This window comes from Geotrypetes seraphini, chromosome 2, assembly GCF_902459505.1.
Source record: "Geotrypetes seraphini chromosome 2, aGeoSer1.1, whole genome shotgun sequence".
NCBI lineage: Eukaryota > Metazoa > Chordata > Amphibia > Gymnophiona > Dermophiidae > Geotrypetes > Geotrypetes seraphini.
In genome coordinates, this window is record NC_047085.1 from 334,990,551 (window position 1) to 335,278,908 (window position 288,358).

Below are 288,358 nucleotides of genomic sequence, written 5' to 3' on the forward strand. Positions count from 1 at the left end.
GGCTTTAAGGTACTGTCAATCAGTACCCCCAAAACTTTAGTAAGGGCAGTTTCCATGGAATGCAGCAGGCGAAAGCCTGACGGAAGCGGATCAAGAATATCATGGGATGAGAGGAAGTCTAGGCAACAGTGATGAACAAGCACATTTAAGTAATTTGGATAAGAAAGGGAGGAGGGAGATGGGGTGATAGTTGGAGGGACAAATAGAGTCCAGTGAGGGTTTCTTGAGGAGGGGTGTGACAATGGTATGTTTGAAGGCATCAGGAACAGTTGCAGTAGAGAGCGATAGGTTGAGGATGTGACAGATAGGAGGGATGATAGAGGGTGAGATAGCACCGAGTAGATGAGTATGAATCAGATTGGAGGAGCAGGTAGTGGATATGAAGGATGAAAGAAGATGTGTGGTTTCTTCGTCAGTAATCTCAGAGAAAGAGGAGAAGGTGGCAGGTGTTGAGGGGAGGTTAGTAGAAGGGGTAGATGGAGGGAGGGGAGGGGGAAGCAGCCTGGTTGAGAGTTCAAGGTGAATCTTCTGAATCCTATTGTAGAAGAACTCTACCATTGGCTGGGGAGAAATTGAAGGAGGGAATAGGCGGCGATGGTGGTTTGAGTAAGGAGTTTAGTGTGGTAAAGAGACAGCAAGGATTGGAGCTAAGAGAAGTGGTTAAGTGGATCCAATATTCTTGTTTGGCCAGCGTGAGGGTAGACTGGAATGATGTCAGCATGAATTTGAAGTGTATGAAGTTGGTGAGTGCATGGAATTTAAGCCAGAGATGTTCCACATAACGGGCATGAATGCAGGTAATGGATGTGGGGGGTGAGTCAGGGTTGGGGTTTGGCATGCCTAACAGGACATGCCATTGGAGAAGCAAGGGTATCTAAAGCAGAGGAGATAATGGTATTATAAGAGAGGACGGCTTCATTGACAGTCTTGTGTGATATAGTAGATTCAGAAGTAATCGCAGAAAATACTTTTTCACTGAAAGGGTGGTGAATGCTTGGAAAAGCCTCCCATTGGAGGTGGTGGAGACAAAAGGTGTGTCTGAATTCAAGAAAGCTTGGAACAACTACACTGGATCTCTAAAGGAGAAGAGGGGATAGTAGATGGCATAGTTAGGAAGAGTAGATAGGCTATACAGTCTGTTTCTGTTTCCATACCATTCATAGAGTGGTTACTTGGCTCTGACACATCTATTGTCATGCCTCGTGCACTGTTCCTACTGTAAATGCTGTACAAAGTCTTTGTTAGCCACATTGAATCCTTGTTGAAAAATTGCAGGATATAAGACTTGTATAGTATAGTACTGTAATTCTTATGTTTTCTCCTTCACCACTATGTCTGGTTTTTGTTGTATCATCTAAGGTGAAACTGTTAGTTCACCCTTTCTCCCTTGTATCCAAAGGAAAGTGTAACGTTTGTTTTCAGACCCTCAGAGACGCCACCAGAAGATCACATTATCATATCCTCTGGCTTTACGCACCTGATCCTCATCGGGTCAATATATAGTGTGTGTCCATCTCTAATTTTTATCTATTTTTGACTTTTTTTTAATTTTAATTCATTCTAAAACAATAAATAGTTTTAAAGAATATTGTTATGTAGATTAAATACTTAGCTTCACTGGTGGTTGTTGGTTAGCAAGGGATTACAGAGCCAACATGTTTCACCCGTAGAGGGGGTTTCTTCAGGGCTACTATCCCTGCAATAAGAAATCCTCACTTTAATCGGAGAAACGCCAAGTATATACATCAACACCATGCACACTATAATAAATAGCCATACATGCCTACCTTTTTAGTATCAATTCTTTATCCACGATATGACCACCTAAACTGAGTCTTTTAACATGGCCGCGGCGTGGTACAGATCTCCCTTATATCCCCCTAAACCCGGAAGTGAGATGTAAAGGGGAGGGGCTAATCGCCCGATCCCTTGCATCACCCCTAGACCTAAGGGATACTTTTTCTAGTATTAATCAATATTTACCTCTCCCAGTAACATTTGTGGGGGGGATATCATAAGGCTCCCAATGAGAATCACAGAAGGGATGACCATTCTAATTCAAGGTTTAACCCATGGGGAACCACAGTATCCAGGCGGTATATCCACCTTTGCTCCAGGTAATTTAATTTAGCCTCCAAATCTCCCTCCATTCCTTGGGTGTTCAGGGTTTCAAGCACCCTCCACCTAATATGGGTGACCTCATGTTTCTTGGACTGCCAATGATGGACCAGGGGAGCTGTCAGATTACCCGTAACTATTCTGGATTTATGTTCGTTGAGCCTCAAATGTATCGCGCGTTTGGTCCGGCCCACGTATACCAGAGGGCAAGGGCAGACTATAATATATACAACCCAAGTACTTTTGCAAGATGTCTGCATTCTAGCTTGGATCACCTTCCCCGTACGTGGGTCGCACCAATCACTACCCACTATGGCTTTATCACACCATTGACATTGATGACAAGGAGCATGGGTGCCCCGAGGTTTTTGGATAGGTGTACTTCGTTTCAATAACTGACCTATGGTAGTGCCTTTTATGTATGTGAATAGGGGCAGATCAACCAAACCCCTAAGTTCCTTCAATATGGGCCAATGTTGTTTAATAATTCTAACCATGGTCATTACTACATCCGAATAAGGTAATACACATACCAAGTTTACCCCCTCCCTGACTTGTTTGGTTTCCCTATCAGAGTGTTCTAATAAAAGATCTTGGTGAGAGAAACGAGCTCTCACATATGCTTGGTGAATGCACTTTTCTGGGTAACCTCGGTTCCGGAACCTCTGGCTAATGTCTTTTGCCACCCTCTGGAATTCAGTGAGGTTGGAGCACACCCTTCTAGCCCTCAGGAACTGGCTTATAGGCAGGCTGGTTTTGAGTCTATAGGGGTGGAAGCTAGCAAAGTGTAACAGATTATTCCTCACCACTGGTTTTCTATATAGGGTGGTTTCAAAAGTATCACCCACCCTATATATAGTAATATCCAAAAATTCCATGTGTAAACTGTTATGAATGGCTGTAAATTGTAAGTTTTGATCCACAGTGTTAATCCACTGAATGAAGCTGTTCAATTCCTTCTCAGATCCAGTCCACAAAATGAATATGTCATCCAAAAACCTGAGCCATAGTCTTATATTGGCATTATAATACACTGATGGATAAATGAACTGTTCCTCGAAATGTCCCACATATAAAGTAGCCACCGAAGGGGCAAATGTGGACCCCATTGCCACACCTTGGGTTTGTTTATAATAGATGTTATCATATGTAAAATAATTTTCCTCGGTGACCCATCTAGCCAAAGTCATTAAAAAGTCCGTAGGAATTCTTTGTGGCTCTTGTCTCGCTTCCAACACCTCCTTAATAATATCCAAAGCCCCATTCTGGGGGATCTTCGTATAAAGAGACACTATATCCATCGTAACCATCCAACAATTGGAGGGGAGATGGGTCACTTCTCCAAGCTTTTTCAGGAGGTGGGAGGAGTCTTTAAGATATGATCGAACCTGCGTGGCTGCTTGTTTAAGGAAAATATCCAAAAACTTTGAGAGTGGCTCCAGTATACTGTCTCTCGTATTGACTATGGGTCTCCCCGGTGGGTGCTGGAGATTTTTATGTATCTTCGGGACAAATCGAATGTTAGGTGTTCTAGGAAATTTTTTTAACAAAATTTTATATTCATTTTTGGTGATAATTTTTTCCTCATAGGCTTTGGTAACATAATCAAAGATCCTTTATATGTGGGACATTTCGAGGAACAGTTCATTTATCCATCAGTGTATTATAATGCCAATATAAGACTATGGCTCAGGTTTTTGGATGACATATTCATTTTGTGGACTGGATCTGAGAAGGAATTGAACAGCTTCATTCAGTGGATTAACACTGTGGATCAAAACTTACAATTTACAGCCATTCATAACAGTTTACACATGGAATTTTTGGATATTACTATATATAGGGTGGGTGATACTTTTGAAACCACCCTATATAGAAAACCAGTGGTGAGGAATAATCTGTTACACTTTGCTAGCTTCCACCCCTATAGACTCAAAACCAGCCTGCCTATAAGCCAGTTCCTGAGGGCTAGAAGGGTGTGCTCCAACCTCACTGAATTCCAGAGGGTGGCAAAAGACATTAGCCAGAGGTTCCGGAACCGAGGTTACCCAGAAAAGTGCATTCACCAAGCATATGTGAGAGCTCGTTTCTCTCACCGAGATCTTTTATTAGAACACTCTGATAGGGAAACCAAACAAGTCAGGGAGGGGGTAAACTTGGTATGTGTATTACCTTATTCGGATGTAGTAATGACCATGGTTAGAATTATTAAACAACATTGGCCCATATTGAAGGAACTTAGGGGTTTGGTTGATCTGCCCCTATTCACATACACAAAAGGCACTACCATAGGTCAGTTATTGAAACGAAGTACACCTATCCAAAAACCTCGGGGCACCCATGCTCCTTGTCATCAATGTCAATGGTGTGATAAAGCCATAGTGGGTAGTGATTGGTGCGACCCACGTACGGGGAAGGTGATCCAAGCTAGAATGCAGACATCTTGCAAAAGTACTTGGGTTGTATATATTATAGTCTGCCCTTGCCCTCTGGTATACGTGGGCCGGACCAAACGCGCGATACATTTGAGGCTCAACGAACATAAATCCAGAATAGTTACGGGTAATCTGACAGCTCCCCTGGTCCATCATTGGCAGTCCAAGAAACATGAGGTCACCCATATTAGGTGGAGGGTGCTTGAAACCCTGAACACCCAAGGAATGGAGGGAGATTTGGAGGCTAAATTAAATTACCTGGAGCAAAGGTGGATATACCGCCTGGATACTGTGGTTCCCCATGGGTTAAACCTTGAATTAGAATGGTCATCCCTTCTGTGATTCTCATTGGGAGCCTTATGATATCCCCCCCACAAATGTTACTGGGAGAGGTAAATATTGATTAATACTAGAAAAAGTATCCCTTAGGTCTAGGGGTGATGCAAGGGATCGGGCGATTAGCCCCTCCCCTTTACATCTCACTTCCGGGTTTAGGGGGATATAAGGGAGATCTGTACCACGCCGCGGCCATGTTAAAAGACTCAGTTTAGGTGGTCATATCGTGGATAAAGAATTGATACTAAAAAGGTAGGCATGTATGGCTATTTATTATAGTGTGCATGGTGTTGATGTATATACTTGGCGTTTCTCCGATTAAAGTGAGGATTTCTTATTGCAGGGATAGTAGCCCTGAAGAAACCCCCTCTACGGGTGAAACATGTTGGCTCTGTAATCCCTTGCTAACCAACAACCACCAGTGAAGCTAAGTATTTAATCTACATAACAATATTCTTTAAAACTATTTATTGTTTTAGAATGAACTAAAATTAAAAAAAAGTCAAAAATAGATAAAAATTAGAGATGGACACACACTATATATTGACCCGATGAGGATCAGGTGCGTAAAGCCAGAGGATATGATAATGTGATCTTCTGGTGGCGTCTCTGAGGGTCTGAAAACAAACGTTACACTTTCCTTTGGATACAAGGGAGAAAGGGTGAACTAACAGTTTCACCTTAGATGATTCAGTGATATTTCCTTGTAAAAATAACAGATTTGTATACTAGCCAGATATATCAATTGGTTTTTGTTGTAGCCAGCTTTTTAATCAGTCAGACTTGGAATGCCCCAGGTCATCATAACCTGCTTTAGGTCATGATCCCAGTGCTTTTCTGGTACAGCAAAGGTGTACTGTTTGCAATGGATGTAACATGCCACCTTGCTGTGATTTTCTGTATAGAAATTTTCTGCCATCAGAACTTTGCGGCCATCTGTGAGATGCATAACTGTCTGCAATCCCTTCTTACAGAATCTACCGATGTCTGTTGTACCAGTTATTTCTATGCTTACTGTGAACCATCTTGTCCTTAATTCACTGTCCTGAAATGCAGATATCAATCGCTGACCCTTAGGTTTCAATAGAAGTGAAGGGGTAGCCTAATGGTTTGTGCAGTAGGCTGAAAACCTGGGTTCAGTTCCCACTTTAGCTCCTTGTGACCCTGGGCATGTCACTAAAGCCTCTACTGCCCCCCCCCCCCTCCCCCAGTGCAAAACTCAAGTTGTGAGCCCAACAGGGACAGAATAAGTACCTGCAAATAATAAATGTAAAGTCACTTTGATTGTATGACAGAAGGGTGGTATATCAAATCCTTTACCTTTCAATTCACCTCTCCTTGACCGTTCATGGGTCCAGTTTTGATCAAAGAACGGCTCCTGGAGTACCACTTCAGTTTTGTGTTTGTGATGCAAATGGTAGAAAAGCAAAAATGAGGAGATATTGAAATACTATGAGAGTAAGTCTGTAACTTGGCATCTCCAGGTAGGAACACCAATGCTACACACTGAGATCCTGATTTAGGTGTAGTTTGGATATCCTCATAGTCGCGATTCTGCAAAACTTAGACATCCTTTAGAGAATTGCGCTCAGTGCCGCTCATCATCAGATAGATGTACATATTTTTAGATGTCCTTTAGAGAATTGTTTTTTTTTAGGCAGGAGTTAGGCATCCTTTACAGAATCAGGTCCTGAGTGTCAATTCTATAAGGACATCTATGCCCCATGATGCCATTATAAACGCACTTAAATTGGCATATTTAAATTTAGGTGTAGCTATTTATGCCAGGTCAATGGCATGTGTAAATGAGCACACCTAAGAGCTCCATGCAGCATGCATACATAACTTATAGTGTTCTATAAGTTAGTGTGTATATTGGAGACACACCCCTCTCATGCTCCGCCCATATATTTGCCTCCATGCACTTATATGCTAAGGCATTTAAATGTGCTTCATTATAGAATAACGCATTGTTTTTTGACCCCACTTTTTCATTCTTTATCCCTTTTCTTTTTCACGTTAGGAATTATATACATTTTAAAAACAGTCCTTTTCTAGGTTTAGGTTTCAGCCTTCACAAAACCACATCAGCAAAAAGTAAAAAAGGGCAGCTTCATTAATGGAGAAAGTGAAGTTAGTATAGCCTTGACAGTTTTAACAACATGACAGAATTTATGAACCTCCACGGTGAAAGAATGCAGTTACCCGCAGTCTATTCACATAATAAGCCCACTTGGGGCCCTGGTCCTATTCCCCTCGAATGTTTTCTTTTGCTGGTCTTTTTCCCCTTGTTGGTGTGGAATGCTGCATTGGAGGATACACTCTCATCATCCTTGGTCTCTTCTTGCTTTAGATAATTTTCTGACATAATATTAATTCCCTTATTTCAGTCAACAATGTGTTGGATCCCAAAGCAGAAGAAATAAAGCTGGGTGCTGTGCTTAGATATCAGGTTCTTTCATTTTAATCACATGACCCTGGCTTTGTTAAATATCTGTATTTATGCATGTTGTATCAGGCAAATCCTGATCCCTCCAAATGCAGACATGGCTTTTCATCACAGTAGATCTTCGCACTCCTCCTGACTCAGAAAGGATAGCTTTACACTTCTAAAAAGGGGGGAAAGAACTTTTTAATTTCAAAGTCTTTTGCTTGACTTTCTGCAAGTTTTCCTTTCTTTTCAGGGTGGTAAAATGAACGACTGGTTAAGTGAAACCATTTTGAAAGCTTTTTCTTACCAGTCCTTTAGAAAATCAGTAAAGACCTATCTTTTTAATAAATTTGTATCTTCATAATCATGCCACTGTATTTTCTATATCATTTGTAACTTCGCTGTTTGTCAGTTGTCTCTTTATTGTGAACCGCTTAGAACTGTTATGGTATTTCGGTATACAAAAATAAAGTTATTACTATTAGTATTTGAACTGGACCCTTAGCAATCTGTATCACACCCACTACAGGAAAACTAAACGAATATCTTGTGGCTGACTAAATGTGATAAGGGAGTGAGATGGCAGCACACAGTCCCTCTTAATCACTCACGCAGGGGCTGCTCAGGGATCTTATTTGTTGATGTTCCTTGGCTCTCAAGTTTCCTCCCAATTTCTTACACAGGTGCTATCGCCTATAAATGACTCTCTGAATGGGCTCATTCTCCTAGGGTCTGGATAATTTCTGACTCGCATTCAACTGGGCTGGTCTTTCATCTGGCTCTGGTATCACTCTCATGGGTTCATTTCACATCTCAGACCGACTCTTGCTGAGTAGATATGGTCTCTTCGTCAACCCTGGTCTCTCATTAGATCTGGGCTTGTATTTACAGTGGTATCTCTCCCTCCATTGGCTCTGGCCACTTCATAAGATCATAAGAAAAGCCATACTGGGTCATACCAAGGTTCATTGAGCCTATCATCTAGTGATGATCTGGATCTTGAGTACCCAGCAGATCCCAAAAAGTAGATCTTACTCTATTAGTTAATTTCCAGAGATGAGCAATGGCTCATCCAAGACTTACCTTACTAATAATTTTATATGAAACTATACAACACCCTTATATCTAAATAACACACTCCGTAGATGATGAAATGAACCAGAGTCTAGTATAATTATCTCAGACAGTGCAATGCTCAAAGACGTGTCAAACACCCAGGATTAAGGAAAAAAGCCTCAAAACCCTCCTGCACCAACCTTAATAGGACAAAGTGTGGGAAATCAACCGGTTGAGTTACCTCATCGGCATAATGACTGGGGAGTCTTTATTAAGGTTGGTGTGGAAAGGATTCTGAGGCTTTTTCCTTCATCCTGGGTATTTGACACGTCTTTAAGCATTGCACTGTCTAAGATCATTTTACTAGACTCTGGTTCATATCACCATCTAAGGAGTGTGTTATTTAAATATAAGAGTGTTGTATAGTTTGATATTTACTAACCTTTTAAACTTGAGTTTGTTGGTCCAATATTTTTATATGAACATTTCCTCCAGAAACTTGTCTAATCCTTTTCTGAATCTTGTCATGTTGGTTGCCTTTGCCACATCCTTCAGCAACAGGTTCCACAACTTAATTATGCATTGCATGAAACAAAAAGCTTTCTATGATTGCTTAAATCTGATGGCTATTAGTTTCATGATGTGTCCTCTTGTTTTACTGGTTAAACAACTGTCCCCTATTTAACAATTCTGTCCCACTCATGATTTTAAAGATTTCTATCACATCCCTTCTCAGTTGTCTTATGTCCAAACTGAAGAGCCCTAAACTGTCTAGCCTGTCTTCATAAGGGAGGTATTCTATTGCCTTTATCATTTGGTTGCCTTTCTCTAAATCTTTTCTAGATCCATTATAACCTTTTTGAGATGGGGCAACCAGAAGTGCCAAATGTATTCTAAAAATCCAAACACACATTAGGAACAATTCTATAAAGGGCATTAAAAATTATCAGCCAAAATATGCCATTCTGAGCACAAATTCTTTAACTGCATCTGGGCACCCAGATTCCATTACAGAATTCTAGCAGCAACAATTTGATGCATCTACTTATACCATGTCTATGGCAGGCATAAATGCATGCACCTAAATGGAGTATTTTAGTGCGCAAGTGACTTTATTCTATAACCTACTTATGTAACAGTTTAAGATGCCCATGTCCTCCTCATTCACCTCTCCCAGTGTATACTACCTTATAGTTACATACCATGTGGTTAGAGCTGTGGCCTGAGCACCCTGAAGTTGTTGGCTCAATCCCAGTGCTGCTCCTTGTGACCCAGGGCAAGTCACCAAACCCACCAGCTCTTCACTTCATCCTATGCCCTCTCATTCCAGAGCTTCCTTTCAAATGAAAGAGACTCGACTCATGCGCATTTACAGCATGTAGGTATTTAAACATCTCTATCATATCTCCCCTCTCCCTCCTTTCCTCCAAAGTATACAGATTGAGATCTTTAAGTCTGTCCTTATACGCCTTATGACTCCATCCTTTTTATATTTTTTTGAAGATGCGGTCTCCAGAATTGTACACAATATTCTAAATGAGGTCTCACCAGAGTCTTATATAGGGGCATCAATATCTCCTTTTTCTTACTGGCCATACCTCTTCCTATGCACCCTAGCATCTTTCTAGCTTTCACCATCACCTTTTCAACCTGTTTGGCCACCTTAAGGTCATCACATACAATCTCACCCAAGTCCCACTCTTCTGTCGAGAACATAATTTCTTTGCCCTCTGAATCACTTCTGGAGCCCTTTTTAAAAGCTGGCATTACATTGGCTGTTACCAGTCCTCTGATATGGGAGCCATTTTTAATGGTAGACTATGTAACTAGTAACACATTAGCAATTGCATGTTTGATCTCTTTTGGGACTCTGGAATGTCATCCTGTCCTGGTAAACTGTTGTTCCTGAGTTTATCAATTTAATCAGTTTCATGTTCTAGATTTACAATGATGCAGTTTAGTTGCTCTGAATTTTCACTAACAAAGAAAGTTTCTAATGTAGGTATGACCCCCAGCATTCTCTTCAATAAACACTGATGTAAAGAAATAATTTGGGTTTTCTAATATTACCCTATCATTCTCCATTTATCCCCTGGTCATTCAATGGTATGGTTGAAAATGCCATAAAAAAAAAAAAAAGAAAAAAGTATTTAAAAGGAAAAATGTAGGCGCCTTAAAAAATGTTGCCTGCATCGCAATTATGGAGGTGTTTTAGAATGCTTAATGCCACTGTAATGCCTAATGTCACCATAGTGGCATTAGGCATCATAAAGCGCCTCCATAGCCATGATTCACATATAATGTAGGTGCTGGAAATGTAGGCCTTGAAAACCCTGACCTATATTTCTGGCATCTGCCTTTTCCAGAGATACCATTCTAAAAACGACACAGTCTCATGACTGACACACACAATCGGCAGCTATTTATAAGGCAGCGGCCGACAACAACACCATTTATAGAATCTGGGCCTATGTTCCTAAATTGCAACTCTGCCCAAACTCTGACCCCAGAATCCCCACAAACGTCAAGCTGCATTTTGTATATAAAACGTGCTTTACAGCAGTATTATATACTAACTAAGTAAATGTAATTTATTACTGTACTTAAGTAACGTAACGGTTTTGTTACTTGTACTTGTAACATTCATTACTTTTACTGAAGTATTAATTTCACCAATTTTCACTACTTTTATCTAGTTACATCTGATGCTTGCAGTTAAAAATAAAAATGTAAAAGCCGAAGCAAGATGTAAATGAAAATTCCTCAGTAAACTAAAAGAAACAGCAAAACCTATGAGAACAGTGGAGTTGCCTATATTTGTTGAACTGGTTACTGTTCTCCAACCAGAACAATGATAGGTTGGGTCACTTTGAAGTGAAGATGAAGCTGAAGCTGGTTGCAATTCTTGGTGAGAATAACAAGAAGAGGCACTGGAAATGTCACTGCCAACTGATGGTCACAAATCTTTTATTCAAAATAAAAACATCTAAAATATATAAAAACAAACAAAGTCCCGACTAGGATCCAAGTTTCGGCGACAACGTCACCTTCCTCAGGGGACAATAGTAAACGTGAAGTAGAGACACCGACACGTTTACTATTGTCCCCTGAGGAAGGTGATGTCGTCGCCGAAACTTGGATCCCAGTCGGGACTTTATTTTTATATATTATAGACGTTTTATTTTGAATAAAAGATTCGTGACATCTCCAGTGCTGCCTCTTGTTCTCTTCATTGCAGTCCAAGGCTTGGTTTCTTCTTTTTTTCTCTCCCGCAATTGTTGATGAACAGTGTTTGGTCTTTACCACGACAGACTGCTGGTCAACCAATGGGAAATTTTACATTGGGGTGACTATCCACTAGATTAGATAGTCTTTTGAGAGGAAGTCTGCTTGTCCAACCCAAGACTGAACAGTTCTCCACATCTGACCTTTTTGCATCAGTTCTCAAAGATATTCAAACAGAGTTTACCATCAGATGAAAAAAATTGTTAGAACAATAGAAATGATTCCAACTTTGTGAAAAACCATTTTTGTACATGGCCAGCAAAATGATGATAATGAAGATGAAGATGCAAGTGATGAATTAAACTGTACTTGTACATAATAATAATGAGGTTAATAAAGTATTCTTTGCTATACAGAAGTCAATATCTGCAGATTCATTCAAAAGACATCAGTAATAATGCAGCCTGGTCTGATTTGAATGAACTTTTAAATCAGGCAGAGCAATCCACTTTCTGCTAGTGCAGTTGTTGGATGCCTTTTTAGTTCTGCTGGTTTAATAATGGCTCACAAACTCGCATACGTGACAGTCGTTTTCAAAATTTAGTTTTCCTAAAAATCAGAGTGGAATGAACTGTAAAGCAATAAAGTTGCTGGGATAAAAATGTTAACAATAGTTGCATTCACTGTAGTTACAATACTTTTACTTTCACTTAAGCAAATTTTTTTAATGTGCTCTTCACTGTACAGTGGTACCTTGTTTACGAGCATAATTCATTCCAAAAGCATGCTCGTAATCCAAAGTACTCGTATATCAAAGCACATGTCCCCATAGACCACAATGTAAACTGAAACAATTCGTTCTACAACAAAAGTTTACTATGGTGACCCAGGGGTGGGTGGGTACCTGTCTGTGGGTGCTGCAGCCCTTGCAGCGTGGTGGTTTCCATTCCCCAGGGTCCCCCGTGCGGCTCTTCTCACTCTTCGGCGATGCCTTTGCCTTAACCAGCGCCTCCCGGCTTCCGATTCAAGCCGGCCATCCTCCAGACACATGGGCAGGACCTCTGCACTCCCCCATCAAGCCGGGTGGTGCGAGTGTTGTTGGGGACCCCGGGGAAAGGAAACCACCACGCTGCAAGGGCTGCAGCACCACCCCTGGGCCACCCTAGTGAGTGCTCGTTGATCGGGGCAGTGCTCGGTTTGCGAGTCAAAAGTTTGCTGAGTGTTTTGCTCGTCTTGCAAAACACTCGCAAACCGGGTTACTCGCAAACCGAGGTTCCACTGTACTTTTATTTAAGTATTAAAAAATACATTTAGTTTTACTTTTCTTTATTTATTCAATTTTCTATACCGTTCTCCCAGGGGAGCTCAGAACGGTTTTACATGCATTTATTCAGGTACTCAAGCAGTTTTCCCTCTCTGTCCCGGCGGACTCACAATCTATCTAAGTACCTTGGGCAATGGGGGGATTAAGTGACTTGCCCAGGGTTACAAGGAGCAGCCGGGGTTTGAACCCACAACCTCAGGATGCTGAGGCTGTAGCTTTGACCACTGCACCACACTCTCCCCTTAAGTACTTTGACCAACACTGCTTTACAGACAGAAAACAACTTATAAAATGATCCCCAATCGGGGCCTAGATAAAGGATTTATTTAAAATTTGCCCACCCTCCCTGCAGATAAAAATGCACGCATACTGATGGCTCTTAATTTGTGACTGTTATGTTTCCGTGACTGCAGTTGCTCTTTGCCACTCTCTGGAAGCTGTCACCTAAAGCAACTTCCTGCTCAGCCTAATGGTTAACAGTCTGCTAATGGCCAGGAACTGAGTTGCGCATTTAAAACAGAAATATGCAAATCTTCAAAAACCAATTCGGGACAGCAAGTTGCCGCTAACACCTTTCTGTTCTCGAACATCTAATGACGAGAAAGACAGTGGCTATGTACGAGTGTGAATACTTTTACCAAAACAGGACTTCAATGATAGAATTCAAGATTATGGCACACATTTGCTAGATTACTCTTATTCATGATACAGTTCTGATTGCAGTTGTTAGATGCAGCAGGATCGGTATATGGGTCTTTCTATTTACACATACATTATAGCTATGTAAAGAAGAGCACGCTACAGGGGACAGAATCTTAAGCTAGGTTAGAAAATAGGACGGATAAGCATGAAGTGCCATGCTCAGCAGGGACAAAATGAAATACAAGAGCTTTCTGTGTCTGGAAAGGACATACATATCATATACCTCATCCCAAATTGCTCAGTGTTATGAGACCATTACACAAATATCACTATCCTGCATCTTTTAGTATCAAAATTGCTCTTCTGGACAGTTTCAGTGTAAAGTCCCTCTCTAAACCATCAGAATATACAGGGTCATATCTATAATTTTGTTTTAGGAGGCAAAAGAAAGCTTTATTGTGTGTCTCTCTATTTAGGGAAAGCATGTATGCGTGGAAGGGAGAGTAAGAGGTCAAATTAATAGGCCTACAGATTTAAAGTTGGGCAGTAAATAATTCAGGAAGAAAGGTGCTTTTTTTCTTTGGAATTCAGGCTATTTAATGCCTCCCCCTTCCTGGAGATTATAACTGTATATTGAAGCTGTGTTTCATGAGAATTTTTTTTTTTAATCTTTATTCATTTTAAAGCCAAAAATAAGTGCATCATATTATACAGACATTTTACATTTTAACAGCACTTAAATTCAATCAAAATTATATTCTATGACAAATACATATATCATCCCCCCCCCCTTCTACATATCCAAAAAATGCACTCAAATTAAAAGTATCTTCCCACCCACCCTGGACGTATATGATCAAAGGGCAAAATCAACAGTCATTCCTTACAGAATTTTGTCAATGGCTCCCAAATATCCATAAACTTTCTATAATATCCCTGCTGTATAGCAACCATATGTTCCATTTTAAACGTGTGGCATAGAGATTCTCACCAGAAAGTATAATTTAACAGATCCCAACTTTTCCAGTTTCTCATACTAAGTTGTACGGCAACCCCTGTCATAATAAAGAAAAGTTTATTATTCTGGGAAGATATTTGGCTTTTAGCCCTCATTAACGTGCCAAATAGCACGGTATCGTATGACAATGCCACTGGATTTTCCAACATTCTATTCACTTGACCCCAAATGGATCTCCAAAACCCAAGTATCAAGGGACAATAGTACAGTAAATGATCCAAAGTCCCTACCTCAAGATGACAGTGCCAGCATCCTTTAGACTTAGAACTATCTACTTTCTGTAAACGAACAGGGGTCCAAAAAGATCTATGTCACAAAAATAAAACCCCACGTTTGTCTCCTAGATGCATGAGGTTCATGAGATTTAATGAGGAAATCTTTCAATCTCAAGACTGTTGGGTGCTTAGGCAGGAAACATTAATTTGATGTTGATTCCTTAGGTTTTGTGATTGTACTTATCATTAGATGAAATTTAAAAGGCTTTCAAGATTTTACAAGGAAATTTAACACCTAAAATCAAGTACATTTGTTCAGCCATACACATTAGGCCACCAGGTATACTTAGCGGTGTAACCCCACTCATTTATCCTGTCCAAATATGCAAAGAAGTGTCAAAGTATGAAGGCAAGCATCCAAAATCAGTTTCCCTCCTTGAACTTGGACAAGCATTCTAGTGAATAGAAGGAATGAGTGAGAATCCATCAGCATACCAGAGAAAGATGCAACAGAATTTGTGAAACAAGAGCAAATATTCTGTAAAGACTCAGACCAACACACACACAAAAAAAGTATTATCTATCCCAGTGGTTCCCAACCCTGTCCTGGAGGAACACCAGGCCAATCGGGTTTTCAGGCTAGCCCTAATGAATATGCATGAAGCAAATTTGCATGCCTATCACTTCCATCATATGCAAATCTCTCTCATGCATATTCATTAGGGCTAGCCTGAAAACCCGATTGGCCTGGTGTTCCTCCAGGACAGGGTTGGGAATCACTGATCTATCCCATTCTTTTGCCATGTTCATCTCAATACCATTTGAAACTCTTGATTTAGCATCTCAGCGCCGTTCTAGAATTCCCTCCTCCTTCATCTCTTTAGAGAACTCCTTCACCAAGGTCTCCTTTTATCAAGCCACGCTAGCAGTTTAACACGCGTAATAGTGCGCGTTAAACCGCCGGCCGCGCTAACCGCTACCGCCTCCCTTGGGCAGGCGGTAGTTTTTTGGCCAGCGCAGGGGGGTTAGCGCGTGATGAAACATCGCACGCGTTAACCCCGCGAGCACGGCTTGATAAAAGGAGCCCCAAATTTAAAACTTTGCTTTAAGCTTCCTGTTGTCTGCAGCACTCCAGACTGCCTGGCAGAAAAGATTTGTTTCCCTCACTGATTTCCTTCTCGTTCTAGAACGCCCTGCATTTCCCAGCTGGATGAAAGATATCTTACCACCGCCTTATTCTAATCTTTCCCTGTCATCCCTTCTTGGAATATGCCGTAATTTCTTCCTCCCCTTATTCTCCCATTTTATTGCCATTTTGTTTTACTTTTGTGTTTTGCATTGTCCATCCCATCCCCTTATTATTTTATCATGATATTGTAAGCCACTTACCACCCCCTTCCCCCCACCCTCTTTTACAAAGCTGCATTATTAACCAGCAGCAAAGGCTGCCTCCTGCTTCAAGTTGATTTGCTAGGGCTGTTACATGGCAAAATTACATGCCCTGATGTATTTCCTTCTGCCCACATCTGTGGGTATAGTTTTATTCTCTATCTCATTGGAATTTAAAACATAAATGAATGTGTTGCAAGGGGTGGGGGGGAGTTTAATCTAAAATTGGCGTGCAGTATTTATGTATGGTTATATTCATAGTCTAAATTTTAAGGATCGCTTAAAATGAATATATTTAGCTATACACCAAAAAGATCTTTGCGTTCTGAGGATTTAGCTTTACTGAGGACGTCTGTGAATCCAAGACTCGTTGAGACTGTAAAATGACTTTCTGTTGTGTAGGAGTTAAGTTATGGAACTCCTTGGTGGGTCAGATACAAAATTGCTGTGAAAAATGCAGGTTTAGAAAACTACTTAAGACGCAGTTATTTGTAGATGCCTTTTTCTAGCTCTAGTAAAATTGATGAACTATCCCTGATCTTTAGCATACAAATTATGATATCTTTCTGAGGATTGTTTGCATGTTTATTTTATCACATGTCTATTTATCATGTATTTGTTTTATCATGTGTTTATTTTTATATTATGTATGTAAATGATGTAAACCGTTTAGTTTTAAACAGTATATAAATTTTTTAAATACATAAATTATGTAATATGTAGTCAAGTTTTGTATGTGTACTTTTGTTAATTCTATTCTATTCTACAGCATTTATAGCCCACAGTAATCTCAAATTAGATTTTAGGAGGATAACAACACTTAAAACGTTACATCTAAATTTATTCAGTTCACATATTAAAAATTAAGGCCCCCCCTTTTATCAAACTGCATTAGGATTTTTAAAAAATCAAACCCTAAAGTGGCTTGATTTTAAAAAGGGGGCCTAAATCAATTAAGAATAGTGAATTTTTAAGATTATATGAAATATATAATTTGAAGAAATTTTCCTCATTTCAGTTGGAAGACCATTCCAAAGCTTAATGCCCATATACTCAAAAGATTTATTAAAGACTTCAAGAGAATATGTTTGATTGATAGATAATCATGCTTCAGAGACTGCTGAAAATGAGAAGCAGCCTGACTTGCTGGAAAAGATAGATAACAAATCCTCTGGTCTCATACATACCATATAGTAATTTGTATATTAATACAACCTTCTTTAAATTAACTCTTCAATCGTCAGCCAATGCAATTGATATTCAATAAATTCATTGTTAGAAGGTATGGCCAAGGACCCTCTTCAACCTGAATATGTGGTTCTACTGCATGTGGATCACAAGACATCCTGGTCTCTACAAGTGTACTCAGGCAGGGGTTTCATATCGGGGGGCCATCTTTGGCGTAGCCTGTACAACCAGTGAGTAAGTACCACTTTTATGAGTATTTATATGGCTATTGCCAAATGGGAATGCATGTGTTGGGTGTGGTTGCTGTATTCATTTCATGTACGTGGATCTAACTGATTGGTTGCATGGTCCCATTAGTTGATTGATGTTGTACAATCCTTGATGCACCCACGGCATGATCAGAGTTAATTGCTTATTATGGGCCTCATACAAAGCCGCACAAGCGAGTGCCATGTGGCAAATGCTGTGAAGCCCATTAATTCTCTTTGGGCTTTGGCACATTTACCACCCCAGCCCACAGCAATCGGCTTTGTAAAAGAGGCCCTGTGTTTGAACCATGCCCAAGTTCCCCATCTTTATTTTAGTTATGATATACCGCTCATTACATAATTGAGCGGTGTACAATTTAAAAAAGGAGTTGCTGTAGGTGAAGCGAAGGTTGTCAACAAGTCTTTCAGTATTAAGCGCAGTCTTTTGGGTATTTTATATCGCCCACTTTCCATTTCCTCTTTTCAAAAGGACCCAGTGGTACTGTTTATTGTCTTGTAGAATTTTATTTTTCTGCAGTACTTTTGTGAATCGTTGCATCTCACAGGGGTAATGATTCCAAATAGGTTCATTTTGCACATGCCATGACAGTAATGAGCCTCAATTCTAAGCCAGGATATGTGGCGTATGGCCTCAGTCTCTCATCTGTACTGCTAACGCTCGCCATAGTGTTTGTATCATGCCAAACAACTTCCTTCTGGAGGTCATAAGATGTAATGGATATAGGCAACCCTTTCCCAGATGTACTTGAAAATTCCTTTTATTCAAGTCTGTGGTACCCAAAATGATGAGAAATATGTCTGTATCTTTCTACCACATATTCTTGGTCTCTAGCTGCAATTCTTGATGTTTAAGGATCTTCTTCCTTGCCTTCCAATTAACAGAATAATTGCTTAGAATTGACAATCAGTGCTGATCTGGTGCTTTTCTCCTTTACTGCTTTGTCTGCTTTTTATTGGGTTGAATTATAATGTCCCAGCTGTACTATTTCTTTCATAGCTCTTCCTTGGTTTTGCCTGCTTTCTCTTGTAATTTATGGACATGGTGTGAAAGATAGGTATGTACGTGGTTAGATATGGTTTAAAGAAGGACTCATATAATTGCTATTTAATACATTGTGTTTTTTTTCTTAACAGATCCACAAGAAAATGGTATACTTCTAGATGCAGAAGCAGTGCCTGCAGGAGGAGGAGTAAGATGAATGCAGGAGTCACACAGGAGTTCCACAAATAACACAGGTTTGAGAAGGGGAAAAAGATTCAGTCACACTACAAAGATAAGTACCTTGGATTTATATACATACAAGATGGTGATAATAACAGTGGAATAGTGTGACATGGAATAGGTGGTTGGGACATTGATGTGGCAATGATGATCCCATGGTAACCCTTACCTATCCTGTGGCATATTGGTTATAGGTCTTATCATATCATATTTATTAAAAAAAATATTTAAAATATATTTTTGAAGAAGTTTTCTCACAATTTAAATTGGATTTTTTTTTGTGAGAATTGATGCTGTACACAAGTTTTTACCTTTAAGTGCACTCCTAGTGTGAATGGCATGAATATGCATGACAGTGTATCTTTTCCACCATTAGAATACCCTTATGCATACAAAGACTTTGAGTCAGTTTAAAGGATCCTCAGCGGCACCACTTGGAGCTCAATAACATTTCATTGCTCCAAGCTTTATGTGTCTACTCGTCATCGGGTCCTGTTGTTCTATCCAATTTTAACATACTATTCTTCACTCTTGCATTTTATCAAAACGTATTTAGAATTAAAATATTTTTTGATCAATATTTAAAAGCTGTCATTTAGCTTTTTCGTGTGGTCTCTGGCAAGGGGAATGTCATACCGACATGTTTCGCTGTAAGTAGCTTTTTCAAGGAATATCCCCTATGAAAACAGCAAAAGTTACATTAACATACCTCACTACTGCTCCCCAAGTAATCCATATCCTTTAAAAATCACCCAGACAGCAAACTTCTTACCCCAATAGTAAGCCGCCAGCACATATACCGTATTTTCACGCAAATAACACGCACCCGTATAAAACGCGCACACGAATATAGCACGCAGAAATCACGATGATTTGCACAAAAACTTTGATATACCGCGCTCACGGGTATACCGCGCATGCTGCCCGACGCTCCTTTCGCCCGCCCTGACTTTCCGTGCGCTGTCCCGACTCTCCGTTCACCCCCCCCCTGACTTCCGTGCACTGTCCCCCCTTGAAGGTCTGTCCCCATCCTGAAAGCCTGATGCCCCCCCCCCGACATCCGATACATCCCTCCCCCCCCCCGAAGGACCGCCGACTCCCCAACAATATCGGGCCAGGAGGGAGCCCAAATCCTCCTGGCCACGGCGACCCCCTAACCCCACCCCGCACTACATTACGGGCAGGAGGGATCCCAGGCCCTCCTGCCCTCGACGCAACCCCCCCTCCCCCCCAAGAACCTCCGACCGCCCCCCAGCCGACCCGCGATCCCCCTGGCGACCCCCACGACCCCCCCACCCCCCTTCCCCGTACCTTTGGTAGTTGGGCCAGAAGGGAGCCCAAACCCTCCTGGCCACGGCGACCCCCTAACCCCACCCCGCACTACATTACGGGCAGGAGGGATCCCAGGCCCTCCTGCCCTCGACGCAAACCCCCCTCCCCCCCAAGAACCTCCGACCGCCCCCCAGCCGACCCGCGATCCCCCTGGCGACCCCCACGACCCCCCCACCCCCCTTCCCCGTACCTTTAGTAGTTGGCCGGACAGACGGGAGCCAAACCCGCCTGTCCGGCAGGCAGCCAACGAAGGAATGAGGCCGGATTGGCCCATCCATCCTAAAGCTCCGCCTACTGGTGGGGCCTAAGGCGCGTGGGCCAATCAGAATAGGCCCTGGAGCCTTAGGTCCCACCTGGGGGCGCGGCCTGAGGCACATGGTCGGGTTGGGCCCATGTGCCTCAGGCCGCGCCCCCAGGTGGGACCTAAGGCTCCAGGGCCTATTCTGATTGGCCCACGCGCCTTAGGCCCCACCAGTAGGCGGAGCTTTAGGATGGATGGGCCAATCCGGCCTCATTCCTTCGTTGGCTGCCTGCCGGACAGGCGGGTTTGGCTCCCGTCTGTCCGGCCAACTACTAAAGGTACGGGGAAGGGGGGTGGGGGGGTCGTGGGGGTCGCCAGGGGGATCGCGGGTCGGCTGGGGGGCGGTCGGAGGTTCTTGGGGGGGAGGGGGGTTTGCGTCGAGGGCAGGAGGGCCTGGGATCCCTCCTGCCCGTAATGTAGTGCGGGGTGGGGTTAGGGGGTCGCCGTGGCCAGGAGGGTTTGGGCTCCCTTCTGGCCCGATATTGCCGGGAAGTCGGCGGTCGTTCGGGGTGGGGGTGCGAGTGGTCCTGCCGGGGGGGGGGATGTATCGGACGTCGGGGAGTCGGCCGGGCAAGAGGGCTTGGGCTCCCTCTTGCTCCGATCGTGGATGCGGGTGTGGGTGGGAGCGCGTGCGAGCGGTCGTTCGGGGTGGGGGTGCGAGTGGTCCTGCCGGGGGGGGGGGATGTATCGGACGTCGGGGAGTCGGCCGGGCAAGAGGGCTTGGGCTCCCTCTTGCTCCGATCGTGGATGCGGGTGCGGGTGGGAGCGCGTGCGAGCGGTCGTTCGGGGTGGGGGTGCGAGCGGTCCTGCTGGGGGGGTGAATCGGGCGTCGGGCGGGGTGGGAACTATGTTTTAAAACTTTGGTATACCGCGCTCACGCATATAACGCGCGAGGGGTATGCGCGGTAGGTAAAAACGCGTATAACGCGCGCGTTATATGCGTGAAAATACGGTAACCACTCAGTCCTTAGAGATGGCGGCGGCGTCTTCTGCAAACATTATATACCGTCGGACCCGGGAGCACTGTACTCACGTCCCGTGATGCTGATGCCACGTATACACGTGAGTACAGTGCTCCCGGGTCCGACGGTATATAATGTTTGCAGAAGACGCCGCCGCCATCTCTAAGGACTGAGTGGTTATATGTGCTGGCGGCTTACTAATGGGGTAAGAAGTTTGCTGTCTGGGTGATTTTTAAAGGATATGGATTACTTGGGGAGCAGTAGTGAGGTATATTAATGTAACTTTTGCTGTTTTCATAGGGGATATTCCTTGAAAAAGCTACTTACAGCGAAACATGTCGGTATGACATTCCCCTTGCCAGAGACCAAACGAAAAAGCTAAATGACAGCTTTTAAATATTGATCAAAAAATATCTTAATTCTAAATACGTTTTGATAAAATGCAAGAGTGAAGAATAGTATGTTAAAATTGGATAGAACAACAGGACCCGATGACGAGTAGACACATAAAGCTTGGAGCAATGAAATGTTATTGAGCTCCAAGTGGTGCCGCTGAGGATCCTTTAAACTGACTCAAAGTCTTTGTATGCATAAGGGTATTCTAATGGTGGAAAAGATACACTGCCATTTGAGATATAGCTTCGATTGAGGACCCTTGTGGAATAATTAGATTGTGTTATTGCAGAATGAATATGCATGAGACATATTTGCATGCTGGTCTCCTCCATTATATAGAAACATAGAAACTTGATGGCAGATAAAGGCCAAATGGCCCATCCAGTCTGCCCATCCGCAGTAACCATTACCTCCTCTTCTCTCTAAGAGATCCCATATGCCTAATCCAGGCTTTCTTGATTTCAGACGCAGACTCTGCCTCTACCACCTCTTATGGGAGACTGTTCCACACATCTATCACCTTTTCTGTAAAAAACGTATTTCCTTAGTTTACTTCTGAGCCTTAACTTCTTAACTTCATTTTATGTCCTCTCATTCAGAGCTTCCTTTTAAATGAAAGAGACTCGACTTATGTGCATTTACGCCTTGTAGGTATTTAAACATCTCTATCATATCTCCCCCCCCCTCCCGCCTTTCCTCCAAAGTATAGAGATTGAGATTTTTAAGTCTGTTCCCATATGCTTTATGATGAAGACCACGCACCTTTTTAGTAGCCTTCCTCTGGATCGACTCCATCCTTTTTATATCTTTGTGAAGGTGCGGCCTCCAGAATTGTACACAATATTCTAAATGAGGTCTCACCAGTCTTATATAGGGGCGTCAGTTCCTCCTTTTTCCTACCGGCCATACCTCTCTCTATGCAACCTAGCATCCTTCTAGCTTTCACCATCACCTTTTTGAACCTGTTTGGCCTCCTTAAGATCATCACATACAATCACACCCAAGTCCCGCTCTTCTGACGTGCACATAAGTTCTTCGGCCCCTAAACTGTACCATTCCCTTTGGTTTTTGTAGCCAAATGCATGACCTTGCACTTCTTAGCATTAAATTTTAGCTACCAAATTTCAGACTATTCTTCAAGCTTCACCAGGTCTTTCATGTTATTCACACCATCCGGGGTATCTACTCTATTGCAGGTTTTGGTATCATCCGCAAAGAGGAAAATGCAGATCTATCTCATGCATATTTGTTAAATATCTTAAAACACAAAAAGCTAATATGCCAATGCAATCTCTTTTATTAATACAGATTCAAAAATTAATTATATAACTTATCATATTGCATCACATTACAAACATATATGAATCAAACAAACGGAGCCATCCAGTTCATTAAAGTCAGTTAAAATATCTCTTGTTACAGTTCATTGAAATGTTCACCCATATCTCCATGTATTAGCAGTAAAAGTTGCACTTATTGTTTCTTATTGCAGTTGTTCTTTGGTTGATTCAATTTTTCACACAACTCATTCCATGATGTCACCAATATTTGGAAATCATGAACAATAATCATGCTCGACATGCTTCTGTGTTTCGCCTCAAGGGCATCCTCAGGAGCTTCACTGATTATAGGAGGATATATGTTAGCATAAGTATTGGATTTTATGTATGTTTCAAGGAGCACAGCTGTAACCAGTGAAGTTCCTGAGGACACTCTTGAAGCGAAATACAGCTTCTACAGAACAGTTTATTTCCGACTGACATTTTTATCCAAGCATCTTTACCATAGGACTTCATAGGGACCTCTGAAGAAGACATTCTGTCAAAACACGGACTGTGTTGGGTCCAGGGTCCAAAGCTTTTCAGCGGACGGCGTCCTAGAAGTTTTTATGTGGTTTGCCAAATTTTAATATTATTTTAATATTAATAAAGTCCAACTGAGGAACATCATTTCTCCACATTGTTCTTTGTTTCTTCTTGTATGTGGTGTGAATGAAGATTGTGAGTGGAATACATCAGTATGTATCTTACAAATGTGTTGTAGTAGTCAGTGGCGTAGCGAGGATGAGAGACGCTTGTCCCTCGCTTCTAGCCCCCACTCCTTCCCTGCTCTCCCCTGTTGCGCGCGCACCCCCTTCCCTTCCCCCATACCTCTAGTTGTTCACTTCCATGAGTAACACTTCATTGTGCTTCTGGCAACCCCAGCAGCTCTCCCTTTGACGTCACTTCCTATGTGCGGAACCCGGAAGTGATGTTAGCGGGAGAGCTGACATGGTCACGAGGAACACGTTGAAAAGGAGGAGGGGTGCTGCAAAGTTTACAGTTCCTCAAACTAAGTTAAATTCAAACCAATGTTGAAACTAGTTTATTTAAAAGATCTCCTCAGCCTGAGTTCTTTATTTATATTTTTTTTCTATAGACTCATATGGGCAGCTTACAGATACTGTGTATACAGTATATTGTTGAGTATAAGGTTTGTTTTTTAATTCAGTGGGTCCTTTTGTACATGTCCTCAAATGTTTTTCTAGAAAAGCTGCTAATGTCACAAATTTACTGCTGCATAGTACAACATAGTGGAAATGTGGCAAATCCCTTCATATGTCTTTTGTGCTCATGCCTTTGACTTTATATGCTTTCTTTGGCATTGTTCTACCCTGGCATATATACACTATCATTTTGGGTCATTATTATTATTCTTAATTTTATGGTCACTCTTTATATCTTTAAAGGGTCTTACTACCTCATATTTCACTTGCTATATCTTTGGCATTTATATTTGTTCTACGGTATTTATGCGTTATTATTACTCACTTCTTTTGTGGCCTATTATCAGTGATAACACAGGCCAACAAAAGCAATTTTTTTTTTGTGCCTTGAGTTTTTGGCTTATTCCTGGGGTTATTTGTGGCTCTGATTCAGAAAATTGCATTGGATAGACCACATCAGTTCTAGTTTCTTAGATATGATAATGGGATAGTAGATATGCCTTTGGGATAGTACAGCCAAACATGAACACTGGGCAAAAAAAGATTGGTCTCCGAGGGAATATATGGTCATTGGAGGACAAAAAAGTAATCAATGAACCTTTGGTAGCACGAGATAGAATCATTCTGCCACCACTACATATAGAGCTAGGCCTGATGAAACAATTTGTAAAGACTTTGAATAAAGACGGTTTGTGCATTGAATACATAGCGCATATGTTACCTGGACTTACCATGGAAAAACTGAAGGCAGGAATTTTTGATGGTCCACAGATCAGACAACTTATAAATGATCCATATTTCATAGCATCAATGAATGAAATCAGATCATGTGCCTGGTCTTCATTTGTTCTTATGGTGAAAAGCATTCTTGGCAACAAAAAGGCAGACAACTACACACAAGTAGTAGAAAATATTCTCTTTCATTTCAACAGGCTTGGCTGTAACATGAGTGTTAAAGCCCATTATCTGCACTGTCACTTAGATCGCTTTCCAGAGAACCTTGGTGACTTAAGCAAAGAGCAAAGTGAAAGATTTCACCAAGACATAGAAACAGTGGAATCCAGATAGCAAGGAAGATGGGATGTACACATGATGGCAGACTATTGTTGGAATCTTATGTGGAATTGTCCTGGTAGATCCCACTCTCGGAAATCTTGCAAAAGGAGCTTCTCGTGTGTTAAACGACTGGAAAGTTTATATCATAAAGTTGTGCTTTTGGTTTGAAATAAGATTTTCTTGTGCACTTTTCTTTTAATTTTAATATGTTTCCTTCATGCTTAAAAGATATTAATTTAAACACCACATTAAAATATCCTGATTGTTTAATGGGCGAGCAGAGTAAAGAGTGGCATATGACACATGTTCTGTATCTCAAAATCTAGAGCTGATAGGAGAAAACTGGTGTCATTTTTGGAATCAGGTCAAATATACCAGAAACAGGTCTAACATTTGTGACACCAAAATAGTGTTAGCCAGTGTAATTTATCACTCGCTCTTATTTTGTGCACACTATTGAAATACAATTATTGCCCATCTTTTTCTTCACTATTCATATCACCATGCACATTTCTCTTGCGACCTGTATATTATATATAATGTAAATGAATTGTTTTGTTTAATATTATCCATTCCATGAACATTTGCTGGAGTGACGCTGCGCCGTTAGAAACGCACAAAATTTGTCATGACTAAATCTCCCATAAATTCATGGCCAAAAGTATATTATGAGTAGTGCGCTATTGGTGATATGACATCCCAAAACAATAAGCAAACAAACAAGAAATCCAGAAACCGAACAATTGAAATGAGAAGTAACATTGTACAGTGCACACTCCTAGGAAAACCAAAACCCAAAGAGATGCATTCATTGGCACATTTATTCTAATGATGATGGTAATGTCTAATGGACTTTATACTAAATATGAGGAACAAGTGTTCATATTAATTTTGTGTCAAAGTCCTTGTTCTCTTTAGTGCTGAGTTAGTTGTAGCTCATCAGATTTGTAATGTAGCATGTTCTGGATCACAATGGAATTGCCTGGATGATAAAGTGCCCTTTTGCATTATCAATGACATTATCAAGTAACATTTTACAGTGCACACTCCTAGGAAAACCAAAACCCGAAGAGATGCATTCATTGGCACATTTATTCTAATGATGATGGTAATCTTGCATTATCAATGAATTTGTATAAAAGTTTGTCCTGAGCAGACTCCACTTGTAAGGTTGCTATAAGGACAGGCCTAAATTTACAATTTCATTTTTACAAGTGGGCCCTGTGCATCAAAAAGTGGTAACCTTACACTGGTTTTATTTCAACGGAAGATGCATGGCTTTACCAGTAACAGATGGAACACTAGTTGTAATGATGATAGCCTGCACAAGAAGTGTTTTCCACAGCTCTTGACTGCCCAGGACTGCATCACTTTTCATTTACTCAAATGGTTTATAGATTACTGCTAATTAAATTTGCCTGTCTTCCTTATGTTGTGTTAGCTGAAACGAATTGCTCTGCAACTAAACTCATAATTAGCTCAAACTTTAATGTCTAATGGACTTTATACTAAATATGAGGAACAAGTGTTCATATTAATTTTGTGTCAAAGTCCTTGTTCTCTTTAGTGCTGAGTTAGTTGTAGCTCATCAGATTTGTAATGTAGCATGTTCTGGATCACAATGGAATTGCCTGGATGATAAAGTGCCCTTTTCATCCCCCATCCCTCATTCTGCACATCCAGTATTGATGATTTTATTGTGCCTGGTTGGTGCTTATTTTGTAGATGTTCCCACTTTTGGTTAGCCTTTCTGTCTCTGCTTTTTCCCTCCTGAAGTGATGAATTCAAACAACAGACAGTGTTCTGTGTATTCCATTGTCTACTGTGTGAGATGTAATGAATGGTAAAGTGCAGGAATCGTCCGTGTCTTCTACCCCCACCCCCCCTCCCCAACAAGTGTGGTGCAACACAGTCATTCTAAAAAAATAAGGCCTTGGAAAGAGAACTAGAAGCCCTGAACTTCTGAGTTTTAGTCCTGCTCTGTGAAGTGGCCATCCAGTTGACCTTTGGCCGCTGTTATAGATTGCCCATTTGCAATTGTGTGATGATGACGGCATTAATTATTGCTTCCTGTGACTGTGCAATTATTATGCAAATAGCTTCTTGTATGTTCCTAAAGCTTTATTTGCCTAATATATTATCCTGCACTAGTGGTAATGCAAACATTAACACATGCTAAGTAGTTTTTTTGCAAGAAGTCAACACATGCTAAGAGTTATTGAAATGCATAAACTAACTAATCAGGTAATACAAGGATGATTTATGTGAAAAAATTCATTACTTATTAGTGGAGTGAAACATTGCAAGCATTAAAATGTGCAAAATGTTACACAGAAGCAACAAGGAAAATCCCAAAGAGGTGGAGTAAAGTTTTGTTCATCTCTCTCTCTATAAAGTGGTTAGCATTTTGTCACCAGTGCTAAACCCCCCAATTCAATGCTGGACTATGTCCAGGCACCAGCTTTGAATTTCCGGGTTTACGTAGCCAGCTAATGCAAAGCTATTTAGGTGTGATAATCAGCCTGTATGATGGTAAAGCTGACTGAATCCCATTTTGCCAAAATTCACTATATATGCAAATCGATTACTGCTATTTTATATTTAAAAAGTTAAAATGAAAAGGTGAACTAGGCCTAGTGGTTGGAGCTGCTGCCTCGACACCCTGAGGTTGCAAGTTCGTTCCCGACCTGCTCCTTGTGACTCTGGGCAAGTCACTTAACACTCCTTTGCCTTAGGTCAGTGGTTTCCAACCCTGTCCTGGAGGAACACCAGGCCAATTGGGTTTTCAGGCTAGCCCTAATGAATATGCATGAAGCAAATTTGCATGCCTATCACTTCCATCATATGCAAATCTCTCTCATGCATATTCATTAGGGCTAGCCTGAAAACCCGATTGGCCTGGTGTTCCTCCAGGACAGGGTTGGGAATCACTGCCTTAGGTCACCACAGTTAGAGTGTGAGCCTGGCAGGGCAGTCAGGGAAAATACTTAAGAGTACCAGATTACAATTCAATGTATTGTATAGTAAACCGCTTTGGGTGAATCTCTTTATGAAAAGGCAGTTAACAAATCCCAATAAATTCTACTACTATTAATCATTTCTATAGTGCTGCTAGGCGTACACAGCACTGTACACGTTATATGCAGGTACTATCTCTGTCTCTTGTGGACTCACAATCTTAATATTTTCTACCTGGGGTAATGGAGTGTCAAGCGACCTGCCCAGGGTCACAAGGAGTCTACAGTGAGTTCCTGAAGGCGAGGGGGTTATGTGTTAAAAGCAACCTCGAAAGGGTGGGCTTTTAGTCCAGAATTGAACGCTCCCAGGAACGGGGCTTGACCTACCGACTCAGGCAGTCTGTTCCAGGCATGCGGTACAGCGAGCGAGAACGGACCTCAAGCATATCCCCCACCTCCCTCAGCTTTCTCTTTTTCAAATAAATATTGATTTCATGTAGATCCTAGTACATTGTACGGTTGGTTTAAATCGGTGGTCTCAAACATGTGGCCCGCCAGGTCGTATTTTGAGGCCCTCGGTATATTTATCATAATCACAAAAGTAAAATAAAACAGTTTCTTGCTCAAATGTCTCTTTAGCTATAAATTGCAATATTATTATTAAGACTTAGCCAAAAGGAAATATGTATAAACTATAAAGAGTTTTACCTCATGCAAAATTATCATTTCTTTAATAAGACATTAACTATTTTTTCTGAGGCCCTCTAAGTACCTACAAATCCAAAATGTGGCCCTGCAAAGGGTTTGAGTTTGAGACCACTGGTTTAAATGTTGGGATGAAAGAGCTAACACCAACGTGTTGACACCTATTTGGTTTCCTCCTTTATTTATTTTTATTTTAGCTACCTCATCCCTGAATTCACAGCTACAGCAACTTCAGCATCTTCAGCAGCTCCAACATCAACAGCAGCAGCAGCAGCAAGGACAACAGCAGCAGCACACGGGCCAGCATCAGCTGCAAACTCCGCAGCCACAACAGCAGCCGCCGCAAAACCAAACGCAGAGTCAGAGCCAACAGTCGCCAACTCAGCCGCCTTCCAACTCTCCTCAGAAAACAAACCAGTCACCGGGACATAGCCTTCCATCTCCACTTACACCACCAAATCCACTCCAGGTAAGGTCATTTATTGGCTGAAAACGCAGGGGAGAATAATGTACTGCGCACTAGCATCGGGAGACTTGATCAAGTCCCTTCTGTGAAACATGCACTGAACAAATCTATCAGGAAAGAAATCCTTACAATAAATCCTCCTAAAGCAGGGGTAGGGAACTCCGGTCCTTGAGAGCCGTATTCCAGTCGGGTTTTCAGGATTTCCCCAATGAATCTGCATGAGATCTATTTGCATGCACTGCTTTCAATGCATATTCATTGGGGAAATCCTGAAAACCCGACTGGAATACGGCTCTCGAGGCCCGGAGTTCCCTACCCCTGTAAGTGTCTCAGGGGATAGATTCAAGAAAGAGCTCCAATCTTGTGGCACTGAGGTGATGTGCACAGATGCCCAAATTCTATATATGTCACAAAATTACCAATGATCGGGATGGTGTGGAGCTAAAGCAGAAGGGGGGACTTTTTCTTGCTCCAGCCTTTGGGGGAAAATGTCGGAATGAAAGGTCCCTTCCCGATAACTACTGACAAAGGGAAAACTGAAAAAAAGATAAGTTGAAAGATTAAGTATTTATTTATTTATTCATGCACTGAAGTATAGAAGCACTAATGCACTAAAACACTAAAGCACTTTATATAAAACATAACCGTCTGATGAGGAGGCTAATGCCACATATTATTTGGCCACTCAAACCAATTGGCTAATACTGGCACTTCTGAAGACCAGTGAATAAGTAAAAATTAAAAATGAACATGCTATGAAGTACTGTTTGTGGAGAACACGAGTGATAATATAGCAGTACAAAGGACTGCTATACACATTACTTATTCAAATTCTATATATGGCATCCTAAGTTGTGTACACAAATTGGTGCACATAGCCGATTTGTAAATGCAACTTGATTGTTTAACAAGCCAATTGGCACCAATAATTGGCAGCTAATAACTAATAATTGGCACTAATTAGAAATTACGCACACAACTTTCTAAGTGTAGTCTATAAAGTGATGCATGTTACTTTTAGTACATGAATCTCAAAAGGGGGTGTGGGCAGAGGGGGATCATGGGCATTCCTAAAAGTTAAGCACATTGTTAGAGAATACACCCGATCCACGCACAGCATAGACACAGGTATGTAGGCCTGGTTTTCCTTGGCCTAAATGATAATCATGCACAAGGGCATTAAGCATGATTCTATAAAATGTGCATAACTTTGGAAGCGTTTTATAGAATCGCATTAAGGGCCGTCCTTTTCGGATCCAATTTTTAAGCATCATATAGAGAATAAGGCCCTAAGTGTGAATTATATAAGAGTTTCGGAATTGCTGTTCTAGAATCCTAGCGTAAGTCAGCAGGTTCACGCCTAACTTTAGGTACGAGCACATATGCCATGTCAAAGGCTGGTGGAAGTGGTTGCACCTAACGGTTAACAGTTAGGCAATAACCTTTAATTATTTTATAACCTCCTTATCTAACTCCTAGACATGTCCCTGATCTGTTCATGCCTCTGCCTGTGCAATTACGCACAGCAGATATTGAATGATCAACTTCTAGAATAACGACTAAGGATGACAAGGAAAATGGAATTCTGGATACACATCAGTATGGATTTAGGAAAGGTCATGGGGTGGAAACTTTACCACTGTTGACCTTTGATACCCTTTGGAGAGGTATGGATAAGGGTATAACATTTTGTGTCTTCTCATTAGACATCTCTTCAGCTTTCGATACAGTTGAGCCTTTGGTCTTGTTGAGTAAGTTGTAGAGAAGTGTTGTTGGAGGTACAGTGTTACAATGGTTCCTATCACTGTTAACAGATAGTAGGTTTGTGATGAAGAATGGTGAGAAAACATCTGCAACATTTCCAGCACAGAGAGGTGTGCCGCAAGGTTCGGCACTATCAGCTCTGCTGTTTAATGCATCTTTGGGGAAAGTTTTGACAGAACTGGATGTTCAATACTGTATCTATGCAGACGATATCTGCTTCTTCTTTCCTGCAGAATCAGGAGTTGATTTGTACAAAAAAAATTGACAGAATGTATGGCTAAAATAATGGAATGGATGCATGATGTTTTTAAGTTAAATATTTAAAAAACTGAACTGATGTTTATTGCAAATGACAAAAATTTATTGAGGGTGAAAAATGGGGAATTACGAGATACAAAATTGGTTGTAACTTCTGCGATGAGATTATTAGGCATGTACCTTGATAGTCCCCTCTCGATGGAGAATTATATACTTCATGTAATTAAGGGAGCTTTTATGCAAATGAGGGTCCTATCCAGAGTCAGACCTAGGTTATCAATGTTAGATTTTCAGATTTTAGTCCAAAGTAGAGAGCTGCACGGGAACGGGGACGACGGGAATCGCGCGGGACCCACGGGGATCCCGCAGGTTCCCCCTTCAGGTCAAGGCGATCCCATGGGGACGCCTCCTAGGGTCGCGGGGATCCTGCGGGGTTCAATACAACTCGAGCTGCGAGGCTTGTCTTCTTTTTCCTACCTGCCCTGCCACGCACACATAGCCGACCGGAAGTCTTCCCCGATGTCAGTGCTGACATCAGAGGGAGGGCTTAAGCAAAGCCCTCCCTCCCTCCGATGTCAGCCCTGACATTGGGAAGACTTCCGGTCGGCTAAGTGTGCTGGAGCAGTGCAGGCAGGAAATAGAAGACGAGCCTCGTGGCTCGAGCTCCATTTGGCTGAGAAAATTGCTGGTAATTTGCTTGCAGATGAGGGCTAGGAGGCTGACAGCTTGGGGGTTCTCATCAGCTGAGTATTTATATTTTATATTTACATTAGAGGATCTGGTAGAAACCCATTTACAAAGTATGTATTCTTCCCAATTAATATTTCCAAATTAATAAAGTCTCTTTGCTTATTTGTAAATGGGTCTCTACCAGAGCCTTTAATTCAGTAGCATAATTAAATGAAATAACTATTTCTGAAGTTTATAGGGACGGGCAGGGACGGAGGAGATTCCTCGCGGGGACGAGTGGGGAAGGAGGGGATTCCTCACGGGGGCGCCAGCACCCCTCCATCTCTTCCCACTCCTCCACACGTCACGTGCACGCACCCCTTCCTCTGTACCTCTAGTTTTTCGCCACTGAGAGCAACAAATTTAACGTGTTCTTTGCGACCGTGTCAGCTCTCCCGCAGACGTCACTTCTGAGTGCCACGCTTTGGAAGTGTCGTCAGAGGGAGCGCCGCTGGGGTCGCGAGGAGCGTGTTGAAGTTGTTACTCGTGGCGGTGAACAACTAGAGACACAGGGGAAAGGAAGGGGAAGCATGCGCAGCAGGGGGGATTGGGGAAGGATCAGGGGGCAGAGATGAGGGCAGGTGAGGGGCGCCTCTCACCCTCACTACACCACTGGTGAGTGAGTGCCATTTTCAGAATGATTTGCCCAGGTATATCCTTACTATGTAGACAATCATAACTGGGCAACGTCTCCAGTTTTTGGTGGTGTTTTAGATATTGTAACCATGCTTGGATATAAGACATGGGGCATGGACTGGGTGTTGGATTAGGAATGGGATCCTTTATAGTCAGGAGTGGGGAAGGGAAGGAGTAGAGAACTGAAGTGGAGAAAGATGTACAAGAAGAGAAATTTGTTGGCTAAAGTAAATTATTGTTGTGCAGTCTCGTATGTCTATATGTTTTAGGTAGACTTTTGTTGCCTAATTTGCTGGTTCAGTACATGGACTTACTGTATCTTGACAAAGGGCAGTCTATCAAATATATAAATTAAATAACAATTTGAAATATGCAAATTTTTTTTAAAAAAATTTATTTTAATAAACTAGGGTACAGCAGATGGTTCCCTGCCCCAGAGGGCTTACATTCCAATGGTTCATTTGCCAAGCAGTGAAGAGTGACGTAGCTTGTACAAGGTCACAAGCATCAGTGGGAGATGAGGGATTTGTTGGGTTTTTTAAAATTTTTATTCATTTTCAAATTTACAATAAGTGTAACAATTTAGCCAAACAAATTAACAATAAATATAACACTTAATAATTATCAATGGTACAAATAATATGCTCTTATCTCCCACCCTTCCCACCCTTTCTTATCATATAATCAATTTGAATGTTGACTTCCTTACTGCTGTAACCACGAGGCAAGTCTCCATTAAAAATATATTAAAAGTCAATAAATAATTATGAAATAAATTTATCTTTAATATAACATGGATTTGCAATAAAAGATGCGTATCACATTGAGACTAAACTCAAACTTGTATAGAGCTAGAAAGGTTCTGCTCATTCTGATACAGCCGGGTATATTTTAGCTAACCAAACAGCAGGAAACCAAATTAAGAAGATATTCTAGCCTCCAAGGTAATGATCTTTATGAGCTGGAATGAAATGGGTTTGTTTTGGTGGAATATTAAGGGAATAAAGATCAATTGAGTTGCAATTTGACAGGCTAAATTTCATTTCTGAATTCTTGAATTTTTTTTCTGCGGGTTTTAGCCTCTTACATTATTCAGAATCTGTCTAAGAGATATTAGTTTAGAACAATGCACCACAGGAAGATAGTCATGGCAGGCCAGTAATTCAGGGGGATGATTGCGTTTTGTTTCAAAAACTCTGAAAGATAACAACAATTATTTCCAGGAGCGTTCAGATGCTGTCATGTCTTCAGAAGGAAAATTAAATGAAGGTGACTTGCCTGAATGTGCCTAGGTGATGTTATTTCTAGAGATGAACAAAAATTAATAACATTGCTACAATAAACTCTATACCGGATTACAAATCCTCCAATGTTTCATGTCAAATTTTTCTGTAATATTGCACAGTAATTTTATAGCTATCCTTGCTCAGTTCAACAGATTGAATTTCATTTGCAAAATTGTTACGAGGTGCGTTCTTTTTTTTTTTTCGCGTGCTTTCTCTAGCTAGAGTTAGAGTACTGTGCTGTTATAGAGGGGATGTCTGGTTTACAGTAGATTTTATTGTTTGGCTAGATGATACAGGATGGCCATGTTACAAATTCTTGTCCCCAGTTTCCCTAGAGGGTTCAGTTTGTGTCTCTGCAGCTTCTGTGCTCCTTAGCTTAGCTGTCAATGTAGAAACCAATAAAAACATCTAATATTGGCAGCATGATTCTAGGCCATTTGGAAGAAAACCTAGAAATTCTGCATCTTGAGCCCTTCTGCAAACAGAAGACCTCATTCTAAAAGCATGGGGTTTTTTTTCTCTTGTGTCTATAGAATAAAATTTATATTGAATGAGACTCAAATCATGCTCACTATTAAAGGGTGACAGGTGATTGTAAGATACTCACTGATTTCAGTGTATCATCCTGCTACATTTTAATGGTCAGCTCGGGCTCTCTCTCAGTGCACTTAGATTTACTCCCCCCCCCAAAAAAAAAAAAAATTACTAAACCACGATAGTGGTTATTAGCACAGGGAGCCCCGCTGAATGCTCCATGCTGCTCCCAACACTCATAGAAACTCTATGAGCATCGGGAACAGCAAGGAGCATTTAGCGTGGTTCCCTGCGCTAATAACCGCTTTCACAGTTTAGTATAGGGGGGAGTTAATGCATAATAAATAACTTTTTTATTTTTGTGTTTCATATGAATATGCTAATAATCAGCTTAATATCTTTCATAAATAGGTATGTTATGGGTAATTTTCAAATCTTTGTATTAGGTGGAAGAGGCCTCCAAAAACTACTCTCCAGTGGGGGGTAATTTTATTTTGGTTTGCTCAGGTTGGAAGATCAAGTAGGCATCTATTTGTAAGCTAATTTATAAAGGCACAGAGATATCTATGTGTCTTTATTGTTTATTAAAAGCTTCTATAACGCTACCAATGACTCAGGAGGAGTCAATTTAGAACAGTTTACATGAGCTTCTGTAAAAGTGTTACAATACAGAGTTAGCGTTTTCTGAGATGGTTTTCATGAGCTTCTGTAAAGGTGTTACAATGCAGTTTTGATTTTATTTTTTTTTTTTAAAGGCTTCACAAAACCAGCAGAATTACAGCTAAAATATAGTCATTTTGACCTGTACAGTACCTGTATGTGACTTTGTACACTATCTACCCAAACTTCTTCTAAGGGATTTAAGTACACAGAGTTATAGAACAGGGCACAGGCAGATGCACACAGTCTTTAACTTTTGACAGTTAACTGCAATAATTGATTGTTATTTGGCTTGTAAGCCAATTAATTTGCATGTAGATCTTTGATCCGTACACAAATTTCAATGCTTAAATTCCATCACCATATACAGAATCCAGGGGAATATGCTTCTAGCCCCTAGGTATGTTAGGATCAGGGGAGGAGGAGGAATGTTGTACATATAGACTGTGGACCCAATATTCAAAGGACTTATACTCCTAACTTTGAAAATTTGTTAGGGCTGAGCACCTATATTTATATTTAAAATTTCTCTAGACTGTCAAATTTAGGAGGATAAAATTGGCTAGCAAGGGGGCAAATCTAGGGTAGGAAAAAGAAGTTAATAGCACTGATTTTCAGCACTATGTTTATAAATTAGGTTCATAAATTTAGGTAAATGAATGGCAGACCTAAATTTATAAATATAAGTTAAGTTTCCAAATAAAGATAAATGTTTAGTTGAAAACATAAGGGTCAATATTCAGCTCACAGTGGGCTGAACTAACATTGGATATTCAATCCCAGCATTAAATATCCAGGTATGTATGCTGACTTAGAGGGTAATTGAGCACTGGTTGACTTTCAGACTGGTACCCACTACTCAGTGGTGTAGTAATGGGGGGAGGGGTGTCAGGAGGCGGATCTTTCTGGGCACCATTTTGGTTGGGTGCCAGCACATCTCCTCCTTTCTGCCCTCCATGCCTCCTTGACTCTTTGCTGGCATGAGCAGCACCTCCAACCCACTGCTTTCGCCAACCTTGGCTCTCCCTCTCAAGTCACTTCCTGGTTGCAGGACCAGGAAGTGACATCAGAGGGATAGCTGAGGCTGGTGTGAGCTGCGGGGTGGAGATGCTGCTCATGCCGGTGAAGAGTTAAAGAGGTCTGAAGGGGGAAAGGGAAGGTGTGCGCTGGTGGGTGGGGGGCGGAGAAGAGGGCGGGTGAATGCCACTGCACCGGGTGCTTCCTACCCTCACTGTGCTATTGCTGGTGCTCACTTAACTTGGTGCATAGCCTTTTTGATGTCCTAACTTTTTACACTTATATAGACAATTAGTGGACTTTTAATGTGAACCGTTTTGGCCTGCTGGTTAGTAAAATCAGCATATGAAATAAGCATAAATGTCACAACTAACCTGCTAAGTCCTTGCTCTACCCTTGGATCACCTCTAGCCTGGCTAGTTATGTAAAAGTCAATTCGAGAAGATATTCCGGGACACTACTTGTTTAGGTGTTGCTGAATATTGGTGACCAGCCAGTTTAGCAGGATATAACCAGGTAGAGGCCTTTCCTGTCTAGTTAAGCCGCTTTGACTATTGGCCCTTAGCCAACTAAATTTGACTGAAAATAGGGCACAAATTCAGGAGCATTGCCTTATCCGGTTAAACATAACTAGTGAAGTTACTGGGCTTTCTCCAACTCTGCAAGGAAATAATTGAATATCTGGTTAATTTTTGTGCCTGCTGTTTGCATGATCCTGCTGAACCAGCTATCTTAAACCAGATCGTACTGAATAGTTGTACTGGATTTTGCTTTATTACTGAAACATATTGTACAGCAATTCCGTTCACAAAGAGCTGAGCCCATCATCTGTTCATTTATTGCAATTATTATAGGATATGGTAGCTAGACTTCTCCCAGGCACCAGTCAATTTGACCCCAATATTGAGCAGTCTCAATTGGCTACCAATTGAGAATATACTTTAAGATCTGATTGTTAGTTCAAGAAGGAATTCAAGTATATCTCTCTAATTTACTAATACCCCCTTATTCCTCTTGTCTGGTGTGCTCCCAACATAGAAATCAACTGGAACTTCCACCCGCTTCTAGTCATCTTGATACATGTCATTCTTCCCTTACATTGGAATTCTCTCCCACATAACCTAAGAGGGAAACTTTTTTTTTTTTTAATTTATTTAGTTTTTAATGCCAACAAAAAGTGCAATACAATTTACATACAAATAATAATAATCAAATAAGCACTTATAAACAATCGGAATCTATACAAAAGATAAAAATTCCCTCCCCCATCCATCATTACAATCAGGAATAATACCAAAACAAAAGATATACCCCCCTCCAGCTCCAACCCCCCCTGGATGTGTGGGTGCAATACAATGGAAAATAAAGATAAAGGGCAACTATAAGAAATCTACAAAAGATGTCAATGGACCCCAAACCAATTTGAATATCTTATTATGCCCCAGCAAGTCAGCATTAATTTTCTCATACTTATAATAATAATAATAATAACTTTATTCTTGTATACCGCCATACCCAGGGAGTTCTAGGCGGTTCACAGCAATTTATCAAAGTTATAAACATATCAGAGATTACAAATAGTGCACAAACAATAATGAACAATTGACAAAGAATGATGTCATTAAGGTTAGCTGGAGGAGGGAAGTATAGGTTATTGAGGGTAGTGGGAAGGGATATTACAGTAAGAAGAAGAAAGAGGGGGGATTTCAGTGCATTGAAGAGGGGGGGGAGTAGTGAGGGACGGGGTATCAGGGGTTGTGTCCGTGGAATAGGTGAGTTTTGAGTAGCTTTCTGAAGTCTAGGTAGGTGGGGGCCTCGAGCACTGTTAAGCATAAGCTTGCCCACCAGAAAAGAAAACTAAGGCGATCACAATTCTTCCAATTGCAAGTAATCATTTGCATGGCTATCCCGGTCATAATTAGGAAAAGACAGCATTTATAGCGGTCCGTTTCTAGGCATCTTGATACATGTCATTCTTCCCTCATATCTTTTACATTGGAATTCTCTCCCTCACGACCAAAGAGGGGAACTTTTAAATTACCGTTTGGAGAATCATAAGGGATTTGCCACGGGGGATTAAGGGATAGCTACAACATTATCCATTTCTTTCTTTACTTAACCTACTGCAGTTTCTTGCTCCTTTCTTTAAGCTGCTTTGGACTATCTCTTGTAAACCGCTTCAATGTGTCCTTGACAAGACTGAAAGGCAGAATATCAAATGATCAAATAAACTATCCAGTTAGACTATATCCCTGCCCCTAGCACACCTCCGATTCATCTTACTATTATCCAGTTAATGTTTGGCAGGACATTGAGTTGTTCACTTAAAAACACAGCCAGCCAGTTGGTCCAGTGGTTTCCAAATTCAAAGGTTTGTTTGTGTAACCCCCTGCAAATATGCAGAGACAACTTCAGAATATTGACTGCTACTTTTTCAACTTTACCCCTATTATTTTAGAAGGAAAAATATCCCCAATACATAAAAAGTAGGTATAAATGTTTGCAGGTATTTTACAACCACAGCAAAATTAAAAGTGAAAGAACACATGTACTTGCTCTAAGTTGGTGTATAAAAAGCAGCGTGTTGGAGGAGGTGGGGTCACTTGTACTCTTGCTTGTGTTGGACATTTATGGCTATGCAATTTGATTTGTACCTCACTTCAGATGAAGAGCTGAGTAATCAAGTGAAATAAAAAATAATAAGCCCATAGGCTTTGTCCTAGGATGCAGAACTAGAAAATTGCTGCACTGAGTCCGCCTGAAACTCTTCTGAACTGTGCATTTAAAGGAGATTCACTAGATTAGAAAATTACCTGACTCAGTGCCTTCCACTATACTTCTCCTTTCTGTGCAGGGGCAAATTGGATATACTGAGAGCTAAAAACAGGAAGAACCCATTTTATTTTCAGCAGCATCTGTACCAGCAGGACACAAATAATGATAGCTAACTAGCATTAGTAGCATCACTGGCTGTACTGTGCTGTTCTGTGATTATTGCGGTGCTGCTGCACTGTTTGCTATCATCAGCAATAGCTTGGAAGGTTCATGGTTTGGGTCTTTCATGTGGACATTTCTGCTCCATATTTATATTTCATGCTAGATATGGATACTGTGGCAGGGAAGACCCTGTGAGTTTTGGGAAATTGAGAGAGAACAGTAACAGAGGGTCCTACTGAAGGTTTAACATACATTTCTGTACTGCAACAACAGAAAAACACACATAAGCCTGTGCCAAAGAGGGAAAAAGTGACCAGTCACTGCATACCCTAGGGTTAAACCGGCAGGTACCTGTTTGTCACTTCCCAGGTCTAAAAGCAAGCCTGTCACTACTGAACTAAAACTCCCTAGGGAAACACTGCAGAAAGAGTTAATTCCTAAGGCTCAAACTGTTGTACCTATTGCTAGACAGAGAACTGCTTTAGACCCTGTCAGAGTTGTGGAGATCCTCCAGCCAATCAGAGAGAGGGACACAGCTGGGGCTGGTAGTAATTATGTAACTCCTGGAAGAAAAAAGGGTGGTTCTTTTCCTACTAGGGGAGAACAGCAGAAACGACCAGTAGCCAAGCCCAGAGTGGAAACTCAGCTACAGAGCAGCAGCAGAACCCAGCTGTACTGGAACCACAGGTATGTCCATTTGATGAAGAAATGCAGTAGGAACAGTGGTCTATGGGTTTTGAACCTGCAGAATTCATGGAAGTGCAGGAAGATAGGGGTTGGTCTGCAGGCAGTGACAATGATGTAAGCATTACTGAAATGAACATTGCCTGAAGGTGCTCCAGTGTAATGCTCTGCCAACTGAAATGAAACAGAGGCTATGTGGAGACCTTGTGCTAGGAGAAGCTAAGCTCTAGGAATCTGTGAAGGAAAATGTTTTATAGTTTGCCTTAATAAACTTACACTGGTAAAGGCTGTTGCCAAACAAGCAGAGCTGTGCAAAGCAATTAACTAATAGTCAGAGACAGGTCTGTTTTCTGGCTGAAGACAGAATAAGGTGTGAAGCTGAACTTCTGGCAATAGCCAAACTGACTGAGTGAAGTAATTCACTGCTGTAAAGATTTAATGGGATAATAAAATATATCGTGGGAGGGATCTACAAGCAGATCAAAGGGCAGAATGATCCCATATGGTGGTTTAAATCGGTGTTTAAACTAGTGGAGTGCTTCATATGTATGGTAAAAGTTATGTGAGCCAGCAGGTCTTTTGAGCTGAAGCAATGTGCCAGTGAGCTTGAAAATAAGCCTCCTTGATTCTGAGCAAGTTTTGGTGAACTGTGTTACATCATTCAATCAACTTTACTCTTTGAACAGGTCCATAGAGTGATTTTTTCTATCTGAGCTAAAGCAAGTGGCATAGCTCTGGCAAGAACTTGTTGTGGACAGGTCCAAGAAACTGTTCTTGTGAAAAGAAGTGTTTTTCTGATTTGGGTGAAGTTTAAACACCGCTGTGCTATGTTATGAACTGTGCTGAAGCACAAGTTTGCTTGAGGAAAAGTTCCTGTATTTTTGTTTGTTGCCTTGCAATACTTCTGATAAGCCATTTTGAATATTTGCAAAAGAGAGAAAATGAATAAAACTGTTTTTGTTTATTCATTTTGAGTACCTGCATCTTTCTGAGAGCCAGTTCCACCAACTCCATTACTGAACATACCACACAGTCAAGAATCAGTGACCGGGTCAACTCCGTTAGGTACATGCTAAGGGCTAACACCCGGCCCCAATACCTCATGTAAAAATGGAAATTAATATCTTCATTAGAATGACAGTAATTTTATAACAGGCCACCTAGATTGAGTGGCAAGAAGGTACCTATTTGGAACCTATTTTAATCTAATCTGGAATTTATGAGTCACTCTATGTCTAAATAGATTCAAGGCAACTTACAGTACAATTTAAAAGATACAATTTAGTACAGAACAAGGATGCTACAGAAGATACAAAACAGTTTGAGAGATGGTACCATAGCATACATTTTTCTTCTAAATCAGAAATTTCAGCTAGGATTCAATGCGGTTTACAAAAATGTTAAGAACTGAGGACATGAACATTGAATGAAGGATAGGAGGTAGGCTCCTGAGATTTCATTATAGGTCCAAGGAGAAAAGGTGGGCCTTAAGTTTCTTCCTGAAGATGTAATACTGGCATGGTTGAGAAGTACAATACAAGAAGATAAAAACTAGTACTGTTTTGAAGAGTGGTGCTGTGAGGTAGAAGGTGGAGGTAAGTTATAATTAAAATCATGTGGATGTTGGTGTGTGTAGTATCATAGAGGTTGCAAGGTGCTTGGTAGGCTCAAGGGTCGGTTTTCTGTGGTGCATATGGTGTCGATGAAATGTCTTTAGTTTCTTTTGGAATTTGAGGTAGTTCAGATCTGATGGTTGTTGGGAGGTTGTTCCTTATTTTTGTGCCGATATACGTAAACTTAGTGTTGAAAATACGTTTGTATCTGAGGCCTTTTGTTGAGAGGTAGCTTATCGGAAGCTTACTGAGATTTCTGGTCGAGGTGGACCATGCGAAAGTGATTATGTTTATGAATAGCATGGCAGAGTTGCAGTGTAGGATGTGGAAAAGGAGATTTTGAAGTTTGTTTGAGTAGTGATCGATAGCCAATGTAACTGTTTGAGATAGGTGGAGATTGGGTAATGTTTTTTTAGCTTGAAAATAAATCTAACTGTAGTGTTTTGGATTAGTTGAAGTTTGCAGGTTAGTATTGTGTTGATGCCTGCATAGAGGGAGTCCAGGCAGTAATCAAGCTACAACAAAATTAGCATTTGTACAAGTATGTGAAAGTAGAACTTGTACAAGTTTATAAAAGTAGGGCCTTATGAGTCTCAGCTTTCTCATGGAAAATGTTTTTTCCAGAGATTTGTGGTGCAAGGAATAGTGTGGAGTCCAGTATAACGCCCAGTATCTTGTAGGATTCTTCTATGTCTAGCTTAGTTCCAGACGGCAGGACAATGCAATTGGGAGCTATTTGTTGGGTGCGTGGAACCAGAGGATTTTGGTTTTGTGTTTTTATAAAGTACCAGCACAAATACTGCAGAAAGTGTACCTAAAATGAAACCATGGACATTTATGCCAGTTCAGAAATAAATCTTTATGCTTAAAAGTATGCAAGAATGTACAGTACATTATATAAAGTATGTATACAAATTGTACTCTACCAAACTCCACCCCACTACATGCCTGCATTAAGATCACATACAAGTATGTGTGTGTTCTTATTATTATATGTACCTCTATGTACTTCACAGGATCATTCCATAAAAGGCATCTTACATTTGTGTCCCATCATATACTCATGAGAATGCCTTCATAAAATTACACTCAATGTGATTGTGGTCATCAGGAAGACACCTGCTTTATAAGTGCAAAATTGCTCAAGGCCAGACTCTTGATTTAATGTATGCTAACCTAGGAATTAATGAGTTTTAAGTCAATCAGTATACTTTGAAAAGTTATAATATGTTATAGTGTTTGTTTTTTAATTAAAACAACTGTGTGGAACAAACTAGATAAGATCTAGAAATTGGGAAGAGCCTAAGGCCTCCTTTTATGAAACTGCGATAGCAGTTTCTAGCGTAGGCAGTCGCACTAAATGGCCCGCGCTGCTCCCAATGCTCATTGAGTTCCTATGAGCGACGGGAGCAGCGCGGGCCATTCAGCACGGCTCCCCATGCTAGAAACTGCTATTGCAGTTTCGTAAAAGGGGGGGGGGTAAATGTATTTATTTATTTATTTTAATCCCTTTCTTCCCAACAAGCTCAGAACGGGTAACATATGATGCAGTAATGCCTGGTTACATATTACCATATACAGTATACAATAGAATGTGGTTATCCTAACTAACCTATACAGAGAATTTTGTTCCAATAGGCAATAGGCAGAGGATTAGGTGAAGAGGTAAGTTTTTATTGCTTTTTTTAAAGTTCTGGAGTCCTTCCAGGGATTTGATCTGTGTGTAGGGGGGGTGGGGAGGAGGAGAGTAGCTGATTCCAGTAGCTTGGCATGAAATGGGAGTAGGATTGTCATCTGGCAGTCTGTAATTGAAGGACACAACCAGGGAGTGTTTGGAGGCATGATTTCTCCTGGGAGCGGAGTGATACGTTTGGCATGTATGGAGGAAGCTTAGCTGGAATGTAGTTTGGCGCCATGTTGTATGCCAGCATCAAGGCCTTATAAACGAAAAATCTACTGAAAACGTTACCTAATGCACATCCCTCTCAGATTGGCAGCAGCAGTATTTTATTCTGTGGTTGTTGACTGTGTTTATGGTTATTAGCATGAGTATATCTTTACTGTTTTAAATTGGAGTTCTTTTCCTTTCTTTTTTTCTTGTAATGCTTTTAGAATTGTGAATTGTCATGATTGATTAAGATTGTCTACAAAAACCTAAAGTTGGGGAAACTGTGCAAACTGAAGTTTTTCCCATGAATTTGATTGTGCTTGATCAGAAAATAATTTTTTTTAAAAACCCACCACATCCTGGGATCTCTCAAAACGACTATTTTACATAAAGCTCTGTTTTTCTTTAAAATTTGCTATTTTTGTGTAATGGAGCAAATTTATTGATATTTTAGCTATAACTTTTATGTTTTCACATTCTGTAATTATACATTGATAAAAAGACATTTTATGTCATCTGTTTTATTGAAAAAGAGCAATAAATCAGTACAGAAATAACACTACAGAGTTTCCAATATGTTTATTGTACAAGCGGGATTGGATTCCTTAGAACCCCACTAATATAGTGTTACAACCACAAATGTATTGGAAAACATTCTTCTGGCATCAAATAATGATAAAAAGACATTTTATGCAAAACACCTAGCAATATTTTATTAAATGAACCTTCACGAACGGAGGCAGGTTGAGAGTTGTCCTCGGAAGATGTGGTACATTAAGCAGCCAGCAAGTGCCAGAAGGACTGTTAAAGTTGCATGGAACGTGAGAAAAAAATAAAAATAAAAAAAGAAGGCTAAGTTATTGATTTTTAGGACTGGTCTACTAATGAATTGTATGAATGTGGGTAGCTATTATGAATTTACTAAGAATAATATGTACAGTTTCTCTTTATTGTATTTACAGTTTCTCTTTATTGTAAACCACTTCTCTTTATTGTAAACCGCCTAGAAGTCACAAGATTGTTGGCGGTATATAAGAATAAAGTTATTATTATTATTATTTTTATAATACCAGGTTTATATTTAAGGAAAGGAAGCATTTTTACAGTGTAAATTAGAAATAAGTTTTATTTGCTGTTATTTATATTAGATTATATATATATATATATATATGTTCCAATATATTTTGGGATATATTTCATAGTGTGTTAATTATATTTTATATACCAAAATATATGATTTCAGGTATAAATGTTATGTTAACTTAATGGGAGAGGTGTTTATCATTCCTCCGGCAATTTTCTTTTAGCTTAATGTAATACTATTCAAATGTTAACCCTATTTATTTATTGAGTGGGAGGCAAATTATTATTAATACTATATGATTAATAGGTAATGAATTGGGAGGTTTTCTTACTGGTTGCTTTAATCTGGTATTTGCTTATGAATACATAATTATTGTTATTGTGATAATTTTATTCTTAATAAATTGAAATAATATGACAATTTTTAATGAATGTATCAAATATGATAGGGTATATCGGGACATAGTTCTAGCAATATTAATTGATTTTTAGGCTAGAAGAGAATCTAGGGTTTTGTTGTAGTTATTAAAGGGTTTAAATAAACTATGGGTAAGGTAGCTCAGGATGATGTATAATTTATACAAGTACAAGTAATTTGAATACATTAAATACATTTAAATGAATGCATTAAATAAGTGATAACTTGTTTTTAAATGTTATTTTATGGGAAAAATCCTTATTATGAAAATCAAAGAAATGTGTGAGCATTGGAATCCATTACATCTTTCTTGGTGGGGGAGAGTCCGCCTGTGGTGTGTTACCAAATGAGTATGTTACCAGTTTATTTTCAAAGTTTCTTTTATAAAAAAAAAAACCTGAATGCTATCCTCTGCGTTCTGGTTTTCAGCTTCCCTCCTAGTATCCAGAACTGGTCCTTCAGTCCTTCCCTGCTGCAGTTTTTGTTGCTCACGTTGTTTGTCCCCCTGTGGATCATCACCGCCGTGTCTTCCTCTTCCATGCTGTCAATGATCCTGTCAATGTGGCTCACTATATCTTCTACCTTGGCTCCCGGTAGGCAGGTCACCAGCCAATCATGTCTTCCTCCCGCTATGTGGCTGTTGACTTGTCTGATGATGGAGTCCCCCATGACGATTGCTCGCCTCTATCTTCTCTTGCCTCTCATGCCGCAGGTCCGTATCCCTGGTGTATAGCCATCTTTCCAGCCATAGGTCTGTGTCCTTTGTGCACTTCCATCTTCCCGCAGGTCCGTATCCCTGGTGTATAGCCATCTCTCCAGCCATAGGTCCGTGTCCTTTGTGCACTTCCATCTTCCCACATCCTGGCGTTGGCTTACACCGGACTCATCTTCCTTGTGGTTGTCCTCCAGGTGCTCCTCACTCACTGTAGGTATATCCTGGTCCTCGCTCACTGTGGGTGTATCTTGATAGCTCCACTGTTGTTGGTGATTTTCCACGGCCTCCCTGTATGCCTGTTCGATGAACTTCTCTAACTCCCTGACTTCTTCCTCAACGGTTTCCTCTGTCATGAAGTTTTCTACCTCACTGTCCTCCTCTTCCACTGCTTGAAGTGCTTCTAGTTCCAGTATTCTGCCCTCCAGAAGTATGACTTGCTTCTTCAGGCCCTCCAGTTCCTCGCATCGAGTGCATACATAAGACCGGGGAGGTAGTCATGCATATGGCAAACGCTGCCAAAAACTGGGTAGCTTAACATCCTACTTCTGTCTGCTGCATCCATTGCTGTCCGCTTGCTGTGAAAACATAAAAGTTACAGCTATGATTGTGGGATCCAAGATGGCGACGGTATAGGAACGCTGTGCGCCAGCTCCTGAGAGTTTTCTCAATTAGATACTTTTTTCGAATTATATTGATTTCCTACCTTCGACATGCCTAAGCGGAGAGGGAAAAGCGCCGCTGGGGCCTCGCGGCGCTCAGAGTCCTCCGTATTCGGCAACATTGATGAAATCATCAGGCGCATGCAGGGAACGTCGGCAGGATCAGGGCTACCCCCGCTGGAGACACTGCAGGAGAACGGCGAGCAGCAATCCTCCTTGGGGCTGGAAACCACCTTTAGCCCTGACAACCGAGCACCTCCCCCGCATCCACGAACGGCTAGTTCCCCGAGGGAGGGGGAACTTCCGGGAATCGGAGTGTTTCCTACTCTAGAGGCAGTAGAGATCAGTCCGGGGGACAGAGAATCGGTTCTCCAGATTTCTCTGGGAAACCTGAACAAGGAACTCGAGGACAGGACATCTACGGGGGAAGGAATAGCCCAGTCCGGACAGATATTGGAAGACTTGCCAGTGGGTGAGCATAAGACTTTACATTTTCAATTTCCCCAGATAACTAAACCCCAGGAGGTTACATTGGATGCTCTGTGGGACCTGGTAGTTACTATTCCTAAAACTATAGCATCCCAATTAAATCAAGTGGAGGAACGGTTTAAAGTGTATGATAAAGATATCCTGGAAATACGGAAAACAACCACTGAAAATAAATTACAGATTGAAAATCAACAACAGAATATTAATTCCCAAAAAGTTATACAGGAGGCTTTAATTAAAGATAACACCAATTTAAGAAGGAAATTAGAGTCACTTGAAAATTCCACAAGAAGTAATAATCTTAGATTAATTAATTTTCCTAAGATTATAACAGTGACTCCTAGAGAAATGATTACTCGTTACTTGACGGAAATATTGGGAATTTCTGAATCTTCTATACCACCTCTAACTCAGGTGTACTACCTTCCTGTTAAGGATGTTAAAGAAGTTAATCAAGAGCCCTTGGATGTTACAGCTTTATTGGAATCCTCAGATAGGGAAGTAGCTACGCCGGCAACATTGCTTCTTTCAGTAGCTCTCACAATGGACAAGATATGGTTATTGAAATTATACTTCAAAAATAAATATAAAGAATTTTTGGGACTAAAAGTTCAAATGTTTCCTGATTTGGCCAGAGACACACAGAAGCGGAGAAAAGAATTTCTTCTGATGAGACCAGCAGTAATAGCCCTGGGAGCTACTTTTTTTCTTCGTTATCCTTGTAAATGTATAGTCCATTATAAATTGCATAAATTTGTTTTCTTTGAACCATCTCAACTGACAACATTCCTATCACTGTCAAGATTGGAGAAAGAGCCAGCTCAGGATGGATAAGAAAGATAGTAGACGACTGTTAGCACAGTATTAACTATAACTGTTTTTCTTCTTTAATTGATTACTTAAATTCCGTTTATTTTGAATCTTGGATCCTAAATAGAGGACTTGAGTGAGATTTAAGATACAATTATTTCTTGTTTTGTATTATGTTGTATTATTTTTTTGCTTCTTCAATTTTGCTTTTCTGTACAAGTTTATACTTGATTGTTATATTGAAAATTCATAAATAAATAATAAAAAAAAAAAAAAAAAAAAAAGTTACAGCTATAATACAAAGAAATTTGCTCCATTAAGCAAAATAATAAGTTTTAACAAAAAACAGAGCTTTATATAATCTGTGACTTTGAGAGGCCACAGGATGGAATTTAAAAATATTATTTTCTGATCAAGCACAATCAAATTCATGGGAAAAATTTCAATTTGCACAGTTTTTCCAACTTTAGGTTTTCTGGACAACTCTTATCAGGTGGTATAGAAAGTGTAATAACTACAAACTATTAACTTACCTCACCCTCCCCTTTCTAAGAGTGTCAGAGCAGCGTTGGAGCATTTAGCACCCCAGGCCACAGTAGAAACCTCTAAAGTGGCTTAGTAAAAGAGGACCTAAACTATTCAGAAGTAATTCTAGACCTTGTCGTCTTTGCCATCATGTTTTTTTGTTTCTCTGATTCTTTTAACTGACTGAAGCTGACTAGAAAAAAGTATATTGCAGACTGCATAGATTCCAATTAATAGTTTCAGCTCGGTGAGATAATGGTAGAATAATTATTTTTGCTTTGAACAGGGCCATTCTTATTTTAGAAGTCAGGACAATTTTTAAGGATCATTTAAAAACAGTTCTCATACAAAGCATCTACTCGGCTGCAGGCTTGCCAAGCTACGATGAGCACAAAAATATGATGGAAGGATTTTTTTTCTTTGCATGGATATTCTGAAAGAGTGACTAAAATGTCCAAAGAGATTATGAAATTTGCTTAGGTGTTAATGGGTTGATTGCGGAGTGAGAGCCCGGCACATTTTCTCTGCCTTGATTGATTAGTACCACAGGTCTTCACACTTGACGCTCAGCTTTGACTTGGAAATTCTGCCAAGTCTTTTACTCTGAAATTTATCTTAATTAGATCTGAAAGACCTGCCACAGCAGAATAGTCACACCGATTAAAATGAAAAACAGGAGAAATTACTGATCAAATTAATCATAATGTCGGGTTACAGCTGTAGGTCTGATGTAATTTGCCACTCCAGTGAGTTACATCAGCCTAGGCAGAGGAAAGGGAGCTGGTTTCACGTTGATCCGTAACAGCCTGCTTTGGGCAGCCCATCACAGGATGCTTATTTCATTTGTTCTCTTGGCTTATTTCGACCTTAGTGCTGCAACTAGAAGCAAGGAAATAAAAAAACAACAACAAAAAAAACCCAACAAATCTTCTTCTATCCAAGTGGTTGCACTAGAAATATTAAGTGGCAACAATTTTGCTTGTTCATTTTCTCCCCTCTAGTTTTATTTGTAACACTGGGCAACAGGGCAATGTGCACAGCACTAAGAAGAGCATCAGGTGGAAAGTGTTCTCCACTGGAAGGAGGAGGACCTGGGTTTGATTCCTCTGCCAGGCTTCTGTTCCTCAAGCTGGTGGCAAGTGTGGATGTTGTGGTGGCAGAAGGCATTACTAAGTGAAACATCAAGAGGGAAATTCTATAAAAAGTGCCTAAGTTAGGCACCTAAAGTAATTAGTATATTGGCTTCAATTATGAGCTTTTAATAAGCTCATAATTGAAAAAACCAAAAATGAATTGGGTGATGGGCACCTCTCCTCTTAGGCACGATTCTACATAAGATAGGTGCCTATCTTATGGCGCCTAACAGCGCATAACTCCAAAGTAGGCATGTTTAGGGATGGAGAAGGACTTAGGCACCATTAGGCGTGATTCTCTAAGACGCCTATAATGTAGGTCTTTAAAACCCTGGCCTACATTGTAGGCGCCTAAGTTTTAATTAGGCACAATTCTGTAATGGGCGCCTAAGTGTGATTGATATGAAATAAGAGCCTAACTTTAGCCACCTATTTTTTTAGGCACCCAGTTACAGAATCTGTCTCCTAGTGTCCAGACTTGGAGTCCCTGCCTATAGAGACTGGTTCTGACTGTGCTAGAAGCCTGGAATAACAAGAAATTTCTAAGACAAAAAAAGAAAAGCAGCATGTTATAGGAAAAAAAAATACCAAAAAAGATCATTATTATTGTTATACATGGCACCGAAGCCCCCCCCTTAAAAGGGGAGGGGCCAATGGAGCGGAGTTAATCAGAGCTTGGGCAGGCAAGCAAGAGAGAAGAAGCAGTTGAAGAAAGAAGAATAGGGAGAGAGAAGCAAAAGGAGAGAAAAGCGCATGAGAGGGGAAGAAGAGGCAGGAGACTATAAGGGGAATCGGCGAGAGTTAGCTCTGCTCATCCCCCCCCCCCCCGATATCGACCACCAAAGCTCCCCCTTAAAAGGAGAGGGGCCAATGGCGCTCAGCTGTTCAGCGCGCATCAAAGGTGAGCGTTAAAGGTGCTCACCTTAGCGAGAGCACCTTTGCGAAGGGCCTTGAGAAGGGACGAGCCACTGCTAAAGGAAAGCAGAAGGAGACCACAGCAGATGCAGAGGACACACAACCAGGCAGACACAGAGGACACAGCAGGTACAGAGGACACACAACCAGGCAGGTGCAGAGGACAGCCACAGCGGGCACAGAAGACACAGCATGAGCAGAGGACACATAGCCAGGCAGACAGAGAACACAGCAGGCACAGAGGACAGCCACAGAAGACATCCACAGCAAACCAGCAAGCGGGCAAGAATGGAAGCAGCAGACAGAAGCAGGTTGTTGAGCTACCCAGTTTTCTGCACCGTCTGCCATATATATGACTACCTCCCCTCTTGGAGGCAGTCTTACGTATGTGCTCAATGCGAAGAACTGGAGAGTCTGAAGAAACAAGTCATACTCCTGGAGGGCAAAATACTGGAAATGGAGGCACTTCAAGCAGTGGAGGAGGAAGACAGAGATGCAGAGAACTTCAAGCAGTGGAAGAGGAAGACTGATGCAGAGAACATCAAGACAGAGGATGCAGAGAACATCAAGACAGAGGACACCATTGAGGTAGAAGTCAGAGAGCTGGAGAAGTTCATAGAGGAGGCATACAGGGAGGCCATGGAAAATCACCAGCAACAGTGGAATTGCCAAGATACACCTACAGAGAGTGTGGATCACCCGACGGACAACCACCAGGAAGAAATGGGTGACACAGAAGCGAGATCTGGAAACAGCAGAGGGAACCCAGAAGAAGACGAGTCCGGTGCAAGCCAACGCCAGGATGAGAGAAAATGGATGGGAATAAAGGACACGGACCTATGGCTGGAGACATGGACATACACCAGGGACATGGACCTGTGGCTGGAGAATCAAGAGAACATAGAGAGGACAGCAATCATCGTGGGGGACTCCATCATCAGACAAGTCGACAGCCATATAGCGGGAGGAAGACTGGATTGGCTGGTGAGCTGCCTACTGGAAGCCAAGGTAGAAGACATAGTAAGCCGCATCGACAGTGTGGAAGAAGAAGATGTGGCGGTGGTGGTCCATGTGGGGATGAACAACGTGAGCAACAGGAACTACAACAGGGAAGTACTGAAGGACCAGTTCCGGATGCTAGGAAGGAAGCTGAAGACCAGAACGCAGAGGATAGCATTCTCGGAGATCCTGCCGGTACCCAGGGCCGACAAGAAGAGGCAGATGGAGCTGCAAGCAGTCAATGCGTGGATTCGGTGCTGGTGTAAGGAAGAAGGATTCCACTTCGTGCACAACTGGACGATATTCTGGGGTAAGAGCAAGCTATTCTGGAAGGACGGACTCCACCTCAGCAGAGATGGAACGAGGCTACTTACAAGCAACCAGGCCAGCTTTTAATTGAACACGGGGGTTGTTTAGAGCATTTACATCTGTTTGAATTAAATGAAATGATTTCAACGTTTGCACCACCGCTGCTGATCTGCCTCCAATCCTGAGTTTATTCTGCTTTGATCAGATAAGTAAAGCAAGCAAAGTTTTTAAAGATTTATTACAGCATATAGTATATTTATTGCTCTTTGGATGGCAGCAAGAGGGACTCTGTAGTGCGATGATGGTTCCTCATTACAACCAGCGCTGGTACATTTGATGGTACTACTGCACTTTTTGGTTGGTGACTGAGCACTTTATAATATTGATATAGCACTTTGAAAGCACTTGGTGCACTTTAGTAGGATTTTTTGTAGGTTTATTTATTTAATTTATGGTATAAAAGTAAACTTGTGGAGTTATTTTTTTGATTTATTTATTCTAACACAAGTTATTGTAATTGCTCCTTGAGTTTTTTTAGTACTTACAAGCAACATCAAGAGAGAAGTTGAGAAATTTTTAAACTAGAAAGAAGGGGAAAGCCAACAGTCGACCGAGAGAGAGAGTCGATGGTTTGGGAACCGGTATACCCAGAGGATACCATGCGGGAAAATAGAAGGGAAGACTCACCGGATCACAGGCAAGATAGATCGAAAGGGACACAAGAGGGAAGGAAATGCAAGAAAGGAACAGTCCGCAAACTCAAGTGTATGTACACAAACGCAAGAAGCCTTAGGAATAAGATGGGTGAATTAGAAGCTATGGTACAAAAAGATAATGTGGACATCATTGGCATCACAGAAACATGGTGGACTGAGGAAAATGTCTGGGACACTGTGCTACCGGGATACAAACTATACCGCAGAGACAGAGTGACTCAAAAAGGTGGGGGCATTGCCATATATGTCAAAGAGGGAATTGAACCTACTGGAGAGAACACGCCACAACCGATGGATAAGTTAGTCTCTATGGGTCAAAATTACGGGAACAAATGGACTGGAAACGAAGATCGGCATCTACTACCGACCCCAGGACAGTCCAAAGAAATGATGGGACGAGATTAAACGCAACTGCAAGGGAGGCAACGGAGTTATCATGGGTGACTTTAACTATCCGTGGATAGACTGGAACCTAGGCACCTCGCTGTGCTAGGGAGACCAAGTTCCTGGATGCTGTAAGCGATTGCTTCCTGGAACAACTTCTCAAGGAAAATACAAGAGGAAATGCAATTCTGGACTTACTTTTAAAAGGACTGCGAGGACTGGCACAGGCGTAGAAGTAGAAGGGACGCTGGGAAACAGTGATCACAATATGATCCACTTTGACCTGGATGCAGGGGCAAAACATCAGTCCAGAACGATAGCCAGGGCACTGAACTTCCAAAAAGGGAATTACGAAGGGATGAGACTCATGGTGGAGAAGAAGATTAAGAAGAGGATAAGCACTGTAAAAATGCTAGAGCAAGCTTTGTCCCTTTTTAAGGACACAGTCACCGAGGTGCAAAATCTATATATACCACATACCAACAAGGGATCCAAGAGGAAATAATACAAAGAACCAGCGTGGCTCACTGTAGATGTCAAGGAAACGATCAAAAACGGACAAAAACTGGAATAAGCACAAACAACATCAATGCAGGCGCCATAAGAGGAAAAAATAGCCAAGGAGGCAAAAAACTTCAAGCCGTTCTTTTGATATATTAAGGGGAAACGACCCGCAAAGGAAGGGGTGGGACCGTTGGATGACCATGGAATAAAGGGAGTGCTAAAGGAGGACAATGCAATCGCCAACAAACTGAACACATTTTTTGCATCTGTATTTACTGAAGAGGAAATACACAGCATACCAGAACCCATCAAGTTATATGCTGGAAACAAAGACGGAAAACTGACAGGATTTCGGTCAGTCCAGAAGAGGTACGCAGGCAGATTGATAGGCTTAAGAGTGATAAATCCCCGGGATCGGATGGCATCCATCCGAGGTCTTCAAGGAACTGAAAGGGACTATAGCTGAACTGCTTCAACTAATAATCAATCTGTCGATCAAATCGGGAAAGATTCCGGAAGACTGGAAGGTGGCGAATGTTACGCCGATCTTCAAAATAAGTTTGAGGGGAGATCCGGGAAACTACAGACTGGTGAGTCTGACCTCAGTACCGGGAAAGATGGTAGAGGCGCTGAAAAAGGTCTGCATTATTGATTACCTTGACGGACACGGTCTGATGAGGATCAGCCAGCATGGGTTCAGCAAAGGCAGATCTTGTTTGACAAATTTGCTGCACTTCTTTGAGGGAGTAAACAGGCAGATAGACAAGGGTGACCCTAATGAATATACATGGAGCAGATTTGCATGCCTGGCACCTCCATTATATGCACATCTCTCTCATGCATATTCATTAGGACTATCCTGAAAACCCGACTGGCCTGGGGGTCCTCCAGGACAGGTTTGGGAACCACTGCCCTACACCATAAGTCCGTTTGCCCCGACAGGATCCTCTGTGTCAATTCTTGAGTGCGCTGTTTCTCTTCCCATCAGGCTGCAAACTGTGCGGGATCCATCCTGCAAAGTCAAATAAACTAAACAAAAGAAAAGTAGAAGAAATTAGCATTAATTAAATTGAAAGAACTGTTACCAGTGGCGTAGTGAGGGTGAGAGTCACAGAGGGTGGTGGTGCCCCTCCCCTGCCCTCATCTCTGCCCCTCCCATTCATTACCCAATTCCGCCTGCCACGTGCGCCCCCTGCTCCTTTCCCGATCCCACCTGCTCCTTCCCTGACCCCGCACGCCACGCGCACCTCTCCACTCCTTCCCTGATCCTGCCACTCATGCCCTCCACTTCCTCTCCTTTCCCCTGTACCTCTAGTTGAAGTTGTTGCTCACAGTGGTCAACAACGTGCTCCTCGCGACCCCGTCGGTGCTCACTCTGACATCACTTCCTATGCATGGCACCTGGAAGTAACATCAGCAGGAGAGCCAACAAGGTCGCAAAGAGCATGTTGTTAACTGTTGCAAACAACTTCAATTAGAGGTATGCGGAATGAGAATGAGGAGGGCGCGCAGGTGGAAGGGAGGAATGGGAAGAGGCAAGGCAGAGAGGAAGAGGGGTGTCAGTGCCCCCATCAACATGGCATCCAGAGCGGACTGCCCTACTTACCCCCCTTACTACGTCACTGAGTGTTACACAAGATGAAAGATCATTATTCTACATTTCAATATCTACCAATAGCCTCACCTCCTGCAAGCTCTCCTGTGTCTGTGTGACTACTACCAAACATAGATTTTGCTACCAAGAACAGCTATGTCAAATCGTAGCTTTTTCCTTTTAGCAACCTAAGGAGAACTAGTCAACTTAGAGCAGTGGTCTCCAAAGGGCCAGAGGGTGAATATGAGAATGCTTTGAAGGCCACTAAAAGATTTCATGTTTATACAAACTGCTAATTTTGTAAACCGCCTTAACCTACTTGTTCAGAATGGGTAATAAACATTAAAATTTAATATCACCATATATACTCAAATATAAGCTGAGGTTGCCCTTCCCCCCCACCAAAAAAGAGGAAAAAGGGTTGACTCTAATATAAGCCAGAGGGTTAATATCCAAGTGCCCTGCCCCGAGCCCCCCTCCTTTTCTGCCCTGCTAGGTTCTGCACCTTTTCTCCCCTCCCTCTCTCCCTCCCTGCCCTATAACCTCTCCCTCCCTCCTGATGCCTTGAAGGCCTCCACCAGGCCTGCTATAAGTCCTGGTGGGGCCAGGACAGGAGGGATCCCTCTCACCTCCTGTCCACGCCAACTCTAAAAACTTTTACTTCCTTCTCATATCTTTTGAATTCCCTGGGGTCTCACGGTGGGCCCTCCCGCCTCCTATCCTGGCCGACTGTGATGACTTCTATCTCCCTCCTGCGTCCCCCACATACCTTTCAATTTCCTGGTGGTCCAGTTGTGAACCAAGCTACTGCTCAGCGAAGAGAAGCTAGCTGAATGATTACCGTGAGTCCTGACCTGTTGCCGACATGCATCTGCTTCAGGGCATGGTCTTATATAAGTTACTTCAAAAATATCTTCTTAAATTCATTGGCTCTGCAACAATTTAAGATTTTTTTTGAAGGCAGAGAGTATGTGTGTTCTATGCTAATTGGGTAATGCAACTACATCACTTTGTGCTAACTGATTAGCATGTAAGTAAGTGCTCATGGCCATGTGTTAATAATAATAATCAAACCGTCAGTTCATGGTGGTTTACATAGTGATATTACACTAGGGAATAGCAATACAAAGTCATAAAACAATTATTAAAATAAAAGAAAACACAATTCAGAATAAAAGCACTAGGCAAAAGATACAACCTTTTAAAACTTGTAGAAGATAGTGATTACACAGTACTATTAATTACAATATAGTAAATAGAAATTACACAATACAGTTGATTGTACGAATAATCATAAATTGATTGGAAGCTTAATACCTTAATAAATTTAAAAAATAAAATCAATTTTGTATTTCATATTTTTTGACTAGATAAGTTTTAAGATCTTTCCGGAATTGATAATAGGTGAGGGATGGAGAGATGAGCGTTCAAACATGAATTCATTACTCCTGCCTGGAATGCCAAGGTCCTATCCAAGAATTTTTTATAACGGCATGCTTTAACTGAGGGGAAAGAGAACCAACCTGAGCTTTGGGTATTTTTCTTAATAGTATAAAATTTAAAATGGGAAGAGAGATAAGTTGGTGCTAAACCAAATAAAATTTTAAAACGCATACAACCAAATTTGAATAACACTCTGGCTTCAAACAGCAACCAGTGAAGCTTTTGATAATATAAACTGAAATGATCGTTTGATTTTTAATTTTAAAAAACATGAATTGCTGTATTTTGTATTATTCTCAATCTACTGTTTGTTTTTTTGTAGGAACTTAATTAATGATATTACAGTAATCTAATATGGAAAGAATTGATGATTGAATAAAAATTTTAAAGGATATAAAATCAAAATATTTCCTAATGTTACGCAACTTCCAAAGGGTAGTAAAGCATCTCTTGACTAGTAAATCTGTGCGAGCTTTAAAAAATAAAGAACGGTCTAATATAACACCTAATACTTTTAAGGTAGAAACTATGGGATAATTTTGACCATTTAAGAAGAGCATTGTTTCAGTAAGTTTGTCATTTGGGCTAGCAAGGAAAAACTTTGTTTTGCCCAGGTTGAGTTTCAGTTTAAATGTGGAAGTCCAGTTTTCCACTTGTGTATGAATGAAAGCAATTTCATTCAACACTTCTGTTGTAAAAGCAGTTAAAGGAATGAGTATAGTGCTCCCCTGCGAATTCACAGTCCCGTTCATTCACGGTATTTTCCAATCGCGAATGACCAGGCAGGAGAGAGCAGCTGGAGCGCCGGCGAGTGAAAGAAATCACTTGTGGTATGCTCCAACCACCTCTTCCTGTACTAAAGTCGGGCCTCACCAATCAGGAGCTGCTTTGACACGCAGCTTCTGATTGGTGAGGCCCGACTTTAGTGCAGGAAGAGGCAGTCGGAGCATACTGCGAGTGATTTTCTTCACTCGCCGGTGCTCTGCCTGCCCTCTCCTGTCTCCCCTGCTAAAAACCATATTCGTGGTTTTTCAACATTCATGGGGGAGTACCGTATTTTCACGCATATAACGCGTGCATAACCTTGCGCGTTATATGCGTGAGCGCGTTTTACAAATTTTTTTTTACATAGTTCCCCCCCGATGTCCGATTCACACCCCTCCCCCCCCCCACAGGACCGCTCGCACCCCCACCCCGAAGGACTGCTCACACGCACCCGCATCCGCACTCCCACCCGCACCGTACCCCCACCCTGAAGGACCGCTCGCACCCCCACAGCCTCCCGACCCCCCCCCCTCATCATGTAGAAGCTCCTACCGGTGTCCTGCTGCTTCCTCTTGGCGGTCCCGGCCCTTCTGTGAGCCCTGCGTCTGCGCTGATTCGTCTTCCGGCGGTCCCGCCCTTTCTCTGACTTCAAGGGGGAGAGGAGAGTAGGGGCAGGCGAAAGGAGAGTCGGGGTGGCCAGAGGAGAGTCGGGGTAGGCGAAAGGAGAGTCGGGGTGGCCAGAGGAGAGTCGGGGCGGACGAAAGGAGAGTCGGGCGGCGACGGGAGAGTCGGGGCAGCATGCACGGTATATGGGTGTGCGCGATATATAAAAAATTTTTTACATATATTTCGGTTTCCCGTGCGCTATACCCATGTGCGCGTTTTACACGGGTGCGTGTTATCTACGTGAAAATACGGTACTGTATTGTTATATCATCTGTGTAAATGTAAAATTTTACTTGGAAACAGTATAATAAATAACCCAATGATGCTAAATAAACATTGAATAGAGTTGATGAGAGTGGTGAACCCTGAGGGACACCTCTTTCATTTGCCCACTTAGTGGAATATTTTCCAGCACTAACTATCTGGTATGACCTATTTTTCAGGAGAAATTAGCACATGGCAATTAATGGGAATAATGAAAATGGGACCATTTTACCACTGTGCTAAAAGTAGCTTTAGAGCATGGGATAATAAAAGCCACATTTTAGAGTTGCTTTATTTTTTAGCAAATTTAGTAAAAGGACCCCAAAGAACAGAAATCTCTCTGCAAAGATTTTCTCCTTTGAAAAATATTCTACTGTTCTTGTGAACATGCATTTGCAGTGGTGACTGGTACAGGCAGAGTTAAGCACCAGATATACAGGGAGTTTGCCTTTACCTCAGCTGGTGATTAACCTGCTATCAAATACACTAATGAAAATTTCCTGGTTAATATCCCTGTTCAGAATAGAATTACCAAATTTAAGTGCTTGAAAAATTCTATCCATACTAAGGTGAATCAGCTGCTTAATCCTAAAATTAAAGGCTATGGCATGCAAGAGAAAATAATTACATGCTCAAAGTATGGAAAAAATAAGGATTTTTTATATGTAGGTGTTTGTATAATTAAAGACTAATCAAGCATAAATGCTGCTGACTAAACCAGAAAATGAGATTGTTGGCAAGCAATATTGTAATTTAAATGCTATTTTTGTTTAATCATTAAACCACTGGAAAAAAATATCCTGAACAGATTAAAAGCAAGGAGCATTAATAATAAATATTTATCTGATTTCATAATGATGTGATTTGGGTGTTTCAGAAATAAGATATTTTATGGTTTCCTATTTGTGGACAATTTCAAAGTTTACTCCCTGGCAAAACTTTCTTCTTTGAAATTAAAATCAAGGCCATTCTCTTTATTATTCACATGGTGGCCCTTTTATTAAGCTTTGCTAAAAAGTAGCCTGCACTATTTTTAGTATATGGGTTACCTGCTGTGACAAATAGCATGGGCGCCTGAGCTATCCTTTGTACTGCAGTTAATGTGGCACTGAGCGATATACTGTACATACTCGAATATAAGTCGAGACCCCCCATTTTCCCCCAAAAAGGAGGAAAAGTGGTTGACTCAAATATAAGATGGAGGCTTAATATTCAAGTGCCATGCCCTGCCAGGATCTGCACCCAGCCCCCCTCACTCCCTGCCAGACTCTGCACCCAGCCCTCTTCCCTCTCTGCCCTCCCCCCCTCCCCCTCATTTCCTGCCAAGCTCTCCACCCAGCCCTCTTCCCTCCCAGGCTCTGTACCCAGCCCCCCTCACTCCATGCCAGGCTTTCCACCCTGCCTCATCTTCCTACCCTGTACCCCTTCTGGTGGTCTAGTGGTAGGCTAGGATAGGAGGGATGCCTCCTGTCTCCCGTCCCAACTGATTAACATTTCCTATGCCTGCTCTTGACATTTAGATACAAACTGGTTGTCACTACTATTTGCTATCAGATGCATTTTGGTTTTCTTTTTATTCTTTGCTGAGTAAGAGGAAATTTGTTTTGAGTTATGAGTTAAGCACCCCTAATCATTTTCAAAAGTTGGCACCTATGCTGGTTAGTGGTGTGAATATTGCCACTAACTGGTTAAGCAGCAAAGATTTATCAAATGTATTCACCACAAACAGATAAAAGCATAAAACACTCTAAAAGTCCAATAAGGCCATGTTCTCCCTTTCAAGGGCTGTGTCAGGGGCTGAATAAAAACTGTAGAATAAATACATGAGTATCAATATACATAATACCATGTTTCCCCGTAAATAAGACAGTGTCATATTAATTTTAGACACAAAAAATGCACTAGGTCTTATTTTCCGGGGTATGTACCTGGTCATCTCCACCTTCCTCTCCTTCACCCCAATTCTTTCTCTTTCCTTTCCCCCACATGTGCAGCATCTTTCGTCCCCTACCTCCCATCCCTCATGCAGCAGAACCCTTGAGCACCCGCCCCCACAGCGCAGCCGAACCCCCCTGACCCTCCATCCTTCCCTCCCATCCGACTGCGAGTGAGCCCTATATACCTTCATCCAAAGCAGTGTCAGGGTGACTGCACTCTAAACAGGCTGTTTCGGCCTTGTCTGCCAAGGAATTCCCTCTGCCGCATTACTGATGACATTATCAGTAACGCGGTAGACTGAATTCCCCACTGGAGAAGGCCGAAGCAGCCTGTTTAGAGTGCTGTTGGCCCAACGCTGCTTTGGATGAAGGAATATAGGGCTCGCTCATGGTTGACGGGGATCGGATCGGAGGGAAGGATGGAGGGTCAGGGGGGTTCGGTTGTGCTGTGGGGGGTGAGTGCTCAAGGATTCTGCTGCACGAGGGATGGGAGGGAAGGAAGGATAGACGCTGGGCAAGGGTTCAGCTGCACAGGGGGATGGGAGGGAGGAGGAGGGGGAAGGTCGAAGAGTTGATGCTGGTGAATCCCGGACTAGGGCTTACTTTTGGGGTAAGGCTTATTTTAAGTCCTACCCTGAAAATCATGCTAGGGGAAACACGGTACATACTTAAAACTACATACTTCTGTATTATACAGACCTCTAAGATCCATCATCAAGCTACAAGGGAAAATTAGGTACTTGCCTTGATAATTTTCATTCTAGTCAATGGCATACCGAGGGTGAGTGACGCCTGGGGCAGTGGTGCCCCTTCCCTGCATCCTCTTCCCCCCCTCCCACCGTGCCCGTGCCCCCTTCCCTTCCTCGTACCTCTTTAATTCTCCCAGTGCGAGCAGCATTATGAACTTGCTGCCTGCATCATGTCAGCTCTCCCTTTGACGTCGCTTCCTTAGGCGCAGAACCTGGAAGTGACATCAGAGAGAGCCAACACCAACGTGAGCAACAAGTTCGTGATACTGCTTGCACTGGGAAAATTAAAGAGGTACGAGGGAAGGGAAGGGGCGCATGTGCGCAGCAGAGAAGCTCGGGAAGGAGCGGGGGTGGAAAGAAGGACCGATGCCGGCGCCCCCACCAAGACGATGCCCAGGGTGAACCACACCCCTCCCCTTACTATGCCACTGTTTCTAGTAGATAGGAACATCGGTCTTGAACCTGTGTTTTGTGTACCTCTGATCGTGAACTCTGGTGTAGAGCCTTATTTACATTTTTCTGCTCTATCTCCCCTCACTCTGGGCTGTCCTGTAATTCCTCAGTTCATATCAAAACAAATGGCCAACCCTAGAGAAGGTGTACTGGTCACTTTTGTGAGATAAGTTGATTTAATGCTTTAACTCTATTTTGCACCGCACAGAGCCAGTTTTGACATTTCAGGGGTGTTTTTTTTTTTGTGCCAAATGAGGTTTAGCCTGAACACCTTAATCCCATCTGTGGATAGTGGGAGGGTTTGTTGTCTGAGTTATTTTCTTCCCCTGATATATTAGTTTTGGCCTATGTATAAACACTGTCCTTTTGCCTTGCATGGAAAGAAACAAGATATCTGAGACAGCAAGCTGGCTAATGTACATCTGACAGGCCGGCTTCAAGACTGATATTCCTATCTACTAGAAAGAAGATTATCAAGGTAAGTACCTAATTTTCCCTTCTAGTGGATTAGGAACATCAGTCTTGAACCTGTGGAACATACCAAAGCAGTCCCCAAAAGCATGACAGATGAGCCTACTAAAAATACTGAAGATATGAGCGTGGTATCCAATTTGACCCCAATATATACACCCTATACAACTTTGTGAAAGTATGAAGGGAGGACCATGTGGCCACTCTACAAATTTCTTCAGGGGAAACTGCTCTAGACTATACCCAGGAAGATGCTACGCTCCTAGTGGAATGTGCCTGTATGAATACAGGAAGTTACTTTCTGCTGCCAATATAAGCTGAAGAAATGTCCATACGAATCTATCTAGAAATGCTCGCTTTTTAAGCCAATCTGCCCCAGTAGACAGTACCCACCAGCACAAAGAGATGATTCAATAATCGAAACTCATTTGTCACTTCCAGATAGCGAAGCAACACTCTGCGAACATCCACCAATTTCAGAACTTTGTCACTCTTCTTAGACCTCCGAGGGTGTGAAAGCCGGCAACCGTACTTTCTGGTTGATGTGAAAACTAGAGACTACTTTTGGCAAGAAAGAGGGGACTGTATGCAGTAATACCCCAGTCTCCGAAAATCTAGATAAGAAAAGGTTTTCCACAGGTTAAAGCCTGTAGTTCATACACCCGATGTGCTGATGTTAACCATCACTAAAACGCTGTTTTAACTATCAGGTCCATCAATGACATCTTCTCCGAAGACTCATATGGAGTTAAAGCCTGTAGTTCATACACCCGATGTGCTGATGTTAACCATCACTAAAACGCTGTTTTAACTATCAGGTCCATCAATGACATCTTCTCCGAAGGCTCATATGGAGAACCCGCAGAATGAGATTAAGACTCCACGTTGGAAAAGGTAGATGTACAGGAGGATGCAGACATAATGCTCCCTTCAAAAATCTAGAAACAACTGGGTGAGTCCAATGTCCCTTTTATTAGTCTGGGATCTGAAGCAAGAGAAATTTGCTATCTGTACTTTGAGGGAGCCAATCGATAGGCCTTTTTCAAGCCCCTCTTGAAGGAATGCTAGAATCAAAGAAATTGGTGCCGTGACTGGATCCTAACTCTTCTGTGCACACCAGCCCTGGAAGCACTTCCAGGCCTTCGCATAGGTAGTCAATGCCTGTTTCTTGGACTTTAGGAGATCGGCTATCACCTGCTGAATAGTCTTTGCGTGCTTAGGTTATGCGCTCAAGAGCCATGCCATAAGACCAAAGTGTTCTAGATGACAGGATAGTCTGAGACCCTAGTCCCTCTTTAGATGGACCAGATCTGCATACCATAGAACTACCAGCCCCAGGTGCAACATTATTCCTCACAGGACTCTGCCTATCATGGACCATGCCTGAGAAACTCCTTAATCCCCTACTTGCCCTATTTCTCTGGTTAGATACTAAGCTCTGTTGAGCAGGGACTATCAATTGGATGTTTTAAAGTACAACGCTGCACTAGCAGCACTATAGAGATAAGTAATAGTAGTATTAGTAGATATCCATTTCAGACTTAACGTGACTTAATTTTTGCTATTAATACCTGTTAAGTGTGAGACCTTAAACAGTTTAGTAAATACAGCAGGCCCCACAGAAATTAATGGGACAAACAGAAGCCCTGCCTGTGGCCACGGCTGCACCAGGGCATCCAAGCCAGCGCTTCCTGGCTTGTATCTTCAATTTTAAAAAATGAGCTGTTTTCTTGTTAGTTGCTGATGCCAGCAGGTCGAGCATTGGGCACCCCTAACGACTCAATGCTGTCAAACACTTCCTGAAATAGAGCCCATTCTCTGGTATCCAGAGTTTGCTGCCTGAGGAAATTCACTTGCACATTGGCCACTTCTGCTACATGTGCCACCAAGAGAGACAACAGGTGGATCTCCACCCACTGAAACCACATTTGGACCTCCAACTGGAGCACTCTTGGTGTCTCCCTGCCAATTGACATAGGCTACCTCCGTTGCATTGTCTGAGAACTCATACCACTTTTTCCTGCAGTGAGCTTCTGATCACCCACAGCACCAGACAGATAGCTCTCAGCTCCAACTGGTTGATCAACCACTTTCTCTGTGAGGGAGACCAGTGTCCCTGCACCGGGTGGCCCTCGCAATGAGCTCCCCAGCCATAAAGGCTGGCTTCCGTAAGCAGGATCACCCATGTAGAGATGTGAAGCAACACTCCTCGGGATAGAGACTGTGGCCCCAGCCACCAATTCAGACTGCAACGCGCTTCTGTTGTCCACGGTAGGGGCATCTGCAACACATCGATTTGCGGGGACCTGTAGGATAGAGCACTTCCTGGAGAGGACATAAATGTGCCCTCATCCAGGCAATCACATCTATAGCTACCATTGACCCTAGCAACTGCAAGTAATGCCAAGCTGTCAGTGCTGACCTGTCCCAAAACTCTGCAGGTTTCTGGGAGAAACACATTGTTGTCCTACGTGTCCCATCCCAGCAAGTTTTTTTCCTATTCCTGCCCCATTCCTGCAAGCTCTGTCCTCATCTGTACAAGCCTCAAACACTTTAAAATCATATGTGTTCGAGGTTTGTGTGGTTAAAGCAGAGCTTACATGAATGGGACAGGGACAGCAATGAAACTCAAGGGGATGGACGGGGAAATTGAGTTCCTGCGGGGACAGGGAAAAATTTGTCCCCTTGTCATTCTCTAGGTGTGTAGCGCTGTGGCCAGCCCAAACAGAAGGGCCGAAAACTGGATGTGCTGCTTCAAAACATGGAACCCTCAAGAGCTTCCTGTAATCCAGAAAAATGAGATAGGCCTCTGTCATATCCAGAGAGGTGAGAAATTCCACTGGTGTCACGGAGGTAATAACCAACCTCACTGTTTCCATCTGGAAGTGCGGTATCTTGAGGGCAACATTGACCAACTTAGGATGCAAAATCGGCCTCCAGTTTTCTGAGTCTCTTTTGAGCATGATAAAGTATATAGAGTATTTTCCTAAACCCGACTCTGCATCTGAGATGGCTTCTATGGCTGCTAGATCTATTAACCTCTTTACTCTGACCGCTTTCTCTGGTTTTCCTGCTGGAGAATCCACAAAGAGGTCCAGAAGGGGATGAAAGAACTAGAGCTTGTACCCTTCCTGAATAAATTCCAGTACCCAGCAGTCTGAGATGATTTTCGCCCATACCTCCCAATAAAATGACAAACTTCCTCCTAACTTTGGAGGTGTGGCTCCTGACCTGGCATCATAACTATTTCTTGGAAGTTGCAGCTGTAAATGTCGGCTGCATTAATACATGCTGAACGACATCAAATCATTAATTTCCCAATTCGCAGTGTCCGAAAAAGAATCGTAAACAAAATTCGAGTCCTATATTGTTGTGACAAAAATCAATTTTCATTGAACACTCCAACGTCACAAATTGGGAAATTAATGATTTGACGTCATTCAGCAAATATTAATACAGCTGACATTTACAGCAGCACTATGAATTCTTACAAGATAAGTGTTTTCTGCATTTGAACTTATTTGTAGTTTGTTTAGCATTATCTCACTGGGACAGCACTTTATGAAGAGCTAATTTTATCTCACGTTATATTCTTGGAATTAGCACACTATTGTATGCCTATGATGGTGTACAATATAAGGACTCTGCCAGCATGGGATCCAGCTCAATGGGTGCAGTGGGTGCTGAGCACTCTTGATATTGAGCTGGATAATCCATTTTGTCTAGTGAGGGTGTGTAATGAGTTTGGCACCCGCAATCATTTTGAAATTTGCTGCAAGGAACTGTGACCTGTACTAGAAACTGTTGGAAACAGGATACTGTGCTAGATAGAGACTTGCAGGGAAATTCTATAACCAGCACCTAAACTTAGGTGTCAGCAGGCGCCCTGCCGATGCATAAGTTAATTGAAAAATGCCATCAGAAATGGCAAAAATGGCAGTGTTGAAGCGCCTACTGATGCCTAAATAAAAGGCGGCTGGCATCGCAGCTAGGTAGCCACTTTAGGCCGTGGAACGCCAAAGTAGGCATGGCCAATGCCAGATGCAGCGGGCTAAAGTAGCCAATGCCAGAAGTTAAGCAGGCTAAAGCAGCTACCTAGCCACGATTCACGGCAAGATAGGTAGCTGAAATGTAGGCTTGGAAAACTCTGGCCTACATTTTAGCTGCCTATCTATGCCACCGCAAGATCCTAAAGTCAGGCCGCAGCAGCCATAAGCTTATTGTGGCAGGGGAAGTTATCCGTGATCAGCTGAGCCAGCAGTGATCCCTGAAGTGAATCCTGCCGGCTCAGCTGATTGGGAGGGAAATATCCCTGCCACATTCAACTGAGCAGCTGCAGCAGGGGATCCCGGACATCAGCAGAAGGGATGCCCACTCCCTCCTGCTGGAACCCCCAACCCCCCCCCTCCTTTGAAGTCCCACAGCAGCAGAGATGCCCACTCCCTCCTGCCTGCAAGTCCTCCTAAACCCATGATCTGCCCCAACTGCTGATACCCCCAAACCCTCACCCTGACATCCCGCCAAACTCCAACCCCCACCCCCATACCTTTTGCTGTAAGGCCAGCCAGAGGGATGCATACATCCTCTAGCCAGTAGGCACGCCTCTTCACAATGGCAGGCTTTCCTCTTCCCAGTGCATCCTGGGATGCACCAGGGAGGGGCCTAAGACCCTAATTGGCCCAGGCATCTAAGACCCCTCCCATAGGCACCTAGACCAATCAGAGTCTTAGGCTTCTTTTATAGTGCATTCAGAAATGCACTAGGAGTGGCCTAAGACTCCAATTGGCCAGATACCTAAAGCCCCTCCTTACTTTGAACTTTCTGGTTCTTCCTCAGACTTCCTCCAGCCACAAGCAATTCAGCGCCTTCCCCTCACCACACCACTAAAGGCTCTAGCATACTGTTGCATTTCATTGGTAAATGCAACTGACACTACTACCATCATGGCTGCCTCAGCAGTGCAACTTGCATCTGTTGCATCTTCACACAGTCCAGTCATTGGCACATATAGGCATATTACGGTCATAAATGCTAGTATTCTATACATTTAGAAACATAGAAACATAGAAACATAGAAACACAGAAACATAGAAAGATGACGGCAGAAAAGGGCTACAGCCCATCAAGTCTGCCCACTCTTCTGACCCACCCCATCAAGTCTGAGTGCTAATGACCCAGATCCTTAGCTCGACCCCCACAGGGATCCCACGTGGATGTCCCATTTATTCTTAAAGTCTAGCACGCTGGTGGCCTTGACCACCTGCACTGGAAGTTTGTTCCAGTGATCTACAACCCTTTCTGTGAAGAAATACTTCCTGGTGTCACCATTAAATTTCCCTCCTCTGAGTTTGAGCGGGTGCCCCCTTGTGACCGAGGGTCCCCTGGGGAAGAATATATCGTTTTCCGCCTCGACACGACCTGTGATGTGCTTAAATGTCTCAATCATGTCTCCCCTTTCTCTACGTTCCTCAAGAGTGTATAGCTGTAGTTTGCCCAGTCTTTCTTCGTATGAGAGACTCTTGAGTCCGGAGACCATTCTAGTGGCCATTCGCTGGACAGATTCAGCTCGAAGCACATCTTTTTGGTAGTGTGGTCTCCAAAATTGCACACAGTATTCCAGGTGAGGTCTCACCATGGTTCTGTAAAGCGGCATTATGACTTCAGGTTTGCGGCTGATGAATCCTCTATTGATACATCCCAACATTTGCCTTGCCTTGGATGAGGCCTGCTCCACTTGTTTGGCAGCCTTCATATCTGCACTGACGATTACTCCCAAGTCCCGTTCTTCTGAAGTCCTAGCTAGTGTTTCCCCATTTAAGGTGTAAGTTTTGCATGGATTTCCACAGCCGAGATGCATGACCTTACATTTCTTAGCGTTGAAGCCTAGCTGCCATGTCGAGGACCAGTTTTCCAACGTGATCAAATCCTGCGTCATATTATCCTTGAGATTGCTTTCACTTACTATATTACACAGTTTGGCGTCGTCGGCGAACAGTGTTACTTTACCCTGAAGCCCTCGGGTCAAGTCCCTTATGAATATGTTGAAAAGGGATGGTCCCAGGACCGAGCCCTGCGGCACTCCGCTAGTCACTTCCGATGTCTCAGAGAGGGTGCCGTTGACCACCACCCTCTGAAGTCTTCCACTCAGCCAATCGTTGACCCATGCAGTTAGTTTCTCACCTAACCCCATCGACTTCATCTTGTGCAATAGTCTGCGGTGTGGGACACTGTCAAAAGCTTTACTGAAATCCAAGTACACTATGTCCAGAGACTCTCCCGAGTCTAACTTTCCCGTCACCCAATCAAAGAAGCTGATTAGATTAGATTGGCATGACCTACCCCTAGTGAATCCATGTTGACAGGGATCCCTTAGGCTCCCCTCGTCCAAAATCGTGTCTAGTTTACCTTTAAGTAAAGTTTCCATGAGTTTACATACTACTGATGTGAGACTTACTGGTCTGTAATTTGCAGCCTCTGCTCTGCAACCTTTTTTGTGCAGAGGAATGACGTTGGCTGTTTTCCAGTCCAGGGGGACTCTCCCCGTACTTAGGGAGAGATTGAAGAGTACTGCTAACGGTTTCGCCAGAACATCGCTTAGCTCTCTGAGCACTCTTTAAATGTGAGTGCCTAGTCTATAGAATTATCCTTCACTTAAATATAATTTTCCTGATATGGAATAAATTTATAGCTCTAGGAAAAACAAATCAGTATAAATAAAAAAATTAAAAGCTGATGTTTTATTGTATTTATACTGTCATGAATTATAGCATGTTATTCATGTGATTATTATTGAAATTACGCATCATGCCAAGCGGATATAATCTGATTTTTATGTCTGTAAAACAGAAAACAATTTTTTTTTTTTTTTTTTTTTGAAACTTGACAACATTTATATCTTAAGTGTCCATAATAAACTGAAAACCTTGCCCAGTAACACTATATACAGTATTTATGAGATTAGTTTCTCTCATTAAATATTTGATGGTAGACTTCAGTGAAACTGAAACAATGGTCACATATAAATACATAAATAAAATTCAAAAGATAAATTAACTAGGTTAACAGAAAAAAAATGTCTTGAACAGAATTCAAAAATAATTTCCTTTGACCAGATCTTTTCTAATTATATTTTTAAAAAAAGTATAACTTCTAGTACAACTATGCTAGAAAAAAAATGAAGATTGAGAACAATTGTCTTACACAAGATGTAAAAATACAATTTATAAAAGTATTTAAAGCATCCATGCTCTTCACAGAGTTACAGTATAGCTCACTATGTAAGATGTCAATTCCTGAAATTTAAAAAAATACAACTGGTAAAAGTTTATAAAAAATACTAAACTGACTAGACTTTTATAGGAAAAAATATACGTACTTTTAAGAAAACAGTAAGAAATCTAAATGCTACATGTCAAGTACTATAGAAAAAGCACAGCTTAAGCATGATGGAAAAGATAATTTAAAAAAATATATATAAAGAGAAAATAACCCTGCCATTGCCAATATGGAAGATGAAGTGACTAGAGAAGTTTTATTCTTCCGATACGGAGGGAACTCAGATGTACGTTGTCTATTTGGACATTAGGGAAGATTACTTATGTCAATAAGATTAAACTGGGAGAAATGGCCTAGAACAGTTTGCAAAAAAAAAAAAAAAAAGGGAGGTTTAATACTTTGAATCAGCTCTTTTGTCACTACCTTAAAGCAGTCAATGCAAACATCTGAGCTTGACAAGTTGGGCATATGAATGCAAAACTAGTTTGCTTGGTACTTGTTACCAAACCAAGAAAAAAAAAATATATACATAGTTGTATTTTAATGAAGAAAACATTTTTAAAACAGAACTGGAATAACTTTAAGGATTAAACAATATCTGGCAAAATGAAGTGCTTTGCACACAATTATATTTCTAGTTTTTGGAATACCAGTACTTAAGGACATTTGTTCATATGTTCTTGAATTTTTGCCAATCACAGATGTTTCAAGATTCAACAAGGATCTCCACAATATGATCAATCTCATTAAGTTCTGTTTTACAGTTAGAACTGGAATTTGTTGTTGCTTGAGATGAAAAGCTTTCTAGTACTTCACAGTGTCCAATTCTAATTTGGTTATTATAATAACATAGCAATACAAACTGTGTGCATGGTTGTAGTCTCAATGAAAAGCAGCTCCTTTTCATGAGTAAAGACAAAGTTTTGCTTGCTGATTGATGCAGTAAAACGACAACAACCAAATCTTTATAGAATATGAAATGCTGAAATGCCTCTAGATAATATTGCGCAAACAAATGAGTGAAGGTTAACATTGTAGAGAGCAGCATCCCTGCATTTCAATCACAAGTCCAATACAAATTGGACTAACTTTTGTATAGACCTTTATTTCAAAATAACCCACTTCTGAGAAGAATGTAAAGAGGAGTAATTATAGATTCTGAAAATAAAAAGATTTAGCCATATTGCTTTGATAAAGATGTGCTATCCATGACCCTTTAAATATTGGATTTAGACTATAAAAATATCACATACTATTGATCTAATGGTTATTAAAGTCAGTCAAAAGCTGAACTTATATGTCAAACACTTGTAATATTTCCTGTAAATAATGGAACAAAGAAGGAAGATGATAATACCTTTGTGAGAAGACACATTTGATTTGTTCAGCTTTTCATCACTGAGAAATAATAAAACTGTCAACAAGGATTTCACAGTTTGTATGAAGCATTTCTTATCAAGATACTGAGTGTACTGTATGTATGTATATATATATATATGTGTGTGTGTGTGTAATGTTTTATATATATATATATATATATATAGCCTACCTCCTCATATTGGAGCCCTTAAAGAACTTAACTTTGGAAAAGCTGTCAAAAACCTATCTTTCTGTCTAGTCACTCCCTCAACCCTTCAACAGTAAGTACTCTTATATGAAGATATATTGCAGCACATTGTATGTAAACCCTATATTGTAACACTGTGAATGTAAACTGTAACCCGTTCTGAGCTCTTTGGGGAGGATGGGATATAAATCTAAATATATATATATATATATATATATATATACTGTATGTGTGTGTATGTATGTATATATGTACTGATAATTAGGAATGCAGCACATAGCACTTGTTAATCTTCAGTCAGTCACCATTTATAGAATTACACCTAGCAGTGCTAAAATTAGACTTAGGCACCAATAGGCATCAAAATCTTAGGTTCCCCCTATTTATGCCAGGATTTTCGTGGCCTAAATACCGGTGCCTAAGACCAGTTTAGGTGCCTAGATGCAAAACATATCCAAGATCCGCTCCTAACCGTGCTTCCTTTATGGCAGGTGCATTGGGCTAGGTGCCTACCCGAAAGCGATAGGTGCCTACTGAGTTACGTGCCTATCACCCAATTAATTTTCATTTTTTCCAATTATGAGCTCATTATTGCTTATTAATGGCACTAAATAAAAAATGAATATAGAATTTTATAGAGATAATTTTTTGGACCCCAGTTAATTTACAAAAGTTGGACAGTTCAAAGTCTAATAGATGCTGGCATTGTCATCTTGAAGTAGGGACACTGGACCATTTGTTGTTGTATTGTCCCTTGATACTCAATTTTTGGAAATCAATATAGGGGAAAATTAGTATAGTGCTCGGCATATCTATACCACTATCTTATGATGTGATTCTTTTTGGGGCATTGTTAAACCCTAAGGGGCTCATAATCAAAAGAGAAAAACATCCAAAAACTAGCCTAAGTCGGCACTTGGACGAACATTGTCAAAATACGTCCAAGTGCCGATAATAAAAATGGGTTTTGGATGTATTTCTAAATGACCTAGGCCTTCATAGTGCCGCTGAATGACCATCACTAAACGGGGCATTTCAGGAGAAGTATCGAGGGCGGGAGTTGGGCGGGAAAGTAATACAGCACAGGATCGACGGAACTTGGACATTGTGACTTAGACCATTTAAAATATAGTTTAAGTCACAAATACCCACCTAAAGTGACCAAATAAGCACTGCAAACACATAATACAGACCCCCACACACTACCCCAGTGATCGCCGACCCCTCCCCCACCCCTATAAAAATATTAATCACAACTTGAAAATTGTGCCTCCAGAACATCATCACCTGGCAGCCTGGCATAGGAAAGCCTAGTCATGCTGCACAGAGGCGTCTTAAACCGTCTTGGGGGTGGGTTAGGGACCCATAGAGAGGTGGACCCATGCCCATAAGCCCCTGCATTGATATTGAAACATGTGCACTCCCCTATACACCCCCAAAACCCTCTTTTACTAGCATATAAGTGACTCCTGCAGCCATAAGGGCTATTGGGGTGGTAGATAAGTGGGTCTAGGGGATTCTGGAGGTAATTTGGGGGGCTCACCATGCCCTATAAGGGAGCTGTAGTGAGATGAAGACATGGCACCCTTTTTGTGAAGTTCACAGCAGTGCCCTGTAAGGTACCCCACTATTTAGGTGCCATGTCTGGGTGTTGCAGACTCCTCCCACGTCTAACAGGGCTTGTTCTAGGCGTTTTGGACTTGGATGGAAAGTTGGACAAAAATGTAGTATAAAAATGGACGATTTAGCGGCTTGGATGATCAGATCAACAGAACGTATAGTTAGACAATTTTTAAAACAAAAAATATTTTGGACGTATTTTTCAAAAATGTGTCCTAAGCTATTTTTTACTTTGGACGACTTGCGACTTGGACGAAAACGGACTTATACGTTCCTTTCGATTATGCCCCTCCACGAGTCCACTTGATATACATTTTTTTGGGTGGTGAACAGGAGTGTTTATTTTGAAGAAGTGGAGATTTTTGCCAGATGAAGCAGAACTGAGGCTTTTTCTCCACTTCTTTTTTCTTTTTGTTTTCCTGCTGTTCTGTGCTGTGTGATTGTTGTATGTGTTTAAGGCCTTTTAGTGTTGCAGAGTGGGTGTCTGTTTCCATATGGGGTTCTGATTAGAGTAGAACAGTGAATTTACTGACCCTGGTCCCGAGGTGAAGTGTTTAGTGTTTGAACCCACAACCCCAGGGTGCTGAGGCTGTAGCTTTTAATCATTGTGCCACACACTCCCCAATCTAGGGGCCTGATTTCATACTCCATTTGTTGAATCAGGTCCTAAACACTCAGTATGTATTTTTTTTGTAAATTTTTAAGAAGGCATGTCGGATGGAGAAACAGATGTAGAAGCATTAATCAGAGCAAGCACATTAGCACATGTTAACTGGTTACCACAGGGTTAACAGGGGAGCTCTTACCACCTCTTAAATAGGAGGCGATAAGGGCTCCTGAATTAATTTTTTTTTTAAAGCCACATGCTAATGTTGACATTGGTGCATGGCCATAAATGAAGCAAATTAAAAAAAGGTCACATCCATGCAAGAAATGGTCTTAGCATGTAGGAAAGGACCCTAAGAGAGTTGGTCATGGGACACTCTGATAAGTGTAGAAGATATTCAAGGACTTTTGGTGTAGGACAGAAAAATAGGTCTAGGTCCTCCCCCCTAACACAAGGCAAACCTCTTCCATTTAAGACTATAGGACTTTCTAGTGGAAACTCTTCTGAAAGCTAATAATATAGAAATGATGGGTTTTGACGGACTGTTGGATATGTGAAGAAAAGGAAAGAGATGAATCAAAGATGACCCCGAGATTGTGAGCTGACGAGACAGGGAGGATGAGAGCATTATCCACAGAAATAGAGAATGGAGGAAGAAGAGAGGTGAGTTTAGGAGGAAAGATAAGGAACTCTGTGTTATCTGCTGCATTAACAGTTAGTGCTTGGTAATGATACAAGTATTAAATGTAAGACACATACTCCACCCATCTGTAGCCTGAAATGGTGTTTTCTACATTGTCTTTTTAGATTGTGAATTAGTGCAGGCCTGTATTGTTAATGTGTGGCATTTTCCACGTGAAACAGCTAGCATGATTCAGAAAATAGGATCCTAAGTGTCAAAGGCTAGTTTTGAAGATCTATCTATTTATCATAGAGGTAATACATACAAATTTATCTCATGCATATTCATTATGGATATTCTAGTTCAAGTTCAATTTATTTGATATACCGTCAACATAAAACCAAAGTTGAAATCTAAGCAGTTTACAATAAAAATTGGGTAAGTGGATTAAAGACACAAACTAAAAAAAAAAAAAAACTGGCTAAAAACAAACAAGACTGGAAACATAAGGGACAAGGTAAAGGGTAAAATTGCAAGATTTTATAAAAGAAAAAAGGGATGGTAAAAAACATAAAGGTTACAGGATAATAAATGATCTCGATAAAAAAAAAAAAAATAAGCTATGTATTAAAGGTCTGTGAGAAATGGTAGGCTTTTAGTTGCTAACTCCAGACTCCATCCCTTCTTTCATGCGATGCAATATGCCTGGAACAGGTTGCCTGAATCAATACGTCATGCTCCGTCCCTGACAGTGTTCAAATCCAAGCTAAAGGCCCACTTTTATGAATCTGCTTTCAACTCTTAACTCCCCCTCACTGTTGTCAGATACCTATACCCACTATAATCTCCCCAACCCTGCTGCTTTCAGATACCTATACCCACTATAACTTCCCCAACCCTGAAATGGCCTGTCTAAATTAGATTGTAAGATCTTCTGAGCAGGGTCTGTCTATTGTATGTTAAAATGTACAGCGCTGCATACGCCTTTTAGTGCTATAGAAATAATAAATAGTAGTAGTAGTAGTAGAAAAAGACCTTTCCTTACGAAGATATAAGGGAAGGGAATTCCAAAGAGTAGGAGCCATTATTGAAAAGGCAGAGTTTCTATGAACATCCAAGAATAACTGCCTAAATGAAGGAACAGTCAATAGTGATTGAGATGAAGAGCAAAGGATTCTCTGGGGAGAATATTTAGCTAAGTAACCGAATAAAAAAAGAGGGCAGTCCACTGAAAAGAATTTGAAAAGTAAGAATATTGTATTTAAATGAAATCCGATAAGAAACAGGAAGAATGTGTTCAGCCTTTAAGAGAGGAGTAACATGATCAAATTTTGAACAGTGATAGAGTAACCGAACTGTAGTATTTTGAACTAACTATGACCGATGAAGTTGATAGTATGGTACACCTATTAAAATAGAATTACAATAATCAAGCTTTGAAAGAACTAAAGAATGAATAAGAATACGAATAGAACAAGGTTGGAGAAGTGAGCGAATTGAACAAATTTGATGAAGAGCTAAAAAAGAAGAAATGTGAGCACCCTGAGGTTGTGGGTTCAAACCCACGCTGTTCCTTGTGACCTTGGGCAAGTCATTTAGGGCTCCTTTTACGAAGATGCGTTAGGGCCTTAACGCGCAGAATAGCGAGCGCTAAAATGCCGTAGGTGGTAGTTTTTCAGCTAGCGCACGCTAATCCGGTATATATGCTAAAAACGTTAGCGCACCCCTTCGTAAAAGGAGCCCTTAATCCCCCTCCCCCCCATTATCCTAGATACATTAGATAAAATTGTGAGTCGCCGGGACAGATAGGGAAAAATGCTTGAGTATCTGAATAAATTCATGTAAACCGTTCTGAATTCCCCTGGGAGAACAGTATAGAAAATTGAATAAATAAATAAATCTAGGTGTATGTATATGGGTATATATAGATACACAAGTCAGTATATATTGCTTTTAATCCCATTCCAGAGTACTTACAAGAGAGGTCAACGAAGAGATCCCTGGATTCCCTTACTTCTCCCCAAGACGCCTTTCCATAACCAAATGCTTTCAAATGTGCAATTGAAAGAAACCTTTAGTCAACCACTAGGGAGTATTTACAGGCAGACTTCGATTGGAATCTAAGTGCAGGCCTGTGAGCAGGAGGTGTTTGTAAGCATTTCTAATGGCATTTTGATGTACATGCACAAAATTGATGTCGGAAGGATCATTGTAAAGTCCCGAAGAGTGGAATATTGAGGATGTTTTCAGGTGGCAGTCAGATTCTGGCTGGGTGAGCCCAGTATATTTTCTCATGTCACAGCTGATTAGGTTCACAGGGAAGTGGAAAGAGTAAAAAATTCTCTTATTACTGCCGCTTGCCGTATCAGCCTCTTTTCCCTTTGAATGCAACATTAGTTTTTGTCCAGAAGTCTAACTGCTTTCTACAGTTTGGGGAATTGTAAAGCAGAAACAATTTTCCCAGCAAGGCTGACCTTCAGAGTAATGAGAAATGACTGGAATTTCTCTCTCTTTATCTCAGATTTAAAAAGGGGTGGGTGAATGTGAGTGTGTGGATGGGAGGAATATGCTTGTTTTACTTGATATTATGTATTGGGTGTCTATGTGGGAGTTTGAGTCTTTCCTTTTTTCTTTTTTTTTAACCATTCAGAGGATTATATAGACTGTTGCACCAAGTGTCCCAATAACCAGATCACAAGTGTAGTGAGACCTGAGAGTAATGTACTTCAAATCTTTTCTTATCTCAATAATGATGGTATTTTGCCAATGCTGGACAAAAATTCTTCTTCTTTCTATGTTGATATTGATGGTTCTGAAGAGAGTGACAGAGGGACATTTGCCAGCGCTCTTGAAATAGCTGCGTGCGAAACAGGGCTGCTGTCGAGGCTGGCTGATATTTGTTTATGAATGTTTATGAATGTTTTCTCCTATTTTTTGAATTGACTACTCTTGAACCAGTTGTTGTGAATTACTGTGAATGATTCTAGTCCGGAAGTGCTCCTGTGTTTAAGATTATACTGTACATGTTGGTAGACATTATTATGACTAATTTTTGTGGCGTTTTTTGAGAGACCTATGACTATGCTTAATCCCACTTCTGCATGACTACATTGTGCTGAAATATGTGGATATACTTATTCTGAGGTCTCTTTCTCCACATTTTGAGGTGGTGTAGATATCATACGGGTCTACACTGTAGAGAATGACACGGTGACAAAATTCATCACCGTTCCCGTCCCTGCAGATAACTGCGGGAAATAATCCCATATCATTTTCTAGTGTCTATTTCAACCTCAGTCCTTCTACACCAGCATTCTTCAAAGCAAAACTTACGGGTCAATGGCTGTGCCCAATTATACTGATTCTTCCCTCTCTCCTTAAAGAATGACATGAAGATGGTTTCCCGCGGTTATCCGCGGGGACGGGAACGGTGATGAATTTTGTCACCGTGTCATTCTCTACTACACTGTTTAAAATGTTTTTGCTTGATTTTTATTATTTATATACAGTATAAGTTCTTGTGATGCTCTTGGGTATTTTGCTTCTGCCCATTAAAGGAATACATGTGTTTCTTATTTTCATTTCTTTTCTAGCATTGATTGAAGTGATGAATAGTAATGTCAGGAAGTTGAGAATTCATTAAAAGTTTAGGAAAACACATTCTCACAAATACATAAAGCTAGATAAAGCACCCATGCCTGAGAAACTCCTTAATCCCCCACTTGCTCCGTTTCTCTGGTTAGATACTAAGCTCAGTTCAGCAGGGACTGTCTCTTGAATGTTTTAAAGTACAATGCTGCACTAGCAGCACTATAGATAAGTAATAGTAGTAGCAGATATCCATTTCAGACTTAACGTGACTTAGGGCTCCTTTTACAAAGCCGCGCTAGCGGGGTTAACACGCGCGACTTTTCATCACGCGCTGGCCAAAAACTACCGCCTGCTCAAGAGGAGGCGGTAGCGGCTAGCGCATCCGGCGGTTTAGCGCACGCTATAACGCGCATTAAACCGCTAGCGCGCCTTTGTGAAAGGAGCCCTTAATTTTTGCCATTAATGCCTGTTAAGTGTGAGACCTTAAAACAGTTTAGTAAATACAACAGGCCGCACAGAAATTAATGGGACCCATTTGACAAAATAGAAGTAAGGTTGATATATATTCATGCACATTAACTTGGCATACATTTAGGAGATAATTTTTATAAACCATTTTTGTGCAGAAAACTGAATTATATGTGTAAATGGACACATAAGATTAGGTCAGACCTAAAAGTACTCATAGTACAAATACAGTAGATACATTTTTGTAGTGCAGGCATGCTCAGTGGAGGAGTTTGGGTAGAGTATGGGCGGAGTCATAATTTATACCCATATGTTGTACACACTTATTTTACATGCTAACATTTAGACCTAATCCAGAGCCGGTATGACGACTGCATCCACAATCTAGGTGCTGTTTCTATAAGATTTGTGCTAGATTTCTAATCTGAATGTCGACACTGAATATCCAGATCTTCGTTGAGCACCAGAATTACCTGCTGCTCTTCCAATTTCTGTAGTCGTATAGCTGCTGAGGATGTGGTAACAGGGTCAGCAAAATAAACTTAACCCAGATAATTACTGCTAATAAAGCTAGGAAAATGTTTAAGACAAATGTGTGTCAAATCCAAATAATCAGATATAATTAGGGGCAGATTCTCTATAGCAGTGTTTTTCAACCGCTGTTCTGCGGCACACTAGTGTGCCGCGAGATGTTGCCTGGTGTGCCGTACGGTGCAGACACTGATTAGGCCTCAGGCCGGGTCCCGCACGCGCTCCCATGAGACTCCCCCGGTCCCCGCTGCTGTTCAGTTTCGATCTTCTGCTCTGACGCAACCGGAAACAGGAAGTTGCAGCAGAGCAGAAGATTGAACACTGAACAGCCGTGCGTGCGCGGCTCTTTGGGAAAGTGTGTATGTCGCCGAAAAACAAAACCTACAAACTAAGGTGAGGCGAAGGGAGAGAGCTGGCTAAACAGTAGGATCGATTGGGCAGGCGAGTGGTGGCTGCGGGGACCGTGCGATCGCTTGTGTTCCCGGCTCAAATTGGAAGGAGGGAGTGAAAGGGAAAAGGATTCTGGGCCAAGGGGATGAAGACGGAAAGAAAAACCCACAGCAGGAAAGAAAGGGAAGGACAGGCAGGTGAGCCAGATGCTAGAAGCAGGGGGGGGGGGGGGAAGAAAGAGGGAAAAAAGCTAGATGGGGTTGAAAAGAAGAGACACACTGGTATGGAAGAGGAAGATAGGGGAAATCTGGACACAGGAAGGTAACAGAAAGAGGGGAAATTATGTGCATGGGGCATAGGGACAGAGACATAAAGGGGACATGCCATGGGGATAGTATATGGACACAGGGGGGGGGGCAATGAAAGATACATAGGGGAGATATCAGAAATGGAGAAAATAGGAGCACAGAAGCGAGATGGTTTGTGGGGATGGGACAGGGACCGAGCTCGCAGGCTTCAGTGGCTTGCACAAATTACATTGTAACGTGCCATGAAAATAAGAGGGAGAAAGGTAGATAGATAAGCCACATGAGAGGAGCTGAAGGGTAGTAGAAAGGAACAGATGGTAAAGGAGGGAGGGAAGGGTGGTGGTGGAAAGGAATAGGACAGACATTGAAGGAGGGTGGAGAGGAACAGACCCCGAAGGGAAATGTGGAAGACAGAGTGGGAAGAAGACAGATGCCAGACTATGGGGGAGCGGAGGGAAGAAGATGGGTGCTAGACCAATTGGGGGGGGGGTGAAGGGAGAGGCACAGTAACAGCAAATGGAAGACGTAGAGAGAAGACACACAGTGGATGGAAGGAATTGAATGAGAAGATGTGGAAAGCAGAAACCAGACAACAAAGGTAGAAAAAAAAAATTATATTTATTTATTTATTTTTTGCTTTAGGATAAAATAGTATATTAGTTGTGTTGATAAAAATTTATAAACAAAGCCCTGCCAGCTGAACATCTCTTTCTCTAGTTCAGCAGCAGGAACTTTGATTTATAAGAAAGGAATAAGCTAAATATTACAGTACTAAGGCTTATATGGATGCAGCGGGGACGGTGACGGGGCGGTGAATGGGATGGCAGTGGCGGTGACAGGGCGGTGAAAGGGATGGCGGTGACGGTGACGGGGCGGTGAAGGGAACGGCTGTTGACGAAGAGCTACGTGTGTGTCTTTCTTCGCTTCCAGCCAGAATATCAGCTTTGTGTTCAGCCAAACAGGCCCAGGTTTCGCACTGAATAAAGTATTTTATAATTTTTCACTATTCTGTTTACTTAATATTTCATAATAAAGTAATTATAAAATACTTTCTTTGTGTTTATTTGATTCCTATTCAAGAGAATTACTTTATATATAGTCAATATAGGCACAGAGTTAAATTTTTTAACATTTTCTAATGGTGGTGTGCCTCGTGATTTTTTTCATGAAACAAGTGTGCCTTTGCCCAAAAAAGGTTGAAAAACACTGCTCTATAGGACGTTGGTCTCAGCAGCCACCTAAGAAGTGGCTGAGAATTGCACACCAGCATCCTATACAGAATCACGTCTACCCTAATGGATAGACACCTACCCTCCCCCCCCCAATTCTCTAACCAGCACCCATGTCACAGGCGCTGGTTTAAAAATAGTGCCTTAATACTAGACACATCCGGACAAACTGAACGCGGCTGCCGCCTTAGCTCATCAGAAGGAAAATACCCCTGCTGCAATCAGCAGAGCGGCTGTGGCAGGGGACCCCTTGCAAAATCCCCCAGCAGTAAGGATTCCAACTCCCTAATGCAAAAACCCCTAAACCCCCCTTTGAAGTCCCCCACCCAGCATGAGGGTTGCCCATTCCCTCCTGCCAGAACCCCCCTCCCCGAATTTCCAACCCCCTTATCTGGTGACACCCCTCTCCAGACCCCCCCCACCCCAAAACTCCTGCCAGGCCCCCAATCCCATCCCCAAAAGCTCCCAAAACACCTCACCCCCATCCCCAAGCCTTTTTGGAGAAAGTCTGGCCAGAGGGCTGCTTCCTCCCTCCAGCTGGCTTCAAAATGGCAGGCCTTTCCCTTCCTGGTGTATCCTGGGATGTACCAGGGATGGGCTTAAGGCTTTGATTGGCTCTGATGTTTAAGGCCCCTTCCATAGGATCCTGGGATACAATGAGCACGGCCTAAGACTCCAATTGCAATCCATTCTCGTAACCATTTTCTAGAAAAATACATATTTTTGAAACAGATAAGTTTTACTAGTACTCTGAAAATGTTGACAATCAATTGACTTCATCAACAATTCCAAGATCTTCTTATCCAGCCACTTGATAGGCCATTAAACCCTCCACTATCTTCATTCTCCTTTCCCTATTTTCATTCTCCTTTCCCTGAAAAAGTATTTTCTGAGGTGTGTTTATCCCCTTTCGCCTTCATCCTAAAGCCACATAGGAATTTAAATGTCCATGTCCCCTCTTTTGTTTCCTCCAAAGTATACATACTGAGATCTTGAAGTCTGTCTCTATATGCTTTATGATGAAAACCACTGGCCATTTTAGTAGCCATACCTCTGGAATGACTCCATTCTTTTTATATCTTTTTGAAGGTGTGGTTTCCAGAATTGTATACAATATTCTAAATGAGGTCTCATTGGAGGCTTATAGAGGGGCATCATTACCTCCTTTTTCCTACTGGCCATTCCTCTCTCTGTGCTCCCAAGGATGCTTCTAGCTTTCACTGATGCCTTAAACTTTGGCAGGGAGAACTCTAGGCAGGAGTATATGGGAGTGAGTTCCATAAAAATGGAGCAAGGATATAGATGTCAGAATCTCTAGTGGAGTTCTAATGAGGCTGGAATTACCAGTAACTTGTCATTATAGGAATCGAGGTGCTGAGGAGAAGAAAGTGGAATAAGTACATTGAAAACATATTCTGGTAAGCCAGTCTGCATAGCCTTAAAAGCATGCAGAAGCCAGAGATATTCTAAGAATAGCAGCGAGACATAGTCATTGAGGCAAGCATAGTTGAGAAGATGAATAGCTGTGTTTTGCATTAGTTGTAGTCATTGCAGGCTGATTGTTATATACCATTGAACAATGAATTAAACTAATTGAGTCAGCTGGTAAGAAGTGCCATAGTCAAATCTCCCACCTCCACAAATTGCCGAAGAGTGCACAGTAACGGTTCTAGGGTAATAATAAAAATCAAGGGAGAGAGAGGGCACCCCTGTCTCAATCCACATCTAATGGGGAAATGAATGACTTTACAAGTTACATTACATTACAGATTTCTATTCCGCCATTAGCTTTCAGTTCCAGAACTGTGAAAACAATACAAAATTTGGCAGGTAATCAGTGGAGTTTCCTGCACATGGGTTTGAAATTCATGCTCTAGGCATCTCAAATACATTTGCTCAAATGTACTTGAAGTAATTCATAGAAACATAAAATAAGGAAGACAAAGACCCATATGAGTATATCCTGTTCAGTCTGCCCATCCATGCCATCTGCTCTCCCTATCACTTCCTTAGAGATCCTATGTACTTGTCTCAAGCTTTCTTGAATTCAGATGCTGTTTTCATTTAAACTTCTCTATCATATCTTTCTTCTCCTACCTTTCTTCCAAATTATACATATTGAGATCTTTAAATCTATCCTCATATGCTGTATACTATAATTAAGGCCACTGATCAGTTTAGTAACTGCCCTCTGGGGGAGTGTGTAGTGCAATGGTTAGAGTTATAGTCTTAGCACCCTGAGGTTGTGGGTTCAAATCCCTCACTTATGATCCTGGCAAGTCATATAATAATAATAACTTTATTTTTTTCTATACCGCCACAATCTTGCGACTTCTAGGCGATTTACAGTGAAGAGAGCTGGACAATCAGCAAATTACAGAATACAAATAGAGAAGATGTCACTGAGCAGTCAGTGATTACAGAGTACAATTAGTGAGAAACATAATATCAACATGTTACAGTGAAGAGGGCTGGACAACCAGCAAATTTCAGAGTACAAATGGCGAAGATGTCACTGAATAGTTGGTGAATACAGAATACAATTAGTGAGAATTCGCAATATCAACATGTTGAATAAAAGTTTTTTAAAAAAGGTGGGGGGGTGGTATCTGACTAGGAGATAAATCTATCGAACAGAGCTGTCTTAATTTCTTTCCGAAAGGCGCCGTAAGTCAACCTGGCTCTATTGATGTACCGTAATTGCCTAGCCAGGTCTGCTGTTTGCTAGCTTGAAACTTAAAGGTTCTGTTCAGAAAGAACCTATATTTGCAATCAGTGATCTATGGATAGGCAAAGAGATTGCGATTTCTGGTTGTCCTCGTGGGGATGTATAGTTCGAAGTGTGGTAAGAGATAGGTAGGGGCCATTCCCCACACCAGTTTATAGCAAAAGCAAGAGAATTTGAATATTATTCGTGCCTCCATTGGCAACCAATGTAGCAGTTTTTAGTAGGGACTAATGTGTTCGTTTTTCTTTAGTCCGAATATTAAGCCGATGGCCTTGTTTCGCACTATTCTTAATTTTCTCACGTTTTTTTTTTTTTTTTTTAGGTATACCCAAATAAATGATGTTGCAGTAGTCTAGGGTAGATAGAATCAAAGACTGTACCAGTAGTCTGAAAGATAGAGGGTCGAAATATTTTTTGATGGTTTTTAATTTCCAAAGTGTAAAGAAGCACTTTTTTGTCATCAAGTTCGTGTGTTCGATCAAGGTCAAGTGGGTGTCTAAGGTGACTCCTAATATTTTTATGTTTTTTTTTTTATATTGGGTGATCGTGACCGTTTAGGTGTATTGATGTTATAGTAATGTTGTCCTTTGGGCTTGCCAAGAAAAATTTTGTCTTTTCTGTGTTTAATTTCAATTTAAAATTGATAGTCCATTGTTCAGTTTCAGTCATGATAATGTCATTGATTTGTCATTGCCCCAAGTACACTAGATAGAGTTTGAGCCCGCTGGTACAGATAGGGAAATATGATAAAGTACCTGAATGTAAAACCACTTAGGATATAAGTGGTATATAAATAAAATAAATAAATTTTACCTAATGCAGCTTACCTCTCTTCCTCCCCCAGTATTTCCCTTTCCTCCCCCCTCAATCCAATGTACTTCCTTTCCTCCGGCTTTTCCTTCCCCTCTCGGTACTCTCCTGTAATTGAAACTGATTAGCATTATACTTGACAATTCTCTGTATCTTCGCTGTGTATGTACAGTCTCTTGCATTGTGAACCGCTCTGAACTGTTTGTGGTATTGCGGTATACAAAAATAAAGTTATTATTATTATTATTATTAAAATGGCATACCACAGGCATCCTGCAGTAAGTACCAAATGTGGGCACACTTAACTGTGCTCTAAAAAATGTAAAAAATAAAGTTTTGAGGGGCGTTTCTAGGATGAGGAGAGGGACATTCCTGTAAAAATCCGTACACTAGCTGGTTAGCACAGAAATAGTATGTGATTTCTTATTTCCTCTAAAATGGGTGCCAGTAGGGAGATGATTCTATAAAAAGAACCTAAATGGGTCGACACTTAGAAAAATGACAGTGGCCGCATGTCAGTCACACATGGGTACACACTACTTGGGAGTAAATTAATATTATTCTGTGATGAAAAAACTTTATTAACTTAAATCACAGCTCTTGTTATAATTTTATTAACTTGATCATATTAAAATATTCCAACCAATTGTCCAATGATTCAGACCATATCACACAACTGGGAAATTTTCTGGGACCTTTATATCTTCTGTGTCCCTTTGCTACTCCTGCCAACACAAAACCAATGGCTGGAGAATTCAGAGTTTATAATCCCGTTGCGTTTAAAGTGCTGTGCTTAACGTGCAAAACTGTGCAATGTGCAAATGGTGCATTTTAGTGCCTAAGACCTGGCCAGGCAATGAACTAGCATGGTCTTAGGCACTAAAATGCACCATTTGCACATCGCACAGTTTTGCATGTTAAGCAAACACTTTAAACGCAACGGGATTATAAACTCTGAATTCTCCAGCCATTGGTTGTGTGTTGGCAGGAGTAGCAAAGGGACACAGAAGATATAAAGGTCCCAGAAAATTTCCCAGTTGTGTGATATGGTCTGAATCATTGGACAATTGGTTGGAATATTTTAATATGATCAAGTTAATAAAATTATAACAAGAGCTGTGATTTAAGTTAATAAAGTCACACATGGGTGCCATTTACAGAATCATAGCTAGTGGTGCCTATGTAAAAACTTAGATGCCTGAAATGTAGGCCAGGGTTTTAAAGGCCTACATTTCAGGCTCCTAAGTTTTTGAAGAATCAGTTAGTAGCGCCTAAGACATGCTCCACCCATAGAAACGCTAAGCACCAGACAAAAGGCGCCTATCTTTTATACAATCAGATAGTGCCTATCGTCCAATTAAATTATTTTATATACCAATTATTGAGGGTATTAAGAGTATTTTGCCAATTAAGTTAGGTGCCCTTTATAGAATCGGCCTCTAACTGTACATACACATTTTTTTAAATTGGTGAACACTAATGGCAACATAAATACAAAAAGGTCATTCTTCTGGCTGCAGTAAAAATGACCTTAGAGTAAGGAAAAACTCACACAGGAGTACACTGAGGCTATTTTATACCACAGCTTAGTCAAAGGACTCCACATAAAGCTAACTTGCCAAAGTTAGGGTTGCTTTTTGCTATGTGGAAACCAGCACTGAATATCATCTGTGCCCACATAAGTACTACATTGTGCCTGGTCCACCCTGGCCCTAATCTATGAGGGACCGCTGAAAAGTCCTGAGCCCAACCAAGAAGAGAATGATATGGAGCCATGAAACTTTCAAGTTATTCCACACTCTTCTTGACACTTTTCATTTCAATGAGGCAAATGCATCTAGTAAATAGGCACAAGTATAGGGAAACCAAACCATTGTGGCATCACTGATGAAATTGGCTCTTAGGCATTGGTGGAATGAGTCATTATGACATCGCAATACAAGGAGCCACTGAAAAGTTCACAGACCAACCAAGAAGAGAATAATGTGGAGCCATGAAACTTACAAGTTATTCCACAGTTTTCATTTAAATGAGGCAAATGCATCTAGTAACTAGGCACAAGTATAGGGAAACCAAACCATTGTGACTCTTAGGCATTGGTGGAATGAGGCATTATGACATCACAATATGAGGAGCCACTGAAAAATTCTCAGCCCAAACAAGACGAGAATGATGTGGAGTCATGAAACTGACAAGTTATTCCATACTTTTCTTGACACTTTTCATTTCAATGATATGAAATGAAATGAAACGTGTCAAGAAGAGTGTGGAATAATTGTAAGTTTCATGGCTCCACATCATTCTCTTGGCTGGGCTGAGAAATTTTCAGCAACTTCTCGTAAAAGTACTTACAAAAGTCAGAGCCAATATTCAGCAGCACTACTAGCAGCTCCTGGTGGTACCTTGGAGCCAATAATAGCTCTTCATGAGAGTCTGCAGAATAATGCAAAATACAGATAAGCATTTAGGCTTCATTCAGATTTTTCTTTGAGAGAAGGCACTCTTAAAGGGATAGTTCAGAATACATCACCCTGGATGATGCACATGGATTCTATGACATCACAACTGCCATTATTGAATACTAGTATTTGTGTCTAACTTCAGGTGCAAGCACTTATGCCAACACCCGTAAGCAGTTAGGCATGTAAATGCTAGTATTTGGGCAAGTCACTTAAGGGCAAATTCTATAAGAAGCGCCCACAAGTTAGGCGCCATTCAGTGCGATTCAAGTAAAATTGGGTGCTGTTTAGTGAATCACGCTGAGCGGCACCTATTTTGGAGGCGCCCATTAAATAGGCCAGCTCTAGGCACAGCTAAAAGTAAGGCGCCCATGCGAGCGCTTAAACACGCTTAAGAGCAGTGATTCTGTAAGAAGGCGCCTAACATGTAGCCATGCCCACGCCTAACATGCATAGCGCCTGGTTTTTTTTGAAGGCCGCCTAAATTTTTAGAGGCGCCTTGTTACAGAATCGCGCTTTCTTGATAGGCACCTATGTTTCAATCAGTGCTGATTAAAAAGCTTAATTGAGCTTGTTGTTCAATTTAGATAGGCGCCTGTCTAGTTGGGCGCCTCTGAAATAGGTGCCTAACTTTAGGCGCTGGTTGCAGAATTTGGGCCTTAATCTTCCCATTGCCCCAGGCACATTAGATAGATTGTGAGCCCACCAGGACAGACAGGGATAAATGCTTGATTACCTGAATAAATTCAAGTGGGAGTGTGTGGTGCAGTAGTTTAAGCTCAGCACACTGAGGTTGTGGATTCAAACCCATGCTGATCCTTGTGACCCTGGACAAGTCACTTAAACTCCCCATTGCCCCAGATGCATCAGATAAATTGTGAGCCTACCAAGATAGATAGTGGAAAATGCTTGAGAACCTGAATAAATTCATGTAAACCATTCTGAGTTTCAAGTTTATTAAGATTTGTTATCTACGCAATATCATATATTTCATTGCGTATAACAATTTAAAAAATAAAAATAAAAAAAGGGAGAGGACAAAACAAGACTTTCTAATACAAACTGGTGATTGAGGCAGACAGCGTGCCAGACTTTAAGAATAAATGGGATACCCATGTGGGATCCCTACGAGGGTCAAGATAAGGAAATTGGGTCATTAGGGCATAGACAGGGGGTGGGTAAGCAGAGTGGGCAGACTTGTTGGGCTGTAGCCCTTTTCTGCCGTCATCTTCTATGTTTCTATGTTTCTAACTGGTACAAAAGGCAAGGGGGATGAACTACAATCTTTAAAGAAAGAAAAAGAAACATTTAGGGAAGAACACACATGGTAGAAGCACATAAAAAGAAAATAAAGTAAAACAAAGAATAATTTGGCGACCTACTCATAAGATTCATTAAGGTCTAAAGATTTAGTACTTGGTAAGTTATGCTGTCTATGTTTTGAATGTGTCCTTGTACAGAAAGCTTTTTCTAAGGAAGGTTCATTACGTAGATATAATGGTAAATTGTTCCAAAGCTGGGGTGCTATGACCAAGAAAATAGTAGATCTCCTGGTCCCTATTATTTTTAGAGAAGGAATAGTTAATAAATGTTGCTGTGTTGATCTGAGTGCCCTAAATGAAGAATACGGTATCAAAAGACAATCCAAAAATATCGGCACATGTGATTATTGAATTTTAAAAGTTAACAGTAAGATTTTTAAAGATATTCTATGTGTGATTGGTAGCTAATGTGCAGCTTGTAAAAGTGGTGTAACGTGTCATATTTTTTTGAATTTGTAATCATTTTTATTGCTGTATTTTGTATTATCTGTAGCCTTCTTATTTCTTTATTGGGTTATGCCATGGTATAAAGTATTGCAATAATCTAGCCTAGAAATGATTGCGTGGATTAGAATATTGAGAGCTTCAGGTTTTAAAACTTTTGATAATGATCTGATGAGACGTAACTTATAAAAGCAATTTTTAACTACAGAACTAATTTGGTTATGATAAGAAAGTTCCTGATCTAATGTTACTCCCAATATTTTTGTTGTAGTTACTATTTGGAGAGGGATGTTATTTAGGAGTATCTGTGATGAAAATTTAAGATCCTTTTTCCATGGGAAGAACATTACAGAAGATTTTTTTTGCGTTTAAGGCCAACATATTGTCTTTAAACCATTGGCTTATTTGTTTTAACTTGTTATTTATAGCTATTATCTCCTTTGGGTCTGCTGAGTTTAAAGGGTACAGAAGTTGGATGTCATCCGCATAAGCAAATGAGGAAAATCCAATAGACTGACTGAGGGTAAGGAGAGGTGATAAGAAGATATTAAATAAAAGTGGGGAAAGAATTGAACCTTGCGGAATCCCAAAGGAATTAGTGAAGTTGTTAGATGATGAATTATTAAAGATGACTTTAGCTGAACAATCTTGAAAGTATGATTTAAACCAATTTAATACTTGGTCGGAAATGCCAATTGAAGATAGTCTTTTGATGAGTAGATGATGGTCTATGGTATCAAATGAGCTCCTCTGGGAGAACAGTATAGAAAGTTAAATATTAAATGAATAAATATTCTAGAACCAAGTGTCTAACTACCAGGTCTACAACTCTGGAATTTGAGCATGCAACTTATAGAAAAACAGCTGACAGTTATGTGCATACTTTGACAATTAATGTCAATTAATTCCAAGCCAATAATTAGTAATAGATTAATTAGTTACTAATTGACCTTAAATTATGTGCACAATGACCTTACTCTATGGGCTCCTTGTACGAAGGTGCATTAGGGCCTTAACACGTGGAATAGCATGCGCGCTAGCTGCTACCGCCTCCTCTTCAGCAGGTGGTAGTTTTTCGGCTAGCGCATATTAGCGTACCTCCGTAAAAGGAGCCCTATATGTTGCAAATGCAAAGTTGCACACTAGTTGGAAATTTAGGTGCACAGCTTTCTTAAATTAGAGGATATGTCCTTTCATATGATATTTTTGGCAGTTTAGCAGAAAGTACACTCGTGCTATCAAATTCTCCTAAAGAAACCAGACACACTTGGATACTTCTTAAGTATTCCTCAAACAGGCTCAGCTTCTCACAAAACTCAGGCCTTATCCTAGCTCTCTTGGTGCTTCTTTGCCCTACACCAAGCAGATTTGGGATCTTCTAAGTAGGGTCAGAAAAGAAGCACTTGTTTTTGCTTGATCAGTATGAGGATCTAGGGTCAAACCTATGACCCTTGGGAATGGAGGCTAGAGAGTTGCAATTGAAGCCATGATAGTTGTACATGAAAATTAGAAGTTATTGAAAGTTATTCTCTGGGCAACAAAAGGTGAAACAAAGCATTGGAAGAATCTATAGGACCAGCATTTGTTCTTTAATCAAGGACAAACCTGATGGTGGACAATGGGCTCCTTTGTGATTGTGTCTTGCCTTCTGCTGCTTAGAAGATATCTTAGTGGATGCTGCAGATGGGCAAACTGGATGGGCCATTTGGCCTTCATCTGTCATGTTTCTATGTTTCAGGCTTTAATGTGCAGCTCCTATAGCTTCAGACTTCTCCAAGTCTCTGGTCTTGAGGAGCACAGACTCAACTCCTGGTAAACCAGACACTGGAACAAAGTAGAGCCATCTTGGGAAGAGGCATGGAAAAAAAAACAGGAGTCACTTGACCTAACATCTTGAAACTTTGTGATAAGCAAAGAGATCTATCCCAGCCTCACTTGCAAATCCCATGGCTGATGGTATGATCATGAATCCAAGACCAAAACCATTTCCTTGCAATACCTCTCTTACATTTCAGGGGAAGAGAATCTTTGTTAAAAAGTTACTAAGGGAAACAGGGCAAAAGTGATCTAGCTAGAAGACAGCACAGAACAGAGATGAATCAAAGCCTGGTAGCATAATGTCGCAACTCTGTGCTCTGAGAACTCAGTTATACTGCCAGCTTAATTGAACATTGAATTACATTAATTAATACAATAATTGGCATATAATAATAACCTCAAAAAGTAGTGCTCAGGAAACCTTACACACTCCAATGGGAATTCAGATTCCACTGTACTCAGAACAAGTCAGTGGTGTTGGAATTCTTCACCATTCCCTTTACATGGAGAGTGAAAAATATTTTTTGTGGAGATACATTTTTGTTCTTTTTTTCTCTTTATTACATCCTTGTATATTCTACATCCCAATAACTTATAATAGCTTGAAAAGCATATATATCGAAAAGGAATTAAAAGTGTATCACTTAGCTTAAGATCCTTATCGGTTCCCCTTCCCGACGCGTTTCGGATCTTTTTCAAGGTCGGGGGAACTGAAAAATAACACACATAGCATAAGTAGAAGCACCTTAATAACATTAAAAAAAACAAAGATCATTCTAAATCTGCCACTCACCAAAAGATAAGGTTAGTCCTTAACCATACATTTTCTGCCACTGGCTTATCCAACAAGATGGCCGCGGCGTTCATTGAGGGAAATATATAGTCCCTCCCCCCTCCGTATCCTAGCAACCCAGCCGAATCAGGGGAAAATTCACCACAAAAGTCCCTACTTATTCACCTCAGCAGTCCACTTGGGCCATCCAATCCGAGGCTTCATTTAGCCCGGATGGAGCCATAGTTTGAAGTTGGAACATCCAGCGCAACTCCCGCAGATTTAAAGTGCGCTCAATGTTCCCTCCCTCCCACCCCACAGTGATCTTATCTAATATTCTCCATTTCAGGTCCTTCAAACTATGTTTACAGATTTTCCAATGTCTAACTAGAGGAGAAATTTCACAGCTAGTATTCACTCTAGATTTGTGTTCTGTAAGGCGAATCTTAATGGCCCTAGTGGTCCGGCCCACATACAGTTTGGGACATGGACACTGGATTAAATATATAACATAGTCTGAATTGCAGTTGGTGTTATGTCTAGCATTATATTTAGTTCCTAAAATGGGATGAATCCACGTCTCCCCTGCCATTGTAAACGGGCACCACTGGCATTGACCACAGGGTTCGTGACTACCCCTACTTATAAGTGGAGAGTCTCTAAGAATATAATGCCCTAAACTTTCCCCTATATTTTTCCCTCGGCGATACGAACAAATTGGATATTCAACCAAGGTGGGGATGGCAAGTTGAACTATATGCCAGTGGCTCCGTACCATACGGGCAATATCAGGAGCAAGGGTGGAGAAATTCTGGACAAATGTTACAATTTCAGAATCTTCAGTGGACTTCTTAATAGAAGGTTTTAGCAACAATTCTCTCTGAGCAAATTTGGCACGTTTGTAAGCCTTTTGGACCACATCAACAGGGTAGCCCCTTTCATAGAAACGTTGTTTCATTGCTCTAGCCTGTAGCCTAAACTCATCTAAAGAGTAACAAATTCGTCTCAATCGGAGGAACTGGCTAATAGGGAGACCCTGTCTCAAACCTATAGGGTGGAAACTGTGGAATCTCAAAAGGCTGTTCCGATCAGTTATTTTTCGGTAAATGGTGGTGAGTAATTCACTATTCCATTTCATGATGTTGAGATCAAGAAAATTAATTTGATTCTGATTGATGGACATCGTGAACTGAATATTCCTATCCACTTGATTTAGCCAGTCTAGAAACTCATTTAAATCCTCCAAAGAGGAAGACCACAGGCAGAGGATATCATCCAAGTAGCGTTTCCAAATCCGCACATGTTCAAAGAATGGACTTTTATAGATATATTCTTCTTCCAACTTTGCCATGTACAGAGATGCCAAAGACGGGGCTAATGAAGCACCCATTGCTATCCCATGCGTTTGGAGAAAGAATTGCTGGCGAAACCAAAAATAGCTCTTGGTTAGAACTAGATTGGCTAATTCCATTAAAAATGAGGCCGTGATGTTAGATCTTATATTTTGACGTTCGAACACCCCCTGAAGCAATACCAAAGCCCCCTCAGTGGGTATACTTGTGTATAAAGCTGTTACATCGAGGGTAACGAACCACCATGAGGGCTCCACCCCCTTAATCTCAGATAGTATGTCAAGCATATGGGTAGTGTCCTTGACCCGTGATTTAATTTCCAGAACCTCCTTTTGTAGGAAAATATCCAAAAACTTCGATAGAGGTTCAAGAGGGGAGTCCCTCATGGAAACGATAGGTCGACCCGGAGGGGCTTCCAATCTTTTGTGTATTTTAGGGAGGAAGTAGATTTTCGGAGTAACATGAAATTTGGGATTCAGGCATGTGTGAGAATTGGAAAATATAGTTTACTTATGATGGCAAAATAAAAGACAGGAAAACTGCCATATGTGTTATTCATGGTCATTTTAATTCTAAGAACTCTTGGCTGAAGAGACACAGCTGAATAAGTGGACTGCAGGGAGAAGAGACAGAGAGGAATGGACAAGAAGCATTTCTGTATTTTCTACACAACAAATAAGAAATCAGTAAGAAAGAGATGCTGTCAAGAGATGAGACATAAAAAAAAAAATTCTGAAACTTTCAGGGCATCTAGATGAGAATTAATATCTGATAAATTGGTTGCTGTAGTGTAGAGAAAAGCAGATTAACACAATTCCCCCTAAAATTATCAAGTTGTTGGGTCTGAAACTGAGCCAACTCCAGCTTCAGCCTCATAACAGAGCTCTGGCTGCATCTCCCTCAGCACTCATTGCTCATTTTGGCACTAGGTTTCTGGCACAGAATCAGATAGCAGAAGTAGTTAGAAGAAGGTTCTCTGTGGAGGCATTTTCTGTTTGGTTCTAATATAGCAGTAACTATTTCACATCTGTGCTTTCTGACAGTGGAATAGAGTAGAGCCATCTTGAAAAGGGACAAATACAAAAGTAAAGGGCTTCACTACAAAAAACACAACATAAGCATAGCCTTACTGGGTCATACCAATGGTCCATCTAGCTCAGTATGCCATCTTCACAGTGGCCAATTTATTTATTTTTATTTTCTACATTTCTATTCTGCACTATCCAAACTTCTTGATGGATTATATAAGACATACACATCATTAAATGAAACAATAGACAATGAACTGTTAGGAATAATTAACAAAAACACCGAACCAAGACAGTTAGGCAGTGGGTACACTCATGAAGACCCATAAGCACCAAGGAAAAGAATAGTCTGGAGCTTTTTCTTGAAAAATCCAAAGCTGGACAATGTACATCACAAGTACCTGGCAAAAAACTAAATAGTAGCAATATTCCATGCTACTGATCCAGGGCAAGCAGTTGCTTCCCTCATGTCTGTCTTAATAGCAAACTATGAACTTTTCCTCCAGGAACTTGTCCAAACCTTTTTTAAAGGATCTGGGTGTCATTGTAGACAATACGATGAAACCTTCTGGCAGCCAAAAGAGCAAACAAAATGCTAGGAATTATTAAAAAGGGATCGTTAACAAGGCTAAGAATGTTATAATGCCTCTGTATCACTCAATGGTGCAACCTCACCTTGAGTATTGTGTTCAGTTCTGGTCTCCTTATCTCAAAAAAGATATAGCAGCACTAGAAATGGTTCAAAGACGAGCGATCAAGATGATAAAGGGAATGGAGCTCCTCTTGTATGAGGAAAGACTCTTCAGCTTGGAAAAGAGAAGGCTGAGGGGAGATATGATTGACGTCTACAAAATCCTGAGTTGTGTAGAATGGGTACATGTGGATCAGTTTTTTTACTTAATCAAGATTTAAACAGACGAGGGGACACTTGATGAAGTTACAGAGAAATAATTTTAAAAAACAATAGGAGGAAATATTTTTTCACTCGGAGAATAGTTAAGATCTGGAATGCATTGCCAGAGGTTGTGGTAAGAGCGGATAGTTTAGCTGGTTTTAAGAAAGGTTTGGACAACTTCCTGGAGGAAAAGTCCATAGTCTGTTATTGAGATAGACATGGGGAAGCATAGAATGTTGCTATTCTTTGGGTTTTGGCCAGGTACTAGTGACCTGAATTGGCCACCATGAGAAAGGGCTACTGGACTTGATGGGACCATTGGTGTGACCCAGTAGGCTATTCTTATGTTCTTATGTGCTAGCATATGAGAAGAACACATTTTACAATAAATGTTGAAGAAATGTGACATATGAACAATATCAAGCTTTAGTACAGTTAGCAAGGAAAGATGATATAGTGATTTTGAAGGATGACAAAAGAGGGACTATAGTGATTCAAAATAGATCACAATATGAGGGTGAAACCTTGAAACAACAGACAGATGCAAAGGCATATAGAAAGTTTAATATAGGTCCTTCGATGACTTTAATGAGAGAAATATCTGAATGGGTGTCTTTATATTACAAACAAGGAATGATTATGTTGAAAGAATATCAGTTTCTTTTAGAGAAACATCCTAAAACACCTCAAATATATTTTGTTCCTAAAGTACATAAAGATCTGAAAGCCCCATCGGGAAGACCAAATGTGAATTCACAAAATTCAGTTTTAGAACCATTATCTAAGTTTTGGGATAAATTTATGCGTAGAGAAGTAGTTAAAGTATGTTCTTATTTGAAAGATTCATCTCGTATGTTAAATATTCTAGATCAAGATTGTTAAATAACTGCAGAGATGCGGTTAGTAACAATGGATGTGGTTTCCCTATATACTCAAATACTCAAAGAAGGGGCTGCATCTATCATTAAAGGGGTATTGGATTCCAGGAAGGGTCACCAGAGAATATCCACAGAATTTTTGATACAACTGGCTAAATGCATGATTGAAAATAATTAGTTTGAATATGGAGAGGATTATTATCAACAAATTCAAGGATGGTTATGAGGGCCACATTGGCTCCCTCATTTGCAACATTATATGTAAATCAATTTGAGTCTATTTATATATCAGAATATTATAAACAGATAATTCTGTAGAAAAGATTCTTGGACAATATATTTTTCCTCTGGAAGGAGACGGAGGAAGAATTTAATCAGTTTGGTAGTTGGTTGAATGAGATAGATTCCCGTTTACAGTTACATATAATAAACATAAAATAGAGTTCATGGACATTGAGATAAGAAAGAAGGGCTAGAAATCCAAACGGCACTCTATAGGAAGCCGGTGGCTCGAATACTTTGTTACATTTTTCAAGTTTCCATCCTTATAAGCTTAAGTTTAACCTTCCAGTAAGTCAATTTTTGAGGGCGAGAACAATTTGTTCATCAATACAAAATTTTAAAAAAATCAGCTAAAGATTTGGAAAATCGATTTTTAGATAGAGGTACCCAAAGAAATCAGTTAGACAGGCTTATTTATGAGCACGATTTGCTCATAGACAATTATTATTACAAGAAAATTCTTAAACAATCTGAAGATTATAGATTGATATATGTGGTACCTTATTCAACTGAGGTTAATTCATCTCTCTGATAAAAGAACACTGGCATATCATCCTCCAACTGCATGATGTGTTCTCCCAAGTTCCTATATTGCTTTTAAACTAGGGATAACAATTGGGCAGATGTTCACCCATCAGAAATTGGGATTTTAAGAATAGGGCTGAAAGGGGGAACCACAGTAGATGTGGGAGGTGCCAATGGTATGCTCAAACAACAGAAGGAAATCAGTGGCAGGATCCCCAGAGAGGAAGAATAAGAGCAAGGACTAATACTAACTGCACAACTACACATGTAATTATATATTTTTATTTGTCCATGATTTGGTATATGTTGGACAGACAATGACTGAATTAATATAAATCCAGGAATATTGGATAGAGAAGGGACATGAAAGGTAGACTGAGGCCTTTCACTGTTTTGTAATAACCACACAACGACACACCGATGACTGTATCAAATATATATTTTTAATAGTAATAAATCAATAATCAGCTTACATGATTGGCATCAAAAAGATAGATACACAGCAATTGCCCCAAAAGGGAGGGGACAACCAGATGCTAGCAAATCTGTGGAGTACCAGTCCATTCTGGCTCTAATGGCTTGGTCTTGATCTTTTATAGAGTATTACAGAGCTACTATGATTGGTGGATACGGAGTCATTCTGATTGACTGTTATACTTTTAGCTGATATGATTGGTGGTCTTAAAGGTAACTTTGGGTCATTACAAAGCTTCGGGTGTTGACAAAAAAAACTTCCCTATCTGCCCTGACAGTGTGTTCTTGGTATTGAGGTCAAGACCCTTTAGGCATGGACCCCTCCCTCTCCCAGTTGTCTCTTCTTCTGCTTCTGGGGGATTGTGGTTATCAGTGGCTCCAGGGTACTGTGTGCCTTAGGACACTTGAGTTATTCTTAGCCACCACCCTACAGGACATGTCATGTTGACTTGTTACAGTGGCTTATCTTGTGACCCATAACTTCTTCATGGAAATTTCCTTAGTATCTTGCTGGTAGCTGTCAGCATCTAGGTCAAAAATGAAGATGAAGTATTTTGCAGAAGTATTCTTTTGCAGAATCCATTTTCATGTGTGGCCTGTTTTTATTGCATGCCTTGTTCTGTTAGCACTGTGTCTCTGGGGTCTCATGAGGGGTCTTCTCTCAGACACACTATAGATTAATTGAGATGGAGGATCATAGATAATATTGAAGTTGGGAGGGAGGGTGGAAATTTAGAAGAAAGGTTGAATTTTAAAAAACAAAGGTGAATATATTGGCTACATACGGTGACTGCATGGTCTTAATATGGAGATAGAATGGCTTTCGTTTATCTGAAATGTTCTGTGATGAGAAGGGAGATAGTAAGATATATCTGACGTGGGCATCAGCAATGATTGAATGAAGAATGATGTGTGAATCAGCTGATGCTTGGTGCCGGATATTTAAATCATAGTAAAAACGCCGTTGCCACCTTAGTTTGAAAGGTGGTCAAGCAGGATGGTGTTAAAACTACTGGTAGGTTGGATTTCTAAATATTAAATAGTTCTAATTAGTTAATATTAACACAAAGGGTTTTATTTATATGCTAATATATTTATTGTGTTTTTGTAGGAGAATGGCCTTGAAAAAGCGATAGGCGAAACATGTCGTCTAGTATTTCCCTGATTTTGAGACCACTAAGTTAAGTAAAGATATTTATATAACTAAATTTGAAAATTAAGCAAAATAGTAAAAATATTAAGAAAAATCCAATAATGGACACATAAAGCTTGAGGCAATGAAATTCTTGAGCCTTGAGTGATGTCGCTGAGGTTCGGGAGAGGTATTAATACTTGGGGAAAAATATTAAACTGGTGATTGAAGTGCCTCAAGTTTAGAACTGTGCCTGAAGTGATATGATCTTTAACATATAACGCTACTCCCCCCTCTTTTTCTTCCTACCCTGTCTTTCCTGAACAGATTATAGCCTGGTGTAACTACATCCCAGTCATGGTTCTCCGTGAACCACTTCTCCATGATCGCCACTATATCCAACTCATCTTCTTCCATCACAGCTTCTAGATCCAGAATCTTGTTTCCTATACTTCGAGCATTAGTATATATTGCTTTCCAGACATTGCCCCCTTTTCCCATTCGTGTAGAGGTATTCAGTGACTTACTTGCCTGAGGGCTTATACTGTCCCAAAGAGTAGCTACTGCCTAAGTGAAACATACCTAAACACAAAGATTAAGAAAATGACCCCTTGATCTTTCAATTTTTTAATGAGTTCTTGTGTTAACTCCAGCTATGACTGGGGTCAGATTGACAGCATTTCAGCTTCAGATTTAGAATTTGGGTTAGAATGAATCTCTTCTGTGTTTTTTGTTATCTTTCCTAGCATTCTTTTCAACTATGCTTTTATATTTTGATTATATATCGCTTTGATTTATATATTATGGAAAATTATTCATCAAATTTTAATAAACATATAAAGCCTTTACTAAAACAAGCACTTTTATGAAACCTATGTATATCTCAGAGGTTGTGGGAAAGCTGGCAGAAAAATGTATTTCCATTGTACATTGGGAAATACATGTATAAATTCTCAGTCCACCAAACCATGCCCCCTTAAAATTGCTGCATTCTGGTGCATCTGCTCAAGTAAATAGTGGTATTCTTAAATTGCCTTTTACACATGGATGCAACCTACACATGCAAATTGCACAGCAACTTAAACAGAGCTGCCAAGTTCCTAGAGGGAGATTTTAGACCAGTAGTAGCTTCCTATCATGCCTATCATGATGCATTATGGGCCCAGCAGTATGGGTTTCAAAGACCAGAATCAGGAACTATAAAGCCCACATCGCTTAGGGGTGTAAGTTCAAAATCAGAATTGGCCATAATTCTACCTCCTGGAACTGGATAACATTAGCTCTGCATTATACAGTTTTCTTATGAAGTATTTCCAGTGGTTATTGGCAAAATGCCCATATGCCCACAAAAGTGACCCAGGTGTAGGCTTTATTTGCCTGTTTGTCAAATGCTGGCTGATGTCAAATCTCCCTGATGGATGAGAACTCTCCGTGTTTGTGCAATACGAAAGGCATTTCAATTACCATTATCTTCAGGTTTGGGGGTGCCCTTACCTGCTCCAAAGATGCCTAAATATGTGAATTCAAGCTATGTTTCAAAGACTCCAGCTTCTAGTGTTCGCTTTGTTTCATTGCAATGGGGTTGAAAGCAAAGGGGGATTGCTCTTGCTCTGATCCCCAGTAAATGCCAGAAGGGATCAGTTGCCTCTTTAGTGTGGGGTATGGAGTGATACATTGCCTAGTGGAGGTCAATGGGGGATCAGGGATCGGTTAGGTTGGGGTTACCATATGACTCCAGAAAAAGGAGTATGGACTGAGACGTCAGGGTCTTACTTCCATTGCTTTCATTGGAAGTAAAACCCGGGTGTCTCAATCCGTTCTCCTTTTTCTGGAGCCATATGGTAATTCTAGGTTAGGTGATACTCAGGGGGGTTGGGTTGTCATTCTGGGTCTGGGTTGTAATCAATAGGGCTGTTTGTGGTTTGGCTGTTGATTTTTTTTGTTTGGGCAACAGCTGCAGCCACCTTTTAATTAACAAAATTGCCTTGAAATAAAAATGTATAAACACAAAACAAAAAATGTATAAAAACTTGCAAATGGCACAGGAAACTAATTTTTTGTTTGCCTGCAGACTCTTAGTTTTATACACCCAGACCTAAATGTTCATTTTTGTTCCTAGGCAACCTATACAAAATAATCCTCTCCATAGCATCTAAAAACATGCAATCAATTGCAATCCTGTATGCAATTTTCAAAATCATATGAATAAATGGATTGCTGCTCCGTGAAGTGGTCATTTATTTCATCTAGGAACTTTGCCACCTTTGAGTGTCCTGATCCAACAAATTGCTAAGGCCTGTCACTTCTATCTCTACATCACCAAACTTTGCCCCGTCCTCTCTGAGCACACTACCCGGACCCTTGTCCACACTCGCATAACCTCATGCTTTGATCACTGCAATCTACTTCTAACTGGTCTCCCACAGTGCCGCCTCTCCGCCCTGCAATCTGTGTAAAACTCTACTGAACGACTCATCTTCTACCAGCTTCACTACACTCATGTCACCCATCTCCTCAAATCACTTACCTGGCACCCTATCTGCCTTCGCATACAGTTCAAGCTCCTATTCAAGCTCCATTCTGCTGCCCCCTCAATATCTCTCCTCTCTTCTCTTTCCTTATATACCTCCAAGAGGACTTTGTTCCTCCGATCAGCTGCTCTTAGCTGTACCCTTCCCCTCCACTGCCAATTTCAGACTTCGTTCCTTTCGTCTAACTGTTCCCTATGCCTGGAATGAATTTGTCTTCTTTAAGAGCAGAATGCAAACCCACCTTTTTGATATAGCCTTCAATCCATAACCCTACTCCTTCAATCCATAACCCTACAATCCAGCCAGCAGATTAACCGTTCCCATAACTGTATTCTTGACATCCTGTTTGTCTGTTTAGACTGTAAGCTCTTTCAAGCAGGGACAGTCTTCTTTGTGACTCTGTACAGCGCTGCATAGGACTAATTAATAATATAGTAAATAGTATAGTAAGTTACATTTATATAGTCAATATTGAGGTAATTGAATTCAACTAACCCTTCTCCCCCCTCAAAAAAAAAAAAAAAAAAAGGAAAATAAGCAGTATAACACAGGATATGTCACAGAGAACACCTATTCAATCACATTTGTTGTCGGGTCTCCCATTCACTTGCAAAAAGGCAATACCATATACTCAGAGCATTTACTGTAAACAAGAGTGGAGAAAAAAGCCTCAAAACATCAGTACCACCAACCTGTTAGTTTCCAATTATCAGTCAAAGAAAAAAAAAAACCCCACCATTGAAAGATCTGTTTAACCGCAAAGAAATGTATATAATTCAGATGTGAGAGAGTAAAAAACCCCAAAACATAAAACATTGACAAAGGCAAGTGTTGACTCCCATTCAGTTTTATAACTCACAGCAATTGTAACAATAAATAATCATTAACCAGTTGATCTTGAAAGTGGTTTAAGTGAGCAAGGGAGGCTCCTGCCTGCTTAAATCACTTCGAGCCAGCAAACCGCCAATATTCATTAGTATATAACCCAACAGTGTTGCTGAATATTAGCATAAAACAATCATTTTGGAGCAGGCTGCACGGGGGCATTACAAAGGCGGAGTTGGGGAAGAGCCAGGAATTATGCAGCTGGCAGCAATATTCAAGGCCAGTATAACAAACTGGGCATGTAGTACTGCATATAAAGTAGTCCTAAATTCACCCAGTTAGCTATATGGGTGCCAGCACTGTATATGAGCCAGTGTGGGAGTGTGTGGTGCATTGGTTAAAGTTACAGCCTCAGCACCCTGAGGTTGTGGGTTCAAACCCATGCTGCTCCTTGTGACCCTGAGCAAGTCACTTAATTCCCCCATTACCCCAGGTACTTTAAATAGAGTGTGAGCCCAGAGCAGGGTTAATTCGTCGAGGGCCCCTAGGCACCCAAGTACACTGGGCCCCCCTGCCCCGCCCCACCCCTCCATGTGCCCAGGCGGAAACAGGAAGCTGCGTCTGAGGGAAGCTTTGGACAAGCAGCACCGCTTGCACAATTACAGTTCCCGTTGCCTTTCTTACCCGCGTTGCTTGCTTGTCTTACTTTCCGTCGATGGGGGGGGTGCCCGCGTTGCCGATCGATGCTGGAGGGGCCCATCGCCATTTGGAAAAAACAATGTTGATGCCTTCCATCGGTCCCCCCCTGCCCATTTCGGACCCTAAGCATGTGCCTACTTGGCCTATTGGTTAATCCTGCCCTGTGTGAGCCTGCTGGGACAGACAGGGAAAATGCTTGAGTTCCTGATTAAATTCATGTAAAACATTCTGAGCTCCCTTTGGAAAACAGTATAGAAAATTGAACAAATAAAGAAATCTGTATACCCTCCAGTACCGGCCAGCACGCTTCCAGTGTTTTCCAACCTTCCACCCCCCCTCCCCCTTCCCTCTCCCTCACCCCTCCACACACACACCTCCCAAATCTCCTGGTGAGGTCGAGACCCTTTTCCAACCCTCAGACCTGGCAAGGTCTACTGTAGGCTCCCCACCCATCCAACCTAGTTCACAGAGGTCCAGACCCTACTTCCATCCATCTCCCCCTTTAGTGAGGTCTAGACCCCTATGCTAGATATTGTGGCAGTCATTTTCTAGAGACAGCAGCTAGGGACAGAAGCAAGTGGGTTTCCAGGAAGTTTAGTAGGCCTGGGGGAGGGCTATCCTGACTGTGGGAGTTGGAAGGGGAGTCTATGTCTGGAGGGGGGGGGTTCCTGTGGATGTAGTATTGCCTTGTTGGGGGAGTAGAAGTTGGGTTTGGACCTTAGTTGGGGGAGCGGGAAATAGCAATGGCATCAGAGTATGGGGGGGATTTGAGAGGCTGAGGCACCTCTGTTATGCTATACGGGTTTCCACTGATATGCAGCCTCACACTATTACCACTAGGGTCATGTTTCCTTATACAGAAACATGATCCCTAGTGGAAGTAGCATGAGACTATCAATATGGGTGCCATTTTGGAGATGGTGTCAGCAGAAAAGGAGTGACTAACAATCACTTCTTCTCTAGGACTTACTGGGTGCCACATACTGGGCCAGAAGGCCCACAATGATAGAGAGGGGTCATTTGGGGTGGGAGAATGTGATGGGAATGTGAAATGTAATGGGAGGGGGGAGGGTTGTGATTAGGGGAAAGTGTGATGGGAGTATTAGTTCAGGGTTGGCTAGATAGCACCAGAACCTGTTGTTAAGCTCTAGATCAGCAGTATCAGGCCCAATGTTCCAGGAAAGGCATGGCTGGTTTTATTTTACTATCATTTTATGGCTAGAACACAACTTGCAGTGTGTTCTTGGAGGAGAGTGTGTCGTAGTAGTTAGAGCTACAGTCTCAGCACCCTGAGGTTGTGGTTCAAACCTGGCACTGCTCCTTGTGACCATGGGCAAGTCACTGCCCCAGGACAGATTGGGAGAAAAGCTTGAGTATAAACTGCGTAATAAACCTTGTCAAAGCGGTATATCACATCTCAATCCCTAATCCCTACTTGTTCACTGCATGTTGTTAGAGTTTTCCATGGTAATAAGCTACTTTACAAGCATTTGCAGGTTCTGCATATCTTTACTGTATAACCCATGATGACCCCAACTTGCATTAGATCTCTGTAAGTCAAGTTAAGGGGCTAATGATGTGGGTTCTTGCCCTAATGCAATTTGTTAGCTTTCCCTTAGTGATAGGAGAAAGCAGAAAAGTGGCATTGTCAGACTCAGGAGTTTAAGGGGACGGATATTTAGAAGCTGATGAGGATAAAACTGAATGGGATGATATTTTTTTTTTTTTTAATTTTCTGTTCACAAGTCCAGAAGTAATACTGCAGAAAACAAACACAATTAGGAATGGAGTGCGGTAGATTTCAAATGAGTTTCAGAAGACTGTGGACTCCTTTTACTAAGCTGCAATGCGGTTTTAGCGCGTGCTTAGCACGCGCAGAATTGCCGCACGCACTAGACGATAGCGCCAGCATTGAGCTGGCATTAGTTCTAGCCACGTAGCGCGGGTTGAGCACGCGCAAAAATTCTGCACGCACTAAAAACGCTACCGCAGCTTAGTAAAAGGAGCCCTGTGTTTATGAGGAGATAGCTAAACTAAACATAGAGAAAGTGATGGAGTGGACGGGATGTACAGTATCTGAGGGTATTAAAGGAATTTAGGAAAGTTCTGGGAACTCTTGCTGCCTGGTTGTTTCAATGCCTCTTAGAGTGTCCCAAGTCACACAAAGTGGAACAAGTTCCTGGAGGACCAGGAGATAAATGATTAAATGTTTATAAAAATCAAATTATATAAAATACAACCGTCTGTGTCAAGAAATACACATGGTCACAAGTTGTCTTAAGTACTAACAAACTGAAAACCTGACCCTGCACAGGCCATATTTTGACAATAAATTGCCTTCCTCAGGGGTCCTTGAGGAGAAATGAAAGAAATATAAGTTGTATAAAACGTGTAATAAAAATTGTTTGTAGTAAAAATTATTTAAAATAGGCGTGCTAATACAGAAAGATAATAAAAATAGTCTAGAATATTAAATCTTAATTATATCCTGAAGCATGTTATTTTGTAATGTACATCTTGAATAACTGTATTGAAATTTGGATATCATTTATATAATCATATGTCCACACAATATGCTTTATGTAGGCAAAGCCAAAAGAAAAATACGTACATGTATAATCGAACATAGAAGCTGTATTTTGAGACAAGTAAGTTCAGCACCATTGGTGAATCATTGGATGACCTTTAACATCAAATTAAAGATTTGAAAATCTTTGTTTTCAAAACTTTGAGACCCAAATGGAGAGGAGGTAATCAAGATCTTATACTGTTACGGACAGAACAGAGAATCATTTTCGAACTCGATACAATGAGCCCACATGGGTTACATCAAGATTTAGAATTGGCATCCTTTTAATAACAATTTCATATATGCATACATTCCTTATTAATAGTATACTCAATTTATCAAATCAAATTCAATATGAGGAATACCAAGTTCAATATAATGGAATATCGTCAATTTGAATGTGAGCAATTAGTAACCAAATGGTGCCACATAAACATCACCCCAGAATTCCCATATAATGTAATGTAATTTATTTCTTATATAAGTAATGTTGAGCCCCCAAAACCTACTATACCCAACTGTCTACTCCAATAGCCCTTATGGCTGCAGGTGGCACCTATTTGGCAGTACAGTAGGGTTTGGGGAGATTTTGGTGGGCTTACATTTTCCACCATGAATGTAGTGGTTAGAGTGGCTTATGGGCCTGGGTCCTCCTCTCTATGGTTCACTAGCCCACCTCCCAGGCTAATTAAGAGACCTCTGTGTAGCTCTACTAGGCTTTCCTATAGCAGGTGCTGATGTTCCAGAGACAGGTATGTACGTTTTTATTCCAATTTTTATGGCGGTGTGAGGGGGGGGTCAGTGATCACTGGTGGAATGTGTGGGGGTCTGTACTTTGTGTCTGCAGTAGTTATTAGGTCACTTTGGATACCTTCTGGGCACGTAGACCTGGTTTTAGATTGCCTAAGTCACAACATATAAGTTCCATCCAGGCAGCCTTGTTAAACTTTTCATTATCCCTACAGTATGACTAAGTATAGGTCGGCGCACATCCCGCCCAAATTCCACCCACACTACTCCTCCAAAAATGCCCCTTTCAGCCATTTCAATTATCGTCACTTGGACAACCTGTCTTTTAAGTCATCCAAGTGCCGACTTGGGTGGGTTTTTAGACATATTTATGTTTTGATTTTGGCTGCTCAGGAGGCTAAGATTATACAACAAAAAAATATACTGGGAATAATAACTTATAGATCCTAGCGTATTGAACTCTAAGCAGATACCACATAAAATACACCAGGTTTATTATGAACCTACATCACTGTCAGAAGTCACTTATTGTACTCAGAGAACTGCTTTTAAATAGAGACCATACGGAGAGCAAGACTAGCCTACCACCTAAATGCCTCATTTCTCAATCATTGCACAAATGCGCCTTTATTTTGATGTTAATATCTGGGCTTCTTTGTCACACACAGTGCTTAAACACTTTAATGGCTTTAAAAAAGAGAGACTTAACTTGGTGAAGACTTTGGTGAAACTATATGCATGCATCTGGGGTCCTGACGCGTTTTGCTAACCGCTGCGTCAGAGAACCCTAACTGGCACTGGCACTCTAGCTCTTGCCCACACCGTTTCTAAAACAGAAAAATAAGAAATAAATAAGTGTATATTAACCATCCCTTTGAAAAAATAATGCTATCTAATACAATACTTATGACACACACTGCAAACTACCTGATTTTGCTCATTTTGTCGGTCTAGCCCATTATATGCAAATTTTAAATAGTATGTCTAAATTTATGTTTATTATTATTTTATTGTAATTTGCTTAGTAAATTTTGAATAAGCGATTCATCAAATCAAAATAAAACATGAAACTTCAATGAAGATGCCGACTGGCTAAAACCCTCCTCTCTTTATACCGCACTACGGCTAATGACGTACGTCTCCTACACCCTCCCATACACAAAATGCTGTGTTCTGACTGGATAATGCGTGCTGCTCAAATTTAAACGTCCCAAAGATCTATTAACTCAGCCCAACACCCACGACTTAGTGACAAAGCATTACATTATACTATTGTGAAGAACCCACTCCCATCGGAAGGCTCCCACTATCAGGACACTCTTTCTCCCTAATTATTCATTAATTTCATAACCTAAAAAAAGTTTGCCATTCCACCTCCTAGTTAAGACCCAAAGGAGTAACTGTCTCCCACCAAAATATCAACTCCTGTCCCCTCCTTTATAATCTACCTGCCACAGTACCCTTTTGTGGAAACAGGAAGTTGCATCAGAGGAGAAGCTTCCAGGCAGCCACGTGCAACTAGTGAGAATGGGTACTACGTCAAGACCCCTCTGAGAGAAAAAACTTTGGTTTAGAAAAACGTCCACGAAGGTGAGGGGAAAGGAGGGAGATGGTCTGACAAAGAGAAGAGCTTGAATGGCGCTTTATCAAGTTTCAAGTTTATTTAAAATATTTGATATAATCGCAAAATCCAAATCCAATGCAATTTACATTTAGTTAAAAATTAGGTGAAAATAAAAATCAATCAAAAAACAGGACAATTAGTACTAATTATAATAAAATAATATGTTTGAGAAAGGGAGGCGAAAAAAAAGTGGCTTAAATATAATTCAAAAACAAATAAAAAGGTGGAGAAAGGAGGGGACAGACACTGGATGGAAGTGGGGGTGGGGTAAGAGAGATGAGCAGATGCTGGAAGGAAGTGGGGAGGAGAGAGAGGAGCAGGCATTGGAAGAAAGTGGGGAGGGGAGAGAGTGGCACAGACACTGAATGTAAGTGGTGAAGAGAGAGAAAAAGGGGCACATGCTGGATGGGAGTGGGGAGGAGAAAGAGGGGGAGCAGACACTGGATGGAAGTGGGGAGGAGAGAGAAAAAAGGGCACATACTGGATTGGGGGAAGAGGATAGAGTTAGATACTGGAAGGGGTGAGGGAAAGAGGTGGCAGGCTGTAGATAAACAAATTAAAAGAGGGAATTTGAGGACTGTATAGTAAGATAGAATTTAAATTGAGAAGGAAGGCCAGGGAAGAAAAGGAAGGGGAAGGGAGAGGAGAGAGAGAGATGCCAGAGCAAGGGGGGTGGAAAGGGAGGAGACAGATACCAGATCTGGGGGGAGGAAAGGAGGAAGGAGACAGATACCAGATCTGGAGGAGGAAGGGAGAGATGGAAGGGTAGGAGACAGATGCCTTACCATGGGGGGAGCGGAGGGAAGAAGATGAATGGCAGACCAATGGGGGGGGAGAGAGAGAGAAACAGAAGGGAGAGGCAGACAGTTTCTGGAAGAGACATAGAAAGAGAGCACAAGGACAGGTCAGTGGATGAAAGGAAAAGAATGATGAGAAGATGAGGAAAGCAGAAACCAGACAGCAAAGGTAGAAAAAAATTTCTATTTCTTTTTTGCTTTAGGATAAAGTAGTATTGTAGCTGTGTTGATAATTTTTATAAATAGAAAATTGAAATAAGGTCCTTTTTATTTGACTAATTTTAATACATTTTTGACCAGAGACCAAAAACCCCTTCCTCAGGTTAGGACAGCGATACTGTAACAGCAGTATACTTTACTGACCTGAAGAAAGAGGTTTTGACCTCTGAAAGCTAATTGAGAAATGTATTAGTCCAATAAAATGGTGGGCATTAAATTTTCTTCCCGCCATGCCCCATGCCTCCTACCCAAATGCAAAATATAAATGCCTAAGTTGGTGTGCTTCCCAAAGCCATGCCAACTAAAGATCTCTTCCTCTAGTTTGGAGTCCAGAACTCTTCAAGCTCTGCAGCTGGTGGCAGCCCAGATACACTGCTGCTAGCTGCAAAACTTGGAGATTACTGGCTGCCAGACTGGAAGGGTTTGGGGATGCCCACCAGCCACAGCAAGAGAAATGGTTAATTTGGGGTTGACCTGGGCCTGGGATCCCTGTGTGTTCAGTACAGAAAGAAAGTGCATATCTGTTTTATTTCTCCAGTGTTGTAATACTTGCTAGTTAAATTTCTTAGGGCTCCCAGTTCAATTTCTAGTTGTGATCATTTGGTAAAGGTCTGACTGTGTTTTGGGTGTAAAGAAGTCATTTAAAGCAGTTTCATGTGTGGTAGTAATGGAAGGTGGGGCTATGGGGATGTGTGGGTTATATGTGGTAGTAATGGGAGGGAGGATATTGGGGGGGAGGTGGAGAGGTGATCAGGAGCCCCCTCCTTAATTTCTGCCTTGGGCCCTAGCATGTCTAAAACCAGCCCTGTCTATAGTACACTCCATCAACCATTAGGCTACTGCTTGCTGCTGTAATAGGACTAGCCATAACATCTGAAGCTGTCATACAAGCTGGTATGTACTGTTTCTTTCAGGGGGGAATGGGTAGGAGGGGGTCATGCCTTTCTCCCTCCAATGATAATCTAGTTAATTTGGGTACCTTTTTAGCACTTATTCATTATTGAAACAGATCTAAACTCAAGCATCCAATTGTTGTCCTTGACATTTTCTACGAAGTTTCATTATTGCAGAAAAATGTCCAAATCATAGGCCCACTCTCATCTTAGCTAAACCACAGCCCCAACATGCCCCCCTTGTGATTTAGGCGCATTGCAGATAAACTGCATAGAAAAGCATCTAAAATACAGGTTTTGAAAATAGTGATTTGGAAGTTTTAGCAAGAAAAATGTCCAAATGCCACTCTCCGCCATTTTTTGGACATTTTTCTCTTTTGAAAGTGAACCCCGTTGTAAAATCTACATGTGCTATTTTTATGTTTTCATTTGTACTTACAGAATACAATGCCCTGTGTTTACCCTTAACATTGTTAAATTTCTCTTTTGCTTTCTTTTCAGCTGGTAAATAATCCTTTGGCCAGTCAAGCAGCTGCTGCCGCAGCGGCGGCAGCCATGGGCTCAATAGCAAGCTCTCAGGCCTTTGGGACAGCGCTCTCAAGTCTTCAGGGAGTTACAGGCCAACTAGTTACTAATGCACAAGGACAGGTCAGTTGCAGATGACAAGATAAAATGGATTTGTTTGGCAAATTTATCTATGGAAAGAAACTCAATTTCTGTTGCTCAAAAAGAGATTCGATAACTACAAACAGGGACATCTTTTTGTGAGCTGTGTTTAACATCAGGCCGGAATTCAGCAGGGGCATTAGCCATAATTTTAGTGCCCTAGTTGTAAAAGTCTCAAAATAAACCGCAACAAAAAATAAACGTGAGCCTGCTCAAGACCCACTCCTATCCGGATTTCCGAAAAATACTCAAAACTCATTTATTCCACGCTCAAAATCCCTAATCCCCTCTCTTCCACTTCTCTCACCCCTCCCTCAAACGACCCAACTCTCCCGGTCCCCCCCCCCCCTTTTTTGATTCCCCCCATCTCACTACCTCCAATGACCTGTACAATCCCCCCCCCTCTCATGCTCACCTTAACCATCTCATTGCTTGTAATTATGATCAATTGTAAGTTCTTGTTAAATTTTGTTTATCTGTTGTGAAAACTCCCCTCCTCATGCTCACCTGAATATCTACATTACTTGTAATTCTAGTTTATTGTAATTTCTTATTAAACTTTGTTTAATTGATGTGAACCGCTTAGAACTCCCTGGGTATGGCGGTATACAAGAATAAAGTTATTATTATTATTATAACACCAAAGTAAATCGCCAAACAAGTCTCTCTGTAGATTTTTTGTTATTTTGAGACCTTTACAACTAGGGACCCCTGATGAAAGAGTGTTAACTGAAACACAGACCGTGTCGGGTCCCTTGGTTTGTATAAATGTGGTGATATTAGCCGCAATATATATTTGATTTAATAAACCCAGCCTGCATCTTGTGCTCTTGTCTGCAGTTTTTTCTTTGTTTGTTTTGATTGCAGACCCTTTTGGATTGTATTTCTATTTTAATGAAATTAACACAGCAAAAGATCAAAGCCCTTTTTTCACTTTGGAAATCCATTACAACTGAAAAGGAATGACGTACTAATACTCAAATGCCTTCTGTTGATAAATTGGCAACCTTTTTCAATGACAAAATCTTAACAATAATATCTTCATTTACTAATAGTTCAGATTCATTTGTTCTCCCATTTTCCGAAATATCTCTAGATAATATTCCAGTAAATAGATATTGGTGTGCTTTTGATTTGATGACAGAAAGTCAATTACAGAATCTCTGTGCAAAATTTTGAAAAAAGAAATGTTTACTTGATTCTTTACCAGCCTATATCTTTTGCAACATTCCCTCTTATGCTATTTCATGGTTTACAGTTCTAATAAACCATTTACTCTCCAATGCCCATTTTTCAGCTGACATGGGACATATTGTACTTTCTCCATTGTTGAAAAATACAGATTTAGATCCGACTGTTCCTGCTAGTTATCGACCCATAGAAAATATACCAATAGTGACTAAATTAATTGAATCTATTGTTTCCAAACAGTTTTCAGAATATCTGGATGCTGCTCCCTTTTCAGCATGGGTTTCGCACAAATTATAATACAGAAACACTGCTGATTTCACTGGTAGCGAAAATTCAGGGTTTATTGTCTTAGGGTTGCTATGTAATTTTGTTGCAATTTGACTTATCAGCGGCTTTTGATGTCGTTAACCATAATATTTTGATTCAATTATTAGCCAATATTGGGCTCGATGGAAAAGTATTAGACTGGTTTAAAGGATTTTTGATGTTAAGATCATATCGAGTTCATAATGAGGGCAAGTTCTCACCTATTTGGACCTTTGCTTGTGGGGTGCCGCAGGGCTCACCAATGTCTCCTATTTTGTTTAATATTTACATGACTACTTTACCTGAAACTACTTCCAACTGATACAATTTATAATTATACAGATGACATTTTCATATTGCTAGAAGTTGATCTTTCTTTGAATAGTTTGAGATCAGATATTAATTCCTGCATCTTAAGAATCCAAGATTGAGCATCTTCAAGGTGCATAAAGTTAAACACCACTAAGACAAAATTATTATGGTTTGGGCCAAAAATTGAACAGTTGCCTAGTTCAGTTTTGATAGCCTCTGGTGATTCACAGAAAATTGATTTCTCATCTAAAATTCAGAGTTTTATTCTAGATTCTTCACTCTTATTACCTACTCAACTTAAAAATGTAACAAAAAAAATGCTTTTTTAGTCTAAAGATGCTTCAAGGAATATGTCATCTTTTTTTCAGCATCCCACTGTTATCACAGCTCTAATAAAACTTAATTGTTAATTTTAAGTATAGAGCTCAGATCCTTCAACCAAACTGTTTAGTGATGTCACTATACTATGGCTGCCGTTGGGACCATCACTGCCTTTACTGTACCTATGCCTACCCTCTTTTGCCACACAGATATTCAAGGTGGACTAAAACAAGATAAGAAAAGCTGGAACAAACATCTTAGACGTTATTGGGGAGGCTTGTTGATTGCACTTTCGGCGGCCATTGATGAAAACGCGTGTATGTGCTAGTGCTCATAAGTGAATGCAACAAAAAGACATTTGAGTAAAATGCCCCCTCTCCTACCCCCCCCCCCCGACTCGAGTTTCGTACTCTTCCTCAGGAGGGATCACTGTCAGTTGAATACAAATACAAAAACTATACTAAATAATCATGTTCTCCTTATATTTCACTCACTAAAACAGTTGCTAACTCATACTGCTTTAAACTACCTTAACGTAAATTTGATTATCAATCAATAACTCACATGCCTACTCTTGGCGATTTCTGACTTAGAGGACAAGGAAGAATGAGCTGCGTGTGAGCGCCTGCTTTTACCCCACCCTTTTATCTCTCTCTAACGGACTGAATCTTTTTTTCAGCAACATTTTGCAGTCCTAGTTCAGGCCATCATTCCATCTCAGTTGGACTATGGTAACTCGCGTTATATTTGTTTAAGTAAATGCAATTTGAAGACACTACAACTTATCCAGAATACAGCGGCCAAACTGATATAAGGTAAACATAAATATGATCCTGTTACACCTTTATTGAGATCCCTTCACTGGCTTTCTGTTTATTGGAGGATCCAATTTAAATGTGCAACTGTCATTTTCAAAATCCTATATGGTATTTTCTCTCCTTTGGTCTCTGTTTCATTTAATTCACAAGAAATCTCTAATGCTAGGAGTTCTCAGAAATTTAAACTTGGCTTTCCCACTGTTAAGAGAATAAATCTATGGCCAATTTCTGTCAGTCATTTTCTTGTTTGTTTGTAAAAATTTGGAATGGCCTTCCTTCTATAGTTAGAGTTCTCCCTAATTTATCCATTTTTCATAAAGCACTGAAAACATACTTATTTCAGAAATTTACTAATGATTTTCTCTTCTAATAAATGACTATAAAAGATAAAAAAATTATCGTATGAAAGATACAGTTTTTGCTCTAAGGTGCGCTAGCATTTTTAGCGCGCGCTGAATTGCCACGCGCACTATACCTGCGCTAGGTGGCTAGAACTAACGCCAGCTCAATGCTGGCATTAGCGTCTAGCGTGCGTGGCAATTCAGCATGCGCTAAGCGCGCGCCAAAACCGCTCTCACAGCTTAGTAAAAGGAGCCCTATATTTCATTAATATTTTGTTAACCGAGTCGAGCCCTCTTGTAGGGATAAATCAGTATATATAATCAAAGATTAGATTAGATTAGTATATGTTCACTCTCAGACTATTTGTTTTGACCATATGCTGATATTTATAAGGTAGTGTATAAGTGCAAAGGATACCACATAGATGCCATTGTCAGGTAATGGTCACATACATTTATACACCATCTCCTCTCAAAGGCAAGCCCTCACCCCCCAGTAGGTTAATGTACACATCTCCTTGACATAAAAGAATTGTCGCTGCCTCCGTCCCAATGGATAACCATGGGAAACCATCCCCATGTCATTCTTTAAGGAGAGAGGGAAGAATCAGAGTACGAACGGGCACAGCCACTAACCCTCGAGCCTTGCATTGAAGAATGCCGGTGTAGAAGGACTGAGGTTGAGACAGACACTAAAGAATGACATGGGATGGTTTCCTGTTATCCACGGGGACAGAGATGGTGATATATTAAAACTTAACCCTGACAAAACAAATTTCATTCTACTTGAAAATGACAAAACTCCAACGTTAACTAATCTTGTAAGAAATTCATTTTCATATCCAATACAACCTACTTTAAAATTGCTTGGAATCACGATTGACAGAAGCTGTAACATGCAACCCCAAATTAGCAAAATAATAAAGACATCATTCATGACCATGAGAAATCTGAGAAAAATCCGATCATTCTTCGAAAAGAAGCAATTCCTACTACTGGTACAATCTCTAATCCTTGGGATAAGAACATAAGCAATGCCTCCGCTGGGTCAGACCCGAGGTCCATCGTGCCCAGCAGTCCGCTCACGCGGTGGCCCAACAGGTCCAGGACCTGTGCAGTAATCCTCTATTTATACCCTTCTATCCCCTTTTCCAGGAGAAAACTGTCCAATCCTTTCTTAAACCCCAGTACCGTACTCTGCCCTATTACGTCCTCTGGAAGCGCATTCCAGGTGTCCACCACACGTTGGGTAAAGAAGAACTTCCTAGCATTCGTTTTGAATCTGTCCCCTTTCAACTTTTCCGAATGCCCTCTTGTTCTTTTATTTTTTGAAAGTTTGAAGAATCTGTCCCTCTCTACTCTCTCTATGCCCTTTATGATCTTATAAGTCTCTATCATATTCCCTCTAAGTCTCCTCTTCTCCAGGGAAAAGAGACCCAGTTTCTCCAATCTCTCAGCGTATGAAAGGTTTTCCATCCCTTTTATCAGACGCGTCGCTCTCCTCTGAACCCTCTCGAGTAACGCCATATCCTTCTTAAGGTACAGCGACCAATATTGGACGCAGTATTCCAGATGCGGGCGCACCATCGCCCGATACAACGGCAGGATAACTTCTTTCGTCCTGGTTGTAATACCCTTCTTGATTATACCTAGCATTCTATTCGCTTTCTTAGCGGCCGCTGCGCACTGTGCCGTCGGCTTCATTGTCATATCCACCATTACCCCCAAGTCCCTTTCTTGGGTACTCTGTCAATAACATCCCTCCCATCGTATAGTTGTACCTCGGATTTCTGCTTCCCACATGCAATACTTTACATTTCTCAACGTTGAACTTCATCTGCCATCTCGTCGTCCATTCCCCTAGTTTGTTCAGGTCCCTTTGCAATTCTTCGCAGTCATCTTTAGTCCGAGCTCCACTAAATAATTTGGTGTCGTCCGCAAATTTTATTATCTCACACGTCGTCCCTGTTTCTAGATCATTTATGAATATATTAAATAGTAGCGGCCCGAGCACCGAGCCCTGCGGAACACCACTTGCGACCCTCCTCCAGTCTGAGTAGTGGCCCTTCACCCCTACCCTCTGTTTCCTACCCGCCAACCAGTTTCTGATCCATCTATGTATGTCTCCGTCCACCCCATGGTTCTTCAGTTTCCGAAGTAGACGCTCGTGAGGCACCTTCTCAAAGGCTTTTTGAAAATCAAGATATATGATGTCTATGGGGTCTCCTTTGTCCATCCGTTTGTTGATTCCTTCGAAGAACTGCAATAAATTAGTTAAGCACGATCTCCCCCTGCAGAAACCATGTTGGCTTGGTATCAGAAGTTTGTTTCTTTCCAAATGCTTATCGATGTTTTCTTTTATCAGTGCTTCCGCCATTTTCCCCGGAACTGAGGTCAGACTCACTGGTCTGTAGTTTCCCGGGTCACCTCTTCTTCCCTTTTTAAAGATGGGCGTGATGTTGGCTATCTTCCAATCCTCCGGTATCACGCCTGTTTTCAGGAATAGGTTGCAAACTTGCTGCAATAGTTCCGCTATCTCCTCCTTTAATTCCTTCAGAACCCTTGGATGGATTCCATCCGGACCCAGGGATTTGTCAGTTTTTAGTTTTTCTATCTGCCTGTGCACATCTTCAAGGCTCACTTCCATGGATGTTAATTTTTCTGCTTGATTTCCATTGAAGAATTGCTCAGGTTCCGGTATGTTGGTTGTGTCTTCGTTCGTAAATACAGACGAAAAGAACATGTTAAGTCTTTCCGCGACTTCTTTCTCCTCCTTCACTACTCCCTTCCTGTCTCCGTCGTCCAGCGGTCCCACCTCCTCCCTAGCTGGCTGTTTCCCTTTGACATATCTGAAGAAAGGTTTGAAATTTCGTGCCTCCCTGGCTAGCCTGTCTTCATACTCTCTTTTGGCTTTTCGAACAACACGGTGACATTCTTTTTGATACTTCCTGTGCTCCTTCCAGTTCCCCTCAGTTTTGTCTTTTTCCATTTCCTGAATGAATTTTTCTTATTGCCTATCGCTTCCTTCACTATTTTAGTCAGCCATACCGGGTCTTTTGCTCGACTCTTTTTACTTCCCTTTCTGAATCTGGGGATGTACAGATTTTGCGCCCCGCTCACCGTGTCCTTGAAAAAAAGACCAGGCATGGTTTACCGTTTGCCATTTCTTGGAAGTGTTCCTAAGTTTTTTCCTTACCATTTCCCTCATTGCTTCGTAGTTTCCTTTCCTGAAGTTGAAGGTTGTCGCTATGGTTCTCTTTCCTTTTAGTATTCCTACTTCAACTTTGAACTTGATCATATTATGATCGCTGTTACCCAATGGTCCCACTACTTCCACTTCCTTTGCAGGGCCCATTAACCCATTTAGAATTAGATCCAGAGTGGCATTTCCTCTCGTCGGTTCTCTAACAAGCTGCTCCATGAAGCAATCTTGTGTAGCCTCCAGGAATTCTGTCTCCCTAGCGCATCTTGAGCTTCCAAGATTCCAGTCTATCCCCGGGGTAGTTGAAGTCTCCCACAATAACTGCATAACCGCTTTTGCATTCTCGCTTCATCTCGGCTTCCATTTCTCTATCGATATCTCTGGATTGCCCGGGTGGACTACTGCAACATACTATACCTACCATGTCCCATGACCATGATGAAGCAATTGCAGATGGTGCAGAATACAGCCCTGAGACTTGTCTATTCACTAAAAAAATATGACCATATCACAGAGGCATACCATGACTCGCATTGGCTTCCAATAGAAGCGAGAGTGAACTTCAAATTCTACTGCTTACTTTACAAGGCTATCAACAGAGAAAGTCCAACTTACTGGAATAACAGACTAAATCATTCCTCCTCAATCAGACACAGAAGAACACTATTCACTATTCTATTACCCACCATCCAAAAATGTCAAACGAAAAAAACTTTATGACAACCTAATAGCCTCCAAAGCAGCTAAGTTGGACAAACAACTCACCACTCTGTTATCTTCATCCACAGATTGCAAAACCTTCAAGAAAGAAATTAAAACCATACTCTTCAAAAAACACGTTAAATCTATCCAGCACAACAATCCTAACCCAACATCTAACACTCTATAAACCCTTAGTACTCTCTAATTTTTCTAGTTACCAAACATTATCTAAAACCCATAATTATCCCTTAAAATTTTATCTCATCGTTTAATCTATTACTTCAAGTTGAAATGTAATTCTTGTTTTAGTTTGGATGTAATCTGCCTTGAACCGCAAGGTAATGGCGGAATAGAAATCACTAATGTAATGTAATGTAATATTCTGTCACCGTGTCATTCTCTAATGAGAAGTATTTAACAAGTGAGCATTCCCTACCCACCACCACCACCACCACCACCTCAACAGATATAAGAAGTTCCTTGCAGGTGCTTAAGTATGTGAGGTCAGCCGGCTCCTTCTTTGAAACTGACCGAGATTGGGCTGCCTCTTGTTCTGTTCATTTCCAGACCAGCTTTGGCAGGTTGGTGGGATGCTGATGACAAGAGGGGAAAGAGCTTGAGCAATTCAGCCATAAGGGCCTTATTCAACCATTCTAGGGGCAAGAGAAAAGCCCTCCAAAGCTTTTCAGTTCTATTTAGCAGGAAGAGGAGTGCCGGAATCATCCTAATGGATGCGTCTTACCACTGTCCAGGGGCCATATCAGGTTTTCTATTACCTGCAAGAGCTACACTAATCACATAACTAACAGAGAAACTTAACTATACCTCAGTGGGTATATTACTACAAATGTCCCACAAAAAATAATTCAAATACTAACAAACTTAACTACAAAACTTGAAAACCACAATGTTACTAGCCAGCGGTGGGATTACCACAGAGAGAGACACATTTATTACTAACAGTTGATAATAAATGTGTCTCTCTCTTGTGGTAATCCCACCGCTGGCAAGTAACATTGTGGTTTTCAATTTTTATATTAATACAAATCCCTTAACTTAATGTGATTTACACTAACCCATATTAATGCCAATGGCTTTCTTTGCATACATTGGCATGCAGTGTGCCTCACTTAAAATATGTCTTAAGTAAAAGCCAACAATTTAAAGTACGTTAAGCTTAATCTGTGCAGGAAGACATTAATGCTTTGTAGCAAATAGGCCCTATAGCCAGGAAAATGCACTCTGTTTACTAGATCCGCTGTGAGAGAAAATTGTACTAAATACAATACATCAGTTGTTTACTTTGTTTTCTGTCAGGCATGAAAGTGACGGATAACAGGCTGAAGAATATGCGAAAACAATTGAGAAAAAGGCAAAAAGACACTGAAATTTACGTGGAATATACAGGAACCAGTTATTTACAATCAGATTGCTACAGGGCCATTTTACTAAGCTGTAATAAGTACTAACATGTGCGCAGTACAGATTAAAAAGGTTCTTTTTTTAATGTTTTATCAATTTTATAAGATTAGTGAACAAAATGTACAAATATTAAGTAAAACAAGAAACAAATCATATGTACAAAACAATAAATACAAATATTAAATAAGACAAGAAATAGATCCTATGTACAAATCATTGTGTGTATATAAATCTATATATATAATTACATGAAATGTAAATAGCACTTATATTGTCGGAATATGGTATGCAGCAATCATATTAAAATATAGTGAAACTTTCAAGAGGCATCACCAGTTAAATAAGTTGAGGATAGCAATATATTCTGAAACTCTAAAAAGGTTCTACCGTGAGACAAGGTCTGGCGTCCTGTGATAGTTCAAAGACTGGCGTGCACTACCCACAGGGGACATGTTTGGAGGCGGAGAATAGGCTTGCCTTGTGGTAATCAGCATGTGGGCATTGCCACCTGCTGATTAGCACAGGATTAGCGTTGGAGCCCCTAAAACCTACAACATGGGCGGCAGTCAAGGCTCACACAATAATGGTTATCCGTTAACAGAAATTGTGGCCATTTTAAAGCTGTGCTAGAAGTGGCCTCACTGAAGGGGAAACCCAAGTGCTAAAAATAGTGCAGCTTAGAGAAAGGGCCCTTAACATTTAAGAGGTATCCATCAGACTTCAAGGTTATTTTGCTGCATTGTAAAGTATCATTTTCATAAAGTCCTATTATAATTCACACTAATGATAAAAAAGATATTAGAACTAGTTCATCTTCCCAGTGTCTAACACTTATATGTGGTTTTGAAAAAGAAACAAAGGAATGAATCAAATATCTATACTGTGGTGGCTCCCTGGCTGTGGCTGATCAGCGTGTGAGTCCTCATTTCTCGATATCTGTTTCAAAGGTGTTCAAAAAGTCTCGACATCCCATAAAAACAAGACGTGCTTGAGGGGTTTATTTTTGGGGGGGGTGAGGGGGACTTGTTGTTTTGGACCTGGAGACAGGTGGACATTCCGCTCTGTATGTCATGATCTTTTTTCCTATAATAAAGTGACAGTTATTCTTTCTCCTCCCCAATTTCCCATGCTCCTTTGAAGTTTAAAGGCACATAAGTTACCACACGTGTTGTGTTAACCTAAAGCTGACTTACAATGGGTTTTACTAAACGTTGCTAGAGGTTTTTAGCACGGGCCAGCGAGATAAATGCGCTGATGCTCATAGGAATTCTATGAGCGTTGGAGCATTTACCTCGCCGGCCCACGCTAAAAAACTCTAACGCCGTTTAGTAAAAGGAGCCCCTAGTTTAAAAAATGAAAATGCCATTTAATGGAAATGGAAATTTACTTTCTATTTCTCTTATTAGTACACATTGTACAGAAATAATTGACAAAGTAAAAAAATTGTTTAAAAAAAGACTCCTACTACAATGTAATTTATACTCACACCCTCATATTCTATAAAGTCTACCTAAAGTTAGGCACCTACATCTGCAAGCCTAGACGATGTAGGTGCCTAACTTAATTGACTACTAGGTTTAATTGGTGTTCATATTTGGTAATTAACACCTCCTAATTGGCATTCATTGGAGTTCATTGAAAGTTAAGCAACTAATGTGGTAAGCGCCTAGCACAGAGTTGTATGTGCCTAGTTAAAGCGCATAGTTACAAGTGGGGGTGGATAGGTGGCAGATTGTGTGTGAGGGGTTGAGTTATGAGCCTGTTTTTGACTTGGGCACTGTTGTGCGTGCAATTTAGGTGCAGGCATTTAGGGCAAGAAAACTCTGGCATAAATATGGTGCGCCTACAAGTTGGGACACTTAACGTCACCTAACGCCGTTTTGGCGGTGCTAAGCATGATTCTGTCCATCACACTACTTGGAGCCGATTTTTTAGGCAACATATAATCTGGCCCACAGTTTTCTCGTACCGTGTGAAAGGAATCAGGAAAGAGTAATCGCACTGTGACAGAGAAGAGTCTGTCACTAGAACAAACCCTGAATGAAACCTTGCAATGCTCAAAACTGACCCTGCTTCTAAAGAAAAGAACAGAGCTATGAAGCCACTTGTTAAAGCTAATAACAGACAGGAAACACAGCTAATAGAGCATAGCACAGAGAAGTTTAGTAATCCTCCCATGCTGCCCTATTATTCTTTTTATGAGGAATCCTCAGACAGTACTGCTTGACAGAGAAAGGGTTAATGAAAGAAGCAGGCCATGGAGAGCTGGTATGTTTAGTTCTCAACTTGTTGCTAGGGGAGACAGGGTAGAACAGCAGCTGTCAGGATAAATTAGCCACAACTGAAGACATTAGCAGGAAGCCCAGAACCATGGAACAGATAAACTTGAGGTATACCTAATGTGACCATTTATTTTTTTCATCAAAAGGGGACATCTATTAATTATCAGTCCCGCCCCCAATCCCGCCTTAGCTCCACCCCCAATCCCACCCCCAATTTCTTCCATTCATTTTTCATATACACATAATATCTTATTAATTCATAATGGTAACCATAAAATTGTAAAAACTACAAAGCACACTATATGCAGAGAAAATGTTAATTATCATTTATATTTGGGGGGTTTCAAAGATGTCAAGGCAGATGACTTTAAAATATGCAATGTCACCTCAGTAACTTAGCTTCATGGTAGTTACCAGGATTTCTTATGGGTAGTGAGGTACAGGCGTGATTCTTGGTCTTTCATGCCTCTGCAAAATGGTGATGTCAGTCCCTAGCCAGTAGAATTACTTTTCTACTGCTAGGGATTATAACTAAAGAAGCAGCTCTGTTGTGAAAGAGAAAAGTGTGGAAATTCAAAACAAAGATGAATTCCCTTCACAAATAAATTCTGGAATACCCTTAGACTTTGCCATTTGAGAAACACACAAATATATAAGTTAGCCTTCCCTTCCTTTAAGGGAATTAAATCTGCTGGGAAGCTCAGTCGATCTTTTATTTTCAAGTTTGTAGAGATCTGGAATGAACTTCCTGACTCCATTAGGCTTTTAGGCCAGCTGCAATTATTTCGTAAATTCCTGAAAACTTTGTTCTCACAATTTTTAAATGGTTTAACTACAGCCTCAACGAAATGGTAATATTACAGTTATATTTCTTATATTTTTCTTATGTACTTTAGTTTTTAATTAGTTCTTCCTTCTCCTATGTTTTCTGCTATGTACTCTAGTCTTAATTATATGTGAACCGAGTCGAGCTCCACTGGGAGATGACCGGGTATATAAACCAAAGATTAGATTAGATTAGATTCACAAATAAATTCTGAACATGCTTTAGGATCAGATGAAAGACATCCAAGAATCAGAGGTTCTGCAGAAAGCACTTGTGGAGAAGGTGAAGGAGAAATCCCAGCAGGAGGATGCTGAAAATGCTGTTGAGACTACTGCAAAAATAAATAATTAAAAAGCTATTATTATTATTATTAAAAGACTCATACACTGAATTTAATAAAATATTAAAGCATTTTGAAACCACAGATAAACACCACGAAACAAGACAAAATCAACACTTAAAAAAACATACATCAGGAAAGTTACAATCCTCATAAAACATAAAACACATTAAAAAGGGTCCAAACAGGGGTTTCATTTTAGGGCTCCTTTTACAAAGGTGCGCTAGCGGTTTTAGCGTGCACGCTAGCTGCTACTGCTTCTTCCTGAGCAGGCGGTAGTTTCCTTTGTAAAAGGAGCCCATAGTTCCTTTCCTCATTACTGTTTCTTCCACCCTCTTGACTCCTTCTCTCAATATGAATCACCCCATGTTTTATTTTGCTGATACTGTCTCTTGTACTCTTTATTGTTGATCCACAGTCCGTCTGTTTTAATGTTCCCCCATCTCATCCCATCTTTTTGCATTTATGCAACATGCTGCTAGACTCATACCCCTAGATTCTATAAATGGTGCACAAATTTATGCGTACACAAGTAGATTTTCTAATGATCTACAGTAATAAGTGCCAATGACTGGATGTTAACAATCAATTGTTGGTATTAATTCACAACAATTTGGATTTGTGAACACTTTTTGCTAAGCACTAAAGATCCACGGGCAAATTTTATAGCACACAACTCAAAGGGGGCTATAGCCATGGGAGGGACATGGATAAATCAGGAGCATTCACTTAATCCCCCCATTGCCCCAATACATTAGATAGTTTGTGAATCTACTGGGACAGAAAGGGAAAAATGCTTGAGTACCTGAATAAGTTCATGTAAACCGTTCTAAGCTCCCCTGGGAGAACGGTCTAGAAAATTTGAATAAATAAATCAATTCACTAAAGATGCGCACAGTGTTACTGAATACTGAGGATTCATGCACTTTTCATTTCAAAGATATAAAATGAACAAAAAGTGTCAAGAAAAGTATGGAATAACTTGTAAGTTTCATGGCTCCACATCATTCTCTTCTTGGCTGGGCTGAGAACTTTTCAGCGGCCCCTAGTTCATGGATTTTTTTTCAACATCCAAATTTGGGCCCCATTTACTAAATCTAGTCCATGGCTTCTTGAGCTCCTAAAGATCTTCACATGGTCAGATAGACTGTACAGTACATGACACACAGTACACTTCCCCCTCCGTATTCGCGAATTCCGTATCTATGGATTCGCTTATTTGCGGTTTTTTTAATATTTGCAGCCCAGCTCTGCCCCTAACCCCCGCGAATACGGGGGGAAGTGTATTTGTAATTTTCACCCATTCACTCATTGGCTTGGTAGATGCAGTTAAGTTTTCTCTTTTATCAACTGCATGTTTAATCAAAGACTTGGGAAGGATTTCACAATAGGAAAGATAAATGTATGCTAAGCGTTCATATTTCTTTTCAAACCCAGCAGTTTCAACTTTTCTAAGGCCCCAGTCAAGGAGGGGCATCCAGAAGTTTCCAGTGAGGTGTAGGGCAATGTTTCAGCATGCAAATATCAATGTGGCTCTGTCATTTTCAAAAGAGCACATATGATTGCCAACATTTTCCTCACAGTTGTCAGCCTTGGGGCTGAGGAACAGTTGTACAGTTCTCCTCACTGTGTATGCTGAATTTTAGACAGTCTGAAAACAGTCTCTGTACGAAGTGATTCAGACGTGTGCTCCTATCCATTTCCATTTCATGAAGTTTTTATTGAAATTTATTTTTTATACATTTCATAAAGTACAGAACATAAAAATAAAAAAATATTATATCTTAATACACAAATAACAATACGGACAATTGTTTTAAGAACTGATGAGAGTAAACACTCTGTTGGGTAAGTTAATTGTAGTGAACAGCCAATTTTGTTTGGCTAGATTTTGTTAAAGTTTGTGTATTTTAATATGTTTGTTTTAGATGTAATCTGTTTAGGATTGAAGTGGAATAATTTTTTTTTATAAAAGTTTTTAATAAATAAATGCAGGGAAACTTACATTAAAATATGTGTAACAATATGAGAGCCATAATCATATGATATTGAATTCAAGATATAAGTAAATAGTGATCATCGAAAAAGTCTGCACAAGAAAAGCACAGGCAGTGAAGGAGTGTATTAGCAAAAAAATAGCTACTGAAGTCAGCTGCCTTGAAGGGACCCACCACAGCATTAAATAAATTAAACATCAATACCAACATATCAAGTGTGTCCTCCAGCGCAAGGCTGCCAAAATGTAGGCGCTTCAACACAAGCTATTGCTACATTCAGCTGACAGCGCAGGAGAAACATTTAGCCACATCCATGGATTTCGTGTCTTAGGCCTTCTCACTGAGTCATCTCAGGCACTATCCACAGCACAGCAATGGCAAACTGGTGAGTTACCTAAATTACAAAACCACCCATTAGAATGCACACTAAGCATTTGCCAGTCTACCAATGGTGACCTTTAACACAGTACAGCTCTCCCTCCATATCTGTGGTTTTTGGGATTCAGGAATTCTTGACACTTTTCATTTCAATGAGGCAAATGCATCTAGTAAATGGGCACACGTACAGGGAAACCAAGCCATTGTGACATCACTGATGAAGTTGGCTCTTAGGCATTGGTGGAGTGAGGCATTATGACATCACAATACGAGGAGCCACTGAAAAGTTCTCAGCCCAACCAAGAAGAGAATGATGTGGAGCCTTAAAACTTATGTTATTCTATACTTTTCTTGACACATTTTGGGATTCGTGAATTCAGTTATTTGTGGGTCTCAAAACAAGCAGCTTCCCTCTCGCCTCTACAGCTTACCTTTAAAGTCCCAGTGGTGAAGTGGGGCAGTAGCAATGTTCCTATGCTCCTGCCCCTGCTATCAAAAATGGCTGCCTCAAGTTCCCAAATCAGTCTCGTGAGTTCCTGCGTTCTCGTGAGATTGATGTGGGAACTTGAGGCAGCCTCGCTTCACCACTACACCAACAGGGTTTTAAAGGTAAGCTGTGGAGGGGTCCAGCAAGGAGTCAGGGTGGAGGCCCTAAAGTTATTTGTGATTTTTCTGTATTCATGAGGGGGCTGTGCCTCTAATCCTCGTGAATATGAAAGGAGACCTACTTATAACAGTGTTCCTTATTTTATATAGGTGACATAGGCACTTGTGTGCCTTTGGGCAAGACTAATCCTTCAAAACTACACAAAGTTATACCTGCTCCAAGATAGGAATACTTGTTTGTCCATAGGAGGAGAGTATGGCGTAGTGATTAAAGCTTTAGCCTCAGCATCCTGAGGTTGTGAGTTCAACCCCACGCTGCTCCTTGTGACCCTGGACAAGTCACTTAATCTTCCACTGCCCCAGGTATATTACATAAACTGTGAGCCCATATGGAAAATGCTTGAGTACCCAATTTGTAACCCGTTCGGAGCTCCTTTGCGAGGACAAGCTAAAAAATCAATAAATAAAAGAATAAACATATATGTGCTGATAAGAGTCAGGATTATGCATGCACTTTATATAATATACACACATAAGTACCAATCTCAGCCCTGCTCTGCTCATTCTTTGCCCCCAGGAATGCTCATGGGAATATTGCATAAAATTAGATGCTTTATCCTGGTATCTTGTCATATTTCATGTCCTCCCCACCTCCTGCACCTTATGTTTTTTTCAGCCTCCCTCCCCTTAGTTTTGCAGAATGTAACTTAGGCCCCCCCCCCCTTAAGTACTCTCTTTCCTTTCAACCCACCCCCTTTTATTTATATTTTATTGTAAACCATTTAGATATTTTATCTAATTTGCAGTATTGCAAATAAAATTGAACTATGATCGACATTTATTTTATGCATGTGTGCCTCAGGTTTTATGAGAGCCCACGTGTACATGTAAAATACTTTTCTATATGCTCAATTTGCTTACAAAATTACCCTCTTGCAGATCTAAGGAGGTGCAAAAGCGGTGGAATGCTTCGGGGATCTAACTAATTGGGTGCAGACAGAAGGGCAAAGGAAATCCTGCTCCTCTAACATGATTCTTGGGGAATGGAGAGTAGGGGCGTTTGCTGTGAAAGAGCTACATCTGTGCAATGGAAGTTCACATTGAATGTGTGTGCTCCAACTGGATTACTCATTCTTCTGCTTATCTTTCATAGATCCAGGTAGCTGGTGGGGGATCCCTAACAATGGCATCTCTCACCAGACTGGTTCCTGATAAGCCCACAATTCACAGTGATCCAAAAGCCTTCAATTCCATTGAAAAAGTGAACATGAGCAGAAGTCCTCCGCCTTATGGTTTTGCCAATGGGGGAGGGGATTGTTTTATTGTCATATTTTCAATAGTGAGGGACAGGCAAGCTCTGCAGGACTCCAAGGAATCTGCCTGTCTCTATGTTTGAAAACACAGGGCAAGATTCTCAAAACTTTAACGCCGTCGCTAAACTGTTTTCCAGCAGTTTAGCCTGCACGCATTTTAGCAGCGGATCAAAACAGATTATCTTTGTCTTTAGCGAGGTTTATAGCAATGGCATGCAAATGTACTCTCTAATATTGAAATGAGCCCTCTGGTGTATTCTTAAAAATTGCCGAGGCATTTTCAAAGAGCGGCGTCAGCTTTTGGTGACAAAAAGCAGCGACTGGTTCAGGCGTGCTGTTACAGTGCCAGCACTTGTGTTTTGACTGTGGCTAATGAAAAAAAAATGTGTATCTAATATATTTTAAAGTGGAGGGTAGTAAAATCACGCTTCTTTTGAGTTGTTGGGAGAGATTTGCATGTTTCATGTGTGCTTGTTAAAAGCCAACGTTTCTTCTTAAGCGTGTATATGATACCCTTGTCTTGTGTGTTTCTGGCTGTGGGTCTTGATAAATTTTACATTAAACACAAATTACAAGATTTACCTGAAATATAATAGTTATTTTGGAGAGAAAGGCATGTTTTATTCGCGATTGATAAAAGTTTCTCCTGCTGCCAGTGGGAGAGTGTTTTGGGGGGTTTTTACGGCATTTTTTCTGTGCATGTGTCCATCAGCGATGGGCACATGCAAATTTAGGAAATCTTTGCTACTATCTGCCGATCTTATTTGCATGTGCAATTTTTTAAGGATGGCTCGGGTTTTTGGATTCGGTATAAAAACGGCTGCGTTAGCAGACCAGCGCTTTTTAACGCAGGTTTCTGAGAATCCTGGCCACAGTATTGAAACAGCACCCCAGCAGGCAGCACTGCAGTTGGAGGACTCCCGCTTGGCTTAGAGCAGTGGTCTCAAACTGAAATCCTTTGCAGGGCCTCATTTTGGATTTGTAGGTACTTGGAGGGCCTCAGAAAAAATAGATAATGTCTTATTAAAGAAATGACAACTTTGCACGAGGTAAAACCCTTTATAGTTTATAAATCTTTCCTTTTGGCTAAGTCTTAATAATAATATTGTCATTTATAGCTAAAGAGACATAGGATCAAGAAACTGTTTTATTTTACTTTTTTGATTATGCTAAACATACCGAGGGCCTCAAAATAGTACCTGATGGGCCGCAGGTGGCCCCCGGGCTGCAAGTTTGAGGCCACTGGCTTAGAGGGAACAAAGATGTCAGAGCCCCTGACCCCCGGCCAAGAAATTCTGCAGAGAGAATTACCAGTCTCAGCAGAGACTCCATGTTATCTGGGGCTCCGGAGCCATGATAAGCTGAGCTGGCAAGGGGAGAGCAGTGGCAGAAAGGGACCCTGGAGTCCGTGCTGACATTTTTTTTTAAGAACGCAGCTGTTGTGCATGTGTTGTATGAGTGTGTGTCCCAAGCATAGGCCCAGGACATACACTCAAACAACACATGCACAGCTACCAGCGGCTCCAGACCGTACGGTAAATTTTGGCTTTAAGAGGTAGGTGTTCCCTTATGAGCATTACAAGGAGTGCTCATTTAAATACTAATAAGCTCCTTGTAATGCATTTGCATAGGGTTCTCGGTGACTGCTACAGAGATTGGTAAAAGCCCCATAGAACCCTTTTGAGCATTGGAGGCTGAGCTTCCTTGCAAGTTAGACTGGCTTTAATAAGTCTTGCTCACACGGAAAGCTTTTGAGCATTGGGGCCTCAATCCTCCATTGCCTCAATAGAAATTTAGATTGTGAGTCCCCTAGGGACCTTTTCACTGGCAGGTCATCAACCAGTTTTCTAACCGTGCAAATAAATGTGTATTTATGTACAAAATGCTGAAGTGTGTATGTGAAAGCCTCGTCTGCTTTCACCAATTCCCTCTCTCTCTCTTTGATTTTCCTTCTTTTCGATTACTGGTCCAATCTCTGATCTTAAGTATCTTGGACTACTGTAATATAATCTACTTGAGATCTTTTAAGTAAACCATTAAGAGACTGAGAATCGTCCAGAATGCTGCAGTTCGACATATTTATGGTCTTGAGAAATCGGATCATATAAGCCCGTATTACAAAAAAACTATATTGGTTGTCTGTAGAAGCAAGGGTTATTTTTAAATTTGCTTGCCTCTGCTTTAAAACTTTAACAGGTTCATCTCTGATTTATCTATTACGTCATTTTACATTTTCAGCCATAACCTGCACACGTAGTGCTCACTTGTTTGCTTTCCCATCCTTGAAAGGATGTATTTACAAGAAATTTCTCGATAGAACATTATCATTCCAGGCTGGCAAATGGAATGAATGCTTAACCAAATTCATTCCAAATGCATTTTCTTATAAAACTTTTAGAAAGTCAATTAAAACTTACCTTTTCGATAAATTTATCTGACTCCATTTCCATTTTGATGTATCTTTAAACACTAAGCTAAATTTGATTAATCTCAATTTGCTGATGTAATTTTGGAAGCTTTCTGTAATATTGCTGTCTGTATACAGTCTCTTTTTCTGGAAACCGCATTGAACTATTTGTGGTATTGCTGTATAGAAAAATAAAGTTATTATTATTATTATTCTCTCTGGCATTCTCTCGCTCACCTAGGTATAACTACTTTCCTGGTAGGGCAAAGAATGCCCTTCTATAAGAATTGTGTCCTGTGCAACCTGTACTTTATGAGGTGGAAGAGGAGAGTTCGGAGAAGAACTATTAGCAAAAGTTCCTGGAGGAAAAGTCCATAGTCTGTTATTGAGAAAGACATGGGGGAAGCCACTGCTTGCCCTGTATCAGTAGCATGGAATATTGCTACACCTTGGGTTTTGGCCAGGTACTAGTGATCTGGATTGGCCATCATGAGAATGGGCTACTGGCCTTGATGGACCATTGGTCTGACCCAGTAAGGCTATTCTTATGTTCTTAACGTAGAGAGAGCTTCCTGCTTGGGAAGCCCCTTCTTATGTGACTGATCAGGGGCAAGGGATGCATCTTCCCAAATAAAGCCATTCAGGATCAAGCCTCTGCACTTTTCTACAGCAGCAGCAATGGTAATGGCAGATATGCCAAGATCTTCACAATTAAGTCTCTGATCTCCTTGCACTGACCAACAGCAGCAGTACCAGTTATGATTCAGAGAATCATGCAGTGACCTTGGAATCCGGTATTTTTAAAAGGATTCTAAACATTTAAAATTTTTACATTATGAAGTGTTCAGCAGTGATTTATAGAGAATGATACGGGAACAAATTTGTCCCCATTCCTACGGGATCTCAATATTCCCATCCACTCTCCACGTGTTCTGTCCCTGTCTCATTCCTGCAAGGTCTGCCTTAACAGCATACTTTTCGAACACTTATAATATTAAAGCGTTCGAAGCTTGTGAAGATGAGAACAGAGCTTGCAGGAATGGGACAGGGACAGGGTCAAAGCTCGCAGGGACAGGTCGGAGATAAACAGATCCTGTGGGGACATGTAACATTTGTCCCTGTGTCATTCTCTCCTGTGATGTATTCTCTTCCTTTTAAGACTTAATATTGAAAAAATAGATAGACAGATAGACTCTGAGGCCCTGATTCTGTAAAGTGCGTCTACATTTAGGTGTGGTTTGGACGTCCTCATAGGCGTGATTCTGTAGAGAATTAATTGCGCTCAGCGTCAGATAGACATCCATATTTTTAGATGTCCTTAGAAAATTGTGTTTTTTTAGACGGGAGTTAGACGTCCAACCAATGCCATTAACTTTATAATGTTTTTTTATGATGATGTTATTAGAATGGTGATTTTATGCTGTTTTTCATTATAATTGTGAAATACTGGCATCACAATATTTTTTTAACTGTTTAATGTTGTTATTTATTTTTATTCTGTGATAGGGAGTGAATGTTAGGGTAGAAGGCTGTAGATCTTAGCGGTGTGCTACAGAGTTAGTTAGCAAACTACATAGCAATTGTGAAACTAGGTGTTATAGGCATTGTAAGGAGGTCTACTTTGAGTGCGGTTTGGGCAATAGACATGAGTTCTGTGGACGGAACTAGGCAGGCTTTGGACGTCTCCAATGCGATCTGCTAAATAGGTTTCTAGGTTTTTATTTTTGCTTTATTAAGCTCAAAATACATTTAATAATGCAGTGAATAGGGCACATGAATACAAAGATATTGCATGCAAAACCTTCTATTTTTGTGGGCAAACAGCAATGGTTATTTGCTAATTATGGAAAAAGATCCATGAACTAAAGCATAGCACATGAAAAAGATAGCTTTATAAGTCTTGCTAAAAAAAACTACCCTTTTTCAGAGTACAGAGTGCTGCAATGAGCTCATTCTTGAAAGAGGTGCATTAAGCAAGCAAAGCACTTGAAAAAAATATATATTGCATAGATTACTTCATTTGTAAAAGGTTAAAAATAGAAAAAAGAGATACACACCTCCTCAGCATGGCTTGTAGTTCATTGCAAATGGATGTATCCAGCTGCACAATGGTGACCTCATTGTGAGATCATCAAGATGCACCGGGAAGGTAGAATGCCACAATTAAAATAGGACTATGTGTTTGGGGAACTGGTCAGGATTCCCATCTTCCCATTTGGAAGATGGGAATAAGGCTTTTACCCATTGAGCCACAGCAGCTTCCAGTCAGGTGTTTCTTCCTCACATGTGATATGATACCTTAGGGATCTGCTTACAGGTATGATCTCCTCAGGTATGATATCAGAGTCATCTGAAAGAAAGCAGCTGTAGCTCAGTGGTTTAAAGCAATGCTTTCATTTTCCAAAGGTCATGGGTTTGAATCCCAACCAGCTCCCCAGCACATATTCCTATTTTAATTGTGCTGGGACCTCTCCTGTTCAACATATTTATCAACGACCTGGAGACGGGGACGAAATGTGAGGTTATCAAATTTGCTGATGACACCAAACTCTGCAGCAGGGTTAGAAGCACGGAAGACTGTGAAGACCTGCAAAGGGACCTAACGAGACTGGAAGAATGGGCAAAAAAGTGGCAAATGAGTTTTAACGTAGAAAAATGCAAGGCCATGCATGTAGGGAAAAAGAACCCGATGTTCAGCTACAAAATGAGGGGAATATTGCTAGGGGTGAGCAACCTTGAAAGAGACCTGGGGGTGATGGTGGACACAACATTGAAACCTTCGGCGCAGTGTGCGACAGCCTCAAAGAAAGCAAAAAGAATGCTGGGCATCATCAAAAAGGGTATCACAACCTGGACGAAGGAAGTCATCATGCCGCTGTATCGCGCAATGGTGAGCCCGCACCTGGAGTACTGTGTCCAGTACTGGTCGCCGTACCTCAAGAAGGACATGGCGGTACTCGAGGGAGTCCAGAGAAGAGCGACTAAACTGATAAGAGGTATGGAAAATTTTGCATACGCTGACAGGTTAAAAATGCTGGGGCTGTTCTCCCTGGAGAAGAGGAGACTTAGAGGGGACATGATAGAAACCTTCAAAATCCTAAAGGGCGTTGAGAAAGTGAATAAGGACAGATTCTTCAAATTGTGGGGACCCACAACCACTAGGGGTCACTCGGAGAAATTGAAAGGGGACAGGTTTAGAACAAATGCTAGGAAGTTCTTTTTTACCCAGAGGGTGGTGGATACATGGAACACGCTTCCGGAGGATGTGATAGGCCAGAGCACTTTACAGGGGTTCAAGGAAGGTTTGGATAGGTTCCTTGAGGATAAGGGGATTGAGGGGTACAGATAGAACTAGAGGTAGGTTATAGAAGTGGTCAGAAACCACTTCACAGGTCATAGACCTGATGGGCCGCCGCGGGAGCGGACCGCTGGGCAAGATGGACCTCTGGTCTGACCCAGTGGAGGCAACTTCTTATGTTTGCGCATTTGTGCGACCCCAGAATCATTTTTTTTCAGCCAATGCAGTCCAGGGAAGCCAAAAGGTTGGACACCCCTACCCTATAGCATGCAGCTGCAAGGAGGCATGCACATGGAAGGGGCACTAAGGACCCCTTTTACAAAGCCCTGGTAGTGATGCTAATTTTTCTGATCATTTTCATTTCATAATGACATGCAATGACACAGGATATGTCATTGACTTTTCCTGTACCCTTAGTTCTAGAGCTATTTTTCTGCATTCCTATAAGATTATAAAAAGTGTCATATTAGAAAGAAAATCTGTGCTTGCATTTACAAGTATCTCTGCATGCGATATAAGATTTTAATTTTGGTTTTTTGTGTTTATGATATTTTAAACTAATAAGATTTAGTTTATAACATTTAATTTTTTTTTTACTTTTTTATATATTTTATAATTTTATTTTTTGTTATTTTGATTTGTTATGTCCTAACATGGTGGATTTCATATATGTGTGGTTGGAATACTCCTAGGAATTAGATGAAATATAAACAATTGAATTATAATAATGAAAAAAAGATTCTAGATGATAGTGCTGGGGTCAGTGTTCCTACAAGAGACTAACTACTATAAATATGAGCAAAACAACTGCTTTTGTGTATGTAGCAAAGATAATTCAGCCAGTTAGTTTGTCCTGCTACTCTGGTATAACTTAAGGCTGTTGCTGTGTACTATATTGCCCCAATAAATCTTTATGTGATTAATAAAAGTGATACTAGCACTGCGAGGCTTCACTGGCAATGTCTTAGTATCAAACGACAGATGCTTGATGGGCTGGTGCAAATCGAACCATCGATTATTTGAACTGTTATTTTTCCAACATGCAAAACTCAACACTGAAAAGCAGGCAAAGTTCTTCTATTACATGTCTTCCCAATTTTTACCAAGTGGCTACATTTTATGCTCCAGGAAGAAAACAATATGATTCTTCAGTGTGTTTTTCTTGTTCCTTTATTTATTTATTTATTTATTTTTGGCTGTCTTCCATTTTTGTTTTGCTTTCTTTTTTTTTCACACGGGCAGTAATAAAAGTTACATCCCGATTTTTATGGCTCCCCCCTCCTTGCACCCCAGAAAAATGCTGACCTTGTCATATTTACTGGGTGGTGTAGAATTGTTCCATCACTGCCCTGAGGGGTTGAACGATGGAGCTTGTCAAAGTGAGCCCATATCTAATGAATCATCTTATCGCAGGTGCACACCACACATATTAAAGGGGGATTGTATGAACAATGTGCCCTCCACAATAACCTTTCAATGTCTGCTTTAACCCTTCTTTCAATCCTTTTTCATCAAGGAATCATTTCATGTAGTAAGCCTTTACTAGAAGCTCACAAAAGCTTATTAAGAATTTGAGAGGGATGGGAAAAGTTTGTTACAGCATCTATAACTCACAGCCATATGAGCTGTGTATACAAAGTACATTTGCTTATGTGCAGGGATCTCAAAGTCCCTCCTTGAGGGCCACAATCCAGTCGGGTTTTCAGGATTTCCCCAATGAATATGCATTGAAAGCAGTGCATGCACATAGATCTCATGCATATTCATTGGGGAAATCCTGAAAACCCGACTGGATTGTGGCCCTCAAGGAGGGACTTTGAGACCCCTGCTTATGTGGGTCTTTGACGTAGCCTATTCTTGCTTCACAGGAGGCCCTGGAATGTGGGATTATGGCTGAAAGTCAGAAAAGTGAACTCATTCCTGAAGATGGATTGGTTGTTTCCAGTTTTTATTTTACGGTGCATTTTAAAAATCTGTAATGACTTCAGACAGACATGCCTACTTTCATTACTGCTGAAAAGAAAGTCTCTCTCATGCCAAATGTCACAGCTGTAGTTAGTACCTGCATAACAGAATGGGGATGGGTAGAACTGGGTGGGTCTAGGGGTCTGGATTTTCCATTTGGAAAATCTGATAACCCTAATTATGGCAGATAAAGGACCTGCATGATCCATCCAGTCTGTCCAATAGTCATATACATTATCAATTCATAATTAACCTAACAATCCAACAGTTTACTTGCTAAATTCAACTTCATGATGTCCTCCTCCCCCCACCCACCCCCCCAACTAAGTTACACAGCACTCGCACTCATAGCATATAATATAAATGTGATGTAAAATACGAGGGGGTGCTGAAAAGTTCTCAACCCAACCAAGAAGAGATTGACATGGATATGGTTCAATCAATGATCTGAAACAGCATCAAAACATAGAATTTTGTTTCTGCAAACTGGCACTTAACACTCTTTTCAACTACAGTGGCAACATAATGCTCAGAATTTAGGAAGTTGATTGGTTGGGCTGAGAACTTTTCAACATCCCCTTGTATGAACAGGCCTTACTTCTCCTCTGGAGGACTTGCCCATAACAGGAGTTATAAAGATGCCCAAGAGGAGAAAACACAGTAAGTCTTTCTAAAAATCAAACATACCTTCCCCCTCACTGGCTTCAGAGCCTCAGGAAGTCAGGGTATATGATCTTACTCCTTTTATCCCCAACCTACCTCAGCCCTCACTTCTACCTGAGTTGCAACACTAAGAACTCCCGCAGAATTCATCTGTTCGCCTTCCCCCCTCTAAAACTCTGTCACCTCAAAAGGTTCTTCGACAAAACCTTCGCCTTTCAAGCGGCTAAACTGAACCCATGGCTAGCCCAAATGGTGCTCGAGGCCCCCACCTACCTCAACTTCAGAAAGCTACTCAAAACTCACCTTTTCCACGGACACAACCCCTGACACCCATTCTACAATGCACTGAATCTCCCCTCTCTACTATGCACTGAAATCCCCTCTCTCTCCTTCTTACTGTAATATCCCTCCCCCCTACCCTCAACCTTTTCTTCCCTTCTCCAGCTAACCTTAACGACATCATTCTACGTCAATTGTTCTTTATTGTTGTTATCTGTAAACTCTGATATGTTCATAATTTGATAAATCGCTGTGAACCGCCTAGAACTCCCTGGGTATGGCGGTATACAAGAATAAAGTTATTATTATTATTATTATTTTATTCTGTTACACCTATATCAGAGAGCACTTTTATACAATGTATTTTTGAATTAGGGATTTTTACATTTTAAGATGTCTCTTGCTGTGAGACTGAATGATCAAATATAAATATTTTGATGGAGACTGAGCATCCATTGTGTAAACCATATTGTTATAGTCCCAGGAACTGCAGGATAACTAGATTAATAAACCATAATCATAAATCAATGATTTCACTCAAGCTTTTGGCGCAGATATTCTAGCTTTCCCCTTTAAGAGAACATAAGACAGTTCCCTTTCTTGGGGGGAAAATGTGTTCTCTCATTTTCTTCCTTTCTGAAGGTTAGTTTAAGAGTGGGTCAGGAATTGGTTGAGTGGAAGGCAACAGTTGGTAGTGGTCAATGGAGATCGCTCTGAGGAAAGGGATGTTGCTAGTGGTGCACCTCAAGGTTCAGTTCTTGGGCTTGTTTTTTTGAACATTTTTGTAGGCAATATTGCTAAAGGGCTGGCAGGTAAGATTTGCCTCTTTGCAGATGATACCAAAATCTGCAATAGAGTAGACACCCGTGATGGTGTGAATAACATGGGGAAGGACCTAGCAAAACTTGAAGAATGGTCTGAAATTTGGCAGCTAAGATATAATGCTAAGAAATGTAAGGTCATGTATTTGGGCTGTACAAACCCAAAGGAATGGTGAACTTAAGTTGGTCAAATGGGTCAAAAAGGTGATGGCAAACGCTAGAAGGATGATAGGGTGCATAGGGTCAGTAGGAAAAATGAGGCATTGATGCCGCTGTATAACACTCTGGTGAAACCTCATTTACAATACTCTGTACAATTCTGGAGACCACACATTCAAAAAGATATAAACAGGGTGGAGTCAGCCAGAAGAAGGCTACTAAAATGGGCAATTGTCATAAAGTGTATGGGGACAGACAGGCAAGATCTCAATCTGCATACTTTGGAGGAAAGGCAGAAGAGGGGAGATATGATAGAAATGTTTAAATACCTACGTGGCATAAATGCACATGTGGTGAGTCTCTTTCATTTCAATGGAAGCTCCGGAATGAGAGGGTATAGGATGAAGTTAAAAGGTTATAGGCTCAGGAGTAATCTAAGAAAATACTTTTTTATAGAAAGGGTGGTAGATTTGTAGAATAGTCTCCCGTAAAGGTGGTGGAGACAAAGCCTCTGTCTAAGGTCAAGAAAGCATAGGACAGGCACGTGGGATCTCTTAGAGAGAGGAGGAGATAGTGAATGCTATGGATGGGCAGACTGGATGGGCCTTTGGCCTTTATCTGCCATCATATTACTATGTTTCTGTTTTTCTATGTTCACAGTGCTTGCACCAAAAGTGGAGAGAACATGCAGTGGCAGCAATTGTGAGAATTGTTATCAATTTTTTAGAGCAGATTTAAAGGCATGTTGTCCCTTGAGAAAGCTATTGCTTATAGAAACCATGAAAAAGAAAAGATTATCCTGGGTCAATAAATATTCATCCTAGGATGCAGAAGACTGGGCTAAGGTAATTTTAGCTAAATAAATTTTAAAATCTTTTTACAGCTTCAGAACCACTTCCTTTTGAATAAATACTTAATTTTAAAACTTTTATTATTATGTTGTATCATTATTGTATTTGTACAGGCTGTCTTTTTGGATAAGAGCACAATGCAAATCCTTGATAATCGTGCTTAACTAGTGCATAGATGCCCTGGAGAGAAGTTCCATAAAGACTGTGTAGTTCACTTTCTGTGATGGTGCGGGGAGCAATTAGTATAAATGACTGAAACTGGTTGTTGAGAGGATCATGTGGCAGGACTAGTATCAGAAGGTTCTCGAAACATGGCTACTTCCCCAAATAGAAGCTTGGTATAGTGAAAACCTTGAAGAAAGAAGTCATCTTTGAACTAGGCAAGGCTCACTGCTAAGAATATTAAGAACATTTTGGCCCCAAAACAATTTAAAAACTTATCACCCACAAATTAGCTCTGTAGTAAAAAATTGTTTCATTAGACTAAGGATGATCCGTTCTCTTGCAAACATTCTAGACCCTCAGTCTCTCAATATTCTAATACATTCTCTTGTTATATCTAAGCTCGATTACTGTAATGCATTGTTTAAGGGTATCTACCAAAAATATATCCGACAACTACAATTGATACAAAACATGACCAAAAAAATTATTACAAACAAAAAAAATTCGACCATATCACTCCACTACTGAAAACAGCTCACTGGTTGCCAATATCACATCCTATCAAATATAAAATAGCTATCCTTTCTTTCAAGGCTCAAACCACCAAAGAACCGGCCTTTATCCATAAACTTCTTATTCCACATGAACCTATAAGAACTTTAAGATCTTCTTATGAGTATCTACTTCATATACCATCTTTGAAAATTATTAGCACACGTCGGGCTACCTTGCTCGCAATAATGGCCCCCTACAATATGGAATTCCTTACTTCTTTATATTAGGGCAGAAAACAACTTAGATAAATTCAAGGGAAATCTAAAGACCTACCTTTTTCAAGATGCATTTGACTGTTAAATAGATTTGGTTTACAGCCAGAGTCATTCTTTATTCTTTGCTCCCTAGCATCCCCATTGTAGTTTACCTTCTTTGTATTTTTTACTTTTAATTTGTACTTCTCTCCATTTTCCTATTGTTTCTAGTTGGTTATGTGTTGTTTTGTATTTATTCATTTAGGCCCTGATTCTGCAAAGTGCTCCCGATTGTAGGCAGCTGTGGGCGTCCTACAGCTGTCTAGTCAGCCAATCGGGAGGCACTTTTTCTAAAAAAAAAAAAAAAATGCTCCCCAGGCAGGCCGCCTATATTGAAGGCACCTCCAGGGAGCCTAGAGAGACCCGCAAGCCGCCTAAGCTCGCCTAAGGCTAGGCAGTAGTCTTAAGCGAACCTAGGTGGCCCTACGTGTTTCCCTAGCAGAACGGGAGACGCTTACAATGTAGGCTAGCAAAATGCTGGTCTACATGGTAAGTAGACGCGGCCGCTGTACCTAATCACGGCAAGGATTCCCTGCCGTGATTAATATAGTGGCCGCGGGTACTGCCGCAAAAGTCTCCCCTCCTCCCAGCGATCGCGGCAGGAGGGTGCCCAACCCCTCATGCCAACTCCCCCCAATGGTCTTCCTGAAGATCGTGGCAGGAGAGTACCCAACCCCTCCTGCCGGCCCCCAATGGCCCCCTTTGATCATCGGCAGGAGAGTGCCCAACCCCTCCTGCCGGACCCTCCCAACGACCCCCCACCCCCACCCAGAACCCCCCCTTGGTTCTACCTTTAAGTTGGACCGGACGGCTCCTTGCATGTCTAGCCAGCAGGCCCGCCTCCATCTAAATGAGGCGGGCCTGCCCCTCCTCTGCCCAACCCACAGGATTCTAGGGCCTGATTGGCCCAAGCGCCTAAGGCCCCTCCTATAGACTTAATCAAATGTTTTATGAGACTGCCTAGGCGAAACTTATACATTGTGAGTTTGATGATGTAAAGACAGGTATAAGGGACCAAAAGGTATCGATAGTGACCAGATAACCACTGCAGAGACAAAGTAAAGATCTTCATACATTCCCCCTGTTGCACCTCCCAAAAGTTCAGAATAAAAGCGTACATACCTGAACATAACACAAGAATAGCCTTACTGGGTCAGAACAATGAACCATCAAGCCCAGTAGCCCCTTTCTCACGGTGGCCAATCCAGGTCACTAGTATCTAGCCAAAACCCATGGAGAAGCAATATTCCATGCTACAGATATAGGGCAATCAGTGGCTTCCCTCATGTCTTTCTCAATAACAGACTACGGACTTTTCCTCCAGGAACTTTTGCTAATAGTTCTTCTCCAAACTCTCCTCTCTCACCTCATAAAGTACAAAGGACAGGTTGTACAGGACACCATTCTTATAGAAGGGCATTCTTTGCCCTACCAGGAAAGTAGTCATACGGAGGTGAGCGAGAGAATGCCAGAATGCTTCCCCCATGTCTTTCTCAATAACAGATTATGGACTTTTCCTCCAGGAACTTCTCCAAACCTTTCTTAAAACCAGCTACGCTATCCGCTCTTACCACATCCTCTGGCAATGCATTCTAGAGCTTAACTATTCTCTGAGTGAAAAAAATTTTTCCTCCTATCAGTTTTAAAAGTATTTCCCTGTAATTTCATCGATCCAGTTGTATCTGTTCTACTCCACTCAGGATTTTGAAGACTTTAATCATATCTCCCCTCAGCCATCTCTTTTCCAAGCTGAAGAGCCCTAACCGTTGTAGTCTTTCCTCATACGAGAGGAGTTCCATCCCCTTTACCATCTTGGTTGCTCTTCTTTGAACACAATACTCCAGATGAGATCGCACCATGGAGTGATACAGGGGCATTATAACATTCTTAGTCTTGTTAACTATCCCTTTTTTAATAATTTCTAGCATCCTGTTTGCTTTTTTGGCCACCACCACACATTAGGCGGAAGGCTTCATCGTATTGTCTACAATGAAACCCAGATCATTTTCTTGGGCGCTAATCCCCAAGTTGAACTCTAGCATCCGGTAACTGTGATTCAGGTTATTCTTCTCAATGTGCATCACTTTCCATTTCTCCACATTAAATTTCATCTTCCATTTTGGTGCCCAGACTTCCAATTTCCTAAGGTCCGCCTGCAGTTTTTCACAATCCGCATGCATTTTAACAACTTTGAACAGTTTAGTGTCATCTGCAAATTTAATTACCTCACTTGTTCCAATTTCCAGATCATTTATAAATAAGTTAAATAGCACTGGCCCCAGTACAGAGTAGACCCCTGTGGCACTCCACTATTTACTCTCCTCCATTGAGAAAAATGACCAGTTAACCCTACCCTCTGTTTTCTATCTGATAACCAATTCCTAATCCACAACTGAACTTTGCCATGACTCTTTTTCTCAGGAGCCCCTCATGAAGAACTTTAGTAAAAGTTTTCTGAAAATCTAGATCCACATGTTTATTCACACCTTCAAAGAAGTCAAGCAAATTGGTGAGGCAAGATCTCCCTCAGCTGAACCCATGCTGACTCCGTCTCATTAAATCATGTTTGTCTACATGTTCCATAATTTTATTTTTTATAATTGCTGCTATCATTTTGCCCGGCACTGAAGTAAGGCTTACGAGTCTATAATTTCCCGGATCTCCCCAGGAGCCCTTTTTTAAAATCTGCGTAACATTGGCCACCCTCCAATCTTCAGGTACTACAGATGATTTTAGCGACAGGTTACAGATCACTAACAGCAGGTCAGCAATTTCATGTTTGAGTTCTTTTAGTACCCTGGCGATTTATCACTTATTAACTTGTTGATTTGGCTTAGTACATCTTCCAGATTCACCGAGATTTCTTTCAGTTCCTCCGCATCATCACCCTTTGAAAATCATTTCCGGTTCAGGTAGATATCTTACATCTTCTTCCGTAAAGATTGAAGCAAAGAATTCATTAAGTCTTTCCACTATGGCCTTATCCTCCCTGAGCGCCCCTTTTGCTCTTTGATCATCCAACGGTCCCACAGATTCCCTCACAGGTTTTCTGCTTCTGATGTACCTAAAAAAATTGCTATGAGTTTTTGCCTCTTTTGCAAGTCTCCGGAACATCAGCACCTGGCATAAGAAAGCCTATTAGAGCTGCACACAGGTGGCTTAAGTAGTCTGGGGGGGGGGCTGGTGAACCATAGAGAGGAGGACCCAGGCCCATAAGCCACTCTTATACGCGAATACAGGATGTCCGGTGCAGTATTTGAAGAGACTCCCCCAGGAAAGAGACTTGGGAGTATTGGTCGACAAGTCAATGAAGCCATCTGCGCAATGTGCAGTGGCGGCGAAAAGGGTGAACAGAATGCTAGGAATGATTAAGAAGGGGATCACAAACAGATTGGAGAAGGTTATAATGCCACTGTACTGGGCCATGGTATGCCCCCACCTGGAATACTGCGTCCAGCACTTGTCGCCATACATGAAAAAGGACATGGTATTACTCGAGAGGGTCCAGAGAAGAGCATCTAAAATGGTTAAGGGACTGGAGAAGTTGCCGTACAGTGAGAGATTAGAGAAACTGGATCTCTTCTCCCTTGAAAAGAGGAGACTGAGAGGGGACATGATCGAAACATTCAAGATAATGAAGGGAAAAGACTTAGTAGATAGACAGGTTGTTCACCCTCTCCAAGGTAGAGAGAACGGGAGGGCACTCTCTAAAGTTGAAAGGGGATAGATTCCATACAAACATAAGGAAGTTCTTCTTCACCCAGAGAGTGCTAGAGAACTGGAACGCTCTTCTGGAGGCTGTTATAGGAGAAAACACCCTCCAGGATTCAAGACAAAGTTAGACAAGTTCCTGCTGAACCAGAACGTACACAGGTAAGGCTAGACTCAGAGCACTGGTCTTTGACCTGGGGGCCGCCGCGTGAGCGGACTGCTTGGCATGATGGACCACTAGTTTGACTCAGCAGCGGCAATTCTTATCTTCTTATGTTTATGGGGCGCCCTTTTTGTGAAGTTCACAGTAGGGCCTGTAAGGTGCCCCACTGGCAATAGAGCAGTGGGGCACCTTACAGGCCCTACTGTGAACTTCACAAAAAGGGCGCCCCATAAACATAAGAAGATAAGAATTGCCGCTGCTGAGTCAAACCAGTGGTCCATCATGCCCATCATAATACTTACTGGCTCCTCCCACGTCCAAAATGTCTTTTTCTGGGTGTTTGGGACTTGGTCAGATTTTTGGTTGAGAATGTGGTATAAAGATAGATGTAGTGGCAGTCTGGACAATCAAATGCCTGGACTTATAGATAGATGACTACGTCCAAATTGGACTTGAACATTTCTTTTGATTATGGCTCTCAAAGTTTCTGTGTGTAATTTAACCCAGAAAATGTTATGCATCCCATACAGAAGGTGCCAATGTAAGTGCTTAGCTGTCCTGGGGTAACTTCTGAAACAGAAATATGTACTGCATGTGCATTCTTTTTACCCCTGCATGCAGTTAGGCCTATATATATACATGTATATTAAATCAGTACATCAAAAAACTGTTTTGCTTAGGTGAGTGTTTCTGGAAATTCGGCCCTGCGGAATAGCTATAATTTTTAAGTGTTGTTATCCGCCTAGAATCTATTTTTAAGATTAAAGCAGGTTATAAATTTTATATAATATAGTCTAGTACTCATCTGTGGGCTCCTCAGCACAAGTGACCAGGTCAGAGAACATTTGTATCAAAGAAACTAGTTTAGCTGGTCCTGGTTTTGCTTTACTCATAATTATAATTTCCTTAGGAAAAGCAAGACAACAAGTTCTTAGATGCTGTGAAGTACAATTAAGAACAACTTAGCCTTTTCCTTATGGTATTGAACTATCTGGTTACCTTATTTTCTTGTCTACTTAATGGAATCACTTCTGTATATATATTCCTTCTCTTGCCAGTGATCTTTTTTCCTTCTTGCGTACTGCTGAATGTTGTCCATTTATACTCGTAGAGCTAGTTGTTTTCCATCACAAAAGAACAGCGCAAGAAGAGATTTTATTGATCTACTTGACAAAACCGATGTCCACTGATTGATCTGAGCAGGTCTGGATTTATGCACAGGCCAGTTAGTTCTATGTCTGGGCCTGTAGCATTTTGGAAGTAGAATACTGTTTGCTACTCACTACCTTGCAGATCACTAATACTGCCCTGGACCTTCAAAGCCAGAAATTAACAGGAGTAAATGTGTGTGTATACATTTTCCGAGGTAATTTCAAAGGAAAAATTTTTGCCATACGAAGGGGTGCTGAAAAGTTCTCAGCCCAACCAACCAACTTCCTAAATTCTGAGCGTTATTTTGCCAAAGCAGCTGAAAAGTGTTCTCTTATTTCGTTAAGTGCCAATTTGCAGAAACAAAATTCTGTGTTATGACATTGTTTCAGATCATTGATTAAACCATATCCATGGGTCATTCTCTTCTTGATTGAGCTGAGAATTTTCCAGCGACCCCTCGTACTTTGGAAAATCTGCCTCAATCCAAGTGTAAAAGTGTGTATGTATTCTTCACCCATGTAGGCTATTGTAAACTTACTACCTATTTTCTTTTTTTTGTTGGAGAAAATAGAACTGTTATTACATGTACCTGCCATGGGTACATTGTAGCTGAGGGATTAAGATCTCAACTCCAATTAAACAGCCAAAGAAATCCACAAAGACCATCTTTTTTCTAGTTTTTATATTCTAATCCTTTTCTTCTCAGGGTGAAATACAAATCCACATTAAAACTACCTCTGTCAAGTTGAAAATAGCTGTCAAAATGCCTCAGAATATTTCTCAGTCCTTAAGAGCACCAGTGTCTCTTTTCTCTCAGAAAGAAGAACAAAAAAGGCAGATTGGAATTGAACAGCACAAATGTAAATTAGCTTCTCTAGCTACCACAGGCTCTAGCAATTAAGATTCTAACAGTTCTAATGAACCAACCTTTCTGTTCCTCCCTAACCCATGAATTATTATAGTCGCTTAGGTTTTCCAGCATAACATTCAGTAATTTTCCTCTCACACTTCTTTATGCAGTGGAACAAAGCTGGCTTTCTCACCAATGGTTTTTGTCCCTGGAAATACCCCTCTTTAAGAAAAGAGGGTTCCACTTCTTAAGAGTTTCATTGTATCCAAAACTTGAATTACATGTGATTTCGAAAACATTTCTACCTTCTACTTGCAAGACTTTCTGTATCAACTTGTTCCTCAGCTTATCCAGATAAAGATAGTCCTTCCTCTTTAATTTAGTTCAGGGGAGTTCTTATGGCTACATGGGAACTATCCCCTCTTGTCCTCCTACCCTACAACTGGAGCCTTTTAAAAGTAGGGCAGGCCCTGGGATTCTATCTAATGTCAATCTGTGACCCTTCTTGAATGGCCTCTCCCCCCCTTTTTGGCTTTCTGCCTTCTAAAATTGCCTCACCCCTTATGGTATATCACTTTTTCCATCATATTTCTCCAGCTGCAGGCTCTTACATGAGGCCTAAGAATTTAAAGGACATTTTATCACCCTCTGCACTCCCCGTCCCTTGTAAAAAGGATGTTACATAGAGCTAGATTTTCAAAAAAACTGTGTAAAAAACCGATGGGTTGCTATCGCAGCCGTTATAGTAGCGATTTTTAAAAAGCAAGTCATTCTCCCAAAAATGCTCATGCATATGAGATTGGTGGACAGTAATGAAGACTCGCTAAATTTGCAAGTGCCCTTCGCTGGTTATAGTGATGGGCACATGCGCAGAATAAACAAAACAATGGGAGAGATGCCCAATCTCTTCTGCTGTCAATCAACACATACCCCTGTCAGTGGGAGAGATGCCAAATGTCTCCTGCCACCAACTGATACACTTCCCCAGCAGCGGGAGTGATGCCCAATCTCTGCCACCCAACTGACACTTCCCCCTCCCCCCCCCCCGGCAACGGGAGAGATGCCAAATGTCTCCAACTGCCAACCAACACCCCCAACTCCCCTCAGCAGCAGTTGCCCACACTTTCCCACTGCTACGCTACCCCTCTCTGTACCTCTGACAACCCCCACGCTCTCCCCCTTACCTTATTTTCAGATGGCTGGCCATAGGGATGCCTACAGCTGGCTCACCTCTTCAAAATGGTAGGCTTTCTCCTCCCCAGTGCATCCTAGGAAATGCCTGAGGCTCTGATTGACCCAGGTTGTTCTAGGCCCCGCCTATGAGCGGGGTCTTATATATTTGGGCCAATCAGAGCCTTAGATCCCTCCCCGGATGCATCCAGATGGCAGTGGGAGAGACTGGGCATCTCTCCCGCTGTGAAAGGGGGGCTATAATACACGTGCTCAAAAAGTGTGCTTTTACTACTCCCACAAAAAAATAAAATAGACGACAGTTTATGATTCTTCATGTATTTTTTTATTTTTTTCACTAAGCCACAGTCAAAACACACGCCACAAGATGCACTTTTAACAGTGTTGTCACTGTGCCGGCACCCTCAGACCAGTCGCTAATTTTTGATGCCAAAAGCCGATGCCGTTCTTGGAGAATGGTTCAGCGACATTTACGAATCTACCATAGTGCTCATTTCATTATCGAAGAGCCCATTTTCATGGCAGTGTCAAAGACTGTTAGAAAGCTCACTAAAGACCGAGATAAGCTGTTTTTATAATCTGCCACTAAAATGCATGCAGGCTAAACCATATGGAAACCGCATTAAGGTTTTAAGAATCTGGGTCTTAGTGACATTTTCCTTGTTCGCACTGTTCAGTCTGTCATTTTAATCTCAGAACCAAAGTTTTTGTTCATCCTACATTAGGTGATAGATATAAGCGTAGACAATATTCCAACTATCAAAGTACACTTATCTAGTACGTAGTTGTTTGCCTATGTAACACCCCCCCTTTTTTTTTTTTTTTTTTTTTTACAAAGCAGCAGTAGCGGCTGCTATGCGGCAAATGCCCCAATGCCCATTAAATCCTTTTAGGCTTCGGAGTGATTACTGCAGCACAGAGAATGATACAGCGACAGAATTTGTCACCGTCCCTGAACCCGCGGATAACCGTGGAAAACCATCCCCATGTCATTCTTTAAGAAGAGAGGGAAGAATCAGAGTATGAATGGGCACAGCCACTGACCCTCAAGCCTTGCACTGAAAACTGCTAGTGTAGAAGGATTGAGGTTGACATAGACACTAGAGAATGACACGGGATCATTTCCCACAGTTATCCACGGGTCAGGAATAGTGACAAATTCAGTCACCATGTCATTCTTTACGAGCAGCCACTACCATGGCTTTGTAGAAGGAGCCCTATATTACTGTATATAGGGAGAACTAAAAGAGCCTATTTACTAAACTGTGTTAAGTGCTAAAGCAGCTTAACACGGGAGAAAAGGCTAACCACAGTGCATTCATTTTATTTCTTGGTTGGAATCTGGATTCTTATTTCCTACAGCACCCCAGCAACTATCTCTCTCTATTTCTCCACCAGCTGTTTTCCTCCATTCCCCAATTTTCCTAATTACAGTCACCTGGCTTCCCAAATTAGATTTCTTTAAAGCTTTATTTCAAGCAAACTCTGTCCAGCAAGCTTCCTTCTAGAGCACTAATGTCCAACTGTCCAAATGTGTTCCCTTGCATTCCGACACTGTTACCATCGTTCTTGTTAATCCTGCTTTCTTTTACTTTCCTGTAGCATTTCTAACTTCCAGTTCTTTCATATGAACTTATGTCAGTCTGGGACAGAAAAGGAAGCACACTGGAGTAGGAAGGCTTTTACAAAGAAGAGAATGAAACTGTGATCATTTTTAATCCATATTTCCTTGAAGAGGTAAAGATGGAAGGACAGAGAATCTTGAGATAAAGTTCTTTATTCCCCCCTTCAGTAGTAGCAACAATAAAGAACCATCACTGCTTGCCCAATCGCATCACAGGCAACATAGCAAAAGAGAATATTATCCAGTGACACCAAAGCTGTACTTATTATACTTGTGAGAACTGACCTGCATAAAGCAAAAGGGGGACCTTACAAAGCAACCCTCTCATTAGCCAATATATGTCTCTCTCTCTCGTAGAGGTATATAGTCTACAATTAGCTGGCATGACTAAGTAGCATGAGCAGAGTTTTTGAATCTATTAGGTAGAAATCGGGATACTTGAGGGCTCATTATTCAATAAGAGGGATGCACATTTCCTCTCTGAGCCTCTTCATATTAAATGGTGCTAATGAGGCCTGATGGATTCTGTGCTCCTCAAAGGGCCCTCAGCAATGAGACTGATTACAGCGGAGATAAATTGGATGGGATGAACTAGCTTTTGTAGTGTCTCAGCTGCTGACACTCTGGGACATAATTAGGTCACAGAGCCAGTCTTGCTTGTCATCAAGAGCCCCATCTTAGTCTCTCACTGTTAAAGTGCATTACTCAGACCCAGGCTCAGGCCCTCCACAACACAGCTGTTCTTAAACATCAGTTCTCAAATACAAAGCCTAATGTTATCAAGCAGTGCATCAGTTAGTAAATTAAAGGAAAAGTCAAAAGTAAAAGGAAGCAATGGATGGAAATTAAACTAAGATAGTAACATAGTAAATGACAACAGATGCTTGTATGGTTCATCCAGTCTGTCCATGTCACATTCATTATCAAAAGATTATATTGAACCAACAATCCGATAGTAGTATTATAATATTTTATTCACTAACTGGAAAATTCTATAAATGTCTCCTTTAGGAGCCGATTATGGAGGCGGCTGCCGTGAAAGGTGCCTCTATTAATTGACTAACAAGGATAATTAGTGCCATTAATAAGGGATAATTGAAAACTAGGCGTCCATCAATAAAATGTGATTCTCTAAGAGGCTGCCTAGAAAGTTACAAGCATCCTAAGAAAAAAGAAGTGCCTATTGAGATAGACGTGGGTGTGGTTTCTAGTTATTCAGCGAATCAATGCTGTCAGGCGTTGCTAGGCACTGTTATCGACATCTATATTTTAGCCTTGCCAAAAGCTGGCCCACATTTTAGACAACTTCTGATGATTCATTATACTGCGCCTCTTTAATTATGTTTTTCTTATCTTTTGGTAATTTTTACATTTTCTATACACAGTATAATTTTTTTCATTTATTTTCTTATGAGGTGTTTCTTAATACCCGCTGGTTCTTCTACTGGTCTGGCCTACATGTTGGCCTCCAGCTTGAACCTTAAGCTTAGGTTGGAGGCCATGAATATTCCAAACAGATGAGAAGAATATGTTTCATCATACAGCTCATTCCCAACTCCCAGGAAAAGAATGCGATAACATTCACATTAGCTATTGATCAGAGGAAGTAGACATTTTTTATGCAGATCACTAACATCATCAATATAGAAACATAGAAACATAGAAGATGACGGCAGAAAAGGGCCACAGCCCATCAAGTCTGCCCACTCCAACAACCCTACCCCCTTGAATTTACCCCCCTAGAGATCCCACATGTGTATCCCATTTCCTTTTAAAATCCTTCACGCTGCTGGCCTGAATCACCTGAGGTGGAAGTTCATTCCAACGATCGACCACCCTTTCGGTGAAGAAGAACTTCCTGGTGTCGCCATGAAATTTCCCACCCCTGATTTTCAGCGGATGGCCTCTTGTGGCAGAGGGGCCTTTAAAAAAGAAGATATCATCCTCCACCTCAATACGGCCGGTGATATATTTAAACGTCTCTATCATGTCTCCTCTCTCTCTACGTTCTTCAAGTGAATATAGCTGCAATTTATTCAGCCTTTCTTCATACCGGAGGTCTTTGAGTCCCGAGACCCAGGTAGCAGATTGTAGAGTTACCAGACATCCAGGGAAAACCTGGACATGTCCTCTTTTTAGAAGACTATCTGGGTGCCCAGACAGACTTTCCAAAACCTGGTAGTATGTCCGTGTTTTGGAAAGCTTTGACCTCCCGGTCATGTTTGGAGGGCCTCTGAACATGCGCAGATGACGTCGCACGCATCTGCATATGCTCGGAGACCATCCAGATGTGACCTGCAGGTTGGAAAACAAAGACGAGGCTTTGCAGGGACGGGGGTTAGAGGTGAAATGGGGCGTGGATAGAGGTGGAATGGGTGGGGCTGGAAGCTGAATGGGATGGGGCCATGTGTCCAGGTTTCTCCAGACAAAAATCTGGTAACCCTACAGATTGCCACTGAAAAAAAAGGCAGCTTTTAGCAGCCAAGGATGTATACTGGGGGTTCTGACCATATCTTTGTTTCCTGTGGATTTGACTCCATCATCTGGGGAAGACAGAGCAAGCAAAAAAACTATACAGGATATAGAGAGATTAATCTAAATACATCCCTTTCTAGTGCAGTTGCATAGTTAACATACTGGCGACACACAGGGATCTGAGGCCCCGTTCCCTCATAAAACGTGTTTAGATTTCAAGAATTTAAACTTCAGAGATAAGTTTAATAGAACAGCTTTTACCACTGTTTCTGTTCATAAAAAGCACTAAAAGTTATACAAGAGACAGAGCAAGACACCTTTAACTACTGAGCCAGGTCAAATGTATATGCTACATGGTCCCTTTTTCCAATCTATAATCCCTCATATAGTTTCACAACCTTTTTTTTTGCAACATGGCTATAAACCAGCTGAATGTGTCTCGGTGGTTAAAGGTGATTGCTCTGTTCAGATACATATGCTACATAATCCACCTTTTGTGAACAGATGTCTAACAGTCATCAAGAAGACTTTGCCATTTGCATCAGCACTGTTCAGTTTCCTTTGTCTAGAGTGGAAATTATTTTAACACAGATGGCTATGGTCTCCATCATTCCACGTGTTAGACAGCACAGACTATAAACCAGCTGGCCTAGCTCAGGGGGTAAGGCTGCTTATTCCATCTTCACCAGGTGGTGGGTTCATGTCTACTGGAAACTCGGAGACATGTGATACCTGATGTACTTTCAAAACCTCTTCTTTGACACATAAAATTGGGGGTTGTGGACAGGTGTCTAACAGTCATCAAGAGGACTTTGTTGCTTGTGTCTGCATCATGCAGTTTTGTTTTTTTTTTTTTTGGGGGGGGGGGTTTGTCCAGAGGGGAAATCATTTTTACACAGAGATGGCTATGGTCTCCTAAGGAATAATTCCACATATCAGGGAGCCCTGACTATAAACCAGCTGCCATGGCCGCTTGCTCCATTTTCACCAGATGATGAGTTCAAGTCCACAGGAAGCAAAGATGTGGTCAGAAACCCTAGCATACATCCTACACTACCAAATGTAGCCTTTTTTTCCTGTGGCAGTTTGATACCTGGGTGCACATTGATGATGTCAATTTTGTGCATCAAAAAAATCTACTTCTTCTAAGTGTTGTCTCTGTTATTCTTTTCCTGAGAGTTGGGAATGAGCTACATTTTGAAACATATTATTCTTTTATTTATTTAGTTTTTTATACTGTTCTCCCTGGGGAGCTCAGAATGGTTTACATGAATTTATTCAGGTACTCAAGCATTTTTCCATGTCTGTCCTGGTGAACTCACAATCTATCTAATGTATCTGGAGCAATGGGGGGGGGGGGGGTTTAAGTGACTTGCTCAGGATCACAAGGCACAGTGGGGGGGTTGAGGCCACAATCTTTAATCACTGTGCCATACTCTTCCCCCTTCTCATTTGATTTGGTGTATTCATGGCATTGATAACAGATTCATATTGCTGTACTCTCTTCTACCTCATCTTTGTCTGTCTCTCAGTTTCTTTATAAGAACATAAGAATTGCCGCTGCGTTTTTTAACGTTGGCTGTTACCACCATGGCTAAAAACCACACTACAGTTTTGTAAAAGGGGGAGGGGTTAGTTTGTGATTACATACTAAGCAAAGGTGTTTTCTGTGTTCGAAAAGACATGGTTTTCTGTTAGGATTGACTGTGTAGGATTGATCTGTACTAGTCTGGCTTGTTTAGTTTTACAATGGGTGTACTTGACGTACTGCTCACTGCAGTATGTAAGATGCTGCCTTTTCCTAGGTACACTCTTGTGTGACGTGTGGATTGTTATTAAAAATCATGTTTTTCATACAAAAGATGATGGGTCCCGGATGTCACCTATGCTAGGTACGCCACTGGGTTAGTGAACCCTGTAAATAGCCTGCCTATACCCAAAGTACCCCATTAATAAGGGGGACTCACAAGGGTTCCCATACGACTCCAGAAAAAGCAGGATGGATTGACACATCCCGGTTTTACTTCCATTGAAAGCAAAGGAAGTAAAACCAGGATGTCTCAATCTGTCCTCTGTTTTTCTGGAGCCATATGGGAACCCTGCCTGCGAGTAAAACACGTTTGTAATTGTCTTAAGTTGTTAGAATATATGTCAAACTTGAGCTATGTATCCTGCTTGAGCTGGTGTTAAGACATAGCTGCAAAACAAAAAAGAACTGCAGACATGTGTTTAAAGGTGGTCTGCTAGTGCACAACAATTTATGTGTTTGTTAAAAAAAAAAAAAAAAAAAAACCATTGCCTGCATCTTGAACAGGTGTCTGCAGTCTCTTTTTGTTTTGTATCCACTGTGCCCTCCCTGCAGACCTGTTGGATTCTGTTTTTTGTTAGACATGGCTGGCCAATATATTTTAGAAGTGTTCATAAAGAAGACTACTATGTTGTACCTAGATCAGTTTCCAGCAGGCTTGCCCATCTCTTAGGCCAGGGGTCCAAGGGTAATAGTGCTAGTTGGACACCCCCCCTAACACCATAACCTATCTATATTTTGCACAATGTAGGAAGATGCACATCTCTTTCAACTTTTCTGGTGTTGTGCTTAGGGTTACCATATTTGGAGCCTCACAAACCTGTACGCATGGCCCTGCCCCATTCTACTCCCATCCCCGCCAAGTTCCACCTCAAGTCCCGCCCCATTCTGCCCCCTTAAAACCTCAACTTCCTTCCCGAAGAGCTCCGACTGTGTCTGGAGGGCTTCGAGCATGAGCGGATGTGTGTGATGTCATCCACGCCTGCTCAGAGGCCCTACAGATGTGGCTGGAGCTCAGAGCTTTCCAAAACCCGGACAAACTGCCAGGTTTTGGAAAGTCTGTCCTGGAAGAGGACATGTTCAGGTTTTCCTGGACATCTGGTAACCCTAGTTGTACTACATGCAAGGGCTGGCTCTTTGAGGTTTCCATTACATGTCGGTGTATAGTTTGTGGTAATGTTAATTCTGTATGTAGCATTTTTCTTCTCTCTGTGTCACTGAGGTATTATGTTAGCTAGATTTTGCAAGGTAGTATTCTGTAGTTATTTGCACTGTTCTATATTTAAAATCTGTATAAGCTAAAGAGAAAACTGAAGGCCTTGTTTTGGAATGAGTGCTGACATTGTAAATTAGCTCAATGTTCTGACAGACTTTATGTTGTCTAGATGTAGGGTTACTATATAGCCCCATAAAAAAGAGTATACTTTTTACAAAAAAAACTCAAGCAAGGATGCTAATAAATAGTCACTCAATAACAAAACACATCCAGTGTTATTCACAGCACTATGTACTATATCCAAATGGCAAAAACCTTTGAGAAAATACCTCAGTGTCTAATAGGAATTTGAAGTGAACCAATCTTTCCACATAGACTTTCCTGCTTCAATATTACACAAATTTTGAAGCAGGGAGACACATCCTTGGTCTGAAAAACTCCAAAGGGCAACTGTCTAAGCAAAACATTTAATCAGATAAAGTGTGTGGAGGGGCATAATCAAAAAAACCGTCTAAGTCCCTTTTTGGCCTAAGGCCTTAAACGTTGAAAGCAGAAGCAGGGAAAGTGTCCATAACCAAAACAAACGTCCTTGTTTTGATAATGGCCTGCCTCTACATTCAGCTGTTTAAACGCCCAGACCACCACTACATCTACACTTGTACCCAAACGACATCTACACTTATACCCCATAATGAACCAAAAAAACGCCTAAGCCCAAAACGTCCAACACAAGGGCTTTTAGGCAAAGGAGGAGCCAGTCCTTCGCCTAAAAGCTGGAGTCTGTAACCGGTGTCTGTCAAAAACAACACCGGTTACAGAATCCACCCCAACCCCCCTCCCCCATGACATCAGGGCAGGAGGGAGCCCAAGACTTCCTGCCCCAGGCACCCCCGACCTCCCCGATGACATCGGGGCAGGAGGGAGCCCAAGCCCTCCTGCCCCGCCAGCCGCGGCACCCTGCGACAACATCAGACCAGGAGAGAGCCCAAGCCCTCCTGGCCCCAGCGATCGCCGACCCCCCCTCCCCAGCCGATTACATTCAGGGCAAGAGGGAGCCCAAGCCCTCCTTACCTCTCGCCCCCCACCCCCTACACGATCGGGCAGGAGGGAGCCCAACCCCTCCTCCCCAGGTAGACCCCCCTATCCCCCACTCCCACTACAATATGGGCAGGAGGGATCCCAGGCCCTCCTGCCCTCGACACAACCCTCCTCCCCCCAACATCCACCCCCCCAAACCCCCGGTCGCCCCCCCGGTAACCCCATGAACCCCCCCTACCCCCACCCCCCTTCCCCGTACCTGAAATCGTTGGCTGGACAGAAGGGTGCCAAGTCCGCCCGTCCAGCAGGCCAGCCGGGTCCAGAATGGGGCCGGACTGGCCCAGGCGGCTGAAACCCCACCCACAGGTGGGGCCTGAGGCGCCTGGGCCAATCAGAATAGGCCCGGGAGCCTTAGGCTCCTCCTGTAGGCGGGGCCTCAAGCACATGGGCCCAACCCGGTGGGTAAGTTACCGGGCCGCTGAACTGATCGCGCCAGCAGCCATCAGGTCAGCGGCCCCTTTTTCGGCACTTAGACCTGTTTTGACTTCGTCAGCCCACCTCCCGCCCACCGCCTGCCCTTTCCCCTCCTCTAAACACGCCTCTTTTCTCTTTGTGCATTTAGAGGCAGGGGAAAGACCTAAGCTGGTTTTAGATACGTCTAAAAACCAGCTTTGGTTATGGGTACTTGGACGATCAGGCTTTTTGATCGTCCAAGTAGCCATTTAGGACACTTTTTTTTTTTATTATGAACCCCATATTTCATAGTCTCATAAAGTGCCTAAAGTGCAGTTTTCCACAATAAATTATGACAGATGCCCCCCAAAATTGCCACTTATCTTTTAGAAGTTTTCTAGTACTAGACTTGTTTTGAAGCAGAAAAAAATCGTCCAAACGAAGCCAATGCTTAATATAGAAAAGCGGTTAAACCAGAACCGTCCATGGACATTTGAGAAGACACTGCAGTTCTGATTTAACCGCTCTTGGTGATATTTTGAGAATTTGCTGTCCAAGACCTTCATGGGCCTATACAAGGAGTTCTTGGTGGCAGATCCTACACTAAATCAGGGTGAGAGGTACAGTGCATTGGTGATGCTTTGTAACCTTGGGTGTGTGTTCTGACCTTACTCCATACATACTGTATATCCTTCACTTTACTCTTCTTGTTTTTGCTGCTTACTTCCCTCTTGCCTATACAGTCGAACCTCGGTTTGCGAGTAACGCGGTTTGTGAGTGTTTTGCAAGATGAGCAAAACATTTTCGCAAATCTTGACTCAATATGCGAGGATTCACCTCCGAGAACTGGCATCACAAACACACACCCGCAAACCGGTGATGTCAGACATCATTGCCATCTTGAAATGCAGCAAAAGTTAGTTTGGATGCTGATAGCGGCTGTTGAGATAAGTACATGCTGCTATCATAATTGTTATTATAATGAAGATGGAATCGCATATTGAAAATAGTTTTTGAGAATATTGAGAAATGCTCACAATTTAAATGAAAAAATATGGACCTATGAGGATTTGTTATGAGATCCATAAAGCTCTGTGATTGGATCAAAAATATATATTGTCATCTGGTGGTCTCAGAGATTAAAAGGATTTAGCATTGAACTATCTTGTTTACTGTGCATTAATTTTGCCATTAGCACATAACCATTTTTAAAACTTGCCATAGGAGCATCGCCACCTGTTTTCTAGTTATTGCTTACTACGCAATTACCACACAGACATTCCAAAATGAACATGTGATACTTTAGCATGCTCTGTGTTAGGCCATTTATGCGGCTTTAGGCACGCATTAGTGCCTAACGCAGCTTAGTAAAAGGATATCTTTTGCAAATGCAGTCAATTCTTATTGTGCATCAAGGGTTCTTTATTAAACTGAATGTGTGAAATGAACTAAAAAAAAAATACCTGAAAATCAAGAAAATTTCTGAAAATCCCAAAAGTCAAATATTATTTTCTTCTGCACATCGTTTCACTGTGATCTACCTGATAGAAATGAATAAAATCATTGAAGAACAAGTTCCTTTATGCCCAGTTCATGAAACCATTCTAATGTAATGACATGATTCGATGTACAGCTGGTGATGATAAATCTGAAAGTATTACCAAGACAGCGCCTCTTTTATCTACATCCTGTCATAGATAATTTAATAGACTAATGTTGTTTCAGTGCCATGGCAATGAATGAATCAAACCTGGAAGGGGTCTAGCAAATTCAAATCTTGTTATCTGTAAAAACCTGTTATCATTTCTCTGTGTTTGTGAAAATTCCAAGGTATGACATACATATATTTTGGAAGCCTAAACATTTAGATTCTTCAAACTAGTAACTAAAATTTATGCAATATATGGCATAGGCACCATTTTATTAAACAACATAAAGCATAATAAATATTATCATGGGCCTGCACTACATTCTCCTGCAGTATAGGAGGGCCCATAAGACCACCAATTCTACCCCAAGGTAGATCCAGGGGGTTGGGGTAGGGTTACTATATTTTACATTGAAAAATCCTGGATGCATGGCCATGCCCCATTCTGCCCCAAACTCGCCTTTTTCCACCCAGCCCCGCCCAATTCTTCCTCCAGCCACGCCCTGTTCTACCTCTAGCCTCGCCCACTCCTTCCCCAGCCCTGCTGTCAGGAAGCTTCGTCTTTTCATTCCTGACCTCCAAGCCGCATCCGAGGGCCTCCAAATCTTGTGACATCATCCGTGCATGCTCAGAGGTCCTCCAGACGCGGCCAGAGCTTTCTAAAACCCGGACAAACTGCTGGGTTTTGGAAAGTCCGTCAAGCACCCAGACAGTCTTCTAAAAGAAGGACATGTCTGGGTCTAGGTTGGAGGGGGTGAAGAAGGAAAGTAGTGCTCAATCTTTGGTGTATACAAGTTGGGTTGTTGATTCAGGAGCTTGATATGGTTTGGAGTGTTGAGATAGGGGGATTCTGACCTGGAAGGGGTTGTCAGGAGAATCAGAGTTTTAGGGGTTTGGATTGGGGAGAGAGGAAGGAGTGCTAATCAGGGACCATGTGTTACTATACTGTATAGTAACACACAGCCACTGTGTTACAATCCAGGACCAATATATAGGCCAGGCATGTAGGGCATTGATAGTGTGTTAACTCTATGTCATGTGCAGTAAATGCATAGTAGATACATGGCATGCCCCCAGCATTTCCCACAAAACTTTTACACATATTACACATTAATTTTTGCTTTACATGTGCAAAACTTACTGCATTTTAGTAAAAGGGAGCCATGAGAAATTTAATTATCCTATGGATAATGCCTCAATAATTAATTTGGGCTTTCCTTTCAATTTTCTTATCTTGCCACCCTTCAATTGTGAGCCATGTCATTGATTAATTTACCTATATTGTATCACTCATTAGGCTATCATTTATGAATTCTTGTTTCTGTATATACTGTATTAATTATGTGCTTGGAAAAAGCCAAGAAACAGGGATATAAAACAGCAAGCCAGCAGCTATTTGTTTATACATCTTTGTTTAGGCCTGGATGGTGGAAGTGGGTTAAAAGAATGCTGATCTTACCTTGCTGTGGAGCACCATTCCATCTTTGAGGATTGAGCAGCACCCCATTTTGGCCTGTAGGATGCGCTGCTGTCTCTGTCTCTCTGACTTGGCTGTCCTTCTAGGGATGGAACACCATCTTTAGTTCTTGAGATGCACTTCTTCTCCAAGTGTAGAGCACAATGGTGTCCTTGGAGTGGAGTGTTTCTTCATTTTTGGCAACAGAGTGAGCGCACTGACATATCGGGCTCTCAAATGTGCTGTCATCTCTGGATCTAGGGCCTAGCTCCACTTCTGGATGTAGAGTGAGCTTGTTGCTATCTCTAGCCTTAGAGCACGATTCCATCTCTCGATGCAGAGCTGTATAAGGCTTTATCTGACCACATTTACAATGTGGTGTTCAGTTTTGGACACATATCATCAGAAAGGACATCCAAATGTTAGAACAGGTAAAAAGACAGGTCACTAGACTAATAATATAGGCATAGAAGCATATATATTCTTAAAAATTATCCTAGGTAGGACTATTGTCATTAGAAAAGGAGATTGAACAAAGATTCAATTGTACTATGCTTGCATATCATAAGAACATAAGAATAGCCTTACTGGGTTGGAACAACGGTCCATCAAGCTCAGTAGCCTGTTCTCATGGTGACCAATCCAGCTCACTTGTGCCTAGCCAAAACCCAAAGAGTAGCAACATCCCATACTGCCGATCCAGAGCAAGCAGTGGTTTCCCCCATGTCTGTCTCAATAACAGACTATGGACTTTTCCTCCAGGAAATTGTCCAGACCTTTCTACGCTACGCTGGCAATGCGTTCTAGAGCTTAACTATTCTCTGAGTGAAAAATATTTCGTCCTATTGGTCCTGTAACTTTGAGTGTCCCCTAGTCTCTGTAATTTTTGACGGAATGAAAAATCGATCCGCTTGTACCCGTTCTACTCCAGTCAGGATTTTGTAGACTTCGATAATATCTCTCCTCAGCCGTCTCTTTTCCAAGCTTAAGAGCATAAAACCTTCCTAACCTTTTTAGTCTTTCCTCATATGAGAGGAGTTTCATTCCCTTTATCATCATGGTCGCTCTTCTTTGATCCTTTTCTAGAGCCGCTATATCTTTCTTGAGATAAGGAGAACGCAGTACTCCAGGTGAGATTGCACCATGGAGCGATACAGAGGCATTACAACAGTCTTGTTAACCATCCCTTTTTTAATAATTCCTAGCATCGTATTTGCTTTATTGGCCGCCATCACACTTTGGGCGGAAGGTTTCATCGTATTGTCTACAATGACACCCAAATCCTTTTCTTGGGCGTTAATCCACATGGTAGACCCTAGTATCTGGTAACTGTGATTTGGATTATTCTTCCCAATGTGCATCACTTTGCAGTTGTCCACATTAAATTTCATCTGCCACTTGGACGCCCAGTCTTCCAATTTCCTAAGGCCTGCCTGCAATTTTTCACAATCTGCATGCATTTTAGCAGCTTTGAACAGTTTAGTGTCATCTGCAAATTTAATCACTTTACTCCACTGTTTACTCTCCACCATTGAGAAAAATTACCATTTAACCTTACCCTCTGTTTTCTATCCGATAACCAATTCCTAATCCACAACTGAGCTTTGCCACCTATCCCATGACTCTAATTTTCTCAGGAGCTTCTCATGAGGAACTTTATCAAAAGCTTTCTGACAATCTAGATACACTATATCAACCAGCTCACCTTTATCCACATATTTATTCACACTTTCAAAGAAGTCAATCAAATTGGTGAAGCAAGATCAGCCTCGGCAGAACCCATGCTGACTCTTTCTCATTACATTATGTTTGTCTACGTGTTCCACAATTTTATTTTTTTTTAATAATTGTTTCCACCATTTTGCCCTGCTCTGAAGTCAGACTTACTGATCTGTAATTTCCCAGATCTCCCCTGGAACCCTTTTTAAAAATTGGCATAATGTTGACCATTCTCCAAACTTCAGGTACTATAGACTATTTTAGCGACAGGTTATAGATCACTAACAATAGGTCAGCAATTTCATGTTTGAGTTCTTTTAGTACCCTAGGATTTATAACATCCGGTCCATTGAGAAGAGAACATAAGAACATAAGAAATGCCTCTGCTGGGTCAGACCCGAGTTCCATCGTGTCCAGCAGTCCGCTCACGCAGTGGCCCAACAGGTCCAGGACCTGCGCAGTAATCTTCTATCTATACCCCTCTATCCCCTTTTCCAGTAGGAATTTGTCTAATCCTTTCTTGAACCCCAGTACAGTACTCTGACCAATTACGTCCTCTGGAAGCACATTCCAGGTGTCCACCACACGTTGGGTAAAAAAGAACTTCCTAGTATTTGTTTTGAATCTGTCTCCTATCAACTTTTCTGAGTGCCCTCTTGTTCTTTTATTTTTCGAAAGTTTGAAGAATCTGTCCCTCTCTACTCTCTCTATGCCCTTCATGATCTTATAAGTCTCTATCATATCCCCTCTAAGTCTTCTCTTCTCCAGGGAAAATAGACCCAGCTTCTCCAATCTCTCCACATATGACAGGTTTTCCATACCTTTTATCAGACGTGTCGCTCTCCTCTGAACCCTCTCGACTATCGCCATATCCTTCTTAAGGTACAGCGACCAATATTGGACGCAGTACTCCAAATGCGGGCGCACCATCGCACGATAAAACGGCAGGATAACTTCTTTCATTCTGGCTGTAATACCCTTTTTGATTATACCAAGCATTCTATTCACTCTCTTAGCGGCCGCTGCACACTGTGCCGTCGGCTTCATTGTCATGTCCACCAATACCCCCAAGTCCCTTTCCTGGATACTCTTATTCAATAATATCCCTCCCATTGTATAGTTGTACCTCGAGTTTCTGCTTCCCACATGTAATACCTTACATTTCTCAACGTTAAACTTCATCTGCCATCTCATCGCCCATTCTTCTAGTTTGTTCAAGTCCCTTTGCAATTCTTCGCATTCCTCTGAAGTCCGAGCTCCATTAAATAATAATATTCTCTTACCAGGTCTTGCAGAGTAATTCATGGGTTAATTTTTTTATATAGCATCTAGACTACAGCAAGGCATGTATAAAAGGAAGGAAAAAAGAAAATTTCATGCTGACCAGATGTTACCCAGGATAAACAGGTACACATCCCTTGTCTCAGATCTTCTTAAGGTGAGTTGTGTAACCATGTCCAGCTCTTCCTTACAGAATCTACATATATTAATTTTCCCAGTTTTTCTCTATGCTTACTGTGAACCATCTCATACATAATCCATATGTCCTAAATTGCACTTATCAGTGTCGCATCCAGTGGTTATAGTTCATTTCTCCATAACCCTTCGTGTGTCTGGGTTTGATCGACATAAATTTCCTGGAGTAATATTTTGTATTTTCCCCTTTATTTGCATTTTTGCCACTTGTTTTTTCCTTGTTTAGTGAACTACTTCTTTAAAAAGTTTTTTTTTCTCTTGTTTCATAAATCCAACTGTTTTCCTTCTCTGGATATACAGTTGAACTCTCTCTCACTCCTTCTACTCATCAGAATGCTTTAGTAGGTTTAATGACAGAGATGAATTCTGGACTATTACTTTTATACTTCAGCATTTTTCATACATTTAGACCTGTTAGATCTGTCTCAAGCTGAAGGAGGCCTTATATGAGATAGATTATATATAATCTGTAGGCCTATAATAACAGCTCAGTATGTATAGAGCTGTTATCATAGGCCTCCAGATCTATGATAACAGATCTAATAGGTCCAAATGTATGAAAAATATTGAAGTATAAAAATAACAGTTCAGAATCCGTCTGTCATTAAACCTACGACAAGCATTCTGGTGAGTAGAAAGAATGAGTACACTGACACTGGCGTTGTAAGGAGAATGCAGGGGGAGGTCCACCACGGGTGCAATCTTTGTAAAGGGTGCAGGCACCCGAGCTCCTCTTCACCCCCCTTCTTTCCGACCCCTCCCCACACTGCAGGTGCACCCCCTTCCCTTGTACCTACTTAATTTTCCCTGTGCGAGCAGCATTACAAACTTGCTGCCAATGTCAGTGTTGCCTCTCTCTGACATCACTTCCAGGCCCCATGCCTAGGAAGTGACATCATATGGACAGCCGACATGACACAGGCAGCAAGTTTGTGCTGTTGCTCTTGCTTAGAAAATTTTAAAGATACAGGGGCACACGTGCAGCAGGGGAGGGCAGAGAAGAGGTCAGGGGAGGGGCACGACTGCCCCAGGCGCCACTCACCCTCGCTATGCCACTGTACACTGATTCTTATAAGTGACCTTGTGGACATGGAGGAGTTTTCTTGTTCACACATCCAGTTTTTCAAGATCTTTAAGAGGCCCATCTACAATTCCAAAGTTGTACGAGGGGCAGCTAAAAAGTTCTCAGCCCAACTAAGAAGAAAATAATGTGGCGCCATGAAACTTACAAGTTATTCCACACTTTTATCGACACTTTTGTTTCATTTTATATCATTGAAACAAAAAGTGTGGAATAACTTGTAAATTTCATGTCTCCACATCATATAAGATTGTGACTCTTTGGGTTTTTGCAGAAGTTGCAGTGTTTTATCCATCGTGCCTCCAAGATCTTTTTGGAGATGACTCCTGAGCATTGCACCTGTAGTTGGGAAATATACTCTCTGGATTAGAACCTAGGGAGGGATTCCTGGATACAGCTTTTATATTTTATTTTTATACTCATATATATATATATATTTTTTTTCTTTTATATTACATTATATTAGTGATTTCTATTCCGCCAATACCTTGCGGTTCAAGGCGGATTACATAAAAGTTTGCAGAAATAGCATAAGAGATGTCATACGAGTTACATAAGAATTACCAAAGAGTTGTTGAGATCTTAAGGTGGTAAGTGTTGGGTAAATAGAGGAATTTTAGCATTAATTGGATAGTTAGAAGCATATTAGAGTATATTAAGGGTATAGAGTGGGTAGGTGGGGATTAGATAGAAACTGGTCATATTAGATAGGTTTTATGTATTTTTTGAAGAGTAGGGTTTTAGTATCTTTCTTGAAGGTTTTAGTCTGTAGTCGATGACAACAGAATGGTGATTTGTCTGTCCAGTTTAGCTGCTTTGGTGGCTATTAGGTTGTCATATAGTTTTTTTCGTTTGACATTTTTTAATGGTGGGTGTGTGAAAAGTGAGTGGGTTCTCCCGTGACTGGATGAGGAGGATTGAGTTAGTCGGTTATTCCAGTAGGTTGGGCTTTCTCCGTTAATAGCTTTGAATAGTAGGCAGTAGAATTTGAAGTGTACTCTTGCTTGTATTGGAAGCCAGTGTGAGTCATGATATGCTTCTGTGATGTGGTCATATTTTTTCAATGAGTAGATGAGTCTTAGGGCTGTATTTTGTATAGTTTGTAATTATTTTATCATGGTCGCTGTATATGGGAGGTATAGTATATTGCAGTAGTCTATTAGTCCAAGGATAAGGGATTGTACCAAAAGTAGGAATTGTTTCCTATCGAAGAATTTTCGGATTTGTAATAGATTTCTCATGGTCACGAATGATGCTTTTATTACTTTGTTGATTTGTGGTTGCATGGCACAGCCTCTGTCAATTAGTACTTGTGATAATGGAGTTCTTTTTTGTTATTGTTGTTTTTAATTCTTGTAAACCGCTTTGATGTTATAGTGAAGAGCGATCTATAAATACAAATAAACATCAACACTCTGTTCCTTTCTTGAGATAATTTATGAATATGTTAAACAGCATAGGTCCCAGTAGAAACCTAAGGGGTATTGCATTACAGGCCAGTTTTCATTTGGAAAACTGACCATTTAGTCCTACTCTGTTCCCTCTCCTTTAGCCGGTTTATAATCCACAGCAGGGCACTGCTTTTTATCCCACAATTTCCTAATTTCCCTAGAGTCTCTTAAAAGGGATTTGTCAAATGCCTTTAGAAAATCCAAGTATACCACATGAATGGACAGATACAAAGAAGCTTACAGCAAAATTTAAGATGGCTAGCTATAATTAGATCACCTCCTAAAGATAAAAAGGAGATTATGTACTGCTGCAAGATACCATACCACACTCTTGAATAACAAATTGCTGTTGCATTTACAAAATGAATCCTTTATCGATTGAGTACGCCTTGCTCACTATGAAATTTGTCAAACTATACTCCATCTGAATTATAAAGATGGACAGTATGTCATTTCTAATATTAAGATCCAACAGGAATATTTCAGGGAGTTTCTGATGAGTGGTCTTACTAACTATTAAACTATAGTTTTAGCCTTAAAATGCCAGAGACAACACTGACCTTTGACCTCTGAATAACACTGCCCCTTACATTTATGGATTACTGTATCTGAATTTGTACAGCCTTTGTGATCCTTATTTACTGAAACAAGTTTGAGTAGTAAGTAATTCCTCAGATGACACATGCTAAAGCAATCTTCTTTAATGGAAAACTAAACAGAAATGAAAAAATTTCTCTATGAAGGCTTGAGCAAAAAGACATATATAAATACAGTAGATAAGGTAGATAAAGTACAACTACCCTTACTAAGGTTACTAGACGTCTGGATTTACCCGGACACGTCCTCTTTTTTTTATTATTATTTATTTATTCAATTTAATTAATACAAACAAGCAATAAACATACTTGTACACAGATTACAAAGAGTATTAAAAGAAAAATCTATAACCCCAAATCCACTTAATACAGTGTTTTGGTTACTCAATAATAATTCAAATTATTTAGTCCACAACTTTTTGAGAGAGACTTAAGAAAAAGAAAAAAAAAAAAAAAGACACGTCCTCTTTTTAAAGAACTCTCTAGGCATCCGGACGGCTTTTCAAAACCCGACACTTGGTTCGGGGTTTTGAAAAGCATTGAGATAAGGGCCATATAGAGATGGCATCTGCGCAATGCTATGATGTCACATGCATGTGATGTTACCGCTTCGCATATGCAGAGATGCCCTCCAGACACGGCCCTGAAGAGACGGTTTATGCGGAACCGGGGTTGGAGGACAGAACGAGTCAGGGCCGTGAGCGGAACGGGGCCAGGCCAGGGTGCAGAACAGGGCTGGGCCACACGTCTTCTTTTTATGAGGCAAAATCTGGTAACCCTAACCCTTACCAATTTCCAGCAGGGGAGAGCCGACGGAGGAGGGCTGCAGTCCGGCCATCGGACCAACGGTTGGCTCGGGGGCCCGTTCAAGCTGTACTTCAGTTTTGACTATTTTGATTTTATTTTCACTTCTTTTTAGTTTATGATATATTTTTTAATCTCACTTATTGTTTTACCACTTATTTTGTTTTATTTTATCATTCAAATTTCATTTAAATTTCCCCAGAATTCTATTGCTTCAACGGTTCTCCCTCTGTATCTATTCCTATCTCCCCTCTTTTTAACCTTTCAAATTCCTTTGATCATTGTAATCTTATTAGAATGTTTATTTTCTTATTTTTCTCCTCTATCTCTATTTTTCTTTCTTTATTACTCTTCTAATTGTTATTTTTCCTGGTACTTTAGTTAGATTGTGAGCCTTCGGGAAAGTAAGGGAATTTCTAAGTACCTATCTTACTTATAATTTTAATGCACCAATATATTCATTGTAACCCGTTCTGGGCTCTTTTGGGAGGACGGGCTAAAAAATCGAATAAATAAATAAATAAATTTAACAGTATGGAATAAGAAAAACTACCAATCAACTTGTAGCCCTATATTCTCATACAGCTTTGAAATGGAGATTAGCCTCTTAACTTGAAAAAATGGTTAGAAAAACAAGAAATCTCTTCCATGCCTACCAGGTAGTATATAAGAATGAATGTATGCAGAGATTATAAATTCCAAGAGCAGATGTCCTTAGAAGGACAGTCAAGGTTCAAAAGCGTCCTTAAAAAGGAATGTTTTTCAAGTTGGATTTTTAAAAATCTAGAGACGTAGCCTCTCTTAATTGGTTTGGTGCCGAGTTCCAGAGAGAGGGAGCAGTAATGGAGAATATCATAGTTCTCATGGAATTAATGTGCCATAATAATGGGATAGAGAGCAAGTTTTGATTAGAAGATCGGAGTGACATTGTGTCGAGTGAGGGATTAGGAGTTTGTTGATAAATTCAGGCTCACCTGCAGCTATGGTTTTATATGTTAACAGCATTATTTTAGAAGTAATTCGATGTTCGATGGGTAGCCAGTGTCCGTTATACAGAAGGGGAGTGACATGATCATATTTTCTTGCGTTATTAATAACTTTTATAGCAGAATTTTGAACAGTTTGTAGATGCTTTATTTCTTCTTTTTTTTTTTTATTCCTTTGTAGAGGGCGTTACTATAATCCAGATGACTAGAGAATGGATGAGTATGTTTAGTGCAGGAGGATCAAGCAGTTTGGCAAGTGAATGGATTATTTGGAGTCGGTAGAAGTATGTATGAACCACAGAGTTTATTTGATCATGGAAAGTTAATTTCCCGTCAAGGATGATCCCCTAATGTTTGATAGTGTGGACAGATTGCATCGGAATAGATCTAAGTTCAATGGGGAGGAGAGAGTAAGGCCTTCCTTAATTGGGAAAATCATGATTTTTTATTTATTAATATTGATTTATTAATATTGAGTGATTAATTGTACGAATATCATCCGAGCAGTCAAGGTGGGTTAATACGTGAATACGCTGAAGCCGATAGATTGGCCTAGTATAACTAGTGGGGCTAGGAAAATGTTAACTAGGAGAAAGTATCTATCCTTGAGGTATACCAAAGTCATTAGGTATCGTTTTTAATGAAGAGCCATTAAATGAAACTTTTAAGGCGTGATCTTTGAAGTATGAAATGAACCAGCTGGGGCCCACATAAGATTGTAAGACCCGCATAACTTTGTTTTGTTCTTTTAAGCTCCCTATTCCCCCTCACAGATCCTGAAAAAAGCCCCTTCTTTCCTTCACCTACCCCCACAAAATATAATTCCCTCCCCCTAAAGATAGGCCCCTCAAACCGCAACCTCTCACTGAATAAGATAGCCCCTACACCCCACACCACACTATCATGGACCTATATAATATCCCTAGTAGTCCAAGTGGAGGTAATGGGGCAGGAGCAAAGCCCACCAAAACAAGAAGATGTGTGTTTTGTTGCTGCTGCAAGGGTGTATAATAAGCCATCCATTTAGCATGTGGGTGAATCAGTTAATTTTGTTTGAAAAGTTGTATTCTCATTTTCATTCTCTGTTGTTCATGAACTACATTTATTTTTTGTTTTAAGAGACTCTATGTTAATTTGATTCGGTTATATGTTTTTAATACTTCTGTTTCTTTTGTACCCACCTAGAAAGTAACAGATTGGCAGAAAATAAATATTGCAAATTAATGAATAACAATAAGTGAAAGATAAGTAAAATCAATAGGTTGTCATTACTCTTATCTAGCTCGAAAAGTAAATCTTTGGAAAGTTCCAGTAAGTCTCACAGTAATTCCAAAAGGGCTCCACAGTAGGGACATTCAGATTGAAGGTTCGAACAAAGGTCTTCTCTGATGTCATTAGTTTTCAGGCTAGTTTTTGTGCTGTTACTCTTTCTGAATATTGACGTTAAATTCACTACACTGACAGGCTGGACAAGCTGGGGCTCTTCTCCCTGGAAAAGAGGAGGCTTAGGGGTGACATGATAGAAACTTTCAAGATCATGAAGGGCATGGAGAAGATAGACAAGGATAGATTCTTCAAACTACGGGGGACCACAAACACAAGAGGGCACTCGTAGAAACTGGAAGGGGACAAGTTTAGAACCAACGCCAGGAGGTTCTTCTTCACACAGAGTGTTGTGGACACATGGAACGCGCTCCCGGAGGAAGTGGTCGGGCAAAGTACGCTACGGGATTCAAAGAAGGATTGGATGGATTCCTGAAGGATAGGAGGATTGAGGGATACAGATAGGGGTAGATATCAGCATGGAAAGAGTATAGATAAAAGCAAGGGGGTTATAGGGATAAATCATGATAACCTGACAGGTCATGGACCTGATGGGCTGCCGCGGGTGCGGACTGCTGGGCGCGATGGATCTTTCGTCTGACCCAGCGGAGGCAAATTCTTATGTTCTTATTAAATCCAATGCAAGAATACTACAGCTTTCTTTCCCAACTTTCCCATATCAAGAACATTATCAGCTGGTCTATAATAATTATAATTATTAAGGTCTGCATTTACTTTTTTCAACAAAGGACAAAGTGCCTCAGATTTTAACTGTTCACTAATATATAGTAGTAAGAACTATATTTATTCCAGATCTTTAATAATAATAATAATAATAACTTTATTTTTGTATACCGCAATACCACAAAACAGTTCAGAGCAGTTTACAAGAGAAGAGACTGTACATATACAGCGAAGATACAGAGAGTTAGTTATCAAGTGTATAGTATAACCAGTAGCAATTATAAAATGATCCAATAACAGTTACAAGGGGGTGCAGAAAGGGGAAGGAAAGACCGGGGGAGATGAGGTAAAAAGGTGAGCTTCACTGGACAGTCTTTATCATAGAATTTCACTGAAACTACCTCAGGTTTTGTATTGAAAGCAGGAACTCCTCAAAATGGCCAAGCACTGTTTCAGTTAATCCTTTCTTCTGTAACCTTATACCCCCTTTTATTAAACTGTGATAGTAGTTTTTAGTGCAGGGATCAGATGTGCACGATGCTCATGGAGTTCCTATAAGCGTTGGGCGCAGCGTGAGGCATTCAGCGCGGCTCCCAGCACTAAAAACTGCTAGCACAGTTTAATAAAAGGAGACCTTAGTGTTATCAGCCAGACTCAGTAGTTTCTAAAAAACTTTCTTTAATAACTTGAAGTAAAGAATAAACACTCACAATTTGAAGATTTCAAGGCAGTCCATCTGATACAGAATCTTCTTACTGTACCTGCATATCCTATTCAAAGGGAAGCTGGAAGTGTGTCCACACACCTTGTGGGAAATAACACTGTGCTCCAGACTTAGATATTGAACCTAAGCTGTATTAGGCTAGCGAAAATAAAGGGTGATCCAAGTTTTCATGCAGCCATGCGGTCATACAAACAGGGCAGGATTAATTCATCGAGGGCCTCTAGGCACACAAGTCCATGGGCCCCCTTCCCCACCCCACCCCACCCCACCATGCCCTATCCCTTCCCCACCATGCTCCGCCCCCTTCCCCACCCCCTTTTATTTACCCATTTTCTTATTTACTTCTTTATTTCTTTTATTTTAAAACTCAAAACAAACAACAAAGATTACCATACCAGTTCCATGTTGTTTTTCTTCTACACAACCTCCAAACATCTCTGACCAAATCCCCCCTTCCTTCCTTCCTAGAGGAAGAGATCTTCAGCTGGCAGGGCTTTGGGAAGCCTACCAATTTATATATTGCATTTGGGTGGAAGGCATGGGGCATGGCGGGAAGAAAATTTACTGCCTGCCATTTTATTGGACTGATACATTTCTCAATTAGCTTTCAGAGGTTAAAACCTATTTCTTCAGGTCAGTAAACTATACTGCTATTACAGTAACTCTATCCTGACCTGAGGAAGGGAGTTATGGTCTCTGAATAAGTAAAAAAAAGTATTAAAATTAGTCCAAAAAACAGTATCACCTTATTTCCATTTTCTATTAATAAACAATTATCAACACAACTACAGTAATACTTTATCCTAAAGCAAAAATAAATAAATAAAACAAATAGAAATTTTTTTCTACCTTTGTTGTCTGGTTTCCTCATCTTCTCATCATTCTTTTACTTCCATCCACTGCCTGCCCTCTCCATCCAGTGTCCACCCTCTCTCTCTTCCATATGGTATCTTCCCTCTTTCTATTTCCCTTCAATAAACTGTTTATCCTGTGCCCCTTCTCTCCTTTGTACATGATTCATCTCAGCTTCACCCCCCTCTCCATTTTTCTAGTCTGGCATCTCTATCTCCTTTCCTTCCCTCCCCCCCATGCCCAAGCATCTCTCTCCTCTCCTTATTTTCTATCTCTCCCTCCCCCTCCATGTTCTGGCACAGGCGGGCAGGGGGGCCGCCATCATCCATCGGGCCCCCCTGACAATGTCGGACCCTAGGCACGTGCCTACTAGGCCTATCCTTTAATCCGGCCCTGCATACAAAATAGATACTGTTCTCTCCCAGAAGTTAAGAAGTGCAGGCTTAAGCTCTCTGGTTGTAGCCTGGCTGTCTGGGAGAGCAAAGCCTTCTGGAGATTTGAGTCCACAGAGCATACTTTGCTTACACTCGTATACTTAATTTATAGAAGAACAGAGAAAATGCCCACATAAAATGGGGGCAGGACAACTTGGGACAAGGATCTTGTGGCCTGGTAGATGTATTAATAGATGTCATAAAAGGGGTATAGCAATATGCAATGTCACACTAATTCTTTGCCAGACCAAGTAGACACTAATGACTTTGTTCAGAAGGGACAAGAATGGGAGGGAAGAGATTTGGGTTATCTTGGATGATCAAGGTTCCCAGTGGTGTACCAAGGAGGGGCGGGGGGGATGTCCGCCCCGGGTGCAGCCTTAGGGGGGGTGCACAGCCAGACAGGTCCGGAAAATTTCTGGGCTGCAACGGCACTCAGCGGCATCGGCGCCCCCCCTGCCCCGCGACAGCATTCAAGTTCGGCCTCCTTCTCCCGGCATCAGCAGAACTTCAGATCGGCAACAGATGCTCAGTCAAAAGCTTTCCCTGACTCAGCTTCCTGTTTCTGCCCAGGCAGTTCAGTCAGGGGAAGCTTTTGACTGAGCACCTGTTGCTGATCTGAAGTTCTGCTGATGCCGGGAGAAGGAGGCTGAACTTGAGTGCTGTCACAGGGCAGGGGGGGCGCCGATGCCGCTGAGTGCCGTCACGGAGGGGGGTGCCGATGCCACTGAGTGCTGTCGCGGGGGGGGGGCTTGCCAATCTTGTTGCCAAAATCAGGGAGAAAGATGGGTCTATGGTGGATGGAGAGATTGAGAGAAGGGGACAGATGATGGAAGTGGGGGAAAGAGAGAGGAGGGGCAGATGATGGAAGTGGAGAGAAGGGGGAGAGAGAAGAGGGCAGATGATGGAAGTGGGGGGAAAGAGAAAGAGGGGGCAGATGATGGAAGTGGAGAAAAGGGAGAGAGAGAAGAGGGCAGATGATGAAAGTGGGGGGAAAGAGAGAGAAGGGGCAGATGATGGAAGTGGGGAGAAGGGGCAGATGATGAAAGTGGGGAGAAGGGGCAGATGATGAAAGTGGGGAGAAGGGGCAGATGATGGAAGTGGGGGGGAGAGAAGAGGGCAGATGATGAAAGGAGGGGGAAAGAGAGAGAAGGGGCAAATGATGGAAGTGGAGAGAAGGGGGAGGGAGAAGAGGGCATGATGGAAGGGGGGGAAATAGAGAGAAGGGGCAGATGATGGAAGTGGGGAGAAGGGGCAGATGATGGAAGTGGGGGGGGAGAAGAGGGCAGATGATGAAAGGAGGGGGAAAGAGAGAGAAGGGGCAAATGATGGAAGTGGAGAGAAGGGGGAGGGAGAAGAGGGCATATGATGGAAGTGGGGGGAAAGAGAGAGAAGGGGCAGATGATGGAAGTGGAGAGAAGAGGGAGAGAGAAGAGGGCAGATGATGGAAGTGGAGGAAAGAGAGAGAAGGGGCAGATGATGGAAGTGGGGAGAAGGGGCAGATGATGGAAGTGGGGGCTAGAAGAGGGAAGATGATGGAAGTGGGGGAAAGAGAGAAGGGGCAGATGATGGAAGTGGAGAGAAGGGAGAGAGAGAAGAGGGCAGAGGATGGAAGGAGGGGATAAATAAAAGGAGGGCACATGATGGGGGAAAAGGATTGAGTTAGGGAAATACTGGAGGGGGTGAGGGAAAGAGGTGGCGAGCTGTAGGTAGACAGTAAAAAAGGAAATTGATGAGAGGGTAGTAAGAACTTAATCTAGATGGATGCAGAAAATAAATTGAAAAGAAAAATGAGGGAAGAAAGGGATTGCAGAAGAGAGGGAAGGAGAGGAGAGAGATGCCAGACCAATGGGGGTGAAAGGAGAGATGGAAGGGGGAGGCATACAGTTTCTGGAAGGGGCATAGGAGAGAAGATGCCATATAGGGGCAGAGAGATGGCAGAGTGGATGGAAGGAAGAGAGTAACAAGAAGATGAGGAAAGCAGAAACCAGAGAATATAAAGGTAGAACAATAATTTTCTATTTATTTGTTGTTTTAGGAGACATGTGTCACTGTTTCTGTGGTGTTGCATTGCAGAGTCCAGCTTCTTGCTGGTTCAATTTAATCTTTGTCTATGTATTTCTATTTTATCCCCCTTTTACAAAACTGTGGAGCGTTTTTTAGCGCCAGCCGTGGTGGTAGCAGCTCTGATGCTCAGAATTCTATGAGCATTAGAGCTGTTACCACCGTGGCTAAAATCCACACTACAGTTTTGTAAAAGAGGGAGGGGTTAGTTTGTAATGACATATTCCATACTAGGTGAAGGTATTTTCTCTGTTCTGTGTGTTCGAAAGACATGGTTTTCTGTTAGGATTGACGGTGTAGGATTGATCTGTACTAGTCTGGTTTGTTTAGTTTTACAATGGGTGTATTGATGTTGTACTGCTCACTGCATATGTAAGATGCTGCCTTTTCCTAGGTACTCATGTGTGACGTGTGGCTTGTTACTAAAAATCATGTTTTTCGTATAGATGGGGGGGTGCCATAAAATGATGGGTCCCGGGTGTCACATATGCTAGGTATGCCACTGAAGGTTCCTACAATGCTATAATGGTTAAGGGGACTGTTGTAAATTCAAGCAATTAAGTCATTAAGTGGAAAATAGGATTTATTCTTACCTGACTTGAACGCTCTGGGGTTAAACAAGACATAAATGTTCTATTAAGTTAAATGAATTCAATTAAACAGTGAAATGTTTAAGCAGCACATGGAAGTCATGCATGTAACATTTACATTCTGTATATTTTTCTCATTTTTAAACAGCCACACTGACATGAATGTCCAAAAACACAGCTTGATATATCAAGGTATCAACTGCTCCAACATGAGTTGTCCTTGATCTCTGTGCCCCCTGTGAAGTATTAATTAAAATGCCATGTTTCATGGAAGTTTGCAATTTCACTGCTATACTCCTCACAGTTAAAGACCTGCTACAGACAGAAAATGGCTATGAAATGTGGGTAGCTTTGTACAGAAGGCTTTTGATGCGTCAGAAGCATTGAGTTCACTGAAACTGAAAACCATTATGGAATATAAGAGGGTTAGATCATTAAATATGAGGCTTACGACAAGTGAATATGTTTGATGACAAACAACAGATATTTCTTGCCACAAGCTACTAAGCTACTTTGATTAACCTTCTCAAACTGCACATTTATGTATGAAGAAACCTCTCTCCTTTTTCCACATTTACAAAAAAATTTTCTGAGTTTTTAGGCTTGCACAAAATTACTGGCATTTCTTCAGACAAAAAAAAAAAAGCCCAGCAAAGATGCTTGCAATGAAACTAGAAATCAAAAAGAGAAATACATCTTCTTTATGTTTGTGTTTTCTGGTAGATTATTGGGACGATCCCACTGATGCCTAATGCAGTGTCATCTGGTCAAGCTGCAACAAGTGGAGCTCAGGGTCTTCAAGTGCAACCAATCACTCCACAGTTATTGACCAATGCCCAGGGGCAGATCATTGCCACAGTAATAGGAAACCAAATCCTTCCGGTGATCAACACCCAGGGAATAACACTGTCACCACTCAAACCAGGCCAGCAGGTAAATCATCTCTTCCAAAGGTTCATTTTGAGAGGTAAAAAAAATGTTTAAAAACTGCAAAATATGAATCTTGCAGGAACTTAATCAACTCATTTTTCACATCTTAGAAAGGTCTCTTTATTTTGATTCTGCTTCAATCAGTTAAATGAACCTTTTTGTTTAAGTTAACACTTTCTTTTTTTTTTTAAGTCTTAGTTTATTTATTGAAAAAAAAATTTTATAACACCAATTAAGCAACAAACTGTGAAAGCAGAAATACATTTCAGGATATACAAATCATGAAGGATCAATAATATAAATTTTGCTGTGTACTAGAAACATGTTGTATCATGCACGGATCAGAACTCATCAGCAAATAATCCTTAAGAGCAGAGCATTTCTTCAAGGAGGACAGAGAGGCAGTGGCGGAGCAGTGTCTCTTAACAGAATAACATTAGTAACTGTGGGTGAGATATAATGAGTTCCACCAGTGTGTATGAGAGGCTTTCGACAGATCTTTCCAGTGAGTACACATCCTTTTCACAGCCGTACCTAATAAGGTATCGGCGTGAGGAGTCTTTTTTTTTTTTTAGAAATATGCTAAAAGTTCTCTCAAGAAACACCAAAAAGAAGACCTATTGGAGCTGACAGTTAGACCACATGAGTTAGCTGGGCGGGACTCCCGTGGTCAGTGGTGAGTCTGGATATTCAATGCCGACCCATTTCCAGTGACTGGCGTTGGATATCTAGTTTATTTTGGGGCTGCACAAATAGCTGGTCTGTTTTTAGCCACTATAAACGTGGCTAGCTAAGTCGATATGCAGTGCTTGCCCGCTAAGTTTATAGTGGTCAAAAACAGGCCAGCTATTTACGCAGCTCAATTTGGCCACTAAAGTAGCCTGCTAGAGCTTTAAAATTCAAGTGACATAGCCACTAAGGGGCAAATTGTAGAAATGGTGCCCTACCGGTGCCTAGATTGATTAACCAGTGCTGTTTAAAACAGCAAAAAAAAAACTGCACCGTTAAAGTGTCTACCAGCACCTAAATAATACACACCAGAATTGCACCTATATATATTAGGCGCTGTGGGCCGCCTAATGTCACAATAGGCATGACTAACACCGTAAGTAGCGTTTGGTGGCCTAAACTAAGTGCCTACGTAGGTGCAATTCAAGACATAGATAGGTGCCAGAAATGTAGGCCTCGAAAACCCTGGCCTACTTTGCTGGTGATTCTCTAGAAAGTGCTGTTGTATGATTGACATGCAATCGGCAGCCCCTTTATAGGCGGCCGCCAGTATGATTTTTTAAAGAGAATCCAAGCCTGAATGCTAATATTCAGCTGCCATCTTGCGCTGAATATTAGCACTTAGCTAGCTAACTGCTGTTTAGGAGCCGTTCCTGACCAGTTAAATAGTGCTGAATATTGGGTGGGTTGTCTTTTTTAAAACCGTGGCGAAGATATCTTTCTTATAAAAATACTTGCTCTAGAATTTGTGAATGGAAGTATGAAGAGGCTGAAAATGACTCACTGGCTGAAGAGGAAGGTTTGTGGCTCACGAGAGATTGTGAGATCAAATTCTGGGGCTGCTCCTTGTGACTCTGGGCAAGTTACTCAACCCTCCAATGCCCACTGCTTTGAATGTCAGCTTTAAAATGCCAAAGCAATAAAAAGGCAGTAAACAAGTCCCCATTCCCTTTCCCTTATTGGCTTTGGTTGTGAACTCATCTGTAATTTTGCTAGTAACCTTATGCACAAACGGCCTGACTCTATAAATGGCGCCTAACCACACCCGACTTGTAGGCATTGGTCTGCGCGGTTGTAGGCATCCTTTATAGAATCATGCCTAGCAGCGCCTAGGCATTCTTAAGAGTCGATAAGCATCATTGAGAAAGACACTGGTATAAAAGGCCAAGATTTACCTGGCCTAATTTACTGGCAGTTAACTTGCACTCCTAATGATGCCTAAATTTGCCGTGTCTATTCTGTGCCCAAAACCATGCCTACTTCTCAGGCCTACTTTCAAGGAGCACAAGCCAAAACTCGCAAAAGCTTCAGCACAATCAAGATCACAAGACCTGCCTTAACTGTAGCTGGCAGGTTCCGGCTCCAAAGAGCTGACTGGAGAAGAATTGCTGAATTCACTATCAAGCTTTGCTTCTCAAAAAGCAACCCACAAAAAATCCCAACCCAAGATATGCAGTGAATTCCCCAAATAGTTCCAAACCTCTCACTGTGACTTGTGCTAGCAATTACAACATCAAAGAAAAGAAAAAACACCGAAACAGTCCCAAGCAATTAGGGTGTGGTGAGGCCTTCTCAGCCTTGCCTCACAGCTAGGTTCTTCTGGTACACAAGCCCAGAAGCTTTTTCTGTACCGCACAAAAACAAACCCTTTCAAAAGAATTGGTCATTTAAGCAAGCCCTTTTCCAAAGCAGGAAAAACAAAACAAGCAAGCAAGCCATCGCTGGCAGGACATGGTTAAATTCACTTCCATAGGTTCAGGTACCTGAGCTGTAGTCCTACTATTGCATTGCTACCAGTAGGGGGTGATGCTTCAATATGTGTTTTCAATCACTAGGGCCAGGCAGGTTCTCTAGAACAGTTTGTCTGCCAAGTCCCTTCCCTTGTTTAAAAGTAGACTTAAAACCCACCTTTTTGATATAACCTTCAATCCATTGCCCTATTCCCCACTGCCCACTAACCCAGCCAGCTGATTAACTGTTCCTCTTAACTATATCCATGACATCCTATTTGTCTGTCTTGTCTGTTTAGATTGTAAGCTCTTTCGAACAGGGACTGGTAGCGCTATAGAAATAATTAATAATAGTAGTAGTAGTAGTAGCAGTGGTCCCCACCATCCAGTCACGATAGCCCTAATGAATATGCATGGACCAGATTTGCATGCCTGACACCTCCATTATATGCAAATCTCTCTCATGCATATTCATTAGGGCTATCCCAGAAACCCGACTGGCTGGCAGTCCTCCAGGACAGGGTTGGGGACCATTGCTCTAGAGCAGTGTCTCGCAAACTTTCCGGCCAGCAGCACACTAAAGCCAATGCCCCGGCCAGAAGGCACCCAGAAGTGCATGGGCATCGACACGATGTCTGCACATGCGTGGAGGCTCATCTGGCCGCAACCTGATTTGGTGGAGGGATCCGGGAAGAGGGTAAGTGCGGGGAGAGGAGGACAGACGCCAGCAAGGAGGAGAGTCAGCCGGTGTGGATGACTCTCCTCCTCACCACGGCACACCTAAAATCTCAGGAGGCACACTGGTGTGCCATGGCACACAGTTTGCAATAGGGCAGAGCTTGCTATCATTCACTGTTGAAAATGCGATAGTGAAACGCACCCTTCCCCCCACCCCACCCCACTGACAGAACTGGAGGTGGAGGACTCCACTAGGAGTAGAGACAACAGTGACTCTAGGTTTTAAATATTGACCCAATAGAATTTGTCAATAAACCTGCAAGCTCTCTTCTCTCTCAAGCTTTATTTCCCCAACTTTTCCAGAAAAGCTTTGTCAGCTTTCAGCAGCGCTTCAACAGTACACAAATTTATACCTTCACTAAAGAAGTTGTAAATATGTGCATGTACTCTATAAGTGCACATGTGTATTTTATAAAGTACACCCCTAGGAATGCCTATGCACAGATCACATAAAAGTAGACTTTGTTTTGCTGACTGCCTTCCTTGTCCAGGTGAATAGTCTCACACAATTTTATAGGAGCCATTTCCACACATAAAGCATGCTTTATACCAAGGAGAAGCTTTATAAAATTACCCCCATAAAAGAAATGCAACAGCTGAACAAAAAGAAGCCATCTCTAGTGCAGTAAACTAACTATAAATAGCAAAGAACCTGGAAGTGAAAACCTCTCTGTTTTATCTCACACTAGAAGAGAGAGGAGACAATTGAAACAAAATAAGAGAACTAATGCCTTGTTACCCTCAAAGAAGAGAGCTTTGATCAGAAAAAAGAAAAATCAGGAAAATGCGAGCCAATTCAGAAGTACAAGACCAAATAATAGACACATATGAAGTTAAGTCACAGCTGCCCTATATCTAGGGCTCAAATGAAATATTAGTATGGGCAGAGGGCACTTCTGGTGATGTCACAGATTTATTTCTCAGAAAAAAATTTCATTTGAAAAGAATCATAAAATACACATCTACCTGCTTGGCTCTTTATACAATATTTACAAGGAAGTCTCAACATAAACTATGCACCAAGAGTAACAGCATCTTGGTGTAACAGAAGAAGTTCTTTAGCTCTTGGGTAACTGGATATTTCTTAAAACTAATGGAAACCTAGGGAAACTCTTCTGTCAAGAATTAGAAGAGTGCATATCGGGTTACAAGCTTAATCTATCTAAAACCGAAATAATGCCTCTCCACTGTCCTGATGTTAAAGAGGACCTTGCTAAATACGGCTTCTCATGGTCCTCTAATAAGATTAGATATTTGGAAATTTACTTTGGACCGTCACTAGAGGATACAATATCGTACAATCTAGACTTTCTGATTACCAAACTTAAACGGCTTACGTCCTATTGGTCACCACTCAAGCTTACATGGTGGGGTCGTTTGGATACTATAAAAATGATGTTAGTTCCGGTAATTAACTACATTCTTTCCATGCTTCCATGCCTGCTCCCGATATCGGAATACAAGAAAATTGAGCACATTTTAGTTTCCTTTCTTTGGAATGCTAAAACCCCTCGAATTAGTTTACAAAAACTTAAATGTACTAAACGGAATGGTGGGGTTAACTTTCCTAGTGTATACGACTGTCATTTAGCTTTCCTTTTACGTCAAAGCATGCTATGGAATGATCCATCCCAACTTACATACATCCCGCTGTGGGCCACTTTAGAATCGATGGGAGACCCCTTATATTTAAAACATGCCGCTCTTATGGAGGGACTTGAAGAGTTAGACTTACATCCGGTAGCAAAATCCACTATTACCGCTGTTAGATCAATAGACCGCTTGATGGAGATTCCTTGGTCCTTATCAATATTTGCCCCAATCTGGAATAATCCTGTATTTAGAATCCAGAACAAATTGATCTCCTGGAAATTGTGGCAGACACATGGTATTTGGAATATCTCCAATCTATTTGATGGATATACCTGGTTTACATTTGAAGATATTTGCAGGAAACATAACTTGCCTCCGTCACAATTTTTTAGGTGGCTTCAGTTGACTCACTGTATTAAAAAGATTCTAAAAACTAATACTTACAAGTTGGACATGCCTTCATATTTCACAGCATGTATCACTATATCAGACTCTGGAAAGGCTGCCTCTAAATGGTACAAACTTCTCCAAGGTTATAAATTTGCTTCTGTGAGTTCCATTAGGGAAATATGGCATAAAGAGCTCTCCTTAGACCTAGACGAACCTACTTGGGGTCACTTATGGGTCTCTGCTAGTAAAGCTCTCCACTCTTCCTCCATACTCCAATCAGCATTCTTTTTATTGCATAGGGCATACTGGACCCCTTGTAGGCTAGTTAAGATAGACCCCTCTGCATCGAAATTGTGTTGGTCTTGTAAAATGCACGAAGGTTCCTTAAGACACATGATTTTTGATTGTCCAATGTTGGCTCACTTCTGGAAATCAGTTTGGTAAAATATCTGTAAAATACTCTGTATACATGAAAACTTATCATATGCTATTATCATTACTGGTATGCATGCATTGTCAACTCCTATTACGGAAGTTGAAGGTATCTTACTAAGAGGCCTCCTTTTGTTGGCATTACGGTCCATTTCTTCTAACTGGAAAACTCTGGATACGGTTACACCTTCCCTATGGTGGTCCAACATTAATATAGTCGTTAAATATGAACTGCTTTATGCTCGTAAAATGGGCTCTTTACGCCGATTCCATGATATATGGGACCCTGTATTGAATTATTGCTCCCAATGTGTGTAACATAACCAATATATAAGGTTTCTTTCTGATATTTGACTGTCAGGAACTGTCTTCTGAATACACTCATATACCTGACTCTCATTCCATATGAAATGCTGTATATATATATATGTATATTGATGCACATCTATGTAACGAATCTTACATTTATGGATCTGTCTTTTCATTTTCATATTCTTCTGTGACACAGATGATGAATGTCATGATCTTTATACTTCTTGATTGCTGTTTGCTTTTATTTAGTTTTGTTTTATGTTACATATAAACTCAATAAAACTTATTGAACTCAAAAAAGAAGAGTGCATAGGATGAAGGTAAAAGGAAAGATAGACTCAAGGGTAATCTAAAAATATAGTTCTCTATGGAAAGGGATTTATAGGGTAAGGAGTGCCAGAGCCAGAGCCAGTGCCTCTCCATCCCCCATGTACCTCTTGAAATGTTTGCCAGCACAAGCAGTACCCTCCAACTACTGCTTGCATCGGCCACAACCAGGAAGTGACATCAGAAGAGAGATGAGGCCGGCATGAGCAGCAAGTGGAAGATGCTGCTTGTGCTGGTGAAATTTAAAGAGGTACATGGGGGATGGAGAGGCACTGGCTCTGGCACTCCCTGAAAAGATGGCGCTCTGGCAGACGCCCCCTCCCCCCCCCACACACACCCCCTTACTACACCATTGAATGCAGGGCTATTTGCTGATATTCAGTGGCACTTAACTGGTTAGTGCCACTGAATATCACTACTGATCAATAAACGCAAAGCTGGCTATTTTGTGGGCGATCCTGCACTGAGCCAGCACTTATGCGATTAAGTGCCAGTATTCAGCATTTAATTCCTCTAAGTCAGAGACCCGTACTTCCAGTTCCAGTTAATAATGTCAGGTAGCAGACTAGGGACCATTGTCAATAGTTCTGCGAGTGACGCCAAACGCAGCTCTAAGGCTCGCACAACCGCCTCCGTTATCTCATCTTTTAGCAACAGTCTTGGTGAGGCTTGCGTGGAAGAAAGCAAGTCTGCCATTTTATTGGCTTGCGACTTACTGCTGGTCTTGTCATGTTTGTGAAAACTGTTCAACATGAAATCTGAAGATTTTACCACAGACTTGTCCATAAAGATTTCCTTAAAGAGTGTTAATGCACAGTTAATCAGTTAATAAATATAGCCCTAAGCCTTTGGAAAGGAGGAGAGGAGAGGCTTCCTGCTGTTTTGGTGGCAAATTTTCTAGCTATGATACCTCTCAATAGTGCTCTCTTCCGCTCTTTCTTACTCTCAAAAATGATCCAGTAAAGTAGTTTGACAATTACTTTGAACACAATTCATACCCAATGAATGATGAACTGCCATGGGTTAAAAAGTGGTTAAATTTATTTTTCAATGTATTTATCTGTAAACACAAGTACAGAGTATACATAGATTGTGTAAAGATCTCCTTGTTATAAAGGCAATAGAACTATGCACAGAATGAACATACAGGGGTCAACATTCAGCGACAGTTATGCAGTTATAAATAACTTTATCCAGATCTTTATATAGCCAGTTAAAGATATCCAAATATCGTTATCAAGATATTCTAGTTGAGATATCTGGATAAAGGCAATTAAATAACAGTGGAAAATCAGACTTTATAATAAATATTCACTCAATAGAATGACAATGTTAGTGGTTACTTAGGCCCAAATTCTCAAAAGTTAGGCAGCAGTAGGCATCCTACCGCCACCTAACTTAAGTGGTTTAATTGGTGATATATGATGTGGTAATTGACCACTTAGTTTAAAACCAATTAAAATCAAATTTTTTTTAAAAAAATGCAGGCAGGCGCTTGTAAGTGCCTACAAACAACAGCAGCCAACTCTCATCCACCGAGGCACCTACCAGCGCCTATGGCTAAAATAGGCATGGTTTACACCAGAGGTTGACGTAGGTGACAGTAGGTGCCTCTATGAGGCGATTCTCATCAAAAGTAGGCACCGGAAATGTAGGCCTGTAAAATCCTGGCTTACATTTCTGGCACCTTTTGACGGAGCCATGATTCTCTAAATGGTACCATCGCATGACTGATATGCGATAGGCGCTGCTTTTTAGAGAATCCAACTTTTTTAGATACCTTATCTTACATTACAGATATAATTTTATGTAACATGTATAACTCTATGCAGCATATATGATTCTATGTAGTGATATGCTGCTTGTAACCTGCCTAGAATGCCGATTTGTAAGGATTCAGTGGAATACAAGATTGCACATAACATAACATTACTATCTGGGTAACTTTTTCAAATATCCCTAGACCACTTTTTAAAAAAAATAAAATTTATTTATTTCAGTATTTATATACCACTTATAGCGTAAGTGGTTTACATTCAGGTACTCAAGCATATTTTCTTATCTGTCCTGGTGAGCTCACACTCTATCTAATGTACCTGGGGCAATGGGGGAATTAAGTGACTTGCCTAGGATCCCAAGGAGCAGTGTGAGATTTAAACCCACAACCTCGGGGTGCTGAAGCTGTAGCTCTAACCACTGCACCACACACTCCCACACACCAGCTCTTGCTCTTCCTTTTATTTATCCACTTAACATTTGTGCGAACAATTTATTTATAAGAATGTATTCATCGTCTTTTTGAGGGAATTTCATTCAAGGTGATGTACAGCAAGAATAAGTCAAACAAGCGATAGACAATTACAGCAGTAAAAATATTCAAATAATAATACAAGGTATGGCATGATATTCCATATTATAATGTCAACCCAATACATAATAAAACATTTTAATAGACAGCATAGGTTGTAAGCAAAGGTACAGAGAAGGGCGACAAAAATGATAAAAGGGATGGGATGAGGAGAGGCAAAAGCGGCTAGGGCTTTTTAACCTGGAATAGAGATGACTCAGAGGAGATATGATAGAGGTTGAACAGGTAGATGTGAATCACTTGTTTACACTCTCCAAAAATACTAGGACTAGGGGGCATGCGATAAAGCTACTACATAGTAGATTTAAAACAAATTGAAGAAAATATTTCTTCACTCATTGTGTAATTAGACTCAGGAGTTCATTGCCAGAGAATGTAGTGAAAAAAGTTAGCTTAACAGGGTTTAAAAAAGGTTTGGATAATTTTCTAAAACAAAAGTCCATAAGCCATTATTAAGATGGGCTTGGGGAAATCTACTGCTTATTCCTAGGATAAGCATCATAAAATTGGTTTTATTCCTTCAAATCTTGCCAGGTACTTGTGACCTGGGTTGGCCACTGTTGGAAACAGGATACTGGGTTTCATCGACCAGTAAAGCAACTCTTATGTAGAATAACAGGTCTTAAATAATAAGGAGATTAATTTAAAGAAAGTATATTATTGTTATTTGTATAGCTTTGCCAAGCCTATACATAAGACATATGAAACAGTTCCTGCTCCTTGAAGCTTATAATCAAATCAAGACACACATATAAAATAAATCAGAGACTTAGGGGGGAAGTTATCAATTGGATGTTTGACCAAAAATTATCCATTTAGTGGCCCAGGATTTTTGATTAAACAATGAACATATCCAGATAACTCCTGAAGTCCTTCTGAAGACATTTTGTAGCAAAAAAGTATAGAATATGTCTGTTATTTCCATAAAACTTTGCACTTTTGGCCAGGATAATCAAATCAGATAATTTGCCCATTTAAAACATGAAAATGCCACTTTTACCTTTTCATTCTTAAAATGTCATAAAAAGCAACATATGAATCACAATTAATATGTATTTATATTGAAGTCCGGTATATCCTGGTGGAAGCACTCACTTGCACCTCTGAGAATGCTCCCATGTTCTCCTTGAATGTCTCAAGATGAGCAATATGGACTTTGAAAGACATCCTATAGCTCATTTTACTGTAGTTATGTACCAGATTCTCAACCAGATCCACACAGTTTTTGGCCTTGGGGTTGCCCAGGACATAGATGTAAGATCGGGGGGGACCGCAGGGGCCATGGCCTCCTCAAAAATTAGCAGTTGGAAGTATGGCTCTCCCGACTCCTCCACCTACCACCTCCCCACTGCTGTAATTTAAAATCTTCGGGCAGCAGACAGCCCAAGGAAGCAAGCCTCCCGCCGTCAGCCTGCCCTGAAAGTGTTCTTTTTGCAGCATCCTGCCTAGGCAGGAAGAGGAAGGCTGAAGAAAGAACACTTCTGGGGCAAGCCAATGGCAGGAGACTGGCTTTGTTGGACCACCAGCTACCCAAAGATTTTAAATTTCAGTGGTGGGGAGGTGGTAGGTAGGGGAGTCAGGAACTGGGGAGAGGTTGTACCACATAGAATCCATCTTGGGAGGGGGGGGCTTGGGTTGGGAATGAGGGAAGGACAGATGCTTCTTAGGCTGCAGGGGGAGGGGGGTTGGGAAAGAAAGGAAGATATTGCATGGACTGGGAGGGGTTTGGGAAGGACAGATGCTGAACGGGCTGGGGATTAGGAAGGGAGGGAAAGAGAGATGCTGCCGGTAGGTTAGGGAAGAAAAAAAGAGAATTGATGGACATAGGTGTGTGGAGTGAGAGGGAAATAGAGATGGTATACTATACATGGGGAAAGGAAGAAAGAAGGAGAATTGTTGGACATGATAGTGGTGGAGAGGAGAGAGGGAGAAATGGAAAGAGGGAGAAGTCAGATTCTGGAGAAGAGTGATGGAAGGAGGGAAGAGCGAGATATCAGACCACTGGAATGGGAAGCAGAGAGAGATGCCAGACCATGGAATAGAAGGGAAAGAGGGGATAGAGATGCCAGACTGTGGGAAGGAGAGGAGAGAGATGCCAGACCATGGAGAGGAGAGAAGAAGAGAGATGTTAGACCACAGGAAGAGGGAGGGAAGGAAGGAGAGATGCCAGACCATGGGAGAGGAGAGAAATTCCAGGCTATGAGAAGGAGAGGAGAAAGATGCCAGACCATAGGAGGGGGAAGGGGAAAGACAGAGATGTCTGACCACGGGAAAGGGATGGTGCACAGGGATGGAGGGGAAGGGGAGACAGAGGGAGGAGATGGTCACAGCAATAGGTGCAGCAGGGAAGAGATAAGAAGAAATGCTTATTATGGATAGATGGAAATAGGGGAGACAAAAGAGGGAGGAGATGGTATACATGGATAGATGGGAAGGGAAGACATGGAAAAGTTGATAGATTTTGAGTTGAAAGCAGAAAAACAGAAGAAAGTTGAATGTTAAAAGTGAATGCTAAAGATAGATGTAGGACAGAAAACGAAGCGAGAGAAAAACAGCAAATGGATAAGAAGACCCTGGAAACATAGTTAAGAGCACAGACAGAAGGAAATGTAGCCAGAGACTGAGAAAAGATAGTTAGAAAAATAAAATCACAAGACAACAAAGTTTGGGGAAATTATTTTATTTTAAATTTACTGATTGAAAATGTGTCAGTTTTGAGAATTTACATCTGCTGTCTATATTTTGCACTGTTCTAGGAAAAATGCATTTGTTTCTAATTCTCTGGGGTTATACTGCATGCAGTCTTACCTCTTAGAGTTTTGTTTGTGTATATTAGGACTTTTAGTTTGTAGTCCTGTAGTTGCATAGGGGTCACCTGTGTTCTGCATGTGTGATCAAGGCCAGGTGTTCTGGAGGAATATATGTTGAGAAATATATAGTGTGATTTGTGTAGTTTAACTTTTTGGTTAACCATTACGTGTTGTTAACAAGATTTATATTGTGTGTATGTATGAAAAATGAATAGAAAAAATTGTATTACAATTAGTACTATTATTATGGGGTTGGAGTTTGGGCAGGGTCTGGGGTGGAGCTTTTGCCCTCCCCTAACAAAGATGTGTTCCACTGCCTATGGCCCAGGAAGCCCCAAACCACTGCGATAAAGCTATTTCAAGCCACTTTCTCCTTCCTAGTTAACTTATTGGGAAATTCCTTGCTCTCCATATCTTCTTTATCTGTGATCCAGAGAAGACACCAGTTTTGACCTTTGCCTCAGAGAGATTAGGGAAGATGTCTTGAAGGTACTTGAAGGCTTCCAACTCCTTATCTAGAGCTCTGATTAATTTTAATTAGGTCCAATTTATTTCTTTATTTATATAAAACTTTTTTTATACAGTTTACCAAAAAATGAAACAGTTTACATCAGTTAAAATGTACATAAGATGTTCAGTGGTGGCATCAGCACTTTCCGGGTGTCCACCAATGATTCCCATTTGATGATGTTTCTCCCCACAGAGAACTTGGTCCACTGTGGCCAGTCCCACCTTTGGTAATGCACCTTTATGTCCCTGTTGTCCCAAAGGCAGAGAAAGCAGGGAAACTTGAAAAAAAACCACCTTGGAGATCCATTAGGAATAGTACCATTTTGAAATTTTCGATGACCTCCCTTGTCATACCCAACATCAAATGCGAACCACTGGTGGAACCCCAAAAGGTACTGATTCAATCATTAAATTGAAAATAAAATCACATCAAATTGAGCCTAATTAAACAATTTGGTCATCTTTGTATAACGTCAATAAAATACATGTTAATTGTGAGTCACATGCTGCTTATGACTTTATAAGAATGAAAAGATGAAAATTTGGCATTTTTGACATTGTTTTAAATAGGTAAATTGCAAAATTTGACTATCCTGGTCACAAAAGCAAAGTTTTATGCACATAACAGATATTTTCTATACTTTTTAGGCATGAGCAATTAGGAAATTATACTTATGTACTGCCCAGGAACAAAAATCATGTTACATAGTGATACCAACCCTGAAATGTGTTTAAAACATGTCAAATAATAATATCCATAGAGTATAAACCTATTGGGGGAATCCTCTGATATTGCAACTGCCCTAAAGTATGAGCAGTTGAGCCCCAGTTGAGCTTTAAATATAATTATTGATTTTCATGGTCACTGGGTTTATTAATATATATGGCATTTTTGTATCATATTCCTTCTGCCCCACTTTTGTGTTTGTATACACAGGAAAGCCACTGTTTAAAGTTTTTACCTGATATGTCTATAAAATGTTTTTGCATGACTTTTAAATGCAAAGTGAACTCAGGGATTGCATGGTGACCCCCATCACCACAAATTTGCTTTGTAACCCAGGCCCATCTCCTCCTCATTACCATAGGAAAGCTTGGTGTATATCAATTAATTAATTTCAGTGATAAATAAAAAGATATTACAATGAGTACAATTACTAGAATATTTAGTAAATGTATATTTTGACATTTTAATATTTAGCTTCATCAGCCCTCCCAGACGCAGGTGGGCCAAGCAGCATCACAAGCCAGCCTTCTGCATTTGGCTCACAGTCAAGCATCTATGTCTCAAAGCCCAGTCCGCCAGCCTTCTTCTTCTTCCTCCTCCTCCTCTTCCTCTTCAGCTCTGAGTGTTGGCCAATTAGTGAGCAGTAAGTATTCTCTCCTTTCCTGTTGATCTCTCTTATTCTGTGCCTGTCTGTTGCATGCAATATAGTATCATTGCTTCTTGCTTTGCTCTACAACTTGGTTAATCGTATAACCACTTATATTTTAAAAAATTATTTTTAAAATAAAGCACAGTACAAGTGATAAGGTCCTGTACAGTGAAATCATGACAAAGGAAAATTTGCACTTCACAAAATACAGCAACATATATTTGAATCAAGTGGATTGTACTTGAAGCATGTTAAGATGCAACTTTTTTTTTAAATGACTGAGTTTGAAATATATGTAGAGACTACAGCAGGGGAGAGTGTGGCGCAGTGGTTAAAGCTACAGCCTCAGCACCGTGAGGTTGTGGGTTCAAACCCACACTGTTCCTTGTGACCCTGGGCAAGTCACTTAATCCCCCCATTGCCCCAGGTACATTAGGTAAATTGTGAGCCTGCCAGGACAGAAAGGGAAAAATGCTCAAGTACCAGAATAAATTGATGTTAGCCATTCTGAGCTCCCCTGGGAGAACAGTATAGAAAATTGAATAAATAATTATTTCAACATACTTTCAGTGGCATACCAAGGGGGGGGGGGTGCGCCCCGGGTGCCAGCCCTAAGGGGGTGCTCCCGGCCTTGTCGTTCAGTCCCCCCCACCCCCGAAGGACCGCTTGCCCCACTGACCTTCCTGCACCACCTGTGAAGCAGCCCGCAGCAGGATCGCGAAGTCAGCGTCAGCGATCCCTGCGCTGCTTAGGCGCTGCTTCCTGCGCCGCGATCCCGCCCCTCCTCTGACGTCAGTGTTTTTTATAATGGGAACAAAAATGGAAGAGAATTAATGTGTGTGGGATGAGGGGGTAACAATTTCTTCAGCTAAATAATTCAATCCACTTCAAACAGACATAGGAGAACTCACGCACCATTCACACACCCTCCAACCAAAAACGTCAAAAGAAAAAAACTGTTTGACAACCTCCTAGCCATTCGAGCTGCAACACTCGACCCCCAACTCTACAACCAATTGACATTGACCACAGACTGCAAAACCTTCAAAAAGAAATAAAAACCCTTCTATTCAAAAAACACATAAAACCGAACTAACACAATCAGAACTGTCCCAAGCATCACCTGCAACTACTCCATATGTACTTCTGATGTCATGACAATTCAGACATAATTTATGTTATGTTATGTTATGTTTGGAATATAAGAAAATTTTCACTGCCTGTTTCTATTTTGACCATTTATTCTGTTTCATGGTCATTACAAAAAATATTTTTTTACATGGGGGGGGTGTCAAAAAATGATGGGCCCCGGGTGCCACATACCCTAGGTACGCCACTGCATACTTTATAAAATAATTATGCTTCACATCCTTAATCCTATCAAATACTCCATCCTTTTCTCCCTATGTTCCCCCTTACCCTTTTGTCTCACTACCCCTGATGTGAGCTGCTGGCTAGTAGCTCATAGTTCATTCATAGTTCCCCAGATATGCACAAATAGCCCCCTCAGATACACAAAGATCAGATAGAATACTTAACTTTATTACATGCTAAATATAGGTCAGTTAAAGCAGATAATCATGGCAATTAGGTACAGCTGTCAGGAATCAGATAAAACCCAGTGATAGCAGGTTGTAATCCTAGTATGCACACCTTCAGAAGCTGGTCAGAGCAAACTTAAGGGAGAGGACACTTGCACTGAGGTCATAAAACCTCTTTTCAAAGGAGCAGGTGTCCTTCCTTGTATGTGAACAAGCATCTCACCAAATAGCAAAAATACAGTAGATATATCCTCCGAGTTTAGGAGGTGATGGTAGCCATAGCCAATGGAAAAATGTATAACTACTATATATATAGTAGTTATACATTTTTCCATATATATATTTTTAGTATTTTTTTAAACATGATTGCTCTGTATTTCCTAGCAGCTGCACTAAGGAGGGATGTTATCAATGTGTGCCACCATTAATATGGGTTATTTGACCACAATTCATATAATTTTAACACAGGTCCCATTTTATGCAATAAGAACCAGGACAGATCAAATCACTAGTCTCATACGGTTGAACATTTCCAAAATGACATTTTTATCATATGGAGAATCCAAACAAAAGACAAAAACTGTGGAGTCGATGTTCTTGATTTAAAAAAAAAAAAAGTTTAAAAGTTTATTAATTTCCTGTTATGATTCAATTGACTTTTAAAGTTACTCATCAGGTTTTTCAGTGTAAGCCTTGAATAATTTTTTAATTAGACTGTTGTTACCTCACATTGGACCCCGACGAAAGCTTTTTTAGCCGAAACACAGACCATGTCGAGTCCTCCCTACAGGGTCTACAACTTACATTAATTGAGTCTGTTGTCTTCTCATTATTTACATTGCCTGCACAAGGATTGGAACGAAGCCCCTCTGTTGGTATTTTAACATATGTATTAATAAACTTTTTAACTTTTTAAAATCAAAAACATCAAGTCCACAGTTTTTGTCTTTTCTTTGCGTTTTCCTTCTTACCTGTGGAACTGCTGGGTGCTCCCTTGTTTTTGATTTTTATCATATGGCCCACACCTTGGGACATTAGGTATACCTTATTCCTATCTTATGTTCTATGCAATGGGCCCTGAAAGCAAGCCACTGAATGTGCACACTGCTAAAAACATATGAGGGGCTGCTGAAAAGTTCTCAGCCCAACCAAGAGGAAAATGATGTGGAGCCATGATGCTTACAAGTTATTCCACACTTTTCTTGACACTTTTCGTTTCAATGATATGAAATGAAACGAAAAGTTATCAAGAAAAGTGTGGAATAACTTGTAAGCATCATGGCTCCACATCATTTTCCTCTTGGTTGGGCTGAGAACTTTTCAGCAGCCCCTCATATGTTTTTAGCACTGTGCACATTCAGTGGCTTGCTTTCAGGGCCCATTGCATAGAACATAAGATAGGAATAAGGTATACCTAATGTCCCAAGGTGTGGGCCATATGATAAAAATCAAAAACAAGGGAGCACCCAGCAGTTCCACAGGTAAGAAGGAAAACGCAAAGAAAAGACAAAAACTGTGGACTTGATGTTTTTGATTTTAAAAAGTTAAAAAGTTTATCAATACATATGTTAAAATACCAACAGAGGGGCTTCGTTCCAATCCTTGTGCAGGCAATGTAAATAATGAGAAGACAACAGACTCAATTAATGTAAGTTGTAGACCCTGTAGGGAGGACTCGACATGGTCTGTGTTTCGGCTAAAAAAGCTTTCGTCGGGGTCCAATGTGAGGTAACAACAGTCTAATTAAAAAATTATTCAAGGCTTACACTGAAAAACCTGATGAGTAACTTTAAAAGTCAACCGACCAGGTTACCCACTCCCTGACACCACATCCTCAACCGACCAAAAAAAAACAAAAAAAAAAAAACCTAATTCTTCCTACCGATTTATTACCTACCAACGCCTGGAAAAAGATTTGATATGTAATGTAATATAACTGCTCTCATCCAATGTTACCAAGTCTATACTCATTCTGTAACTATGTCTTACCCTAAATGTCACGTACCCTCCTGGAAATGTCCAGCTTCTTCTTATGTAATCCGCTTTGAACCGCAAGGTACAAGCGGAATAGAAATCACTAATGTAATGTAATGTAATGTAAGCATCATGGCTCCACATCATTTTCCTTTTGTTTGGGCTGAGAACTTTTCAGCAGCCCCTCATATGTTTTTAGCAGTGTGCATATTCAGGAGCTCACAAAAGCCCCTTTGAGACCACAGAAAAGAGCACTGATAGGCTTGATCTCTTGTTATATGGTTATCATAAGATATTTTTTTAAAACGTTTGAATTTGGGAACGTCCTTTGGGAAGTTCATCTTTCTTACCTGAACTACCTATTCTTTTGTGTGACACAGTGTTTAAAGCTACAGCCTCAGCACTCTGAGGTTGTGGGTTCAAACCATGCTGCTCCTTGTGATCCTGGGGAAGTCACTTAATCCCCCCACTGCCCAGGTACATTAGATACATTGTGAACCCACTGGGACAGACAGGGAAAAATGCTCAAGTACCTGATTAAATTCATGTAAACCATTCTGAGCTCTCCTGAGAGAACGTTATAGAAAATTGAATAAATCTATCATAATAAAACTCTTAGTGCACATGCACACTTTAATCTCCGTGCATCGTGCTTCCATGTCGTACATGCGCAGTACAATAATTCACCTGCCGCCGATCACCCGTGCCTGCCTCAGCTGATTTCCTGTCTCCTGCCCTGATCTCCGATGCTGGCTGACTTCCTGCCTTCTGCCTAAACTGCCAGGACACCTCTTCTTCTCACCCCCTGACCAGCAGCGGCAGCAGCCACGGTTTCATCAAGCAGCCTCGGGGCCTTTGCTAGGCCGGCCCACTTGGATATTGCTAGGCGGGCCGACCTAGCAAAAGCCCCGAGGCAGCCTGGATTAACAGATGCTGGAGAGGGGGAGCAGGGAAGGGAGAAGGGGTACTACTGGACAGGGGGAGGTAAAATGAAGGGAGAAGGGCTACTGCTGAACAGGGGAACAGGGAAGGGGTATTGCTGGACAGGGGGGAGGGAAAAGGGCTACTGCTGGACAGGGGGAGCAGGGAAGGGATGCTGCTGGACAGGGGGGAGCTAAAAGGAAGGGAGAAGAGCTGCTGCTGGACAGGGGGAGCAGGGAAGGGTACTGTTGGACAGGGGAGAGGTAAAAGGAAGGGAGAAGGGCTACTGCTGGACAGGGGAAGCAGGGAAGGGGTGCTGTTGGATGGGGGAGGTAAAAGGAAGGGAGAAGGGCTACTGCTGGACAGGGGAAGCAGGGAAGAGGTGCTGCTGGACGGGGGAGGTAAAGGGAAGGGGGAAGGGGTACTGCTGGACAGGGGGGAGTAATAGGAAGGGAGAAGGGCTACTGCTGGACAGAGGGAGCATGGAAGGGGTGCTGCTGGACAGGAGGGAGTAAACAGGAAGGGAGAAGGGCTACTGCTGGACAGGGGCAGCAGGAAGCAAAGAAAGAAAGGCCTCAGCGCCCCATTGTGCTAAACATTTACATATCTATTCTAGCACCCATTAATGTAACAGGCTTAAACACTAGTAAATAAATAAAACATTTTCTATAAGCCAATTGGCTGATGAAAGTACATCAGGTATAGGGACCTGTACTAAAGCGCATCAAGCAGTTCCCAAGTGTATTAGCATGTAGTAACAGGTGCCTCATGTCCATAACATTTACTGTTTGCTAATTCATGTAGCAACAGTTTGCAAGGGGTAGAAAAGATGTGTAGAATGTATATTTTACTGCAATTTTAACATATCTCACAAGAGAACTCTTGCTTAGGAAAAACATAAAGAAACATCATAAAAAGAAATTTGCAAAATTGAACAATCTGAAATATTGAAGTATTCAACTATATTTTCCTTAGACCACAGTAACTAAAAGGAAGGGAGGGGGGGTGTCACGATAGATTGAAGAGAAACTCAAATACAGATATTACATATCAGGAATAGATTTAACAGCTGAGTTCCTTATTCCCAAATGCTATTCTATACTAACTAAAATGTGTACAATGGGTGTGCTATGGGCACAGCAAAATAAAAGACGGCCTAAGCACACAACAAGAAGCCAGAAAAAAGTAGTGGCAAGGGGCTGTCAAGCCTGAGATAATTGAAAATCCTTTATTCAATGAACCTGACACCGGCCGTGTTTCAGTGTGCAAAAACACCTGCATCATGGGTCTAGTGATATGTTTTGTGTAAAAGCGTAGAGTTGGCTTGTGACGTGGCTACCTTTCACTTTGCACTGGTTTCTTGGAATTACGATTTGGCATTTTTTCATAACAACTCACCACTGGGTTATTTGTATTTTTTTTTAATCATATTTCACTAGACCCCTGACAGAGGCGTCTTTACACACCGAAACACGAACCGTGTCAGGTTCATTGAAAAAAAAAGATTTTTGACAATCCCAAGCTTGATGGCCCTTGTTGCAACTTTTTCTGCCTTATGAACACAGACAGCAGTTACAGCTACAGATAGCATGGATGCGCTTATCACCTCCTGAAGAGGAGGCTGTAAGTGTGCTACCTACAGTTCATCTGGTGATTGGTGATTCCTGCATGAACAACCCCCCTCCCCCATCAACACTCAACAGCTCCTGGTCCTTAATAGGGGTTCTCTGGTGTCTGGGGGAGAGAGGGACAAGAGTGATTCCCAGATGCTCCTGCTCCATTACTCCAAATTCAAATGGAAGCTAACTTTTCCATTTCTTTCAGCATATTCTGAAAGTGTTTTGTGGGGGGAGTTTAGGGGCAATTCATATCCTTTTTGCTTCTTCTTGATGATATGCCACCTCTTCAATCTGTGGATTAATTGCTGGGGAATATGTCATTACTTAGAGCTACAAAACTATCTTTGTGTAACTAGAAGGTTTCAGGAACATATCTAGAGGGCCTTTAAGTGCTAATACTACTTTTTTTATTTCTTTATTTTATTGTATTTTTATTTATATGCCATATACTTGCAAACTACTATGTATCAGCCCTTACAACGAAAGGGAAAAAATGACATCATCGGGAAGTGAAACTAATAACATACGAAGGGGTTTTGAAAAATTCTCAGCCCAATCAAGAAGAGAATGATGTGGATATGGTTCGATCAATGATCATGAAACAATGTCAAAACATAAGAATCTCGTTTCTGCAAATTGGCACTTAACGAAATTAGATACCACTCTTTTCAGCTGCAGTGGCAAAATAACACTCAGAATGTAGGAAGTCAGTTGGTTGAGCTGAGAACTTTTCAGCACTACCTGGTATCTGAATGTTGCTGATAAAGCAGATTAGTGTTGGTGATGCATTGGCTAGAAGGACAGGTATCATACTTGGGATAATTAGTATGTTTATTATATTTATTGCTTTGTTATATTGTTTTTGTATTTGATTGGATTGGATTTATTACATTTGATTTACTGCTAAGACAAATGTATTAAGCAGTTTACAATACTACAGTTTAGATAAAATTATAATACAACTATATCACAAATAGCAATTGCACAAAATAGCTGACAAAAAAAAACAACTTCTTCATATTCAATCACTTTTAATGACTATCCAGAAAGGCAGTTTATAATAAGAATTCAGTAAATCAACGAACAAACCATCACTTTAAAAAAAATCAGTTCAGATCTCTTTTTTCATGCTGAAGAATAAACTTGAGGAGACCAGAATGCAAAAGAAAATTACAAGAAACTATTAACCCCACGTATCCTAAAGAGTTTGCTATCTAAGCAGAGAAACCAGCCCTGAATTAACTATTAAGCAAATTAAGCATGTGCTTAAGGAACCAAAGGAAGGGGTGTACCACAGAGAATTTTTCCCCTAGCTATCATGCCCTCAGCTCTTTCACTGCTGTCTGCCACACCCATTATCCAAAATAAATTTCAGTGTTTTTCTAATCATTATAAATATATGTGATGTTTTGTTTCATACAATAGTGATATTTCTCAACATTTATTGAATCTTAAGGCCTGATTCTGTATAGGACACCCAGTCTCAGCAGCCGCCTAAGTGGCTTTTGAGAATCACATACAGGCGCCCTATACAGAATTGCATCTGTCCTAGTGGACCGATGCCTAACCCCGCCTAACCAGCCCAATTCTTTAACAGGCCTCCATGTCAAAGGCGCCACACTCAGCTGAGCAGCAATGGCAGGGACCCCTGAACACCCTCCCCCCCCAACAAGTTGGCTGGCAGAAGGGATGCCCACTCCCTCCTGCCAGTGCCATGGGAGGGGCCTTAGGCATGAGTCAATCAGGGTCTAAGGCTTCTCCCCGATGCATCCCAGAATGCACCAGGAAGAAGAAGGCCTGCCATTTTGCAATAACAGGCCTACTGGCCAGAGGATGTATGCCTCCCTCTGGCTGGACCTTCACTTTAAAAGGTACAGGGGAGTATGGGGGAAGTGGAGGGTGGTCATTCTTAGGGGGTATTCCAGGTGGGGTCTCCAGGTGGGTGGAGGAGGGCTCTGGAAGAGGGGTTTGCCAGGTCACCGGGAGATGCTTCAGGGGGGGGGTGACAGCAGGAGGAATTGGGCACTCCTCCTGCTGAGGGATGCTTCAGGGGGTGGTAGCAGGAGGAATTGGGCACTCCTCCTGTCGGGGGATATTCGGGGAGTAGATGCAGGAGGAATTGGGCATTTCTTCTGCCGGGGAATGCTTCAGGGGGTGGTGGCAAGAGGAATTGGGCACTCATTCTGCCGGGGGATGCTTCAGGGAGTGCAATGGTTTGGGGGGGGTGGCAGGAGGGAGTGAGCATCCCTCCTGCCGGCCAACTTTGTGTGGGAGGGTGGGTTCCCTGCTGCGGCTGCACAGCAGATCGCTGCAGGGAGATTTCCTTGTGATCAGTTTAGCGGCCACGTCCAATTCAAAGGTAGGTCAGCATTTCAATGGCCTATATTTTAGTTGCCTATCACAGCCCTAGGAAGATACCTAGGGCAGCTTAAGCTCACCCAAGGCCAATTCTGGGTGAAACCACGCCCACACCCAGCCTTGGATGAGCTTAAGCATCCCTATACAACTCCTTCAACTGTGACAGATACCTACCGTGTAGGCAGCCTGCCTCAGGGTGATTTTTTTTTTAACATGCATTCCAAGCCTATGACTTCCTACAATCAGGACGCTGTTTATAGAATTTGGCCCTTAATGTCTTGACAGTTAAGCAATGGAAAGGCAGAGGGGCACCACTGCTGGGTTGTGAGTAGGGCGTCAGTGGTCCTTAATCCAGCCCAGATAGAAACAATGGTGTTGATAAAGCATAGATGGCATAGGTAAGGTGGAAATATGAAGATGGAACAACAGGAGGAATTTTCATATGGTCAAAGGCAGTGAAGTAAAATTTTTCACACAAGTAGATCTTGAGTCTTTAAGCAAGCAAGAAATGTATTGACCAGATAGAAAGGAGTTGAAAGGGAAAAGAGAACAGAGGTCGAGTAAAAATAATGGATCAGAGGCACAAAACTAGGGTTTGGTGATCTCACCAACCAACAGATGAGGGGTAGATGACAGAACAATAGTTAAATAGTAATTAATTACTTAATACCACATCACCGAGGCATACCTCGACTCACACTGGCTCCCAATTCAAGCAAGAATATTATTTAAATTCTACTGTCTATTATTTAAATCCATAAATGGTGACGGCCCAGCCTACTTGAACAAAAGCCTAATCCAAACTACCACAACCAGACACAGGAGAACCCAGACACCATTCACATACCCTCCAATCAGAGACATCAAACTGAAAAAAACTGTACGATGGCCTTCTAGCCACATAGGCAGCAAAACTAGACCACCAACTCTCCAATCTACTAAGCGTGACCCCAGACTACAAAACTTTCAGAAAAGAAATAAAAACCCTGCTATTCAAGAAATCCATGAAGACTAACACTGTATGAAACCTTTCAATCCTCTGAAGCAACTCACTCTACTCTGTAACACCTCTGGACATGTCCAGAAATCCTCTTCTGTAATCCGCCTTGAACCACAAGGTAATGGCGGAATAAAAATCACTAATGTAATGTAATACACATACACACATATATATATACATTTATATATATATATATATATATATACATACTGTATGTCATAGTGATTACTGTTTATTATTCTCTCATCTATCTTTCAGCATATATATTTTAGCACTTTATTAATTACTATTTATTTATTCTTCTTTCATCCACTCTTCATTTGTTTATTAAAAAATTGTTCATCAGTCATATTATCTTATTATATAGATCATCATAAAACCTGATGTGTTTTGGTACATACTTGCATCAGGGCTAGTATTAGAAAAATCAAAACATGTCCTGGATATGCTTGTTATACCATAACCTTTTATCTTGTTTGCATGTCAATGAGATCTACACTGAAGCATTTACTTTGGGGAGAGGAACTAGGCAAGGCTGTGCTTTGTCTCCCCTGCTGTTTGCACTAACTATGAAGCCTCTGGCCCAATATGTTCACACTAATCCCATGATACAGGGAATAAGGTTGGGAAGACAGAAACACATTTTGCTCATAGTGCAAGACCTGTTAGGGACCTTGAGAACTATTACCCAATCCTTAATAGAGTTTGGGAAACTCTCTAGGCTTAAAACAAATATGTCAAAGTCTGAGATTTATAACATCAATTTGGGAAAACAAATGGTTGATTTAGTGAAACAAGACCACCCTTTTACCTGGGCCTCTCACTATATATGGTACCTAGGAGTCTCTTCACTGTCACTGACAATTGCCCAACCTGAGGGACATTCTAGTGGCTTCACTGGCTGATGCTTCTCTAGTGTTGGGAGTGGACACTTATATTGAACTGATTCAGCATGTCTTCATAGAGATGATGGTATGTTTATAAAGTAATAGTAGACCTATGATGTTATATTACTTTAAGATACTGGTAGTAGCACAAATTAATTAGCTGCCCTGTGGTACTTTAGCAATTATTGGCAGTTTATACATAATTGTTATTGCCAGTCTTATTTAACTGAAGTTTTTCCATCTTTTATATAACATTTAAAAGGCCAAGTGGTCGACAATTTGAAGTATAGCTCTATAAGAGGAATGTTTAACTCAGTGGCATACTAAGGGGGGGAGCGTGGGGGGCGGTCCGCCCCAGGTGCACGCCTTGGGGGGGTGCACAGCCGGCCTGGTTTTGAAGGCGACGTCGGACGCTTAACTGTCCTGTTCTCATTGCATGTAATGCCGGCCCTGCAGCTCCGGACTTCCCCACACCTGCCCGACCCCCCTCCCCCGGATCGCTATTATTTTAAATGTTATAGCCGCGGCGCTGTATCCATCAGTGGAGACGTCTAACCTCGGCCTGCCCCGGAACTCTTACTGCAACAGTGACTTCCTGTTCCTGCCTAGACGGGCGGTTGCTGCAGTAAGAATTCCAGGGCAGGCCAAGGTTAGACGTCTCCACTGATGGATACAGCGCCGTGGCTATAACATTTAAAATAATAGCGATCCGGGGGGGGAGAAGGTGTGGGGAAGTCCGGAGCTGCAGGGTCGGTGTAAGAGTTGATGGTGCTGCAGGGTCCCGCGGGGGGAGGGAGGAAGGAAGTAGAGGAACCGAAGCATGGCAATTTTGGGGGAGCAGGTGTAGGGAAGTCCAGAGCTGCAGGGGAGAGTGTTGCTGTACCCAGCTGGAGGGAGAAGGAAGATGAGGGAGGGAATGAAAGAAGATGCCAGGGCTTGGAGGGAAGGAGGAAGGTATGCCAGACTAAGGGAAAAGGAAGGGGGAGATGTGAGAGCATGGAGGGGGAGGGAAAGATGGAAGAAAAGGAAAGGAGAGAGATGCCAGAGAATCAGGGAAGGGAAGATACCAGACTATGGGGTGCGAAGGAAAGAAAGGAGAAGAGAGAGATGCCAGAGCATAGGGGATGGGGTGGTGACAGAGTAAAAAATGGAGAGGTGGCAGAGCTGGCTGGCTTTGGGGGTGGGCAAAATCTGGAAGGCAGTGGGGGGACATAAGAAAGAGGCACTGGGGGCACTAAGGACACAGGAAGAAGGCATTGGGGGCACTATGGACACGGGAAGGAGGCACTGGGGGCACTAAGGACATGGGAAGGAAGGAGGGAGGGAATAGAAAGGGACAATTGTTGGGCCTGAGTGCAGAAAGAAAGAAAGGATACACAGTCAATTAATAGATGTCCCCTTTTGATGAAAAAATAAATGGTCACGTTACTACTGACTTACTTTCTCTTCAGCAGAGTTGGCAGCCGCGCTGAGGTGCAGGAAGGTCCCGCGATGACTCGTCCGCTGGCTCTGCTCTGGAAGAAGTAAGTTACGTCGGAGGGGTTGGACCCGGCAGATGCAGTCATTGCGGGACTTTGCCGCAACTCCCTGCGTCTGCCGGGTCCCCCCCTCCAACATAACTTACTTCTTCAAGTTCAAGTTTTCAAGTTTATTAGGATTTGATATACCGCTTATCAAGGTTATCTAAGCGGTTTTTACAATCAGGTACTCAAGCATTCTTCCAGAGCAAAGCCAGCAGACGAGTCATCGCGGGACCTTCCAGCATGCGGCTGCTGAGTCCGCTCTCGAGCAAGTACGTCAGAGTGGGGTGGACTGGCAGCAGGCAGCTACAGTCATCGCAGGACCTTGCTGCATGAAGGGAGAGAAAGGAGCTGGAATGGAAGAGTGGTGGAGGGAAAGAAAGGGGGCAGGGTGGTATGGAAGGGTGGTGCTGATGGAACTGATGTACAGAGAAAGGGGAGAGACATAAGGGGGAAGGATATTGGAGGGAAAGAAAGAGGGAAGATGCTGATTGAAGAGGGGTGGATGGAGGGAGAAAGGGCAGACATTGGATGGTAGGGGGGAGCCTATGCTGGATGGAAGTGCAGATGGGAGAGATAAGGGAGCAAATGCCAGAAAGAAATGGGAGGAGAGAAAGAGGGGAGCAGATGCTGGATGGAAGTGGACAGAGAGAGGAGAAGGTACTAAATGGAAAGATTGGAGAAAGAGGGTACATGATGGAAGGAGGGGATAAATAAAAGGAGGACACATGATGGGGAGAAAAGGATTGAGTTAGGGAAACACTGGAGGGGTGAGGGAAAGAGATGGCAAGCATTAGGTAGACAGTAAAAAAGGACATTGATGAGAGGGTAGTAAGAACATAATCTAGACAGATGCAGAAATTAAATTGAAAAGGGAAATGAGGGAAAAAAGGGAAAGGGATTGCAGAGGAGAGGTGTGGGAGAGGGAAAGAGAGGAGAGAGATGCCAGACCAATGGGGGTGAAAGGAGAGATGGAAGGGGGAGGCATACAGTTTCTGGAAGGGGCATAGAAGGAGAGAAGATGCCATATAGGGGAAGAGAGACGGCAGACAGTGGATGGAAGGAAGAGAGTTACAAGAAGATGAGGAAAGCAGAAACCACAGAAAACAAAGGTAGAAAAAAATTTTCTATTTATTTATTGCTTTAGGAGACATGTGTCACTGTTTCTGTGAAGCACTGTATGCAGAGTCCAGCTTCTTGCTGGTTCAATTTAACCTTTGTCAATGTATTTCTATTTTATCCCCCCTTTTACAAAACTGTGAAGCGTTTTTTAGCACCAGCCGTGGTGGTAGCAGCTCTGATGCTCAGAATTCTATGAGCATCAGAGCTGTTACCTCCGTAGCTAAAATCCACACTACAGTTTTATAGAAGAGGGAGGGGTTAGTTTGTGATTACATATTCTATACTAGGTGAAGGTGTGTTCTGTGTGTTCGAAAGAAATGATTTTTTGTTAGGATTGACTGCAGGATTGATCTGTACTAGTCTGGCTTGTTTAGTTTTACAATGGGTGTATTGATGTTGTACTGCTCATTGCAGTATGTAAGATGCTGCCTTTTCCTAGGTACTCATGTGTGACGTGTGGATTGTTACTAAAAATCATGTTTTCATACAGATGGGGGGGTGTCAAAAAATGAAGGGCCCCGGGTGTCACATATGCTAGGTACGCCACTGGTTTAACTATTTTGGATATGAATTACAATTGCTTCCTCTGAGGAATTATATATTGATTGGTTTGCTAACAATTAATGTAACACCTTAAAAAATTTGCATATGATAATTCTTCCATTAAACAACTAAAACAGAAAAAGGCATGAGCATGAAGAATGGGTCCGAGGTTCTATGGCCTGATGGGCCATCCTCGGAATTCACATGTTACAATATGTTAACTATTAGCACTGCAGATACCATAGCACAGTTAACACTATCTCAAGAAATGTAGCACACTGTATCACATGTTATCAGCCATGTAGTTAACACACAGAAGTAGCTTTTCTCTAGTTAACTGCGCAGCAAAATGTTGGGAACACCCTCAACAGTTAACACAGAGGTTTTACAGTGAGGTGGCATTAATCTTGGCAACTACTACGGCGTAACTACAGAACCTTAATTTAGCTCAGTAAATAAATCCCAAAATAATCTATTTAAAATCTTAAATGTCAACAGAAACGCATAACTGTCTGGTGCAAAAGTTCTCACTGTGACATGATGGTATGTACCTTGCCAGTAGGCTTGTACAGAGGCTGAGTAAGAACAAAGTATGGGCAGTGAATGCAAGTGTGCACATAGATGATAAAATATTGTAATCTATGTGAATACTTTAATAATCTAGGAGCAGACAATCTCGCATTATTTCTCTCCCTTCCCCCCTACAAAAACAAACAAAACAACAATAGCACCAAGTGATTAAGGGAGTGACCTCTGAAGGAAATTATAAACCTATGTTTTCTGCTGTTATGAATTGTACCGATGCTAGCAGGGGATGGAAATGAAAGAGATTACTTAAATGTATGCTTTCTGAAATTGCTCATTAGGTACTGTGCATAATATCAGTATGTGAAAGGGTATACAATGATTTAAAATGACAGGTGCACTTGGATGGGCAACATTTGCAAAAGCATGTGAAGACTTGAGAGGTCAAGTTCTGACCTGACAGATTTCTGCTAAATGTGCATGCTTGGAATATATCATTTTATGTCCAAGTGATGTGATTAAGTATAACATTACTACAAACCATGTATGTATTTTTCAGGGTGTATCTATGGAAATCACAGATCTGTAACATTATATAAGGTAACTGAGAGGTTTTGTTCAAAACGTTCAAAAGGCATCCTCAATCGGTACTTAGACATCCTAACCGCATTTCTGGACCTCCAGCGAGGTGTCCCTGCCTCTGTGCGTCCAGAGCTCGAGATTGGCATGGTGGAGGTGTGTTATGGGCGGGCCTAAGGGCGGGTTAGACTTGGATGTCTTGCAGCAATAATCAAATAGTCTGCATTTGGATGTTGTCAACATGGTTGTTTTTCTGATCAAAAATGGGGCATAAAGTTAGATGTTCTTGCAGCCTACACGTCCCAGTGGCCCAGATGTCTAGGTAGATGATTTTCAAAATATATATATATATATTTGGACATCCAGCAGTTTGCCATTCAAAAATGGCTGTTTCTGTTCCTCCAGCATTGGACGTCCTGCTGGAAATGTCCAAACTGGACTTAGATCTTTTTAAAAAAAAAAAAAAAAATCCCTCCACATATTGGAGACAGAGGATCTGTTTTTTGGGCTATCTCTGTCTCCCAGCCCTGAAACAATAAAACCCATAGATATATAGGTATAGATACTATATAGATAGAAATAGATATATTCAAGGGTTCTTCAAAAATTGTCAGCACTTTCATATTTTCACAAGAAATGGTTGGGGTGGGAGAAGTGGTAAGAGGGCATGTTAGGAAAAATGTATCACAACACAAGGTGATTATGTGGAAAAGTGATATAATTTGCTGTGGAAACTTTTTGAAGATTCCTCAAACATATTCTATGATGACTAGTTATTGGTGAAAGGGAATCTGGAGACCTTCAACGGGACTGTTTTGAATTGCCCAGAGATAATGGATACAGTTTGGTGCTTGGTGCTTGGTGAGAAATGTATCTTCCTCCAGTATGGCTGGGTCTTTCTGCCTGGTCCCTTCAATGTCTCTGGCTATCTTATTGTAGTTTTCTCCTCCTGTTGGTGCGTAGGCATTCTGAAATTAGGGTAACTTTGAAAGAGGCTTATTTCACTGAATAACTTGGCCAAATACTTCTGCCTGCACTTTTCATATTTCTCTTTCACAGCTGGGAATATTTCTGCTTTAATCTCAGTGTTTTTCTGTGAGTTACTTTGGAGATATTCTTCTTTCCTGTTTGAAGGATCCTCAAGCCCCTCTGGGTGGCACTCCCCCTTTCCTGGTTTGGGGGGGGGGTTTCCAGGTGTCTCCGTTCACCTCTCATAATCCCTCTTGTAGAACACTGCACAAAATTGAGCACTTTTACAAAACCTATAATAGTCAGGAAAGGCTGTAAATCCCAATGTTGATCTCAATGACTATAGACAAGCATTCTCTTTCTGAATTGAGGAATGTATGTGTATTTTTGGTTCCACTCTAGTAGCACCCAAACCATGCCCTTGCCATATTCACATATTGCCGATTTACAGATGTAAAATTGGGGTTTCCACATTATTTTTACATTACTACTACTATTAATTATTTCTATAGCGCTACCAGACACATGCAGCGCTGCACAGAGTCACAAACAATAAGAAAACAGTCCCTTCTAGAAAGAGCTTACAATCTAAACAGGAAAGACAGACAAACAGGATGTCATGGATACAGTTAAGAGGAATGGTTAGTCAGCAGGCTGGGTTGGAGGACAGAGGAATAGAGTTAAGGATTGGAAGCTATGCACCCCTTCCCATTTGCCCAAAGACCACAATAGACAGTACTCACTGTCTGTCTGTGCTTGTGCTAGTCTGCTTCAGCTCTTACAGAAGCTGGAAGTGGAGAAGACATTGCCTCAATCAACCAGACCAACTCCACTTGCTGGGATCTTTGGGTTGCAAATCAAACCAAAGCCCAACCGAGGCCTCAACCTCCATGGATCCACACGCGAGAAGGGGGAGGAATCCACGCAGCTGGTACTCGTTAAACCCTTATGGCGACCCCAGGGTCAAATAGCCTGCGATCAAGCACCTGATAAATCAAGATGCAAGCTAGCTTCGAGCTACTGAATGACCCCGAGCTCCACAAGTCTCAATGCAGGCCGGCTGGATAGGAACTCTGACCCAAGGGTTGCCTTGCCAAGTGCATACCTCTTTCATATATACAGTAGTTGTAAATGCCAGGATTTACATATGTAAATCATGACAAGGACCATAGTTATGTTATGTTACCTATTCAGTTCAAGGTTGGATTATATTATAAAAATTTGGGTCAGTTACCCAGGAAGTTACAGTGGACAATTTGACACAGACATTCAATAGAGTTACTAGTAAAGGTAGATCAGAACATTGGAGATGGTCTAAGGTTATGTAGTGGAACTATCCAGATAGTGTCCTTGAAAATCTCAGTTGGCAGCACTTATCCAGATGGCGATACATGCTTTTGAATACTAACCTTAATGTATTCTCATAGCTATACAATCAGGGCCTGATTCTAGTAACAGTGCCAAGTTAGGCAGCGGTAGAGTGCCTACTGCTGCCTAACTTAATTGTTTTAATTGGTGTTAATTGGCACAGTAATTGACTGTGTTGTTAAAATCAATTAAAAAGTCATTTAAAAAAATGGATGCCATAATCACGTCTACTGAGGTATGTGTTTACACCGGAAATAACCTTAGATGCCGCTACACACCTCTGTAGATGCGATTCTCGTCAAGCATAGGTGCTGGTAATATAGGTCTGCAAAATCCTGGCCTACATTATTGGCACCTATGTTAAATCTCTCAATGGTGCCTATGCATGATTGACACATGGCTGCTGCCATTTTTTAAGGCACTGGCCGATGTAGGCGCTTTTACTAGAATCTGGACCTCATTGTCTTCTGAAGCTGTTTATGGCCAGATTTGGTCAAGACTTCTCCCAAGAACACCACATGGAAGAAATCTCATAGCTGCATTAGTGATTTACGCGCCAGATAGGAATTGAATGGGCTTTGTTGCATTTGCCACACGGGAATCTCTAGCATGCATTGTTAATGGAGCCTGTAAAAATTCTGCAACCTTTACATCATACCAAGTTCAGACTGAAACTGTTTTCAAAATTGGGCTCTTTCATTCATCCCCTCTATGCACAGAATGTAGGGAAAGTTTTCTGGTCAATCGTGAATTTGATATGCTTTTAGAATATAAGCCGTTTAAACCATTTTTCCACATCTGTTCAAAAATGAGAATTTGCATTAAATATATATTAGAGAAACTTACGTTACTGGGGAATTTAGTTACCAAGGAGAAAGAGAGCTAATCAGCATGGACATTAATTATAACAAATCAACCTGTGATTAGTAAAAATAAAAATGATTCACTAATCTCACTACAAATTAAAGAACAATAAATCTGAATTATGTAAATTGGTTTAAAGTATTTACATTCTTGAAATCTGTTTTAACAGATCCTCAGACGGCCTCTGGTGAGGTGGATGGGGTGAATCTGGAAGAAATCAGAGAGTTTGCCAAAGCTTTTAAAATTCGACGCCTATCTCTTGGGCTGACACAGACCCAAGTTGGTCAAGCTTTAAGTGCCACAGAAGGTCCAGCCTATAGCCAGTCTGCCATCTGCAGGTAACATGTCACATAACACATGCTCCTTTCTTTTGATTACAGTAGTGTATATCTGTTGCAGAATCTATCAATACAGTGTGTGTGTGTGTATATGCACATATATAGTATATAGTATATACACACACACACACACACACACATATATATATATATATATATATATATATATATATATATATATATATATATATATATATACACACACACACACCCCCCCCCCAATCATCTTGCTTAATAAATAAAAACAATTTTGGAGATAGTTTATAGATAGAATTTGCTAGATAATATATATGCAAAAGTTTAATTTTATCTTCCCCCATTTAAGTTATTTTGGTATAATATTCTGTAAGAAACAAGAAATCATTTTCTTTCTAGAACTGAGCAGCGATATTTCAAATTCTAAAGACATAATAGTGGTGAATCTTTGTGCTCTGTAATGCAGGAGATTTGAGTTAGTCCCCAACTTGTGGCTGACAGTATTGGCTAGGGAAGGAAGTTGTATTCATTTATTATTTTTCTGTATATATACGTGTTTCCTTTGGAAACTTGGGGCCTCTTCTATTAAACTGCGCTAGCAGTTTCTAGCGCGGGGAGCCGCACTGAATGGCCCGCATTGCTCTGAAGCTCATAGGAATTCTATAAGCGTCGGGAGCAGCGTGGGCCATTCAGCGCGGCTCCCCATGCTAAAAACTGCTAGCACAGTTTAATAGAAGAAGCCCTTGGTGTAGTTTACAATAAATACTCCTAAGCCAGCTAACTGCCAATATTCAGCGGGAGATAACTGGCTCTCTCTCACTGAATATTCCGGTCAGCGAATTAGCTGGTGACTGGCTATGTCACACAACATAGCTGATCACCACCAATATTCATTAGGGCGCTGGCTAAGTTTAGCACCAGATGAAAAGGGCACCCACCTAAAAAGCAGGTCTACCTTTAAGCTTTAGCCAGCCAGCCGATGAATATCAGCTTGGATAGCTAAGTCAGATTCAATGCTTGTGACTGGATATGGCTCTGGCATTGAATATCCAGGTTCACCACCAACCATGGGAGGTAGCTATGCTGCCTCTCGCAGTCTGAATATCCCCTCCCCTCCCCCCCCCCCCCCCCACACACACACACTGAATATTGCTGGATAGCTAGATAAGTGCCATTTAACCAGGAGCTATTCCTGGCTGCTTAAATGGTTTTAAATATCGGGCAGATAGTGTCTTGGATGCATTAGAACAAGGGTAGATGACCTGCAGCTTGCGGGCCAAATGCAACCTGCTATTGAATTTCATGCAGCCCCCTGAGACCCATGAGAAGTATACATACAAAGTGCCATTAATCAGATTTGTGGCAATTTTAAATACTGTATTTGCACATATTTTCAGAATAGCCACTCTGGCAGTTTATTTCTATCATTTTTAGTTAAATATTTACTTATTTATTTATTACAGATGATCTTTGCAGCTCTGTGCATTTCCACGTTCAACATTATAAAAATTGCAGCCCACTAGGGGTAGTACTTACAGTCATAAGGCCCTCTCTGTATTAAGGTTGCCTACCCCTTCATTAGAAGATAGTTCAGCATACACAAATCCAATTACTTACATTCTAAAAATAAGATTTGACACCATCATGTGTATTAAACCAGCAGCCAATGCAGAACCTTCCATACATGGGTAATATGCTCATAACCCTTGGCCTTTATACTTGCCACTAACTGAGTAGCACCAACTGAAGCTGCATTATAATACTGTAGTGAAAGGGAGATGGAAAAATAATGATTTAACCACTGCCCTCATCTGATATTATGAGAGTTATTTTATTTTTTATTTATAAAAATTTTCCAAAATGCATCACTTCTGAAATATCTTTCCATGATTCAGAAATGAATAAACATATACAAGAAATTATTACCTAAATCAGGAAAAGATTCAAACTGTTCATAATACAGGAAAATCAAGATTCCAAGATCAAGAAAAAAGATAAAAAGTACAAAGCTGAGGTATTGATTCACCTGCAGCAAATGCACCGAAGCCCATAGGAATTGAATGGGCTTCAGTGCATTTGCATGGGGTAATCGCTACTGTGGCTTTGTAAAAAGGGCCCATAATCAAAAGTACTCCCCTAATCTGTCTTTCAGCCTATACCTACAATGTACATCACTCTGGGATCTAAACCTGAACTGACACTTCTTTGTTAGCTTCCAAGAAATGTTTTAACTGTTTTGGATTATAAAGCGTTTAAGACTTTTACTTAAATAATACCACACATATACAAGGAAATTTCACAACAAACATTGCCCCAAGAGTTACTACTATGGGATGTAATGCCAAGAACTCCTGTCATCTCTTTTGGGATATTTTAGAGAGATCAGGAAAATTTGCACAATTGACCCAAAAACAGATCATTCATATGTCTGAAGTAAAGTCATAATACACAGTTGAATCACATTATTATGACCACCTGCCAATATCCAGAATAACCACCTCTGGCAGCACAGACGGCAGCTAGAAGCCATGGGAGTGACTCAGTAAGATGCTGGATTATTGATAGAGGTATCTGGAGCCATGCAAATTGCAGTGCTTCTGATAGTTGCTGAAGGGAGCGTGGTGGTAGATCCATTCATCGAACATGTAGATCAAGGTGGTCCCAAATGTGCTTGATTGGGTTAAGTTCTGGGGAATTCAGAGGCCATGGAAGTAGCTGGGAGTCTTGGTTGTGCTCTGTGAACCAGTTGCGAACAATTCTGATGGTATGACATGTTGCATTGTCCTGTTGAAAGATCTCATCAGCCATAGGGAAGACTGTCAACAGTTACCGGTTACTTGATCGGCTAGGATGGAGAGATACCCATATCAGTTGAGAGTGCCTTCCAGAGGTATCAAGGGACCCAGACCATACCATGAAAACATTCCCCAGACCCTAATGCTGCCGCCACCAGCTTGTGTATGTTCAACAATGATTGGGCGCTTGTTCTCATCGGTTTCATTCCTGACATGCCAACATCCATCCATTTGATAGAGTTCAAAACGTGACTCATCGAAGAAGGCAACCTCTACCAGTCGGTGCAAGTCCAATGTTGGTACTCCTGTACAAATTGCAGCCAATTTTTGCAATGAACCCTTGTAAGCATGGGTGCAGTCACCAACCATCTATCTGCTCCAGAGCTCCATTTACAATAAGTTTTGCTGCACCGTCATTTTGGACACACATCTGGAAGCCCCATGATTCATTTGGATGGTGAGTTACTCCATGGTAGTGTGCTGATTGGCCTACACCAGGGGAAGGCAATTCCAGTCCTCGAGAGCCACAGGCAGGTCAGGTTTTCAGGATATCTACAATGAATATGCATGAGATAGATTTCCATCTCAAGGAGGCAGTGCATGCAAATACATCTCATACATATTCATTGTGGATATCCTGAAAACCTGACCTGCCTGTGGCTCTCAAAGATCCTACCCCTGGCCTACACCAACCTGTGCAGCCGAATTTTACCTCTCATATCAATGGTTCATGCTGCCCCACAGTTACCACGTTGGGTCGTCAAAAAGGTTCCGTTCGTCCACTCACAGTATACTTTAACCACAGTAGTCTGTGAACAGTTCCTAAACTCCACCATTTCTGAAATGCTTCCGCCCTTATACTGGTAGCTGATGATCATGCCTTTTTCAATGTCTGATACATCGCGTTTTTTCCGTATGACAGCCACAGTTGCTATATTGGCAACTTGCTGACATCCCACCTTATATACCCACAAAGTTTCTGCGCGACACATTAATTCATTCATTGGTTATGCGTCCCTGATGTCAGAAATAGGCAGTGGTCATGCTAATGTGACTGGATGGTGTATATTGTTGTGGTTCATCTATAATGCAAAGGTTACAATCAAATTGGCTCTCAAGGTCACTATCTCCAAAGAAGACTCCAAAAAAGCAAATTAAATCAAAACTTGCTTGGTGACATTGTTTACTGCCATCTTCTTCTGAGCTCTTCAGAATCAAATAATGTGCCCTCAAAATTGGGAGTAGAGACTCAGGAGGAATTGTAAGTATAAGGTCTGTTCAAAAAGTTCCAGGACTGATTTTATAAAAATTTATTAAACAATCTTACAACTTATTCTATTGGGTCCCTTTCAAAGTACTCCCCTTCCCTACATATATACTTTTCCAGTGTCATTGCCACTTCTGGACACAGTCCTTAAATGCATCTTCAGGAATCGCCAAAAGTTGCTGTGTCAAATTTTACTTTGTCTTCAATGGTGTCAAATCACTTTCCTTTCAGTGTGGATTTAAGTTTAGGAAACAAGACAAAGTCAGCAGGGGCCAAATCAGGAGAGTAAGGTGGCTGAGGAAGAACTGTCATTGCGTTTTTTGCACAAAATTCATGAATTTTGACGGTGGCGTGAGCGGGCGCATAGTCGTGATGCAGGAACCACAACTGCTCCTTCCAAAGTTTGGGCCACTTCCTCCTAATTCTCTTACAGAATTATTTCAACACTTTCAGATAGTAATTTTGGTTGACAGTTTGTCTTTGTGGCAGAAATTCATATTGAACAACGCTGTGAATATTAAAAAAAATGTTAAAATCACTTTGACATTTGACCAAACTTGCCGAGGTTTTTTCGGTTTTGGTTCTCCATCAAGACAATTAAGCTTTGGTTTCCACGTCATAACCGTAGACCCATGTCTCATCATTAGTTATCACTTTATCAAGAAATATTTTGTCTTCATTTGCTTGCTCAAGAAGATTCTGACAGATCATGATGTGGTTGTTCTTCTGGTGGAACAAACTTTGTCACAACATGAGACATCCCCAACTTCTCTGTTAGAATGTTGTGGCAAGAACCAATGGAGATGTTGCATTCCTCTGCCAATTCTCTAACAGTTAATCACCGATTAGCGCACACAAGAATCCTTATTTGATCAACATGATCATCATCAGTTGAGATTGATGGTCTTCCAGTTTGCAAATTGTCTCCCACTGATTCATGACCACTTTTGAAGCGTGAATAGTATTTAAAACAATTTCCACAACTCATGACATGTTCCCCATAAGCCCCATGCTCCCCATAAGCCACTTTCATAAGCCACATTTCATAAGTTTCTGTACTGGTCTTACCCAATTTACAACAGAACTTCATGCTGTAGAGCTGCTCATTGAGGATGCACATGATGAAAAATAGCCGATCATGAAAGCACACTTTCACAAATGCTGCTGTAGTTCAAGGACAAAAACAGATATCAACAAACAGAAAAAAAGGAGGTTACTCATGAGGTTTCAAGCTACTCAATGCTGCCTAGTGCGTCTCAAAAGAACTTCCCATTGGCACACAATTCAAACTGTCCTGGAACTTTTTGAACAGGCCTCATACTTCTATGCAGTATTTATTAACCATATCAATAGGATTAACTAAAGGTGACTTAGGGAAATTCAGAAAATGCAGATGTGTCTAGATAAATTCTCCATATATTCCAACTTCCTATTCACAAAAGCATGATCTTAAAAATGTCTTGAGACAGTTGTTATATTTCCTCATATCTCCCTTCCACAAAACCCACTTTACTCGTAGCTGTTAAATCCTACAACTCTTGTGAATGTTCAACAATTGTTGGAGACAAAACTTTAATATCTTCATTCTGTTTAATCAGCAAAGCTTTAACTGAAGAATTCAAATCATGTAAAGACTCCCAAAGTTCCTCCATGGTTGATCATAGGTCTCTCCAACTCTTTCAAAATTCCACTGGAAGGCTCCTGTACTCCCATCTGAGAGGGAAGTCTCTCTAATGTTATCCCCCCTGAGACTGACCACTCCACCTTCTTAGGAACAGCTCCCTCTCTAGGAATGGAAATTGAATATTTCCGAATAGCAAGCTAGAGGGAGGCTAACTGTGGCATCGAATCCTGGCCTGCTGCTACAAAATCAAGCCATTGCTCACCTAGTATTTTGTAAAGCTAGTATTCTGTAAAGATGCCCTTTCACCCTTGCTGCTGGAACTTGTTAGCCCAGGATGCACCTTTCCATTTTCCCATGCCAGGAGCCTGGATACACGTCACAACGACAATATAGAGCAGTGGTCTCAAACTCAAACCCTTTGGAGGGCCACATTTTGGATTTGTAGGTACATGGAGGGCCGCAGAAAAAATAGTTAATGTCTTATTAAAGAAATGACAATTTTGCATGAGATAAAACTCTTTATAGTTTATAAATCTTTCCTTTAACTGTTAAAGGAAAGATTTATAAACTAAAGATTTTTACGGCATGCAAAATTGTCATTTCTTTAATAAAATTAATATACATTCAATGTCTTTTCCACTATATATATAAATTACATTGAAAATAGAATATGCTATATCATCCACCCCTATCTCTCTCAATAACTCTATCTTCTATCTATAGGTGGCTAAATAGCCTCAGAATTAGGATGACTGCTTTGTCGTATGTATCAATAGCAGTACATTTCACCAGTTTCAATCATAGGCTATACCACCTCCCCCCTCATTTTATATCTTTTTTTTTAATAACTTTTCTTCTTTATTTTTTTTTCTTTCTATTTACTATCTTAAAACTCAATAAATACTTTTTAAAAAAAATTAATTAATCCATTTGAAGGAGGGCTGAGTTCATAATGTTTTTATCAGAAGCGACAATAATTGTTATACCTAAACAGGGTAAAGATCCTAACCGTGTCGGTAACTATAGACCACTCTCCTTGATTAGCGTGGATGCTAAGATCTACGCTAAATTATTGGTCACCAGATTGCAGAAAGTCCTACCTTCATTGATCTCTGAAGACCAATCTGGATTCATGTGTGGGCGACACTTCCAATAACACGTGCACTTTAACAAACATCATCTCCATATGTCAATCACAGTCTAATAAACTTGCCTTTTTAGCACTGGATGCTAAAAAGACTTTTGACAGAATGGAATGGCCCTTTTTATTTGCAACTTTCTCAAAATTTGGCTTCCCCAAGCAATTCATTCAAATGATACTATGCCCCTACTACTAGATTATGCATTAATGGACATCTCTCTGACTCTTTCTGCCCTACGAGAGGAACTCGACAGGGATGCCCACTATCTCCACTACTGTTTGACTTGGCATTGGAACCGTTGCTGGCTACTATCTGCACAGTTGACTCCATTAAGGGATTTGTCCATGCAACGCTGGAGATTAAACTATCTGCATATGCTGATGACATCATACTTTATATGACCCCCAGACTCCATTCCCTCTGTCTTGAATGTGATAGACAGCTATGCATCGGTTTCTGGCTACAAGCTAAATACGACTAAATCAGAGTTAATGCCATTAAATTGTATTGCAGACAGACATGAAATGGTATCTCATGGCTTTATCTGGAATCCAGTTAAGATTAAATACCTGGGCATCTACGTGGGACCCACGCTGGAAGATATGGAGCAGTATTATATTATCAAAGAATCCACTCAGAAATGGTCCCCTCTTAAATTGACATGATGGGGTCGCTTAGATACCATCAAGATGATATTACCTAAAATAAACTATATACTGAGCATGTTGCCATTTTTGTTCAAACGGCGCATGGGCCATGACATCGAACATTGCCTTAGTACATTCTTGTGGCAGAATAAACAGCCTCGTATCGCATTGCACAAACTGAAACTTGATAAAACTCTGGGGGGGGGGGTAAACTTCCCTGATTTCTTCTTCTAAATAGGCTTGGAACAGCTTGTTGTGTTACATGGATATTATTGTATGTTCCTTTTTCCTTTGTACAACTTGTCTATATCTTGCCTCGTTAACATTTCTCTTTTTGTACTTCTTGTATATTGAAATCAATAAAATTTTTGAACTAAAAAAAATAATGTTTTTATCAGGTTTGAATCCACACTCTTTGTAGATAATTTCATAAAATTTTCTTCTTAAACACACTAGGTTATCTGGAAAAAAATCATAGTACTACTTCATAATCTTCACAGTGTTAGAGGATATAGTATATAGCTCTACAGAGAAGTACCACCATCAAATTCAAATTCAAGTATTCATCCTGACTGCAAAAACATTCAAAACCATTGTATCCTCTTCAGGTATTACTTAGCTTAACAGCTTATCCGTCTTTCTCATTTCACTTTGTAGCCAAGCCGCTTCAATATAGTTCCAATGCGGCCAGCGTTTCGCGATTTAATCTTTAACTGCTGCCATAGGGATTTTTTCAGAATGGTTAGCTAGGACATAAATAGATAAATATCTTTGTTACTACTTCCCTTCTCTTGGTATATTTCACTCGAGATCCATGTTATAAACATACCTTATCCAGCTTCTAACCTGTAGTCCTTCCCGTAGCAATTACAAAAAATGGCGGTGGCGTCTTTTTTACCTTGTTAAACAGAATGGCGTCAGGCCAATCAAAACACAGGAAATGAAGCGTTCAAACTGCACAACATAGAGAGAAAGTGCATTCACTCCCAGTTTTCTATAAGTGGATAATTTTGTCTTTTAATAGAAATGATGCCACTCCATATTTTTTATTAAGTCCGTTTGGAGTCAGAGTATTCAACTTGAAAATCGATTTCTGTTCTTTTTGAGCCTGAAATCTACTGAATTCTCCTCTTCTCCTCCCCTTCAGTACCTGTTCTAAAACCAAAACTTTTAAAGACAAAAAGTCATGTTGTTTATGAATACAATGTCTGGCCAACAAAGCTCCCATTAATTTCTGTTTAATATTACTTTTGTGCTCAGTGAGTCTAATGTTTAGTTTTCAGATAGTTTGTCCGATATATATCATATCACAGGGACATCTAATGGCATACACTACTCACTCAGATTTACAGTTTGTGTTGTGATTAAGATCATATTGTTTTCCATCATATGGATTCACAAAATATTTCGTACATACCATGACCCCACACATTTGACAGCTGCCACATTGACTATGACCTGTCATCACAGTGGACCCTTGTGTATCTTCTTCTGGTAGTACTGACGGGCATAGTAGTTCCTTCAGATTTCTACTCCTGCAATATGCAATCCTCAGTGATTTATCTTTTAAGGAGCCTTCTATGTTCAAAATAGTCAGGTATTTCTTCAAAATACATGGTTTCCCAGCTGTTCGGGGAATATGTCAAAACACATGTGACACAGTCTTCCTGAGTACATTCTCTCTAGAATTCAGGAGCCATTCTCTATCATTAAATAATGCCCTTTTATATGCTTTTTTTATTATCTTCTTAGGATAACCTCTTTTTCAAATTTTATTTTTAATTCCTGTGCTTGTGTTTTAAACTCATCCTTTGAGGAACAGATCCGTCTTAGACGTAGAAATTGTGAGAAAGGTAGTCCATTCTTTAAAGGTATTTGGTGAAAGCTAGAATAGTGAAGCAGAGGATTTTTATCCGTTGGTTTTTTATATATCAAAACCTACCTTTTTGACAAATTCCTCTGATCTACCCTTCCTCCTCCTTTTACCTCGACTCACCCCCAGACTCTTTACCTCCGTATGTAACACTGCCATTTGTATCACCGCTGTATGTAACTTATAGCGAATGTAACTACTCCGAATATACAACCTAGCTGTAAAAATAAATTCACCGTAAAGTCATCGTCTAAAATGTAAATGTAACATGACTGAAAATGTATAATCTATTATGTAAATGTAACATTAACGAAATTGTTAACTTCGCTGTAAATGTACAGTCTCTTCATCTGTTAACCGCATAGAACTTCCATGGTAATGCGGTATACAAGAATAAAGTTATTATTATTATTATTATTATTATACTGTTGTCATTATAGCATTGTTTTGTATCTTCACTAACACATCAAGAAACGAAATCTCCACCTTACTGTACATGTGGGTAAATTTCACCTTCTGAAACAGCAGAGCTACTGCAGCATATTTGCAACCTGTCCTTGAGAACAGGGGTAATCCCGGGGGACTGGAAGATAGCGAATGTTACACCGATCTTCAAAAAAGGATCGAGAGGCGACCCAGGAAACTACAGACCGGTGAGCTTAACCTCTGTTCCGGGGAAGATGACCGAATCACTGATCAGGGAAGGTATCAATGAGCACATAGAAAAAAATAATCTGATGAGATCGAGCCAGCATGGTTTCTGTAAAGGCCGATCATGCCAGACAAATCTACTGCATTTCTTTGAGGGGATAAGTAAGCAATTGGACCAAGGTGACCCAGTAGACATTATATATCTAGATTTCCAAAAAGCCTTCGACAAGGTGCCCCATGAGCGCTTACTGAAGAAACTGTGGAGTCACGGGGTGGAAGGGGACGTGCACAGATGGATCAAAAATTGGCTGGCGGACAGGAAACAAAGGGTAGGAGTAAAGGGGCACTACTCTGACTGGATAGGGGTCACAAGTGGTGTTCCGAAAGGGTCAGTGCTGGGACCACTGCTGTTCAATATATTTATTAATGATCTAGAAACGGGGACAAAGTGCGAAGTTATCAAGTTCGCGGATGACACAAAACTCTCCAGCAGGGTCAGAACTGTTGAGGAATGCAAAGAACTGCAGAGCGACCTGAACAAACTGAGTGAGTGGGCAAAAAAATGGCAGATGAGCTTCAATGTGGAGAAATGTAAGGTCTTGCACATAGGGAAGGGGAACTCCATGTACAGCTACGCGATGGGAGGGAGGGTACTCGGGGAAGGCAGCCAAGAAAAAGATCTGGGGGTATTGGTGGATAACACAATGAAGCCGGTGGCACAATGTGCAGCGGCCTCAAAAAAAGCGAACAGAATGTTGAGCATTATCAAGAAAGGTATCGCTACCAGAACGAAGGAAGTTATCCTACCACTGTATCGAGCAATGGTGCGCCCACATCTGGAATACTGCGTCCAATACTGGTCGCCATACCTCAAGAAGGACATGGCAATACTCGAGAGGGTCCCTGCAGAGTATTAAATTCTATCCTGTTTTAATATATAAATTGCATCCTTCTCATCTTTCGTCAGATTATATCTGAATTTATTTATCTTCTTTTCTTTTTCTGCAATTTCTTTTGAAACCAGTTGATAGAAAGTTTCAAGAATGGAATCCTTAGGTCCTGAAGGGATCCATGTAGATTTTGGTATAACATTGGAACTTGTTCCTGTATCCTCCTTATTCTCTTTTTGTCCAAAAAACAGTTTAATTTTCTTTAATAAGACATTAACTATTTTTTCTGTGGCCCTCCAGGTACCCTATTTTTTCTGCGGCACTCACAGTTAAAGTTTAACATCTTTCCTTTCTCAAAACTGATACATTTCAATCACTATATTGAAAATAAAATCATTTTCCCTACCTTTGTTGTCTGGTGACTTTATTTTTCTGTGCTTTTAACTATGTTTCCAGGGCCTTGTCCTTTGACTGTTTTTCTCTCTGTCTTCACTTTCTGCCTTGCATCCATCTTTGGCATTAACTTAACATTCAATTTTTCTATTTTTCCATGTCTTACCTTCCCTTCCTATCTCTCTCTCTCCTTCCCTCTCTATTTCCATGGTCTGCCATCTCTCTCCTTCCCCTCCAGTGTAACATTTCTCTTTTCCTTCCTCCTTTCTGCTGAGTGAACTGATACATTTTAGACCTTGCTTAATGCTTGTTTATAAGTGGAGTTTTTTGCCATATAAAGATGAACTGAGGCTTTTTCTCTACTTTTTTTCATTTCTTTTTTTCTTGTTTTTTTGTGTTAAGTGAATGAGTGGGTCTTTGTATGAGTGCAGTGGGTAAACCTGGTAGTGTCTAGGTAGGTCCCTCCTATGGTTTCCAATAGGGCTTCTCCCCCTTCCCCAAATAAGTCACAAGTGGGAAGTTTGATTTTTTTTTTTTCTGTGTCTGCTGCTTCACTGGAGGAGTTGGAGAAACGAAAGCTGCCGCAGAATCTCACGGACAACCTGACGGCAGTCCAGATGTTTCACAAAGAGGAATTACTCTCCTTAATTGTTAAGGCCCTGGAAATGCTCAATGTTGATTCTCCAGAGACTCCTTCTCAGTTGGCAGTGAACTCCAAGATGGCAAGCACTAAGAGACCATTGAGAGCCTTCCCCTTGCTTAATATGAGGGAAGAGTTAATTTGAGTGCAATGGTCTGCCCCAGACTCTGGTCTTTGGGTAGCAAGGGCCATGGCCTGACTTTATCCCCTTTTCTCCAAGGAGTTGGAGAAGTTGAGATGGCCCAAGATGGATTCGCTGATGGTTGCAGTCACCAAGAAGACCACACTACCTGTTGAGGGAGGCATCACCATGAAGGATATCCAGGATAGGAAACTTCAGTCCCCCTGAAGCTCTCCTTTGATGTGGCATCCCTGTTTCTGCAGGCTATGACTTGCAGTTTGTATGTTGCTAGAGCATGCCTCGGTTGGGTAGAGCAGGCAACAAATTCCCTGTGGACTCGTAGACCTCTCAATTGGCTCCTTTTCTCGACATTGAATCAAGCTTCGCCTATTTGGAAGATTCCCTCTACGATATGGTTCATGCATAAGCTAAGTAGATGGCTTTGGCAGTAACAGCATTACGTCTATTTTGGCTGCAGCCCTGGGCCACAGATGGGCCTCTACACAGTGCTTGATTAAGCTGACTTTCTGAGAAAAACTTCTCTTCTGAGAGGATTTGTAGAAGCTTGTCAAGGATGTGGGCAACACAATGCCACAGCCCTGAGGATCATCCTCGGGGATCACCATAGCAGTCTCAGTCATGGAATTCTTGCAAACCTTTTTTTTAACTCAGCTTTGCCAACTGCTTTTACAACATCCTACAGCAACTAGTTCTAGCGTTTAACTATGTGTTGAATGAAAAAAAAATATTTTATCCAATTTGTTTTAAATATACTACTAAGTAATTTCAGTGTGTCCTCCAGTCTGCGTACTTTTTGAAAGAGTAAACAATCAATTGACTTTTAAATAATTCTCCTCCACTCAGGATTTTATAGACCTCTATCATATCCTACCTCATCAATCTCTTCTGCAAGCTGGGGAGCCTCAACTTCTTTAGTTCCATCTCCTTAAACATTCTAATTGCTCTTCTTTGCACCTTTTCTAATTCCACTATATCTATTTTGAGATGCAGTAATCAGAATTGCACACAATACTTTAGGTGAGGTCACACCATGGAGCAATACAGAGGCATTATAATATTCTTTATTTTGTTTTCCATTACCTTAACATTCGGTTTGTTTTCTCTTTTTATAACTATTTCTCCTCTGACTATCTCTCCAAGCCACCTCCATATCTCATGCCACCCCTCTATCTGCATTTCAAAATCTCTTGTACCATCTATTTTCACTTTCCTGCTTCTCCCCACCCTATCTCTGAGTCCCTATACTCATTTTTCTTCCAGTCTGGTTCCCTCCTTTCAACCTTCTGTAACCCCTCTCTGTGTGGGGGAGGAGAAGAGGGAAATAAAAGTTGTTTAAAGTTGGCTGGGGCAGAAGACGGAAGGAATCCCTCCTGTCCCAGCCCACTGCTGGCCCCCTAGGGATTTAAAAGGTACATGGAGGGAGGGGGGTTGTAGAATGGAGATAAAAATTGTTAAAGTTAGCTGGGGCAGGAGACAGGAAGGATCCGTCCTGTCCCAGCCCACCTCTGGACCACCATGTCTTACAGCAGGCCTGGTGGAAGCCTGTAAGACATCGGGAGGGAGGGGGGACAGGGTACAGAACCGGGCAGGGTAGGAATGGGGCTTGGTGCAGAGACCAGCAGGGGAGGGAAGGAGCTGGATGTAGAGCCTGGCAGAGCCGGAAGGGGGAACAGGGTGCACAGCCTGGCAGGGCTGGGAGGGATGGGGGAGGCTGGGTACAGAGCCTGGCAGGGCAGGGCACCGCAAATGAATATTAACCTACACCCCACACATACACGCACGGTTTATATTCGAGTCAACCTTTTTTCCTCCTTTAGGGGGGGGAACCGGTTACCTCGGTTTATATTTGGGTCAGTTTATATTCAAGTATATACGGTACTTTCTTAAATAGATGTGCAAAATAAGTCAGGAAGCTTGTTCATAGTAAATAGCAGCAGGTGCCAATGTGAGTATGTCATTTTCATGGGGTAATTTTGAAAGGAACATTACCTGCCAACTAGTGCAATTTATGCCCACACCTGCCCCACGAGTTACACAGCCTGTTATAAAATTACTTATTCGGGGAGGGGGGAGGGGGTTGAAAAGTGTTTAAAAAAAAGGCAACAGATCCACCAAATGTAGACTATAGCGCATTAAGCAGCAACTTTAAAACGATAGCAGGCACTGGAAAGTGCTGTGTTGTCCGTGGCAGTGTTCATTGCTGCCCTGCCGTGGCGCATGCTGAGGCAAAGGTAACATCAGCATCCATATCATTGGCGCTGCTTGTTCGTGTCGCTGCCTCACTACATGTTGTTTGGTCTAACGATATACAAGCCTAGAAACAAATTTCCCAGCAGTAGTATCCTTGTATAGACTGAATAAAGGTTATTTTCTACAGGGAGGTATCTTATAAGAGAAAACAGTAGGGGAGGCCATGGAAGTGAGAGGATCCTATGGAGCTTTTTGTATTTAACAACAATCAATGGGTTTTATGGAAAATCATTCAGCAAAATGTGAGCTGCCAGCTTCCTACCCCATACTGATATTATTTATAACCTTAGTCTTAAACTGCAGGAAAAGAACACTTCTGTTCTATGGGGAATACATTAAAAATATAAAGAGTGGATAAAAAGACAGAGCATTTCATGGATCACCAGGAACAAAATCCACTTAATTGAGCTCAGAGTTGGTTCCATGGTTTGTGCTGATGCAGGAGGACTAAAAAGCATTGCCCAAGAGGAAAAAAGCTCTTTCCTAAGTGTGTTTGTTACCTCATGCATAAGTATGGGGTTATTGTAGCATATACTATTGGATACGGAGGATTTATTTCACCCAGGGTCTTCTTTAGTGCTGTATACAGCAAGGTTTTTTGGGCTTTTTTGCATCATGTTTTAAAAAAGGTTTGGACAGTTTTCTGGAGGAAAATTTCGTAGTCTGTTATTGAGACAGACATGGGGGAAGCCACTGCTGGCCCTGGATCGGTAGCATGGAGTGTTGCTAATATTTTGGGGTTTTTTGCCAGGTACTTGTGACCTGAATTGACCACCGTGAAGATGAGATACTGGGCCAAATAGACCATTGGTCTGGCCCAGTAAGGCTATTCTTATGTTCTAATCTACTTTTATGCATTTTCTTCCAATTTAATCATAAAATAATCTATGGCATTCATTAAATTTTGCTCATAATCACTACAATAAACTGTTCTTTTATCCTTTACATCTCACTGATGTGATATAAACATCATAATATTCAGTGTCTTCATACACTAGGGCTGTATTTGGAGATAACCATTTGTAAAGATAATTTCTATGAGAACTAGCAAAACCAGCTCTTTGAGAGTATTCTGACTTGACAGGTAGAATAATTTGATTTAATTGGCCATCAGAAATCCAACGCACAGTTGTAAAGGAAAAAAAATGTGGCTCAGAAATAAACCTATCCCCATCCCCTCCCCCAATTCTATAACCACCCAAATTCTCTATATGGCACCTAAAGTTGTGCCCGTACATCAATGTGCATAGCCAACGTACATGCACAACTTAATTAATTAAAAGGCGTAATTGGTGCCAATTATTGGCCATTAATACCTCATAATTGGAGTTAATTGAAAGTTACACGTACAACTTGGTAGGCATGGCAGGAGAGTAGATTGTGGGTGTGCCTAAAAGTTATGGCACGTACAGGCACTAACCGTGAGTGTGTTTAACTTTTTACAGACCCGCATTTAGTGCCGTTCTAGTCAGTGCCAATATTTTAGGCCCATATATAGAATCAGGCTCTTGGTGCCTAAAGTAGATGCTGATTATGCATGTATATTATAGAATATTATCACTTCTGCATCTATAATATGCACTGAAGGACATATCATTTCATTTATTGATGCCTGAATCCCATATTTTCCAATCAAGGTTCAATGTGGCTTACAATCAATGTCATATAAAATTACATCACACAGAATCAATTAAATTAACGTTCATTAAGGAAAAAGTTCTTAAATAAGAATATTTTCAGCATAGTACAAAACCTTAAATAATTTTCCTGACATCTAATTTTGAAAGGCAGTGAATCAGTGGTATAGTAGAAACATAGAAGCATAGAAAAATGACGGCAGATAAGGGCCATAGCCCATCAAGTCTGCCCACTTCACAGACCCACCCCCCTGAGTCTGCTCTCCTGGAGATCCCTCTCCTAATGACCCATCCTTAACTCCACCCTCTTAAGGATCCCACATGGGCATCCCATTTACCCTTAAAATCTGGCACGCTGTTGGCCTCGATTACCTGTATTGGAAGCTTATTCCAATGATCAACCACTCTTTCGGTGAAGAAATACTTTCTGGTGTCCCCATGAAATTTCCTGCCCCTGAGTTTAAGCGGATGCCCTCTTGTGGCTGAGGGTCCCTGGAGAAGGAAAATATCTTCTTCCACCTCGATACGTCAGGAGATGTATTTAAATGTCGCAATTATGTCTCCCCTCTCCCTACGTGAGGTGCCTGGGGTAATGGCGCCCCACAGCCCTCTTCTCTGCCCTTGCCCACCCCCCCACCACTTTGCCACATGCCTTCCCTTCCCCTTATACTTCTTTAACGCTTGACAGGTGCAAGCAGCATCTCCAACCTGCTGCCCATGCTGGCCTCGGCTCTCCCTCTAGCATCACTTCTGACCAGTTTTTAATTGGATTTTAATGGCACAACCAATTATCTTGTCACTTAATTTAGGCACCAGTAGGCTCAATCTAGGCGTCTGCCAGGGCCTAACTTTTGACAATTTTTTTCAGAATTCGGCCCTAAGTCATGCTTCTTCATGAAGAGCTATGACTCACAGATTTGTTTCTACATTTAGGTGAATGAATAACTGGGCACCTCCATTTGAATGCCCAGATACAGCGTAGGGAGCATATTTTCAATAACAGCATCTGTGTACACAAATTCCATTGTGGAATTTAAATTGTCAGAAACACACCTTACTTTAGGTGTGCCCACTTACACCACTTTAAATTTTCTAGGACCACCTGTACTGCATGAATGCTGGTGCCTTCCGATGTCCAAGGCACCTAGCACCTTCAAACGATGCACTCGATGTAATAGGATCATTTCAGGCACTGATCCACACAACTGATATGGGCAGTGTCTTAGTCCTGAGCACATTTTATGTACCCTCTGCTCTCACAAGCAGAAGAGGTCACTTAAAGACCAGAAACTGGTGTGAGAAGCTCTTTGATACAACTTCAGGGATGAGTATGGCTGGAGACTCCAACCTCAATATTCAACCTTGATCTACTACAGCATCAACACATACACTGACTGCATAGACGATGCAGGGCAGGGACTCAATATCTTCATCATCAGTGCTGCCTGCATCAAAGGAGCCTTATAAGAGAGCTAAGAAGCCCAAATATGCTTCCCCTACCAGACATGCATTGGCATCTTCTCAGGTGTCCACACCATCGACGCAATCCAAGTGTCGACACACAGAAAACCATTCACCATCCCTTCAGCTGGTGTCTCCTCATAAGCATGCCTTCCATCGAGGTCTTCAACATCTCGACACCCAGCACAACCTGTGGCTTCTATACCCTTGCCAATATCGGTACTGGCACCATTGCTCCAGGAGCAGCTTCAAGCATTACTCCAACAAGAGCTTGCTGAGCAACTGCAGTCACAGCCTGTATAGGCTCCTGCACCTACTTTACCAGCCTCAGTCCAATCCTATGATGTGTCCTGGCATTGCTCCAGACACCACTCCAGGAACCCTCAATGTAGAGCATCAGCACCTAGGAGGCACTCGATACATGTATCATCCTTCAGGGAGCATAGCATGCTTACTTCTCCTCAGCATTCTCGACTTTCATCTCCACTAAACACACTACTTCACAAACTTCCAGAAGAACTTACTTCGAGGAATCTGATCCTTCTCCACCTCCACATCGCAGATCTCTACCTAAAAAATTTATCTTTCACCAATTTTGTGAGATAAATTGGACATGCACACCCTATAAACATGGAGTCTGAGGTTGAGCCTCATGCATAGCTTATGGAAACCTTAGACTATGAGCAATGGCCTAAAGGCTGTATTAAAGTTCCACTCCATAAGCTTCTAAAAGAAGCACTCTTTAAGTACTGGGAGAGAACTCTAACCATTCCAGTGGCTCCTTGTAAAGTAGACTCTCTTTATAAAATATAGACTGGGTCAGCAAACGGGGGTGAGGATCGCAGCAGGAGAGATGCCGAGATCTACACCCCGAAGTGCCATGGTTCGGGGAGGTAGGTGATCGCATTTGCGGCAGGAGAGATGAGCCATCTCTCCTGCCGTGATAGTTGCGGGAGGGGGTAGGCAGGTTGCTGGGGCCACTGAGCTGATCGCGGCAGCCACGATCAGCTCAGTGGCCCCTTTTTCGGCACTTATACCTGTTTTGACTTGTCTAAGTCAAAACGTTTAAGTGCCAAACAGGCAACCTGCCTAAACCTTTGGTTATACCTACTGTACAGCTATGTCTAGGTTGGCCCACCTGCCGCCCCCTCCCATCCTTTTCCCACCTCTAAAAATGCCTCTTTTCGCTCTATGCATTTAGAGGCAGGGGAAAGGCCTAAGCTGGTTTTAGATACATCTGAAACCAGCTTGGGTTGTGGGTACTTGGACGATCAGGCTTTTTGATCGTCCAAGTACCATTTTGGCCACTTTTTAGACATTTTTTTGGGGCTCATAATCAAAACAAAAAAAAGTCTAAAAAGTGGCCAAAAGGAGACTGACAATATTTACACTCCATGAAAACACTCAAATGACCTGAATACAGTATATGCCAATATTCAGGTCATTTGAGTGTTTTCATGGAGTGTAAATGTTGTCAGTCTCCTTATAGAATTACCCCGTAAATAAATGAATAGCATATTCAATAAGGAAAATGTCATCTTCAGAAAGTTTAAAATGCAATCTAGGGAACTTGGACATGGATCAGCCCAATAGTGTGACTGGCTTATAAGACCAGGAAGGAGACATGCGAACTTCACACCAGCAAGATCGCGATCATTTTAGTTTCATAGCACAGAGGCAAAGCAAATGTTTTGCTTCCCATAAACATGACAGTGACTGGTATTTCATAGACTGCAGCAAAATATGTGATCACAGCTGTGCCTGTATTTTCCATAGGTCAGTGCTCCCTTGCCCTCATATGGAGGGGTTGAATACCACTGCACAGTCTCTCTATAGATATGCTTTTCCAATTTGGTTTGAAACCAGATTAGAATAATAAATGTAAGTCTGTTCACAATTTTGCCATCTTTTAACAGCAAAGTAATGGCTGCAGTTTCTTGTTTTTGAATAGTCAACTCAGTCATCCTCCATCTATTATTGGCTTTAGAATCCCTGACTGTATCAATGCTCCAAATTAGATTATTGACCATTTTCTCTAAAATATATGTGTATTAATAATAATAATAGTGTTTCTACATTGTAAACCTTGACTGCACAAATTATGCCTTTCGAAAAAATAGATTTTGCTTTCAGAACATTCCTAGAAGTCTGATCACTATTTATATTTCACCTCTGGGCATTTGGTATTCATGATTTGTTCCCCTCAATTGGTTCCAGGTGAAATGTTGCATTTCCTCTTTATGCATTTAGCAAAGTCACATTCAGAGTGCCTTCAGAATTCTCTACTTGATATGGCTCCATCCTATTTAACAGGACATCGGCTCAGACTGTTTCATTATGAAGCATTTCCCTGCCAAATTCATCTGTGTCCCTTTCAAAGCATCCAGCCATTTACACAGTGGTGTAGTAAGGAGAGCTGGGGGTGGAACGCCATGGGGGCACAGACATTTCTATGCCTCTGCCCACACCACACTTGCACCCCCTCCCCCCCCCCCCCCCTTACCTCTTTAAATCTTTGCCAGCGCGAGTGTTCTTCTCTGGCCTGCTGATCGCACCAGCCTGGTTCCCCTCTGAAATCACTTCTGGGTCATGGGGCCAGAAAGTGACATCAGAGAGAAAATCAACACCCGGCGCAGGCAGCAAGCCGGAGAAGCTGCTCGCGCTGGTGAAGATTCGGAGTTACAGGGTGGGGAAAAGAAGGGTGTAAGTGTGGTGTGGGGGCCAGAGACAAGGGCACGGGGGCGCCATTCGCTACACCAATGCATTTACAGATTTGCTTCTTCTGCCTAAGTGATCAGCAGCTCTAGGGGAATGTATGATAGATTATACTGTAATCTATGGCTTACACTGGAGAATTAGATTCCAATGTGTACAGGGAGTGGGGGGGAAACAGACAATGAGCTATACCTGTGTCATTAGGCATTTAAACTACAGAAAAAATGTAAAATCTAATTGATCCTTTACAGAGAAGGAAAACACTTATTTTTCTTTTGAGAAATAAAATGGAGTTCATTCTGTTGGCTGACAGAGAAGAAATTGAAACGGTGTCTTGTAGTTTCTAGATAATGCACAATATTTGTAAAATGGTAAGATTATACTGTTGCAAAAACTATGTGCGATGGCAGAATGCTACATACCCTTTACAGGAAATGATATCATTCCAGTAGAGTTGGCAGGAACCTCGCAATAAACCCAGCAGGCTGCCAGGGCTCCTACTGAGATGTTATGCCGAACTTCATTTTAAAGAGAATGGTCAATCTTGCAGAACCAGTGGTGTGAGTATTCAAGCTCATTAGAATTGGTCTAGTTCTGGGAACAGCGCATTCTAGCACCTCTATCTACACAAGAGGCCCAGTGGTGCGTGCGCATGCAGTTGTGATAATATATTGGACAAATGTCTAACAGCCATCTTTCCTACATGCTATTAAAAGGCTGTGGTCTTTTTTTCTTTTTTTTTTTTCAAGCATAGAAAAGCACAAAAAATTCAAAAAGTTTAAACCAAAAGAGCTTGCAACAGATTGGCCTAAATATCATTTCCTGTTTGGGGTTTTGTTCCCTCTAAGCTGAGCAGGTGTCCTCCAGCTGCATTGCTACCACTAGGGGGTGGAATATTTTCAGTCGCTAAGGACAGGTATGTTCCCTGGAGTCCTGCAGAACTTGCCTGTCCCTCACAATTGAAAAATGTGACAGTAAAACAGCACCCTCTATTGGTGAGACTGTGGGTGGAGGACTCCTGCAGTGTTCATGATATTTAAAAATTGTCTGAAAACAGCTATATTATCCACAGTTCAGCTAGCTATATATTTTCTCAGTGAGTGCATGTGTTTTCGAAATGTGTGCTTAGGTGTTGACATGTATAATCCTTTTGTGAAATGTCCTTTGCCAGTGAACTAGTCAGGCAGACAGGGAGTCCCACCCTGGCAGAGCATCAGTGTAAGACTCTTCTTTCTCAATTTTCCCTCAGACACACCATCTTGAGAAGCCACTTTTTCCTACCACAGGAAGCCCAAGAGAACACTATAGCTAGCAGTCTGACAGCCAAACTGAACCCTGGCCTTTTGTATCCTGCCAGGTTTGAAAAGCTGGACATCACTCCTAAAAGTGCCCAGAAGATAAAGCCGGTGCTTGAGCGGTGGATGGCCGAGGCTGAGGCCCGCCACCGAGCAGGTATGCAGAACCTGACAGAGTTTATCGGCAGCGAACCCTCCAAAAAGCGCAAGAGGCGCACATCCTTCACGCCCCAGGCGCTGGAGATCCTGAATGCACACTTTGAGAAGAACACGCACCCTTCAGGGCAAGAGATGACCGAAATCGCAGAGAAACTCAACTACGACCGAGAAGTGGTCAGAGTTTGGTTCTGCAATAAGAGGCAAGCCCTGAAGAACACAATTAAACGCTTAAAACAGCATGAGCCGTCTACGGCAATTCCCATGGAGCCAATAACGGACTCTCTGGAAGAAAACTCTTAAAAAAAAACAAAAAAACAAATCTCCAGCAAGACTGAACTCTGTGAAATTCCTGTTTCATTACCCCAGTAAGTAAAAAAACAAAAAACAAAAAACAAAAAAAAATGCTAGCTGGACAGAACTGATTCTAAGTGTCCAGGAGTTTTCCCAAATAAAATATACACAGCACATAGCGTGTTTGTGTGTGTGATAGCATTAGTTTTAATCCTCCAGTCCCCAAGAAAGCCAGTTTTCTAATGAACTTTACTAATGACGTAAACCAAATAACTACTTACTTTTTCTGTGTATTATAACAATGTGAACATTTAAAAAAAGCGAATACAAAAACAGAACAAAAAAAGACATAAAGAAACGTTTAATCTAGTCAAACAGAATACAAGTCTGCCACCTGGAGGAGCCACTGTAGCTTTTCAGGTTCCAAGTGCTGATTCAATCTGAATAACTATTAACCAAAGTCAGAAACATGGCATCGCAAACTTTAGCTTGTTAGTCATCACTTTTCTCAAGTGTAAGCTGTGTTATCAATTTTTACATTTTGTACTTTAGAAGAAAACAAAAAAAAACCAAAACTGTTCATTCTAATTTCCCATTGTGCCATGGTTGGTCACACACAGGATAAGAGAAAGCTGTATCAGTGGTCACAGTTTCATTTCTGTCATGCATGGTTTTCCAGTCTCCAAGTGGTCGTGTGCCAAAACTCTTTGGTGAGGTGAAGAGAGAAGCTCAAATTCGGGTTTTCCATTTTTTTAAAAAAACTTATTTTTGAATTTATTTTTAAACTTGTAACATTTATTTCTCAGACTTGTGTCTCTTTCTCCATAATCTTGCAAGTGAGTCAGAAGGGGGATGGTTATGAACAGGTCAAAGGAACACCAGAGCTGTTGGTACAACAGGTGTTTTCTCTGTTAGCGAGCTACAAACTAGGAGCATTCCAGGAAAACCTGTTTTGTAACTGCACATTTGACCAAGGCCTGTGGTCATGCTATGGTTCTTTCTGTGTGAAGTAAACATTTTTATTTTCCAAAACAAAAAAGTATTTTAGCCAAAGAAATTTTCTTGAGATTTTGGTACAGACATGAATTAACCAAACCAATGGACTCATCAGGACAACGTTAGGACTTCCGGATCTTTCCATACCACAGAACTTCTACTGCTCACTCGATCTGCATCATGTTTTGTGTCTGTACAGAGCACTAGGTTGGTGGGGATTTGTTGAATGTTTGTTTTTTTCCTTTCCCTTTTCATCTGCTATTCAAGTGCTATATTTTGTGGCTAGGTGGTATTTTATGTACATCTGATTAGGAGATAAATGACAAGATCTTGATAATCATATGAGAGGCGAGAAGAAAAGAGATGAGAACCAACATCTGCATATTACTGAAAGTACTAAAAGTTCACATGCAGGCAATTGGCAATCAAGAAGATGTTTGTTCTTTGATATTAGCAAGTTCATGTAACATGCCATTTGATAGCAATAGTGACAGGACAGAAACAAAAGAGGAAGCCAGAGGGGAGAGGTGGTGTTTTAGGCTTTGCATCTATAAGCCTGAATTAAGGCCTATTTTCAAAAGCGAACAACTGCTTCATTGGTTTCCTTGTCCTTCTATTTGTTTTTAATCTCCCCCCCCCCCCATGTACTTGCTAATTTGGTAGTTACCATAGGATATCTGAGTGCATCCCATGCGATACATAGAGAATGACACGGTGACAGAATTCATCACTATTCCCATCCCCGCAGGAAACCATCCCGTGTCATTCTGTAGTGTTTATCAGAGAATGACACGAGGACAAATTCCCTGCGGGATCTCATTTTCCCGTCCCATCCCCACAAGTTCTTTTCCTGTCTCTATCCCATTCCTGCAAGCTCCATCCTCATCTGCATAAGCCTCAAACACTTTAAAATCATAAGTGTTTGAGGCTTGTGCGGTTAAGGCAGAGCTTACAGGAATGGGGCAGGGACAGGGATAGCGACAAAACTTGTGGGGACGGGATGGGGAAATTGAGTTCCTGCAGGGACAAAGACAAATTTGTCCCCATGTCACTCTCTAGTCTTTCTCCACCTCAGTCCTTCTCCACCAGCATTCTTCAATGCAAGGCTTGAGGGTCAGTGGTTGTGCCCATTCATACTCTGATTCTTCCCTCTCTCCTTGAAGAATGACATGGGGATGGTTTCCCGCGGTTATCCACGGGGACAGGAACGGTGATGAATTCTGTCACCATGTCATTGCTTCACTGTTCCTTCGAATTGTGGTGCTTCTATATTGTGTTTTCAATCGCAAGGGACAAGTAGGTTCCCTGGATTCCTGCAGAGCTTGCTGTTCCATCATTACTGAAAATGTGGCAGTGAGACAGCACCCTCCACTGGCAGGAATGCAGGAGAACTCCCACTCAGCTCAGAGGAAAGAGTAGTACACACATTCTACCACTCACCACAGCTTAGTAAAAGGACCCCTTAGGGAACAAAACATCATACTTTTCCTTTGCATGTTTGGCAATCCATGCTTTTTTTTCTTTGTTTTTGTTTATTTATTCTATTTTATTTAATTTTGCTATATAAAAGCAGCCAGTTGTGTATTTTTTTGAAAATAGGGTTGTTGGTTCCTGGGTTATGAATTAGCTTTTCAAGTAATATTTCTGCTTTGGAGTTTTATCTGACTTTTAATACAAAGTTAAATAACTGTAAGAAAAACAGAGTGTGAGAAATCATTCTTCCCTCTTCCCTCTATCCCCCTTGGCTAAGCCTTAGATGCTGAGAAGAACACTGTTGACCCATAGAAACCTCTGAATACTTGTTGGTACTTTTACCTAGGCACTTACAAGTGGCCCATTCAACCATAAGTGTGCAAAACAAGCTTCAAGCTGTGGGTCTAAAGTTAGACAAAAATAAACCAGAAAATAAATGCAGCAAGAAATATACAGAATTCAGAAGAAATGGGCCTAAGGGTCTTCTATATCCATTCTGTGATTTTGGTTTGCTCCTATATGATCATGTTTACTAACACAATGTTACATATTTATGTCACGGCTACAAAGCATCTGGAAAATAGTTTTGCCCACCATCTTTTGCTGAATAATGTGGTACACTGACAAGTACGTGCAGGACGATGGCAGCCCGTCAATTGCACTAGTGTTAGGGTAAGGTTTAGATGAGGATTAAATCCTCATTTAAACCTTACCCTAACACTAGATACCAAGTGAATATTTTAAGTATAGTGGGGGGGGTTCCCCTCCCCTCAAAAAAGACAAAATGGTATCCGTGGCACCATTCTCCTGCGCGCACTTGTCGGGCCACAGAATAATATAGTTGACAAGAGCAACCAAAATGATGTTGTACTAGTATGTGAGCTTTTGAAACCCAACAGGCCATCCTCTTTCTTGTTCCTTCAAAAGATCTTCTCTAGGTCCAAGATGGCTACTAGAACTCTTCTACATTACAAGTTCTTCAGAAGAAATGCTCAATTTTCCCCATAGAACATTTTCCCAGAAAAAAGAGCTTTAGTTCACAATGATAGGAAATCTCCTATCTTTTTTAATGTTAAATGTGCTAGTTGCAATCACACAGAATAAAGTTTTAATTTAGAGGCTGATTTTAGATAGTAAATTGAGAGAGGAATATCAACCCATCTGGGATGTGGAGAATTCCCATAGTATTTAAAAAGAGGTTTTGCCACACACAGAGCATCGTGTAAAACAGGTGCAGGACTATGTAGTGAGAGCAATAATTTTGAAAAGCTATATTGGGGAGGGGGAAAGACCCAAGTAAGAACTGCTTACATGCAGGGGAGTAGCATTTTAAAATCAGTGCTCCCACATAGCCTGAACCAACTTCACTACTGTCTCATCTGACAGCAATCATTCTCCCAATTGGCCCAAGAGATATCTGATCCCCTACCCCAAGACATCTAAAAAAAAAATCCTACTCCCCCAAGACATCTGAAGACTTCAATACATTCCACAAACACAGCCAATTCTTCCCCAGAAAAAATGACCTCCTGACTCTCTCATCCCCAACCTTACCAAGGGACCCTGGTATCTAGCAGGAGTAGGAACTGTCACCAGTCACTCCTGCTATTACATCCTGGAGTTCAAGTATAGCCACCATGACCACTAGACCTAATATTACATTATTACCACTAGATTTCACCCTGGAAGTCTAACCCCTAGCGGTAGTACAATAAGACTAATGCTAGGGGTCACAGCAGACATATTTGAACCCAGACCTTTGAAGCAGGAGCAAATGAGAAACTTTTCCTGCTAAACAATAGGGACCCCCAGAAAGGCCAGGGATAAGACCAGGGGTGCGGGTTAGAGGGGTTGTGTATTTAATAGTGAGTCACCTGGGGGGGGTCTTCTTTCCAGGGGAGAACACCTGAAGAAATCAGCTGTGTTTTAAGGAGCAGGGAGACCTTTGCGTGCCTTGGGTAGGTGAGAGGATCAGATATCAGGCGGTGATTGGGGGCAGCAAAACCTCTGCATTGGCATCTATCTCTTTAGGTTGGCAGGAGACTGATTGCAACACTTAGATATTTTAACATCAATGTGGATTTCCCTTGTAAGATGAGAAATTTATATTGGTGTGTAAGGACTGCTCAGATCACTCATTCTCCCTGCCTCTACTACATCTCTTGCCATATAAATATGGTGACTATCACCACTCGTAAACAGCCCGCTTTCTTAAATGGCTTTTACAAGTGTATGTCAATCTACACATTTAAAAGTTGCTATTTACATGTGTGGATACTTCTAAAATTAGGGGTTCTTTTACTAAAGGATACTAAGTTTTGCCACTTAGGGGAAGATTCTCAAATGTTTGTGGTAAAATCTGATGGGCCGTTGTCGCAGCTACTACTGCAACGATTTCAAAAAGGCAAGTCATTCTTTAAAAAACTGCAAATGAGGTTCACAGAGGGTCACTAAATTTGCATGTGCCAATTGCTGGTGATAGCGATCAGCACATGTGCAGAATAAACCCACAAATTTAAAAAAAAAAAAAAAAAAAGAAGACCCCAAATCAAAGATAGAAACATAGAAAGATGACGGCAGAAAAGGGCTATAGCCCATCAAGTCTGCCCACTCAACTGACCCACCCCAATAAGTCTGAATGCTAATGACCTAGTTCCTTAACTCGACCTTCGTAGTGATCCCACGTAGATGTCCCATTTATTCTTGAAGTCAAGCACGCTGGTGGCCTCGACCACCTGCACCGGAAGCTTGTTCCAGTGATCCATAACTCTTTCCGTGAAGAAATACTTCCTAGTGTCACTACTAAATTTCTCCCCTCTAAGTTTAAGCAGATGCCCTCTTGTGGCCGAGGGTCCTTTGAGAAAAAGGATGTCATCTTCCACCTCGACACGTCCTGTGATGTATTTAAATGTCTTAATCATGTCTCCCCTCTCCTTACGTTCCTCCAGAGTGTAGAGCTGCAATCTGTTCAGTCTCTCTTCGTACGAGAGACCCTTGAGCCCCGAGATCATCCTAGTGGCCATCCGCTGAACCGACTCGACTCTAAGCACGTCTTTACGGTAATGTGGCCTCCAGAATTGCACACAATACTCCAGATGAGGTCTCACCATGGTCCTGTACAGTGGCATTATGACTTCTGGTTTCTGGCTGACGAAACTTCTATTGATACATCCCATCATTTGTCTTGCCTTGGATGAGGCCTTTTCTACCTGTTTGGCAGCCTTCATGTCTGCACTGATGATTACTCCCAAATCTCGTTCTGCTGAGGTCCTAGCCAATGTTTCTCCATTTAAGGTGTAAGTTCTGCATGGATTTCCGCTACCGAGGTGCATGACCTTACATTTCTTAGCATTGAAACCCAGCTGCCATGTTGAGGACCAGTTTTCCAACGCAAGAAGGTCCTGTGTCATATTATCCTGCAAACATCCTTCACTTACTATGTTGCATAGTTTGGCGTCATCGGCGAATAATGTTACCTTACCCTGCAGCCCTCGTGTCAAGTCCCTTATGAATATGTTAAAAAGGAATGGACCCAGGACCGAGCCCTGCGGCACCCCGCTGGTCACCTCCGATGTTTCAGAGAGGGCGCCGTTGACCACCACCCTCTGACGTCTATCACCAAGCCAATCCTTGACCCATGCAGTTATTGTTTCGCCCAACCCCATCGATTTTCATCTTGTTTAGAAGCCTGCGGTGTGGGACACTGTCAAAAGCCTTGCTGAAATCCAAGTACACTATGTCCAGAGACTCTCCCGAGTCTAGCTTTCCTGTTACCCAATCAAAGAAGCTGATGAGATTGGATTGGCATGACCTACCCTCAAATCAGCAGGAGGAATGTCCACTCCAGCCCCCGCCGACATCAAGCAACCCCCCCCCCAGCAGTGGGAGGATGCCCACTTACTCTTACCGCTGCCTTTAAGCAAATCCCCCCAATCCCCCCCTGGTAGTGGGAGGGATGCCCATTCCTTCCCCACGCTACCATTGTGCTTCTGACAACCCCTCCCCCTCCTTACCTTGTTTACGAAGGCCGGCCGGAGAGATGCCTACTCCCTCTGGCCAGTAGGCTCGCCTCTGATTGGCCCAGACACCTAAGGCCCCACCCACTGGATACCCCATCCCAGGATGCACTGGGGAGGGGAAAGCCTGCCATTTTGAAGAGGCAGACCTGCTGGCTGGAGGGAGTAATTCCTCCAGCCGGCCTTTATAAACAAGGTAAGAGAGGGTGGGGGGCGGCGGGGGCAATGACAGTGGAGGGAGAGGGGGGCTTGCCTAATGGCAGTGGTGGGAGAGAATGGGCATTTGGAATTATCACACTGAAAACTGCTCTAGAATACGAAAGCCTGGTTCCAATGAGTGCAGATGTACTTAGCATCTCCTATTGAGGAGGCACTAAGGCAGGGGTCTCAAAGTCCCTCCTTGACGGCCGCAATCCAGTCGGGTTTTCAGGATTTCCCCAATGAATATGCATGAGATTTATGTGCATGCACTGCTTTCAATGCATATTCATTGGGGAAATCCTGAAAACCCGACTGGATTGCGGCCCTCAAGGAGAGACTGAGATCCCTGCACTAAGGTGAACCTGTGTTAACCAGAGCCAGATTAAGACATAGACAAACTAGGCATGGGCCTTGGTCTGAAAAATTTAGGGGAGCCCTGTCAGATATGCTCAGGATTCAGGAGACTAGGATTGCAAACTGTCTGGATTTGTTTCAGGATTCTTAAAATTTGTAAATTTCTGTCTCAGAGTTAGATGGATGGATGACTAAATGTGTGGATATTTTTTAGAGATAAGCCTGCTATACTATCTAATGCTCCCTCCCCCCTCCCTTTCAGTGCAGAAACTGTGGTAGAATCCAGCCAATGGGAAGGTTTATAGTCACAGGAAGGAGAGGCTGAGCTTCAAGAGCTGTGGGGGAGGATCTTTGGAAAGAAGTGTTCTGTGGAGGGAAGGGGGGGAGATTAGAGTTACCATATTTTTTGATCTGAAACAAAGAGGACACATGACCCACCCCAGCTCCACCCTCACCCCACCACTGGCCCAGCCCCCCCCCCCCCCCCCCCCTAGAAGCTAGTTTGACAGGGCCGGCTTACAAAGAATTCAGAGGCTGCCCCCTCTTACCTCCTTGAGGCTGCAATTCTATTTTCCTCAGGTTGTCAGCAGCTTAGCGATGTGAGCCTGCTGCCGTTGACCTGGCGTGGAAGCTGCCTCACTGCAGCAACTTCCTGTTCTTGCAGAAAGGCAAGAGAATTTTACATGATGGTGGGAAGACCTGGGGTGATTTTCGAACATAGTAACCCAGACATATTGCCCCGCCCTGTTCTGCCTCCAGTTCTACCCCATTCCACCCCCAGCCCAGCCTTGACAAAGCCTTGTCTTTCTTCTCCAACCTCCAGGATGTGATGTCATCCGCACATTATCAGAGGCCCTCCAGATGCGGCCGGAGGTCGGGGCTTTTTGAAACCCGGTCAAATTACTGGATTATGGAAAGTCCATCCAGGCACCCAGACAGTCCTCTAAAAACAGGATATGTCTGGGTTTTCCTGGACATCTAGTAACCCTAGGGTGGGGGCACTTTCTAAATGACCATGTGAGCAGCAAGACAGCACCAGAAGAGAGAATTAGAAAGTGAATGTGCTTGTGTATGTTTCCATGGCTCTGGGAAAGACAGTCTCATATAAATAAAGCTTCCCTTTGAAAATTTGGACTGGAATGAAGAAGTTCCTTGAGGAGAAATTTTCTGTTAAATTACTTGGACAAATTAATTTCAAATAGTGTCCTATTACTGCCTCCACTCTGCCTATATTCTTTCAGAAGCATCAAAAAGCTAAAATGTTTTAGTTTGCTTTTCCCATTTGTGAACCTTTTTCCCATGTAAAACTTTTTAAAATTTATATCTTAGACACGTGGTCCTTAAATCTCACTCTGATTTGTACAAGAGGCAATAGAGAGTGAAAACTATTTACCCAGCTGCCCTGGTTCGCAGCCCTTTACCTCAGAGCTGCCAAGTTACCCAGCTCTAGGGGGGGAGTCTTTTGGACCAGTCCTGTTTTTGAATTTATATCTCAAAAGTCAGTGTTTTATTTGTAATCTCCAGTACCACCAACTGAAATCAGCACTTCAGGTCCCATAATGTACCATGGTAGGGTTGCAGACTAGCCTTCATTTTTGCTGTTAGCTCCAGAGGTAGATTAACATTATTCTCCCCCTTTTACGAAGCCGTGTTAGGCCTTTTTATTGCCGGCAGTGGCAATATTCAGTCTGCCACTCATAGAATTCCTATGAGCATCGGAGCTAATATTGCAATAAAAAGGCCTAACACGGCTTCGTAAAAGGGGGAGAATAATGTTAATCTGGAGTTAACAGCAAACATGAAGGTTAGTGTGGAGAAAGTACAGTGCACAAACTGTAGTATGCAGTCTATGAATATTCTATATCCATGACCCAACCAGTTCCAGCCCCCTCACCCAACATGTAATTAATGTGCTAATTAGTATGCGCAAACTGCCTTGCTACTATGTTAACAGTTGGCAAACCTGTTCAGAAGCGGTTACATGTTAACTACTTAGCACAATTTAGTAAAACGGCCCCTGAAAGTATCCCCACATGAACTAGAAATGTGTAAAACGTGCTTTTAAAAGTCTTTTACTGAGAATGCATTGAGGGAAGGTTCAAAATAGACTGCAATGCAAGGACTAATTTGTTTCCATTCAAAATAAATTGCAAGAGAAAAGAAAAAACCCACTCAGTCAAGCAAAATTTTAAATGAAAATAACTCTGATAAAAGTAATATTTATCCCAGAACATGAAGGTCATTTATGCTTAGTGATCTTTGTTTTACAGTTTTGTAATTTAATATTGTCTTTATAAACAATTCTTAAGCTGTCAGGCTGTCATGTTTACCTTTATTTACTAGATTTTATTTTTCTATTTTAATTGCTTAATACTTTTTAATAGAGAATGTTTGAGGTTTTATTTTATTTGCACTGTGCTATATTGTAACTAGGAAATATCACTCTGAAAATAAATGTGATTGCTACAGTGCTGAGCACTATAAAGGAGCCACACATGATCTCATGCTTTCTTATCGGATCAGCTTATAGGAGCTATGATGTACAAATGACATCATATACACTATGGGCTCCTTTTACGAAGCCGCGTTAGCGGTTTAACACACTTAATAGCGTGCGCTAAACTGCCGCGCTAGATGCTAACGCCAGCATTGAGCTGGCGTTAGTTCTAGCCGCATAGCGCGGGTTTAATGTGCGCTAAAAAGCTGCGTGCGCTAAAACCAAGGAGCCCTATGGGAGGCAATCAGTCTATGTGGTATCCTTTGTGACTCTGTACTGATCATGATTGTTTTCATAGTACAGGGTTCATTGGAATAGCAGGGATACACCTTTTAAATGTATTTAAAATATACATAAGCAGTTATATATTTATGGCCTGATTCGATATATCATGCCTCAAAAATCAGCACTGCCTAGTGTACGTACCTTATTTAGAATGGTGGTTAGCGCTGGTGGGAGACACATGACTTAGGCCTATATGCCTGCTCCTAAATTATGTGAGCATTGGGGGCATGTTCTATAAAAATCCGCCTAACTTTTAAGAATGCCCCAATCTGTCCCGGCCACGCTCCCTTTTCAAATTCATGCACTGCAACTGGCGCATACCTTTTACAGAATCGCACTTTCCAAGTTGTGCGTGTAACTTTTAATTAGTCCCAATTAGCGTCAACTGCAGGTGTCAATTGCCAATGAATCAATTAAGTTGTACACGTGCTTAGGCTACGCGCACTGATGTACGTGCTCAACTTTAGATGCCATATATAGAATTGGGGGGGGGGTTTTAATCAACAGAAGCTGGTTGCTTGCTATGTGTTCTTTTGAGATTCTACCCAGTTTCGTAAGATAGGATTCTTAAATAAATTCTTGTCCAGCTGACAGTGGGAGTCATTTTTCTATACTTTTCTGATTTACTGGTCTCTAAATGATTTCTGTTGATAAATACGTTAACACTTTTTAAAGTTTGTATTGTCCGTGTGAATGATGGCATGTCGCTATAACTTGAGTCCATAGAAAGCAACCCCACAAAACTATCAATGTTTGTGTGTTTAAAGCAGCAGTCCTACACACTCAGACTAGGGCAAGTATACAATTTGGCAAGCAATAGTTTCTCCTGGAGTGGTCAAATTCTCCAAATGGGTGTAATGTGCATATAAAAAAATCAAAAATGTGCTTGCTGAAAACTAAATGTCCAAAACTACATAAATTAAGCGTCTCACTGGAGGCTCCATCACTGGACACCACAGGAATACTTCTTAAGTGGAGAAAAAAGCCTCAAAGACATCAGTTGGCAGCACTTTACTACAGTAAATAAGGCTGCCGGCTCTTTATCATAGGCAAAAACACTCCACTGAAATTGTCTCCAATAGCGTCCAAATGAAAACGGCAGCCATCAGTTTGCACAAACGTATGGCTTATCTGAATTCACCAGAACATGCTGTGGATCGATCAAAACTTTCCAACTTCCATTCTCTGGCTCCAATAGATCTCCTGACGACAGGAACCTCGTTTTGCCGTCTAAAAACGGCTGCTTCAGAGGAAATGAACGTGTTTGTTTTGCGGTGACCCAAACTGCATGGCGGCTCGGAACAGCGGAGAAAACCAGAACTTAAATGCTCAGACTGTTGATGTCATTTCCAGGCCAACAAAAATGCAAGCCTTAAAAAAAATGCGTTCCATTCAACACGCTGGTTTAACCCAGCAGCGTATTCAATGTGAAGATAAGTCGCTGTTCTCTCTGGCGCAGTTGGTACGTTTTAATTACCACTACGTTGAGTGTGCATGATCGAATCCAAGATAGAACATTTCAAGTCGGCATGCCCCATTTCATAACAGTGTTCGCCCAGGCAGTTCACTCTTCTTGCATGATTAATATTATAGCGATGTTCTGACATTTTCATTTTTAATGTAGCGTGTTACACCTCTTCTAAAAAACGCGCATTGGCTTCCAGTTATCCATCGGATAACATATAAACTCTGCTTGCTCACCTTCAAATCTCTTCTTAACAAAACCCCAGCATTTATATATAAGTTATGAATTCCATATTCTCCAAACAGAGTTTTAAGATCTAATGAACAAAATTTACTAACTATCCCTTCGCTTAAGATCATTAATACAAGACGGCAATTTATTTTTTCGGTTACCGCACCACAGATTTGGAACGACCTCCCAATTTACTTACGAAAAGAACAGGATCTGGGAAAATTTAAAAGTAATTTAAAAACATTTCTTTTTAAAGATGCCTTTGGTAATTAATTTAATAATCCTTAGGTCAAGTTATTTTTACAGTTTTATATTATGACTTTTATTTGTTTCCCTTTTGTACTTTTCCCTTTTCGTTCTGCTTTTCTATAATGATTTGTATTTCGCATCCCCTTTTTCCCTATATTATGTGTATGATAAGTTAATCTTTAACCCCAATGTTATTATTTAAAGTTTTGTATTGTACTGTTTCCTACTAAATGTAATTTTAAACTGTACATCGCTTAGAAATATGATTAAGCAATTAATCAAAAGAACCATTAAACTTGAAATTTAAGTGGCAGGGACACCATAACAGATACACAAGTACAGACGCCAGACTCTGCTCCGATCTTACCAGCTATTCAAAACCTGGACAAAGTGCCGGGTTTTGAAAAGCCATCCAATGCCCGGACAGTCCTCTGAAAAGAGGATATATCTGGGTAAATCCAGACGTCCGGAAACCCTGCCTGTAGTGTCCAGTGACGGGCCCCCAGTGAGACACTTAATTTATGTAGTTTTGGACATTTTGTATTGTACATATACCATGAAAAGAATAAAGCTCATTATTATTCCAGGGTGTGCTAGGTACAATCTCAATCTTCTGTAATAAACATGCAGTGCTCATTTTTCTCCTCTCCCCTTTTTCTAGTCTAGCGCACTGTTGTGTGTATTGTGGAACAAGAAGCTCTTCTGGGCAAGCAGATATAATTTTAAAAAAAGAATAAAAGGTTCTGTAGTGGAAAATTTGGTACAAATAGCTTTTGGCAGCTAAAAGAAAGTATCATACACTCTTGTCATGGTAAAGAGTGATCTAAGTTTATATGTAGGAGGAGCCAAATTTGAGTCTTCTATATATCAGACACAATCTGTAACTCCTTTTTACTACACAGGTTCATAAGAGTAATGAGTAATGGAATTTGATACGCTGCCTTTCTCTGCTACAATCAAAGCAATTTATGGGTTTTTATAGTATAGTAGATACTTTCTTTGTCCCTAGTGGGCTCACAATCTAAGAATTTGTATCTGGGGCATGGGGGGTTAAATGACTTGCCCATAGTCACAGAGAACCACAGTGGGAACTGAAGCCAGTTCCCCAGATTTCCAGCCCACTGCACTAACCATCAGTCACCCAACCTGTGTACTCTACAATCATTCTTGGAGGGTTTTTTTAGCCACCCCTAAAAGACAAACCTTATTTTTCATGACATGGTCTTCTTTTTCTATCTTTGCCAACTTCATTTTGCAGCATCGGCAATGTCAAACTTGTGGAATACTTCAAAGTTGGTTCTTATAAACCATGTCCATGCATCAGTGTTGGGGGTGAAAGCAGTCTGGAGTGGAAGAATAGCCTAATATGTAGAGGTAAGCAATTCCGGTCCTTGAGAGCAACAGGCAGATCAGGTTTTCAGGATATCCACAATGAATATATATATGAGATGGATTTGCATGCACCACCTCCTTGAGATGCAAATCTATTTCATGCATATTTATTGTGGATATCCTGAAAACCTGACCTGCCTGTTGCTCTCGAGGACCGGAATTGCTTACCTCTACGTATTAGGCTACTCTTCCACTCCAGACTGCTTTCACCCCCAACACTGATGCATGGACATGGTTTATAAGAACCAACTTTGAAGTATTCCACAAGTTTGACATTGCCGATGCTGCAAAATGAAGTTGGCAAAGATAGAAAAAGAAGACCATGTCATGAAAAATAAGGTTTGTCTTTTAGGGGTGGCTAAAAAAAAACCCTCCAAGAATGATTGTAGAGTACACAGGTTGGGTGGCTGACTCCAGTTCCTATGATATATGTCAACCACTCCTGGTTTTCCAAGTCAATCTAGTTCAAAAGCTTTCTGGGAATTTTTCAACATGAAGCACTTTGAAACCAAAGTTTACAAACTAGGTCAGATTCACCTGTTCCCTGTGACCGTCCCTCCTGCAGATTCTTAGAAGAGGCACATGTTTAGAAAATATATTTTTGCCTTAGGAAATCAGGAAAACAAAATTAGATGGGCAGTTTGAGGACAGAAATTTTACTGCACAGAGAGGCTCAACAGTAGATTTTCCAAGGCATTAAGACTGCTTCTTTAAACCATAAATATGTAGGTTACAGTAGAAGACCAACCACTATTCACGAGCAGCTTAAGCAACAGGATTTTAGTTTCTTCACAACAATCATGGCAACAGCAAAAAGGAAAGTGAACAAGGGGATGGAAAATGAATACGTAGAGGCTTATCAAAAAACTCAAGCTATAACCAAAAAATAAGATACTATATGTGAAATGCCTTTGCTAGTCTTCTCAATGCTGGACCAAAGCTCAATGTATGTAGGTATATGCACATTGTATAGATATGGCTTAACGTTGCTGACAATCTCGCAATACTAAACTGTTTTTATTTTTAAAAAACAACAAAGAAATAAAGGAAACCCTGAAACTGTTCATCAGTGTTTTACCTCAGCACTCTACCTGTAACCAATTAATGACCAACAGTAATGAAATAAAAGCGAAAAGAAGACACTGATTTTCATGTCAACATTTGACCGTAAAATCTGTTTGGATACCATTTTGTACAATGAGCTTCGTTTATTTATTTATTTTACTCATGTGGTTTCTGCTCGAGTCCAACTTGAGGTTATCCCTGTAATGTATTTCTTAAAAATTATTGTTATTTATTTTTTTTACATTTTTAGAGGGAGGGGGTATGGGTTGGGAGAGGAAGGGAACCAGGGGAGTGTCGTCATTGTTGGATGCTCTGTACTCTACAGAATGGTCGCCAGGGTCACTTCTGAAGCACCACTACATGGTCTGCTGCCTTCCCATGCACAGAGAACAGCAGGCAAGAGGGAGTGGAGTGTGTGGTTTACCATAAAACAATAAGAACAAAAAACCACTCACACAACAAAACTTGTCACCATCACAAGACAATGAGAAGCCACAAAAATGAGGAGTTTGGCTGGGGTGGACTTGTGACCCAAAAACCAAACTGGATATTTCAATGCTCCGTACTGCTCTGACATTTGAAACCAAAGCTGATTTAACCTGCACAGGTTGCTTTACATTTTATAGACTGAAAAGAAAAACCTGTACTCTAGAGCAATATCTGTATGGTCAGTAAAGCTGCACTTTGTGTATTTCTTAACAGCTTCAGATCTGTCACTTTTAATTTGTACCATAAAAATAAAGAATTGTTTGACATGAAAAATAAACTTAATGACTCACTCTTCCTTGTCCAGTCTTTTGCAGGATTTAATTTGGAATCTGTGCTTTTCTTAGGTCATACTTGCTTTATCTGCTCTTTTTTTTTTTTTTTAATCCATTAGTACAGTGGTTCCCATACCTGGTCCTGTGGAGACATCCCAGCCAGTCTGGTTTTCAGGATGTGCACAAGGAATACACATGAGAAAGATATGCCTGCAGTGGAGGCAATATAGTAACATAGTAAATGACGGTCCATCCAGTCTGCCCATTAGTTATACCCATTAAAAATACATGATTAATTTAACTTGTCTCTTCATTGATATTTCTGGGTCATAGACTGTAAAGTCCATCTGGTATTGGCCTAGGTTCCAAATGCTGAAGTTGCCGTCCAAGCTCACTCCAGCCTATCCAACCATCCTGTTTGCAGGATATCTACCATAAAGTCTGGCCAGTAACATCCTCATGTTCCAAGTTAGTGGAGTTCCCATTGATGCCCTTCCCAGTCCATCCTACCCCAAAATGCACCACATATGGGACACAGACCGTGCAAGTCTGTCCAGTACTGGCCTTAGCTCTTTAATTTACATTCTTCGTTTTCTGATTAGAGATCTACTCATGAATATTCATTGTGTATATCCTGATAATCTTACTGGCTGGGGTCACTCCAGAACCAGTTTGGGAACCACTATACTTGAATATTAATATTTTCTTTGTCTGTATTTTCCTCATCATGTGAACACTGAACGTTCAAGCTGAAATTAAATTAACCCAGTGCATTGTTTTGCAAGAGAGCAAATAGGTGACTGTAAAAACCTACAGCCCTGACCTAACTTTTACATCCTCTGGAACTGTGAAGAAGTTCCTCTAGACGTCTGGCCTGAAAGACAAAGAAAGCGGCAGAGAAATCTGAACTTGAAGTTTGATTAGAAGCTAAAAAAAACATTTGTTTTGGCAAAGAATTTCCTTAATCCTTGGGGCCAATATTCAGACCGTGGGAGCAGCCTAGCCAAGTCCCATGGTCAGTGATGAGCCCAGATAGTCAATCCCGGACCACTTCCAGTCAATATTCAGCGCTGGCTAGTTAAGTTAATAGCAGCCAAAGACAGGCCTGATATTTACTTGGCTCAATTTGGCCACTAATCTTAATGTATATACTTGGCCCAAAAATAGGGGTCTCGGTTTATATTCGGGTCCACATTAAATCCTGGTGGTCCAGTGGTATGGTGAACCAAGCCAGGATGGGAGTGATCCCTCCCTCTCCCGAGGTGAGGTGTCAGGTCCTGTCCCGGCTGTCCCCCTTCCTTCCCTTCCACCCTCTGTCCCTGCTGTAGAATCAATGTGCGTCCCCTCCCTCCCTTCCTGTTGTAGAATCAGCGTGCATCCCCTCCTTCATTCACTGCTATAGAATCACCATGGGCCCCTCCCTCCCTCAGAGAAGCAGCGTAGGACTCCCCCAGGCTTACCTTATTCACTGGTTGTCTAGCAGGGTGAGTCGGGGCAGGAGCTCCTACCCGCACGGTCTCACTGAAAAAATGGCTGCTGCAAGGTCCCACAGCAATTTGCAAGGAGCCATTTATATCTGAGTTAACATTTTTCCCCAAAAAAGGAGGGGAGGGGTTGTTATCTCAGTTTATATTCTGATTGGTTTATATTTTACTATATAAGGTAGCTGGTCAGGGCTTAAATATTCATGACTAGTCAGCTAAGTCGCACAACTTAGGTGGCTAACAACTAATTGCTAATTGCGAATATTCAGTGGAGATAGCCAGCTTTCTCCCACTGAATATTAGCAGTTAGCCAAATGCTACTTAACCAGCCAGGAGCTGTTCCTGGCCACTTAAACTGTGCTGAATATCTGGCAGCTTGATCATAGCAAGTCCTGTTTGATACACGCAGCCCAACTGCAGCAAGTAGCTTGATTCAAGATGTCTTCCTGGTCATTGCTGTGGCAAGTTTTGCTCTAAGAAAACAGGAAGCAGAAATCCATAGCTGAGTACAGTGTTTACTTAGCCCCACTTCCACAGGCCCACAAAGGAGCTGCGGGGCAGCTGGCTGCTTCTCTTGGCAGGCAAGCTGTCAGTCAAATTTTTCACCCTGATCAATGAAGTCATCTGAAAAAAAAAAAAAAAAAGGATGCAAAAGGCCACCATAATTTATTTGTAAAAATTGATGCTAGCCAAATTAAAAACATTACAAGCGTCAAAGTAATCAACAAAAGGGGCCTTATATTAAGCTATTAGGCACTCAGGCGTCCTGTGGTAAGTGCCAAATGTGTGTGTACTAACCACACACTAGAAATATTTTTCAATTTTTTGCAGGGGACATGTAAAGGGACAGAAAGTGGGCATTCCAGTGCTAATCAGGGCAGCTACATTGCCACATGCTAACTAGTTAGCACAGAAATAGCATATGAGCCTTTACTACCTAAAAAAACAGTGGCGTAGAGACAGGTGGCCTCACATTAAATCCTGAGCCAGTTAGGCCTCAGGCAGTAGCACAAGTCCCCACCAGCTAAAAACGCCTGAAAATCTCTCCTGCCACAAGCCTTTAAAGAGCCAATCCTCAACGATGGTGAGCAGCATGACTGACCCACAGCCTTCCTTATGATGCAATGTCTTGTTCCGCATAGGTAAAATACATCGGAAGGAAAACTGGGGGGCCAGTTCGAGGAGCATATATCAGTCATGCTGCTTGCTGCCGGCAAAGATCGGCTCTTTAAAAAGTATGTTTGCAGCGGTCATGAGACACCGGAGTGCTGGGGGAGGAGCAGACAATACCATTATTATGGCTGCAGTAAAGAGGTCCTTAGCACACAGGAAAGACATGCGCAAGAGTGCGCTAATGCTACTTTGTAGTGCAGCTTATTAAAAGGACCCCCAATATGACATATTTCTCCTTCCACATTGTCCATTGTTTGCCTTTTCTCCTATTTCTCTGAGTAATCATGAATGCCCTTCTTCATCAGGTAAGTCCTTCCTGCAGGAAGATTATAAATTTGATGTTAAACAGCAATTGATGGACAGAATTAAATAAAAAGAGTCACAAAGGTTGATCTGAAATGTGTTGCAGCATTCTAGGGAAAACGTGCAAGGAATTAAGGGCTCCTTTTACTAAGCCGCGCTAGCGTTTTTTAGCGCGCGCGGCAATGCCCCGCGTGCTGGACGCTAACGCCTCCATTGAACCGGCGTTAGGTTTTGGCACGTAGCGCGGGGTTAGCGCGCGCGGCAATGTAGCGTGTGCTAAAAACGCTAGCGCGCCTTAGTAAAGGAGCCCTAAGAAGCTAGAAAGAAATACATTTTTACAAATATTCAGGTCAGAGACTATTAGGGGCATTTAAAAAAAAACTAAGACGCCCAAAAAAATGGCATAAATCGGTACTTCGGCGTCCTAATCACCAGGACATCCAAGTGCCAATTTTTGAAACCATCTTTCTGGATGTCATGTGAGACGTCCTACCCGCTGTGCATCCAGAACTAAAGGAGGCGTGTTGGAGGCATCTTCTGGGTGGACTTTGGGCATGCTTAGACTTATAAAACAGGTCTAGCTCTGGCCAGGATGTCCTGGGAAAAGTTCAATTATTACTGCAAGACATCCAAGTGCCAAACAGGTACCCAAACTGGCCACATGACCACTGGAGAGATTAAGTTATAACCCCCCTTATACTCCCCCTATGGTCACTAACCCCTCCCACCCCACAAAATTCTGAATGAAACAGTACATATCTGTCTCTAGAACAGTAGCACCTGGTATGGGAAAGCCTAGTAGAACACCACACAGGTGTCTTAAGTAGGCTGGTGGGTGGGCTAGTGAGGAGGGCCCAGGCCCATAAGCCATTCTATCCACTACATTTGTGGTGGAAAGTGTGAGCCCACCAAAACCCTACTATATTGCTATATAGATGCCTCCTGCAGCCATAAGGGCTATTGGGGTGGCGGGGTGGTAGACAGGTGGGTATAGTAGGTTTTAGGGGAGTTTTGGAGAGCTCAGCATATGAATAATTATAAGGTACATCTGGCACCCTTTATGTGAAGTTCGCAGCAGTGCCCTCTAAGGTGCCCCACTGCTCTGTTGGCATGTCTGTGTGACCAGTCCATCACAATGTTGGCCCCTCCCACATCCAAATAGTCTGGATTTGGATGTTTCTGTGGTCGAAAATGATGGATAAAATTAGGTGCCCCAAAGTTGGACGTCCTGTTGGCCAAGACGTCTAAATAGTCAATTTTCAAACCAAAAAAAAAAAGAAATTGGGACGTCTAGCGGTTTCATCAGTTTTGAAAATGGACATTTGTTCTTTCCCTGATGTCTTGCTGGAAATGTCCAAAGTTGGACTTAGATACCCTATCGAAAATGCCCCTCTATATCATATTTTAAAAATTAAAGTTAAATAGTTAAACTCAAGTCTAGTCTGTGAAGTCTGATCGGATATGGAGTGACATGTTCTGTAATTTGGGGGCTCGTTTTCAAAAAAGAAAAATGTCTAAAATGTGACATAACATGTCAGATGGACGTTTTTCTTGCCGAACCCTTCCAATTTGCTATTTTAGAAATCCATTTTCTAGATGGATTTTCTTTGATATTTGTCTGCAGTGCATCTAAATCTCAAGGGGGCATGTTTAGAGGTGTGGTCTGGGAGGGACTAGGGTGAGCTTATGAGTTGGCCAATCTTCTGCAATAATCAAACATTTTAGAATACGTCCAGAGCACAGTTTGGATGTTTGGGGCTAGACCTGCTTTAATAACAAATAAGTGCCAAAAATATATCAAAACTGACCAGATGACCACTGGAGAGATGTAAGCATGACCCACCTCCCACTCACCCAAAGATGTGAATGAAACAGTACATACCTGCCTATATGACAGCTTTATATGTTAGGGGCAGTCCTATTAGAGCAGCAAGCAGGTTCCCAGAGCAGCCTAGTGGGTAGAGATGGGGGACTCAGGTCCATATCCCACTCTAACTACTATATTTATGGTGAAATGTGTGAGCCTGCAAACCAAACGAGGAGAGTCACCTTCACAGGTCAATAGCAGGCAAACCAACAATGGAGATGTCCAGAAACACAGGCGTGCTTGATAATTTAAAAACTCTGCTTTATTTATATGATGACTTGACAAGCATGTTTTTCGGTCCAAACGGCCTGCCTCAGGAGTCTTATTGCAAAACACAATTTATATTGCAGAATAAAATGTGTCTCAAAATGGAACATCAGCATAAAAGGCACTGCAGGGCCACAGCTGGGGAAATGAATAGCAGGATGGGGAAGTCACCAGGCTGCCGGTCTCATGTCTCTCTTCTGGTTCAAGGAAGCATTGCACCTCGGCAGGCTCTGGTAGAGGAACAGACAAGGATTTCTACGATATTTACAAGGCTCTCTGAATCCCAGATTCATCTCCTCTGGCTGCTCTTTAGTTTCTCTTTGCAGAGATAACTTGGGATGATCTTCTCAGCGCTATAGCCTTGCAAATATCGTAGAAATCCTTGTCTGTTCCTCTACCAGAGCCTGCCGAGGTACAATGCTTCCTTGGACCAGAAGAGAGACATGAGACCGGCAGCCTGGTGATTCACTCACCCTGTGATTCATTACCCCAGCCGTGGCCCTGCAGTGCTTTTGATGCTAGAATTACCAGATTTTCTGTCTGGAAAATCTCAACCTCTAGACCCGCCCCCAGGCTCGCCCAGTCTCACCCATCCCAGCTCCGTCATGCTCTGGTTCCGCCCCATCATGCCCCCAAGCCCGCCCCAGCCCTCACTTCCAATCCTGCGCCCAGCAGCCAGCTCTCATCGGGCAGGACATCTACATGTGCATGGATACAACACAATGACATCACACGCCCATGCACGTGATGTCATCACGTCATATCTGCGCATGCGGGGATGCTCTCCTGCCCGACGGAACACTTTTCTTTAAAAAAAAAATCTTTATTCATTTTAATATCCAATATCAAGTGCAACGGTTTATTAAACAGTTTACAAAATAAACAGCACCTAATTCCATCAATTAATATAATAAGTTCATATCCCTTCCCCCCAGTGGCGTACCTAGGGGGGGGCGGGCCGCCCCGGGTACCAGCCCTAAGGGGGTGTTCCCGGCCTTGCCGTTCAGTCCCCCGCCACCCCCGAAGGACCGCTCGCCCCACTGACCTTCCTGCACCACCTGTGAAGCAGCCCGCAGCAGGATCGCGAAGTCAGCGTCAGCATCCCTGCGCTGCTTCCTGCGCCGCGATCCCGCCCCTCCTCTGACGTCAGAGGAGGGGCGGGACCGTGGCGCAGGAAGCAGCGCAGGGATCGCTGACGCTGACTTCGCGATCCTGCTGCGGCTGTTCATAGGTGGTGCGGGGAGGCCAGGGGGGCGAGCGGTCCTTCGGGGTGGGTCGGGGCATCAGGCCTTCAGGGTGGGGCGGGCGGGCGGGCAGGCAAGCAGGCTTTCAAGGGGGAGGGGGTGACAGGCAGGCAGGCAGGCCTTCAAGGGGGGACAGGCCTTCGGGGGGGGGGGGTGCAGACCTTCAAGGGGTGCAGGCCTTCAAGGGGGGCAGGCAGGCCTTCAGGGGGGTGCAGGCCTTCGGGGGGGGTGTAGGCCTTTGGGGGGGTGCAGACCTTCAAGGGGGTGCAGGCCTTCAAGGGGGGAACAGGCCTTCAAGGGGGGAAAGGCAGGCAGGCCTTCAAGGGGGGGACAGGCCTACAAGGAGGGGGGACAGGCCTACAAGGGGGTGGGACAGGCCTACAAGGGGGGGGACAGGCCTACAAGGGGGGGGACAGGCCTTCAAGGGGGGGTGCAGGCCTACAAGGGGGGGGACAGGCCTACAAGGGGGGGGGACAGGCCTTCAAGGGGGGGTGCAGGCCTTCAAGGGGGAGACAGGCCTTCAAGGGGGGGAAAGGCAGGCAGGCAGGCCTTAAAGGGGGGACAGGCCTACAAGGGGGGGACAGGCCTACAAGGGGGTGGGACAGGCCTTCAAGGGGGGGACAGGCCTTCGGGGGGGTGCAGACCTTCAAGGGAGTGCAGGCCTTCGGGGGGGGGGTGCAGTCCTTCAAGGGGGTGCAGGCCTTCAAGGGGGGGAAAGGCAGGCAGGCAGGCCTTCAAGGGGGGGACAGGCCTACAAGGGGGGGAGAAGCTACAAGGGGGTGGTACAAGCCTTCAAGTGGGGGACAGGCCTTCGGGGGGGGTGCAGACCTTTAAGGGAGTGCAGGCCTTCGAGGGGGGTGGTGCAGGCCTTCAAGGGGGTGCAGGCCTTCAAGGGGGGACAGGCCTTCAAGGGGGGAAAGGCAGGCAGGCAGGCCTTCAAGGGGGGACAGGCCTACAAGGGGGGGGGGAGAAGCTACAAGGGGGTGGGACAGGCCTTCAAGTGGGGGACAGGCCTTCGGGGGGTGCAGGCCTTCGGGGGGCGCAGACCTTCAAGGGGGGGACAGGCAGGCAGGCCTTCAAGGGGGGGACAGGCCTACAAGGGGAAGGGACAGGCCTTCAAGGGGGGTGCAGGCCTTCAAGGTGGGACAGGCAGACCTTTAAGGGGGGACAGGCCTTTGGGGGGGGACCATGATTTAGAAGTACACGGAGGGAAGGGGGTGTTCAAAGAGACATGCATATGCCAAACTTTGGGGGGGGGAAGAAATAATGGGTCTGAAAATAGAGGAGAGGGAGAGAGATGATGGACCATGGGATTTAGGGAGGGAAGGAACAGAAAGGGAGAGAAATTGGACACAAGGGATGGTGTGGAGGAGGGATAGAGATACTGGATAGGAGGGTAATTAGGAAAAGAAACGGAGAGATGGTGGACTCTGGGATGGTGGGGAAGGAGGGAGAGATGCCGGATGAAAGGGTATTTAAGAAAAGGTGGATCTGTGGAGGGAGATGAAAAAAAGGAAAGATACCAGACTTCCTGGGAAGGGAAGGGAAATGGAAAGGGAGGACAGAGTTGGCAGATGGATGGTTAGCATGCAGAAAGAAGGAGACCCTGGCAAGCAAGTTATCAGAAGAAAACCAGAGCCTTGGACCAACAAGATTTGAAATATAACCAGACAACAAAAGGTAAAAAAATTAATTTTATTTTCTGTTTTGTGATTATAACATGTCAGATTTGAAATGTGTATCCTGCCAGAGCTGGTGTTGGACTGCAAACGTGAGCTAGGATTTAACAGAAAGAGGAAAAGTCCTTTTTGTTTCTTTATTTTATTTACACCACAGCGCCAGTGTGGTTAGGAGAAGCCAAAGGGGGTGAAAAAGCTATAAAACCCACCAGGAGTTTTGAAAAAAATCACCCAACTGGGCAGGAAAATCGAATTGAAAAACCAATTCAATAGGGCTGAATCGAATCAAAATTTTTTTTTCCTGTATCTGGCAGCATTAGTTTGCGCTACTGTCTTAGACTTTAGGACCTGGGATTGGGGAGAGATGGCATCCTCAGTACTTTATAATGCAAGTGAAACGAGGATTTGGTCAGACTTTTGAAGGGTCTGCAGAAAAAAAATATTGTATAGGCCGGGGACATGAGACAGCAGGAAATGGGAACTTTTCTTCCTTCTATTTTTGTGAATGGAAAGGCTGAGGATGTCAGAGAGGTCAGTTAAAATATGTGCTTTATAAGAAAATATAATAATGTGTTTTATAAAGTTTATAGCATAGCTGGCCTACCCAGTGAGGTGTTCCTAGTGGTGATGGTGGCAGCGTGTCAATGTGTTGAGAGGAAGAGGTGGTCTGGGAAATTCTGCTGAGCAAACTCCGGGCCCATTTCCACCCCCCAGTTAGTCCACTCCACTCAACTGATTCACACACTGAGTGGGTCTTTGGGTGTTGTGTTGGGATCTCTTCCAGTGGTTTATCTCCTTCTGGTCCAAGGAAGGAAACTTTGTTATCCTTAGCATTGACCTACAGAATATGTTTGTAACAGCGCTGCTTGTGTGGCATTAGGCTATGTAGTGATCGAAAGAAAAAAACAGACCTTTGCACATTTTTGCACTATATGGTGGGTGTATGAGGAGATTCACATTTCCTGCACAGCTAAGTCCATGTGAAGTTACCTTGTGCTGTATTTGACATCTAGCAAGGTCTCTGTTTGAAAGGAAAGATCTAAACTTAAAAATGAAGTGGCCAGAAGTTATGGTAAAAGCAGATAGTGTAGCTGGTTTTAAGAAAGATTTGGACAAATTCCTGGAGGAAAAGTCCATAATCTGTTATTAAGACATGGGGGAAGTGTCTGCTTGCCCTGGATCGGTAGCATGGAATGTTGCTACTCTTTGGGTTTTGACCAGGTATTAGTGTCCTGGATTGGCTACCATGAGAATGGGCTACTGGGCATGATGGACCATTGGTCTGACCCAGTTAGGCTATTCTTATGTTATGTTCTCATCTGTAGGGGCCTTTGTTTTCACTTCTTATTTTAATGTATTTTTTTTCTGGGAACTTATCAGTGTTTTTTATAATGGGAACAAAAATGGAAGAGAATTAATGTGTGTGGAATGGGGGGTAACTAATTTCTTCAGCTAAATAATTCAATCCACTTCAAACAGACATAGGAGAACTTGTGCACCATTCACACACCCTCCAACCAAAAACGTCAAAAGAAAAAAACTGTTCGACAACCTCCTAGCCATTCGAGCTGCAACACTCGACCCCCAACTCTACAACCAATTGATATCAACCACAGACTGCAAAACCTTCAAAAAGAAATAAAAACCCTTCTATTCAAAAAACACATAAAACCGAACTAACACAATCAGAACTGTCCCAAGCATCACCTGCAACTACTCCATATGTACTTCTAATGTCATGACAATTTAGACATAATTTATGTTATGTTATGTTTGGAATAATGGTTACATATATGAGGTTCAATAAAAGAAAATTTTCACTGCCTGTTTCTATTCTGACCATTTATTCCATTTCATGGTTATTGCAAAAAAAAAAAAAAAAAAATTTTTTTACATGGGGGGGGGGGGGTGTCAAAAAATGATGGGCCCCGGGTGCCACATACCCTAGGTACGCCACTGCTTCCCCCCCACCCACCCACCCACCCATTCATAAGGTATAAAGACAATGACCAAGATACACAAATTACAATTTAAAAATAAATTAAGTACATATTCCCCACCCACCCACCCTTCCTGGATGTGTACAATCAACAGGCAAAACTAAAAATCAATCTTTACAAAATTTTGTCAATGGGTCCCAAACCTCCTTAAATTTCTTATAATGTCCCAATTGTATTGCACTCATATGTTCAAATTTATAAGTTTGGCACAAGGATTCCTACCAAAAACTATAGTTTAACCTGTCCCAATTTTTCCAATTTTTCAAAATAAGCTGCATGGCAACTCCCGTCATGATGAAAAGTAATCTATTATTATATGAAGTTATGGGACTCTTGACCATCAAAAACGTACCAAACAGCACTGTATCATATGTCAGTGCCAATGGAACTTCCAATATTTTATTGATTTGACCCCAAATGGATCGCCAAAATTTAAGTATCAAGGGACAAAAGAAGAACAAATGATCCAGTGTCCCTATATCGAGATGACAGTGCCAGCATCTATTTGATTTAGAACTATCTAATTTTTGTAATCTAACAGGGGTCCAAAAACTTCTATGCAACAAAAAAAACTATGTTTGTCTCATAGATGCTGACACCGTACATCTCATCCTCCAAGTCCAAATCCGTAGCCATTGAGTAGCAGAAATTTGTTGCTGTATCTCAACGCTCCAAATGTCTTTTAGACTAGTTTTTGGATTTTTATTCAGAAATTCAGAAATTAATTTATACCATTTGGCTGCCTGATGCCCCAGGAAATCTGTCTGGAAGCACAGGCCCGGTAAGCTATACTGAGTTTTTAAGTTATGCCAATCAGGGAACCCCTTCTGAATAGCCTGCTTCAACTGCAACCACTTATATACTTGAGACTTTGCAACACCAAATGTTTGTTGCAGTTGTGAAAAGTCAAGCAGCTTTCCATCTGATAACACATCATCCAGTGTGCGTATGCTCGCCTGCAGCCAGTGATTCCAGAGGATCTTAGACTCGCCAGACAAAGTGCCGGGTTTTGAAAAGCTCTCCAGAACCCCGGACATGTCCTCAAAAGGAGGACATATCCGGGGAAATCCTGAGGTCTGGTAACCCTATTTTTTGCTGATGTTCCATTTTGAGACACGTTTCTTCTGAAATATACGTGGAGGGGCATAATCAAAAAAAACATCTAAGTCCCCTTTTGGCCTAAGGTCTTAAACGTTGAAAATAGAACCAGGGAAAATGTCCATTATAAAAAAAATGTCCAAAAGGAGGGTTTTTTTGATAATGGCCTGCCTCTATGTTCAGCTGTTTAAATGCCCAGACCACCACAGGAGGGGCCTAAGACAACTAGGCCGATTCTGGTTGGCCCTGGCACCTCAAGCCCCAGCTGTGGGCGGGGTTTGAGCCACCTGGGCCAATCAAGCTCTATGGCCAGCCATTCCGGAGATGGTTGGCCTGTCAGACGGACGAGCTTGGCACCCGTCCATCCAACCAACAATTTTTAAGGTACGGGAGGGGGGGTCGTGGGGTTGGTGGGGGGATCGTGGGTCAGCGGGGGGTGATCGGGGGTTCAGGGGGGCCGGTCATGGGGGGTTGCATTGAGGGCAGGAGGGCCTGGGATCCCTCCTGCCCGTAATTTAGTGGGGGTTAGGGGGTGTCGCCGGGCCAGGAGGGCTTGGGCTCCCTTTTGCCCCGAACATAGTCGGGGGTTTGGGGTGTTGCCGGCAGGAGGGCTTGGGCCCCCTCCTTCCTGATCGTAATAGCCGGGGGAGGGCTGATCGCTGCAGGAGAGATGGCTCATCTCTCCTGCCAGCGATGGTGATCGTCCACCCCCCTCCGAACCACGGCTTTTCGGGGTGAGGATCGCCAGCAGGGGAGATGCCCTGCCACGATGCTCACCCCAAAGTGCCGCAGTTCGGAGGGGGGGGTGGGAGATCACCATCGCTGGCAGAAGAGATGAGCCATCTCTCCCGCAGCGAAAGGGAGGTTGCTGGGGCCGCTGAGCTGCAGCAATCAGCTCAGCGGCCCCTTTTTCAGCACTTATACCTGTTTTGACTTGGTCTAAGCCAAAACGTATAAGTGCCAACTAGGCAACCTACCTAAAGTTTTGATTATACCTGCTGTACGCCTAGGTCTAGGTCGGCCCACCTCCCACCCACCGCCCACCCTTTCCCCTCCTCTATACACGCCTCTTTTCTCTCTGTGTGTTTAGAGGCAGGGGAAAGGCCTAAGCTGGTTTTAGATATGTCTAAAACCAGCTTTGATTATGGGTACTTGGACGATCAGGCTTTTTGATCATCCAAGTACCCATTTAGGCCACTTTTTAGACGTTTTTTGTTTTTGATTATGAGCCCCATAGTGTTTTGCAATAAGGCTCCTGAGACAGGCCATTTGGGCCAAAACACATGCGTGTCAACTCACTATATAAATAAAGCAGAGTGTTTTAATTATCAAGCACATCTGTGATTCTGGACATTTCCACTGTTTGCCTGAAATATGTGAGCCTTCCATACCCCACTCTAATCCCACTGTACCTGCATTTAGGTGACACCTGCAGGCATAAGGGCTATTGGTAAGGTGTAGAGTTAGGTCCAGTAGGTTTTGGAGGGTTACCTTCCAGAAAAAGGAGGATGGATTGAGACATTTGGGTTTTCCTTCCATTGAAAGAAATGGAAGTAAAACCCAGATGTCTCAATCTGTCCTCCATAATTTCATTGCTTTCAATGGAAGTAAAACTCGGATGTTTCAATACGTTCTTCTTTTTCTGGAGCCATATGGTAACCCTAACCATACACTATAAGGGGTTAGGGTGTCCCACTGCACTGCTAGATGTCGGGGTGACCAGTCTACTAGAAATGCTGGCCCCTCCTAGAATCCAATGGCTTGTTTTATACAATTTTCTTTTGGACTTTTTTGTTTTGTTTTTTTTTGCAGAAATGGTATAAAAATGTAGACACACTGAAGACAAACACATTTGAGAAATGGCCATTTTCAGAAACAAAAAAGGTGGATGTTTTCATGTTTTGAAAACGGTCGTGTCCCGATTGGATTTTTGAGCATGTTCTGCAAAACAACCAAACTCAGAATTAGAAGACATATCAAAAATGACACTCTTTACCTCCTAATATCAATTTTGCTGCTCTGTTTTGTAAAACGTGAATTCTGTGTAATTGTTGTTCTGGTAATCTATGATAAGATGCTGCAAAAAGGATGGGATTACAAATTAAAGAAATACAGTCTCAAATAAGGTCCTCAATCTCATGTTTGCAGGTTACCAGAGGGATCTTTTGCAATATGAGAAACGAGAAGCTGAGAAATGTAGAGACGGGCAAAGAGTTAATTAGCATGCTTCTGCTATCCTTTATTGCTCATTGCAGTGCCTTATTTGCAATCATATTAGGGTCTATTGCCTTCTGTCAAATAAAATGGAACATTTTGCCTATGTTGAAGGCTTCATTGATAATGCATTGTGCTGTATTTTAATCAAAGGTCGGGGCAAACACCCTCAAACCCAACCACATCTATGCATCTGACATCTTTGTTGACATTTCAAGTTATAGATCTAGATTCATTTAGTGCAACTTCGATATAATGCTGTGTTTATGTGTTTGTCAATACTGTACATGCCGCTTTACATTTCAGAAATGCCTTCAATGCTGGATGTCAGCACTGCTCACCTTTTAAATGCTTCAGTAACATCTATCGATTTTTTATTTTTTTTTTTTAACATATGTATCTCCCAGTCAATGCCTGCCATACGGAAATAATTCTAGATAATTATGGGCTCGATTCACCCTAATTCATTTTGGCCTCTGAAGGGCATAAAGCAGAGGGAAAGTACACAAAACTGAAACTGCCATAAAAGTAGATATTTGATAGGAAAGGAAAATATTCATCATCATTTGGAAAATGATATTCAGATGATATAGGAAAAGCAGCCACCATTAACACCCTCCTTTATGCTTACATAACAGCCTACATTTATATAATAACATAGTAAATGATGGCAGAATGGTCCATAGAATGGTCCATGAGTCTGCCCAAATATACACTCTCTATAATTTAATGATTTAATTTAAATTATTATTTTTCTTAGATATTTCTGGGCCAGAAAGCCAGAGCTCTGCCCAGTATTGTACATCTACTGGGTCTCCGTCGAAACTCACTCTAGCTCATCTAAACCATCCCAGCCCATCCTCAACTGAATGGCCATATACGTGACACAGACCGTGCAAGTCTGCCCAGTACTGGCCTTAGTTCTTCAATATATACCATTATTTTCTGTTTAGAGATCCTCTGTGTTCATCCCATGCTTTTTTTTTAACTCTGTCACCGTTTTCCTCTCCACCACCTCCCTCAGGAGCGCATTCCAGGCATCAACCACCCTCTCTGTAAAGAAAAATTTCCTAACATTATTCTTTAGTCTACCACCCCTCAACCTCATATTATACCCTCTAGTTTTACCATTTTCCTTTCTCTGGAAAATATTTTGTTCTACGTTAATACCTTTCAAGTATTTGAACATCTGAATCATATCTCCCCTGTCTCTCCTTGCCTCTAGGGTATACATATTCAGGGCTTCCAGTCTCTTGTCATACGTCTTTGGCGCAAACCTCCTACCATTTTTGTTGCCTTTCTCTGGACCGCTTCAAGTCTTCTTATGTCCTTTGCCAGATACGGTCTCCAAAATTGAACACAATACTCCCAACGACCTGTACAGGAGCATCAACACCTTTTTTCTTCTACTAAACTAGTGATTTGCAAACCTGGTTTTGGAAACGCCCCAGCCAGTCAGATTTTCAGGCTATCCACAATGAATATTCATGAGAGATATTTGCATGCACTGTCTCCATTGCAATCAAATCTCTCTGTGGATAGCCTGAAAACCTGGGGTGCTTCTAGGACCAGGTTTGGGAATCACTAGCTTAGACATTCACCCAAATAGTTGCGCACCTTATTTACCATTGGCAGCTCTTTTAAATGCATCTATGGTTTTTGCTCATATTCAAGGCTGGTGTCTTTCAAGTCCAAAATGCTACCCCAGCCACACAGCTCTTTTGCTTCCCTTTAATTTTTTTGTAAACCTTTTAAAACTTTTTACAGTTTCAGTACATTCAAAACTTAAGAGGAAGGAAAATGTATCTTTTAATCTGCCCTGAAATTATTGAAGTCGACCTAACAATGTGCATACCAAAGAAGCTTGTTAAAAGTGTCTGTGCTGCATTTTTCCTATTGGAGATTGTGAAATTCATCTTTTGTGAACTTTGTGAATGGATTCCAGCATGTACACTTGGGAGTGCCATCTGACTCAATTTTTTATTTTATTTTTTAGGAAAACCTGATGCAGCCCTGGTTTTACCCCTCTGCACACATGAACTTGTAGTCTTGCTTAAGTCAGGGTTTTCAATCCAGTCCTCTGGGAACACCTAGCCAGTAGAGTTTTCAGGATATCTAAAATGCATATGCATGAGACAGATTTACATACCAAGGAGGCAGTGCCTCAAGGATGTACCTCAAGGACTGGGTTGACAAGCAGTTTCAAATTGTCAGTGCTGCATTTTTTCTCCTCTCCACACTCCCCCCTTGTCTGACATAGGCCCCGATTCACTAAATTCAGCGATCACAGGTTTTCACAGGTTTAGTGACGATCACTGCTAACTGTCCCAATTCACAAAACAGCCCACAAAATTCCCTCAATCACCCATTTTACGATCCGGTCATGCAAATTTGTAAAATCCCATGCAAAATAGCCAAGCGATTGATTTACTAACATTTGCTTGGTTATTTTGCATCAGGTTTTACGATCCTAAAATCCGACTGCTGTAGACCTGTCGGTAACTATGCAAATCATTTGCATGCAAACTTGATAGTGCATCAATCGCTGTTTGGAAATCGGCCAGAGAATTGGCCAACAGCGATTGAGTCACTATCTTTAGTGAATCTGGGCCATAGTAATTTCATGGTTAGCAAGATCAGGGACCCATCTGGAGGGCGGAAGTCAACATGATGATGTCACACATGCACGTGATGTCATCATGTCAACATCTGCACATGCCCGGAGGCCCTGCAGACATGGCCCTGAGTTTAGTGTGCTAGGGCTTGAAAACGTTTGTGAGACACTGTTCTAGAGGGAGGCAGAAAAGATGGTAAGAGCAATAGAAGTGGACTCTCTACATTTCAAGGAGAGGAGGGTTCTTCAGCAGATGCTAGAACATTCTGAATTAGCTGCATTAGCAGTTGCTACTCTTTGGGCTAGGACTTCTTTTCACATTGACTTCTTTTCAAGCTGAAACATAATTCTGAAAAAACTAAGATTTGTTTAGCTAGCCCTAACGATAAAATACAGGAAACAACTATCCAATTGAATGGTCAATGTTTTGAGATAATTTGAAAATTTTTGGAATAACTTTATGCTGTAGTTTAACTTTTAGGAAGCATACGGATCTGCTAATTAAAAAATATTATGCAATACTATGGAAATTGAGGACCATTAAGAAATATGTTGATACAGAATCCTTTCGGCTATTAGTTCAGCCTACCATACTGTCTACCCTGGATTATTGTAACATCATCTATCTAGGGTCAACAAAAAAGACTTTTTTAAGACTTCGATTGGTTCAAAATGCCGCTGTCCGTTTGATTTTTGGTCTAAAGAAATATGACCACATGAGTTCTTTTTATACTAGATTGCATTGGCTCCCATTTGAAACCAGAGTGATTTTTAAATTTGGGTGTATTTGTTACAAGGCACTTTTTGGTCTATTGCCTTCTTATCTGGTATCTTATCTGAAATTATTCAAGTCAAATAAATGCACAAGAAACTCTGGTATGTTCATCTTCCCTGCTCTAAAGGCCTGTCATTATAAAACCTTTCTGGACAGGACATTAGCATATCAAGCAGGGAAGATGAACTCCTAGATGTGCCCTTTGATTATCCAATCCTACTCTTATCTCAAGCTTAGGAAATTATTGAAAACTTACCTATTCGATAAGCAAGAGTGTCAATTTTTAACAGTAAAATAACGATGGTGTATTTTAATTGTGTGATCCTTTCTACGTTAGATGCATACCATAAGATTATGAGCACTTAATATTTATTGATAAAACTATTTAAAATATACAAAAAAAGCTATTAAGCTTCTATTGAGCCATGAGGAAGCTTGCTGCTATTAAAAACCTATTGGGTTATTTTTCCCGGAAAGTAAGCCGCTTCTGAGGCTCTATGGATCGAGTGAAAGAAGTACCGTATTTTCACGCATATAACGCGTGCGTTATACACGATTTTACAAACCGTGCATAACCTTGCATGTTATACGTGTGAGCGCGCTATATAAAATTTTTTTTACATAGTTCCCCCCCCGACGTCCGATTCACCCCCCCGCCGGACCGCTCGCACGCACCCGCACCCCAAAGGACCGCTCGCACGCACTCCCACCTGCACCCGCACCCCCAGCCTGAAGGACCGCTCGCACCCCCACAGCCTCCGCCCCCCCCCCCCCATCATGTAGAAGCTCCTACCGGTGTCCTGCTGCTTCCTCTTGGCGGTCCCGGCCCTTCTGTGAGCCCTGCACCTGCGCTGCTTCCTCTTCCGGCGGTCCCGCCTTTTCTCTGACGTCAAGCCCTCTTGCCCCGCCGACTCCCCGACTCTCCGACACGATCGGGGCAAGAGGGAGCTCAAGCCCTCTTGCCCCAGCCAACTGTGGCACCCCCGCACGATCGGGGCAAGAGGGAGCTCAAGCCCTCTTGCCCCTCCTGACTCCCCAACACGATTGGGGCAAAAGGGAGCCCAAGCCCTCTTGCCCCGTCGACTCCCCAACTCCCCGACAATATCGGGCCAGGAGGGAGCCCAAGCCCTCCTGGCTCTGGCGACCCACACCCCGCTAGTTGTTCGGGCCAGGAGGGAGCCCAAGTCCTCCTGGCCCTGGCGACCCACACCCCACTAGTTGTTCGGGCCAGGAGGGAGCCCAAACCCTCCTGGCCACCGCGACCCCCTACCCCCACCCCACACTACATTACGGGCAGGAGGGATCCCAGGCCCTCCTGCCCTCGACGCAAACCCCCCTCCCCCCAACGACCGCCCCCCCCAAGAACCTCCGACTGCCCCCCCAGCTGACCCGCGACCCCCCTGGCCGACCCCCACAACACCCCCACCCCTCTTCCCCGTATCTTTGTGTAGTTGGCCAGACAGACGGGAGCCAAACCCGCCTGTCCGGCAGGCAGCCAACAACGGAATGAGGCCGGATTGGCCCATCCGTCCCAAAGCTCCGCCTACTGGTGGGGCCTAAGGCACCTGGGCCAATCAGAATAGGCCCGGGAGCCTTAGGTCTCTCCTGGGGGCGGGGCCTTGGGCACATGGTACGCGTTTTACACGGGTGCGCGTTATCTACGTGAAAATACGGTATATATATAACACAATGGGAGTTTGTTGAGAGGGTGTTTGGCTATATGTGTTATTAGTCATGGAATAGTAGCTGTTGCACACCTGATAGCACTTAGGCATGAACATTTATACCATCAATGAGCTAGTTTAATTTCTTGTACCTAAAATCAGGTTTGGCCAGTAAGAAAAAGGAGGTATTGATGCCCCTGTATAAGACTCTGATGAGACCTCATTTAGAATATTGTGTACAATTTTGGAGGCCGCACCTTCAAAAAGATTTTAAAAGGATAGAGTCAGTCCAGAGGAAGGCTACTAAAATGGTGCATGGTCTTCATCTTAAGGCGTATAGAGACAGACTTAAAGATCTCAGTCTGTATATTTTTGAGGAAAGGCGGGAGAGGGGAGATATGATACAGACGTTTAAATACCTATGTGGCGTAAATGCGCATGAGTCGAGTCTTTCATTTGAAAGGAAGCTCTGGAATGAGAGGGCATAGGATGAAGTTAAGAGATGATAGGATCAGGAATAATCTAAGGACAGACATTTTTACAGAAAGGGTGGTAGATACGTGGAACAGTTTGCCAGAAGAAGTGGTGGAGACTGAGACTGTGTCTGAATTCAAGAAAGCCTGGAATAGGCATGTGGAATCTCATAGAGAGAGGAGGAGATGGTGGATGCTGGGGATGGGCAGACTGGATAGGCCACTTGGCCTTTATCTACCATCATGTTTCTATGACTTGCACTAGTATTCTATAATGACAATTTTGCTTATAATTGCTGATATAAAATTCATGCTCAGGGTGCACCATCCTGGTGCTTATATTTGGGCCAGCTGTAGAGAATTATACCCCTTCCCCCCTCCCCTCCATGTGTGTAACTTAAATGTGGAAGATGCAAGAATGAATGTATTTTAATAATGAGCACTTTAGTAGTCATAAGGTAGATAAGTTAAACACCGCGTAGCACAAATCGCATCAGTATGAATAAAGGGGAAAGGAGAATTTTATCTGACAAGAACAGAGATCTCTCAAGATACCATTCAGTGCCCACTCTTTGGTGGAAGAACTGCTCTGTAGAATAAAATATACTCACAGAAAAACACTGATTGCGATATGCTAGGCAATTATAGGATGTACATTCTTGTCTTTTTTTTTTTTTTTTTTCTAACATGGCTATTTCACAGTGGCAGGATTCTTTGTGTGAGGCCACTGACTCCCACTTGTAAACTTAAAACACTTCTCCACTCATTGCAAATAAGCAGAGATAAAGCATTGTGTAGCAAGAGTTACTTGCCCCTAGTGACTAGCCATGCTGTTTGGGACCTGGCTCTCTCTTCTACTTTGCAGAAAGAAAAGACCATAAAACTTTCTCCTACGAGGTGCTCTCGGCCCATTGTGCAGAATCATTGTCAGGTTAAATTAGGGAGTACAGGCACCACAAGTGTAAAAAAAAAATCAAAAAAAAAAAAATCAATATTTGATGGAAGATTGCTCCCTGGAAAATGTTTTGATTCCAGGAATAATTTGCAACCAAAAGGCTGCAGCGAAATGACATGCCATTAGTCAGAAAATGAACACATTCTGCTACCGTTGAAATTGGATGGAAAGATGTCAGGTGATTGACCCATACATTTGCTCTGCTCTCTGGGCAGAAACAGTGGGTGAGGTGAGCCCTCCCCCCATACACATGACCCACTCTCAAAGCAACATAAAAATGAAGAGAAATAAAGCAAAGTACACTAGAGTATTCTTCAGGAAATTGCAAATGCATTTGTCTAGATGACTTGATTCTCCTGTGTTTTTCAAATCTCAGAATAAGCCATGCTAATAATTTTTTTAAAAAAAGATTTTATTCCAGTCGAATTTAAGCTTTCATAAGAATCTTAAAACTTTATTTTTTTAAAAAATTAAGTTTTAGGGCTCCTTTTACAAAGGCGCGCTAGCCGCTACCACCTCCTCTTGAGCAGGCAGTTGTTTTTCGGCCAGCACAGGGGTTAGCTCTGATGAAAAATCACGTGTGTTAAACCCGCTAGTGCGGTTCTGTAAAAGGAGCCCTTAATGTTTTAATGCTTTTGTTATGCATCAATTGTATTTATTGAAAAATCTCCAACTTGCTTATTCAATAATATTGTTAGGAGAGTAGATCAATAATTCAAACGGTGCAAAGATAATCCTATAAGATCATCCCTTGAGACTCTCACTAGGATCCCAATTTTAAGTGGGCCCTCAGAGATGCCACCATTATACTTAATTATAGTTTCATAGTATATGGCTTTAAGCATCAGGTCCTCTTCGGTTGCGATATTTACCAGTGTTATACATGAAATGGATAAAGTGAACCAACATTTCTCAAAGATGTTTGAAATATTTGAGTACTTAGTTTCAGTTTTCATGGTCAAATTCACAGGGACTAATAAGCCAACATGTTTCAACCTGGAGAGGTTTTTTCAAGGTTATTATCCCTACGGACAACAAAATAGTAATAAATAGTTTTAGTTTAATGTCCCCTATTCGTCAAACTTTCAGCTTTTCAACTAACCTACATCCACAAAATGGTTTCATATAAATATAGTGTAAAATAAATAAATAGATACCTTCGTACGGCTATTACCCATATGTCGACCACTTGGTGCATATACCAAAATGGCCGCGGCGTTTGTTTCATGCAAATAAATATCTGTTAGTGACATCAAAAGGACGTAACCAACAATCTAGCCATGGAGGGAACTCCCTTAGACTATTTTTATTTTAATATGCCTTATGCTCATCCTCTTTGAATGGACGAACTTCAATAGTCCCGATGTATCAAACCCCCTTATCCTTCTACTTCATAATAGTGTTTGCCATTTGAGTTCTAAATTTAAAGGGGTGACTGTATTGAGCCGGTGGATCCACATTTGTTCCATAAAATTAAGTCTCTCTTCATTATTACCCTCATTCTTGGGCCCTGTCAGTTTTGCAATCACCCTCCATTTAATTTGATCCACTGAATGTCCACACCGGATCCAATGCTGGACCAGGGGGGCTTGGAGGGTTTCCGTTGTGATGCGGGATTTGTGCTCATTGAGACTCAGCTGGATCGCCCGCTTGGTGCAGCCGACATATACTAAAGAGCAAGGGCATATAATAATGTAAATCACCCAATCAGATTTGCAATTTGTATTGTCCCTTGCTACAATGTGGCATTTTGTTTGCCAATGTTCTCCTTCGATAGTTTTATCGCACCATTGGCATCGCTGACATTTAACATACATGCCGTGGCTATTTGGCTTCTCACCTTGTTGTAATAGCCGGCCTATGGTCTTGCCCTTTGTGAATGCAAATATGGGGGTTCTTCAAAACTATGCAGGGATCTCAGAATCGACCAATGCTGTCTAATAGTTCTAATAGTGTTTCTTACTATATCGAAATAAGGGAGGTCGCAGATGAATTTTGCTTCCTCCCAATCTTTATGTGTGTCGACTTGATGTTCCTTCAATAAGAGCTCGCGTTGAGCATATCGTGCTCTTAGATATGCACGATGAATCAATTTTTCAGGATATCCTCTACTTCTAAACCTGAGTTTCATTTCCACGGCTATCTTCTTAAATTCACCCACATCGGAACAAATTCTGTGGGCTCTTAGAAATTGACTGATGGGTAAGCTGTATTTTAGTTTATATGGGTGAAAGCTCGAGAAATGAAGTAGGGTGTTACGTGCAACTGTCTTTCGGTATAAGGTGGTATGTAACCGGTTACCCTCCTTCAAAGTCAGAACATCCAAAAATTCGATTCTTGCCGTATGAAAAGTGGCTATAAATTGTAAATAGCTGTAACAAGTATTAATCCATGTGAGGAAATCTTGTAGTTCCTGCATGGAACCAGTCCAAAGAAAGAAAATGTCATCGAGAAATAGTTTCCATAGTATGACATGGGAGCAATACTGTTCAGATAGATAGATTTCCTCTTCCTCAAATTTCCCTACATACAGTGTGGCTACCAATGGGGCCAACATGGCTCCCATGACTACACCCTGGGTTTGTCTATAGTATTTTTCTTCGAAGATGAAATAATTGTCCTCAATAACCCATCTGGCAAGCGTGACCAAAAATTCAGTGGTAACCCTATGGTCCTCCTCCCTAGCTGTAAGGGTTTCCTTAATAATATCTAAAGCTCCCTCCTGGGGAATTTTGGTGTATAGCGACACTATATCTATAGCAGGGGTCTCAAAGTCCCTCCTTGAGGGCCGTAATCCAGTTGGGTTTTCAGGATTTCCCCAATGAATATGCATGACATCTATGTGCATGCACTGCTTTCAATGCATATTCATTGGGTCAATCCTGAAAACCCGAATGGATTACGGCCCTCAAGGAGGGACTTTGAGATTCCTGATCTATAGTGACCATCCATAATTGGTCAGGCAGATTGGACATTTCTCCTAGCACCCTTAAAAAGTGAGAGGAGTCTTGCAAATAGGATCTTACTTTCATCGCTTCATTCTTTAGAAAAATATCCACAAATTTGGACAGAGGTTCCAGAAGACTATTCCTCGTATTAACTATTGGTCTGCCAGGGGGCTTCCTTAAGTCTTTATGAATTTTGTGGACAAATTGAATTTTAGGTGTTGTCGGGAATTTTTCTAGGAGAAATTGGTATTCCTTTTTAGTTAATTGCTCCTCTTCATACACTCGAGAAACAAAATCAAAAATGTTTTTCATTAGTTTTATACTTGGATCCAAGGCGCACAGATGATAAGCCCTCTGGTTGTTTAGTTGTTGATTTGCCTCCTCTTTGTATTCAACATAATCTTGGACAACAATCGCGCCTCTTTTGTCAGCTTTTGTTATGATGGACAAATGGACAGCTATATTAAACCAATGCTCCAGAGACTTAATGATCTTACTGGTAGAGACCACAGTTGAAATCGAACAGGACCTAAAGGTCAAAGTCGTGGAGACACAACAGGAGCTATTAGCCAAATACCAGTTAGATGAATATGAGAAGAAAAAGAAGGAGCTGGAAGAGTCTATTGTGCAGCATTGTTAGACCATTTGAAAGATGAGTTGAAAAAAACACAGCCAAGATTGGTGCACAAAAAGTGTTCTTTCACCAGGACAATGTACTGGCAATTGCATGAATTGAGCTTCAAATTGACTTCTCATCCTCCCTATTCCCCAGACTTGGCTCTGTTTGACTTTTTTCCTGTTCCCAAATTTAGACCCCCTTTCATCAGCTACAGTACAGCATTTTAGCATTGGCAAGCAAGGTAAATGCTCCAATGCTGAAAGGAATTGATTGAGTGTTGGAGAATTTACCTCACTGGCCCACGCTAAAACGCTATACCACAGCTTGTTAAAAAAAGGCCTTAAAACCTTGGCTCAGAGGGAAGAAATTTTTGTCGAAAGAGGATGTCACTGATGCTGACAATGAGTATTTTGCAGGTTTTGACAAAACCTGTTTTTCCAACTTGATGAAAAAACTGGAAACTCGTTGGATTAAGTGTATAGCCCTCAATGGAGACTACATTGAAAAATAAAACTGATTTATCAAAACAAAATGTATTTAACTTGCTTTTTTAGCATACTTTTCAAACAACCCTCATAGTTATGGAGAGGGCAAAGATGAACCAGAGGATGCCTTGGATTAGGTTAAAGTGTTAGAAAAATTCCCGTTATTTTCTAAGGAGCAACAAGCAGATCTTTCCCTGAGAAAGATGTCCAAGGGAGACTACCAACTAAACCTTGATACCTTTCCTAGGTTTATCATGAAAAAGGTCTTATTATACCAGAATGTTAAGGCCCAGGGAAGGAAGAAATTAAGTAATTTCTAGAGCTTTTCACCCAAAAGTATTGAGATTAACTCATGATCATCCACTAGCAGGACATGAAGTCATGAGTAAAACTAATATTCAAATTCAGGAAAGGTTTTATTTGCCAGGAATGTGTAGAGGTCCCGTCCTCAGTGTCAGAAAGTGCCTGCTCCTTCCCAGTCAAGGCTTCAATGGACTGAAATGTTGCAATGAAAATGCATTGCATGTGCAAACATAGATAACCATAAAAGTGCTGCTTACAGGATCCATGCATGCTAAGTCATAGCTCCTGACTGGATGTATAAGTCATTATGGCAAGCCTCACATTGTGTCCAGTTGTCAGAATCCCTTGTAAAAAATGATATGGCTTATTTGCAAGATTGAATTATCAAAAGTATCATATATTGTAAGGCTATTGCATCTATTTGGGTAACAATTTGACAAACACCCAGATCCAAGGCACAGTACTAATGATGGTTGCAGTACATGCATCTTTCTGTACTGTCAGTCCTATTGTTTTGCTTGGAATGCAGCAGCTTGCAGTTACCCACAAGAATCTGTAGTAATAATAATAATAATAGCTTTATTTATATTCAGTTATACCTTTCAGTTCAAGACGGTGTCCAATAAGAGGTGCTAGGTGACATCTAGTCTTGCTTAACAGTTGGACAGATTCTGAAGATCTCATGCAGTCAGGTAGTTGCTGCTCTCAGGTGCATCCCTTGAAGTCAGAGAAGTAGGTACAGGAATACATGTGGCGGTCATATCTGGGGCAGCATAGATATAGGTGTCTTGCTATCACATCTTCAGAGGGGATTCCCTAGAACTGTGTTGTATCAGTCTATATGTGCTAGGAAAAGCTCCATACTGCAGGTGAGATCAATACAGGAGAAGAGCAGCGCATAGCAAGTTCAAGGAATGTGGACCAAAGGCCTAAGTTGGCTAGATACTGAGTTGGGGAGGCTGCAATCCTGCCCAACAAGATATCCCAAACCAAGTATTTGTTCAAATATATGTATTTCTAATCAAAAATTCAATATCTATCAAAAGTCAATTAATTACAAATGCAGCCTTTTAATAAAAATCCCAAAATAATAATATAGTTGTACAAAGAACTCTCATAGAGAGCTTTAAATCATGTAACTCTCTGCCTAGAGTTCTCATCATGTAACTCTGTCCAGAATTCTCAACTTCTCCTGGCTTCATCTTCTTATATACTGCTAAATGACTGTGTGACATCATTTCCCAAGCTTCACACAATTGGTCAAAATCATCTCCATTCCTTACAGTTTGTTCTATACGATACAATTAAGTTTATAATTTAAATAATCAGCAGTTTCTTGCTTAACTCATTAAAACCTTAAATGTTTGATTATGCAACAATAACCCAATAAAATATAAAAGGGTCACAATATATTATACCTTGGAATTCAACATTAAAATGCATCCTGCATTTTCTGGCTATGCCTTAACACAGCATACAGGGCCCATTGCAGAAACCCAGAAGTCATGTCTGTGTAGGAAAGATAAGAGAGGCCTCTGCCAAGCTGTTCTCACATACCCTTTTATATTTTGAGAAGAGCAAAACATATATTCTTTATAACACAACCCTGCTTAAATGTTGCTCATAATATTTCTAAACTCACACATATACAAACACCCATACTGGGACCCCAAAGCATGCATACCTCACACAATACAATCCTATATAATTATTAAGAAGAAAATAGCAAATAAACAGGGCTTTTAACTCTAAAAATCAAACTAGATACATTAGTATATAAAAATAAAACGTTATGATAGCAAAAGGGATAAAACAGAGAACAAAGACAGGAAAACTGGACTCAACTAACATACCCAGAGCCAAGGAAATAAAGGGGAGGAGAGGAGTCTTTTGATTGAAATGCAAAGTTCTAGATATTTGCCTCTGCATATTTCTATTACCTGTATGCTATTAATGGTCCAGAAAAGACTCAATAATTTTTCTGTTTCCACCCTCATTACTCATTCAGTTTCCTGCTTGCTACATACTTTGTTTTACATATAAAAATGTTTATATTTTTTCATGTTTGTACATACCTACAAATTGCTTCCTGCACACTCTTCAGGCCTTGAAAGGTTTGCTGTTCCCTGCTATTTGAGCAACAGTGCCACATCCTCAACATTAATTTGGTCCATCATATGTGCTGCTATCATGCAAGTTGTAACAGCACGGTATATGTAATCAAATATGTCCTGATAGCATGTTGTACCAGCCTTGGATCTTAAGGATAATCTGCTGCTATTTATTGACTATGTGGGACTGTGTTTGGGTGTTAAGGCTGTTTCATGTTACAAAAGTATGAAGGTTAAATGCTCGCTTACAGCATTTATGGGTGGATGCAGCTGGCAGTAGGTCCACATTGTAGTATAAAGCCACAACAGTTGTAGGCTGGGTGGCAATTGTACGCATGAGTTTGTCATCTGTCCTGAATAAAGTAGGTAGAGTATCACTGATGTTTCACTTTGCGGGTTCTTCTATCTGTGCCTCAGGATCTTTGACCTTGGCAATGCACATCTAAGGATGGTATCATACTTGGTGCTCTGGTTGGGTATGGTGGACAATTGTTCTGTTGCGCCTGAGCATCTGATGGCCATAGTGGAACAGAGTTGTGTCACTGTCCCCGCTTTCCTTGTGTCAGCACCTTGATGAACATTAGAACATAAGAAAAGTCATACTGGGTCAAATCAATGGTCCATACAGCCTCTCATATCCCGTTTCCACAGTGGCCAATCTAGGTCACAAGTACCTGGCAAAACCCCAAATAGCAGCAACATTCCATGCTACTGATCACAGGGCAAACAGTGGCTTCCCCTGTGTCTGACTCAAGACTTAGAACCACCTGATTTGTGACTATCTGGAGTACACAGGATCTGAGACCTTGGACACAACTAGCAGAGTGTGTGGTGGCCAGATATTGAGCCACTTTTCCTGCATCATAGGTTGCCTGTGTGAAACAGATGTAATATCTCACACTGTAGTGGATATATGGTTTGTGTTACCAGGGGCTAATGCCTGGATGCTTCATATGTGTCACGCATTTGAGAGGCACAATAGAGAGGGACTTTCACAAAGCAAAATATATGTTTATTAGTAAAAAAAAATTATATATATATATAAAACACCTTTACAGCAACATTTATCACATCCAACATGATACAAACCCTACCTTGATCCCCAATAAATGTTCCATATAACCTCAACAACACCCCACCCTTGTGCTGGTAAGGGTGGTGGTCAATCAACTGCTAGGTGCTGCTTATAGAATCACGCTTAGCAGTGCCTAGGTGTGCTTAGGCGTTGCTAGGCATCCTTGAGGTAGGCACCAATATATTAGGCCTAATTTACCAACACCTAACTCAGACACCTAAGTTTATCACACCTATTCTCTGGCCCTAACCACATCTCCTTTTGAGATAGGCATCCTTAACATAAGTGTCGCTAAGCACCACACGGATAGCCATGCGAAAACTAAACTGAGAATTACAATTGAATTTTTAATGTTTTGGTTTTTTTTAATGGTATGGTCAATTACCATGCCCTTTAACCCATTAAAAATCAATTTAGTTGGGTTCAATTTTACATTAGGTGTCACTAGGCGTCCATGATTAGGTCGCCTAGCAGTGCCTAACTTAAGCAACATTTATAGAATCAGGCCCTTAGAGCCAATTCTAAAATGGCTTAAGGGCACGCTCAAGCTCTTAAAGAATATTAGCTTAAAGCCACATTGGCATTCCAAATTTAGCTGCATCAACTTTTGACAGGTTGCTAGCTGATGTAAGGGGGTACACCTAAGTACACCATGCAATGCACAGGACTAATAATATAAGTTGCATATGTCACTTGACAACCATCCATAATGTGCCCATGTCCATTTTCCACACACATCTAGACCTCTATAACAATTGCAAGCTAAGGGCTCCTTTTACTAAACCGTGGAAGAGCTTCCATGAGCGTCGCACCATTTACCTCATTGGCCCGCGGTAAGAAGCTCATCCAAGGTTTAATAAAACCCAGCGTAAGTGATTTAGGTACACTGGGGTAAATTCTATAAATGGCACTCAAAAAATGGGCACCAGAAAAGTTTGGTACTAAGTGCTTTGCACCGGTTTCTATGCCCAGCTCTGGGTACCAGACTTATGCCGGATGAATCCTGGCACTCAAGTTGGGCACGGAGACCCATTATTCTGTAACACTGCGTGCAACATTTAGGAATACCCTTGAGCCACCCATGCCCCTCCCATGACCACAGCCCCTTTTAGGTTGCATGCTATGGGATTTAGGCACCCTACTTTACAGAATAGCATGCAGCCAGATGCTCATGTAAATCCTAATTGGTGCTAATTAATTGCAATAATTGATTATTAGCATCCAATTACTGATGGTTAACAGTTTGTTACCCAGTTAAGTTGCACACTAGTAACATAACCAGACCCAATATTTTGGATGCACCTACAGTTACCTTGGAGGGGCCCTTACACACACTCACATCCTCTTGGAGATATAAAAATAAAAAATGAAGGTTTTCTACACCCATCCAACATCTCTCCTCCACGGCATCCTGGTATCTGCCTTCCTATCTCTCAAGCCCGTCCCTCCCCAATGTACCTTACATGCATCCCTAGCACCTGTAGCAATTCATTTTTGCTGCTGGTGCCAGACCCCAAGTATTTCCTCTGCCACGTCCAGCCCTCACTGACATCACTTCCTTTTTCCTCTCTGGTAGGTTGAGGCAGACAAAAGCCTTTGGAACCGACACCGGCAGCAAAAATGAATCACTGCAGGCACTAGGGATACATGCAAGGTATATCGGGGAAGGAGGGGCTTGAGAGATAGGAGGTCAGATGCCAGGACGCCACAGAGAGGAGAGAGCAGTATTGTGCTGCCATTGGGTGGTCATATGCCCACCCAGGCCCACCCATAGCTATATCACTGTTGCACACACACACATCTCAGCAGCTATATATAGAATCGGGGGGGGGGGGGCTGTTTATAGTATAATACTTAGGCCCAATTCTATAAACTGTGCCTTAAGTTAGGTGCCAGTAAGCACTCTACCAGCACCTAACCTAAGTGCAAAAGGCCATTTAAAAAGGAGTAAAAGCAGTTTAAAAATAAAAACCAACAACATGTAGGTGCCTATTGGCACCTAAAAAAAAGGCACCTGCATCTTGGCTGTGGAGACGCTTTACAACGCCTAACGCCATTGTAGGCGTGGCTAATATTGGAAGTGGCATTAGTCATCATAAATCACCTCCATAGCTGCGATTCACATGGAAAGATAGGCACCAGAAATGTAGGCGTTGAAAACCTGACACCTAATTCCTCAAATGCTTCACCTAAGGATGCAAAACGGTAAATGGAGTTTGCTCAGAGGAAAAGGATGTTGTTAGCAGAGTGCTACAAAATGCATGGTTATGCACTTGGTCTGCAAAAATCCAAGAGACTGGTAGAGTATAGGAGGCAAAGTACTTCAGTGTACAGAAGAAGAGCAGGGCTTGGGGGTGATTGTGTCTGATTATCTTAGGGTGGCAAAACAGGTAGAAAAGGTGTCGGTCAAAGCCAGGAAGATGCTTGGGTGCATAAGGAGAGGCAAGGCCAGTAGGAAAAGGGAGGTGATAGTGCCATTGTATAAGTCTCTGGCGAGGCTCCATTTGGAATATTGTGTGCAAAAAGATATAAATAGGAAGGAGTTAGTCTGGAGTAGTGCTGCCTGATTCAGGAAAAAAAAATTTGATTCGATTCGATTCAGCCTATTGAATCGATTTTTCGATTCGATTCGATTTTCCTGCCCAAGTGGATTTTTTTTCAAATATCCTGGTGGGTTTATTTTATAGCCTCTTCACCTCTTTTATAGCCTCTTCACCCACTTTGCCCTCTCCTGGCGCTGTGGTGTAAACAAAATAAACAAACAAAAAACACTTTTCCTCTCTCTCTTAAATCCTAGCTCACATTCGTGGTCTAACACCATAAAATAGAAAATAAAATTATTTTTTCTACCTTTTCTTGTCTGATCATTATTCAGATCTTATCGATCCCAGGCTCCGGTTGTCTTCTGATAACTTGCTTGCCAGGGTCTCCTTCTTTCTTCTTTCTCCATGCTAACCATTTATCTTCTGTCTCTGTCCTCGCCTTCCATTTCCCTTCCCTCCCCCAGAGGTCTGGTATCTTTCCTTTTTTTCATCTCCATCCACAGATCCACCTTTTCTGAATTACCCTTTCATCCTTCATCTCTCTCTCTCCTTTCCCACCACCCCAGGGTCCACCATCTCTCCCTTTCTCTTCCCAACTACCCTCCTATCTAGTATCTCCGGAAGGAGAGGACATAGGATGAAGTTAAGAAGTGATAGGCTCAGGGATATCTAAGGAAATGCTTCTTTACAGAGAGGGTGGTAGACGCATGGAATAGTCTCTCGGTAGAGGTGGTGGAGATGAAGACTGTATCTGAATTTAAGATAGCATGGGACAAGCATGTGGGTTCTCAGGGAGAACAGGAGATAGTAGATGCTGTGGATAGGCTATTCGGCCTTTATCTGCCATCATGTTTCTATGTTTCTAAGATAAATATGTATTAAAAAGCAGTGCTGAAAGTGCAGGCCCTTTTGACACCCTCTTACATATTGGTTCAATCTTAGATATATTACTTCACTTGTATTGTCCAATGTTGAAAATAAGAATAAAACTAATTATATACTCCACCACCAACCCCTAGACCATAGACCAGGGCAGGATTAACCAATAGGCCAAGTAGGCACGTGCCTAGGACCCGAAATGGTCAGGGGGGCCCGATGAAGGAGGGCATCAACATTGTTTTTTTCAAACTGCAATGGGCCCCTCCAGCATCGATAGGCATCATGGGCCCCCCCCATCAACAACGCGGGCCCCACCCCGATTGGCAACGCAGGCCCCCCCCCCCCCCATTGATGGAAAATAAGACAAGCAAGCTACGCGGGAAGAAAGGCAATGGGAACTGTAATTGTGCAAGCGGTGCTGCTTGCCCAAAGCTTCCCTCTGACGCAGCTTCCTGTTTCTGCCTAGGAGCATGGTGGGGTGGGGCGGGGGCAGGGGGCCCAGTGTACTTGTGTGCCTAGGGGCCCTTGATGAATTAATCCTGCCCTGCCTAGACCAGGCAATTTTTCCAACAATTTCTGCATATCATCTGTGCCCTGTTTATGTGGTGCATTATTAAATGTATTTTGAGCTTACTAAAGCAAAAATAAAAACCTATTTAGTGAAACTCATTGGAGATGTCCAAAGCTCGCCTAAGTCTTGTACACCTAACTCATGTTTATCGATCGCCCAAACCACGCTCAAAAGTAGACCTGCTTTACAATTGCTATGCAGCTTGCTAGCTCACTCTGTGGCACACTGGTTAGACCTGTGGAGGGGTATAATCGAAAGGGATGTCTAAGTCCGTTTTCATCTAAGTCTCAAGTCGTCCAAAGTAAAAAAAACAGCCTAGGACACTTTTTCGAAAAATACGTCCAAAATTTTTTTGTTTTGAAAATCGTCTAAGTATACATCCTGCCGATCTGATCGTCCAAGTCACTAAATCGTCCATCTTTATACCACATTTTCGTCCAACTTTTCAACCAGGTCATAAACGCCTAGAACAAGCCCTTTTAGATGTGGGAGAGGTCTGCAAGGTGATGGACTGAACACCCAGAAATGCCACCTAAATAGTAGGGTACCATACAGGGCACTGCTGTGAACTTCACAAAAAGGGTGGCATGTCTTCTCCTCACTACAGCTCCCTTATAGGTAATGGTGAGTCCCCCAAACCACCTCCAGAATCCCCTAAACCCACTCATCTACCACCCCAATAGCCCTTATGGCTGCAGGAGCCACTTATATGCCAGTACAAAAGGGTTTTGGGGGTGTATAGGGGAGTGCACATGTTTAGGTATCAATGCAGTGATTACAGGGGTTTATGGGCATGGGTCCTCCTCTCCATGAGTCCTTAACCCACCCCCAAGATGGCTTAAGCCGCCTCTGTGCTGGACGACTAGGCTTTCCTATGCCAGACTGCCAGGTGATGATGGTCTGGAGGCTGAATTTTAAAGGTGTGATTATGATTTTTATGGGAGTGGAGGGGTCAGTGATCACTGAGATAACGTGAGAGGGTCTGTTTTATATGTTTGCAGTGCTTATCTAGTCACTTTAGGTGGGTTTTTGTGTCTTAGACCATGTTTTACATGGTCTAAGTCACAATGTCCAAGTTCCGTCGATCCTGGGCTGTATAACTTTCGGTTATACATGCTGAGCGACTAAGTCTAAGCCAGCCCACGTCCTGCCCAACTCCCGCCCTCGACACTCCTCCTGAAACGCCCCATTTAGCTTTGGTCATTCAGCGGCACTATGAAGGCCTAGGTCGTTTAGAAATACGTCCAAAACCCGTTTTTATTATCGGCACTTGAACATATTTGGACAATGTTCGTCCAAGTGCCTACTTAGGCCGATTTTCGATTATGAGCCCCATAGCCTTCTACCCTGACATTGCTGGTTTAAATCCCACTCACTCCCGGTGACAGAAAAGAAATTTAAAAAAAAAAATTTTTTAATCAATTAAAAATATAAACTATAATGGTGCCAGCATTTCACTGCATACAATTTTAATGAAAAAACAACATAAAATCACCATTCTAATAACATCATAATAATGAAACATGACAACATTATAGACATTCTTCTGGACGTCTAACTTCCACCTAAAATGCAATTCTCTAAAGGACATCTATAAATGTGGACGTCTAACTCACGCTGAGCTCGATTCTGTAAAGGACGTCTAACTTTTGTAGAATCGCACCTACGGGGATTTCCAAACCACGCCTAACTTTAGACACACTATACAGAATCAGGGCCTTACCCCCTCATCTATGAAACTGCGCTAGCAGTTTCTAGCGTGGGGAGCTGCGCTGAATGGCCCGCGCTCCTCCCGATGCTCATAGGAACTCAATGAGTGTCAGGAGCAGCACAAGCCATTCAGCATGGCTCTCTGCGCTAAAAACTGCTAGCACGGTTTTGTAGAAGAGGAGGTTAGAGTCTACAAACATGAAATGCTCAACTAGATAATTGTCTATTCTTATTAATCTAAAAACAGAAGATTAACATTGTTGATTTTAAAATAAGTAAGTTCTGAATGCCTTTCAATAAAGAATATAAGATAGAATTTGATAAAAAATGGTTTTCTAAATTTTAGCACTCTGATAAGATTGTTTCCAAAATGACTTTAAACATACTTTTCTCATTGAAGAAAAATCTAAATTTAATCTTTAAACTCTTCTTGAGTTAGACCTGCTCATAGGCCATAAATATTTTTGTAGACTTTATAAGTCATTTTTTTTAAGGCACAAATAAGAAATAAGAAGGTTACAGATAATACAAAATACAGCAATAAAAATTATTACAAATTCAAAAAAATATGACCACATTACACCACTTTTACAAGCTGCACATTGGCTACCGGTCACACATAGAATAACTTTTAAAATCATACTGTTAACTTTTAAAATTCAACAATCATATGCTCCGATATTCCTGGATCGTTTTTAGATACCATATTCTCCACTTAGGGCACCTAGATCAACACAACATTTATTAACTATTCCTTCTTTAAAAATAATAGGGACCAGGAGATCTACCATTTTCTCGGTCATAGCTCCCCAGCTTTGGAACAATTTACCACTATATCTGCGTAATGAACCTTCCTTAGAAAAATTCAAGCCCTTCTTAAAAAGCTTTCTGTATAAGGACGCATTCAAAACATAGACAGCAAAACTCACCAATTACTAAACCTTTAGACCTTTATCAATCTTACGAGTAGATCGCCATCAATCTTTCGAGCAGGTCGCTAAATTATTCTTTTTTTTTTTATGTGCTCCCACCACATGTGTTTTTCCCTAAATGTTTCTTTTCTTTCTTTAAAGATTGTAGTTCATCCCTCTTGCCTTTTGTACCAGTTTGTTTCAGAACGTATATAATTTGTATCCATTGTCTTGTCTTGTCCTCCCCTTTTTTTTAACAAATTGTTATACGCATTGAAATATATGATATTGCGTAGATAACAAATCTTTTTTTTTTTAATTCTTTATTCATTTTCAAAATTACATTAAGTGTATATGTATATTCAATCACATTAACAATAAATATATCACTTATATTCTATCATTTGTATATTACATAAATTCTTATCCCTCCCTACCATAAATTCTATAATCATATAAATACATATTAATAAAATACCCCCCTACCCAATTGAACTGATACATTTAAGGGAAACAGTTTCATCTAATCCGTACAATATTTTGTTAATGGTTTCCACACATCCTGAAATTTCTTGAAATAACAAATCTTAATAAACTTGAAACTTGATTTTGAACCAAGGTAATTTGTTTAAAAGAGGAGTTGCTTCGTGAAATTTCCCCAAAGGAAAAAAAAATCAACTGAGCAGAAGTGTTTTATAACAATTGCAATTTCCTTCATAATTTCAGTTAAAGAGAACAATATAAAAAAATGGCAATAGTCGAGGCAGGGAGTTAAAATAGCCTGAACAATAGTTCTGAAGTTCATGGAGGCTTAAGCTTATAGCTTCTAAATGATATAAATTACAGAAAATTTTCTTTGTAAACTCATTCATTTGAGGCTCATTGGATAAGTTAAAATCCAAAATCACACCCAGAACTAGATTTATTTCCCATTTTAAGCAGCTCATCTGAAGATAAACTGATCTCAGTAATTGGAATTGATTGAGAATCTCTGAACCACAGCAATTTGTACTTCTACCTATTTAATTTGAGAAAATTAATATTTGTCCAATTATCTACTATCGCTATAAACCGCTTCACTGATAAAATGGTTTCTTCAAAGGTGCTCTGTTCTGGGCAGAGCATAAAGACATCATCAGCATACATTAAAAAAGAAAATGTTCTACGGTATTTAGCTAAATACTTGCCCAGAGAACTTTAACATTAAGGACTCCTTTTACAAAGGTCTGCTAGCATTTTTAGCGCACGCACCAGATTAGCGTGTGCTAGCTGAAAAACTACCTCCTGCTCAAGAGGCCCTAACGCACTTTTGTAAAAGGAGCCCTAAATAACTGAGAAGAAAGCAGAGAATCCTGAGGAACTCTACATGTAGATGGCCATTCTTTCTCTGGATGTGCCAATGTGGCATTCTTAGGGCCCCTTTTACAAAGCCTTAGCAGCTAGGGTTATCATGCGTCTGGGGAAACCCCGGACAGTTTTTTTTAATGGGTCTGTCCTTGCTTAGGTGGATCTTCCCCTTGTTTAGCCTGCCCTGGAAGCCTCCTCTCTGCAGGTCCTGCCTATGCAGGAACCAGAAGTTACTGCAGAGAAGCAGCTTCTGGGGCAGGCTGAAGGCAGCAGGCTCACCTCGTTGCCAGTAAAATCTAGTAACCCTAGGTAACCATAGCAGAAGCAATTCCCTCATGGCAAATGCCCCGAAGCCCATTCATTTCCTAGGGGCTGTGTTGCATGTACTGCACTGGGACTCACTACCGCAGCTTTATAAAAGGGACTCTTTGTCTGAATATGTCATAGACACTAGTGCTGTCCGATTCGCCGATTTGAATCAATTCACTACTTCACTTCAGTGAAGTGATTTGAATCGATTCGTCCAAAAAAATCAGATTCGCCAGGCTCCTTAAAGCAGCAGCGGCGGTGGCCAGTCAGAAGAGGCAGCACTCTGAATGGGCTGCTTGTGGCCTGCCCTGCTGGGGCCTTCCCTGTGCCGTATCATCAGTGAGGTCACTGATGATGCAGCAGAGGGAAGCCCTGGCGAGGCAGACCGCAATCAGTCTGTTCACAGTATCACCTCTTCAAGACTGGCCACTGCCACCGCTGCTACTGCTTTGGGAGGCCCAGAGGTATGTCAGGTCTCATGGTGGGAGGGTCAGTGGGGTGCTGCTGCACAGGGGGATGGGAAGGAGGAATGAAAAGCTGCTGCACAGGGGGATGGGAGGGGAGGAAAGATGCTGCACATGGGGGGAAGAGAGGAGAGAGCAAGAATTGTTCAGGTGGAGGAGAGGAAGTGAGAGATGAAACAAAGAGGTAGAAAGGGGTGAGAGGTAGAAATCCTGCATATAGTGGAGGGGAGGGAGACATGCATGGAGAAGAGAGTGGGAGAAATGTTGGACATAGAGTGGAGGGCAAGGAGAGATGGTACATGGGGAGAGAGAAAGAAATGTTGCACATGATAATGAAGGGGAGGAAGGGAAAGATGCTGCAAGGAGGGAATAGAGAGCTTTGACCCAGGGCACAAGGAAGGGAGAGAGAGAGAGGGAGAGAGAGAGAGATATGGTAGACAGTGGGAAAGAAACAAATGTTGGATATGCCCTATAAGGCAGAAAAAATTAATTGTATTTTCTATTTTGTTAGTACAATATGTCAGATTTGAAATGTGTATCCTACCAGAGCTGGTGTTAGACAGCGAAAGTGAGCTATGCCCTAACAGATAGAGGAAAAGTCTTTTTTATTTATTTTGTTTACACCACAGTGCCGGCATGGGATTGGAGAGGGCAAAGGGGGTAGATTGGGTGGAAAGACTACAAAATAAACCTGCCATGACGTTTGAAAAAAAAGCCCGAGGACAGGAAAAGTGAATCAAATCGAAAAATTGATTCAATAAGCCAAATTGAATCAAAAAATGTTTTCCTGAATTGGTAAGACACCTAGTGGTAGCTATAGTATCTGAATGTGGTTTGCTCACAGCATTGTATATACTTCTTTCCAGATAAGTTTTCCCCTTCATTAGCTGGTCAGGTTTAGCAGTACCAATTTAGTGGTCTTTTGGCGCCATCTAGTGTTCATAATCAATATTTTGATTTGATGCTTTTCCTTTAAAATGCTTGATATATAATCTTACCTCAAATTGTAAAATTTGTTCTCATGAGCTGCCAAAATGCTATTGTCATCCGCTAAATAAATGAAATATACGAGAGATATTCAAAAGGTTTCTGCACTTTTATTTTTTTAAATACTGTTTATTAAATATCTCAAAAGCAAATTACATCACTTCCTGCAAAGTGAGCAGGCTTGCCTGACTGACTAGTCAGATAATATTCTATGACACACCTTCTTACTACTTCTTCGGCCTCAACCAATTCCCGGAAAAATATGAAAGTAAGGAAACTTTTTGAATAGGGTTACCATATGGCTCCAGAAAAAGGAGGACAGATTGAGACATCTGGGTTTAATTCCATCGAAAGCACTGGAAGTAAAACCCGGATGTCTCAATCTGTCCTCCTTTTTCTGGAGCCATATGGTAACCCATTTTTGAAGAACTCTTGTAGATTGTAGCTAGCAAACATAGGTCTTTCTACCAAAGCTCTCAGTAATGTAGGCCTCGTATAAGAATTGAAATTGTACAAGTAATGTGAAATACCAGACCATTAAAAAAAAAATAAGAGCAGAACAAGTTACTATTTTATACACAAGCTCGACATCCTAGGCAATTATGGGAACATACTTTTTCTGAAAATTCCTAAACAAAATATAACTATAAAAAACCAATTGGAAACTTCAGTTTTGCCATTTTCATTTTGCAAACTAGGTGTTTTGAAAGTGTTTCTATTAATTTACTTACCACATAAGTCAGACGTACCAGCCTCTAATTCCCTAATACTTTCTTACTTCCACTTTTGTGGAGAGAGACCATATCCATCCTTCTTCAATCCTCTGGTAATACTCCTGACTTTAGAGAAGCATTGAAAAGGTCAGTCAGTGGAGCCGCAAGAACTTCCCTAAGATCCCTCAGTACCCTTGGATGTACACCATATGGCCTCATCGCTTTATCCACCTTTAGTTTAGTGAACTCCTCATGAACACAATCCTCTGAAAATTGATCAGGGTCTGCCACACCTGCATGCTCACTGTGACTTACTCATTGTTTTCTGAGCATAACAGAATAGACTGGTCTTCGAGTCATGATAGTTTAAGGAATCTGTTAGATGTTCTGCATGGACTAAAACCCCAAAACCCCAACATGCATAAATGAAGAGCAATAGTATCCTGTGCCAATTGTCTTAGGGTTATTTCATGTCTGGTCCAATTTTGAAACATGTCCCCAGTCGACCATCTTAGAATTCCATAAAATTTTACATATGAGTTGCTTGTCTTCAACTAAACTGGGCAAAACATTAGACTCAGATATGCATTGTTCCTGGACTAGAGCATCCAATGTGAGGGGTACTCTTGTCAGTCTGTGTGCGATCAGAACCAAAGTGGCTGCTTTCAGTATCTAATCTAATCTTCTATTTCTGCGTCATGCATAACTATGCAGGCTCAAAGCGACTTACAAAGAGAAGTGAGAGGAAGCGGAGAGAGGTAGGGAAGAGAGAGAGAGGAGGAGAAAGGGGGGGATCAATGGACAGGGGAAGATCTGAGTTGTTCAATATCAAAGAGGTAGGTTTTCAGTTTTTTCCGGAATATGGTGTATTTGGGTTCCGTTCTGGTCATTTCAGTGAGGTCATTCCAGATTTTCACTCCTAGGAAGGTAAGCATGGAGTGAAAAATTCACTTGTATTAGAGATTCTTTGTTGATGGAAGGTTTAGTAGTATCCGTTAAGGGTTCTATGGGAAGTAGACCAGGCCTTTGAGAAGAGCTGGACGAATGGTGATGCTGAGTTTCCATGAATTATTTGGTAAATGATGCATGAAGTTTTAAATTTTATTTGTGATGGGATGGATAACCAGTGTAGTTGCTTGATGAAGGCTGATACCGAGTTGTATTTTTTCAGGTTGAAAATTAATCTTACAGCTGTATTTTGGATGAGTTGCATTTTATGGACTAGTGCGGTGTTGAGTCCCATGTAGGCAGAGTTACAGTAGTCCAGCTGTGGTAGGATCATTGACTGTACAATCAGAGCAAAGTGATGCTGATGAAAGTATGGTCTGATGAGTCTCAGTTGCCTCATGGTGAAAAGGGACTTTTTCCGTATATTGAAGATTTGAGCTTCCATGGTTAGGGTGGTTAGTTATCTACAGTACATAAACCAAAACTGGTGGAAAACTCAAATTTGGCTTATCTATACAGGTTTTGATGCTGAATTCAGATATACTGATGAAATTCCCAAATTAGATTACAGTACTTTATTTATTATTGCCCAGGAAAATGGGCCAATACAATCATCACACAAAATGAGACTCATACTTTGGTCATCAATAACTTTGAAAATGTTTTACCAAATGCCTCATAACTACAAATATATTAACAATGCTGGTTTCTGTACATATATAAATTATGAGCAAGAATCCCTGCAAAAATATGGTATTATAAAAATGCCTCACGAGATCAAAAAGAGTAGTGACAGTAAAACTCAAACAATCTACCATCAATGAAACAGCCTGCCGTACTACAGACCTAGAAAATAGGATGTCCGGCCTGGAAGACACTCAGGGGACCCAGACTACATCACTAAAGGCATTGACCGAGCTTACTCGACATCAGGGCGACTGCCTGGAAGACCTGGAAAATAGATCCCGTTGGTCCAACCTTAGATTTCTGGGATTCCCAGAAACAATAGTGAGCTCAGCACTGATACATACTCTGGAAGCCCGGTTGTGGGATAAGTTCCCCATGCGGGGAGATGTGGGCCCCCTTCGTAGGCAGGGATGTGGGCAGGGAACGCACTGGAGAAGACAGACCATGCATGATTATTGCCAAAATACTTAACTACAATCATAAAGTTGAAATCTTGCGGCAATATAAACACCAATGAAATAAGTTGAAATATGGGGACGCAGAGATTCACATTTTTCAGGATTATTGAGCAGCCTTGACGAAAAAGCGAAAATTATTCTATCCCCTATGCTCCATTTTGGCTGAGCAGAAAGTGCGTTTCATGCTCATTTACCCTGCCACTCTGAAATTGCAACACCAGGGCCAGTGGCACTCCTTTGACTCCTCTGTGGCCGTGGCGGACTACCTTAATACCCATCTGCTGCCACCTTCCAGTCCTACAGGATGAGGCAGCTCTCGATGGAGGCTTGGGCTACCCTTCGCTGGCTGGCATTCTGCTAGCAGCACTGTGATGGTGCTTTTTGTCATATGTTTGGACTGCTTATCACTTTGCAGTTGTAAATGTTGTTCTTTTATTACTTATGTTACATGGCTTCTGGATTGTACATCCTATATAATAAAAGGCTAGCCGCGCATGCGTACTCCTATTTGCGTCCTTCCGTGATCAGTAGGTCTGTGGTCGCAGGAGTGCGCATGCGCGCTTATACGTCACTAGCCGCCGATCGCCTCCACAAGCCGGGACTGCAGCTAGCCGCCGATCTCTGTTCCTCCAGCGGGGGAGGGAGGTCTGGGAGGAGAGGGATCGCGGCTGCTCAGCGCCCCCACCGAGGAGCCCAGCAACTTTCCGCTGCCCAGGACCCAAGTCCTTTGCCGCCCCCCCTTCCCTTCCCGCGGGCCCGATTGGCGATTTAAGCAGCGTGTGCAGCAGTCTTCACACGCTGCTTCGGGCCCTTCTACTGCCCTGATTTGCTCTGCCGGGTCTCTGATGATGTCATCAGGGACGTGCCAGAGTAAATCAGGGCAGTAGAAGGACCCGAAGCAGTGTATGAAGACTGCTGCACACGCTGCTTGAATCGCCATGTGTAGTCAGGCCCGCAGGAAGGGAAGGGGGGGGCTGTAAAGGACTCGGGACCGCGTTTGTAGTCGGGACCGCAGAAAGGGAAAGGGGGTAGAGGAAACGCTAATGCTGCTGCACAGGGAATTGGTGTGGGGGGAGGGAATGCTGCTTTGGACAGACAGACAGAGGGAAGAAGGGAGACAGAAAGAAAAGAAGAAAGACACAGGGGCAGGTGCACAGGGAACTGGTGTGGGGGGAGGGAAATGGAGGGGGAGGGAATGCTGCTTCGCACAGACAGACAGAGGGAGGAAGGAGACAGAAAGAAAAGAAGAAAGACACAGGGGCAGGGAGATACACAGAAAGACAGACAGGCAAAGGGGACCAGGGACAGAGACAGATAGAAAGACAGCGGGAGTCACGTCAGGAGGGGTGCAGGATGCGGCAGAGGGAACTTTTCCAATGGGTGCAACTGGGCGGCTGTCGGGAACCTCTGATCAGCGGCAGAGCAAGGTAAGTGTATCATGGGGATAAGAAGGAGGAGGGGGGGAGAAAAAGGAAGGGACGCCTACTGCTGGACAGGGGGAGAAGGAAAGAGGTGCTGATGGACAGGGGGGGTGAAGAAAAAGGAATGAAGGCCTAATGTTGAACAGGGGGAGAAGGAAAGAGGTGCTGCTGGACAGGGGGGAGGTAATACAAAGGGAGAAGGGCTGCTGCTGCATAAGGAGAACAGTGAAGGGGTGGTGGTGGACACAGGGGAGGTAAAAGGAAGGGACAATGGACAGGGGGAGCAGGCAAGGGGTGGTGATGGACAGCCAAGGAAAAAGAAAGACAGAAAGAAAGAAAGCGGCTAAGGAGAGAGAGAGAGAAAGAAATAAAGACACACACACATATATTCTAGCACCCGTTAATGTAATGGGCTATAAGACTAGTTTCTATATAATGTTTAGTTAGAGTCATTCTGTTTGAGATCACCTTGTCATCTAGGACTTTATTCTTGTCTCTCCGGTATATTGTAGACTTGGGGCTTGTGAAGGCATCTTTTTTGTGCCCTTACATGCCTACAGAATCACCTCAGGGTGGTTCTGTTGATGTGTCTAGCACAGAGGGAGGGGTTGGAGAGAGTTTGGGGGGGTGGGACAGGGAGGTGGGTGGTGGGGGGGAAGGGGAGTATATGCCTTCTTAGTTTATTCATCTCTGAGGGGAGGGGTTCTGCTCTGCAAAGAGTCTTGAGTATTGCTTCTGGTGCTGGGGGGGATTCCTGGTGCATCGGGCCTTTCAGTGTGCTGGCCTGGGGTGCTGGGGAGCCCACACGACTTCTTTGGTCTAGGTTGAGAGATGCCAATATTTTATATTTTTGTCTATCCTGGGTAAGGCTGGGAACCTGGGATAGTTATGTCGATCTAGTACTCACAAGATATTGTTTTGACTATCTTGGTTCCCCATGTCCTTAGCGAACACTTTAAGGATCATGTCCTGGAATGTGTCGGGCATTAGATCCCCTGTTAAATGAATGAAAATCCTGAATCAGCTTAAGCGCCATAAAGCAGACATAGTTTGTCTACAGGAAACTCGATTAACAGATCTTGAACACGCTAAATTGAGAAAATCCTTGGTGGGGGCCGTTTATATGGCTTTTTCCCCTCAGAAGTGGGCTGGGGTGGCAGTTTTAATTCATAAATCCTTGCCCTATAAAGCACGTCTAGTAGAAAAAGACCCACAGGGCCGGTTTTTACTGCTCCATATCACTGTGGGCACTTATAGTTTTTATTTGCTAAATATCTACGCTCCTAATGTTTATGATCACTCTTTTTTGAACACCTTGTGGCTCTGTTGATGGTGCGCGTGGCTGAGCCAATATACCTTGCGGGAGATTATAATCAGGTACTTGATCAGAGTTGTGACCGGTCTAACCCAGGGATTTCAACTGTGGGGACGAGTCAGCATGGGATTCCTTACCTGTGTACGACGTTAGACTTGGTGGATCCTTGGCGCTTGCTACATCCTAAAGAACGCGATTATACACATAGATCCAGAGCCCATGGTACGCTTTCCATAATTGATTATATACTTGTTACTAGTTCTTCTTTTCCTAATATTGATGCGGCCATGATAGGACCCTCGGTTATATCGGATCATTCCTTGATTTGGATTGATATTAATGTTGGCTTTGGAGTTAGAGGTCCCTCACGCTGGCGATTTCCTAGCTACTTGTTTCAGGATGAACATTTTCAGACCTTTTTGTTACAGAAGTGGGGAAATTATTTGGAATTTAATGATCAACATCTAACTGAACTGGACTTATTTTGGAATACAGCTACAGTAGTTCTAAGGGGGGACTGTATAGCATATGTTATAGCTCGGAACCATAGGTTGTCTAGGGGAATTATTCGTTTGGAATGAGATTTGGCTACTGTGAAGCGTAATTATACTGCCCATCCAACCCCTGCGGCGAGGGAATACTTAGTGTCCATAGAGACCACACTTAACTCTTATATACATGAGCATACGATGAAGATGTTATTTTATCAGAGGTTTAAATACCATCGTTATGGTAACCGCTTGGGGAAATTATTAGCTTATTTGACAAAACGAGCGAGAGGTCAGCGGTTTGTCTTCGGTCTTAAAGATGCGATGGGGACTATAAGACTTTTTCCCTACCCAAATGTTTTTTTCCCATTCCCTCTTTCTCCCTTTTCTCTTAGCAATGTAACTTTACCCTTCCATATACCTCTTCCCTCACAATCAAGTTTGTCTTGTTTATGTTTTAATATACACTGTTTGTACTTCTAAATATCGAATATATTAACTCCTCTTTCTTATTTATATTTTTATTGTAATGTAAACCGGCCAGATATTTATTTGATGGTCGGTATATTAAAACCTAATAAACTTGAAACTTGAAACTTGAAGACACAAAACGGACCAGATTGCCACTATTTTTTTAGATTATTTCTGGGACTTTTATGAGCAAAGGGACAAGGATGGGGGTCCCCTCATGAGAGATTATTTGGAGGATTCGGGTCTACCGAATTAACCGAATTAGATGTGGAGACTCAACGCACCCCTTACCCTTAGAGAATTACAGAAGGCGATCATGATCCAGCGCAATTAATCGGCCCCCGGACCAGATAGATTTACTGCCGAATTTTATAAAATGTTGTCCACCCAAATCAGTAACCCACTCCGTGATTACTATGACCAGGTTATAGATGGGGGGAGTTTCCCAGCTGGAGCCAACGAAGCTCTTATAATGCTTATTTTAAAACCCGGCAAGGATGCCACTTCTCCTGAAGCTTACCGGCCTATATCACTTCTAAATGTTGATATTAAAATATTAGCAAAGATATTGGCAGATAGACTTTCTCTTCTCCTTCCTGGAATTATAGGTCCAGACCAGGTGGGTTTTGTTCGGGGTAGACAAGTAGTCCAGAATGTTCGTAAGGTGTTATTGGCTATGATAGCTTGGATGCGGCCCGTGCTTTTGATCAGGTAGACTGGAGTTATCTATTTGAGGTATTGGAGTACTTAGGTGTCACCGGTTGGTATGCGAGAGCCGTGAAGACTTTGTATAGGGGCCCGATGACACAACTGTTAGTCAACGAGATCACGACAGATGCCTTTCCTATCGGCAGAGGAACCAGGCAGGGATGTCCCCTATCCCTTCTTTTTCTCCTTTATTTGGAGCCATTTTTACGAATGATATCCAGTGACCCAGACATAGTGGGAGTGGCTTTTTCCAACCGGACGGTTAAAGCATTGGCTTTTGCGGATGATTTGATATTTACTTTGACTCAGCCACAGCATTCTATCATTCACTTGGGCTTTATGCTCAATTATCAAAAATCTACAGTTTTGGCTATTCCCCATACTATACAAGATGCATGGGTGGGTGATTTCCCATTTGCTTGGGCACAGACTTCTATTATATATCTGGGAGTGTGGATTCCCCGAGACCTCTCCACCTTATATACTTGCAATGTGGCCTTGTTATTGGGGGACACATTGCAATTACTACAAACTTGGCAGGCGTTCCCTTTATCGGTGGCGGGACGAGTGGCCCTGTATAATATGGTGCTGTTTCCTAAAGGCTCTATCAATTTCAGGTACTTCCCCTTTTACTGTCCCAAGTCCACCGCATTCAGCTTGCTAGAGGGATTCAGCAGTTTGTTTGGGGAGGCAAGCGACCGCATATGACTTATCAAAGACTTTGCCTTTCAAGGGAACGGGGGGGGGGGGCTATGGCCTATTGAATCTTCAGTGGTATGCCATGGCATGCCAAATGAGACATATTAATGATTGGTTCCGGGTACCTCTTATTTTTCTGCTACTGAAATAGAACTGTCATTGTTATTTCCCTATCATATTAGTTATTTATTGCATACAGCAGCCCCGCCCCTCAATCTCGGGGTGGCACAATATCCTATATTTGCCCCGGCGAGGCAGACAATGCTTATGTGCTTATGACCTGTAAGTTCTCCACCACCTAAATTGTTTATTCCCTAATCCTGAAGTAACCTGTATAGTAACCCTCTATATGTACCCTGTAATCCCTTTCTCCTTCAGGAAATCATCCAATCCCTTTTTGAAACTCAATATTGTAGTCTGTCCTATCACCTCTCCTGGAAGCGCATTCGAGGTGTCCACCACCTTCTGAGTGAAGAAGAACTTCCTAGCATTCGTTTTGAATCTGTCTCCTTTCAGTTTTTCTGAATGCCCTCTTGTTTTTGATGTCCACTCTAGTCTGAAGAAGTCCCTTTCCACCTTCTCTATGCCTTTCATGATTTTATAAGTCTCTATCAGGTCCTCTCTAAGTCTCCACTTTTCCAGGGGAAAGAGCCCCAGCTTCTCTAGCCTTTCAGCATATGAAAGGTTTTCCATGCCCTTTATCATCTTTGTTGCTCTTCTCTGGACCCTCTCGAGTATCGCCATATCCTTCTTAAGGTACGGCGACCAGTATTGGACACAGTACTCCAGATGCGGGCGCATCCGAAGGGTTGTTACACAGAGGCCCCACAGCCCCTGATTAAATCAGTGAGTAAGCAGCTCCCGGGGGATCAGATGCCAAGCCCCTGAAGGGACACAAAGCAGGCTTGCTCCAGAAGTACTCGATGAGATTGGCCTGGGAGCAGCACTCCACCCACAAGTAACATCTTTATAGTTAATTTGAAATTTATTGAAACAATTTTCCATCTCAGCAATCCAAAGTTCTAACTGATCTATCTTTGTTTCACACACCTTCATCTGCTTTGATAAAGTATGCATTTCTTCTTGTACAATATCCAACTTATCTGTATTATCCTGAAGCAATCCTCTGCTAGACTTTAATTCCACCATCAGCTGCTCAAGCATTTCTGAAGTGTCCTTCGGGAGAGGCACTTTAGAGGGAGTTGGTGGGTCAGGCTTAGCCCGCTTAGCATTGCCTCCTGCAGCAAATGCTATTTCCAACCTGGACTGTCTTCCAGTAGCCATAATTGTTGTAGGTAAGTTTAGTAAGGAAATTATTTACTATTGTGAAAATTAGTCGTTCTGTGCTGATAAATTAGCAGAATGGTGCAGTTGAAGGAGGAGCTGCAGAATCACCCTGCCATCTTGTCTGCAGGCAAGCCATGCCTTAATTTTTTAATTTTTTCTTTTTTCTCTTACTTTTGTCTTTTGACTATCAAAATATCCAATAACCTTTTCTTTTATCTTTTATCTATTGACTGTAAATAAATGGCACTAAATAACATGGAAGTCAACCACTAGTAATTTTTAAGGTGCAACAAGAGTGTGATATCAAAATTTTAAAGTTTTTAAAATTGTGCACCAAAATTACTTATCTTGTTTTATTCTATTCACATGGCTGTATTCTCCATTGTGGCTCACATATGAAAGAATTTTAAATCAGGATAATAATGTAACTATCCTTTAGAAATCTTTTTCTCTCTGGTGCATATAGTTATCACTCCATTTTTTATTAGCATTACCTTCATAGTTACAGGCATGTCAGCTCAAGGACTGCTTTGACCAAGACAGCAAAGGCAGGCAGTGCTAATGGTTGGATTTATTCACACCATAATACTAGAGTACAGTACATCTTACTTGACTCCCTGATTAAGGATTTCATTATGGACAGTTCTGCAGCTTTGAATTTCACTGCAAGTTTGATAGATGAGATGTAGTTTTAAATTGGTCATCCAGTTATTTAATTTTCTGCTTCATGTCCATAATGTTTGATATAATGTTTTTGTCTCCATGCTGTGAAATGTATAAACTGATGGAACTCCTTTAAAAGTCACTGGCAGGGCAATTTTCCCAAGTAGAACAGAATAAAAGTAAAGACAGAGAAGACTCGGGTAGAAGGAGAGAGCACTAAGGTTCACAGTGAGAAAAGAAGTGAAAAAAATAATCAAACTTCACCTCAGCCACACACCCTTGTCCCAAATATCTGTGCATAAAATTATTGTAATTAAGGACATAACCTGAAAAGAAAGAAGAAAATTACAGATCGTCAAATATACCAACATTTATTTGGTTAGGCCCTGCTATAGTACTGAGATAATGCTGCTTTTACTCATTTCTCAGATTCAAAATTTAGGGGTCCTTTTATTAAGATGCGCTAACCGATTAGTGTGCGCTAAATGCTAAGACATCCAATGCGCTTCCGGAGGGTGTGATAGGACAGAGTACGGTATTGGGGTTCAAGAAGGGATTAGATGATTTCCTGAAGGAAAGGGGGATAGAAAGGTATGAATAGAGGATTAGTATACAGGTCCTGGACCTGATGGGCCGCCGCATGAGCGGACTGCTGGGCATGATGGACCTCCGGTCTGACCCAGCAGAGGCACTGCTTATGTTCTTAAGTTATGTTCTTAGCACAAGCTAAATCGGTTAGCGCACCTTAATAAAAGGACCCCTTACTGAGCAAAAAGCATTTTGCTGTTCTTTTACAATTTTGACTTATCAGCTGTGTTTGATGTAGTTGATCATAATGTCTTGATAGCTCTTCTTTCACAACTGGATGTGGGAGGCAATATTTTTAAATGGGTTCAGGGTTTCCTATCTTTGGAGTTCCTTTTATTAAACCATAGTACAGGCTTCTACCATGGTCTGGAGCCCTAAATACTCCATTGCAGCTCTAACTCTCATAAGAATTCTATGAGCATTGGAGCATTTAGCGTTCTGGGCTGCAGTAGATACCTCTACCTGGCTTAGTAAAACCCAACGTTTAAGATCATATGATGTACAGTCCAATGGAAGAACATCTGCTGCTTGGTTCCCTAATTGTAGTATACCTCAGGGATCCCCATTGTCTCCTATTCTTTTTAATGTTTACATAACACCTTTAAACACTTTAACTTTGACTTTAAATGAAACTCTTTTTACATATGCAGACAATATTTTTATTTCACAAGAAGTCATTCCAGATTTAAGAAATTGTGCTTCTAATATCCTTTCTTGTATTTCTAGATTGCTATATTGGTCATCTCAATCTTTGATTAAATTAACCTTTATTTGGCATTGTTGCTCAGAAGCAACATAGAAACATGATGGCAGATAAGGGCCAAATGGCCCATCCAGTCTGCCCATCTGCAGTACCCATTATCTCTTCCTCTCTCTAAGAGATCCCATATGGCTATTCCATGCTTTCTTGAATTCAGCCACAGTCTCTGTCTCCACCACCTCCTCTAGGAGACTGTTCCACGCATCTACCACCCTTTCTGTAAAAAAGTATTTCCTTAGATTACTCCTGAGCCTATCACCTCTCAACTTCATCCTATGCCCTCTCATTCCAGAGCTTCCTTTCAAATGAAATGGACTCAACTCATGCACATTTACACCACATAGATATTTAAACATCTCTATCATATCTCCCCTTTCCCACCTTTCCACCAAAGTTTTCATATTGAGATCTTTAAGTCTGTGCCTTATGCCTTATGATGAAAACCACGCACCATTTTAGTAGCCTTCCTCTGGACCAACTCCATCCTTTTTATATCTTTATGAAGGTGCAGTCTCCAGAATTATACACAATATTCTAAATGAGGTCTCACCAGTGTCTTATACAGAAGCATCATTTCCTCCTTTTTCCTGCTGGCCTTCTTATGCACCCTAGCATCCTTCTAGTTTTCACTTTCACCTTTTCAACCTGTTTGGCCACCATAAGATTATCACATACTATCACACCCAAGTCCCGCTCTTCTGTCATGCACATAAGTTCTTCACCTCCTAAATTGTACCATTTCTTCAGTTTTTTGCAGCCCAAATACATGACCTTGCATTTCTTAGCATTAAATTTTAGCTGCCAAATTTCAAGCTTCACTAGGTCTTTCTTCATGTTATTCACACCAGCCGGGATGTCTATTCTATTGCAGATTTTGGTATCATCGGCAAAGAGGCAAAGCTTACCTGACAGCCCTTCAGCAATATCACTTATAAAAATATTAAAAAGAACAGGCCCAAGAACAAAACCTTGAGGAACACCACTGGTAACATCCCTTTCCTCAGAGCGATCTCCATTGACCACTAATCTCTGTTGTCTTCTACTCAACCAGTGTCTGACCCAACCTATCACTTTGGGGCCCATCTCAAGGGCACTAAGAACATAAGAAATGGCTTCGCCGGATCAGACTCTAGGTCCATCCAGTCCGGCGACCCACACCCGCGGAGGCCAAGCCTGGTGTTCCCTGCTGAGAAACCTTGTTTACTCGTATCCCCCAATGTGATTTGCAAGAAGGTGTGCATCCAACTTGCTCGAATCCCAGAATGCTGGTCTCCATCACGACCTCCTCAGGGAGAGC

The 288,358-nt window shown here is 41.6% G+C and overlaps 1 protein-coding gene across 1 annotated transcript; it reads left to right on the forward strand.

The window, feature by feature from the left end:
- The first annotated feature begins 379 nt into the window (after nucleotides 1-379).
- LOC117354891 (POU domain, class 6, transcription factor 2-like) lies at nucleotides 380-225,547 on the forward strand. Its single transcript, XM_033932847.1, has 11 exons — nucleotides 380-459; nucleotides 545-743; nucleotides 7,574-7,645; nucleotides 11,224-11,284; nucleotides 18,781-18,836; nucleotides 29,283-29,531; nucleotides 108,071-108,217; nucleotides 170,301-170,510; nucleotides 183,648-183,816; nucleotides 201,782-201,950; nucleotides 223,303-225,547. Exons 1-11 carry the CDS (start codon nucleotides 380-382, stop codon nucleotides 223,805-223,807), a joined length of 1,917 nt encoding a protein of 638 aa, XP_033788738.1. The 3' UTR covers nucleotides 223,808-225,547.
- The last annotated feature ends 62,811 nt before the right edge of the window (nucleotides 225,548-288,358 follow it).

What these genes read in the sequence shown, in the direction of transcription:
- LOC117354891 (XM_033932847.1), top strand. Translation starts at nt 380, where the DNA reads ATGAAGGATGAAAGAAGATGTGTGGTTTCTTCGTCAGTAATCTCAGAG. An exon ending in ATTTGAAGTGTATGAAGTTG is followed by an intron (nt 744 to 7,573) that starts GTGAGTGCATGG and finishes CTTTCTTTTCAG; the next exon opens with GGTGGTAAAATGAACGACTG. An exon ending in CACCACCAAATCCACTCCAG is followed by an intron (nt 29,532 to 108,070) that starts GTAAGGTCATTT and finishes CTTTCTTTTCAG; the next exon opens with CTGGTAAATAATCCTTTGGC.